At 41.9% G+C, this 268,951-nt stretch overlaps 1 protein-coding gene and 77 non-coding genes across 78 annotated transcripts; 28 read left to right on the top strand and 50 right to left on the bottom strand.

Annotated features, from left to right (window-relative positions):
* Positions 1-7,197: 7,197 nt before the first annotated feature.
* trnam-cau (transfer RNA methionine (anticodon CAU)) lies at positions 7,198-7,271 on the bottom strand. The gene has a single exon. It is a non-coding gene; the product is annotated as a tRNA-Met (tRNA).
* A 6,248-nt stretch (positions 7,272-13,519) lies between these two features.
* Positions 13,520-13,592, bottom strand: trnav-cac (transfer RNA valine (anticodon CAC)). Its single transcript has one exon. It is a non-coding gene; the product is annotated as a tRNA-Val (tRNA).
* A 123-nt stretch (positions 13,593-13,715) lies between these two features.
* On the bottom strand, positions 13,716-13,788 carry trnav-aac (transfer RNA valine (anticodon AAC)). The gene has a single exon. It is a non-coding gene; the product is annotated as a tRNA-Val (tRNA).
* A 191-nt stretch (positions 13,789-13,979) lies between these two features.
* Positions 13,980-14,052, bottom strand: trnav-uac (transfer RNA valine (anticodon UAC)). The gene has a single exon. It is a non-coding gene; the product is annotated as a tRNA-Val (tRNA).
* Positions 14,053-14,823: 771 nt separating this feature from the next.
* Positions 14,824-14,896, bottom strand: trnav-cac (transfer RNA valine (anticodon CAC)). Its single transcript has one exon. It is a non-coding gene; the product is annotated as a tRNA-Val (tRNA).
* A 7,141-nt stretch (positions 14,897-22,037) lies between these two features.
* LOC143715749 (uncharacterized) lies at positions 22,038-23,187 on the top strand. The gene is made up of 2 exons (XM_077207484.1): positions 22,038-22,615; positions 22,755-23,187. The coding sequence occupies exons 1-2, from the start codon at positions 22,038-22,040 to the stop codon at positions 23,185-23,187; spliced, it is 1,011 nt and encodes a 336-aa protein (XP_077063599.1).
* Positions 23,188-32,489: 9,302 nt separating this feature from the next.
* trnam-cau (transfer RNA methionine (anticodon CAU)) lies at positions 32,490-32,563 on the bottom strand. The gene has a single exon. It is a non-coding gene; the product is annotated as a tRNA-Met (tRNA).
* Positions 32,564-32,658: 95 nt separating this feature from the next.
* Positions 32,659-32,741, top strand: trnal-cag (transfer RNA leucine (anticodon CAG)). The gene has a single exon. It is a non-coding gene; the product is annotated as a tRNA-Leu (tRNA).
* A 666-nt stretch (positions 32,742-33,407) lies between these two features.
* Positions 33,408-33,481, bottom strand: trnam-cau (transfer RNA methionine (anticodon CAU)). Its single transcript has one exon. It is a non-coding gene; the product is annotated as a tRNA-Met (tRNA).
* A 95-nt stretch (positions 33,482-33,576) lies between these two features.
* trnal-cag (transfer RNA leucine (anticodon CAG)) lies at positions 33,577-33,659 on the top strand. Its single transcript has one exon. It is a non-coding gene; the product is annotated as a tRNA-Leu (tRNA).
* A 666-nt stretch (positions 33,660-34,325) lies between these two features.
* Positions 34,326-34,399, bottom strand: trnam-cau (transfer RNA methionine (anticodon CAU)). Its single transcript has one exon. It is a non-coding gene; the product is annotated as a tRNA-Met (tRNA).
* Positions 34,400-34,494: 95 nt separating this feature from the next.
* Positions 34,495-34,577, top strand: trnal-cag (transfer RNA leucine (anticodon CAG)). Its single transcript has one exon. It is a non-coding gene; the product is annotated as a tRNA-Leu (tRNA).
* A 666-nt stretch (positions 34,578-35,243) lies between these two features.
* trnam-cau (transfer RNA methionine (anticodon CAU)) lies at positions 35,244-35,317 on the bottom strand. The gene has a single exon. It is a non-coding gene; the product is annotated as a tRNA-Met (tRNA).
* Positions 35,318-35,412: 95 nt separating this feature from the next.
* trnal-cag (transfer RNA leucine (anticodon CAG)) lies at positions 35,413-35,495 on the top strand. Its single transcript has one exon. It is a non-coding gene; the product is annotated as a tRNA-Leu (tRNA).
* A 666-nt stretch (positions 35,496-36,161) lies between these two features.
* On the bottom strand, positions 36,162-36,235 carry trnam-cau (transfer RNA methionine (anticodon CAU)). Its single transcript has one exon. It is a non-coding gene; the product is annotated as a tRNA-Met (tRNA).
* Positions 36,236-36,330: 95 nt separating this feature from the next.
* On the top strand, positions 36,331-36,413 carry trnal-cag (transfer RNA leucine (anticodon CAG)). The gene has a single exon. It is a non-coding gene; the product is annotated as a tRNA-Leu (tRNA).
* A 13,001-nt stretch (positions 36,414-49,414) lies between these two features.
* On the bottom strand, positions 49,415-49,488 carry trnam-cau (transfer RNA methionine (anticodon CAU)). The gene has a single exon. It is a non-coding gene; the product is annotated as a tRNA-Met (tRNA).
* Positions 49,489-49,583: 95 nt separating this feature from the next.
* trnal-cag (transfer RNA leucine (anticodon CAG)) lies at positions 49,584-49,666 on the top strand. Its single transcript has one exon. It is a non-coding gene; the product is annotated as a tRNA-Leu (tRNA).
* A 666-nt stretch (positions 49,667-50,332) lies between these two features.
* Positions 50,333-50,406, bottom strand: trnam-cau (transfer RNA methionine (anticodon CAU)). The gene has a single exon. It is a non-coding gene; the product is annotated as a tRNA-Met (tRNA).
* Positions 50,407-56,319: 5,913 nt separating this feature from the next.
* trnaf-aaa (transfer RNA phenylalanine (anticodon AAA)) lies at positions 56,320-56,392 on the bottom strand. Its single transcript has one exon. It is a non-coding gene; the product is annotated as a tRNA-Phe (tRNA).
* A 22,509-nt stretch (positions 56,393-78,901) lies between these two features.
* Positions 78,902-78,974, top strand: trnav-cac (transfer RNA valine (anticodon CAC)). The gene has a single exon. It is a non-coding gene; the product is annotated as a tRNA-Val (tRNA).
* A 266-nt stretch (positions 78,975-79,240) lies between these two features.
* On the top strand, positions 79,241-79,313 carry trnav-uac (transfer RNA valine (anticodon UAC)). Its single transcript has one exon. It is a non-coding gene; the product is annotated as a tRNA-Val (tRNA).
* A 5,800-nt stretch (positions 79,314-85,113) lies between these two features.
* trnav-cac (transfer RNA valine (anticodon CAC)) lies at positions 85,114-85,186 on the top strand. Its single transcript has one exon. It is a non-coding gene; the product is annotated as a tRNA-Val (tRNA).
* A 770-nt stretch (positions 85,187-85,956) lies between these two features.
* On the top strand, positions 85,957-86,029 carry trnav-uac (transfer RNA valine (anticodon UAC)). The gene has a single exon. It is a non-coding gene; the product is annotated as a tRNA-Val (tRNA).
* A 472-nt stretch (positions 86,030-86,501) lies between these two features.
* On the top strand, positions 86,502-86,574 carry trnav-aac (transfer RNA valine (anticodon AAC)). The gene has a single exon. It is a non-coding gene; the product is annotated as a tRNA-Val (tRNA).
* Positions 86,575-86,697: 123 nt separating this feature from the next.
* On the top strand, positions 86,698-86,770 carry trnav-cac (transfer RNA valine (anticodon CAC)). The gene has a single exon. It is a non-coding gene; the product is annotated as a tRNA-Val (tRNA).
* Positions 86,771-97,293: 10,523 nt separating this feature from the next.
* Positions 97,294-97,366, top strand: trnav-uac (transfer RNA valine (anticodon UAC)). The gene has a single exon. It is a non-coding gene; the product is annotated as a tRNA-Val (tRNA).
* A 214-nt stretch (positions 97,367-97,580) lies between these two features.
* On the top strand, positions 97,581-97,653 carry trnav-aac (transfer RNA valine (anticodon AAC)). The gene has a single exon. It is a non-coding gene; the product is annotated as a tRNA-Val (tRNA).
* Positions 97,654-98,400: 747 nt separating this feature from the next.
* On the top strand, positions 98,401-98,473 carry trnav-aac (transfer RNA valine (anticodon AAC)). Its single transcript has one exon. It is a non-coding gene; the product is annotated as a tRNA-Val (tRNA).
* Positions 98,474-98,596: 123 nt separating this feature from the next.
* trnav-cac (transfer RNA valine (anticodon CAC)) lies at positions 98,597-98,669 on the top strand. Its single transcript has one exon. It is a non-coding gene; the product is annotated as a tRNA-Val (tRNA).
* A 1,262-nt stretch (positions 98,670-99,931) lies between these two features.
* trnav-cac (transfer RNA valine (anticodon CAC)) lies at positions 99,932-100,004 on the top strand. Its single transcript has one exon. It is a non-coding gene; the product is annotated as a tRNA-Val (tRNA).
* An 8,834-nt stretch (positions 100,005-108,838) lies between these two features.
* trnag-ucc (transfer RNA glycine (anticodon UCC)) lies at positions 108,839-108,910 on the top strand. The gene has a single exon. It is a non-coding gene; the product is annotated as a tRNA-Gly (tRNA).
* Positions 108,911-109,137: 227 nt separating this feature from the next.
* Positions 109,138-109,209, bottom strand: trnad-guc (transfer RNA aspartic acid (anticodon GUC)). Its single transcript has one exon. It is a non-coding gene; the product is annotated as a tRNA-Asp (tRNA).
* Positions 109,210-109,549: 340 nt separating this feature from the next.
* On the top strand, positions 109,550-109,621 carry trnag-ucc (transfer RNA glycine (anticodon UCC)). The gene has a single exon. It is a non-coding gene; the product is annotated as a tRNA-Gly (tRNA).
* A 226-nt stretch (positions 109,622-109,847) lies between these two features.
* On the bottom strand, positions 109,848-109,919 carry trnad-guc (transfer RNA aspartic acid (anticodon GUC)). Its single transcript has one exon. It is a non-coding gene; the product is annotated as a tRNA-Asp (tRNA).
* A 638-nt stretch (positions 109,920-110,557) lies between these two features.
* On the bottom strand, positions 110,558-110,629 carry trnad-guc (transfer RNA aspartic acid (anticodon GUC)). The gene has a single exon. It is a non-coding gene; the product is annotated as a tRNA-Asp (tRNA).
* A 340-nt stretch (positions 110,630-110,969) lies between these two features.
* On the top strand, positions 110,970-111,041 carry trnag-ucc (transfer RNA glycine (anticodon UCC)). Its single transcript has one exon. It is a non-coding gene; the product is annotated as a tRNA-Gly (tRNA).
* Positions 111,042-112,893: 1,852 nt separating this feature from the next.
* On the top strand, positions 112,894-112,965 carry trnag-ucc (transfer RNA glycine (anticodon UCC)). Its single transcript has one exon. It is a non-coding gene; the product is annotated as a tRNA-Gly (tRNA).
* A 638-nt stretch (positions 112,966-113,603) lies between these two features.
* Positions 113,604-113,675, top strand: trnag-ucc (transfer RNA glycine (anticodon UCC)). The gene has a single exon. It is a non-coding gene; the product is annotated as a tRNA-Gly (tRNA).
* Positions 113,676-115,528: 1,853 nt separating this feature from the next.
* trnag-ucc (transfer RNA glycine (anticodon UCC)) lies at positions 115,529-115,600 on the top strand. The gene has a single exon. It is a non-coding gene; the product is annotated as a tRNA-Gly (tRNA).
* Positions 115,601-116,747: 1,147 nt separating this feature from the next.
* Positions 116,748-116,819, top strand: trnag-ucc (transfer RNA glycine (anticodon UCC)). The gene has a single exon. It is a non-coding gene; the product is annotated as a tRNA-Gly (tRNA).
* A 1,836-nt stretch (positions 116,820-118,655) lies between these two features.
* trnag-ucc (transfer RNA glycine (anticodon UCC)) lies at positions 118,656-118,727 on the top strand. The gene has a single exon. It is a non-coding gene; the product is annotated as a tRNA-Gly (tRNA).
* Positions 118,728-119,364: 637 nt separating this feature from the next.
* trnag-ucc (transfer RNA glycine (anticodon UCC)) lies at positions 119,365-119,436 on the top strand. Its single transcript has one exon. It is a non-coding gene; the product is annotated as a tRNA-Gly (tRNA).
* A 25,882-nt stretch (positions 119,437-145,318) lies between these two features.
* On the bottom strand, positions 145,319-145,392 carry trnat-agu (transfer RNA threonine (anticodon AGU)). The gene has a single exon. It is a non-coding gene; the product is annotated as a tRNA-Thr (tRNA).
* A 747-nt stretch (positions 145,393-146,139) lies between these two features.
* trnat-cgu (transfer RNA threonine (anticodon CGU)) lies at positions 146,140-146,213 on the bottom strand. Its single transcript has one exon. It is a non-coding gene; the product is annotated as a tRNA-Thr (tRNA).
* A 136-nt stretch (positions 146,214-146,349) lies between these two features.
* trnar-ucu (transfer RNA arginine (anticodon UCU)) lies at positions 146,350-146,438 on the bottom strand. The gene is given in 2 exon segments: positions 146,350-146,385; positions 146,402-146,438. It is a non-coding gene; the product is annotated as a tRNA-Arg (tRNA).
* A 139-nt stretch (positions 146,439-146,577) lies between these two features.
* trnat-ugu (transfer RNA threonine (anticodon UGU)) lies at positions 146,578-146,651 on the bottom strand. Its single transcript has one exon. It is a non-coding gene; the product is annotated as a tRNA-Thr (tRNA).
* A 1,630-nt stretch (positions 146,652-148,281) lies between these two features.
* Positions 148,282-148,355, bottom strand: trnat-agu (transfer RNA threonine (anticodon AGU)). Its single transcript has one exon. It is a non-coding gene; the product is annotated as a tRNA-Thr (tRNA).
* A 747-nt stretch (positions 148,356-149,102) lies between these two features.
* Positions 149,103-149,176, bottom strand: trnat-cgu (transfer RNA threonine (anticodon CGU)). Its single transcript has one exon. It is a non-coding gene; the product is annotated as a tRNA-Thr (tRNA).
* Positions 149,177-149,312: 136 nt separating this feature from the next.
* On the bottom strand, positions 149,313-149,401 carry trnar-ucu (transfer RNA arginine (anticodon UCU)). The gene is given in 2 exon segments: positions 149,313-149,348; positions 149,365-149,401. It is a non-coding gene; the product is annotated as a tRNA-Arg (tRNA).
* Positions 149,402-149,540: 139 nt separating this feature from the next.
* On the bottom strand, positions 149,541-149,614 carry trnat-ugu (transfer RNA threonine (anticodon UGU)). The gene has a single exon. It is a non-coding gene; the product is annotated as a tRNA-Thr (tRNA).
* A 20,317-nt stretch (positions 149,615-169,931) lies between these two features.
* trnat-ugu (transfer RNA threonine (anticodon UGU)) lies at positions 169,932-170,005 on the bottom strand. The gene has a single exon. It is a non-coding gene; the product is annotated as a tRNA-Thr (tRNA).
* A 136-nt stretch (positions 170,006-170,141) lies between these two features.
* Positions 170,142-170,230, bottom strand: trnar-ucu (transfer RNA arginine (anticodon UCU)). The gene is given in 2 exon segments: positions 170,142-170,177; positions 170,194-170,230. It is a non-coding gene; the product is annotated as a tRNA-Arg (tRNA).
* Positions 170,231-170,369: 139 nt separating this feature from the next.
* On the bottom strand, positions 170,370-170,443 carry trnat-ugu (transfer RNA threonine (anticodon UGU)). Its single transcript has one exon. It is a non-coding gene; the product is annotated as a tRNA-Thr (tRNA).
* Positions 170,444-171,274: 831 nt separating this feature from the next.
* On the bottom strand, positions 171,275-171,348 carry trnat-cgu (transfer RNA threonine (anticodon CGU)). Its single transcript has one exon. It is a non-coding gene; the product is annotated as a tRNA-Thr (tRNA).
* A 708-nt stretch (positions 171,349-172,056) lies between these two features.
* On the bottom strand, positions 172,057-172,130 carry trnat-agu (transfer RNA threonine (anticodon AGU)). The gene has a single exon. It is a non-coding gene; the product is annotated as a tRNA-Thr (tRNA).
* Positions 172,131-172,662: 532 nt separating this feature from the next.
* trnar-ucu (transfer RNA arginine (anticodon UCU)) lies at positions 172,663-172,751 on the bottom strand. Its single transcript is given in 2 exon segments — positions 172,663-172,698; positions 172,715-172,751. It is a non-coding gene; the product is annotated as a tRNA-Arg (tRNA).
* A 1,290-nt stretch (positions 172,752-174,041) lies between these two features.
* Positions 174,042-174,130, bottom strand: trnar-ucu (transfer RNA arginine (anticodon UCU)). The gene is given in 2 exon segments: positions 174,042-174,077; positions 174,094-174,130. It is a non-coding gene; the product is annotated as a tRNA-Arg (tRNA).
* Positions 174,131-174,269: 139 nt separating this feature from the next.
* trnat-ugu (transfer RNA threonine (anticodon UGU)) lies at positions 174,270-174,343 on the bottom strand. The gene has a single exon. It is a non-coding gene; the product is annotated as a tRNA-Thr (tRNA).
* A 1,618-nt stretch (positions 174,344-175,961) lies between these two features.
* trnat-agu (transfer RNA threonine (anticodon AGU)) lies at positions 175,962-176,035 on the bottom strand. Its single transcript has one exon. It is a non-coding gene; the product is annotated as a tRNA-Thr (tRNA).
* A 747-nt stretch (positions 176,036-176,782) lies between these two features.
* trnat-cgu (transfer RNA threonine (anticodon CGU)) lies at positions 176,783-176,856 on the bottom strand. Its single transcript has one exon. It is a non-coding gene; the product is annotated as a tRNA-Thr (tRNA).
* A 136-nt stretch (positions 176,857-176,992) lies between these two features.
* trnar-ucu (transfer RNA arginine (anticodon UCU)) lies at positions 176,993-177,081 on the bottom strand. The gene is given in 2 exon segments: positions 176,993-177,028; positions 177,045-177,081. It is a non-coding gene; the product is annotated as a tRNA-Arg (tRNA).
* Positions 177,082-177,220: 139 nt separating this feature from the next.
* On the bottom strand, positions 177,221-177,294 carry trnat-ugu (transfer RNA threonine (anticodon UGU)). The gene has a single exon. It is a non-coding gene; the product is annotated as a tRNA-Thr (tRNA).
* An 830-nt stretch (positions 177,295-178,124) lies between these two features.
* Positions 178,125-178,198, bottom strand: trnat-cgu (transfer RNA threonine (anticodon CGU)). The gene has a single exon. It is a non-coding gene; the product is annotated as a tRNA-Thr (tRNA).
* Positions 178,199-178,919: 721 nt separating this feature from the next.
* trnat-agu (transfer RNA threonine (anticodon AGU)) lies at positions 178,920-178,993 on the bottom strand. The gene has a single exon. It is a non-coding gene; the product is annotated as a tRNA-Thr (tRNA).
* A 539-nt stretch (positions 178,994-179,532) lies between these two features.
* trnar-ucu (transfer RNA arginine (anticodon UCU)) lies at positions 179,533-179,621 on the bottom strand. The gene is given in 2 exon segments: positions 179,533-179,568; positions 179,585-179,621. It is a non-coding gene; the product is annotated as a tRNA-Arg (tRNA).
* Positions 179,622-179,760: 139 nt separating this feature from the next.
* trnat-agu (transfer RNA threonine (anticodon AGU)) lies at positions 179,761-179,834 on the bottom strand. Its single transcript has one exon. It is a non-coding gene; the product is annotated as a tRNA-Thr (tRNA).
* A 10,824-nt stretch (positions 179,835-190,658) lies between these two features.
* On the bottom strand, positions 190,659-190,747 carry trnar-ucu (transfer RNA arginine (anticodon UCU)). Its single transcript is given in 2 exon segments — positions 190,659-190,694; positions 190,711-190,747. It is a non-coding gene; the product is annotated as a tRNA-Arg (tRNA).
* Positions 190,748-190,886: 139 nt separating this feature from the next.
* Positions 190,887-190,960, bottom strand: trnat-agu (transfer RNA threonine (anticodon AGU)). Its single transcript has one exon. It is a non-coding gene; the product is annotated as a tRNA-Thr (tRNA).
* A 2,046-nt stretch (positions 190,961-193,006) lies between these two features.
* On the bottom strand, positions 193,007-193,095 carry trnar-ucu (transfer RNA arginine (anticodon UCU)). Its single transcript is given in 2 exon segments — positions 193,007-193,042; positions 193,059-193,095. It is a non-coding gene; the product is annotated as a tRNA-Arg (tRNA).
* Positions 193,096-207,352: 14,257 nt separating this feature from the next.
* On the bottom strand, positions 207,353-207,425 carry trnav-cac (transfer RNA valine (anticodon CAC)). The gene has a single exon. It is a non-coding gene; the product is annotated as a tRNA-Val (tRNA).
* A 122-nt stretch (positions 207,426-207,547) lies between these two features.
* Positions 207,548-207,620, bottom strand: trnav-aac (transfer RNA valine (anticodon AAC)). The gene has a single exon. It is a non-coding gene; the product is annotated as a tRNA-Val (tRNA).
* A 747-nt stretch (positions 207,621-208,367) lies between these two features.
* On the bottom strand, positions 208,368-208,440 carry trnav-aac (transfer RNA valine (anticodon AAC)). The gene has a single exon. It is a non-coding gene; the product is annotated as a tRNA-Val (tRNA).
* A 553-nt stretch (positions 208,441-208,993) lies between these two features.
* Positions 208,994-209,066, bottom strand: trnav-cac (transfer RNA valine (anticodon CAC)). The gene has a single exon. It is a non-coding gene; the product is annotated as a tRNA-Val (tRNA).
* A 123-nt stretch (positions 209,067-209,189) lies between these two features.
* Positions 209,190-209,262, bottom strand: trnav-aac (transfer RNA valine (anticodon AAC)). The gene has a single exon. It is a non-coding gene; the product is annotated as a tRNA-Val (tRNA).
* A 28,443-nt stretch (positions 209,263-237,705) lies between these two features.
* On the bottom strand, positions 237,706-237,787 carry trnas-aga (transfer RNA serine (anticodon AGA)). Its single transcript has one exon. It is a non-coding gene; the product is annotated as a tRNA-Ser (tRNA).
* An 11,808-nt stretch (positions 237,788-249,595) lies between these two features.
* On the top strand, positions 249,596-249,678 carry trnal-cag (transfer RNA leucine (anticodon CAG)). The gene has a single exon. It is a non-coding gene; the product is annotated as a tRNA-Leu (tRNA).
* Positions 249,679-265,982: 16,304 nt separating this feature from the next.
* Positions 265,983-266,056, bottom strand: trnam-cau (transfer RNA methionine (anticodon CAU)). The gene has a single exon. It is a non-coding gene; the product is annotated as a tRNA-Met (tRNA).
* Positions 266,057-268,951: the final 2,895 nt, after the last annotated feature.

Below are 268,951 nucleotides of genomic sequence, written 5' to 3'. Positions count from 1 at the left end.
TAAATACAGCTGTTATTTTACAATGGTATCTTTGTTTGTAAAGGTGAATGTTTCATCATTGATTTCATCATTGAATGTTTCATTATATGATGCACTCAAATAATATGTTTAAAATATGTTAAAAGTGAAGTAAGATGTAATGTGCAGTAGTATGGAGGACCAAACTTGCAGAATTTAAAAATGAATAAATAAATGAATAAATAGATAAATAAATAAATATGATAATAGGAAAATAAATAATTGAATCAACGACTATAATAAAATAAATATCATTAATTTTTAATCAAATGTATTTTTGTATTATTTGTCCCCTAATTAATTATTATTTGCTTTTATATTTTAATGTATTTTTATTGTTTTAAATTATTTTTTTCCATTTATTCTTATATTTATTTATGCATTCATTTATTTTTATATGCATTTATTCCAATATGTATTTATTTCCACATTTATTTATTTTTAACCTTTATTTATTTACATTTTCTTTCTTTCTTTTTATATTTATTCTTACATGTCTTTGCCGTGCATAATAATGTGGGTTGGTCTTGCTTACCAAATATAAAAATGAATTACAGAATAAATAAAAGTTAAAAAATATTTTGTATGTAAAAATGTAAAAAAGAAAATAAATTAAGGAAAAAAACTACAATTTATTCTTTGATTAAGAATAAATCATATTTATTTTATCAATCCATTTAATCCTTTATTTATTTTCCTATTATCACATATTATCACCTATTATCTTTTTATTCATTTACATATTTATTTATTCATTTTTAATTTCTGCAGGTTCGGTCCTCCTATTGTCACCGATTCATTCATCAATGACACCACTTCATCAATCGCAACTCAGCGCACCTGGTCTCGCTCAACATCCCCGGAATTCTAATCGCTTCCACCTGCTCATCATCATTACACACCTTGTTGCACACCATTCATAAGCTTCAGTCTCCTCTCACTCAGCGTCCGGTCTCGTCTATCCGTTACCTGTGACTCACTGGTTCCTTGTGTTCATTGCCTGGTTCCAGTTATTGCCTGACTTCAAGTGGTTTTCACTCCATGCTAATGTCCTATTTATATCTCCTCTGCAGCGGCCGTGAATTGGGTTTCTTGATACTCACGATCACCTTCCTGTGTTTCACCTGCACTGATCTACGACTGTTCAAGTGTCCTTCAGTAAGATCCAGCTGATCAAGTCGAGCTCTTTCTGTATCACTCCTGTTCACGGAATCCTCTGGGACTTGGGAATTAGCCTTTCGCCGAGCCCCGCCCCCCTTAGTTACTGTTGCTACGACCGACAAACAAATGGTCAAACACGACCAGCGGGACAGATTGCCATGACGGGAAGAGGTGTACCCGTGCGTGTCAGTGACCTTTTTTGGATCAATACCTCCGCGATATCCTCCAGATCGAGGCAAAATGGGTTACAGTATGCAGAGGAGGGATATATTCCAAATATAAAATACGCAATGAAGGAGACACGACTACTATCGAGGCTAATGCTTATACTGTCTCAAGCGAAATCTGAGAAACCCTATGACCTGTACCTCAAATGCAACCAGCACAGCCTTTAAGAAGATTTTATAAGCTGGTTCAGTGGCCAATTGTTTGGAGTTAGAAATATATAACTCGCGCTGCATATTTAGTAATTTTGCCTCCGATACAGGATTATACATTCTCTTTAACGAGCAGGTTGTTCATTACCACGGCAACCGCTTGCGTGTCATGCTGAATGCGATTTTCGTGTTTATAAAGTAACTATACATAAGAGACAGAAAGATGCAGATAATCATACATTATTTAAGGTTATTTCTATTCGTTACGATATTGATATTAACTGATGTTGTCAAGCAAGCTTCATGCTTTCCCCGTTGCGAACCTGCACTCCTCTAAACTGTAACGTTAGCCTACAGGTGCTGCACTGCTAGTGACTGTTGCTCATTTCTCCCCGAAAATATCATGTTAACAACAAACCTTTAGAAAACGTAATTCCTTTGTGGATCCTCTTGATCTGCTTTCTCCATGTTTCTTTGACTAATCTCAGTGTCAGTCTCACGCTTGCTGCACGCGAGTTAACCATGTTCAACACATGTAACTGGGAGTGGGGCCGTCCACACTGTTTTTATCCATTGTAGGCACCGCTCACGTTGTGTTTTCGGCTTTGGAAACGGATAGAACACAACTCCTCCAGACAATCTCTCGGGGTATCTAGTGTCCGATTTACAAACGCCGTGGGCACCGCTTCACCATCTTGCTTGGAGTCAATGTTTGACGGACCTGCTCACATAGTAACGGTTGCTATGATGTGTGATTGGTCAATGGCCGTTTTGGGGGAGGGGCCGGCGAAAGGTCAATTCCCCGGGACATCACGAGCCTTCAAGTATTCTAAAGTTGCTTATGCTTGTTTAAATAAACATTGTCACTCTATCTTTGTGTCTTCGTCCATCAGTACAAGCCTGACAGAAGACCGGACCATACTATGCAAGCTTCATCGGCTCATAATGTTCTACATTCCGGTGCTGAGACCACGCAGGGCACCACCGCATCGACTGCCACAGTACATTCGCCTCTCATCGCAGCGGACGCTGCATCATCCAGTCCACCTACCTCACTTCAAGAAACCCTCGCTGAACTTAGTCGCACTCTACAGAGTCTCCGACCGGCATCCAGTAGCCCCATGGCCCGACCCGCTTCATATTCGGGAGACGAGACATGCAGTGGATTCCTTTTGCAGTGTCGACTTTACATGGAGATCCACGCCCACCAATTCATCTCTGAAAGAGCCAAGATATCCTATGGGTACAGGAATGAGCTATGGGTTTCTAATGCCTGCTCTACAATCGTTGAGTTGCTTTCTGGAACACTTTCAAGTTGTCTTCGCACAAACCTCGAATGCGGTTTCCATCCACGATCAGCTGCTATGTTAACGTCAGGGCTGTTCTACGGTGGCAGACTATGCCCTGCAGTTAAATTAGCAGCTTTTTGCCATGTTAAAAACACTGGGCAGTCTATAGTTTCAGTCGCTCTTGAACAAGCGTACCCTAGAAGAGGTGGGACTGACGTCCAAATCAAGTTTCCGTTGTGTAGTGGTTATCACGTTCGCTTTACACGCAACGGCCAGTCGCATGTAGGTGTAGAGCGTTGCTAGCCAATAAGAACGCAGGAAATTCCAGGGAGGCGGGACTGAAAAAATACACGAAATAACAGGTTCGATTCCCGTCTCGACCACAAATACCATAAAGTGTATCTACTGTAGATTCAAAAATGATTAGAAACTCATGTTAAGTACGATTTACATATAATAAACTAACTTTGTGCACAAAATAGAATAAAACGTGTAAGATTTGTTATTGTGTAGGATGTACAAAATGTGCAATTACCTTAATAAACATTTACATTATAATAGGGTATAGTTTTCTTTAATATAGAAAATATTTTAATGTGAATAATTGTAAAGAACATTTTGATAATGTTTTAGACTTTTACATTTTACATTGAGATATTTACATTATATTTGTTTAACTATGTACACAAATCCAATATATATATGAAATATAACCAGTAAACACCAAATAGTAAGTTTCTCGTTTTATTTATAGTACAAAAATATACATATTATTATGTAAAACTGAAAAAGGTAATGTATTAAATACTTATAGATTAAACAAAAATAACATTAATAATATTAATAATAATAATAATAAAATATAAAGCTGTGGAGAACAAGGGAAAAAAAGATTTTTTAAATCAAATAATTATGTAGTGTTTAATGATAACAGTTATTAACATTTAGTGTTTACACATCTGAGCAAGATAAAATAATGCAAGTCAATACATCCTCCATCTGGACTCCAAAAGCCTCCATCTGTACTCCATAACATCTTGCAAGTAGCTAGTAACAGGTGCTTCCGTCTGTGCAGACGTCATTGATGCAGGAGCTGTAGGTGCTGATTGTGCTGCAGGAGGTGGTACAGAGCCATCAGTCTGTGAAGAAGGTCTACACACAGGAGCTGGTGGACTGGGAGAACTAGAGACTGCATGTGATGTCGGTGAAGGCTGTGGCAGAACTGCACGTAACACAAAGCAAAGGAAATAAATGCATATATATATATATATATATATATATATATGCGTGTATAACACATTTAATGCACGTGTGTTTAACTGTCTTTACTTTTTTTCTTCGAGTAGCTGGGAACAGGGGTTTCAGTCAGTGCAGACGGCATTGGTGCAGGTGTAGGTGCTGATTGTGCTTGAGAAGAGGTGGGACTGACGTCCAAATCAAGTTTCCGTATTGTAGTGGTTATCACGTTCGCTTTACACGCGAAAGGTGCTCAGTTCAAAACTGTCCGGAAACAAGTGGAGGCATTTTAAATATAAATGCTGCAATTCGCTATAACACTCTTACTTTTGAGACAGGTGAAGGCCATCGTACCAAGGAGCTGTAGGCAGACTGCCATGCCGAATGACCTCTGTTCTGTTGTTTGTGGAATTTACAGACTGTCACACTGCTTGCAGAGCAGATTATGGGAAGGAGCCATCTTCTAACAAGCACATGTGTCTCATCAATAGGTTTCTGTAGTGTAGTGTTCATCACATTCGCCTAACACGTGAAAGGTCCTCGGTTCGCAACCGAGCAGAAACAGCGGTTGGATTCTGACAGAAACTGTTTGCCACGCTAGGTGGGTGCAGCACTCATTTCCTTTATATGGTTTTTAATAAGCGTGCACCTAAAGATTTATGTCTGCAACATGAAGACTGTTTCCGTAGTGTAATGGTTATCACGTTGCCTCACCCGCGAAAGGTCCCCAGTTCGAAACTGGGCGGAAACTGTGGGTGGTTTTTGCAAAAATATCGTATGTGATTTTCTGTTGAGCAGGTCGGTACACTTGCAGGAATGTTTGTGGTTTAATCTCTTTAGAAAAGGACAAAAATAAAACAAATGACCATTGAGGTTTCCTGTGTTTCGCTGTAATCCAGCAATTCGCTACAAAACCCTTACTTTTGAGACAGGTCAAGGCCATCGTACCAAGGAGCTGTAGGCAGACTGCCATGCTGAATGACCTCTGTTCTGTTGTTTGTGGAATTTACAGACTGTCACACTGCTTGCAGGGCAGATTATGGGAAGGAGCCATCTTCTAAAAAACACATGCGTCTCATCAATAGGTTTCCGTAGTGTAGTGGATAACACGTTTGCTTTACAATTTTTCTGAAATGTCATGACTTGAAATTCCAGGTGCCATAGAATCCCATAAATTGCACTAAAGTGTTACTTTAAAGGTCATGTACTGCAGGTCAGTGTTACTTTAATGTTTGGTTAATTCTAGCATGAACTGAATTGCAGTGCTTTGTCAACATTACTGCATTTCTGGATAAACTTGCCAGAGGGTTAAAGACTCTAGCTTGAGCCTGCAGCCAAAGGTTAGGTTTGTCAGAAGTGGGATTCGAACCCACGCCTCCAGGGGAGACTGCGACCTGAACGCCAGCTGCCGAAGGATAGTCTGTCAAAATGGGGATAATGTTGAACAATGTTGAACGCCACAGCCAATCACGTTGACGCGCTATAACATTTGCAGCCAATTAGAGAGCGCCATTCTCGACATTATAACATTTGCAGCCAATCAGAGAGCGCCATTCTTGACTTTTTCCTTATCATTTTCGACATTTGACCAATCAGAGTACAAGGAAATGTCGATGGCACGTTTACGCTTAGCACCGCTAGGAGGAGGAGTCAGGAAGCTAGCCAAGTGTCAATCAAGTTGCCGAACTGAGCCGAAGGTGTACGAAGTAATGACATATCCTGAGGGGCGTGTCAGAGGTCAAAAAGTTCAGACGTCGAGCATCACTGTCACAGAGGTTAGGCAGCATCATTTTAACGGAGGACTGCGAAACTTATTTTCGGACAATGTAATTTTATATTTGTATATAATTGTATATATTATAATTGTAAATATCGTGTGTGCTTTTTTTAAGAAATAATTTGTATTATAGTAGTTTTGTTCAAAACGATATAACCTAACCGTTAGCCCCCCAACAAAAAAATGTCTGGCAAAAAATCCCATAAAGCCATGTCAGATACTGACTGGATTGCAAGGCTAAAAAAGTTTGCCAGCACAGGAGTTTGGCCATCAAATGAGGGTAACAGGCCAGCTCCTCGACAGAAAAAGTGGCATGACGTGTACCAAAGGGTGAGTGTGCTTTTGTCACCTTTGCATGATGTAATAATTGTAATCCTAATCATTTAATTCAATGTCATCATTATTTATAGATATGTATGTAGATAATGTTGCAGGTATTTGAGACTTATGTTTATTTATGTAAAAAAAAAACTTTTTTTTGCACTGGGAGATTCAGAGATTTGAGGCAGTGGGGGTGGGGATGTTGAGTGAATGGATGTTTTTTTGAAGGTGTGAAATGTTCCTCTCTTGTTCTTTTAAAGGAGGATACAAACTTTACTCACTCTTTATCTCTAATTTTAATCTAATCTTTATCTCTCCCCTGGAGGCGTGGGTTCGAATCCCACTTCTGACAAACCTAACCTTTGGCTGCGGGCCCAAGCTAGAGTCTTTAACCCTCTGGCAAGTTTATCAAGAAATGCAGTAATGTTGACAAAGCACTGCAAATCAGTTCATGCTAGAATAAACCAAACATTAAAGTAACACTGACCTGCAGTACATGACCTTTAAAGTAACACTTTAGTGCAATGTATGGGATTCTATGGCACTTGGAATTTCAAGTCATGACATTTCAGAAAAAATGGACATGTTGATTGAATCGGATTCAACTGAATTTCACGAAATAACATGTTGTGATGTTTACCGGAAGAAGATGTAGTAGAATTTCATGGCAAGGATTCTTGGAAATTTCTTGGAATGAAATGTCATGGGTTTGGGGGCATGGGGTGGAGTGTCATGACACAAGATTCAAGGAATGTCATGTAAAACATTACAATAGCTTTAACAAGACATGCCATTAGAATGAAAGAATGATATAAGCCTTAACAAAACATTGTAACAACACTGACACATATGACATGAATATGAGAGTAATACTATTACTGCATTTGTTCAACATTAGTCTTAAAAAAACACTGGATTTCAATTACAGTGCATATGAAGAAATGGACAAAGGCATAAAAGGGAATACAGAAAGCAGCTCCTTTATTTACACGGTCCCGTGTATCAAAAAGCACCATTCTGCCCCGTGTGAGGCTCGAACTCACGACCTTCAGATTATGAGACTGACGCGCTGCCTAACTGCGCCAACGAGGCATGTGCTCTGACTCGGGTGGGCGGTGAAGCCCTATATTGTAGATCACCTGCAAAAATGCTGCTCACCACTGGCCATCAAGTCAGGATGGCCGAGCGGTCTAAGGCGCTTTGTCAGTTCGCAGTCTCCCCTGGAGGCGTGGGTTCGAATCCCACTTCTGACAAACCTAACCTTTGGCTGCGGGCTCAAGCTAGAGTCTTTAACCCTCTGGCAAGTTTATCCAGAAATGCAGTAATGTTGACAAAGCACTGCAATTCAGTTCATGCTAGAATTAACCAAACATTAAAGTAACACTGACCTGAAGTACATGGCCTTTAAAGCAACACTTTAGTGCACTACACTACGGAAACTTGAGTGGAACGTCAGTCCCACCTCTTCTAGGTTACGCTTGTTCAAAAGCGACTGAAACTATAGACTGCCCAGTGTTTTTAACATGGCAAAAAGTCGCTAATTTTGTTGTGTTACGACCCTGCGTTCCGCTTGCTCGACTGTTGGTGACGGTTTTGCTCAGAGAGAGCTTGGGAGATCGCACACCCCTGCTTCCTCATTATCCTTAATTATGAAGAGGATAAAACAGTGGATTGAACATCTTCTCTTCACTTTCGTCCAGAGGATTGACAGCCTCTGGCGAAGTCATTCGAACCTTTGATTTACAGCCCATACTAGCCTTCTTTTACTCCCCAACTGGATTATGATTTTTCCCCTTTTGATTTGAAACCCTAGACTTTGTTATATTTAGTTAATTGTGATTTTTGAGGACAAATAAAATCTTGCAAGTCATTTTGGTGTACTTGTTTACTTTATGTATGGCCGAAACGAGCTGGCCGTAACATAAATTGGGAGTCTCGTCCGCGATCCTATCGGGGTAGGAAACGTTGGTAAGTATGGGTTGTATCTGTGTATGTTTTTGTGAATGGTTACCTTTATAAATGAGAACTCTGGTGAATTAGAGTGTTTCCAGCTGTATTGTGAATACAATCCTTCCGACGGAGCACTGTTTGTTGTTTTGTTTTGTTATTTTGCCTTTCTTGTTTTTGGAGGTTATCCTGGGTGGAGATTAAATCTCTGTAGGGGGTACGCTTCCGGACTTTCAGTTTGACTGATAGTTGCAGAGTTCAGCGTTTAATGTTGCCTCGAGCCCGGTACATCTCTGAAGACTAGGTAAGATTTAGTTAGTGTTTTTCTGAGTTAGGAGCTGGAGTTCTCTTATATTATAAATGGTAAATCCATTCTACAAAAATAAAAAAAGTTAAATCGTTGCGTTTGCGCGTATAGTGCAGTTTATTTTGCGCTTACACTGTGTTTTGACTTGTGGGAAGTCTTTGGACATTTTTGTGAATGAGATTGTGTAATACGGTGACGTAGTTCCTTTTTGAAGCAGTGGCTTATGGGAATTATATTTCGAGTGAACAGCGTCTCACGTGTGTTAGCTTGTAGTTTCGTTTGTCTTATTGTGTATAAAACATACGAACAAAATGTCTTCGGTGGTCGAGGATTCCTTTGCGTGTCCATCAGAAGCTTTGCTTGAGAGTTGTACAAAGGAGCAGTTGGTGCAAATCGCCGAACGCTTGAGTGTTGATTTTACTTCTCAAGAGAAGAGGCTGAAGGAGACTATGGTGACTACTCTGAAGCGGTCACTTGTTGATAGAGGAGTTATAGAGGTAAACACTGAGTTAATCACTCCGAGTGAATCATTTGTGTCTACTCCTGTTGAGGTTTATAGTGAAAGTGAGACAAAATTTCCAGAGTTGTCTTTGCAAGAGAAGCAACTGTGTTTAGATGCCGCGAAATTTGTGCAGAACGTGATGATCGCGCTATGAAAGAGCGAGCGGTAGAGAGAGAATTTGAAGAGAGAAAATTAAATCAACAGTTAGCTATGCGGAAAATGGAGCTTGAGTTAGAGAGGGAACGTGAAGAGAGAACATTTCAGTTAGAGAGGGAACGTGACGAGAGAGCGTTTCAGATAAAAAAGTTGGAGTTAGAATTAGCAGCATAGACAGCTGAAGGTTCACAAGCGAATGTGCCTCCTGTTCCACAATGGCATGCGAATGCAGGTGAACCTGTATTTGACGTTCACAGGAATATAAGATTAGTGCCGCCATTTTCTGAAAAGGAAGTGGATAAATATTTATATCATTTTGAACGTGTTGCTTTGTCCATGAAATGGCCGAAAAGCTTTTGGACTTTATTGTTGCAGTGTGTGTTTACAGGTAAAGCTCAATAAGTTTATTCTGCACTCTCACTGGAACAGATTGGTGAGTATGATGTGGTGAAATTTGCTGTGTTGCATGCATATGAACTTGTGCCTGAGGCATATTGTCAAAAATTTAGGAATTTGAGTAAAGCTGATGAATGTACTTATGTTGAATTTGCAAGAGGGAAAGAGGACCTATTTGATCGTTGGAGCATTTCAATGAAAGTTACAACTAAGGAGCAATTAAGAGAATTCGTGCTCTTAGAGGAGTTTAAACATTGTGTTCCTCATGCTGTAGCTAGGCATCTCACTGAACACAAGGTGAATACACTTTCAGAAGCTGCTATCATGGCTGATGAATTTGTGTTAACCCATGGGTCATTCAGTGCAGTAGGTCTTAAAACCAACAATATGAGTAACTCTAAGTTTTGCTTTCAACCTAAGACAAAGTCTTATGTGATGAGTAGGAATAGTAAGACAACAGTGGCTGAACATTCTAGTAAACCTGCACTCTCACGGGACATGGTTTGCTTTTATTGTAAGAAGCCTGGTCATAAAATATCGGACTGTCTCACTCTCGAGAAGAAAGAGAGATTGTCGAAATATGTTGCTTTGGTCTCTGCTTCATCATTGATTATTGACACTTGTGATGAGAAAGATCGTCATTCATCTAGTTCTAGTGATCAATCTGTTGATCAGTGTATAACTTCTGTTGATTATGCACCCTTTATCATTGAGGGAAATGTGTCATTGCCTGGTTCAAACGAAACGGTGCCAGTACGTCTTCTTCGAGATACGGGAGCTGCGCAGTCGTTTCTTTTAGAGGGAATTTTGCCTATGACTTCTGAAACCGCTACTGGAACTCATGTATTAGTGCGAGGGTTTGAGATGAGGTTTACTGAAGTGCCTTTGCATCGAATCCATCTTTCCTCTGCCATTGTATCTGGTGAAGTAGTAGTTGGTGTTCGTCCTGCACTTCCAGTTCCTGGGATTACATTTTGGGAAATGATTTAGCTGGTGAGAATGTTTGGGGAAGGAGTGATGTGGCAGCTCCACCCATAATAGCATCTACACCTAGGAAATCTGATGTTGGAAATTGTAGAGAATCTCGTGATTTGTTTCCAGCTTGTGCAGTCACTCAATCAATGGCTAAACCATTAATTGAAAATGAAGTTGAAGTTCCACTGCATGACACCTTCTTTTATACTGTTCATACAGGTGACTCAGGATCTGATGTGTCCAAATGTCCTGAGCAGAGAGACCTGAAATCCTGTTCTTCGTTGTCTTGTGATCACAAAGATTCGACAGTGTTGCGACATGAATCTACCGATACATCAGAGGTTCTGTCCACTCCTGAGAAAACCAATGGTGATCTCTCTGATGTTGATTGTTCTCTGACTTCTTTGTTACAGATTTTTCGAGAGGATTTGATTAGAGCTCAACAGAGCGACGACAGTCTTAAAACCTTATTCTCTGAAGTAGGGTCTAAGAAATGTTCTGATCCTCAGTCTTCTTCGTACTTTCTTGATGATGGTCTGCTTTGTCGGAAAGTGCTGCTGCATGAAGATGTTTCTCTAGAACCTAAAACTCAGATTGTGAGTCAGATCTCAGATCTTTTCTATAATAACTATCTGTTGAATACTCCTGATCAGAGAAAGAAAGTACAAGTATGTCACAGTAATCTGTTGAAATTGTACATAGCTCCTGTTCGTTCCATTACTGTTAATGTGGTAAACTCTTGTGATTCTTTTCCCGAATTGTCATCTTCCTTTCGTAGCCCGAGTAAGGATTCTTTGGAGAATGTTGATGAGGATGAGAGTTTTCTTTCTCGAGAAAAAGTCGACGGACGACTATAAACTCTGAGATTCTTATTAATCTTTCCTCCCATCTTTCTTATCTGACAGAGGAGGAGAGGAGTGATGTCACTGAGTTGGTGATGTCATTTCCCTCTCTTTTCCGTGATGTTCCTGGTCGTACTTCTATCATAGAACATGATATCGACGTAGGAGCCTCGTGTCCGATTAAACAAAACGCATATCGAGTCAATCCTTTTAAAAGAGATTTGCTGAAACAAGAGGTGAACTATCTACTTGCTCATGATCTGGCTGAATCTAGTTTCAGTTCATAGAGTTCCCCTTGTGTTCTAGTATATAAATCTGATGGCTCATATCGATTCTGCACAGATTATCGAAAACTTAATTCTGTTACTAAGCCGGATTGCTTCCCTTTGCCTCGAGTTGATGACTGCGTCGATCATGTTGGCTCTGCCCGATATGTTAGTAAGTTCGATCTCTTAAAGGGATATTGGCAGGTGCCTTTGACTAGTAGAGCGAAGGAATTATCCACCTTCGTCACACCTGATGTTTTCCTGCAGTATACGGTTATGCCTTTCGGAGTGCGAAATGCACCCGCGACGTTCCAGCGTCTCGTAAATCGTATACTTTATGGAATGTCAGGATGTGAGGCATATCTTGACGACGTGGTGTTGTATAATTCCTCCTGGTCTGAACATCTTAACTAGATTAAAGAATTGTTTTCTCGTTTAGCAAAGGGTAATCTTACCATAAACCTCGCTAAATCGGAATTCGTGAAGGCAACCGTTACCTATTTAGGTAAAGTCGTGGGAAACAGTTGTGTAAAGCCTATTGAGACCAAGGTCGAAGCCATTTGTGACTTTCCCGTACCCACCACTCGTCGCAAATTGCGACGGTTTCTCGGTATGGTGGGATATTACCGGAGCTTCTGCGAAAATTTTGCCAGTGTAGTCTCACCTCTTACCGATTTATTGAGTCCAAAGTTGACTTTTCGGTGGTCTGAGCTCTGTCAACAGGCTTTTGAAAATTGTAAAGCATTGCTGGCGTGTGCCCCTGTTTTAACAGCCCCGGATTTTGAGAAATCTTTTAGCCTTGCAATCGATGCAAGTGCTTGTGGTGCGGGCGCTGTTCTCTTACAGGAGGGTTCGAACAAGGTTCTACATCCTGTAAGTTACTTTTCAAAAAAGTTTAATCGACATCAAAAGGTATACTCTACCATTGAGACGGAAGCTCTTGCCCTAGTGTTGGCCGTGCAACATTTTGAGGTATACCTAGGGTCAATCGCTGCACCGATTATCATCTATACGGATCATAATCCGTTGGTTTTCTCGAATCGAATGAGAAATCGAAATCAGCGACTTATGCGATGGAGTCTCATCTTACAACCTTTCCATCTTGAGATTCAACACATCCGAGGAAAAAATAATGTCATAGCTGACACACTTTCTAGAGCATAACCTAATCTCTGCGTTGTTCATTTCTATTCTTTGCATCTCTAGGGCCCAGAGTAGCTGAAGAATGAAGACTGCCCAGTGTTTTTAACATGGCAAAAATCTGCAAATTTTTTTGGCAGACCAAACATTTTTTATTACTGTACAGGAAACCTCAATGGCCATTTGTTTTATTTTTTGTCCTTTTCTAAAGAGATTAAACCACAAACATCCCTGCAAGTGTACTGACCTGCTCAAAAGAAAAACGCATACGAAATTTTTGCAAAAACCACCCACAGTTTCCGCCCAGTTTCGAACTGATGACCACTACACTACAGAAACCTATTGATGAGATGCATGTGCTTTTTAGAAGATGGCTCCTTCCCATAATCTGCCCTGCAAGCAGTGTGACAGTCTGTAAATTCCACAAACAACAGAACAGAGGTCATTCGGCATGGCAGTCTGCCTACAGCTCCTTGGTACGATGGCCTTCACCTGTCTCAAAAGGAAATGAGCGCTACACCCACCTAGCGTGGCAAACAATTTAAATTTTCTGTCAGAATCCAACCGCTGTTTCTGCTCGGTTTCAAACCGAGGACCTTTTGCGTGTTAGGGGAACGTGATGACCACTACACTACAGAAACCTATTGATGAGATGCATGTGCTTTTTAGAAGATGGCTCCTTCCCATAATCTGCCCTGCAAGCAGTGTGACAGTCTGTAAATTCCGGAAACAACAGAACAGAGGTCAATGAAGTGTACTGACCTGCTCGACAGAAAATCGCATACGAAATTCTTGCAGAAACCACCACCAGTTTCCGCCCAGTTTCGAACTGGGGACCTTTCGCATGTGAGGCGAACGTGATAATCACTACACTACGGAAACACGTCTTCAGGTTGCAGACATAAATCTTTAGGTACACGCTTGTTAAAAAGCGTATAAAGGAAATGAGCGCTACACCCACCTTACGTGGCAAACAGTTTAAAGTTTCTGTCAGAATCCAACCGCTGTTTCTGCTCGGTTTCGAACCGAGGACCTTTCGCGTGTTAGGCGAACGTGATGACCACTACACTACAGAAACCTATTGATGAGATGCATGTGCTTTTTCTGCCCTGGAAGCAGTGTGACAGTCTGTAAATTCCACAAACAACAGAACAGAGGTCATTCGCCATGGCAGTCTGCCTACAGCTCCTTGGTACGATGGCCTTCACCTGTCTCAAAAGTAAGGGTTATGTAGCGAATTGCAGCATTTATATTTAAAATGCCTCCACTTGTTTCCGCCCAGTTTTGAACTGAGGACCTTTCGCGTGTAAAGCGAACGTGATAACCACTACACTACGGAAACTTGGTTTGGACGTCTGTTACGACCCCCATGTGGGTCATATTGTGTGGGTTCGGTTGTCTTTGTTACTTGTTTTGTAGGTTGGAGTTGGAGTGAGTGACGTCATGATGACTGATGGTTTACACCTGTGCTAGAGCTGATGCCGGCAAACAAAAGCAGCTCCCTTCGGGCGTGACGGGGCGCGCTCTCCCCTCGTGCCATTTTGTTGTTGTCTTGTTCCCGTTTTGGTCTATTCTCTTACTTTATTATTTTTACTTTAATAAATGTTATTCCTTTTTCCATACCACTTTAACGTGTCATCTCCTTCTTTGTCGCGGCTTGCGAGTCGGCCGTGACACGTCAGTCCCACCTCTTCTAGCGTACGCTTGTTCAAAAGCGACTGAAACTATAGACTGCCTAGTGTTTTTAACATGGCATAAAGCTGCTAATTTTGTTGGCAGACCAAACATTTTGAACTGAGGACCTTTCGCGTGTAAAGCGAACGTGATAACCACTACACTACGGAAACTTGATTTGGACATCAGTCCCACCTCTTCTAGGGTACGATTGTTCAAAAGCGACTGAAGCTATAGACTGCCCAGTGTTTTTAACATGGCAAAAAGCTGCTAATTTTGTTGGCAGACCAAACATTTTTTATTACAGTACAGGAAACCTCAATGGCCATTTGTTTTATTTGTGTCCTTTTCTAAAGAGATTAAACCACAAACATCTCTGCAAGTGTACTGACCTGCTCAACAGAAAATCGAATACGAAATTTTTGCGAAAACCACCCACAGTTTCCGCCCAGTTTTGAACTGGGGACCTTGCACGTGTGAGGCGAACGTGATAACCACTACACTACGGAAACTTGATTTGGATGTCAGTCCCACCTCTTCTAGGGTACGCTTGTTCAAAAGCGACTGAAACTATAGACTGCCTAGTGTTTTTAACATGGCAAAAAGCTGCTAATTTTGTTGGCAGACCAAACATTTTGAACTGAGGACCTTTCACGTGTAAAGCGAACGTGATAACCACTACAATATGGAAACTAGATTTGGACATCAGTCCCACCTCTTCTAGGGTGCGCATGTTCAAAAGCGACTGAAGCTATAGACTGCCCAGAGTTTTTAACATGGCAAAAAGCTGTTAATTTTGTTGGCAGACCAAACATTTTTTATTACTATACAGGAAACCTCAATGGCCATTTGTTTTATTTTTGTCCTTTTCTAAAGAGATTAAACCACAATCATCCCTGCAATTGTACTGACCTGCTCAATAGAAAATTGCATACGAAATTTTTGCAAAAACCACCCACAGTTTCCGCCCAGTTTCGAATTGGGGTCCTTTCGCGTGTGAGGAGAACATGATAACCTCTACACTATGGAAACACGTCTTCAGGTTGCAGACATAAATCTTTAGGTGCACGCTTGTTAAAAAGCGTATAAAAGAAATGAGCGCTACACCCACCTAGCGTGGCAAACAGTTTAAATTTTCTGTCAGAATCCAACCGCTGTTTCTGCTCGGTTTCGAACCGAGGACCTTTCGCGCGGGAGCCGAAAATGGTTAAGCTAACTTCCCTTAACTTTTCCCATTCATTCTCTTTGGTACTGCTCAACACAATGGATGCAATATACCTTTGGCCACACGTAGACTTCCTGGCGCTGTTTCGCTTTTCGGTGGCGGGGAATTTTAAAGGGGTCATGACATGTTTTTTTGTTTTGTTTTATTATTTTCCCTTAGGTGCAATTATAGTATTACTATAGTTTTTTGTACAAAAAAACTTTAAAAATATAGTGATTTATGACTGTTTCTCACCTCTGATTCAAACAGTCTGTTTTGGAGGTGTTTTCCCTTTAAGAGTTCAGTGTTAACGCCCACTGTTATGATTGGCTAACGTCAGTGCTGCTTATGCATAAATTATTAACGTTTATCATTTTGTATCACACGTAGACTACACAATGCTCCACCACGTGAAACTTCGGTCTTCCGATCTTTTACCATCGTGTCAATTCTCAATTGATTTTGATTCAAATGCGCGAGGGAGTGAGAGAGAGAGAGAGAGAGAGAGAGAGAGAGAGAGAGAGAGAGAGAGAGAGAGAGAGAGAGAGAGAGAGAGAGAGAGAGAGAGAGTTTGAAGGCGCGCGCGCGGCCTGGGCTCTCTCTCTCTCTCTCTCTGCTCGTTCTTCAGTAACATGCCCTGTCACACTCATCTGATCACTCACCGTTCAAATTAAGCTTTGGCGGGCTGCATATGCTGCAAATAAACTGCATCCGACTGTTTTCCTTGACGTCTGGATCGTTCGGCAGCGTATTCAAAGACTCAAACAGGAACAGCACATCTGCGTAGCATCGCAGTCATCTTGTAAACAGACCCACTCGCTGCACGAGAACGCATGCGATGATGCGAAATGAGGCGTAGTTGTCTTGCGCTGGAGGCGGTCATATGCAAACGACTGGTACGTCACTTCGCACCGTGACGTCACTTCATACAATGGATCTAGAACGAGCTGTATTTAGAGCTTGATTAAATAAATGCTTCGTTTATAATGGGGAGGACGTCTTAAGCTATGAAACTTGCAGGAAGTTTTAATAGTACATAGATCTCTTATACACCAAAACATCAAGGCAAATTTGGTTTCTCATGTCATGACCCCTTTAAAAGCGTAGTGTCATCTGTCAATCAATCATTCGCAGTGGAGGAGGGGAGACCCGTTTTACGATCGGAGATATTTGTTTACCGAATTGTCAGCAAATTGTTTTGTTTTTTACAACAATTTTGTACAGTCTAAACTACCTTCAGACAGATTTTACCTCAGGTGACCACATATACATTATTATTCATATATTTTATCATTTAAATTGCATGTTGTTATCATGTAACGTAAGTTAAGTTAACTGTTAAGTTAATTGTATTGTTAATTGTGTTGAATTGATTGTGATGTTAAGAAACCCAGTAAACCAAACTCCTCGTTGTAAATACAGCTGTTATTTTATAAGAGTGTCTTTGTTTGTAACGGTGAATGTTTCATCATTGATTTCTTACTATGCAATCATATAAAATGTTTACAACTATGTGTTAACAGTGCAGTATGATGTAGTACTTTTAATGTAATTAATAAATAGTACACACAAATATAATACATTTGAATTACAAAAAAAAATGATTACAAAAAAATATGTGTGCAATTTAATGGTATAGTATATGAATAACATTTTATTGGGATAAAATAGATAATTAAACACAATAATAGTGTGTGAAAGAGGATATTGTGAAATTAATATGAATATTTATTTAATAATAAAATGGTTAATTTAATTGTTGTTTTATTTATTAAGAAATAAAATAATTGAAATCAGAATATAAGTGCGTTAATTAAGTGTGTTAATGCAACAGACCATAAACACTAATCAGCTCTTTGTGAATGTATATGTACAGCACAGCAGGATGCAGGTGAAAGTGATCTTCCCAGGCAAGATCAAAGTGTGCTTCAGGAAAGGACCGACTGGATATCTGAGACAAGATCCCTCAGATGAAGCCAAGAGGATCAAAGACAACCCCAATCTCCAGGACAAATCAGCCCCTTAAAGGGAAGACAAGGTCAAGGAGAATGCCCGCTCTGTTGTCTTCATGAGAGGAGGTGATGTGTCAGACAGAAAAGAGGTGCTTGGAGAGTATGTGCTTCAGTTTGGAAAGTACAAAGACAAATCATTCCGGTGGCTGCTAGAGAATGATGTAGGCTATACCATATTCTTGACTAAGAAGGTTGAGGAGGAGGAGGAGAGAGCCGGTCAGTTTAAACCAGAGGGTCCCAAAAAGGACAGCCTACTTTCATTTCTTGAGTACAGTAGAAGCTTACAGGAAATCGAGGACCTCCTAAATTAATTAACTGGAAGATCAGTGGCACCACCTGTGAGGAATGAAGATGACAACTTGGTTGGCTTTGGGATTAATGCAGAAAAGACTTGGAGGGATGTTTGGGAGAGCAGAGCAGATGGATATGCTGCATTTATCCTCCAGAAACAGTGCGTCACAGGCAGCAAAATGTTTCGGCTGCAGCAGTACCTCACTCAGAAAAAGAGCCAGCTTCAGAGTGTTTCAGCGGAACATGCTTCCACTGGCCTTACAGCATCTGCCTCTCATCCTCCAGGTTTGTTGACAGTACAGTTGAGTATATATAAGGTCGAATTGAAAAATTTAAATGTGGGATGACATATGATTCCCATCTTTGCTTTTATGCTTTGTTTTACAGAAATGGAGGATGATGAAGAATTGGAGAGAATGATGCTTTCTATATCCCCATCCAAAGTCCAAGGCCAACTGAGTTAGAAAACCTCACACAGACAAATTTTTGGATCAGTAAGATTTTTTTACTAAGTCTGTTATTTGATTCAAATACAAAATAAAACAGTCAAAATTGTGAAATATTATTAGATTTCAAAATAGCTGTTTTCTATGTGAATATATAATAAAGTGTAATTTATTTCTGTGATCAAAGCTGAATTTTCACCATCATTACTCCAGTATTCAGTGTCACATGATTCTGATGATTCGGTGCTCAAGAAACATTTCTCATTATTATCATTGTCAACAATTGTATTATTGTTACAGTATTACAGTACAACAAATAGTTATTTACATTTTTATTTCAGGATTCTTTGATGAATAGAAAGTTCAAAAGAACAGCATTTATCTGAAATAGAATCTTTTGAAACATTAAACACTATTGTTCAAAAGTTTGGGGTCAGTAAGAATTGTTAGTTATTTTTGGGGGGAAATAAATAAAATAAATCAATACTTTTATTCACGAAGGATGGATTAAATTCATCAAAAGTTACAGTAAAGGCATTTATAATGTTACAAAAGTTTCTATTTCAACACACACTATTTATTGTGGTTGCTATATCCATATTTTTCTGAATGTACACCCGTATGAATGTGGAGTATTGCTGTAAAAGAGCTTAATGCTCAGTCAATTTTCCCTGAATAAACAACAGTTGATGATATTTATAATTCCATCCTTTCATACCAATCTTTGGTTTGTTCTTTTTCCATAGAAGTGGAGGAAGGTGAAGAATTGGGGAGGATGATGCTACCCACATTTTCATCTAAAATTCCAGACCAACTGAGTGAGAACCACATACATATACATACATGCTCTATCAAACTGCATTCATTTCCATGAAACATCATTACATTTTTATACAGCGTTATTCAAGATGGTAAATGTTTGGCATGTTACATTGTTTCTGCGCTTTGCTATATATATATATATACTGAATATATACATACAAGCTACAGTATGGATTTTCACAGCAGCTTCGGTAACAAATTCGAGACAAATTCTGCTGTAAAGCAGCTCTAACAAGCCAATTGTGACATTATTCAGCTCAAGTCACTTCAGTATTGATTCAGTTCAATTCAAGATTCAGATCAATTGTGCATACATACTGTATATACAGTGTATTTGTGCATATAAATGTACATGTGACTCCTGTACACACCACTGTACACTGAACAAGCAGAAGGCACGTAGCAGTGCTTTACATTTTTCACATCTGTGTGTAGTTTGGTGTGTACTGAACTTTAACAGTAAAGGGTTTTATATGTCATTGTGTCTGTTTATGTTATAAATGCTTGAAAGTTTAATTATCTTCACAATGATCACTTCACTTCACTATTATCTTGCCAGGCTATTCCAGTAAAAAGCAAATCAGTTTTTTTTTCATTTACTGTTTACCAGCCTCTCTTAGTGAAAGACCATGGTTGATTACATGGTCAATGAATGGACAATTTCATCACTGACTACTGTTCTTCCAGCCCTTGGAATGCCACCACCACACATTCTTACACCTCAACCTTGCCCTCTCCTTGAGCCTGCTCTTCTCCCTGCTCCTCTCACTGCACCTCTCACTGCACCTCTCACTGCATCTCTCTCTGCATCTCTCACTGCATCTCTCACTGCACCTCTCACTGCATCTCACAATGCACCTCTCACTGCACATCTCACTGCACATCTCACTGCACCTCTCACTGCACCTCTCACTGCACCTCTCACTGCACCTCTCACTGCATCTCTCACTGCACCTCTCCCTGCTCCTCTCACTGCACCTCTCACTGCACCTCTCCCTGCTCCTCTCACTGCACCTCTCACTGCATCTCTCACTGCACCTCTCACTGCATCTCTCACTGCACCTCTCACTGCATCTCACAATGCACCTCTCACTGCACATCTCACTGCACATCTCACTGCACCTCTCACTGCACCTCTCACTGCACCTCTCACTGCATCTCTCACTGCACCTCTCCCTGCTCCTCTCACTGCACCTCTCACTGCACCTCTCCCTGCTCCTCTCACTGCACCTCTCACTGCATCTCTCACTGCACCTCTCACTGCATCTCTCACTGCACCTCTCACTGCATCTCTCACTGCACCTCTCACTGCATCTCTCACTGCACCTCTCACTGCATCTCACAATGCACCTTTCACTGCACCTCTCACTGCATCTCTCACTGCATCTCTCACTGCACATCTCACTGCATCTCTCACTGCACCTCTCACTGCATCTCACAATGCACCTCTCACTGCACCTCTCACTGCACCTCTCACTGCATCTCTCACTGCATCTCTCACTGCGCCTCTCACTGCACCTCTCACTGCACCTCTCACTGCATCTCTCACTGCACCTCTCACTGCATCTCTCACTGCATCTCTCACTGCACCTCTCACTGCATCTCTCACTGCACCTTCTCCCTGGGCCCCTTGGTCTTACTCTTCCTCATCCAGACATTACAGTGTTTGTCTTTTTCTGTTTATGTGTCCAAAAACATCACTCCTCAAAGTCCTCCTTTTACTGTATAAGTGTCAATGTAATAGGAAAAAATAACCCCTGCCACTGAGTCTAAGCCAGACTGGAATCAGCTATGGTTGGCCCAATTTACCCAACATAAATCAGCTGTGTCAATTATTCAATTGTTTGTTTATTATCAGCTGAGATATATTGTTTTTGAACTGTTACTATTGCAGAAGCAGAGGTTTTTATACTGTATCTAAGGTTTGGAATATTGTTTTTGCTATTGTGGGATGGTGTGTGTTAACAATTGTAAGTACTACAAAAACAATCCATAATTTTGTTGGGAGGTATAGCTTTATTGTATTTAGAGTTTTGAAAATGTGACAACTGGTTGGACAAACGCTTGAGACCACATCGCCTTTGAGACCAGTGCAGGAAACCATGCTCTGTCAATGTAAGGACTTAATGTAACATAATTTTACTTAATAAAATTTAAAACACATTTAACATATTTAACAAATATAATGCTCATCTATGACTAATGTCAACCATGTCATCCTGCAGCCCTCCTCCCAGTGACCTCTGCAGAATCTATAGCCTCTACTCCTCCCTCAGGCCCCCCTGCAACTGCTGTCCAGTCGGGACTCCTTGCAGCCTTTACTCCACCCACAGCACTCCCTGCAGTCTCTGCTGGGCACCCCCCAACTCAGATGGAGGAGAAGCCAGCACTTCCACCACTGCCAGGCTATGAGCAGGATGTAAGCCAATGGAACTGCTCTCACCAGCAGAGAATCTGGATGAAAACAGAAATGGAAGCCTTGGGACTGTGGCAAGGCTCTAGACCGGTGAGACATCCAATGAACATGATCTCCTTGTGGTGTTACCCACCTCAGCCTGAGCTTATTGATGCTGTCTATAAGTTGCCATCACCGAAATACTTTCAACTTCATCCATTCTTCATTTGGAAACCAGAGCACTCCATTATGGAAAGAGTCCGCAACAACTACACTCTGCCATGTCTGAACGGCTGTCCGAATCCTCACGTTGTCTCATCAGGAGTTGGATGACCCCGTGTCATTATTGGTACAAGCAGCCAGTACTACATGCTGGCCTCTCGGCTCAGCTGTAAAGTCTGTAAAAAGTAATGGTATGCAGACAAACCTCAATGGATGGACATGCTGCCAAGTCGATTCTGCAACATTTTTCCAGCTTTTCGTATGCACAAGAAGGCCATATGTAAGACTGTGATGGACGAGTTGCGGCGCACAGCAAAGTCTCCCAATGATATGGCCAATCAGTTGAACGAAGCTCTCAACCTCAGGTATGAGCGTGCACACCTGGCTTACCTGTCCACTGTTAAGAATGTGCTGGATGGAGACAGTGGACTTTATGGTCAGCAGACCATCACAGGGGCACTAAGAGCAACAAATACTCCTGCTCCATTTGGTGAGTATGGTGATGTGGTCGGCTGGTGTGGAGTAACAGTCTCACCCCACTACTTGGTTGACTGCCTCATTCAGGAGTACCATAGGCAGGAGAGCACAATCAATTTGCTCCTTAAAGCCACATTTGGACAAATATTAAGGGCTGACCATACCCGCAAGGTGGCCCGGAAGGTTGTGCTTGCATCAGGTACTATGTCGTCATACGCTGTGATGAATGAAAACTGGATAATCTTGTCCTGGGTGATGCTGCAGTCTGAAAGTGATAAATCCCTGCAGCCAATAAATGCTGGGCTGTCCTGTCGTTACATTTTTGCAGAACTGCCAAAAGCCAACTATCAGTGGCTTGACCGGTAAGAACCAGCCATCACATTTTCCTTCCCACCTATATTATATTTGTAAAGTAAACAAAATATAGTATAGCAAATACATGTATCCTATTTATTTGAATGTTTAATATTTTAAATATACTTCTCTTTGTGTGTGGAACAGTGATTGCTGTGCTGCCTTCAGGATCCCAAACCCTGATCCCCAGGAGCACCTCCTCTGGGATTCTTGGAAGACCACTGAGGCTATAGTGACTGAGGCAAACTCTGGGCATCTCATCGACACCTGTGCCTCCCGCAAAGAATATAATAGCAACATCAACATCAAGCTGGACTTGTTCCACTGCATGCGGTGGTTCTCCAGAGAGTGTACTTCAGAGCACCATCCACTGCACAGTGCTTTCTGCAAGTTTCTGTCAGCAGCTTTTAGTGTTGTGGACCAGATGGACCTACAGAGACTGAAGCAGGCTTATGTCTTCTGTGGGATAGTGCCTGCAAATCCAACAAAGAAGCATATCAGGGAGCACTGTCGCACTAGGGTCCCACACCCCAAAGAGCTGCTGGAGAGAGTGGAGAGAGTTCTCCAAGATTCTTTTTAGAATGAGATCCTGATGGTGGGCCACTGTTCAAACCATCGATGTTGAAGGTATGGAGGATTCAGCGATACCACATCCTCAGAGGCTGCCTGAGTGACCCAGAGATTGAAGAGGGGATCCTCTATAGGCATGCTGGAACGGTCCAGCTGAACCATGTGAAGGGGGAGGCGGCAGCTGTACCCGTGTGGATCCCTGTGAGAGGCACCTCTCAGCAGGAGGGATTCCATTTTCATCAGGCGAGATGGGTCACAGGCACTCAGGTATCCACAGAACTTATCCAGGCGCTGGGCATGATTGGAGTGGCTCGCTGGAATTTCAAGCGCCTTGTGGACCTGAAGCAGCCTGGAGTGAAGCTGCCTGCAGTTTTTGATCCTGTGCTGATCATGGAACTGAACAAGCCATCAGACGTGGTGACAGGCCAGGCCAAGTACCCTGCCTTAATTATCTCACACACAGACACCGGAGAAAGGTTTGGACTGCAGTATGTTGTCGTCCTGTCCCCCTGGACTGGGACAAGCACAAGTCCCAGAAGGTACCTGTTGCAGAGGAGGGAGAGCATCAGTCCTCACAGCCATCTGCTCTCAGTGAGATATTCCCACCTGATGACACAACTGAGGAGGTGAGGGGGGAACACTTTGCTCAGCTAAACTTGACTGTTGTACTTACAAACATCCCCATTCACTATAATCCAAATCTAATATGTAATTACTGATTCTAACCCAAATTAATTACTCTATGCTCCAGGATGACATCTTTGGTGTGGCTTCTCCTGGCTCAGAAACAATGATCCAGCCTGCACAGCCCACCAGTGTAAAAGGTGATTCAGCTCACATCTTCATCCCTTAATTATTCCTTATTTATATGAATACTACATATATTTTAGAGATAAAGGTGAAAATGATTTACTTATTCTGTCCCTTTTCCTCTCTTTTAGATGAGATGACACCACCACTGCCCTTTGCTCCCTCTCCACGAGCTGCTCGCACAGGTTCCATCAAGGCAGGGGGTATACTTTTTTTCCTAGACCATTTTCGGTGGACACAGCCCATGAGGGATTCCATTGTTGGCCTTCTGGCAAAGTACCATAGGCAGAAAGACCTTCTCACCCAAGTGGATGCGGAGTATGCTGCCCTCGTGCAGGCTGCCTCCAGGGATCTGTTGTGAACTTTTTCTTCTCAAGTGTAGAAAAGATAGAGTTGCAGACCAGGAGATTGTTGAGGTATAAGTTCTTTATTTCGTCGCTGTAGTCATCTCAATCAAGTCTAGTCTAAGGGAACTTTACATTGCAGTTTACATACATTTCAAGGGGGTGGGATTAATTTCATAGTGGAGGGGACTCTTGAACAAAACATGTAAAGGAAAGTACATGATTCAGCTGGTTACCTGATTTCATCAGGTAACAGTGTAACTCAGAGCCTTGAGATGCTAATCCAATCAGCCAATCAACAAAACCTTTTGACCTGACCTTTGAGATGTGACAAGAGGTTAATGTCCAAAACCTTGATTGCCTCAAAAATGGAAAACAGTGTTTGCCCTTGCTGCTCAGGAGCTCTGTAAGCAGCCGCTCAAGGAGAAGGATGGTAGTCTCCTCTCCACAGGTCCTCCTCCGGCAATGGAGTGCCAGCTCATTCCTGGTAAGATGCTTGTTGACATCTTCATCTGTCCGCGCAGGCCAACCCTGGGATATCAACAGCTCTCTCTTTGCTTTGCGAAGCATAGAAACATCAGCCGCATCCCACTCAAAAATGCACGCTGACAGCCGTGACATGAAGATGGGATACAGCTGATGGGCATCAGTTGTACACCCCATGGCAATCCTGCGCATAAAATGCCAGATGTCCAAGCGAATCATGAGATCAGGCCACCCTCTGAATCTGGTTTTCAGCTTGGTCTCACCCACATCAGTGCAGCAGCCACAGTCCACGTACAAAACAGTAGGTGGATCCACACTAGCCTGCTGGTAACTTTTCACCAGACCATCGACCATCATGTCCAGTCCTGCTCCTTCCTGTGCTGTCAGCACACTCATGAGCACCTGACCAAACTCATTGCCAACAGAGGTAAGCCAGAGTCCCGTTCCCCTTGCCGTCCCAGCCAGCTTCTTAGTGATCTGCAGTAGATGACAGGAAGCATGCAATGCAATGAAACATCACACCATGTAGAATATGATACTCATGCTCTGATAATGATATAACAGTAAACACCATAAATTAACAAAAATCCCCTGCTAACCTTTTTAGTGGAATCCATCTTCAAGACTGAACCATACGTAGATGTTATCCTTGCATGGATTTCATCCAGCCTTGTCAGGATGTCTTGGCTGTACACGGTGAGCAGCCACTTGCAGCTTGGGACCACTGTAGGCTCTGGGGGTTCCTGGAATTGTATTTGCAACACCCCGGGTCGTTTGAGGAAGTCCACACATTGGGTGGTGTACCGGGCCATACGCTGGAGCCACTCCTCACTGTGGTTCTCACGCAGCTGTTTGATGACCCGCGTGGGACTGTTGCCTAGGCCACGCTCACGCAGGAGCCGAATGACTCTCATATCACAGGCATACCTTAGGAAAAGCAAAATCCACACATTCATATATTTTACATAATTGATTAGTAAAGTATTTGCAAACATATGTGATGATGGGCTATCAACTGGATGTGGAATTAAAGTGCCCTTACTTCCGCGTGAGGATGACCCGAAATTCAGAGCGATGGCCCAGATCCAGCTGTTGCAGGACAGTCTGACTCCAGGACACATGCGAGGCTTTACACTTCGTACAGATGAGGGTTTCTGTGACCATGTTGTACATCCTATCGATGTCCAGAACCTGCCGTGCCCTTTTGTGCAGACCACCTCCAGTCAGCTGATGCTGCCCGCAGGCAGAATTGGGACAGAGAGCCTTGATCTTCCACAGCTTGTACGGCATCCACAGCAACAGAGCATGACAAAAAAATCTGTCTGGAGCTGGAGCCTGGTTGTAAATAAGTGCTGGCTGTGGTGGGTAATACCAGAGCTGTAGTTGTCTCGAAGCTCTTGTTTTCCCTTGGGCCCCATTTTAAAAAGCCTGCTGGCAATCCACCTGTGATCCTCTGGTGGCAAAGTGTCCGACCACAAACGATGCAGTCGAACTGCAGATGCATCTTGCAGTAATGCCCCCAAAGGAGTAGTCTGTGAAGGAAAAAGACAAAACATTTAGTCTAGCAGGTCATTTTTTTAATTACCGCTTTATCTATCCAAGACTACCCTCATATAAAATAGAAAATATTGGATGTCAAATACGTACTTAAGGTTATAGAATAAAATGTATACATTTGTTCCAATAGTTTTCAGAATTGTGTCAGCTGCTAGCACTAATTTGTGTGACTCTACTGAGTTGTGACAGTTAATATGCAAATTCAATTATTTTGGACCAATAAAATTTGAAATTACTTACCGAGACAACATGCAATGAAATATAATATATGTTGCATATATAACAAGAGAAAGAAACAGTCATAACTGTCCAATAATTTTAACTAATCCTAGATGGAATTATACAATACTGTTTAAAGGTCTATGTTCAGTAAGATTCTTTTTGTTTTTGAAATATGATTAAAATACAGTCAAAAACAGTAATAGTGGGAAATAATATTGCAATTTAGGATTGTAATTATTTGAATCTGTTTTCAAAAGTATTTACAGTTTTTTTCAATCGCTAACAAGCGCTTACCCATACTTCAGATACTTTTTCCTAAACTCTTAACACAGACTCACACCAACAAAACACAATTGGCCAAATGGATAATTTTCTTCTCAATAACACATTTTGTTACAGATTTTTATGATTGTTTACACACTAAAATAAAAATTTCCACGCAATTTGCAAAATTCTACTCCAATGAGCAAAACCCCTCCACAGATTTGCACAACATTACACACAATGTCTGATTTACCCTTTTAGCAAAACATTACACACAGTGATTTGTAAAACTCTACACACATTTTCACACCTTAGACACAGATAAGGATTGTGAGGTTACTTCCTTGTCATTACAAAGCCCCGGTTTGCCATTGACCACACTAATGAATGAATTGGATATGCACATCCATCAGGCGTGGAAGCACACATGTGCTAATTTGAAAACGCATCACTCAGGAGTGCTATAAAAGGCAGCAGGTGAGTTCACCTGTCTTCAACAAAAATGGAAGGAGCTAGAAGAAGAAGAAGAAGAAGAGTGAGAATAAGAGGGGGGGCTCAAAGAGGAGATGAAGGAGGTAGAGGAAGAGGAGAAGGAGGTAGAGGAAGAGGAGAAGGAGGTAGATGAAGAGGAGAAGGAGGTAGATGAAGAGGAGAAGGAGGTAGAGGAAGAGGAGAAGGAGGTAGATGAAGAGGAGAAGGAGGTAGAGGAAGAGGAGAAGAAGGTAGAGGAAGAGGTGAAGGAGGTAGATGAAGAGGAGAAGGAGGTAGAGGTTTTCAAAATTGCGTGTAAACAATTGAAAAAAACTGTAAATATATACTAACTCTTCATTTCAAAATAGAACACATCTTTCTCTGCACACACTAACTTTACCAAAACACTGGAAATCTGACTCAGAATGAAATTATTCTGTCAAAGAATAACACTTGTTTTCACTTCACAAGGTACATGCAGTCAATCAAAGTACTAGGGTTTCAAAATACTGGCTATTGTATTACAAAAACTTCATAGACTTTTGTGTTTCAGTTTTACAGGTATTTGCATACAAAACATGCAATCCACCATTTTTACACTAAATTTATTGGTTGGGAACTGTATGTCCACATGTACAGTATTCCAGTAAAAAGCAAATCAGTTTTTTTTCCCTTTACTGTTTACCAGCCTCTCTTAGCGAAAGACCGTGGTTGATTACATGGTCAATGAGAGTGGCACGAATTTCATCACTGACTACTGTTCTTGCAGCCTTTGGAAGTCCTTAGGCCTGCTCTTCTCCCTGGCCCTGCTCCTCTCACTGCACCTCTCATCTCTCACTGCACCTCTCACTGCACATCTCACTGCACATCTCACTGCACCTCTCGCACATCTCACTGCACCTCTCACTGCACATCTCACTGCACCTCTCACTGCACCTCTCACTGCACATCTCACTGCACATCTCACTGCACATCTCACTGCACATCTCACTGCACATCTCACTGCACATCTCACTGCACCTCTCACTGCACCTCTCACTGCATCTCTCACTGCACATCTCACTGCACCTCTCACTGCACCTCTCACTGCACATCTCACTGCACCTCTCACTGCACATCTCACTGCACCTCTCACTGCACCTCTCACTGCACATCTCACTGCACCTCTCACTGCACCTCTCACTGCACATCTCACTGCACCTCTCACTGGGCCTGCTCTTCTCCCTGGGCCCCTTGCTCTTACTCTTCCTCGTCCAGACATTACAGTGTTTGTCTTTTTCTGTTTCCAAAAACATCACTCCTCAAAGTCCTCCTTTTAATGTATAAGTGTCAATGTAACAGAAAAAAATAACCCCTGCCACTGAGTCTAAGCCAGACTGGAATCAGCTATGGTTGGCCCAATTTACCCAACATAAATCAGGTGTGTGTCAATTATTCAATTGTTTGTTTATTATCAGCTGAGATATATTGTTTTTGAACTGATATCATTGAAGAAGCCGAGGTTTTTATACTGTATCTAAGGTTTGGAATATTGTTTTTGCTATTGTGGGGTGGTGTGTGTTAACATTTGTAAATACTACAAAAACAATCCATAATTTTGTTGGGAGGTATAGCTTGTCTGTTAAGAAAATGTAAGCATTGTGGAAATGTGTTCACAGACTGCATATTGTGTGAAAACTGTATATTATTGCTCTTAATTCATTATGATAAGATTTCCTGCATACAAAATATATTTCTAAAAAGTGCACAGATGTGGAATGTGTCTTAGAATGCAATGTGGATTATGCCAGTACTTACAGAGACAGTGGTGCTTGGTGTAGGGGCACTGGACACTGCTGCGCTGGGTTGGTCAACAGCCTGAGATGTTTCCTGGAATACAAAATATGTTTCTAAAAAGTGCACAGATGTGGAATGTATCTTAGAATGCAAGTTTCTAAAAAGTGCACAGATGTGGAATTTGTCTTAGAATGCAATGTGGATTATGCCAGTACTTACAGAGACAGTGGTGCTTGGTGTAGGGGCACTGGACACTGCTGCGCTGGGTTGGTCAACAGCCTGAGATGGTCTCCTAGCCACACTCAGATTTGGCTTTGCAGCAGCAATGTGGGACCCACCAAATCTTGGTTTGGTAAACTAAAAAAGGGCAAAACAATTTCAATGAAAAGACAAATTGAATTGTAACAGCACATTGGCCAAAAATATAATAAAATGTAAAATGAGAAAATATCTATTGATCCTATCATTCATTATATAACTAAAGGACCTGCTTTCTTTCTTTAACTTATTTTTTTGTCTGTGTATTACCACACTCTACTACTTATACAGATTGAAATAAGCACAGTTAGAATAGAAAAATGTGTGGGAAGGTATTGCTAGAATGTGAGTATATAGTAATTTAACAAGTACCTTTTAAAAATGACTTAAAATCAAAAATAGTTTGCACATAGTTTGTAAGAGAAAGCGTTTATTAACAGTAATGAAGGTTACCCTTGAAATGGCAACAAAGCAGATTCATGATGACTTAATTAATAATACGTGTATAATTAATTGTGCATAAGTGGAATGTTACCTGAGAAATACAGAATGAAAGACGTAGCTTCAGTAGCCAGTTGGAAAAATCAAGAGAGATGCCATGAAGGACGCGAGTGTCCTTTAACCCATAATGGCAAAGCCCAATTAGAGAGGAAGAGGAGAATGCAAGAGCAGAGCCCAGAGAAGAAAGAGAGATCATATAGGTTACATTGTTCTTTCACCATTTTACTTGATCTAAACCAACCTGAGACAGTGAAACTGACCAATAAGCAGACTACAGCCGCCCCTGTACAAGGTGTCACAGCTGGCAGGTAGGTGTAAAAACATACCAGCCATTTCCACTGAACTTAAACCTTTATACTAAACGTATATTAAAACTGCAATTATATATATATAAAAAAAATGTTATTACCTTTGACAAACTTGGTATAATTTTAGAAGTAGGCTGGGGTGGGAGCTGACGCTGACTCTGCGCCATGACCTCCTGTGCTGGTCCAGTAGCGGCAGACTGTTGTTCAACAACCCTTGGTGCTTGTCCAATAGAGGCTGTGGCCTGCTTAAGACAACCACAAAAATACATAGGCTACAATAATTGTTGAACGAGAAGAATTTGTTCAGTAAATTATACATATATAAAAAAAATACAAGTTACATCTTTACATTGTTACCTTTTGAGTGTGAAAACCACATATGCACTTTGGGACCGCTCCGAGGAAGGTTGTCTGGCCGCGAGACTGCATCGGACATCTTTCAATCTGTAAACATTATCACACATATAACATAGAATACATGCATTTCTAACTTATCAGTATGAATGCCACATTAATTTATTGTAGTCTGTCATTTATTTTTATTCATGTTCTTTGAAGGGGAGATACAAACTGTAAAATTAGAGATAAAGAGTGAGTAAAGTTTGTATCCTCCTTTAAAAGAACAAGAGAGGAACATTTCACACCTTCAAAAAAACATCCATTCACTCAACATCCCCACCCCCACTGCCTCAAATCTCTGAATCTCCCAGTGCAAAAAAAAAGGTTTTTTTTTTTTACATAAATAAACATAAATCTCAAATACCTGCAACATTATCTACATACATATCTATAAATAATGATGACATTGAATTAAATGATTAGGATTACAATTATTACATCATGCAAAGGTGACAAAAGCACACTCACCCTTTGGTACACGTCATGCCACTTTTTCTGTCGAGGAGCTGGCCTGTTACCCTCATTTGATGGCCAAACTCCTGTGCTGGCAAACTTTTTTAGCCTTGCAATCCAGTCAGTATCTGACATGGCTTTATGGGATTTTTTGCCAGACATTTTTTTGTTGGGGGGCTAACGGTTAGGTTATATCGTTTTGAACAAAACTACTATAATACAAATTATTTCTTTAAAAAAAGCACACACGATATTTACAATTATAATATATACAATTATATACAAATATAAAATTACATTGTCCGAAAATACAGTTAAAGTTACCGAAAAATAAGTTTCGCAGTCCTCCGTTAAAATGATGATGCCTGACCTCCGTGACAGTGATGCTCGACGTCTGAACTTTTTGACCTCTGACACGCCCCTCAGGATATGTCATTACTTCGTACACCTTCGGCTCAGTTCGGCAACTTGATTGACACTCGGCTAGCTTCCTGACTCCTCCTCCTAGCGGTGCTAAGCGTAAACGTGCCATCGACATTTCCTTGTACTCTGATTGGTCAAATGTCGAAAATGATAAGGAAAAAGTCAAGAATGGCGCTCTCTGATTGGCTGCAAATGTTATAATGTCGAGAATGGCGCTCTCTAATTGGCTGCAAATGTTATAGCGCGTCGACGTGATTGGCTGTGGCGTTCAACATTGTTCAACATTATCCCCATTTTGACGGACTATCCTTCGGCAGCTGGCGTTCAGGTCGCAGTCTCCCCTGGAGGCGTGGGTTCGAATCCCACTTCTGACAAACCTAACCTTTGGCTGCGGGCCCAAGCTAGAGTCTTTAACCCTCTGGCAAGTTTATCAAGAAATGCAGTAATGTTGACAAAGCACTGCAAATCAGTTCATGCTAGAATAAACCAAACATTAAAGTAACACTGACCTGCAGTACATGACCTTTAAAGTAACACTTTAGTGCAATGTATGGGATTCTATGGCACTTGGAATTTCAAGTCATGACATTTCAGAAAAAATGGACATGTTGATTGAATCGGATTCAACTGAATTTCACGAAATAACATGTTGTGATGTTTACCGGAAGAAGATGCAGTAGAATTTCATGGCAAGAATTCTTGGAAATTTCTTGGAATGAAATGTCATGGGTTTGGGGGCATGGGGTGGAGTGTCATGACACAAGATTCAAGGAATGTCATGTAAAAAATTACATTAGCATTAACAAGACATGCCATTAGAATGAAAGAATGATATAAGCCTTAACAAAACATTGTAACAACACTGACACATATGACATGAATATGAGAGTAATACTATTACTGCATTTGTTCAACATTAGTCTTAAAAAAACACTGGATTTCAATTACAGTGCATATGAAGAAATGGACAAAGGCATAAAAGGGAATACAGAAAGCAGCTCCTTTATTTACACGGTCCCGTGTATCAAAAAGCACCATTCTGCCCCGTGTGAGGCTCGAACTCACGATCTTCAGATTATGAGACTGACGCGCTGCCTAACTGCGCCAACGAGGCATGTGCTCTGACTCGGGTAAGCGGTGAAGCCCTAGATTCTAGATCATCTGCCATTCCGTGTAGATTCAAAAATGCTGCTCACCACTGGCCGTCGTGTCAGGATGGCCGAGCGGTCTAAGGCGCTGCGTTCAGGTCGCAGTCTCCCCTGGAGGCGTGGGTTCGAATCCCACTTCTGACAAACCTAACCTTTGGCTGCGGGCCCAAGCTAGAGTCTTTAACCCTCTGGCAAGTTTATCAAGAAATGCAGTAATGTTGACAAAGCACTGCAAATCAGTTCATGCTAGAATAAACCAAACAATAAAGTAACACTGACCTGCAGTACATGACCTTTAAAGTAACACTTTAGTGCAATGTATGGGATTCTATGGCACTTGGAATTTCAAGTCATGACATTTCAGAAAAAATGGACATGTTGATTGAATCGGATTCAACTGAATTTCACGAAATAACATGTTGTGATGTTTACCGGAAGAAGATGCAGTAGAATTTCATGGCAAGGATTCTTGGAAATTTCTTGGAATGAAATGTCATGGGTTTGGGGGCATGGGGTGGAGTGTCATGACACAAGATTCAAGGAATGTCATGTAAAAAATTACATTAGCATTAACAAGACATGCCATTAGAATGAAAGAATGATATAAGCCTTAACAAAACATTGTAACAACACTGACACATATGACATGAATATGAGAGTAATACTATTACTGCATTTGTTCAACATTAGTCTTAAAAAAACACTGGATTTCAATTACAGTGCATATGAAGAAATGGACAAAGGCATAAAAGGGAATACAGAAAGCAGCTCCTTTATTTACACGGTCCCGTGTATCAAAAAGCACCATTCTGCCCCGTGTGAGGCTCGAACTCACGATCTTCAGATTATGAGACTGACGCGCTGCCTAACTGCGCCAACGAGGCATGTGCTCTGACTCGGGTAAGCGGTGAAGCCCTAGATTCTAGATCAGCTGCCATTCCGTGTAGGTTAAAAAATGCTGCTCACCACTGGCCGCCGTGTCAGGATGGCCGAGCGGTCTAAGGCGCTGCGTTCAGGTCGCAGTCTCCCCTGGAGGCGTGGGTTCGAATCCCACTTCTGACAAACCTAACCTTTGGCTGCGGGCCCAAGCTAGAGTCTTTAACCCTCTGGCAAGTTTATCAAGAAATGCAGTAATGTTGACAAAGCACTGCAAATCAGTTCATGCTAGAATAAACCAAACATTAAAGTAACACTGACCTGCAGTACATGACCTTTAAAGTAACACTTTAGTGCAATGTATGGGATTCTATGGCACTTGGAATTTCAAGTCATGACATTTCAGAAAAAATGGACATGTTGATTGAATCGGATTCAACTGAATTTCACGAAATAACATGTTGTGATGTTTACCGGAAGAAGATGCAGTAGAAGTTCATGGCAAGGATTCTTGGAAATTTCTTGGAATGAAATGTCATGGGTTTGGGGGCATGGGGTGGAGTGTCATGACACAAGATTCAAAGAATGTCATGTAAAAAATTACATTAGCATTAACAAGACATGCCATTAGAATGAAAGAATGATATAAGCCTTAACAAAACATTGTAACAACACTGACACATATGACATGAATATGAGAGTAATACTATTACTGCATTTGTTCAACATTAGTCTTAAAAAAACACTGGATTTCAATTACAGTGCATATGAAGAAATGGACAAAGGCATAAAAGGGAATACAGAAAGCAGCTCCTTTATTTACACGGTCCCGTGTATCAAAAAGCACCATTCTGCCCCGTGTGAGGCTCGAACTCACGACCTTCAGATTATGAGACTGACGCGCTGCCTAACTGCGCCAACGAGGCATGTGCTCTGACTCGGGTAAGCGGTCAAGCCCTAGATTCTAGATCATCTGCCATTCCGTGTAGGTGCAAAAATGCTGCTCACCACTGGCCGTCATGTCAGGATGGCCGAGCGGTCTAAGGCGCTGCGTTCAGGTCGCAGTCTCCCCTGGAGGCGTGGGTTCGAATCCCACTTCTGACAAACATAACCTTTGGCTGTGGGCCCAAGCTAGAGTCTTTAACCCTCTGGCAAGTTTATCAAGAAATGCAGTAATGTTGACAAAGCACTGCAAATCAGTTCATGCTAGAATAAACCAAACATTAAAGTAACACTGACCTGCAGTACATGACCTTTAAAGTAACACTTTAGTGCAATGTATGGGATTCTATGGCACTTGGAATTTCAATTCATGACATTTCAGAAAAAATGGACATGTTGATTGAATCGGATTCAACTGAATTTCACGAAATAACATGTTGTGATGTTTACCGGAAGAAGATGCAGTAGAATTTCATGGCAAGGATTCTTGGAAATTTCTTGGAATGAAATGTCATGGGTTTGGGGGCATGGGGTGGAGTGTCATGACACAAGATTCAAGGAATGTCATGTAAAAAATTACATTAGCATTAACAAGACATGCCATTAGAATGAAAGAATGATATAAGCCTTAACAAAACATTGTAACAACACTGACACATATGACATGAATATGAGAGTAATACTATTACTGCATTTGTTCAACATTAGTCTTAAAAAAACACTGGATTTCAATTACAGTGCATATGAAGAAATGGACAAAGGCATAAAAGGGAATACAGAAAACAGCTCCTTTATTTACACGGTCCCGTGTATCAAAAAGCACCATTCTGCCCCGTGTGAGGCTCGAACTCTCGACCTTCAGATTATGAGACTGACGCGCTGCCTAACTGCGCCAACGAGGCATGTGCTCTGACTCGGGTAAGCGGTGAAGCTCTAGATTCTAGTTCATCTGCCATTCCGTGTAGGTGCAAAAATGCTGCTCACCACTGGCCGTCATGTCAGGATGGCCGAGCGGTCTAAGGCGCTGCGTTCAGGTCGCAGTCTCCCCTGGAGGCGTGGGTTCGAATCCCACTTCTGACAAACATAACCTTTGGCTGCGGGCCCAAGCTAGAGTCTTTAACCCTCTGGCAAGTTTATCAAGAAATGCAGTAATGTTGACAAAGCACTGCAAATCAGTTCATGCTAGAATAAACCAAACATTAAAGTAACACTGACCTGCAGTACATGACCTTTAAAGTAACACTTTAGTGCAATGTATGGGATTCTATGGCACTTGGAATTTCAATTCATGACATTTCAGAAAAAATGGACATGTTGATTGAATCGGATTCAACTGAATTTCACGAAATAACATGTTGTGATGTTTACCGGAAGAAGATGCAGTAGAATTTCATGGCAAGGATTCTTGGAAATTTCTTGGAATGAAATGTCATGGGTTTGGGGGCATGGGGTGGAGTGTCATGACACAAGATTCAAGGAATGTCATGTAAAAAATTACATTAGCATTAACAAGACATGCCATTAGAATGAAAGAATGATATAAGCCTTAACAAAACATTGTAACAACACTGACACATATGACATGAATATGAGAGTAATACTATTACTGCATTTGTTCAACATTAGTCTTAAAAAAACACTGGATTTCAATTACAGTGCATATGAAGAAATGGACAAAGGCATAAAAGGGAATACAGAAAGCAGCTCCTTTATTTACACGGTCCCGTGTATCAAAAAGCACCATTCTGCCCCGTGTGAGGCTCGAACTCTCGACCTTCAGATTATGAGACTGACGCGCTGCCTAACTGCGCCAACGAGGCATGTGCTCTGACTCGGGTAAGCGGTGAAGCTCTAGATTCTAGATCATCTGCCATTCCGTGTAGGTGCAAAAATGCTGCTCACCACTGGCCGTCATGTCAGGATGGCCGAGCGGTCTAAGGCGCTGCGTTCAGGTCGCAGTCTCCCCTGGAGGCGTGGGTTCGAATCCCACTTCTGACAAACCTAACCTTTGGCTGCGGGCCCAAGCTAGAGTCTTTAACCCTCTGGCAAGTTTATCAAGAAATGCAGTAATGTTGACAAAGCACTGCAAATCAGTTCATGCTAGAATAAACCAAACATTAAAGTAACACTGACCTGCAGTACATGACCTTTAAAGTAACACTTTAGTGCAATGTATGGGATTCTATGGCACTTGGAATTTCAATTCATGACATTTCAGAAAAAATGGACATGTTGATTGAATCGGATTCAACTGAATTTCACGAAATAACATGTTGTGATGTTTACCGGAAGAAGATGCAGTAGAATTTCATGGCAAGGATTCTTGGAAATTTCTTGGAATGAAATGTCATGGGTTTGGGGGCATGGGGTGGAGTGTCATGACACAAGATTCAAGGAATGTCATGTAAAAAATTACATTAGCATTAACAAGACATGCCATTAGAATGAAAGAATGATATAAGCCTTAACAAAACATTGTAACAACACTGACACATATGACATGAATATGAGAGTAATACTATTACTGCATTTGTTCAACATTAGTCTTAAAAAAACACTGGATTTCAATTACAGTGCATATGAAGAAATGGACAAAGGCATAAAAGGGAATACAGAAAGCAGCTCCTTTATTTACACGGTCCCGTGTATCAAAAAGCACCATTCTGCCCTGTGTGAGGCTCGAACTCTCGACCTTCAGATTATGAGACTGACGCGCTGCCTAACTGCGCCAACGAGGCATGTGCTCTGACTCGGGTAAGCGGTGAAGCTCTAGATTCTAGATCATCTGCCATTCCGTGTACGTGCAAAAATGCTGCTCACCACTGGCCGTCATGTCAGGATGGCCGAGCGGTCTAAGGCGCTGCGTTCAAGCTGGGGAACAATAGTCCAACAAAGGTGGGGAAGAAGGGAAGAAAAAGAGAGGGGGAAGAAGAGAAAGAAAAAACGAAGAAAAGAAAGGCTGAAATTTGATGTTCAAAGATATGCCTTCATTAGCATAGATCTTATGATACATTTTCCGGTTTCTTCGTGTGTGAAAATCACGCATTTATATCACACTGTTTTCTATTGCAGGTGTGCACCAAGACCGGGGTTCGAATCCAGCTAAAGACAACTTTTTGTAATATTTATTATTTGAATAAATAATCATTATTTTTGAATGCATACTGTTCCCGTTTTAATAAAATATACATATTTAATTTGTTTGTTGTGTTTTTTGATATTCTATCATGAAAAATAATGTTATTTGCATTATTATGCAATGAACAAAGATGCAAATCATTAATTAGTAACTTATATGCTGTAAAATGTTTCACAAGAATAACAAAATGTACAAATTATATTTTTTATATACAAATGTTATAGTGTTGCAGTGTACTGATAAAATATTGTTATAATAAAGTAAAAGTAAATAAGCTAAATTTTTTTAATGCATACTGTTCCAGTGTTTATAAAATATACATATGTAATTTGTTTGTTGTTTTTTGATATTCTTTCATTAAAAAAAAATGTTATTTGCATTATTATGCAACGAACAAAGATGCAACCCATTAAATAGTAACTAATATGAAGAATGTCTGTCACAAGAATAACAAAATGGACAAATTATCTTTTTAAATACAAATGTTATATTGGTGCAGTGTACTGATGAAATATTGTGTTATATGAAAGTAAAAGTAAATAAGCAAATTCTTTTTGAATGCATACTGTTCCAGTGTTAATAAAATATACATATGTAATTTGTTTGTTGTGTTTCTTTGATATTCTTTCATAAAAATATATAATTGCCAATGGAACAGTGTTATTATTTAGTAGTTGTTGTATTATTATTGATCTGATTAAGTATTTTTTTAGGTTACATTCAAACAAGATGCAACCCATTAAATAGTAACTAATATGCTGAAAATGTCAATCACAAGAATAACAAAATGTATAAATTATATTTTTTATATACAAATGTTATATTGTTGCAGTGTTCTGATGAACTAGTGTTATATGAAAGTCAAAGTCAAAAAGAAATCACTTGCCAATTTGTTTTTATTTTCCAATCATGCCAACAGAACAGTAATGAATATTAAAATGTTAAATACTGGTAACATGTTTTAAAAATAAATAAATAAAATGAAGAGTTAAATAGGTTTTCAAAAACAAGAAATAAAAAGTTAAATAACGTTAAAAAAAACAATTAAATAATATTCAACAAGTATTAACTATTTAAACAACTGTTTATACTATATACATGATGCTATATACATGAAAATATATACATTATTTGGAAATGGTTCTCCGCATTTCCTCCAACCACACCTCTTTTGAAACAGTCTCAGTCTGTGGGCAGTACACCCTGCCCCTGTACTGGCTATGTCCTGTAGCACTTGTTTTAAATTGCCCACATTTTTTGCAAGTGTTGGCCTCTACGGTTCTCCTGTAGGGTCTCTTGGGCATGGCGTCTGGATTGGCAGCTGGTGAAGCGGGTAAGCGGGTGCCCTGTACAGCTGTTGGCTGTAACAGTGGCTGTACCATTTGGATCCCCTGGGTAATTGGGATGCCCTGGATCATTTGCACTCCCTGGAACATTGGCACACCCTGGAACATTGGCACAGCCTGGAACATGGGCACACCCTGGAAACCTGGTGCTGATGGTGTAAGTATATTTGGTACCATCTGCAGTGATGCTCCAGATGCAGATGGTGTCAGCAACGTCTGACTCTGCGCTGGTGCCTTGGGTCTGAGAGGGAGTCGCCCAACAGAAGTCTGCCTCTGCTTTGCCTGACCAGCTGTACTCTCTGGTAGCTTGTACTGGTGCTGCTCCCCTGGTTGTTCTGGCTCAGTCCGTAGACGTTTGGCTACCTGGAGAGGCTCATGAGCTTCAGGGAGGGGCTGAGGCAACTGAATGCCCTGAAGCAGCACAGACAGCTCCTGCTTTTTCTGTCTTTTGTTATACCACTGAATCAGGGTGTTCTGGTTAACCTCCACCAGCTGCATGGATGTTCCTCCCATCACCAAGCTGTTGCCCAGTACAAGCTGCCTTATCCTGCGATAGTCTTGCAGGATCAGAGACCATCTTGACAGGGCTCCCTTGCCTTTTCTTTTGGGGCTTGGGTGGACAGTGCAAAGTCTGATGAAGATGGTCTCCACCAGACGGCAACAGTCAGGCCACTGAGCAGGTGCGCTGCTTGCACCCAGCACACATCTGGTGGTGCTCTCTACACCAGGGTGAGTGGGCTTCTTCGGGACCTTGAAGCGTCCACTCAGCAGTCTCTTTCGGCATCGACTGTCATACACCACCCGTTCCTTGTCCCGGTCATCCAGGTTCTGCCAAAGAGCAATTATGGTGTTGGCTTCCTGGTTGGTCAGGCTGAGGGCTGTGTGGTCCCGGAGATCCACCAGATATTCTGCCAGCTGGTCCACATGTTGATAACCCGGGATATTTTGGTAGTCAACAGCCTATTAAAAAACACAAACATGCAATACAATTATTACATCACATCTGTCTAATGCATAATTCCATAACTGATTGTGTTATTTTCCTGTTTATCACCGTAAAGCACTGTATAGTACAAAGCAGAGAGCGCCATTCTTGACATTTTACAAAGCACCAAATAAATAAAGATGACTTGACTTGATGTGTATTTGCAGTTTACAAATGAATTTAGGCTGTACTTTTAAATGTAAAATATGTGGAAAGTCTGGATTTAAAGCACTGGATGTTAATTCATCATAATTATTCTAGTTAATTTGAAAGACATACAAAAGAGTATTATTTACCGTCTCTTCTTCATCAACATCCTGACCAGCATCCTCTGGCTCTGAGGGGAGAGTTGAAACAGATGTTTCAGAGGGAACAGGTGTGACAGCAGTCCCTGAGGGTCCAGGTGATGAAGGAGACTGTGTGAGGACAAGTTTGGGGTCAGGGATCAGTGAAGGGGATGTGGAGCCCAGTACAGGTGTGGCACTGCTGGTGACCAGGGTGGAAGAACCCAGTGTCAGTGTGGAAGAGGGTGGTGACAGAACAGCCTCCGGATCTGCTATTGTGTGATCCTCGCTGATGTCACAGAAGCCCTCATCTTCATCTCGCTCCTCCACACTGAGGTCCTCAATGAGCTCTGCTGTCTGCTCAGAGTCAGGATTCATGTCCTGCAGTGCCTGACCAGTCTGCTGGAACAGATACTGCACTCCAATGAGCTCACCTGAAATAAAAACAATAAACAAACGGAAATTAAATACATTGTTGTGTATCATATTTGATACATTAGGCTTTTGTAGTAGCTCATATAGTGTGAGAATATAGAGCTCATCGTCAAGGAGAAAAAAAACAAAACAGTTTTATTTAGAGGCCCAATACGTTTAATTATGTGGGCAAAACATGAAATGAAATGCAATACAATGATGATTGAGAGAAAAGTCTGATGATCATTTTGATATTTACATGTAACATGATTTTCTAATCAAGTGAACCCAAGCTGCTTCAGTCTAGTAACTAGTCATTAAATATTAGTAACAATATAAAAGTTATTCTTACAATTACTTTATAAAATCAGTAAAGGTTTCACAATGAAAAGAAACGTGAAGCACGAGCTGAAGGTGGACACTTTTACAATTATACTAAAAGACTATAATCAATCAGACGACAGAGGCCAGGTTTCCTAAAAATTTTTGATCATGTTGATCATTTAGAGTCCTTTAGAAACTTGCATATCAATTATGATACAATCGACTCTATAGGGTTAAATCTGACATATAGACGGAGGTTACACAGAAATTGCAAGTTGATAAAATAAAAAATATATAAAATAATTCTCACCGGTGTAACATGCAGGGGGACAAAACGTGGGGACCACTTTCCTGCCAAACAGCTTTTCATAATTGCCGTTTACACAGTGAACAAGTTCTCCTGTGTAGCTGCGCAAAGCTGATGGCTCCGATGACAGGGAAGCAGCCTCCCGGTCCTGGTTCCACCGGTGTAGACCCTCCAGCAGATAAATCTGAAAGTTCAGACTGTTTGCACTGGTCCCTGTAAATAGACACAACAGTGTTTAGGAGGTGTTAAAGGAACACACAAAAACACTTAATGCTCTTTCTTTACACATGCACAGTGTGTGTGACAAAGACAATACCTGGGATGAAACGGTTCAGGTGTAAATGAAAGGACTCGAGAGAAGTGGAGCCTCTGGCACATCTGTAGGTCTTCAGAAGCACGCCTCCCTTGTTTAGGCTCCCTGTCTCTGTATAGAGCACAACACCAGGGGGGTCTTGAATGCATTTCACATGCTTCTTCTGGACATTCCAGATGTGCTCCATCCTTTCTCGGTCCAGGAGAGGAACACCCAGGGAGTCTTTGCCCTTGCTGCTCAGGAGCTCTGTAAGCAGCCGCTCAAGGAGAAGGATGGTAGTCTCCTCTCCACAGGTCCTCCTCCGGCAATGGAGTGCCAGCTCATTCCTGGTAAGATGCTTGTTGACATCTTCATCTGTCAGCGCAGGCCAACCCTGGGATATCAACAGCTCTCTCTTTGCTTTGCGAAGCATAGAAACATCAGCCGCATCCCACTCAAAAATAAACGCTGACAGCCGTGACATGAAGATGGGATACAGCTGATGGGCATCAGTTGTACACCCCATGGCAATCCTGCGCATAAAATGCCAGATGTCCAACCGAATCATGAGATCAGGCCACCCTCGGAATCTGGTTTTCAGCTCACCAACATCAGTGCAGCAGCCACAGTCCACGTACAAAACAGCAGGTGGATCCACACTAGCCTGCTGGTACCTTTTCACCAGACCATCGACCATCATGTCCAGTCCTGCTCCTTCCTGTGCTGTCAGCACACTCATGAGCACCTGACCAAACTCATTGCCAACAGAGGTAAGCCAGAGTCCCGTTCCCCTTGCCGTCCCAGCCAGCTTCTTAGTGATCTGCAGTAGATGACAGGAAGCATGCAATGCAATGAAACATCACACCATGTAGAATATGATACTCATGCTCTGATAATGATATAACAGTAAACACCATAAATTAACAAAAATCCCCTGCTAACCTTTTTAGTAGAATCCATCTTCAAGACTGAACCATACGTAGATGTTATCCTTGCATGGATTTCATCCAGCCTTGTCAGGATGTCTTGGCTGTACACGGTGAGCAGCCACTTGCAGCTTGGGACCACTGTAGGCTCTGGGGGTTCCTGGAATTGTATTTGCAACACCCCGGGTCGTTTGAGGAAGGCCACACATTGGGTGGTGTACCGGGCCATACGCTGGAGCCACTCCTCACTGTGGTTCTCACGCAGCTGTTTGATGACCCGCGTGGGACTGTTGCCTAGGCCACGCTCACGCAGGAGCCGAATGACTCTCATATCACAGGCATACCTTAGGAAAAGCAAAATCCACACATTCATATATTTTACGTAATTGATTTGTAAAGTATTTGCAAACATATGTGATGATGGGCTATCAACTGGATGTGGAATTAAAGTATACTTACTTCCGCGTGAGGATGACCCGAAATTCAGAGCGATGGCCCAGATCCAGCTGTTGCAGGACAGTCTGACTCCAGGACACATGCGAGGCTTTACACTTGGTACAGATGAGGGTTTCTGTGACCATGTTGTACATCCTATCGATGTCCAGAACCTGCCGTGCCCTTTTGTGCAGACCGCCTCCAGTTAGCTGATGCTGCCCGCAGGCAGAATTGGGACAGAGAGCCTTGATCTTCCACAGCTTGTACGGCATCCACAGCAACAGAGCATGACAAAAAAATCTGTCTGGAGCTGGAGCCTGGTTGTAAATAAGTGCTGGCTGTGGTGGGTAATACCAGAGCTGTAGGTTGTCTCGAAGCTCTGGTTTTCCCTTGGGCCCCATTTTAAAAAGCCTGCTGGCAATCCACCTGTGATCCTCTGGTGGCAAAGTGTCCGACCACAAACGATGCAGTCGAACTGCAGATGCATCTTGCAGTAATGCCCCCAAAGGAGTAGTCTGTGAAGGAAAAAGACAAAACATTTAGTCTAGCAGGTCATTTATTTAATTACCGCTTTATCTATCCAAGACTACCCTCATATAAAATAGAAAATATTGGATGTCAAATACGTACTTAAGGTTATAGAATAAAATGTATACATTTGTTCCAATAGTTTTCAGAATTGTGTCAGCTGCTAGCACTAATTTGTGTGACTCTACTGAGTTGTGACAGTTAATATGCAAATTCAATTATTTTGGACCAATAAAATTTGAAATTACTTACCGAGACAACATGCAATGAAATATAATATATGTTGCATATATAACAAGAGAAAGAAACAGTCATAACTGTCCAATAATTTTAACTAATCCTAGATGGAATTATACAATACTGTTTAAAGGTCTATGTTCAGTAAGATTCTTTTTGTTTTTGAAATATGATTAAAATACAGTCAAAAACAGTAATAGTGGGAAATAATATTGCAATTTAGGATCGCCGCTTATTTGAATCTGTTTTCAAAAGTATTTACAGTTTTTTTCAATCGCTAACAAGCGCTTACCCATACTTCAGATACTTTTTCCTAAACTCTTAACACAGACTCACACCAACAAAACACAATTGGCCAAATGGATAATTTTCTTCTCAATAACACATTTTGTTACAGATTTTTATGATTGTTTACACACTAAAATAAAAATTTCCACGCAATTTGCAAAATTCTACTCCAATGAGCAAAACCCCTCCACAGATTTGCACAACATTACACACAATGTCTGTTTTACCCTTTTAGCAAAACATTACACACAGTGATTTGTAAAACTCTACACACATTTTCACACCTTAGACACAGATAAGGATTGTGAGGTTACTTCCTTGTCATTACAAAGCCCCGGATTGCCATTGACCACACTAATGAATGAATTGGATATGCACATCCATCAGGCGTGGAAGCACACATGTGCTAATTTGAAAACGCATCACTCAGGAGTGCTATAAAAGGCAGCAGGTGAGTTCACCTGTCTTCAACAAAAATGGAAGGAGCTAGAAGAAGAAGAAGAAGAAGAGTGAGAATAAGAGGGGGGGCTCAAAGAGGAGATGAAGGAGGTAGAGGAAGAGGAGAAGGAGGTAGAGGAAGAGGAGAAGGAGGTAGATGAAGAGGAGAAGGAGGTAGAGGAAGAGGAGAAGGAGGTAGAGGAAGAGGAGAAGGAGGTAGAGGAAGAGGAGAAGGAGGTAGAGGAAGAGGAGAAGGAGGTAGAGGAAGAGATGAAGGAGGTAGATGAAGAGGAGAAGGAGGTAGAGGAAGAGGAGAAGGAGGTAGAGGAAGAGGAGAAGGAGGTAGAGGAAGAGGTGAAGGAGGTAGATGAAGAGGAGAAGGAGGTAGAGGAAGAGGAGAAGGAGGTAGAGGAAGAGGAGAAGAAGGTAGAGGAAGAGGTGAAGCAGGTAGATGAAGAGGAGAAGGAGGTAGAGGTTTAAAAAATTGCGTGTAAACAATTGAAAAAAACTGTAAATATATACTAACTCTTCATTTCAAAATAGAACACATCTTTCTCTGCACACACTAACTTTACCAAAACACTGGAAATCTGACTCAGAATGAAATTATTCTGTCAAAGAATAACACTTGTTTTCACTTCACAAGGTACATGCAGTCAATCAAAGTACTAGGGTTTCAAAATACTGGCTATTGTATTACAAAAACTTCATAGACTTTTGTGTTTCAGTTTTACAGGTATTTGCATACAAAACATGCAATCCACCATTTTTACACTAAATGTATTGGTTGGGAACTGTATGTCCACATGTACAGTATTCCAGTAAAAAGCAAATCAGTTTTTTTCCCCTTTACTGTTTACCAGCCTCTCTTAGCGAAAGACCGTGGTTGATTACATGGTCAATGAGAGTGGCACGAATTTCATCACTGACTACTGTTCTTGCAGCCTTTGGAAGTCCTTAGGCCTGCTCTTCTCCCTGGCCCTGCTCCTCTCACTGCACCTCTCACTGCACATCTCACTGCACCTCTCACTGCACCTCTCACTGCACCTCTCACTGCACATCTCACTGCACATCTCACTGCACATCTCACTGCACCTCTCACTGCACCTCTCACTGCACATCTCACTGCACCTCTCACTGCACCTCTCACTGCACATCTCACTGCACATCTCACTGCACATCTCACTGCACCTCTCACTGCACATCTCACTGCATCTCTCACTGCACATCTCACTGCACATCTCACTGCATCTGTCACTGCATCTGTCACTGCACATCTCACTGCATCTCTCACTGCACCTCTCACTGGGCCTGCTCTTCTCCCTGGGCCCCTTGCTCTTACTCTTCCTCGTCCAGACATTACAGTGTTTGTCTTTTTCTGTTTCCAAAAACATCACTCCTCAAAGTCCTCCTTTTAATGTATAAGTGTCAATGTAACAGAAAAAAATAACCCCTGCCACTGAGTCTAAGCCAGACTGGAATCAGCTATGGTTGGCCCAATTTACCCAACATAAATCAGGTGTGTGTCAATTATTCAATTGTTTGTTTATTATCAGCTGAGATATATTGTTTTTGAACTGATATCATTGAAGAAGCCGAGGTTTTTATACTGTATCTAAGGTTTGGAATATTGTTTTTGCTATTGTGGGGTGGTGTGTGTTAACATTTGTAAATACTACAAAAACAATCCATAATTTTGTTGGGAGGTATAGCTTGTCTGTTAAGAAAATGTAAGCATTGTGGAAATGTGTTCACTGACTGCATATTGTGTGAAAACTGTATATTAATGCTCTTAATTCATTATGATAAGATTTCCTGCATACAAAATATATTTCTAAAAAGTGCACAGATGTGGAATGTGTCTTAGAATGCAATGTGGATTATGCCAGTACTTACAGAGACAGTGGTGCTTGGTGTAAGGGCACTGGACACTGCTGCGCTGGGTTGGTCAACAGCCTGAGATGGTCTCCTAGCCACACTCAGATTTGGCTTTGCAGCAGCAATGTGGGACCCACCAAATCTTGGTTTGGTAAACTAAAAAAGGGCAAAACAATTTCAATGAAAAGACAAATTGAATTGTAACAGCACATTGGCCAAAAATATAATAAAATGTAAAATGAGAAAATATCTATTGATCCTATCATTCATTATATAACTAAAGGACCTGCTTTCTTTCTTTAACTTATTTTTTTGTCTGTGTATTACCACACTCTACTACTTATACAGATTGAAATAAGCACAGTTAGAATAGAAAAATGTGTGGGAAGGTATTGCTAGAATGTGAGTATATAGTAATTTAACAAGTACCTTTTAAAAATGACTTAAAATCAAAAATAGTTTGCACATAGTTTGTAAGAGAAAGCGTTTATTAACAGTAATGAAGGTTACCCTTGAAATGGCAACAAAGCAGATTCATGATGACTTAATTAATAATACGTGTATAATTAATTGTGCATAAGTGGAATGTTACCTGAGAAATACAGAATGAAAGACGTAGCTTCAGTAGCCAGTTGGAAAAATCAAGAGAGATGCCATGAAGGACGCGAGTGTCCTTTAACCCATAATGGCAAAGCCCAATTAGAGAGGAAGAGGAGAATGCAAGAGCAGAGCCCAGAGAAGAAAGAGAGATCACATAGGTTACATTGTTCTTTCACCATTTTACTTGATCTAAACCAACCTGAGACAGTGAAACTGACCAATAAGCAGACTACAGCCGCCCCTGTACAAGGTGTCACAGCTGGCAGGTAGGTGTAAAAACATACCAGCCATTTCCACTGAACTTAAACCTTTATACTAAACGTATATTAAAACTGCAATTATATATATATAAAAAAAATGTTATTACCTTTGACAAACTTGGTATAATTTTAGAAGTAGGCTTGGGTGGGAGCTGACGCTGACTCTGCGCCATGACCTCCTGTGCTGGTCCAGTAGCAGCAGACTGTTGTTCAACAACCCTTGGTGCTTGTCCAATAGAGGCTGTGGCCTGCTTAAGACAACCACAAAAATACATAGGCTACAATAATTGTTGAACGAGAAGAATTTGTTCAGTAAATTATACATATATAAAAAAAATACAAGTTACATCTTTACATTGTTACCTTTTGAGTGTGAAAACCACATATGCACTTTGGGACCGCTCCGAGCAAGGTTGTCTGGCCGCGAGACTGCATCGGACATCTTTCAATCTGTAAACATTATCACACATATAACATAGAATACATGCATTTCTAACTTATCAGTATGAATGCCACATTAATTTATTGTAGTCTGTCATTTATTTTTATTCATGTTCTTTGAAGGGGAGATACAAACTGTAAAATTAGAGATAAAGAGTGAGTAAAGTTTGTATCCTCCTTTAAAAGAACAAGAGAGGAACATTTCACACCTTCAAAAAAACATCCATTCACTCAACATCCCCACCCCCACTGCCTCAAATCTCTGAATCTCCCAGTGCAAAAAAAGGTTTTTTTTTTACATAAATAAACATAAATCTCAAATACCTGCAACATTATCTACATACATATCTATAAATAATGATGACATTGAATTAAATGATTAGGATTACAATTATTACATCATGCAAAGGTGACAAAAGCACACTCACCCTTTGGTACACGTCATGCCACTTTTTCTGTCGAGGAGCTGGCCTGTTACCCTCATTTGATGGCCAAACTCCTGTGCTGGCAAACTTTTTTAGCCTTGCAATCCAGTCAGTATCTGACATGGCTTTATGGGATTTTTTGCCAGACATTTTTTTGTTGGGGGGCTAACGGTTAGGTTATATCGTTTTGAACAAAACTACTATAATACAAATTATTTCTTTAAAAAAAGCACACACGATATTTACAATTATAATATATACAATTATATACAAATATAAAATTACATTGTCCGAAAATACAGTTAAAGTTACCGAAAAATAAGTTTCGCAGTCCTCCGTTAAAATGATGATGCCTGACCTCCGTGACAGTGATGCTCGACGTCTGAACTTTTTGACCTCTGACACGCCCCTCAGGATATGTCATTACTTCGTACACCTTCGGCTCAGTTCGGCAACTTGATTGACACTCGGCTAGCTTCCTGACTCCTCCTCCTAGCGGTGCTAAGCGTAAACGTGCCATCGACATTTCCTTGTACTCTGATTGGTCAAATGTCGAAAATGATAAGGAAAAAGTCAAGAATGGCGCTCTCTGATTGGCTGCAAATGTTATACTGTCGAGAATGGCGCTCTCTAATTGGCTGCAAATGTTATAGCGCGTCGACGTGATTGGCTGTGGCGTTCAACATTGTTCAACATTATCCCCATTTTGACGGACTATCCTTCGGCAGCTGGCGTTCAGGTCGCAGTCTCCCCTGGAGGCATGGGTTCGAATCCCACTTCTGACAAACCTAACCTTTGGCTGCGGGCCCAAGCTAGAGTCTTTAACCCTCTGGCAAGTTTATCAAGAAATGCAGTAATGTTGACAAAGCACTGCAAATCAGTTCATGCTAGAATAAACCAAACATTAAAGTAACACTGACCTGCAGTACATGACCTTTAAAGTAACACTTTAGTGCAATGTATGGGATTCTATGGCACTTGGAATTTCAAGTCATGACATTTCAGAAAAAATGGACATGTTGATTGAATCGGATTCAACTGAATTTCACGAAATAACATGTTGTGATGTTTACCGGAAGAAGATGCAGTAGAATTTCATGGCAAGAATTCTTGGAAATTTCTTGGAATGAAATGTCATGGGTTTGGGGGCATGGGGTGGAGTGTCATGACACAAGATTCAAGGAATGTCATGTAAAAAATTACATTAGCATTAACAAGACATGCCATTAGAATGAAAGAATGATATAAGCCTTAACAAAACATTGTAACAACACTGACACATATGACATGAATATGAGAGTAATACTATTACTGCATTTGTTCAACATTAGTCTTAAAAAAACACTGGATTTCAATTACAGTGCATATGAAGAAATGGACAAAGGCATAAAAGGGAATACAGAAAGCAGCTCCTTTATTTACACGGTCCCCGTGTATCAAAAAGCACCATTCTGCCCCGTGTGAGGCTCGAACTCACGACCTTCAGATTATGAGACTGACGCGCTGCCTAACTGCGCCAACGAGGCATGTGCTCTGACTCGGGTAAGCGGTGAAGCCCTAGATTCTAGATCATCTGCCATTCCGTGTAGGTTCAAAAATGCTGCTCACCACTGGCCGTCATGTCAGGATGGCCGAGCGGTCTAAGGCGCTGCGTTCAGGTCGCAGTCTCCCCTGGAGGCGTGGGTTTGAATCCCACTTCTGACAAACCTAACCTTTGGCTGCGGGCCCAAGCTAGAGTCTTTAACCCTCTGGCAAGTTTATCAAGAAATGCAGTAATGTTGACAAAGCACTGCAAATCAGTTCATGCTAGAATAAACCAAACATTAAAGTAACACTGACCTGCAGTACATGACCTTTAAAGTAACACTTTAGTGCAATGTATGGGATTCTATGGCACTTGGAATTTCAAGTCATGACATTTCAGAAAAAATGGACATGTTGATTGAATCGGATTCAACTGAATTTCACGAAATAACATGTTGTGATGTTTACCGGAAGAAGATGCAGTAGAATTTCATGGCAAGGATTCTTGGAAATTTCTTGGAATGAAATGTCATGGGTTTGGGGGCATGGGGTGGAGTGTCATGACACAAGATTCAAGGAATGTCATGTAAAAAATTACATTAGCATTAACAAGACATGCCATTAGAATGAAAGAATGATATAAGCCTTAACAAAACATTGTAACAACACTGACACATATGACATGAATATGAGAGTAATACTATTACTGCATTTGTTCAACATTAGTCTTAAAAAAACACTGGATTTCAATTACAGTGCATATGAAGAAATGGAAAAAGGCATAAAAGGGAATACAGAAAGCAGCTCCTTTATTTACACGGTCCCGTGTATCAAAAAGCACCATTCTGCCCCGTGTGAGGCTCGAACTCACGACCTTCAGATTATGAGACTGACGCGCTGCCTAACTGCGCCAACGAGGCATGTGCTCTGACTCGTGTGAGCGGTGAAGCCCTATATTGTAGATCACCTGCAAAAATGCTGCTCACCACTGGTCTAAGTGGTCTGAGGCGCTGCGTTCAGTTCGCAGTCTCCCCTGGAGGCGTGGGTCGAATCCCACTTCTGACAAACCTAACCTTTGGCTGCGGGCTCAAGCTAGAGTCTTTAACCCTCTGGCAAGTTTATCCAGAAATGCAGTAATGTTGACAAAGCACTGCAATTCAGTTCATGCTAGAATTAACCAAACATTAAAGTAACACTGACCTGAAGTACATGGCCTTTAAAGTAACACTTTAGTGCACTACACTACGGAAACTTGAGTGGAACGTCAGTCCCACCTCTTCTAGGTTACGCTTGTTCAAAAGCGACTGAAACTATAGACTGCCCAGTGTTTTTAACCTGGCAAAAAGTCGCTAATTTTGTTGTGTTACGACCCTGCGTTCCGCTTGCTCGACTGTTGGTGGCGGTTTTGCTCAGAGAGAGCTTGGGAGATCGCACACCCCTGCTTCCTCATTATCCTTAATTATGAAGAGGATAAAACAGTGGATTGAACATCTTCTCTTCACTTTCGACCAGAGGATTGACAGCCTCTGGCGAAGTCATTCGAACCTTTGATTTACAGCCCATACTAGCCTTCTTTTACTCCCCAACTGGATTATGATTTTTCCCCTTTTGATTTGAAACCCTAGACTTTGTTATATTTAGTTAATTGTGATTTTTGAGGACAAATAAAATCTTGCAAGTCATTTTGGTGTACTTGTTTACTTTATGTATGGCCGAAACGAGCTGGCCGTAACATAAATTGGGAGTCTCGTCCGCGATCCTATCGGGGTAGGAAACGTTGGTAAGTATGGGTTGTATCTGTGTATGTTTTTGTGAATGGTTACCTTTATAAATGAGAACTCTGGTGAATTAGAGTGTTTCCAGCTGTATTGTGAATACAATCCTTCCGACGGAGCACTGTTTGTTGTTTTGTTTTGTTATTTTGCCTTTCTTGTTTTTGGAGGTTATCCTGGGTGGAGATTAAATCTCTGTAGGGGGTACGCTTCCGGACTTTCAGTTTGACTGATAGTTGCAGAGTTCAGCGTTTAATGTTGCCTCGAGCCCGGTACATCTCTGAAGACTAGGTAAGATTTAGTTAGTGTTTTTCTGAGTTAGGAGCTGGAGTTCTCTTATATTATAAATGGTAAATCCATTCTACAAAAATAAAAAAAGTTAAATCGTTGCGTTTGCGCGTATAGTGCAGTTTATTTTGCGCTTACACTGTGTTTTGACTTGTGGGAAGTCTTTGGACATTTTTGTGAATGAGATTGTGTAATACGGTGACGTAGTTCCTTTTTGAAGCAGTGGCTTATGGGAATTATATTTCGAGTGAACAGCGTCTCACGTGTGTTAGCTTGTAGTTTCGTTTGTCTTATTGTGTATAAAACATACGAACAAAATGTCTTCGGTGGTCGAGGATTCCTTTGCGTGTCCATCAGAAGCTTTGCTTGAGAGTTGTACAAAGGAGCAGTTGGTGCAAATCGCCGAACGCTTGAGTGTTGATTTTACTTCTCAAGAGAAGAGGCTGAAGGAGACTATGGTGACTACTCTGAAGCGGTCACTTGTTGATAGAGGAGTTATAGAGGTAAACACTGAGTTAATCACTCCGAGTGAATCATTTGTGTCTACTCCTGTTGAGGTTTATAGTGAAAGTGAGACAAAATTTCCAGAGTTGTCTTTGCAAGAGAAGCAACTGTGTTTAGATGCCGCGAAATTTGTGCAGAACGTGATGATCGCGCTATGAAAGAGCGAGCGGTAGAGAGAGAATTTGAAGAGAGAAAATTAAATCAACAGTTAGCTATGCGGAAAATGGAGCTTGAGTTAGAGAGGGAACGTGAAGAGAGAACATTTCAGTTAGAGAGGGAACGTGACGAGAGAGCGTTTCAGATAAAAAAGATGGAGTTAGAATTAGCAGCATAGACAGCTGAAGGTTCACAAGCGAATGTGCCTCCTGTTCCACAATGGCATGCGAATGCAGGTGAACCTGTATTTGACGTTCACAGGAATATAAGATTAGTGCCGCCATTTTCTGAAAAGGAAGTGGATAAATATTTATATCATTTTGAACGTGTTGCTTTGTCCATGAAATGGCCGAAAAGCTTTTGGACTTTATTGTTGCAGTGTGTGTTTACAGGTAAAGCTCAATAAGTCGATTCTGCACTCTCACTGGAACAGATTGGGGAGTATGATGTGGTGAAATTTGCTGTGTTGCATGCATATGAACTTGTGCCTGAGGCATATTGTCAAAAATTTAGGAATTTGAGTAAAGCTGATAAATGTACTTATGTTGAATTTGCAAGAGGGAAAGAGGACCTATTTGATCGTTGGAGCATTTCAATGAAAGTTACAACTAAGGAGCAATTAAGAGAATTCGTGCTCTTAGAGGAGTTTAAACATTGTGTTCCTCATGCTGTAGCTAGGCATCTCACTGAACACAAGGTGAATACACTTTCAGAAGCTGCTATCATGGCTGATGAATTTGTGTTAACCCATGGGTCATTCAGTGCAGTAGGTCTTAAAACCAACAATATGAGTAACTCTAAGTTTTGCTTTCAACCTAAGACAAAGTCTTATGTGATGAGTAGGAATAGTAAGACAACAGTGGCTGAACATTCTAGTAAACCTGCACTCTCATGGGACATGGTTTGCTTTTATTGTAAGAAGCCTGGTCATAAAATATCGGACTGTCTCACTCTCGAGAAGAAAGAGAGATTGTCGAAATATGTTGCTTTGGTTTCTGCTTCATCATTGATTATTGACACTTGTGATGAGAAAGATCGTCATTCATCTAGTTCTAGTGATAAATCTGTTGATCAGTGTATAACTTCTGTTGATTATGCACCCTTTATCACTGAGGGAAATGTGTCATTGCCTGGTTCAAACGAAACGGTGCCAGTACGTCTTCTTCGAGATACGGGAGCTGCGCAGTCGTTTCTTTTAGAGGGAATTTTGCCTTTGACTTCTGAAACCGCTACTGGAACTCATGTATTAGTGCGAGGGTTTGAGATGAGGTTTACTGAAGTGCCTTTGCATCGAATCCATCTTTCCTCTGCCATTGTATCTGGTGAAGTAGTAGTTGGTGTTCGTCCTGCACTTCCAGTTCCTGGGATTACATTTTGGGAAATGATTTAGCTGGTGAGAATGTTTGGGGAAGGAGTGATGTGGCAGCTCCACCCATAATAGCATCTACACCTAGGAAATCTGATGTTGGAAATTGTAGAGAATCTCGTGATTTGTTTCCAGCTTGTGCAGTCACTCAATCAATGGCTAAACCATTAATTGAAAATGAAGTTGAAGTTCCACTGCATGACACCTTCTTTTATACTGTTCATACAGGTGACTCAGGATCTGATGTGTCCAAATGTCCTGAGCAGAGAGACCTGAAATCCTGTTCTTCGTTGTCTTGTGATCACAAAGATTCGACAGTGTTGCGACATGAATCTACCGATACATCAGAGGTTCTGTCCACTCCTGAGAAAACCAATGGTGATCTCTCTGATGTTGATTGTTCTCTGACTTCTTTGTTACAGATTTTTCGAGAGGATTTGATTAGAGCTCAACAGAGCGACGACAGTCTTAAAACCTTATTCTCTGAAGTAGGGTCTAAGAAATGTTCTGATCCTCAGTCTTCTTCGTACTTTCTTGATGATGATCTGCTTTGTCGGAAAGTGCTGCTGCATGAAGATGTTTCTCTAGAACCTAAAACTCAGATTGTGAGTCAGATCACAGATCTTTTCTATAATAACTATCTGTTGAATACTCCTGATCAGAGAAAGAAAGTACAAGTATGTCACAGTAATCTGTTGAAATTGTACATAGCTCATGTTCGTTCCATTACTGTTAATGTGGTAAACTCTTGTGATTCTTTTCCCGAATTGTCATCTTCCTTTCGTAGCCCGAGTAAGGATTCTTTGGAGAATGTTGATGAGGATGAGAGTTTTCTTTCTCGAGAAAAAGTCGACGGACGACTATAAACTCTGAGATTCTTATTAATCTTTCCTCCCATCTTTCTTATCTGACAGAGGAGGAGAGGAGTGATGTCACTGAGTTGGTGATGTCATTTCCCTCTCTTTTCCGTGATGTTCCTGGTCGTACTTCTATCATAGAACATGATATCGACGTAGGAGCCTCGTGTCCGATTAAACAAAACGCATATCGAGACAATCCTTTTAAAAGAGTTTTGCTGAAAGGAAGAGGTGAACTATCTACTTGCTCATGATCTGGCTGAATCTAGTTTCAGTTCATAGAGTTCCCCTTGTGTTCTAGTATATAAATCTGATGGCTCATATCGATTCTGCACAGATTATCGAAAACTTAATTCTGTTACTAAGCCGGATTGCTTCCCTTTGCCTCGAGTTGATGACTGCGTCGATCATGTTGGCTCTGCCCGATATGTTAGTAAGTTCGATCTCTTAAAGGGATATTGGCAGGTGCCTTTGACTAGTAGAGCGAAGGAATTATCCACCTTCGTCACACCTGATGTTTTCCTGCAGTATACGGTTATGCCTTTCGGAGTGCGAAATGCACCCGCGACGTTCCAGCGTCTCGTAAATCGTATACTTTATGGAATGTCAGGATGTTAGGCATATCTTGACGACGTGGTGTTGTATAATTCCTCCTGGTCTGAACATCTTAACTAGATTAAAGAATTGTTTTCTCGTTTAGCATAGGGTAATCTTACCATAAACCTCGCTAAATTGGAATTCGTGAAGGCAACCGTTACCTATTTAGGTAAAGTCGTGGGAAACAGTTGTGTAAAGCCTATTGAGACCAAGGTCGAAGCCATTTGTGACTTTCCCGTACCCACCACTCGTCGCGAATTGCGACGGTTTCTCGGTATGGTGGGATATTACCGGAGCTTCTGTGAAAATTTTGCCAGTGTAGTCTCACCTCTTACCGATTTATTGAGTCCAAAGTTGACTTTTCGGTGGTCTGAGCTCTGTCAACAGGCTTTTGAAAATTGTAAAGCATTGCTGGCGTGTGCCCCTGTTTTAACAGCCCCGGATTTTGAGAAATCTTTTAGCCTTGCAATCTATGCAAGTGCTTGTGGTGCGGGCGCTGTTCTCTTACAGGAGGGTTCGAACAAGGTTCTACATCCTGTAAGTTACTTTTCAAAAAGTTTAATCGACATCAAAAGGTATACTCTACCATTGAGACGGAAGCTCTCGCCCTAGTGTTGGCCGTGCAACATTTTGAGGTATACCTAGGGTCAATCGCTGCACCGATTATCATCTATACGGATCATAATCCGTTGGTTTTCTCGAATCGAATGAGAAATCGAAATCAGCGACTTATGCGATGGAGTCTCATCTTACAACCTTTCCATCTTGAGATTCAACACATCCGAGGAAAAAATAATGTCATAGCTGACACACTTTCTAGAGCATAACCTAATCTCTGCGTTGTTCATTTCTATTCTTTGCATCTCTAGGGCCCAGAGTAGCTGAAGAATGAAGACTGCCCAGTGTTTTTAACATGGCAAAAAGCTGCTAATTTTTGTTGGCAGACCAAACATTTTTTATTACTGTACAGGAAACCTCAATGGCCATTTGTTTTATTTTTGTCCTTTTCTAAAGAGATTAAACCACAAACATCCGTGCAAGTGTACTGACCTGCTCAACAGAAAATCGCATACGAAATTTTTGCAAAAACCACCCACAGTTTCCACCCAGTTTCAAACTTGGGACCTTTCGCGTGTGAGTCGAACGTGATAACCACTACACTACGGAAACACGTCTTCAGGTTGCAGACATAAATCTTTAGGTGCACGCTTGTTAAAAAGCGTATAAAGGAAATGAGCGGTACACCCACCTAGCATGGCAAACAGTTTAAATTTTCTGTCAGCATCCAACCGCTGTTTCTGCTTGGTTTCAAACCGAGGACCTTTCGCGTTTTAGGCGAACGTGATGACCACTACACTACAGAAACCTATTAATGAGATGCATGGTCTTTTTCTGCACTCCAAGCAGTGTGACAGTCTGTAAAGTCCACAAACAATAGAACAGAGGTCATTCGGCATGGCACTCTGCCTACAGCTCCTTGGTACGATGGCCTTCACCTGTCTCAAAAGTAAGGGTTTTGTAGCGAATTGCAGCATTTATATTTAAAATGCCTCCACTTGTTTCTGCCCAGTTTTGAACTGAGGACCTTTGGCGTGTAAAGCAAAAGTGATAACTACTACACTACGGAAACTTGATTTGGACGTCAGTCCCACCTCTTCTAGGGTACGCTTGATCAAAAGCGACTGAAACTATAGACTACCTAGTGTTTTTAACATCGCAAAAAGCTGCTAATTTTGTTGGCAGACCAAACATTTTGAACTGAGGACCTTTCGCATGTAAAGCCAACGTGATAACCACTACACTACGGAAACTAGATTTGGACGTCAGTCCCACCTCTTCTAGGGTACGCTTGTTCAAAAGAGACTGAAGCTATAGACTGCCCAGAGTTTTTAACATGGCAAAAAGCTGTTAATTTTGTTGGCAGACCAAACATTTTTTATTACTATACAGGAAACCTCAATGGCCATTTGTTTTATTTTTGTCCTTTTCTAAAGAGATTAAACCACAATCATCCCTGCAATTGTACTGACCTGCTCAACAGAAAATTGCATACGAAATTTTTGCAAAAACCACCCACAGTTTCCGCCCAGTTTCGAATTGGGGTCCCTTCGCGTGTGAGGAGAACATGATAACCTCTACACTATGGAAACACGTCTTCAGGTTGCAGACATAAATCTTTAGGTGCACGCTTGTTAAAAAGCGTATAAAAGAAATGAGCGCTACACCCACCTAGCGTGGCAAACAGTTTAAATTTTCTGTCAGAATCCAACCGCTGTTTCTGCTCGGTTTCGAACCGAGGACCTTTCGCGCGGGAGCCGAAAATGGTTAAGCTAACTTCCCTTAACTTTTCCCATTCATTCTCTATGGTACTGCTCAACACAATGGATGCAATATACCTTTGGCCACACGTAGACTTCCTGGCGCTGTTTCGCTTTTCGGTGGCGGGGAATTTTAAAGGGGTCATGACATGTTTTTTTGTTTTGTTTTATTATTTTCCCTTAGGTGCAATTATAGTATTACTATAGTTTTTTGTACAAAAAATTTTTACAAATATAGTGATTTATGACCTTTTCCCACCCTGTTTCTCACCTCTGATTCAAACAGTCTGTTTTGGAGGTGTTTTCCCTTTAAGAGTTCAGTGTTAACGCCCACTGTTATGATTGGCTAACGTCAGTGCTGCTTATGCATAAATTATTAACGTTTATCATTTTGTATCACACGTAGACTACACAATGCTCCACCACGTGAAACTTCGGTCTTCCGATCTTTTACCATCGTGTCAATTCTCAATTGATTTTGATTCAAATGCGCGAGGGAGTGAGAGAGAGAGAGAGAGAGAGAGAGAGAGAGAGAGAGAGAGAGAGAGAGAGAGAGAGAGAGTTTGAAGGCGCGCGCCGGGGCTCTCTCTCTCTCTCTCTCTGTTCGTTCTTCAGTAACATGCCCTGTCACACTCATCTGATCACTCACCGTTCAAATTAAGCTTTGGCGGGCTGCATATGCTGCAAATAAACTGCATCCGACTGTTTTCCTTGACGTCTGGATCGTTCGGCAGCGTATTCAAAGACTCAAACAGGAACAGCACATCTGCGTAGCATCGCAGTCATCTTGTAAACAGACCCACTCGCTGCACGAGAACGCATGCGATGATGCGAAATGAGGCGTAGTTGTCTTGCGCTGGAGGCGGTCATATGCAAACGACTGGTACGTCACTTCGCACCGTGACGTCACTTCATACAATGGATCTAGAACGAGCTGTATTTAGAGCTTGATTAAATAAATGCTTCGTTTATAATGGGGAGGACGTCTTAAGCTATGAAACTTGCAGGAAGTTTTAATAGTACATAGATCTCTTATACACCAAAACATCAAGGCAAATTTGGTTTCTCATGTCATGACCCCTTTAAAAAGCGTAGTGTCATCTGTCAATCAATCATTCGCAGTGGAGGAGAGGAGACCCGTTTTACGATCGGAGATATTTGTTTACCGAATTGTCAGCAAATTGTTTTGTTTTTTACAACAATTTTGTACAGTCTAAAGTACCTTCAGACAGATTTTACCTCAGGTGACCACATATACATTATTATTCATATATTTTATCATTTAAATTGCATGTTGTTATCATGTAACGTAAGTTAAGTTAACTGTTAAGGTAATTGTATTGTTAATTGTGTTGAATTGATTGTGATGTTAAGAAACCCAGTAAACCAAACTCCTCGTTGTAAATACAGCTGTTATTTTATAAGAGTGTCTTTGTTTGTAACGGTGAATGTTTCATCATTGATTTCTTACTATGCAATCATATAAAATGTTTACAACTATGTGTTAACAGTGCAGTATGATGTAGTACTTTTAATGTAATTAATAAATAGTACACACAAATATAATACATTTGAATTACAAAAAAAAATGATTACAAAAAAATATGTGTGCAATTTAATGGTATAGTATATGAATAACATTTTATTGGGATAAAATAGATAATTAAACACAATAATAGTGTGTGAAAGAGGATATTGTGAAATTAATATGAATATTTATTTAATAATAAAATGGTTAATTTAATTGTTGTTTTATTTATTAAGAAATAAAATAATTGAAATCAGAATATAAGTGCGTTAATTAAGTGTGTTAATGCAACAGACCATAAACACTAATCAGCTCTTTGTGAATGTATATGTACAGCACAGCAGGATGCAGCTGAAAGTGATCTTCCCAGGCAAGATCAAAGTGTGCTTCAGGAAAGGACCGACTGGATATCTGAGACAAGATCCCTCAGATGAAGCCAAGAGGATCAAAGACAACCCCAATCTCCAGGACAAATCAGCCCCTCAACGGGAAGACAAGGTCAAGGAGAATGCCCGCTCTGTTGTCTTCATGAGAGGAGGTGATGTGTCAGACAGAAAAGAGGTGCTTGGAGAGTATGTGCTTCAGTTTGGAAAGTACAAAGACAAATCATTCCGGTGGCTGCTAGAGAATGATGTAGGCTATACCATATTCTTGACTAAGAAGGTTGAGGAGGAGGAGGAGAGAGCCGGTCAGTTTAAACCAGAGGGTCCCAAAAAGGACAGCCTACTTTCATTTCTTGAGTACAGTAGAAGCTTCCAGGAAATCGAGGACCTCCTAAATTATTTAACTGGAAGATCAGTGGCACCACCTGTGAGGAATGAAGATGACAACTTGGTTGGCTTTGGGATTAATGCAGAAAAGACTTGGAGGGATGTTTGGGAGAGCAGAGCAGATGGATATGCTGCATTTATCCTCCAGAAACAGTGCGTCACAGGCAGCAAAATGTTTCGGCTGCAGCAGTACCTCACTCAGAAAAAGAGCCAGCTTCAGAGTGTTTCAGCGGAACATGCTTCCACTGGCCTTACAGCATCTGCCTCTCATCCTCCAGGTTTGTTGACAGTACAGTTGAGTATATATAAGGTCGAATTGAAAAATGTAAATGTGGGATGACATATGATTCGCATCTTTGCTTTTATGCTTTGTTTTACAGAAATGGAGGATGATGAAGAATTGGAGAGAATGATGCTTTCTATATCCCCATCCAAAGTCCAAGGCCAACTGAGTAAGAAAACCTCACACAGACACATTTTTGGATCAGTAAGATTTGTTTTACTAAGTCTGTTATTTGATTCAAATACAAAATAAAACAGTCAAAATTGTGAAATATTATTAGATTTCAAAATAGCTTTTTTCTATGTGAATATATAATAAAGTGTAATTTATTTCTGTGATCAAAGCTGAATTTTCAACCTTATTACTCCAGTCTTCAGTGTCACATGATTCTGATGATTCGGTGCTCAAGAAACATTTCTCCTTATTATTATTGTCAACAATTGTATTATTGTTACAGTATTACAGTACAACAAATAGTTATTTACATTTTTATTTCAGGATTCTTTGATGAATAGAAAGTTCAAAAGAACAGCATTTATCTGAAATAGAATCTTTTGTAACATTAAACACTATTGTTCAAAAGTTTTAGCCTGGCAAGCCAGACCTACGTGAAGATGTTAGGTCTGGGAACTCACAATTGGCATATCTCAATCCGAGGGGCGGGATAAACGGTTGTTTTTTAGATTCCCTCTGCACGCAATAGGACAGCGCTACAACCAACCAGAGCAACAAAAGGCAATGGCTGAGTGAGTCCCATGCGTTTTTCCACCAGCGGAGCTAGTTGATAGGCCTAATGTTAAACTTTTGCGTATCCGGTTGTAAAAACTCCAAACACATCTTTTTTAAGAATGACTTAAGTGACGTTCTCTTAACTCTAAGTCATCCAGAGTCGCGGCCAAAGCCGATTCGAAAGGTCGCTGTTCGCCAGCAGCATCATCTTTGTTTTCAAGTAGCAGTTCACCTATGGAAATCACGCGGAACCGTCACAACTCTGCCATCATTATGTTAAGCCCGCCCACCAACTCTTTACACAATGTGATTGGCCTGACCAGAGTTTGGTTTTTCCAGCTCGAATGCCAACGGAGAGTTACTAGACCACACTTTGCTGCAAAATAATTTTTGCTGCCGCTAGGGTGCGTCTAGAATTCTAGGCTACAAAAGTTTGGGGTCGGTAAGAATTGTTAGTTATTTTTTGGGGGAAATAAATAAAATAAATCAATACTTTTATTCACGAAGGATGGATTAAATTCATCAAAAGTTACAGTAAAGGCATTTATAATGTTACAAAAGTTTCTATTTCAACACACACTATTTATTGTGGTTGCTATATCCATATTTTTCTGAATGTACACCCGTATGAATGTGGAGTATTGCTGTAAAAGAGCTTAATGCTCAGTCAATTTTCCCTGAATAAACAACAGTTGATGATATTTATAATTCCATCCTTTCATACCAATCTTCGGTTTGTTCTTTTTCCATAGAAGTGGAGGAAGGTGAAGAATTGGGGAGGATGATGCTACCCACATTTTCATCTAAAATTCCAGACCAACTGAGTGAGAACCACATATATATACATACATGCTCTATCAAACTGCATTCATTTCCATGAAACATCATTACATTTTTATACAGCGTTATTCAAGATGGTAAATGTTTGGCATGTTACATTGTTTCTGCGCTGTGCTATATATATATATATATATATATATATATATATATATATATATATATATATATATATATATATATATATACTGAATATATACATACAAGCTACAGTATGGATTTTCACAGCAGCTTCGGTAACAAATTCAAGACAAATTCTGCTGTAAAGCAGCTCTAACAAGCCAATTGTGACATTATTCAGCTCAAGTCACTTCAGTATTGATTCAGTTCAATTCAAGATTCAAATCAATTGTGCATACATACTGTATATACAGTGTATTTGTGCATATAAATGTACATGTGACTCCTGTACACCACTGTACACTGAACAAGCAGAAGGCACGTAGCAGTGCTTTACATTTTTCACATCTGTGTGTAGTTTGGTGTGTACTGAACTTTAACAGTAAAGGGTTTTATATGTCATTGTGTCTGTTTATGTTATAAATGCTTGAAAGTTAAATTATCTTCACAATGATCACTTCACTTCACTATTATCTTGCCAGGCTATTCCAGTAAAAAGCAAATCAGTTTTTTTTTTTTCATTTACTGTTTACCAGCCTCTCTTAGTAGAAGACCATGGTTGATTACATGGTCAATTATAGTGGCACGAATTTCATCACTGACTACTGTTCTTCCAGCCCTTGGAATGCCACCACCACACATTCTTACACCTCAACCTTGCCCTCTCCTTGAGCCTGCTCTTCTCCCTGCTCCTCTCACTGCACCTCTCACTGCACCTCTCACTGCATCTCTCTCTGCATCTCTCACTGCATCTCTCACTGCACCTCTCACTGCATCTCACAATGCACCTCTCACTGCACATCTCACTGCACATCTCACTGCACCTCTCACTGCACCTCTCACTGCACCTCTCACTGCATATCTCACTGCATCTCTCACTGCACCTCTCACTGCACCTCTCACTGCATCTCTCACTGCATCTCTCACTGCACCTCTCACTGCATCTATCACTGCATCTCTCACTGCACCTCTCACTGCATCTCTCACTGCACCTTCTCCCTGTGCCCCTTGGTCTTACTCTTCCTCATCCAGACATTACAGTGTTTGTCTTTTTCTGTTTATGTGTCCAAAAACATCACTCCTCAAAGTCCTCCGTTTACTGTATAAGTGTCAATGTAATAGGAAAAAATAACCCCTGCCACTGAGTCTAAGCCAGAATGGAGTCAGCTATGGTTGGCCCAATTTACCCAACATAAATCAGCTGTGTCAATTATTCAATTGTTTGTTTATTATCAGCTGAGATATATTGTTTTTGAACTGTTACTATTGCAGAAGCAGAGGTTTTTATACTGTATCTAAGGTTTGGAATATTGTTTTTGCTATTGTGGTTAACATTTGTAAATACTACAAAAACAATCCATAATTTTGTTGGGAGGTATAGCTTTATTGTATTTAGAGTTTTGAAAATGTGACAACTGGTTGGACAAACGCTTGAGACCACATCGCCTTTGAGACCAGTGCAGGAAACCATGGTCTGTCAATGTAAGGACTTAATGTAACATAATTTTACTTAAAAAAATGTAAAACACATTTAACATATTTAACAAATATAATGCTCATCTATGACTAATGTCAACCATTTCATCCTGCAGCCCTCCTCCCAGTGACCTCTGCAGAATCCATAGCCTCTACTCCTCGCTCAGGCCCCCCTGCAACTGCTGTCCAGTCGGGACTCCTTGCAGCCTTTACTCCACCCACAGCACTCCCTGCAGTCTCTGCTGGGCACCCCCCAACTCAGATGGAGGAGAAGCCAGCACTTCCACCACTGCCAGGCTATGAGCAGGATGTAAGCCAATGGAACTGCTCTCACCAGCAGAGAATCTGGATGAAAACAGAAATGGAAGCCTTGGGACTGTGGCCAGGCTCTAGACCGGTGAGACATCCAATGAACATGATCTCCTTGTGGTGTTACCCTCCTCAGCCTGAGCTTATTGATGCTGTCTATAAGTTGCCATCACCGAAATACTTTCAACTTCATCCATTCTTCATTTGGAAACCAGAGCACTCCATTATGGAAAGAGTCCGCAACAACTACACTCTGCCATGTCTGAACGGCTGTCCGAATCCTCACGTTGTCTCATCAGGAGTTGGATGACCCAGTGTCATTATTGGTACAAGTAGCCAGTACTACATGCTGGCCTCTCGGCTCAGCTGTAAAGTCTGTAAAAAGTAATGGTTTGCAGACAAACCTCAATGGATGGACATGCTGCCAAGTCGATTCTGCAACATTTTTCCAGCTTTTCGTACGCACAAGAAGGCCATATGTAAGACTGTGATGGACGAGTTGCGGCGCACAGCAAAGTCTCCCAATGATATGGCCAATCAGTTGAACGAAGCTCTCAACCTCAGGTATGAGCGTGCACACCTGGCTTACCTGTCCACTGTTAAGAATGTGCTGGATGGAGACAGTGGATTTTATGGTCAGCAGACCATCACAGGGGCACTAAGAGCAACAAATACTCCTGCTCCATTTGGTGAGTATGGTGATGTGGTCTGGTGAACAATCCACACTGCGGCTGGTGTGGAGTCACAGTTTCACCCCACTACTTGGTTGACTGCCTCATTCAGGAGTACCATAGGCAGGAGAGCACACGCAATCTGCTCCTTCAAGGCACATTTGGACAAATATTAAGGGCTGACCATACCCGCAAGGTGGCCCGGAAGGTTGTGCTTGCATCAGGTTGTGCTTGCATCAGGTACTATGTCGTCATATGCTGTGATGAATGAAAACTGGATGATCTTGTCCTGGGTGATGCTACAGTCTGAAAGTGATAAATCCCTGCAGCCAATGTATGCAGGGCTGTCCCGTCGTTACATTTTTGCTGGTGAGGGGGGAACACTTTGCTCAGCTAAACTTGACTGTTGTACTTACAAACATCTCCATTCACTATAATCCAAATCTAATATGTAATTGTGGCGAACAGGACGGCCGAGGGACGTGAGAGAACGGCGCGAGGCCGGTGGTGCGATTGATAATGAGCAACACCTGTGAGCACACCGGTCTCGCATCTCTCACGGAGGAGCGGAAGCATAAAGGAGGAGCGACGACGTTGATGATGGAGAGAGGAACAGGCCTGTGTTTTAGTTGTGTTTTTGTTTTATTTTAGCCAGCAGTCGTCCGCGAGGGGCTGCTGGCCGTTATGTTTATTTTTGGTAAGCCAGCAGTCGTCCGCGAGGGGCTGCTGGCGGTATTGTAGTTTGTTTATTTTATTTTAAATAAAGTATATGTTGATTGTTCGCCGGTTCCCGCCTCCTTCTTCCCTGAACATTGCTACACTGGTGCCGAAACCCGGGAAGAGGGAGGAACGCGCTGTCAGAGAGTCCTCGCCGCTGTGGGGAATCCGCGGTGTCATCGAGCATGGTGCGCGAGTCGCCGCCGCTCGCCGCCGGCCGGAGCCTGCTGCCATCCGCCAGAACGGGAGGAGCAGGGAGCGGGGGACTCGCGGCCATGGACGCTCGAGGCGGTGCGCTGGAGAGGGTTGCCGGTTGGACGGTCGAGCTCGCTGCCGGCCGCCTGTGTATTGGAGGGGCGGCTGCCATCCGGGAGGGAGAGGAGGAGTCGCCGCCGCTCGCCGTGGGCCGGAGCCTGCTGCCGTCCACCAGAGAAGGGGAGGTGCAGGGAGCGGGGGACTCCTACCGTCTGCCCAAGGCACCCGAGGAGCCGTCGCCGTCCACCGGGCGGCGGGGGAGCATCGAGCCGTCCACCGAGGGCCATCCAGCGTCACCGCCAGGCACCGCGGAGGAGATCGCCCAGCTGGTGGGGGACCAGATGGCAGCGCGTTGTGGGAACCGGGCCATTTTTTTTTTTTCCTCTCTTCCCTCTCTCGATCTGTCGCTCCTCATGCTTCCGTCTCCATTTCCCTCGGCTTGTCGGTCCATACCCCCCAGGGATCGCCGCCGCTGGGGGGGGGAGTAGGCACAGGCTCGTGGGTACCCCCCGGCCTGTGAGGGGCGATGGGGGTATGTGGCGAACAGGACGGCCGAGGGACGTGAGAGAACGGCGCGAGGCCGGTGGTGCGATTGATAATGAGCAACACCTGTGAGCACACCGGTCTCGCATCTCTCACGGAGGAGCGGAAGCATAAAGGGGGAGCGACGACGTTGATGATGGAGAGAGGAACAGGCCTGTGTTTTAGTTGTGTTTTTGTTTTATTTTAGCCAGCAGTCGTTCGCGAGGGGCTGCTGGCCGTTATGTTTATTTTTGGTAAGCCAGCAGTCGTCCGCGAGGGGCTGCTGGCGGTATTGTAGTTTGTTTATTTTAAATAAAGTATATGTTGATTGTTCGCCGGTTCCCGCCTCCTTCTTCCCTGAACATTGCTACAGTAATTACTGATTGTAACCCAAATTAATTACTCTATGCTCCAGGATGACATCTTTGGTGTGGCTTCTCCTGGCTCAGAAACAATGATCCAGCCTGCACAGCCCACCAGTGTAAAAGGTGATTCAGCTCACATCTTCATCCCTTAATTATTCCTTATTTATATGAATACTACATATATTTTAGAGATAAAGGTGAAAATGATTTACTTATTCTGTCCCTTTTCCTCTCTTTTAGATGAGATGACACCACCACTGCCCTTTGCTCCCTCTCCACGAGCTGCTCGCACAGGTTCCATCAAGGCAGGGGGTATACTTTTTTTCCTAGACCATTTTCGGTGGACACAGCCCATGAGGGATTCCATTGTTGGCCTTCTGGCAAAGTACCATGGGCAGAAAGACCTTCTCACCCAAGTGGATGCGGAGTATGCTGCCCTTGTGCAGGCTGCCTCCAGGGATCTGTTATGAACTTTTTCTTCTCAAGTGTAGAAAAGATAGAGTTGCAGACCAGGAGATTGTTGAGGTATAAGTTCTTTATTTCGGCGCTGTATTCATCTCAATCAAGTCTAGTCTAAGGGAACTTTACATTGCAGTTTACATACATTTCAAGGGGGTGGGATTAATTTCATAGAGGAGGGGACTCTTGAACAAAACATGTAAAGGAAAGTACATGATTCAGCTGGTTACCTGATTTCATCAGGTAACAGTGTAACTCAGAGCCGTGAGATGCTAATCCAATCAGCCAATCAACAAAAGGCCCAGCTGACCTTTGAGATGTGACAAGAGGTTAATGTCCAAAACCTTGATTGCCTCAAAAATGGAAAACAGTGTGTGCACTTTCTCAGTTAAAATACTGTTGAACCTAAATTAAAACATTTAAATAAATTTGTAATCCTACATTTCCCCCTTTGAGAATTCTAAATAACTCTCACATTATATACAAATTTAAACAATTAAAAATTCATTCTTGAAACTTGTGATCGTTACAGGCACATAATGCGTGTTCTATGTTTGCTTTTCTGCAATTGCCTGCTGACACAGAAACAAACATGCAATTTTAGGGTCCATGACGTTCCTACGGGTAATAGTCTACGGTGATTTTCTTGTGAGAGGCGTGATTCATATGTTGAATGAAACACCATACTGTGGACGCATAGATAGTACGCCAGTAGAACAAACAACAACATAATTACTATTTCCTTTATCCACAGCCAGGGTTTCCCAATCAAGTTTCCGAACCATGAAGAATTATCTTCAGTCATCTGGTGTAATTTTGCTGAAAGATCAAGAATGTCTTGTTGGATTTTGTTCAAGTTCTCTGTTGGATCCATTAACCTGGTGCAGCATGGTTGCACCCGGTCCGATGATGGTGCAGGCTCCTCCTTGTGTTGAATCCAAGGCCACTCTGTTCTGTAAGATCATTATCTTATGCGAAGCGAGAGTGTCTGTCATGTTACTGGTACGACAATCTTGATAATGTTGAAGGATGACTGAAGGTTTCGTATGTGAGTCTCTGCGTTGTGTATTTTTTTCTTTTTCTTTTCTTTATCCTTTTGTGATAGTTGGCTCGGAAGTGGGTCAAGTTGTTTCTTGAGGTTTTCTTGTGGCTTCATACGCAGATGACGAGGTCAGTGCGTATGGGTCTGGGGAAGTCATCAGTGGTATCTGCACAGAGTAAGAAAGAAAACAAAAGACAGGAGAGCAGTATTTGTTCAAACACTAGGATTGTGTAGTGACTTATTTGAGATCAGCATACTCTGGAGGAACTCGTGATAGTTCAGGGAGAAACATAGGAGGCATAATACTCTGGGTCTTTGAGATGGGAAGCTGAAGTGTATCTGTGGGCTGGGGAACTTGAGACGACTCGGGATGAAAAGCTGGGCACTTTGTGGTGTCAGATTTGACCTGAGAAAAAGGTAGCCCTTGAAGGTTAGACATGTCTGGATTGAGATTGGCGGGCCACCTGGAGAGTGTCGACAATGGCCCTGGGTTTACCTCCAGTATCTCAGTAGAACGGCAAAAAGAAAGAGCAGAAACACAACAGTTAGTTCCCCAACCTTTAACTACACCTCTTGACCAGTCAATATTTGGGTTGTGAAAATTTAGCCATGGAAACCCAAGAACTAAGGGGAGTTCTGGTGACTGGATGAGAAATAACTGTATTAGTTCCTTGTGACTCCCAATTTCAAACTGAATAAGCGAAGTGCAGTGACTAACCTGTCCCGACCCCAGAGGTCTGCCATCAAGAGCCGTGATGGTTAGAGGTTTCTGGAGGAGCACGGATGGGATGCCCAAACGTCTGGCTACATCTTGGTCCAAAAAGTTCCCAGCAGCACTAAGCTGGTGATTCTGGTTGTCGTGGAAGATGGTGGCTTGGATCGTAACTCCAGAGGTTGCAGGATGAGGGAAGATATCTACTTTCGTTCCAGTTCCCCCTTTCCTGGACGAGAACTGGCTTTTCCCGACAGTTCAGGACAGTTGGATCGGAAATGACCAGACTTTCCACAGTACAGACAGCGTCGCTCCCTCATCCGTCGATCCCTTTCTGTCTGGGTTAATCTAGTTCTACCCAGCTGCATGGGCTCCTCCAGATCACTGGGTTTCCAGAGTGGTTCAACAGTATTGGAAGATACCTGAGGACGATACGCACTGGTGTCCCAACGTCGTTCCTGTTGTCGTTCTCGGATACGATGATCTACTCAGATAGCCTACTCGATTAGGGATTCCAAATCCGGAGAAGGGTCTCTAAATGCTAACTCATCCTTGAGTTCTGGAGACAAGGCCTGGTGGAATGTGGCCCTCAAGGCTCGCTGGTCCCATCCACTCTCTGAAGCTAGGGTACGAAACTCAATGGCGAACTCCGCCACACTTCGAGTGCCTTGAGAGAGTCGAAGCAAACGGTAGTCCACATCAACTGTGCAGGCCGGATGTTGGAAGACTTTCTTCATTTCAGCAATGAAGCTGTTACTGTTTGCAGTGAGTGGTGCATGTTGGTCCCACAAAGCCGAGGCCCAGTCTAAAGCCTTGCCAGTAAGAAGGGTAATGATGTAAGCAACCTTGCTGCTCTCTGTGGGGAAGCTGCCAGGTTGTAGTTGAAATACTAGGGTGCATTGGGTGACAAACCCCCGACACATCTCAGGACTGCCATCAAATCGTTCCGGTGCTGGTAATTTGGCTTCTGACAGGGAAACTACCACTGCTTGAGAAGGATTACCATGTGTCGGCTGAGATTCTTGAGCTGAAGGGCCTGGGGCCTCATTTATAAACGTTGCGTACGCACAAAAGAAGCCGTACGCCGCTCTCTTCGCAATAATTGGTATTTATAAAAATCAAACTTGACGGTAAAATGAGCGGTCCTTCACGCAAGCTCTGACCCAGGCGTACGCACAAAAACGGGTGAAATGAGAAATGGCGACACCGTCGGCAGATGGAAGAAACACGTGAAAGTGTGTGAAACTGTTGACCGTTGTGTAAAATAAATGGCAATAGTGCCTCTCATAAATAAAACGAAGACTTCACAAAGCAAGTCTAATAATTTACAGCCTACATAACACCCGTTTAATCGATCTGCAACAGAAATGCAAATTAACACATAGGGCCTATTTGCAAAAAGAAAAGTGAAATATGTTCTGCAATAATATTGGCATGTTATACAATTCATGCTCATAAATAAGATGGTAAACAGAACGAAATAATGTACAAAACTGATATTCTCACCAATGTGTCCGTCTGGCAGAGCAGATTAGATAGTCAGACAGATAGATAGATAGATAGATAGATACCCAGCAAACACAAAAACGTTGCAAAAACGTTTTATTTTGGTCACATTATTTTTTTATATTTAGGTGTGGTTTCTTAAGTTTTTAAAACGTTGCACTGCAACATTACCTAATTGCAACCAAAAAACAACGTTGTGAAACGTTGTAAAAACGTTACATGTTTGCTGGGTAGATAGACAGATAGATAGATAGATAGATAGATAGATAGATAGATAGATAGATAGATAGATAGATAGATAGATAGATAGATAGATAGATAGATAGATTATTTGTCCACTGGGGAAAGTTGTTTTAGTAAAAATGTCTTCATCAGCTACGGAATCATGGTATTCATGCATATGCCATTAGTTTGTTTTATTTTAGATAAAATAACGTATGACGTATGTCTCAACCACTCAGAAAGCTGCTAGAAATTACATTTGCGCTGAACTATTTCCCATTTCCTAGTAGATTATAACCGACATCTGTAGCTTGTCAGATGCAATTAAATGGATGGAAATAAAATGGAATAATCACAATCCGTAATGACGCACAATGGCTGATCTTGCGCTCTTAGAAGATGTGGAAAATGGAACGATTCGGAGTGAACTCATCTTCAGACAACAAAAGACTTGCTGGCAGATGAGGCAAATGTCCGACCATTTCTTTTTTATTTCGGCCACAGTCCGATGTTCTGAGGCTGCCTACAGCATTTACGGCGTCTGCAACCTTTTGCCACTCAAGTGCCTTTTTGGCATTAGTAATGCCCACCCTGTGCCCTCCAAACAACATTTTTCTCCTCTTTTCCACTTCACCACGATAACTTCTACTTCACATTGAGTGAAGTTAAGTTTTTTTGATTTCCTCTCTGTTTTCACCATGATTTCGCAATCGATGAATATTAACTTGTGGGCGTTTCACGGACTATTTATGGGCAACTATGGGCGTGACATAAAGCCGTAAAAGCTGCGCTACATTTAGAATTGGTTGTGATTTATTAAGGGAAAAATGCGTAGGATGTCCGTGCGCACGGTTTTATAAATCTGAATATTTCTGTGCGTACGCACGTCCTATGTTTCATTCGTACGCCACATCTGACGCAAATCCTACGCAAAGTTTTATAAATGAGGCCCCTGGAGTCTGAAGATTTAAACGTTGAGGAATATCAGTAAGGATCTGCTCATGTTGCTGAATGGCTGCAGCTTGCCCTGAAATGGCAGACAGAATGCGATCCACATTAGAGGGTGGTGAACTCTCCTCTGCTGGATTCATAATATGGTTCAGTCTTGCTGTAACGAGGCTGTTCAAGGTGGGGATAGAACCCGGTTCTCTTGTGTTCAAAGTCACTGAGTTAACAGATTGAGCTAACTCCCCAATAGATGAATCCAAGAGCAGAGGTGGTCAAAAAGCAAGGAGTCGTAGATCTTCAACGAAAGACAATCTTTACTGATAAAGTACAACAAAACAAAGTAAGCCGGGCTTCCAAGAAACAGTAAAAGGAAAACAGACACAAGGGTCCAACGGTATAAACTTAAACATTAACAGGCTGGCTTGCAACTGGTAACATAGGCTCAAGACTGAACAATCAAGCATGGCACAAACACACTTAAATAGGGCAAGACACAGGTGTGATACATCAGGCATAATGAGAAGTAGTGTTCAGCAGGAGTCAGGTGAAAAGCGCCACCTGCCGACCAGGAGGAAAATAGCAGTCCAGTTAAGGGATCCTTACATTATGACACCTAAAGAACGCAGTGAGGTGAGGATGGATTAATGGATGGGAAGGCCTATGAGGGATTCTTCACCAAAGGGTTGGCCCCCGACGCCTGTTGCAATCGGTTCTTCCCTCGGCTCCTCACTGGTTCGTGTCCTATCCTATCCCTGTTGGAGCAGGAACAACCTTACAGTGTGACACATGAGTCCAGGTTTTCCTTCCCTGACACAATACTGCAGCTGCTGTAATCAACATCACTTGATGTGGCCCATGTCACTTTGGTTCTAATGGAGGAAACGTCTTTGTACAGATCAATTATTGATTCAGGAGGCATTATTTTCTTCTGTGCTGCACTACCTGAACAAACTTGTACAGTTGCATAGAAACAAGCCTGTTTAGCTGCCATATCAGCAAGAGCATTACCTTTAGCTTCCGTAGTATTAGTTGTGAGATGTGCTTTCACTTTGATCACTGCTAATTTCTTTGGAAGTTTCATGGAAAACATTAGATCTTTCACTAATTCAGCATGCTTAATGGGGGATCCCGCCGAAGTTAGAAACTGCCTGGTTTGCCAAATGACACCAAAATCATGAATTACCCCAAAAGCATATCTGGAATCTGTGTAGATATTAGCAACTGATCCTGAAGCTAGCGTGCATGCTCTTGTTAGGGCTACTAGTTCTGCAGCTTGAGCTGAAAAATTATCTAGAAGACGTCCTGAAGCTAACACTTCCGTGGTGGACATTACTGCATAACCTACTCGTCTGTTACCTTTTTCTTTTACTTCACTCATAGGTGTATATGTAAGCGTAACACAATCGTGAGTAATTTCTCCTTCATCCTCTAACAAAACTTCAGTCATAGCAGACATCATACATGAGGACGGATTTGTGACAGGTGCACGCTGTAAGACAATATTTGGCATTATTGTGGACACTGCATGAGGGCTTTTTTTACGTTTACAGTCTGACCTAACACTATTAATGATGGAAGGCCTGTGCTGTAAAATAACATTTAAGGCTGTGAGTCTACTTAACCAGTGTTCCCCAAAGGAAGGGTGAGATAGTCACTTTACTTTTGTTCTATAAACAAAAACAGAAGTCTTTTATCTCTGTTGCAAGTTAGTGGGGAAATTAAGCACTCACAGCCCAAATGGTTAACACGTCAACCAGCTGCCCCAGTTTAATGATGTGGGGAGGGGCTGTTTCAGAGTAGCAAGCAGACTGAGTAGGAGCTGAGTAACATTGTTAACTTGTTTAAAGTTCTTTTTGTTTTTCCTACACTCTTTTCCCCTATGTCCATGTTTACCACAATAATAACAACTACTGCCCTCTCTCTTAGGACATTTGCGTTTCTGTTGATTCTCTGTGTTGACCTTAAAGGATGCTGTTGCAATTTTTACTCTTTCCTTGACACCAGAGTCTCTTTCCCATGTAGCCAAACTGTCTAAGTTGTTTTGTATGGTTCTAGTGGACCATGTTAAGTCTAAGAAAGGCAATGCTTTTCTATGTTCTGACAACAGACCATCAAACCATGTGCGAAACTAGGGGACCATTATCTTCTAGCACCTTCTCTGACGTGTCAGCTATACCACTGTATGCTGCTGCTGACTGACAAAATCTTTCAGTGTACTCACTAACATTCTCATGTTTCTTCTGTACACAACTAGTGATCTTTGACCAGTCCATGTTTGGTCCAACAATGTTCTTAAATGCCTTCAGAAATCCCTCTCTCAATTCATCTTTTCTGGCATGTTGTAGTTCAGAAGTAACAGCAGACTCAAAACTGTTGAATTCAGATACAGTTAGAATTTGTGACATCAGCTGTGTGACTTCTGCCAACGACATGTCGTAAAGACGCATTTTACTGATCAATGCCCTTTTGAATTCAGAAAAATCTTTGCGTACTGAAGGTAAGCTTTAGGATAGTCTTTCTATGTCTCTAGGTCCGAGTGCTTTGGCAACAGTTTGGTTTTGGACAACAGAAGAGTTGGGAGGAACACTTTCAGTTCTCTCAATTCCCTGAGATCTTCTTGCGACACATACCTTTACTGAATCTACAGGCTTATCAGTTACTGATGGGATGTCTACATCTGTTTCAAAGAATGCTTGTAAGTCAGGATAAGTTTCATCTGACTGTTGGTCTTCTGAGTCACATTTGGTTGAGGCCTTGTTATGGCTCACCTTTGTCTTGAAACAGGACACTTGAGTCTGCAATTGTTTGTTTTGTTCATTTAACTTATCAATACACCTAGTTTGTTCTTGAAAAAATAAACTTCTCTGATCAACACAGGGTATAATTGTTAACACAGATCAAATCTTGTTAAACTTCCTTGTTACCAACACATCACAAACTATTAGCATGTTACGCTAATATTCCCTAAAAGAAAAATGCAAAGGATCTTTCACCTTCTTAGCTTTTAGATGATAAAACAAACAAAAACACTAAATCTTCTCTGATCAAAAGAGGCTACACTCGATAACACAGTTAACCTTCCTTGCCCAGAGCAAAGGGTAACACACAAAATATTAGCAATTTATACTAAAATCTTCCCTGCCTGAAAAAAACTTTCCACTTCCCTGGCAAAGCAGAGGATAAAACAATATTAAAATGTACGTTAATCTCCCCAGCCTGAAAACAGAGGGTACAATATATTAGCACTTGATGCTAATCTTCCCTAACTTTATAGAGGATAAAACACTTCCCTGGCAGAGCAGAGGGTAAACCACCTTGCTAACACACTTTTAACAGTTGTTAAATTTTCCTGATTAAACAGAGGATGAACCTTCTTAAGCAAAGTAGAGGACAAACTACTGTTAACAGTTTAAACTATTAACTGTTGTAACTGTTGTTAAACGTCCCTTGTTGAACAGAGGATTAATCTTCTATGACTACACAGAGGATGTATCACCTTCCCTGGTAAAGCAGAGGATAAGCCTTCCCTAACTTTACAGAGGATAAAAACAATTCTTCTCTGCTGAAAACAGAGGATAGCAAATATTAGCAAGTAATACTAACCTTCTCAGTGAACAGAGGATGAACAACAAAAAAACAAATAACTAGCACATAATGCTAATTCTACTCTGTGGACAGAGGATCACCAAAAAACAAAAACAAAATAACTAGCACGTAATGCTAAACTTCCCTGCCTGAAACAGAGGATCACCAAATAATAACACGTAATGCTAAATTCTTCCCTGCCTGACAACAGAGGATCACTTTCATATCTAACAGAAACTTTAGAGGATAAGCAATATTAACATGTACGTTAATCTTCCCTGCCTGAAAAACAGAGGATACATTTCATCTTTAAAACCAACTTTAGAGGATAACTTTAGTTAACAAACCCTACAGCTGTCTGTTAACTTCTTCTCTGGCGGCGCAGAGGAGTGACAAATTTGTACTGGTCTTCAGTGGTTCTTTGAATAGAGTGAAACTCACCAAATCGTTCGCTGTACGGAAAAGTTCCGTCTGGAAACTCAGTCAGAAAGTTCTTTCTTTGTTGAGCTTGAAGTTTCAAGATTCAGTCTGGAACTGGAAAGTCAGATCTTTGTTGAGCTCAATCTGGATTCAAAAGATTCAGTCTGGAACTGGAAAGTCAGATGTTGAGATCTTTGTTGAGATCTTTGTTGAGCTTCAGTTCTGGAACTCATTTAGCTTTGTTGAGATCTTTGAGCTTTGAAGTTTCAAATCAGTCTGGAAAAGTTAATTCTTTGTTGAGTTTCAGTTTCTCCATCCGGGTCCCGGCACCATCTGTTGTGAACTTTTTCTTCTCAAGTGTAGAAAAGATAGAGTTGCAGACCAGGGGCCTCATGTACAAAGACTTGCGTTGAATTCATACTAAAACATTGCGTACGGACAAAGCTGTAAATGTGCGTACGCACAAAAAAAAACAGATGTATGAATCTCTGCGTACGAAGGATCCCACGCTTATTCTCTTTGTACATCCCAATTAACGTAAAATTGAGCGCACATGCACGAGCACAACGCCCCACCCAGTCTCCTCCCTCAATTAAATCATTTAAATATGGTAATTAGTCCAATGTGGCGAAATAAACCTGCAAGAACATGGCTTAAGCAAGCAAGAAACGAAATTTCACTGAAAATGTCTTCTATGTGAATATATAGAAAAGTGTAATTTATTCCTGTGATCAAAGCTGAATTTTCAGCATCATTACTCCAGTCTTCAGTGTCACATGATCCTTCAGAAATCATTGTAATATAATGATTTGATGATCAAGAAACATTTATGATTATTATCAGTGTTGAAAACCGCTGTGCTTCTGCTTCATATTTTCGTGGAAACCATGATATAGGCTAGTATTTTCAGGATTCTTTAATTAATAGAAACTTAAATCAAACAGATGTCGAAATCTTATAATCTTTTGTAACATTATAAATGCATTTACTGTCACTTTTACTTGTCACTTCAATGTGTCCTTGCTGAATAAAAATATTACTTTCTTTTTTATCTTTACTGGCCGAATCAATGAAGTTTATTTTTTTTAGTTAAGCCAACGCTGCCATTGCTAGACGGGTTGTATCAATTTGGACATGCTTTATATAGCCTATGTTCTTACTTAATTGCATAATATAATATTTTAATAAAACTCGTGTGACAATAATATGTCAAATAATTTATCAATTACAAATTATAAGCAATATCTGACAGCTGGTGGTGCGATAGAACAATTCGTAGTGTAATGATTGCCACTTCACTTTATTGCCTCTATGAGTCGCCAACGGACAAAAATCACGACAAATATACGTACGCCAGACATGAAGTTTACTTGGAGGAACGCACATTCTTACGTTAATTTCACTGTTAGTACATCTGGCCGTGAACGTGAAAGCTGACGTACGCCGTGTTTTTGTGCGTACGCAGTGTTGATACATGAGGCCCCAGACCAGGAGATTGTTGAGGTATAAGTTCTTTATTTCGTCACTGTAGTCATGTCAATCAAGTCTAGTCTAAGGGAACTTTACATTGCAGTTTATATACATTTCAAGGGGGTGGGATTAATTTCATAGAGGAGGGGACTCTTGAACAAAACATGTAAAGGAAAGTACATGATTCAGCTGGTTAACTGATTTCATCAGGTAACAGTGTAGCTCAGAGCCTTGAGATGCTAATCCAATCAGCCTGATTAGATCAACAAAAGGCCCAGCTGACTTTTGAGATGTGACAAGAGGTTAATGTCCAAAACCTTGATTGCCTCAAAAATGGAAAACAGTGTGTGCACTTTCTCAGTTAAAATACTGTTGAACCTAAATTAAAACATTTAAATAAATGTGTAATCCTACAGATCCCAATAGCCTCTTACACCCCACCACGAAACAGCATATCTCACGTTATGTGAAACACATGGCCAAGATGACAAACACAAGTTTGTCACCGAACACCAGTCCAGAGAAACTCCTGGAGACCCAGCAGCTGTGGCATCACCTCACAAAAGGTAGTGAAACTGTAAGTGTTCCAGTGGTAACCCTCCCACCTGCCCCAGTGAAGACCCACCCAGAAATAAGCCCCAGGAGTCCCCGCTAACTAAGGGTGAGATTGAACAGATGGTGAAAGACATTGTGGAGAAGCAGCAGCAGCAGCAACAGCAACAGCAGCCTGTTACAAAGAGGACACGGAACTGTCTTGCTTGTGGCCAGCCAAAGTCCAGTTACCTTGGTGATGGCTCCTCCATTAATTTATTTTATCAGTCTGGGAGCGTGAAGTACTTTTAATGCTCTACAAAGGTATACCAGATGTATGCAGCGGAAGGCCTCACCAATCCTCGAATGCCGTTTGCTGACTTTGGTGAAACACCTTTTTTTAATCGAGAGCTACAGGCCTCTGCAGAGGTAAGACAGGTAATTAAGGAGCGGGGAAAGAGAAAGGCAATGGAGCAGCATCCCCCTGGTCGCCTCTGTAGATTCTGCCACAAGCCCCTCAAACAAGGCCCAGAGAGTCCACACATATATACTGGGTTCCCTGGTGTGGCAGGGAAATATGTATATTGTCCTGCCAAAGTGTTTTCCCTATATCGGACAGAGAGGATGACTCACTAGATGACTTGGGGAGAGTTCTGTCAGTCTTCCTTTTATGAGGCAGAAAAGAAGAGATGGGTAGCAGAAAAGGGAAAGTGACTGCCCTCATGTTTCCTGGTTTTGATTGTAAATATTGTATCATACAAAATATAACTCTGTATCTTGTTTGTTATGGATATCTGTTACATGTGTAAACCACTGAGGTTTGTTCTTGCCTAATTTGTCTTTCTGTTTTTTTTTTTTTTACTTTAGAAGGCCATGTTGGTACCTGAATGATTGTAAAATGTAAAAAAGTCTGCTTAACTTTTACAGTTATATATGCATAATTTATCAGTTAAAACTGAAGGGGGTGGATTGGAATCCACTGCTGCTTCAATGTATATGTAATAATTGATTATAATTAAGGTATTAATCAATATTTTTCCTTCTAAATATCAAATGAATTGAATGACTTCTCTGGAGATTTTACTTTATTTATATAAGTTACCAGTGTGATTACTGAAATGTTCTTTTCATGTATTCTTTAATGTCTGTATTTGATATCTGAATGCAGTGCTTGCTTATTTAACACAGCTTCCAGAAATGAAATAGGGACTTGTTTTGTGTTTGAGAAAGGTCTTCAATGTGTTAAAACATATAGGGGTCATTGAAGCCAATAGTTTAAGGGGCCATTTTTTTGTTAAAGCCTGTCTTTCCAGTTAGACTAAAGTTTAGCTATCCTTGAGAGAAAGAACGCATTATCTTGATTTTCTTGACCATTTGTCTTGGTTGAGAGGACTCTCCTGTTTATAGTGAGAGCCTGGCCAAATCCAACCTTGGAAAAGCTGTGTGTCGGTGTGTGTGTTAGTCTTCTTGGTAACAGGTTAAGGAACCACTGGCATTATTGGACATTGACTGAGTTGTTGTTCTGGACATGCTGGCGCCCAGCAACCCAAATCTGCGACCTGGAAGGTCATGACGTGCCTAACTTCAGCTGCATAATCGATGGAGATATGCTTCAGTCTATCTGTATATGTGTGGAAAATTACTGAGTTTATTCTTCATATCTGGTTCTGGGTCAGTACACTTGCAGGGATGCAGGCACATTTTCTGTCAAAAATAAAACAAATGACCGTTGAGGTTTCCTGTACAGTAATAAAAAATGTTTGGTCTGCCAACAAAATTAGCAGCTTTATTGCCATGTTTAAAACACTGGGCAGTCTATAGTTTCAGTCGCTTTTGAACAAGCGTACGCTAAAAGAGGTGGGACTGACGTCCAAACCAAGTTTCCGTAGTGTAGTGGTTATCACGTTTGCTTTACACGCGAAAGGTCCTCAGTTCAAAAAATTTTGAACTAGAAAAAGTGGTTGGATTCTGACAGAAAATTTAAACTCTTTGCCACACTAGGTGGGTGGAGCGCTCATTTCCTTTATATGCTTTTTAATAAGCGTGCACCTAAATATTTATGTCTGCAACCTGAAGACTTGTTTCCGTAGTGTAGTGGTTATCACGTTTGCCTCACACGCGAAAGGTCCCCAGTTCGAAACTGGGCGGAAACTGTGGGTGGATTTTGCAAAAATTTCGTAAGCGATTTTCTGTTGACCAGGTCAGTACACTTGCAGGGATGTTTGTGGTTTAATCTCTTTAAAAAAGGACAAAAATAAAACAAATGACCATTGACGTTTCCTGTACAGTAATATAAAATGTTCGGTCTGCCAACAAAATTAGCAGCTTTTTGCCATGTTAAAAACACTGGGCAGTCTATAGTTTCAGTCGCTTTTGAACAAGCGTACCCTAGAAGAGGTGGGACTGACGTCCAAAACAAGTTTCTGTAGTGTAGTGGTTATCATGTTCGCTTTACACGCGAAAGGTGCTCAGTTCAAAACTGGGCGGAAACAAGTGGAGGCATTTTAAATTTAATGCTCCAATTCGCTACAAAACCCTTGCTTTTGAGACAGGTGAAGGCCATCGTACCAAGAATCTGTAGGCAGACTGCCATGCCGAATGACCTCTGTTCTGTTGTTTGTGGAATTCACAGACTGTCACACTGCTTTCAGAGCAGATTATGGGATGGAGCCATCTTCTAAAAAGCACATGCCATGAAATCACGTTCGCTTTACACTCAAAGGTCTTCAGTTCAAAACTGTCTAGGGCACATTCCTTAACCCAGATGCCTCATTTACATGCTTTTGTTTCCACCTTTATGTAACTCCTCCCCCTATGAACTAAATGTATACTGCCTTAGTTAGACTTCACTTGACTTGGGTACGAAGCAGACTACAGCGAGTAAAGAATCCTGCTTAAATAAGTCTACTGGTTTTCGCTTCTGAGTTTTTCTACACTGAAGAACGAAGAAGTTTACAACAGATGGTGCCGTGACCCGGATGGAGAAACTGAAACTCAACAAAGAATGAACTTTTGAAACTTCAAAGCTCAAAGATCTCAACAAAGATCTGACTTTCCAGTTCCAGACTGAATCTTTTGAATCCAGAAAGATCTCAACAAAGCTGCCTGAGTTTGCGAACTGAATCTCAACAAAGATCTCAACAAAGCTGACTGTGTTCCAGAACTGAATCTCAACAAAGATCTCAACAAAGCTAACTGAGTTCCAGAACCAAGCTCAACAAAGATCTCTGAGTTTCCAGACGGAATTTTTTCCATACAACAATAATTTGGTGAGTTTCACTCCATTCAAAGAACCGTTGAAAAACCAGTAAAAATTATCCTCTGTGCCATCAGAGAAAGAGTTATCAGACAGCTGTAGTGTTTGATTACCTAAAGTTATCCTTTAAAAGTTGTCTTTTAAAGATAAAAAAAATATCCTCTGTTCAGGCAGGGACGTTTTTAACATCACATGTTAAAAAGATACCCTCTGTGTCAGGCAGGGAAGATTAGTATTATTTTGCTAATTATTTGTTTTGTTGTTTGTTACCTTGTGGTGTTACCCTCTAAAAAAAAATCTTTTAGAGAAGAGAGTTTGATCCTCTGAATAGTCAGGGAAGTTGTTGGTATCCTCTGTGCAGACAGGGAAGATTTTAGCATTCAAGTTAAAATATTGTTAGCCTCTGTGCAAGCAGAGAAGAGGTAGTCTTACAGGCTATTTATTTTGGTTACCCTTTTAAAAGTTTTTCTTTTAGAGAGGAAAGTTTGATCCTCTGTTTCAGGCAGGGAAGAGTTAGCAATACATGCTAGTAATTTTATTTTATCCTCTAAAAAGTTAGGAAGGTGAAAGATCCTTTCCGTTTCTTTCAGGGAAGATTAGCGTAACGTGCTAATATTTTGTGTTTCATCCTCTGTTTCTGGCAGGGAAGTTAAATGTGATGTGTTGGTAACAAGGAAGGTTTATCAACAGTTTGATCTTGGACATAAGTGTAGACTCTTTTGATCAGAGAAGTTTTAGTGTTTTTGATTGTGTGATAAAGAAATCCACAAAATGGTTAGAACGAATGCTAGGCTGGTTCCAACAACTGAAAAATTTGGTCTTGCTAATCCTTTGTGGTCAGATAGCGAATTTAAAACACTGTTAGGAGAACAGATGGATCTAATAGTCACTGAAAAAGTTAGACAAGAACTAACACAGAAATATGAGATTCATCCAGATAAGATTTGGTCTATTGAAGAATGCAAGAAGGTGTTAGGTGCATGTATCAGAAAGAAAAACATGAAAGGCATAATCTGTTGCCATAGGGAATTTAGCTTATCCATTGCACAAGAACAATCTAGGTGTATAGCTAAATTAAAAGAACAGAACAAACAAATGCACACTAAGGTGGGCCATAACAAGGCCTCAACCAAATGTGACTCAGAAGACCAACCGTCAGATGAAACTTATCCTGACTTACAAGCATTTTTTGAAACAGATGTAGACATCCCATCAGTAACTGATAAGCCTGTAGATTCAGTAAAGGTTTGTGTTGCAAGAAGATCTCAGGGAATTGAGGGAACTGAAAGTGTTACTCCCAACTGTTCTGTTGTCCAAAACCAAACTGTTGCCAAAGCACTCGGACCTAGAGACATAGAAAGACTATCCCAAAGCTTACCTTCAGTACGCACTGATGTTTCTGAATTTAGAAGGGCATTGATCAGTAAAATGCGTCTTTACGACATGTCGTTGGCAGAAGTCACACAGCTGATGTCACAAATTCTAACTGAATCTGAATTCAACAGTTTTGAGTCTGCTGTTACTTCTGAACTGCAACATGCCAGAAAAGATGAATTGAGAGAGGGAGTTCTGAAAGCGTTGAAGTTGGACCCAAAATTGACTGGTCGAAGATCACTAGTTGTTTACAGAAGAAGGGTGAAACTGTTAGTGAGTACACTCAAAGATTTTGCCAGTCAGCAGCTGCATACAGTGGTATAGCTGACACTTCAGAGAAGGTGCTAGAAGATAATGGTCCCCTAGTTCGCACCTGGTTTGACGGTCTGTTGTCAGAACATAGAAAAGCATTGCCTTTCTTAGACTTAACATGGTCCACTAGAACCATACAAAACAACTTAGACAGTTTGGCTGCATGGGAAAGAGACTCTGATGTCAAGGAAAGAGTAAAAATTGCAACAGCATCATTTAAGGTCAACACAGAGAATCAACAGAAACTCAAATGTCCTAAGAGAGAGGGCAGTAGTTGTTATTATTGTGGTAAACATGGACATTGGGGAAAAGAGTGTAGGAAAAACAAAAATAACTTTAAACAAGTTAACAATGTTACTCAGCTCCTACTCAGTCTGCTTGCTACTCTGAAGCAGCCCGTCCCCTCGTCATTAAACTGGGGCAGCTGGTTGACGCGTTAACCATTTGGGCTGTGAGTGCTTTATTTCCCCACTAACTTGCAACAGAGATAAAAAACTTCTGTTTTTGTTTAATAGAACAAAAGGAAAGTGACTATCTCAGTTTTTTCTTTGGGGGACACTGGTTAAAGTAGACTCACAGCCTTAAATGTTATTTTACAGCACAGGCCTTTCATCATTAATAGTGTTAGGTCAGACTGTAAACGTAAAAAAAGCCCTCATGCAGTGTCCACAATAATGCCGAATATTGTCTTACAGCGTGCACCTGTCACGAATCCGTCCTCATGTATGATGTCTGCTATGACTGAAGTTTTGTTAGAGGATGAAGGAGAAATGACACACGATTGTGTTACGCTTACATATACACCTATGAGTGAAGTAAAAGAAACTCCCACAGAGAATTCAGAATTTGAGTTGTTTGTTGACGGTTCAGCTCAAGTAATTGAAGGTAACAGACGAGCAGGTTATGCAGTAACGTCCACCACGGAAGTGTTAGCTTCAGGACGTCTTCCAGATCATTTTTCAGCTCAAGCTGCAGAACTAGTAGCCCTAACAAGAGCATCCACGCTAGCTTCAGGATCAGTTGCTAATATCTACACAGATTCCAGATATGCTTTTGGGGTAATTCATGATTTTGGTGTCATTTGGCAAACCAGACAGTTTCTAACTTCTACTGGATCCCCCATTAAGCATGCTGAATTAGTGAAAGATCTAATGTTTTCCATGAAACTTCCAAAGAAATTAGCAGTGATCATAGTGAAAGCACATCTCACAACTAATACTACGGAAGCATAAGGTAAATGCTCTTGCTGATATGGCAGCTAAACAGTCTTGTTTCTATGCAACTGTACAAGTTTGTTCAGGTAGTGCAGCACAGAAGAAAATTATGCCTCCTGAATCAATAATTGATCTGTACAAAGACGTTTCCTCCATTAGAACCAAAGTGGCATGGGCCACATTAAGGGATGTTGATTACAGCAGCTGCAGTATTGTGTCAGAAAAAGAAAAAAAAATGAAAGAAAAAAAAATGAAAGAAAAAAAAACCTGGACTTATGTTTCACACTGTAACGTTGTTCCCCCACCTACAGGGATAGGTTAGGACACGGAACCAGTGAGGAGCCCAGAGAAGAACCGAATGCAACAGGCTTCGGGGGTCAAACTCTGCGGTGAAGACTCCCTCCTAGTCCATCCTAACCTCACTGCGTTCTTTAGGTGTCAAAGGAATTAAGAAATAGGGAAAGATGGAACAATAGCAGACCCAGAAAAAGTTTACAACCCTAGTGTTTGAACAAATACTGCTCTACTGTCTAGCAGACTCAGAAAAAGTTTGCAACCCCAGTGGGTGAACAAATACTGCTCTCCTGTCTTTTGTTTTCTTTCTTACTCTGTGCAGATACCACTGATGACTTCCCGAGACCCATACGCACTGACCTCGTCATCTGCGTATGAAGCCACAAGAAAACCTCAAGAAACAACTTGACCCACTTCCGAGACAACTATCACAAAAGGATAAAGAAAAGAAAAAGAAAGAAATACACAACGCAGAGACTACGAAACCTTCAGTCATCCATCAACATGATCAAGATTGTCCTACTACTACACATCATGAAGATCGCACAAAGTCCGGACTCCAGAAACAACATATTCTTAGAGCTGATGAATATGTCACAAATGCCTTGTTTGCTGGAAAGAAAGTGTGCATGTCACATCCGAAGATGACTGCACTCCAGGACTTACTTGTGCACAAACATGTTGGTCCAACAAGACATTCTTGATCTTTCAGCAAAATTACACCAAGATGACTGAAGATAATTCTTCATGGTTCACAAACTTGATTGATCACGAGAAAATCACAGTTCCAACCAGAAAAGACTCACGGACCCTATTTGCATGTTTTGTTTCTGTGTCAACATGCAATTACAGAAAAGCAAACACAGAACATGAGTTATGTGCCTGTAACGATCACAAGTTACAAGAATGAACTTAAGTGTTTAAATTTGTATATAATGTGAGAGTTATTAAGAACTCTCAAAGGGGGAAATGTAGGATTACAAATTTTATTTAAATGTTTAATTGAGCTTCTAATACAATAGTATAGAAACTGAGAAAGTTTATTAGTGTGAATTTTGTATCTAAGGTAAATGATGTCACAAACCTGCCTGTTCCTGTCTGTCCAGCTCTCTATTGTAAGTTAAATTGGTCAGAGCACTGAGACTATCACCTTTTGTCTTTATGCACTGCCTGGCCATTAAGATAATGTGAAGGTATCGGTGAAGAGTCTGGCTGATTGGATTAGGATATTTACATTACACTGTTATGCTGATTGGATTAGGATTGGTAACACTCTCAGTCTAGGGCACATTCCTTAACCCAGATGCCTCATTTACATGCTTTTGTTTCCACCTTTATGTAACTCCTCCCCCTGAAAGGGTATATGAACTAAATGTATACTGCCTTAGACTTCACTTGACTTGGGTACGAAGCAGACTACAGCGAATAAAGAATCCTGCTTAAATAAGTCTACTGGTTTTCGCTTCTGAGTTTTTCTACACTGAAGAACGAAGAAGTTTACAACAGTACCAAGGAGCTGTAGGCAGACTGCCATGCCGAATGACCTCTGTTCTGTTGTTTGTGGAATTCACAGAGTGTCACACTGCTTGCAGAGTAGATTATGGGAAGGAGCCATCTTCTAAAAAGCACATGTGCCTCATCAATAGGTTTCTGTAGTGTAGTGTTCATCACGTTCGCCTAACACGCGAAAGGTCCTCGGTTCGAAACCGAGCAGATACAGTGGTTGGATTCTGACAGAAAGTTTAAACTGTTTGCCACGCTAGCTGGTAGCAGCGCTTATTTCCTTTATATGCTTTTTAATAAGCGTGCACCTAAAGATTTATGTCTACAACCTGAAGACGTGTTTCCGTAGTGTAGTGGTTATCACGTTCGCCTCACACGCGAAATGTCCCCAGTTCCAAACTGGGCGGAAACTGTGGGTGGTTTTTGCAAAAATTTCGTATGCGATTTTCTATTGAGCAGGTCAGTACACTTACAGGGATGCAGGCACATTTTCTGTCAAAAATAAAACAAATGACCGTTGAGGTTTCCTGTACAGTAATAAAAAATGTTTGGCCTGCCAACAAAATTAGCAGCTTTTTGCCATATTTAAAACACTGGGCAGTCTATAGTTTCAGTCGCTTTTGAACAAGCGTACCCTAGAAGAGGTGGGACTGACGACCAAATCAAGTTTCCGTAGTGTAGTGGTTATCACGTTCGCTTTACACGCAACAGGTCCTCAGTTCAAAACTGGGTGGAAACAAGTGGAGGCATGTTAAATATAAATGCTGCAATTCGCTACAAAACCCTTACTTTTGAGACAGGTGAAGGCCATTGTACCAAGGAGCTGTAGGCAGATTGCCATGCCGAATAACCTCTGTTCTATTGTTTGTGGAATTTACAAACTGTCACTCTGCTTGCAGAGCAGATTATGGGAAGGAGGGATCTTCTAAAAAGCACATGCTCCATCAATAGGTTTCTGTAGTGTAGTGGTCATCACATTCGCCTAACACGCTAAAGGTCCTTTAGAAAAGGACAAAAATAAAACAAATGACCATTGAGGTTTCCTGTACAGTAATATAAAATATTCGGTCTGCCAACAAAATTAGCAGCATTTTGCCACGTTAAAAACACTGGGCAGTCTATAGTTTCAGTCGCTTTTGAACAAGCGTACGCTAGAAGCGGTGGGACTAATGTCCAAATCAAGTTTCCGTAGTGTAGTGGTTATCACGTTTGCTTTACACGCGAAAGGTCCTCAGTTCAAAACTGGGCGGAAACAAGTGGAGGCATTTTAAATTTAATGCTCCAATTCGCTACAAAACCCTTGCTTTTGAGACAGGTGAAGGCCATCGTACCAAGGATCTATAGGCAGACTGTCATGCCGAATGACCTCTGTTCTGTTGTTTGTGGAATTCACAGACTGTCACACTGCTTGCAGAGCAGATTATGGGAAGGAGCCATCTTCTAAAAAGCACATGCCATGATATCACGTTCGCTTTACACGCAAAGGTCTTCAGTTCAAAACTGGGCGGCAACAAGTGGAGGCATGTTAAATATAAATGCTGCAATTCGATACAAAACCCTTACTTTTAAGACAGGTGAAGGCCATCGTACCCAGGAACTGTAGGCAGACTGCCATGCCGAATGACCTCTATTCTGTTGTTTGTGGAATTCACAGACTGTCACACTGCTTGCAGAGTAGATTATGGGAAGGAGGCATCTTCTAAAAAGCACATGTGCCTCATCAATAGGTTTCTGTAGTGTAGTGGTCATCACGTTCGCCTAACACGCGAAAGGTCCTCGGTTCAAAACAGAGCAGAAACAGTGGTTTGATTCTGACAGAAAATTTTAACTGTTTGCCACGCTAGGTGGGTGCAGCGATCATTTCCTTTATATGCTTTTTAATAAGCGTGCACCTAAAGATTTATGTCTGCAACCTGAAGACGTGTTTCCGTAGTGTAGTGGTTATCACGTTCGCCTCACACGCGAAAGGTCCCCAGTTCGAAACTGGGCGGAAACTGTGGGTTGTTTTTGCAAAAATTTCGAAAGCGATTTTCTGTTGAGCAGGTCAGTACACTTGCAGGGATGTTTGTGGTTTAATCTCTTTAGAAAAGGACAAAAATAAAACAAATGACCATTGAGGTTTCCTGTACAGTAATATAAAATGTTCATTCTGCCAACAAAATTAGCAGCATTTTGCCATGTTAAAAACACTGGGCAGTCTATAGTTTCAGTCGCTTTTGAACAAGCGTAACCTAAAAGCGGTGGGACTGACGTCCAAATCAAGTTTGCGTAGTGTAGTGGTTATCACGTTTTTTTTACACGCGAAAGGTCCTCAGTTCAAAACTGGGTGGAAACAAGTGGAGGCATTTTAAATTTAATGCTCCAATTCGCTACAAAACCCTTGCTTTTGAGACAGGTGAAGGCCATCGTACCAAGAATCTGTACTGTCATGTTACGCTAATATTCCCCAAAAAGAAATATGCAAAGGATCTTTCACCTTCTTAACTTTTAGAGGATAAAACAAACAAAAACACTAAATCTTCTCTGAACAAAAGAGGCTACACTCGATAACACAGTTAACCTTCCTTGCCCAGAGCAAAGGGTAACACACAAAATATTAGCAATTTATACTAAAATCTTCCCTGCCTGAAAAAAACTTTCCACTTCCCTGGCAAAGCAGAGGATAAAACAATATTAAAATGTACGTTAATCTCCCCAGCCTGAAAACAGAGGGTACAATATATTAGCACTTGATGCTAATCTTCCCTAACTTTATAGAGGATAAAACACTTCCCTGGCAGAGCAGAGGGTAAACCACCTTGCTAACACACTTTTAACAGTTGTTAAATTTTACTGATTAAACAGAGGATGAACCTTCTTAAGCAAAGTAGAGGACAAACTACTGTTAACAGTTTAAACTATTAACTGTTGTAACTGTTGTTAAACGTCCCTTGTTGAACAGAGGATTTATCTTCTATGACTACACAGAGGATGTATCACCTTCCCTGGTAAAGCAGAGGATAAGTCTTCCCTAACTTTACAGAGGATAAAAACAATTCTTCTCTGCTGAAAACAGAGGATAGCAAATATTAGCAAGTAATGCTAACCTTCTCAGTGAACAGAGGATGAACAACAAAAAAACAAATAACTAGCACATAATGCTAATTCTACTCTGTGGACAGAGGATCACCAAAAAACAAAAACAAAATAACTAGCACGTAATGCTAAACTTCCCTGCCTGAAACAGAGGATCACCAAATAATAACACGTAATGCTAAATTCTTCCCTGCCTGACAACAGAGGATCACTTTCATATCTAACAGAAACTTTAGAGGATAAGCAATATTAACATGTACGTTAATCTTCCCTGCCTGAAAAACAGAGGATACATTTCATCTCTAAAACCAACTTTAGAGGATAACTTTAGTTAACAAACCCTACAGCTGTCTGTTAACTTCTTCTCTGGCGGCGTAGAGGAGTGACAAATTTGTACTGGTCTTCAGTGGTTCTTTGAATAGAGTGAAACTCACCAAATCGTTCGCTGTACGGAAAAGTTCCGTCTGGAAACTCAGTCAGAAAGTTCTTTCTTTGTTGAGCTTGAAGTTTCAAGATTCAGTCTGGAACTGGAAAGTCAGATCTTTGTTGAGCTCAATCTGGATTCAAAAGATTCAGTCTGGAACTGGAAAGTCAGATGTTGAGATCTTTGTTGAGATCTTTGTTGAGCTTCAGTTCTGGAACTCATTTAGCTTTGTTGAGATCTTTGAGCTTTGAAGTTTCAAATCAGTCTGGAAAAGTTAATTCTTTGTTGAGTTTCAGTTTCTCCATCCGGCTCACGGCACCATCTGTTGTGAACTTTTTCTTCTCAAGTGTAGAAAAGATAGAGTTGCAGACCAGGAGATTGTTGAGGTATAAGTTCTTTATTTCGTCGCTGTAGTCATGTCAATCAAGTCTAGTCTAAGGGAACTTTACATTGCAGTTTATATACATTTCAAGGGGGTGGGATTAATTTCATAGAGGAGGGGACTCTTGAACAAAACATGTAAAGGAAAGTACATGATTCAGCTGGTTAACTGATTTCATCAGGTAACAGTGTAGCTCAGAGCCTTGAGATGCTAATCCAATCAGCCTGATTAGATCAACAAAAGGCCCAGCTGACCTTTGAGATGTGACAAGAGGTTAATGTCCAAAACCTTGATTGCCTCAAAAATGGAAAACAGTGTGTGCACTTTCTCAGTTAAAATACTGTTGAACCTAAATTAAAACATTTAAATAAATGTGTAATCCTACAGATCCCAATAGCCTCTTACACCCCACCACGAAACAGCATATCTCACGTTATGTGAAACACATGGCCAAGATGACAAACACAAGTTTGTCACCGAACACCAGTCCAGAGAAACTCCTGGAGACCAAGCAGCTGTGGCATCACCTCACAAAAGGTAGTGAAACTGTAAGTGTTCCAGTGGTAACCCTCCCACCTGCCCCAGTGAAGACCCACCCAGAAATAAGCCCCAGGAGTCCCCGCTAACTAAGGGTGAGATTGAACAGATGGTGAAAGATATTGTGGAGAAGCAGCAGCAGCAGCAACAGCAACAGCAGCCTGATACAAAGAGGACACGGAACTGTCTTGCTTGTGGCCAGCCAAAGTCACGTTACCTTGGTGATGGCTCCTCCATTAATTTATTTTATCAGTCTGGGAGCGTGAAGTACTTTTAATGCTCTACAAAGGTATACCAGATGTATGCAGCGGAAGGCCTCACCAATCCTCGAATGCCGTTTGCTGACTTTGCTGAAACACCTTTTTTTAATCGAGAGCTACAGGCCTCTGCAGAGGTAAGACAGGTAATTAAGGAGCGGGGAAAGAGAAAGGCAATGGAGCAGCATCCCCCTGGTCGCCTCTGTAGATTCTGCCACAAGCCCCTCAAACAAGGCCCAGAGAGTCCACACATATATACTGGGTTCCCTGGTGTGGCAGGGAAATATGTATATTGTCCTGCCAAAGGGTTTTCCCTATATCGGACAGAGAGGATGACTCACTAGATGACTTGGGGAGAGTTCTGTCAGTCTTCCTTTTATGAGGCAGAAAAGAAGAGATGGGTAGCAGAAAAGGGAAAGTGACTGCCCTCATGTTTCCTGGTTTTGATTGTAAATATTGTATCATACAAAATATAACTCTGTATCTTGTTTGTTATGGATATCTGTTACATGTGTAAACCACTGAGGTTTGTTCTTGCCTAATTTGTCTTTCTGGTTTTTGTTTTTTTACTTTAGAAGGCCATGTTGGTACCTGAATGATTGTAAAATGTAAAAAAGTCTGCTTAACTTTTACAGTTATATATGCATAATTTATCAGTTAAAACTGAAGGGGGTGGATTGGAATCCACTGCTGCTTCAATGTATATGTAATAATTGATTATAATTAAGGTATTAATCAATATTTTTCCTTCTAAATATCAAATGAATTGAATGACTTCTCTGGAGATTTTACTTTATTTATATAAGTTACCAGTGTGATTACTGAAATGTTCTTTTCATGTATTCTTTAATGTCTGTATTTGATATCTGAATGCAGTGCTTGCTTATTTAACACAACTTCCAGAAATGAAATAGGGACTTGTTTTGTGTTTGAGAAAGGTCTTCAATGTGTTAAAACATATAGGGGTCATTGAAGCCAATAGTTTAAGGGGCCATTTTTTTGTTAAAGCCTTTCTTTCCAGTTAGACTAAAGTTTAGCTATCCTTGAGAGAAAGAACGCATTATCTTGATTTTATGAGAGGACTCTCCTGTTTATAGTGAGAGCCTGGCCAAATCCAACCTTGGAAAAGCTGTGTGTCGGTGTGTGTGTTAGTCTTCTTGGTAACAGGTTAAGGAACCACTGGCATTATTGGACATTGACTGAGTTGTTGTTCTGGACATGCTGGCGCCCAGCAACCCAAATCTGCGACCTGGAAGGTCATGACGTTCCTAACTTCAGCTGCATAATCGATGGAGATATGCTTCAGTCTATCTGTATATGTGTGGAAAATGACTGTGTTTATCTATTTCATAGCGAATGAGAATCATTCATCCTGTCAGCAATGACGTAGCTTAGACCTTGGAAATCGTATAACTGCTGTGATCTTTGTAACTGTAAGCGGGGCGGCCTACGAACTCCTGTGCGAGTATTGAAGCTGACTTCTGCTGATGAAACTGCAAACTATCTTCAGTAAATATTTTCTCTAATTTTTTATAAAAAAAATTAACCGAGCAGAAACAGTGGTGGATTCTGACAGAAAATTTAAACTCTTTGCCACACTGACGCGTTAACCATTTGGGCTGTGAGTGCTTTATTTCCCCACTAACTTGCAACAGAGATAAAAAACTTCTGTTTTTGTTTGATAGAGCAAAAGGAAAGTGACTATCTCAGTTTTTTCTTTGGGGGACACTGGTTAAAGTAGACTCACAGCCTTAAATGTTATTTTACAGCACAGGCCTTTCATCATTAATAGTGTTAGGTCAGACTGTAAACGTAAAAAAAAGCCCTCATGCAGTGTCCACAATAATGCCGAATATTGTCTTACAGCGTGCACCTGTCACGAATCCGTCCTCATGTATGATGTCTGCTATGACTGAAGTTTTGTTAGAGGATGAAGGACAAAATGACACACGATTGTGTTACGCTTACATATACACCTATGAGTGAAGTAAAAGAAACTCCCTAAGAGAATTCAGAATTTGAGTTGTTTGTTGACGGTTCAGCTCAAGTAATTGAAGGTAACAGACGAGCAGGTTATGCAGTAACGTCCACCACGGAAGTGTTAGCTTCAGGACGTCTTCCAGATCATTTTTCAGCTCAAGCTGCAGAACTAGTAGCCCTAACAAGAGCATGCACGCTAGCTTCAGGATCAGTTGCTAATATCTACACAGATTCCAGATATGCTTTTGGGGTAATTCATGATTTTGGTGTCATTTGGCAAACCAGACAGTTTCTAACTTCTACTGGATCCCCCATTAAGCATGCTGAATTAGTGAAAGATCTAATGTTTTCCATGAAACTTCCAAAGAAATTAGCAGTGATCATAGTGAAAGCACATCTCACAACTAATACTACGGAAGCATAAGGTAAATGCTCTTGCTGATATGGCAGCTAAACAGTCTTGTTTCTATGCAACTGTTGTAGGGTATGAGCGCAGAATCATGGAGTCAGCATTCCTTAACACAATAAACACACGTTAACAGGGGTTTCTAAAGCCCCAACCTATGACTCTTCCAATTCTAAATCTTCCGTTAGCGCCAGCCAGTCTGGAGGGTAGATTAGTTTGTGACACCTTTACAGCGTAATGAGTCCCCACAGAGATCCTCGCGCGATCCTGATTTGTTCGCGAGCCAACATCCAAGAAGACCGTTATCTCCAAACCCCCCCCCCCAGCGAGGAAGGAATGCCAGATGCGCAAATGGACAACACACACACACACACACACACACACACACACACACACACACACACACATATATGCATCTATAACATTAAAACCCAGAAATGAGTGATTATGAAATGTAAACATGATGTATTCCTGTATGTTTGAAGTTTATACTGTATCCTGTCTATCTAGGACTGTTAGTTATGTAGTTGAACCTTGCGGACTTCTATAAAGGTCTAAGAGTTTATATATATCCTTGTATGCGTAACAAACACGGAGTGATTGGTATTAAACGAAATCGCTCAACTTGCTCGAGCCAAATATATGTAAGAAGTTAATGAAAAATATAGTTTACTATGTTTTCCATCTTTGGAGTGAAAAGAGACCAAAACTAACATCACTGGTGTTCTTAGATAACGGCGTTTACGACCCAAAGGAATGTTCACAGAACTGCCACCCTCTCTGAATTCTAACCAAGGAGGAGAAATGAATCCTGTATTCATATATATACAGTATATGCTATTATATATCCACTTGAGAATTGTATGAACAATGTATCTAAGTTCCCTATTTCATGAGTTGCCTTTTTGTGGTTTGGTCTATGTTTCTCGACAACTCTAATGCGATAATGTTTTAAACTTGGCCAACTAATGTTTAACCAAATCCATTTGTGGCAAGTTTGGTCTTGATAAACTCCAATCTTCATTCCCCATTTGTTAATTGACGTTACATTTTGCTAAACTTGTGACACATTAGTATTATAAGAATTGTGAAGATTCTGCTCTTAAACACCCTAATTTCGTCGGTTTCAAATGTCTCTCTCTTAGACAAAGAGCAATAAAAACCAAAGTCCCGCCTGTGAAATTCCAACCCTCTAATTGGCCAAGTCAACAGGAAGAGGCCGGATTTCTCCAAGGTGATAAATGACGCTTCCCCCCTCCGCTCGTCTCTCTGTTACTTTTGACTGTAAAAATGTAGGGTCTCGCCTCCGGGCGAGCTCTTCGCCTTTCTTTTATTTGTTTCTAGTTTAGTTTGTGTTTTTCAGTCTTAGATAAGTCTCCGTGTTTAATTCCAATCGACGAGTGAAAAGAACACCGCGTGACATATCTCTTCAGCAAATCCATCTACAAGGGACCTTTAAACGAGCGCGCGCTCGTTTTGAAGGAGAAACACGCGCACGTGACCACGTGGCGAGAGACGCACACACGCGTCTTCACCAGCCATGCGAAGATGTGACGTTAACTCCGCGTGATTTCCCCGTAGAGATCTTTATTTCTTTTCTTTGTTAGTCAAAGTTTTGTTTTCCGTAGTCGACTCTGTTCACTTCCACAAAGTGAAACAAACTTAGCCGAACTATTTTCCTTTGGTAATGTTACCCCAAAGACTTGGAAACTCCGTTCAACGCGCGCCAAGCAGCACCCAGTGACGCTTCCTAAAGGACTCCGCTCACGCACGCGCAGGAATGCCGCGACACAGAGAGACCCAGAAACTTAAGTATATCTCTTTATAGAGCTTCTAAGAAGCATTAAGATGATGTTTTTGTGTTGTCACAGGCAGGGGACTGTCAGGGGAATGTTGCCAATGCTCTCTCTCTCTCTCTCTCTCTCTCTCTCTCCCTTCCCCTCTCACACGTGTTTCCATTGTCCACACTCTATGCATTTCTCGTTCATCGATGCCTTATCGTGTATTGTTGTTTATTATGTTTGTAAATACATATATCCCATGTAACCGTGGTAAATACATAAGTAGTTCTGCCTTATTGAATTCATTATATTCATCTGATTGATGTACTGCCTTTTTGCTCATTTAAGTCCCTTAAGTGCCAAAGGATCTTATAGCAACAAGCTTACAAATTAAAGATACTTTAAAGAGTATGTGTTTATAGGGCAGGAAACCCAATTCTTGTGGCCACAGAATTGCTTTTCCTGAAATCCTATAAAGTAAGATGATATTGTGGATTCCCACAGATATTAGTCTGACAATTGAGCTAATTAATTTAGCCTGTTTTGTAAGACGTGGTCCGTGCAGGTAATTGCAATCAACTTGTGGTTAAGTGCAAGGATACACAAGCATGCATGCAGGTAAAATTACATATCATCCCTTATCGGGAGTTTTATTAACATGTAAGACTGATCTAATCCAAACATGTATGAATAATTATTAATTACCAATTATTAATTATGATATGCAAATTCCCCACGGATTAGATCCGCCCCAGAGTCTTTACACTGTACAAGTTTGTTCAGGTAGTGCAGCACAGAAGAAAATGATGCCTCCTGAATCAATAATTGATCTGTACAAAGACGTTTCCTCCATTAGAACCAAAGTGGCATGGGCCACATTAAGGGATGTTGATTACAGCAGCTGCAGTATTGTGTCAGAAAAAAAAAAAAAAAAGAAAAAAAAAGAAAAAAAAAAAAACCTGGACTTATGTTTCACACTGTAACGTTGTTCCCCCACCTACAGGGATAGGTTAGGACAGGGAACCAGTGAGGAGCCCAGAGAAGAACCGAATGCAACAGGCTTCGGAGGGCAAACTCTGCGGTGAAGACTCCCTCATAGGCCCTATCCTAGTCCATCCTAACCTCACTGCGTTCTTTAGGTGTCAAAGGAATTAAGAAATAGGGAAAGATGGAACAATAGCAGACCCAGAAAAAGTTTACAACCCTAGTGTTTGAACAAATACTGCTCTACTGTCTAGCAGACTCAGAAAAAGTTTACAACCCCAGTGGGTGAACAAATACTGCTCTCCTGTCTTTTGTTTTCTTTCTTACTCTGTGCAGATACCACTGATGACTTCCCGAGACCCATACGCACTGACCTCGTCATCTGCGTATGAAGCCACAAGAAAACCTCAAGAAACAACTTGACCCACTTCCGAGACAACTATCACAAAAGGATAAAGAAAAGAAAAAGAAAAAAATACACAACGCAGAGACTACGAAACCTGCAGTCATCCATCAACATGATCAAGATTGTCCTACTACTACACATCATGAAGATCGCACAAAGTCCGGACTCCAGAAACAACATATTCTTAGAGCTGATGAATATGTCACAAATGCCTTGTTTGCTGGAAAGAAAGTGTGCATGTCACATCCGAAGATGACTGCATTCCAGGACTCACTTGTGCACAAACATGTTGGACCAACAAGACATTCTTGATCTTTCAGCAAAATTACACCAAGATGACTGAAGATAATTCTTCATGGTTCAGAAACTTGATTGATCACGAGAAAATCACAGTTCCAACCAGAAAAGACTCACGGACCCTATTTGCATGTTTTGTTTCTGTGTCAACATGCAATTTCAGAAAAGCAAACACAGAACATGAGTTATGTGCCTGTAACGATCACAAGTTACAAGAATGAACTTAAGTGTTTAAATTTGTATATAATGTGAGAGTTATTTAGAACTCTCAAAGGGGGAAATGTAGGATTACAAATTTTATTTAAATGTTTAATTGAGCTTCTAATACAATAGTATAGAAACTGAGAAAGTTTATTAGTGTGAATTTTGTATCTAAGGTAAATGATGTCACAAACCTGCCTGTTCCTGTCTGTCCAGCTCTCTATTGTAAGTTAAATTGGTCAGAGCACTGAGACTATCACCTTTTGTCTTTATGCACTGCCTGGCCATTAAGATAATGTGAAGGTATCGTTGAAGAGTCTGGCTGATTGGATTAGGATATTTACATTACACTGTTATGCTGATTGGATTAGGATTGGTAACACTCTCAGTCTAGGGCACATTCCTTAACCCAGATGCCTCATTTACATGCTTTTGTTTCCACCTTTATGTAACTCCTCCCCCTGAAAGGGTATATGAACTAAATGTATACTGCCTTAGACTTCACTTGACTTGGGTACGAAGCAGACTACAGCGAATAAAGAATCCTGCTTAAATAAGTCTACTGGTTTTCGCTTTTTTTTTCTACGAGTTTTTTTTTCGTAGAGTTTTTCTACACTGAAGAACGAAGAAGTTTACAACAGTACCAAGGAGCTGTAGGCAGACTGCCATGCCGAATGACCTCTGTTCTGTTGTTTGTGGAATTCACAGAGTGTCACACTGCTTGCAGAGTAGATTATGGGAAGGAGCCATCTTCTAAAAAGCACATGTGCCTCATCAATAGGTTTCTGTAGTGTAGTGTTCATCACGTTCGCCTAACACGCGAAAGGTCCTCGGTTCGAAACCGAGCAGATACAGTGGTTGGATTCTGACAGAAAGTTTAAACTGTTTGCCACGCTAGCTGGTAGCAGCGCTCATTTCCTTTATATGCTTTTTAATAAGCGTGCACCTAAAGATTTATGTCTACAACCTGAAGACGTGTTTCCGTAGTGTAGTGGTTATCACGTTCGCCTCACACGCGAAAATGTCCCCAGTTCCAAAAGGGCGGAAACTGTGGGTGGTTTTTGCAAAAATTTCGTATGCGATTTTCTGTTGAGCAGGTCAGTACACTTGCAGGGATGCAGGCACATTTTCTGTCAAATAAATAATAAAAAATGTTTGGTCTGCCAACAAAATTAGCAGCTTTTTGCCATATTTAAAACACTGGGCAGTCTATAGTTTCAGTCGCTTTTGAACAAGCGTACCCTAGAAGAGGTGGGACTGACGTCCAAATCAAGTTTCCGTAGTGTAGTGGTTATCACGTTCGCTTTACACGCGACAGGTCCTCAGTTCAAAACTGGATGGAAACAAGTGGAGGCATGTTAAATATAAATGCTGCAATTCGCTACAAAACCCTTACTTTTGAGACAGGTGAAGGCCATTGTACCAAGGAGCTGTAGGCAGATTGCCATGCCGAATAACCTCTGTTCTATTGTTTGTGGAATTTACAAACTGTCACACTGCTTGCAGAGCAGATTATGGGAAGGAGGGATCTTCTAAAAAGCACATGCTCCATCAATAGGTTTCTGTAGTGTAGTGGTCATCACGTTCGCCTAACACGCTAAAGGTCCTTTAGAAAAGGACAAAAATAAAACAAATGACCATTGAGGTTTCCTGTACAGTAATATAAGATGTTCAGTCTGCCAATAAAATTAGCAGTTTTTTGCCATGTTAAAAACACTGGGCAGTCTATAGTTTCAGTCGCTTTTGAACAAGCGTACCCTAGAAGCGGTGGGACTGACTTGCAAATCAAGTTTCCGTAGTGTAGTGGTTATCACGTTTGCTTTACACGCGAAAGGTCCTCAGTTCAAAACTGGGCGGAAACAATTGGATGCATTTTAAATATAAATGCTGCAATTCGCTACAAAACCCTTAATTTTGAGACAGGTGAAGGCCATCGTACCAAGGAGCTGTAGGCAGACTGCCATGCCGAAGGACCTCTGTTCTGTTGTTTGTGGAATTCACAGACTGTCACACTGCTTGCAGAGCAGATTATGGGAAGGAGGCATCTTCTAAAAAGCACATGTGCCTCATCAGTAGGTTTCTGTAGTGTAGTGGTCATCACGTTCGCCTAACACGCGAAAGGTCCTCGGGTCGAAACCGAGCAGAAACAGTGGTTGGATTCTGACAGAAAATTTTAACTGGTTGCCAAGCTAGGTGGGTGCAGCGATCATTTCCTTTATATGCTTTTAAATAAGCGTGCACCTAAAGATTTATGTCTGCAAACCTAAGACGTGTTTCTGTAGTGTAGTGGTTATCACGTTCGCCCCACACGCGAAAGGTCCCCAGTTCGAAACTGAGCGGAAACTGTGGGTGGTTTTTGCAAAAATTTCATATGCGATTATCTGTTGAGCAGGTGAGTACACTTGCAGGGATGTTTGTGGTTTAATCTCTTAGAAAAGGACAAAAATAAAAGAAATGACCCTTGAGGTTTCCTGTACAGTAATATAAGATGTTCAGTCTGCCAACAAAATTAGCAGTTTTTTGCCATGTTAAAAACACTGGGCAGTCTATAGTTTCAGTCGCTTTTGAACAAGCGTAGCCTAGAAGCGGTGGGACTGACTTGCAAATCAAGTTTCGTAGTGTAGTGGTTATCACGTTTGCTTTACACGCGAAAGGTCCTCAGTTCAAAACTGGGCGGAAACAAGTGGATGCATTTTAAATATAAATGCTGCAATTCGCTACAAAACCCTTACTTTTGAGACAGGTGAAGGCCATCGTACCAAGGAGCTGTAGGCAGACTGCCATGCCGAATGACCTCTGTTCTGTTGTTTGTGGAATTCACAGACTGTCACACTGCTTGCAGAGCAGATTATGGGAAGGAGCCATGTTCTAAAAAGCACATGTGCCTCATCAATAGGTTTCTGTAGTGTAGTGGTCATCACGTTCGCCTAACACGCGAAAGGTCCTCTGTTCGAAACCGAGCAGAAACAGTGGTTGGATTCTGACAGAAAATGTAAACTGGTTGCCACGCTAGGTGGGTGCAGCGATCATATCCTTTATATGCTTTTTAATAAGCGTGCAACTAAAGATTTATGTGTGCAATCTGAAGACGTGTTTCCGTAGTGTAGTGGTTATCACGTTCGCCTCACACGCGAAATGTCCCCAGTTCGAAACTGGGCGGAAACTGTGGGTGGTTTTTGCAAAAATTTCGTATGCGATTTTCTGTTGAGCAGGTCAGTACACTTGCAGGGATGTTTGTGGTTTAATCTCTTAAGAAAAGGACAAAAATAAAACAAATGACCATTGAAGTTTCCTGTACAGTAATATAAAATGTTCGGTCTGCCAACAAAATTAGCAGCATTTTGCCATGTTAAAAACACTGGGCAGTCTATAGTTTCAGTCGCTTTTGAACAAGCGTACGCTGAAAGCGATGGGACTGACGGCCAAATTAAGTTTCCGTAGTGTAGTGGTTATCACGTTTGCTTTACACGCGAAAGGTCCTCAGTTCAAAACTGGGCAGAAACAAGTGGAGGCATTTTAAATTTAATGCTCCAATTCGCTACAAAACCCTTGCTTTTGAGACAGGTGAAGGCCATCGTAGGCAGCTGCAGGCAGACTGCCATGCCGAATGACCTCTGTTCTGTTGTTTGTGGAATTCACAGACTGTCACACTGCTTGCAGAGCAGATTATGGGAAGGAGCCATCTTCTAAAAAGCACATGCCATGATATCACGTTCGCTTTACACGCAAAGGTCTTCAGTTCAAAACTGGGCGGACACAAGTGGAGGCATGTTAAATATAAATGCTGCAATTCAATACAAAACCCTTACTTTTAAGACAGGTGAAGGCCATCGTACCCAGGACCTGTAGGCAGACTGCCATGCCGAATGACCTCTGTTCTGTTGTTTGTGGAATTCACAGAGTGTCACACTGCTTGCAGAGTAGATTATGGGAAGGAGCCATCTTCTAAAAAGCACATGCCATGATATCACGTTCGCTTTACACGCAAAGGTCTTCAGTTCAAAACTGGGTGAAACAAGTGGAGGCATGTTAAATATAAATGCTGCAATTCGATACAAAACCCTTACTTTTAAGACAGGTGAAGGCCATCGTACCCAGGAGCTGTAGGCAGACTGCCATGCCGAATGACCTCTGTTCTGTTGTTTGTGGAATTCACAGACTGTCACACTGCTTGCAGAGTAGATTATGGGAAGGAGCCATCTTCTAAAAAGCACATGTGCCTCATCAATAGGTTTCTGTAGTGTAGTGTTCATCACGTTCGCCTAACACACGAAAGCTCCTCGGTTAGAAACTGAGCAGAAACAGTGGTTGGATTCTGACAGAAAATTTAAACTGTTTGCCACGCTAGGTGGGTGCAGCGCTCATTTCCTTTATATGCTTTTTAATAAGCGTGCACCTAAAGATTTATGTCTACAACCTGAAGACGTGTTTCCGTAGTGTAGTGGTTATCACGTTCGCCTCACACGCGAAAGGTCCCCAGTTCGAAACTGGGCGGAAACTGTGGGTGGTTTTTGCAAAAATTTCGTATGCAATTTTCTGTTGAGCAGGTCAGTACACTTGCAGGGATGCAGGCAAATTTTCTGTCAAAAATAAAACAAATGACCGTTGAGGTTTCCTGTACAGTAATAAAAAATGTTTGGTCTGCCAACAAAATTTGCAGTTTTTTGCCATGTTAAAAACACTGGGCAGTCTATAGTTTCAGTCGCTTTTGAACAAGCGTAGCCTAGAAGCGGTGGGACTGACTTGCAAATCAAGTTTCGTAGTGTAGTGGTTATCACGTTTGCTTTACACGCGAAAGGTCCTCAGTTCAAAACTGGGCGGAAACAAGTGGATGCATTTTAAATATAAATGCTGCAATTCGCTACAAAACCCTTACTTTTGAGACAGGTGAAGGCCATCGTACCAAGGAGCTGTAGGCAGACTGCCATGCCGAATGACCTCTGTTCTGTTGTTTGTGGAATTCACAGACTGTCACACTGCTTGCAGAGTAGATTATGGGAAGGAGCCATCTTCTAAAAAGCACATGTGCCTCATCAATAGGTTTCTGTAGTGTAGTGGTCATCACGTTCGCCTAACACGTGAAAGGTCCTCGGTTAGAAACTGAGCAGAAACAGTGGTTGGATTCTGACAGAAAATTTAAACTGTTTGCCACGCTAGGTAGTAGCAGCGCTCATTTCCTTTATATGCTTTTTAATAAGCGTGGACCTAAAGATTTATGTCTCCAAGATGTGTTTCCGTAGTGTAGTGGTTATCAAGTTCGCCTCACACGCGAAAGGTCGCCAGTTCGAAACTGGGCGGAAACTGTGTGTGGTTTTTGCAAAAATTTCGTATGCGATTTTCTGTTGAGCAGGTGACTGCACTTGCAGGGATGTTTGTGGTTTAATCTCTTTAGAAAAGGACAAAAATAAAACAAATGACCATTGAGGTTTCCTGTACAGTAATATAAAATGTTCGGTCTGCCAACAAAATTAGCAGCATTTTGCCATGTTAAAAACAATGGGCAGTCTATAGTTTCAGTCGCTTTTGAACAAGCGTACCCTAGAAGCGGTGGGACTGACGTCCAAATCAAGTTTCCGTAGTGTAGTGGTTATCACGTTTGCTTTACACGCGAAAGGTCCTCAGTTCAAAACTGGGCAGAAACAAGTGGAGGCATTTTAAATTTAATGCTCCAATTCGCTACAAAACCCTTGCTTTTGAGACAGGTGAAGGCCATCGTACCAAGGAGCTGTAGGCAGACTGCCATGCCGAATGACCTCTGTTCTGTTGTTTGTGGAATTCACAGACTGTCACACTGCTTGCCGAGTAGATTATGGGAAGGAGCCATCTTCTAAAAAGCACATGTGCCTCATCAATAGGTTTCTGTAGTGTAGTGGTCATCACGTTCGCCTAACACGCGAAAGCTCCTCGGTTAGAAACCGAGCAGAAACAGTGGTTGGATTCTGACAGAAAATTTAAACTGTTTGCCACGCTAGGTGGGTGCAGCGATCATTTCCTTTATATGCTTTTTAACCCTTTGACGCGTACGATCACACCGGTGTGATCAGTCTTGGCTGGTCCCTGGAGCATACGATCACACCGGTGTGATTAGAACGTTCAGTGAATCACGTGATCAACTGCTAAATTCAAAATTTCAAACTTTACTTTACTGCTTTCCCGCTTTGACTGGCACTGAGCCAGAGAGGGACGTGCACAGCTCTCATCATTATCACAACTGTTCAGTGTATTTTAATGTTTATTTTAGGTTTCATTCACTTTAAATTACATTACACAATAACACATATATAGATTATTATTGCACACTAATATTTATCACAACAAAATAACCTTTTAAACATGATGTAATATTAAAATTTATTGGAGTCAAACACACCTTGTAGAGAAAACAGCCTTTTCACACAGCAAGCGTCAGCGACGCGTGAGCACCGCATATTTTTTTCGGCGTGCGTGCATGTTAATCAATGAGTGGATTCACACCAGGAGCAGCGCGTGAGCCTCAAGCAGGAGCATCGAGTGAGATGCAGTGAAGCGGGGGTTACTGTCATATATTTCGGGAGACATGGATGATCTTGCATGTTGTAAATCCAGCAGGCTCTGAGTCGAACTCTCCTTCAGTGTTGTAAACAAATAATGGCGGCGCCCATAGCCCGTATATCTTACCGATCAACTAACTTGATCTTTTTTTCTCTAAATATTAAAACCACATTAGGAGTTCCCTTACATATATTTAACGATGTTAATAACTACAAGTTTGTAAATATTTTGTATAATAAATTAAAAAAGATTTGAACTGTCATGCATTGAAAGTCTTTTTTTCCCGCTGACAAATGATGTAGAGCTGACGTCACCGTTACCTCACACTCGCCTTTGTTCTAATTTAAAGACACAACTTTAATCAAGCTCCACAACTTCAGAGAAAATGACAGAAAATTTATAGAAAAGACCACAACTGACAAATGAGAAAATTGAGGACATTTTTTTTAATTCTGATGAGGAGATTTTTGACAGCGAGGCAGAGAGTGACAGCGATGAAGATCTTCCCCCAAACCTTGAAGCTCTTGACAACATTGCAGATGAATCGACGACACCTGTCCCAAATGAGGCAGAAGAGGTAAACTCATTGTTATGGAAGGCAACCAACCTTTTTAATCCTCCTGGGCCAGGCAATTTTGACAACCAGCTGTGTGGTGTGCAAAATCCACCAGAATCACCCAGTAAGGTCAATTGTTTTAAATTGTTCCTCACAGAAGATGTCATGGGAGAAATTGTGGAGGAAACAAACGGCTATGCCTCTGACTTGCAAGAAAGGGAAATTAAAGGAAAGCTGGTTAAATGGGTTCCAACAAATATCCCTGAAATGTACACATTTTTAGTGGCAGTTCTCTTAATGGGGGTGATAAAAAAACCATCACTTTGTGATTACTGGAGCACAGACCCCATGCTCTTGACCCCATTTTTTGGGTCTTTGTTCTCACAGGACCGCTTCCTTCTGCTCCTCCGCTGTCTTCACTTCGCAAACAATGCGACAGCAGTTTCCAATGACCTGCTGAAAAAAATCAGACACATATTTACTGCTCTCACCTCCTCCTTTCGTCGCATTTTTGTGCCATACTGTGTGTGGATGAGTCTCTGACGAAGTGGAAAGGCAGGCTGGCATTTCGTCAGTTCATTCCATCTAAACGGCACAGATTTGGGTCAAGTTTTTTGTTTTGTGTGATGTGCTAACTGGTTATGTGGAGGACATGATAATTTACACCGGATCTACCACTGACATCCAACATTACCCAGGACTTGGGATTTCTGGGTCCGTTGTGATGACACTTCTAGCACCTTACCTAAAAAAATGTCATGTTCTTTATGTGGACAACTGGTACAGTAGTCCCACACTTTTCCAGCACCTCTTGTCACTTGGCACTGGAGCTTGTGGGACTGTGCGCGCAAACAGGAAAGGGATGCCAAAGTTCACCTGTAAGATGAAAAAAGGTGAGGTGGAATTCGAAGAGAATGGGTTACAGATGGCATTAAAATGGCACGACAAGAGGGATGTTCATGTCCTTACCACAATCCACCCAACTGGTATGGCATCCACAGGGAAGTTTGATCACATCACTGGGCCACCAAGGATGAAGTCAATCTGTGTGCTGGAGTATAAAGAAAAGATGGGGGCAGTTGACAAAGCTGATATGATGACTGGTTTCCATGAATGCACCAGAAAGTCTACCAAGTGGTACAAGAAGATCTTTTTTCATGTACTTGACACTGTTTTACTCAACAGCCACATCGTCTACCGGCAAATTACTGGATGGATACAATGGATACAAATCATCTAATAATAAATATAAACAAGATAAAAAGTGATAAAATTTTTAATTAATGTAATCTAAAGTGTTAACAAATTCACAATAATAAACAGACCACACTGTCACATACTATTCTATTCTCCTCACTCCCTCCCTATTGATGTGCTCTACTATGAGTAGGAAAGGAAATCACCTCCCTACAATTCAGGACGAACCCGATGAGAGGGCTGCTGGAGGAGTACAGCGCATTGCGCGGTCCAACCAAAGGAGGGCACCTGCCTTAGACACTCCTCTGCGCCTTACAGCCATGGACTTTCCCATCTGAAGTCCCTCAGACCACTTCCCGGGGCAGCAAGACCAGGCGGCACTGCAAGGTCTGCCTCTCCAGCACACGCAAGGGCAAGCAGAGGCGCCTCACCAAGCACATGCGTGTGCCATGCAACACTCCCTTGTGTGCTGTCCCATGTTTTGAGGAGTACCACACACTGAAGCATTATTAAGCCTGTAAAAAGTCAGAGTATATTAATTAATTTATGATGATGCTATTTTAATTATTATTTATTGTAATTACATTATTAAGTATAATGTTATGTATAATAGTTTGTTTTAAACAAAAAGTTTTATCAAAAGTCAAGAGTATATTTATAGATTTTTTGTTTTTGTTTATGATGATACTATTTTGATATTCATTGTAAATATATTTGGTATCTGTTTTGTAATTATATTAGTAAGTATAAACGGAATGGGGTAAAAAAAAAAGATTGAACTTACATTTAAATAGTTTTAATAAAACATACATGAAATGTGTACATTTTGTGATTTCTTTTTAACAAATGTCATACGTTTGAATTCTATGAATAATGCTAAACTTATACTATACATTTATCTCACTAGCAAAGCAGAGAAAAGCTACATGGTATGACATCGTTAAAGGGATAGTTCACTTTAAAATGAAAATTCTGTCATCATATACTCACCATCAATTTGTTTCAAACCTGTATGAATTTCTTTCTTGAAACACAAAAGAAGATATTTTGAAGAATGTCAGTGACCAGACAGTTAACTGGAGCCATTGACTTCCATAGTATATATTTTTTCCTACTATGGCAGTCAATGGCTCCAGTTATCGGTCTGGTTACTGACATTCTTCAAAATATCTTCTTTTGTGTTCAGCAGAAGAAAGAAATTCATACAGGTTTGAAACAAATTGAGGGTGAGTATATGATGACAGAATTTACATTTCAAAGTGAACTATCCCTTTAAATTATATTTCCAAAAAACATTTGAGCAAGCTTATAAGTGAGCTGTGACCATATATATAATTGTATATATGTATATCACACAGCTTGCTGAAATGTTTTGTATTTAGGAAAATATAATTCAACAATGTCATACCATGTAGCTTTTCTCTGCTTTGCTATTGAGAGATATAAAACTCAGTAACAATATTAACTAAAACAAACAAGAAAATCTATGTAAAGGATTTAACGGCAAATATGTGACCCGTCACAGAAACCAGGGACACAAGTCGGCAGCACAACTTTCGAGCAAAATGAGAAAGAAGAGTTTTTTTTTCAAAATTGGTGATTTTCAATTTTTTGGAGAATCTGTTAATTGAAATCACGAAGAAGCCTCTCCATGTTTGAGATAGCAGTATTGGTATATTTAAAAGCTTACATTTTGAGGTTGAAATCGGCTTGTTTTCGGAGATTCTAGCATGCAGTAGGGGCGTGGCGTGTCATTGTCTGTGTGTATTTCCATACTGAATAACCCGGCGCTTTTGCCCCCGCCCTCCAAGTCAACCACATGGCTACTTATTATGCTGTGCTCTGGCCAGCTCTCTCTGATATCAAAATTCAATGAAGATGGATGCCGCAAAGATTGTCGCAGACGAGATGAACCGTCTGGCAGTTACACCGAAAATGTTTTCGCCGCACTTCGTGGGCTCGGGAAACTGAACCGGAGGTATGGGCGCAGCGCGCTCGCCCTCAGTGCTTCAATACGGCGGCTCGGCTCGCTGACAGCGGTGGCTGGCTGTTTCATATGTGACGGAGAATCGAAATAGAGGATGCAGTTAAGACCTTTGCTGCTGCGATGAAGGCCTGCCGTGCGTGTTTCTGAAATGTAAGTTAAGCTTCATTTGCTCTTTAGTCGTTATTTAAGATGCTGAACCTGCTGATGATATAATGTGCTTGCGGACATTTCATTTGTGTGTGTATACGCACATAAGAAAGTGGTGTAAAGAGATTTGCAACAGTAATTTGAGGAGGTGAAATGTGATTATTTGGAAAATTGCAGAAATGACTGCTTAAAGAAAAATGCCAGCAGGCATTTGCCTCCTACATAAACTTTAATATTGTTGACATTTTGGGCACACGAGCGTTGCGTACTATTTGCGCTATATGTAGGCCTATGGCTTATTGGTCTTTGTTTGTTGTTGTTGGTTTTGCGTTATATGTATATGGCATATTGGTCTTTGTGTGTTGTTGCTGGTTTTGCGTTATACTGTATGTATATGGCATATTGGCCTTTGTGTGTTGTTGCTGGTTTTGCGTTATATGCAGGCTATATGGCATATTGGTATTTGTGTGTTGTTGCTGGTTTTGCGTTATATGTATATGGCATATTGGTCTTTATGTGTTGTTGCTGGTTTCGCGTTATATGCAGGCTATATGGCATTATTGGTCTTTGTGTGTTGTTGCTGGTACGTTGCAAATAGAGGGGCAGCACAATTGTTTTTCGCCTAGTGCGGCAGAAGTGCACTCATTCGAAGTGTAAAAAAAGCTGTAAAGCACATGGAGGAGCTTTACAGGGGGTATGGCTTATCTAAATGAGATGTAAATGAGCCCTATTGTCACCCCCAGCAGCAGAGACAGGTGAGAACTGCACAATCTTTAGCTCGTTTTCTCCTCTTTGAGCTTTTTTAAGTGCCTACTTTAAAATGGCCACAACTTCTCCAAATATTATCAGATTTCCACATGTTGGAAAGCTTGGATATTACACTCTCAGAATCTATGAATAACTCAAAATGCCCCAGAACCGACTTGTGTCCCTAGTTTCCGTGACTGGTCACATATGTGCTTTGATATATTCATGTTATGTATAACGTATCAATTCAACTGAACCCCGACTTTACCTCCTCAATGCACGGATTAACGTTACTGAACATATTTATTTGTAATTTTCAATGTGCAAAACAGCGCGTTGACAGACAAACAAACCGTAATGACCACATTATTGAGCACTGTCCGTTTTACGTTCTTTATTCATATTTATTGCATGCTTGTAAATAATTGTAGATGCTTCAGAATACAATTAAAAACTAAAATATAGCCTAACGTTACTCACCGATTGTCACGCGGCTGTTGTGAGGGAGATACAAAGAACCATGTGCAAGCGAAATTCAAAGCGGGGTGGGGGTGGATTGGGGGGGGGGGGGGGGGGGGTGGTGGACAAACACAAAACAATATCAACCATAGTCGGTACACGCTAACAAATTATTTGAGAGATTTTGAATAAAAAATAAAGCGAAAATATTCAAACTACTCACCTGCAGATGGTTATCCATCGTGTGCGCCATTGTGACTGCGAAATGTCAAGTGACAAGGTTCATGCGTCTCCATGGAAATTAGAACGCGATTGATTGCAAAATAACGGTCGCAGAAAAAACCTCACGCCAGGCTGCCAGTCTGACTATTTTAGAACGTACGTGCGAAAGGGTTAATAAGCGTGCACCTAAAGATTTATGTCTGGCACCAGGAAATCTCTGCAAACGGTAGGGGTTCCCAGCAGGATATTCCTGACTGTCCCATCTAAGTGCGAGAAGGCTAGGCTTTTCCTGTTCTCATTGTTTTACCGGGTGAAGAGTCATGCTGAGCAAGTTTGAACACCTGCTATTTTATTACTGAGACCATTTGTCTTGGAGTTCTTATCTCAGTGCGAGAAGTCCTGCACTGTTCTGTTCTCATGTTTCAGCTCATTTACATGCTTTGTTCCTCACAATGTAATCCCTCCCCCTTGAAATGTATATAAACTACAATGTAAAGTTCCCTTAGTTAGACGATGTTGGAATGACTGCAGCTACCAACAAACAATAAAGAACTTCTGCTTGGAAAACTTTCACTGTCTCCTGGTCTGAGCTTCTAACTTTTCTACAAAGAAAAAGATCACTACAGTGCCTGGTAGGTCAGGTCAATAAGTTCATGCAATTTTTTTAAGTGCCAGGTCCAAACAAAGAGAGTTTCAGTTCATCTGCACCTGCCAGCTGCTAATGTATTGCGAAAATTCTTGCTGACCGCACAACCGGGCTTCCAGTCTACGTTCAAAGGCCTGCGTTGGTGGTATAGTGGTGAGCATAGCTGCCTTCCAAGCAGGTGACCGGGTTCGATTCCCGGCCAACGCATCACATTTGTAAATTAAAGATCTTGATTACGAGCATTCTTGCTATGGGTTAGATTCCTGGGTCTGTCCATTCTTCCTGTATGGGTTCGATTCCCAGCCAACGCATTGCATTTTTCTCAAGCTGTCTTTAAAACAGTCGTCCGGGCCCCTTGCCAACTTCCCTGTAACTTGTTTGCTGGAGCAAAACATTTGTTAAGGTCTTTTGGCAGCAGTAAAGGACTGAATCTCCCCGTCAGGGAATCGAACCCCAGTCTCCGCGTGACAGGCGGAGATACTTTCCACTATACTAACAAGGAGTTGCAGAGACAGGTAGTTGTATCCGATCAGCGCGGCTTGCAGGAACGGCGTCATGCGTCATTTTAGCTCAACGCTTCACAGAAGCCAGTGAATGCAAAAAATAATCTAATACCGTTTAAATATGAAGTGTCTGTATAAAACGTGTTACATTATTAAATTAGAGACCTTGTTTTTTAATATGGTGCCTGGTAGGTCAGGTCAATAAGTTCATGCAATTTTTTTAAGTGCCAGGTCCAAACAAAGAGAGTTTCAGTTCATCTGCACCTGCCAGCTGCTAAAGTATTGCAAAAATTATTGCTGACCGCAGAACAGGGCTTCCAGTCTACATCCAACAGTCTTGCGTTGGTGGTATAGTGGGGAGCATAGCTGCCTTCCAAGCAGTTGACCTGGGTTCGATTCCCGGCCAACGCATCACATTTGTAAATTAAAGACCTTGACTACGAGCATTCTTGCTATGGGTTAGATTCCTGGGTCTGTCCATTCTTGCTGTATGCGTTCGATTCCCGGCCAACGCATTGCATTTTTCTCAAGCTGTCTTTAAAACAGTCGTCGGTGGCCCCTTGCCAACTTCTCCTGTAACTTGTTTGCTGGAGCAAAACATTTTTTTAAGGTCTTTTGGCAGCAGTAAAGGACTGGATCTCCCCGTCGGGGAATCGAACCCCGGTCTTCCGCGTGACAGGCGGAGATACTTTCCACTATACTAACGAGGAGTTGCAGAGACAGGTAGTTGTATCCGATCAGCCCGGCTTCCAGGAACGGCGTCATGCGTCATTTTAGCTCAACGCTTCACAGAAGCCAGTGAATCCAAAAAATAATCTAATACCGTTTAAATATGAAGTGTCTGTATAAAACGTGTTACATTATTAAATTAGAGACACTTTTTTTTAATATGGTGCCTGGTAGGTCAGGTCAATAAGTTCATGCAATTTTTTTAAGTGCCAGGTCCAAACAAAGAGAGTTTCAATTCATCTGCACCTGCCAGCTGCTAATATATTGCGAACATTCTTGCTGACCGAAGAAGAGGGCTTCCAGTCTACATCCAACAGACTTGTGTTGGTGGTATAGTGGTGAGCATAGCTGCCTTCCAAGCAGTTGACCCGGGTTCGATTCCCGGCCTATGCATCACATTTGTAAATTAAAGACCTTGATTACGAGCATTCTTGCTATGGGTTCGATTCCTGGGTCTGTCCATTCTTGCTGTATGCGTTCGATTCCCGGCCAACGCATTGCATTTTTCTCAAGCTGTCTTTAAAACAGTCGTCGGTGGCCCCTTGCCAACTTCTCCTGTAACTTGTTTGCTGGAGCAAAACATTTGTTAAGGTCTTTTGGCAGCAGTAAAGGACTGGATCTCCCCGTCGGGGAATCGAACCCCGGTCTTCCGCGTGACAGGCGGAGATACTTTCCACTATACTAACGAGGAGTTGCAGAGACAGGTAGTTGTATCCGATCAGCGCGGCTTCCAGGAACGGCGTCATGCGTCATTTTAGCTCAACGCTTCACAGAAGCCAGTGAATCCAAAAAATAATCTAATACCGTTTAAATATGAAGTGTCTGTATAAAACGTGTTACATTATTAAATTAGAGACACTTTTTTTTAATATGGTGCCTGGTAGGTCAGGTCAATAAGTTCATGCAATTTTTTTAAGTGCCAGGTCCAAACAAAGAGAGTTTCAATTCATCTGCACCTGCCAGCTGCTAATATATTGCGAACATTCTTGCTGACCGCAGAAGAGGGCTTCCAGTCTACATCCAACAGTCTTGTGTTGGTGGTATAGTGGTGAGCATAGCTGCCTTCCAAGCAGTTGAGCCGGGTTCGATTCCCTGCCAACGCATCACATTTGTAAATTAAAGACCTTGATTACGAGCATTCTTGCTATGGGTTCGATTCCTGGGTCTGTCCATTCTTGCTGTATGCGTTCGATTCCCGGCCAACGCATTGCATTTTTCTCAAGCTGTCTTTAAAACAGTCGTCGGTGGCCCCTTGCCAACTTCTCCTGTAACTTGTTTGCTGGAGCAAAACATTTGTTAAGGTCTTTTGGCAGCAGTAAAGGACTGGATCTCCCCGTCGGGGAATCGAACCCCGGTCTTCCGCGTGACAGGCGGAGATACTTTCCACTATACTAACGAGGAGTTGCAGAGACAGGTAGTTGTATCCGATCAGCGCGGCTTCCAGGAACGGCGTCATGCGTCATTTTAGCTCAACGCTTCACAGAAGCCAGTGAATCCAAAAAATAATCTAATACCGTTTAAATATGAAGTGTCTGTATAAAACGTGTTACATTATTAAATTAGAGACCCTTTTTTTTAATATGGTGCCTAGTAGGTCAGGTCAATAAGTTCATGCAATTTTTTTAAGTGCCAGGTCCAAACAAAGAGAGTTTCAATTCATCTGCACCTGCCAGCTGCTAATATATTGCGAACATTCTTGCTGACCGCAGAAGAGGGCTTCCAGTCTACATCCAACAGTCTTGTGTTGGTGGTATAGTGGTGAGCATAGCTGCCTTCCAAGCAGTTGAGCCGGGTTCGATTCCCGGCCAACGCATCACATTTGTAAATTAAAGACCTTGATTACGAGCATTCTTGCTATGGGTTCGATTCCTGGGTCTGTCCATTCTTGCTGTATGCGTTCGATTCCCGGCCAACACATTGCATTTTTCTCAAGCTGTCTTTAAAACAGTCGTCGGTGGCCCCTTGCCAACTTCTCCTGTAACTTGTTTGCTGGAGCAAAACATTTGTTAAGGTCTTTTGGCAGCAGTAAAGGACTGGATCTCCCCGTCGGGGAATCGAACCCGGTCTTCCGCGTGACAGGCGGAGATACTTTCCACTATACTAACGAGGAGTTGCAGAGACAGGTAGTTGTATCCGATCAGCGCGGCTTCCAGGAACGGCGTCATGCGTCATTTTAGCTCAACGCTTCACAGAAGCCAGTGAATCCAAAAAATAATCTAATACCGTTTAAATATAATGTGTCTGTATAAAACGTGTTACATTATTAAATTAGAGACCTTGTTTTTTAATATGGTGTTGTAGGATTACAAATTTTATTTAAATGTTTAATTTAGATTTCCAATACAATAGTATTTTATATTGAGAAAGTTTATAAATGATGAGACCAGGAAATCTCTGCAAACGGTAGGGGTTCCCAGCAGGATATTCCTGACTGTCCCATCTAAGTGCGAGAAGGCTAGGCTTTTCCTGTTCTCATTGTTTTACCGGGTGAAGAGTCATGCTGAGCAAGTTTGAACACCTGCTATTTTATTACTGAGACCATTTGTCTTGGAGTTCTTATCTCAGTGCGAGAAGTCCTGCACTGTTCTGTTCTCATGTTTCAGCTCATTTACATGCTTTGTTCCTCACAATGTAATCCCTCCCCCTTGAAATGTATATAAACTACAATGTAAAGTTCCCTTAGTTAGACGATGTTGGAATGACTGCAGCTACCGACAAACAATAAAGAACTTCTGCTTGGAAAACTTCCACTGTCTCCTGGTCTGAGCTTCTAACTTTTCTACAAAGAAAAAGATCACTACAGTGCCTGGTAGGTCAGGTCAATAAGTTCATGCAATTTTTTTAAGTGCCAGGTCCAAACAAAGAGAGTTTCAGTTCATCTGCACCTGCCAGCTGCTAATGTATTGCGAAAATTCTTGCTGACCGCACGACCGGGCTTCCAGTCTACGTGCAAAGGCCTGCGTTGGTGGTATAGTGGTGAGCATAGCTGCCTTCCAAGCAGGTGACCGGGTTCGATTCCCGGCCAACGCATCACATTTGTAAATTAAAGATCTTGATTACGAGCATTCTTGCTATGGGTTAGATTCCTGGGTCTGTCCATTCTTGCTGTATGGGTTCGATTCCCGGCCAACGCATTGCATTTTTCTCAAGCTGTCTTTAAAACAGTCGTCCGGGCCCCTTGCCAACTTCCCTGTAACTTGTTTGCTGGAGCAAAACATTTGTTAAGGTCTTTTGGCAGCAGTAAAGGACTGAATCTCCCCGTCAGGGAATCGAACCCCAGTCTCCGCGTGACAGGCGGAGATACTTTCCACTATACTAACAAGGAGTTGCAGAGACAGGTAGTTGTATCCGATCAGCGCGGCTTGCAGGAACGGCGTCATGCGTCATTTTAGCTCAACGCTTCACAGAAGCCAGTGAATGCAAAAAATAATCTAATACCGTTTAAATATGAAGTGTCTGTATAAAACGTGTTACATTATTAAATTAGAGACCTTGTTTTTTAATATGGTGCCTGGTAGGTCAGGTCAATAAGTTCATGCAATTTTTTTAAGTGCCAGGTCCAAACAAAGAGAGTTTCAGTTCATCTGCACCTGCCAGCTGCTAAAGTATTGCAAAAATTATTGCTGACCGCAGAACAGGGCTTCCAGTCTACATCCAACAGTCTTGCGTTGGTGGTATAGTGGGGAGCATAGCTGCCTTCCAAGCAGTTGACCTGGGTTCGATTCCCGGCCAACGCATCACATTTGTAAATTAAAGACCTTGACTACGAGCATTCTTGCTATGGGTTAGATTCCTGGGTCTGTCCATTCTTGCTGTATGCGTTCGATTCCCGGCCAACGCATTGCATTTTTCTCAAGCTGTCTTTAAAACAGTCGTCGGTGGCCCCTTGCCAACTTCTCCTGTAAATTGTTTGCTGGAGCAAAACATTTGTTAAGGTCTTTTGGCAGCAGTAAAGGACTGGATCTCCCCGTCTGGGAATCGAACCCCGGTCTTCCGCGTGACAGGCGGAGATACTTTCCACTATACTAACGAGGAGTTGCAGAGACAGGTAGTTGTATCCGATCAGCGCGGCTTCCAGGAACGGCGTCATGCGTCATTTTAGCTCAACGCTTCACAGAAGCCAGTGAATCCAAAAAATAATCTAATACCGTTTAAATATGAAGTGTCAGTATAAAACGTGTTACATTATTAAATTACAGACCCTTTTTTTTAATATGGTGCCTGGTAGGTCAGGTCAATAAGTTCATGCAATTTTTTTAAGTGCCAGGTCCAAACAAAGAGAGTTTCAATTCATCTGCACCTGCCAGCTGCTAATATATTGCGAACATTCTTGCTGACCGCAGAAGAGGGCTTCCAGTCTACATCCAACAGTCTTGTGTTGGTGGTATAGTGGTGAGCATAGCTGCCTTCCAAGCAGTTGAGCCGGGTTCGATTCCCGGCCAACGCATCACATTTGTAAATTAAAGACCTTGATTACGAGCATTCTTGCTATGGGTTCGATTCCTGGGTCTGTCCATTCTTGCTGTATGCGTTCGATTCCCGGCCAACGCATTGGATTTTTCTCAAGCTGTCTTTAAAACAGTCGTTGGTGGCCCCTTACCAACTTCTCCTGTAACTTGTTTGCTGGAGCAAAACATTTGTTAAGGTCTTTTGGCAGCAGTAAAGGACTGCATCACCCTGTCGGGGAATCGAACCCCAGTCTTCCGCGTGACAGGCGGAGATACTTTCCACTATACTAACGAGGAGTTGCAGAGACAGGTAGTTGTATCCGATCAGCGCGGCTTCCAGGAACGGCGTCATGCGTCATTTTAGCTCAACGCTTCACAGAAGCCAGTGAATCCAAAAAATAATCTAATACCGTTTAAATATGAAGTGTCTGTATAAAACGTGTTACATTATTAAATTAGAGACCTTGTTTTTTAATATGGTGTTGTAGGATTACAAATTTTATTTAAATGTTTAATTTAGATTTCCAATACAATAGTATTTTATATTGAGAAAGTTTATAAATGATGAGACCAGGAAATCTCTGCAAACGGTAGGGGTTCCCAGCAGGATATTCCTGACTGTCCCATCTAAGTGCGAGAAGGCTAGGCTTTTCCTGTTCTCATTGTTTTACCGGGTGAAGAGTCATGCTGAGCAAGTTTGAACACCTGCTATTTTATTACTGAGACCATTTGTCTTGGAGTTCTTATCTCAGTGCGAGAAGTCCTGCACTGTTCTGTTCTCATGTTTCAGCTCATTTACATGCTTTGTTCCTCACAATGTAATCCCTCCCCCTTGAAATGTATATAAACTACAATGTAAAGTTCCCTTAGTTAGACGATGTTGGAATGACTGCAGCTACCGACAAACAATAAAGAACTTCTGCTTGGAAAACTTCCACTGTCTCCTGGTCTGAGCTTCTAACTTTTCTACAAAGAAAAAGATCACTACAGTGCCTGGTAGGTCAGATCAATAAGTTCATGCAATTTTTTTAAGTGCCAGGTCCAAACAAAGAGAGTTTCAGTTCATCTGCACCTGCCAGCTGCTAATGTATTGCGAAAATTCTTGCTGACCGCACAACCGGGCTTCCAGTCTACGTTCAAAGGCCTGCGTTGGTGGTATAGTGGTGAGCATAGCTGCCTTCCAAGCAGGTGACCGGGTTCGATTCCCGGCCAACGCATCACATTTGTAAATTAAAGATCTTGATTACGAGCATTCTTGCTATGGGTTAGATTCCTGGGTCTGTCCATTCTTGCTGTATGGGTTCGATTCCCGGCCAACGCATTGCATTTTTCTCAAGCTGTCTTTAAAACAGTCGTCCGGGCCCCTTGCCAACTTCCCTGTAACTTGTTTGCTGGAGCAAAATATTTGTTAAGGTCTTTTGGCAGCAGTAAAGGACTGAATCTCCCCGTCAGGGAATCGAACCCCAGTCTCCGCGTGACAGGCGGAGATACTTTCCACTATACTAACAAGGAGTTGCAGAGACAGGTAGTTGTATCCGATCAGCACGGCTTCCAGGAACGGCGTCATGCGTCATTTTAGCTCAACGCTTCACAGAAGCCTGTGAATCCAAAAAATAATCTAATACCGTTTAAATATGAAGTGTCTGTATAAAACGTGTTACATTATTAAATTAGAGACCCTTTTTTTTAATATAGTGCCTGGTAGGTCAGGTCAATAAGTTCATGCAATTTTTTTAAGTGCCAGGTCCAAACAAAGAGAGTTTCAATTCATCTGCACCTGCCAGCTGCTAATATATTGCGAACATTCTTGCTGACCGCAGAAGAGGGCTTCCAGTCTACATCCAACAGTCTTGTGTTGGTGGTATAGTGGTGAGCATAGCTGCCTTCCAAGCAGTTGAGCCGGGTTCGATTCCCGGCCAACGCATCACATTTGTAAATTAAAGACCTTGATTACGAGCATTCTTGCTATGGGTTCGATTCCTGGGTCTGTCCATTCTTGCTGTATGCGTTCGATTCCCGGCCAACGCATTGGATTTTTCTCAAGCTGTCTTTAAAACTGTCGTTGGTGGCCCCTTGCCCACTTCTCCTGTAACTTGTTTGCTGGAGCAAAACATTTGTTAAGGTCTTTTGGCAGCAGTAAAGGACTGGATCTCCCCGTCGGGGAATCGAACCCCGGTCTTCCGCGTGACAGGCGGAGATACTTTCCACTATACTAAGGAGGAGTTGCAGAGACAGGTAGTTGTATCCGATCAGCGCGGCTTCCAGGAACGGCGTCATGCGTCATTTTAGCTCAACGCTTCACAGAAGCCAGTGAATCCAAAAAATAATCTAATACCGTTTAAATATGAAGTGTCTGTATAAAACGTGTTACATTATTAAATTAGAGACCTTGTTTTTTAATATGGTGTTGTAGGATTACAAATTTTATTTAAATGTTTAATTTAGATTTCCAATACAATAGTATTTTATATTGAGAAAGTTTATAAATGATGAGACCAGGAAATCTCTGCAAACGGTAGGGGTTCCCAGCAGGATATTCCTGACTGTCCCATCTAAGTGCGAGAAGGCTAGGCTTTTCCTGTTCTCATTGTTTTACCGGGTGAAGAGTCATGCTGAGCAAGTTTGAACACCTGCTATTTTATTACTGAGACCATTTGTCTTGGAGTTCTTATCTCAGTGCGAGAAGTCCTGCACTGTTCTGTTCTCATGTTTCAGCTCATTTACATGCTTTGTTCCTCACAATGTAATCCCTCCCCCTTGAAATGTATATAAACTACAATGTAAAGTTCCCTTAGTTAGACGATGTTGGAATGACTGCAGCTACCGACAAACAATAAAGAACTTCTGCTTGGAAAACTTCCACTGTCTCCTGGTCTGAGCTTCTAACTTTTCTACAAAGAAAAAGATCACTACAGTGCCTGGTAGGTCAGGTCAATAAGTTCATGCAATTTTTTTAAGTGCCAGGTCCAAACAAAGAGAGTTTCAGTTCATCTGCACCTGCCAGCTGCTAATGTATTGCGAAAATTCTTGCTGACCGCACAACCGGGCTTCCAGTCTACGTTCAAAGGCCTGCGTTGGTGGTATAGTGGTGAGCATAGCTGCCTTCCAAGCAGTTGGCCCGGGTTCGATTCCCGGCCAACGCATCACATTTGTAAATTAAAGACCTTGATTACAAGCATTCTTGCTATGGGTTCGATTCCTGGGTCTGTCCAGTCTTGCTGTATGCGTTCGATTCCCAGCCAACGCATTGCATTTTTCTCAAGCTGTCTTTAAAACAGTCGTCGGTGGCCCCTTGCCAACTTCTCCTGTAACTTGTTTGCTGGAGCAAAACATTTGTTAAGGTCTTTTGGCAGCAGTAAAGGACTGGATCTCCCTGTCGGGGAATCGAACGCTGGTCTTCCGCGTGACAGGCGGAGATACTTTCCACTATACTAACGAGGAGTTGTATCTGATCAGCGCGTCTTACAGGAACGGCGTCATGCGTCATTTTAGCTCAACGCTTCACAGAAGCCAGTGAATCCAAAAAATAATCTAATACCGTTTAAATATGAAGTGTCTGTATAAAACGTGTTACATTATTAAATTAGAGACCTTGTTTATAAATATGGTGCTGTAGGATTACAAATTTTATTTAAATGTTTAATTTAGATTTCCAATACAATAGTATTTTATATTGAGAAAGTTTATAAATGATGAGACCAGGAAATCTCTGCAAACGGTAGGGGTTCCCAGCAGGATATTCCTGACTGTCCCATCTCAGTGCGAGAAGGCTAGGCTTTTCCTGTTCTCATTGTTTTACCGGGTGAAGAGTCATGCTGAGCAAGTTTGAACACCTGCTATTTTATTACTGAGACCATTTGTCTTGGAGTTCTTATCTCAGTGCGAGAAGTCCTGCACCGTTCTGTTCTCATGTTTTAGCTCATTTAATGCTTTGTTCCTCACAATGTAATCCCTCCCCCTTGAAATGTATATAAACTACAATGTAAAGTTCCCTTAGTTAGACGATGTTGGAATGACTGCAGCTACCGACAAGCAATAAAGAACTTCTGCTTGGAAAACTTCCACTGTCTCCTGGTCTGAGCTTCTAACTTTTCTACAAAGAAAAAGATCACTACAGTGCCTGGTAGGTCAGGTCAATAAGTTCATGCAATTTTTTTAAGTGCCAGGTCCAAACAAAGAGAGTTTCAGTTCATCTGCACCTGCCAGCTGATAATGTATTGCGAAAATTCTTGCTGACCGCACAACCGGGCTTCCAGTCTACGTTCAAAGGCCTGCGTTGGTGGTATTGTGGTGAGCATAGCTGCCTTCCAAGCAGGTGACCGGGTTCGATTCCCGGCCAACGCATCACATTTGTAAATTAAAGACCTTGATTACGAGCATTCTTGCTATGGGTTCGATTCCTGGGTCTGTCCATTCTTGCTGTATGGGTTCGATTCCCGGCCAACGCATTGCATTTTTCTCAAGCTGTCTTTAAAACAGTCGTCCGGGCCCCTTGCCAACTTCCCTGTAACTTGTTTGCTGGAGCAAAACATTTGTTAAGGTCTTTTGGCAGCAGTAAAGGACTGAATCTCCCCGTCGGGGAATCGAACCCCAGTCTCCGCGTGACAGGCGGAGATACTTTCCACTATACTAACAAGGAGTTGCAGAGACAGGTAGTTGTATCCGATCAGCACGGCTTGCAGGAACGGCGTCATGCGTCATTTTAGCTCAACGCTTCACAGAAGCCAGTGAATGCAAAAAATAATCTAATACCGTTTAAATATGAAGTGTCTGTATAAAATGTGTTACATTATTAAATTAGATACCTTGTTTTTTAATATGGTGCCTGGTAGGTCAGGTCAATAAGTTCATGCAATTTTTTTAAGTGCCAGGTCCAAACAAAGAGAGTTTCAGTTCATCTGCACCTGCCAGCTGCTAAAGTATTGCAAAAATGATTGCTGACCGCAGAACAGGGCTTCCAGTCTACATCCAACAGTCTTGCGTTGGTGGTATAGTGGGGATCATAGCTGCCTTCCAAGCAGTTGACCGGGGTTCGATTCCCGGCCAACGCATCACATTTGTAAATTAAAGACCTTGATTACGAGCATTCTTGCTATGGGTTCGATTCCTGGGTCTGTCCATTCTTGCTGTATGCGTTCGATTCCCGGCCAACGCATTGCATTTTTCTCAAGCTGTCTTTAAAACAGTCGTCCGAGGCCCCTTGCCAACTTCTCCTGCAACTTGTTTGCTGGAGCAAATCATTTGTTAAGGTCTTTTGGCAGCAGTAAAGGACTGGATCTCCCCGTCGGGGAATCGAACCCCAGTCTCCGCGTGACAGGCGGAGATACTTTCCACTATACTAACAAGGAGTTGCAGAGACAGGTAGTTGTATCCGATCAGCGCGGCTTCCAGGAACAGCGTCATGCGTCATTTTAGCTCAACGCTTCACAGAAGCCAGTGAATCCAAAAAATAATCTAATACCGTTTAAATATGAAGTGTCTGTATAAAAAGTGTTACATTATTGAATTAGAGACCCTTTTTTTTAATATGGTGCCTGGTAGGTCAGGTCAATAAGTTCATGCAATTTTTTTAAGTGCCAGGTCCAAACAAAGAGAGTTTCAGTTCATCTGCACCTGCCAGCTGCTAAAGTATTGCGAAAATTATTGCTGACCGGAGAACAGGGCTTCCATACTACATCCAACAGTCTTGCGTTGGTGGTATAGTGGTGAGCATAGCTGCCTTCCAAGCAGTTGACCCGGGTTCGATTCCCGGCCAACGCATCACATTTGTAAATTAAAGACCTTGATTACGAGCATTCTTGCTATGGGTTCGATTCCTGGGTCTGTCCATTCTTGCTGTATGCGTTCGATTCCCGGCCAACGCATTGCATTTTTCTCAAGCTGTCTTTAAAACAGTCGTCGGTGGCCCCTTGCCAACTTCTCCTGTAACTTGTTTGCTGGAGCAAAACATTTGTTAAGGTCTTTTGGCAGCAGTAAAGGACTGGATCTCCCCGTCGGGGAATCGAACCCCTGTCTTCCGCGTGACAGGCGGAGATACTTTCCACTATACTAACGAGGAGTTGCAGAGACAGGAAGTTGTATCCGATCAGCGCGGCTTCCAGGAACGGCGTCATGCGTCATTTTAGCTCAACGCTTCACAGAAGCCAGTGAATCCAAAAAATTATCTAATACCGTTTAAATATGAAGTGTCTGTATAAAACGTGTTACATTATTAAATTAGAGACCCTTTTTTTTAATAAGGTTTTTTTAAGTGCCAGGTCCAAACAAAGAGAGTTTCAGTCCATCTGCACCTGCCAGCTGCTAATGTATTGCGAAAATTCTTGCTGACCGCAGAACAGGGCTTCCAGTCTACATCCAACAGTCTTCAATAGTGGTGAGCATAGCTGCCTTCCACGCCGGGGCCAGTCGCATGTAGGTGTAGAGCGTTGCTAGCCAATAAGAACGCAGGAAATCCCAGGGAGGGCCAGTCGCATGTAGGTGTAGAGCGTTGCTAGCCAATAAGAACGCAGGAAATTCCAGGGAGGCGGGCCTGAAAAAATACACGAAATTACAGGTTCGAGTCTCGTCTCGACCACAACTACCATAAAGTGTATCTAGATTAAAAAATGATTAGAAACTCATGTTAAGTACGATTTACATATAATAAACTAACTTTGTGCACAAAAATAGAATAAAACGTGTAAGATTTGTTATTGTGTAGAATGTACAAAATGTGCAACTACCTTAATAAACATTTACATTATAATAGGGTTTAATTTTCTTTAATATAGAAAATATTTGAATGTGAATAATTGTAAAGAACATTTTGATAATGTTTTAGACCTTTACATTTTACATTGAGATATTTACATTATATTTGTTTAACTATGTACAGAAATCCAATATATATATGAAATATAACCAGTAAACACCAAATAGTAAGTTTCTCGTTTTATTTATAGTACAAAAATATACATATTATTATGTAAAACTGAAAAAGGTAATGTATTAAATACTTATAGATTAAACCAGGGGTTCCCAAACTTTTCCATTCCAGGACCCACCTAGACAAGAATAATCTATCTCAAGACCCACCAAAATGATTTTTAAAAAGCACGAATGTGGGGATGGGTGGAAGGCGTTAGATCTCTTCAGAGCAGTTTTCTCCTTGTCATAGTATGAAAGACATACAAGTTTAACTGCAATACAAACTTATGGTACATTATCAAAATAATGTAGAATTAAAATAGCAGCCTAATGGCTGTTGAAATAAAGTGAAGAATACCGAGTAGTTCTTGCTGCTGCCTCAACTAATTTACCCAGACACGAAGAAATTAAAGATTAAGTAATTTTAATCTTAACCAAAGTTTTGATATAACAACAAATAATTTTATTTTCTAAATTATTTAATTTGACAGTAGGCCCATGACCTAGAATTTCAATACTAATATTTCTGCTAAAAGTGTTGTTAAACTCACCACGTTGTTCAGCGCAGAAAACACTTTCGTCCTCGTGTGTGTAGCTACATGTGAAATACGTTTTACATATAAAATTTCCTTGTGTTGGTAGGTAGCAAAATGCATGCGAGGGAATGCAAACAACGCACTCTTACGAAGACCATATCTGAAAGTCAACAGCGCTGTGTTGAACAGACGACAGATTAAGGGCCTGTTCACATATCGCGTATTCAAATGTAGGTGCGCGGTATGCGCGCTCATAATGGAAGCTCGCGGTGCGACGCGCTCGTTTTTTCCAAGCGCGTCCGCGCCACATCGAGATAAAAACTTCTCAACTTTTCAGAATGCCGCAATTGTTTTCCTTGCTGTAACGGAGAGCGCAGCTGATGGTTGCGCTTAGCAACGACAGACGCCTCCGGAGCGCAACCGCCCTAGCGCTTTGGAAAAAGGAGAACGCTGCGCGTAAATTTCGCTGCAGCCAATAGTGACTGCGCGACCCACCTCTTCCCAATCTGCGACCCACAAATGGGTCTCGACCCACAGTTTGAAAACCCCTGGATTAAACAACAATAACATTAATAATAAAAATAATAAAATATAAAGCTGTGGAGAACATAGGAAAAAAACAAGATTTTTTAAATCAAATAATTATGTAGTGTTTAATGACAACAGTTATTAACATTTAGTGTTTACACATCTGAGCAAGATAAAATAATGCAAGTCAATAAAATTTACTTTAAAAACACTAAAGTACAATGCAAACAAGGACACAATTGTTTGATTTTAATGAACAATGGAAATAAATGTAACAATTTAAAATGATAGATTATAGATTAAACAACAGCAATAATAATATCTAAAGTTGAGGAGAACAGGAAAAAACAAGAAAAAAAGTATTTTAAATTAAACAATTATGTACAGAGTATAATAGTACCAGTGCTTAACATTTAGTGTTTTTCAAATCTGAGCAAGATAAAATAATGCAAGTCAATAAATGAACTTAAAAAAACACTAAAACACAATCCAATACAATAAAATACAATACTTTTGGTATTTTAATGAACAAATGGAAATAAATTAAATATTTAAAAAAATTATATATATATATACATTAAAAGTGCAATAATATGTATATACATATATGCATAAGATTGTGCAAGGAATGTCTTTGAGCTATAAACAGTATTTGAAGTCTGGGCATGTCATTTGTCAGTGAAGTCATTTTTTCTTTTCCTCAATCCACCTCTGCTTCTCAGCCTCATAGAATGGAGACTGCTGAAAGTCTTTCCATGAAATTTCATTCCCTGAGCCTGATAAAGGGAAAACACTTTAGCAGGAAAGTAAATGTATTTGCCTGCCACTCCAGGGAAACCAGTGTGAATATGAGGACTGTTGGGTCCTTGTTTCAGTGGCAGGTGGCAGAATCTGCACAGACGACCAGTAGGATGCTCCATTACTGACTTTCTCTTGCTTCTCTCCTCAATCACCCTCCTATTTTCTGCCCCTCTCTTCTTCGAGGACTCCAGTTCTCGCTGAAAAAAGGAGTCTCTGCAAAGTCTTCAAAGGGCATTCTGGGGTTGGTCAGGCCCTCTGCGGAATATGTGTCAAAAACTTTCTTGGAGCAGTAGAAGTATTTAACATCACCACCTTGATAAAAGAAATGTATTGAGGTGCCATCACCCATGTATCGAGAATTAGGCTGACCACAGGCTAAACAGGATCTAGTGTGCTTTTTTTGCAGCATATGCTGTTGTTGTTGCTGCTGAAATGCCTGCTGCTTCTCTATGATGTCCTTCACCATCTTCTCAAGCGCTGCCTGGTCCAGAAAGACAGTCTCAGGAACACTCTTTGCGGGAGGATTGACTGGGGCAGGTGGCAGTACTGTCACTGGGACACTGATGGTTTCACTGCCTGAGTGAAGAAGCTGCCATAACTGCTGTGTCTCCAGGAGCTTTTCTGGGCTGGTGTTGAGTGAAGCATTAGTGTTCTTTTTTTTAGCAAGGTTTTTTATGTACCTGCTCATGTGCTGCTTTGTGGTTGAGTGCAAAAGGCTGTTTGGGTGAGTGCAGGCACTCTGTACCATAGCAGCATATTCACCATCCACCTTTGTCAGGAGGTCCTTGCTCCCGTGGTGCTTGGCCAGCAAACCATCAATGGCATTTCTCATTGGATCTGTCCATCTGTTATGGTCCAACACAAAGACTCGACCGCCTGTCTTAATGGGTCCAGTCCGAGCAGCACAGGGAGAAGCAGCTAAAGGCAGTGGTGGTGTGCTTGTCAGTTCTAAAAGAGATTCACAAAATTATTAAACGAAGTATTTGTTTTGTGTGCATAGATTAGGCAAACAGATTACACACATTGGTGCCTGTATGAATAATATAATTACCTGCATCTAAAAGAAACTCCTCAGATGTTTGTTCCTTCACTGTCACAGCACTCGGAGTAGAAAAACATTGAAAATGAGAGTCTGTTGGGTGGCCTCTGGTTCAGGAGCAAGAGGGGTCTCAGCAGAAGAGGAATCCTCTAAGCATTTCTGAAATTCAGCAAAATTAGTGTTATATGCGAGCGAGAATTATTAAGTATTTGTTTTTCAATAAAATGTTTGTTATCAAAGAACTTTAAAGGCTTACCTGAGATGGAAAGGAGAAATCAGTGCCAGATGAAGACTCTTCTTGCATCCCTAGGTCTGTCTTCCTGCTTTTGTGTTTGTCAAAGTCAAGAGGCACAGGTCGACAGCCTGGCTCCACATATTGTAGGCCAAACCTCTCTCTTGTGTCCCAGCTGGAGATGTGGAAGGCTGGATATTTGGGTTACCCAGTCACTCTTATAGATGCCCTGTTTAACTCCATCATCAAAACAGGGTCAAACACTCCAGGTAAGACAAGCCCAGGCTGCTTCAGGTCCACCAGCGGCTGATAATTCCAGCGTGCGACACCAGTCATACCCTGCGCCTGGAACAGCTCAGGAGAGACGCGATTACCCGTTACTCACTGAGCCTGTTGGAAATGAAACCCCTCTTGCTGTGAAGTGCCTCTGACAGGGATCCAGATGGGCACAGCAGCTCCTTCACCCTTGATATGATTCAGTTGTACCACAATTTTAGCATCGAGGGTTTAAAAAGGAAGATGTTGTTGGGATCCTTTGCAAGATGGAAATGGTGAAGTACTTCTTCCACTCTTTGGACCAGCTCTCTAGGATGTGGCACTTTTGTCCTGCAGTGCGCTCTGATGTGCTGCTTTGTGGGATTAGCAGGCTCAATTCCACAGAACTTGTATGCGTTCCTCAGTTTCTCCAGGTCACTCTGATCTACTACGGCAGAAGAGAGGAACTGGCAGAACGAGCTATACAGAGGATGGTGCTCCGAAACACATTCCCTGGTGAATCGCCGCATACAGTGACACAAGTCTAGTTTAACCACCATGTCCTCATTGTACTTATGGCAAGCGGCATTTACATTCTTGAGGTTTTCTGATGTAACCTCTGCCACAGTAGCTTCAGTGGTCCTCCAAGCTTCCCACTGCTGGTGCTCATAGGGTCCTGGGTCCATCACTCTGAAAGCAGCACAGCAGTCCCTAAGTACATAAAAGGGAAATACATTTTAATTTTAATGTATTCATTACCTTTGCTTACACATCTTGATGTGATGTGTGATGAGATGTGATTATTCTTACCTTTCCACCCACTGGTACTTGGCCTTGGGTATGCTAGCAGCACTGTAGCGATTGGCCATCCCACAGTACATTGACCTCAAGGATTGCTCACTCTCAGACTGCAGCATCACCCAGGACAGGATCATCCAGTTCTCGTTCATCACAGCGTAGGATGACATTGTGCCAGATGAGAGGGTCACTTTTCTAGCAACTTTGCGTGTGTGATCTGATCTGAACACCTGTCCAAAAGTTCCTTGAAGGAGCTGAGTGAGAGCTGCCTCTTGCCGGTGATATTCCTGAAGCAGGCACTCCACCAGATAATGTGCAGACACAGACACCCCATGCCACCCATCAGTATCTTCGTAACCCCCAAACGAAGCAGGTGTGTCATCCTTCCTCAATACTCCTGTGATGGTTTTCTGGCCATACAGCCCTGCTTCAGCATCCCTGACGTTCTGCACAATGAGAAGGTATGCAAGGTGGGCTCTTTCAAACTTAAGGTGAAGCAACTCAGACAGCTGGTTGGCCTTGTCATTAGGGGATTTTCCAGAGCGCCTCAGTTCATCCATCACAGTTTTACAGATTGCCTTCTTATGAGTGAGGAAGGTTGGCAAGATGTTTCTGAATTGCTGTGGTAGCATGTCCACCCACTGAGGTTTATCAGCGAACCAGTATTTTTTACATGCCTTACAGCACAGACGTGAAGCAAGGCTGTAATATTGCCCACTAGTGCCAAGGATCACTCGGGGTCTTCCCACACCTGAGGACACAACATGAGGATTTGGACAGCTGTAGAGTCAGGGCAGGATGTAGTTGTTTCTAAGCCTTTCATTTATACTGTGCTCAGGTTTCCAAATGAAAAAGGGATGGAGCTGGAAGTACTTTGGTGACGGAAGGCCCATGTTTGTCTCTATAAGCTCAGGCTGAGGTGGATAGCGCCACAAGGAGACCATATTCATTAGGTGTCTTACTGGGTGTGATCCTGGCCAGAGCCCCATGGACTCCATCTCTGTTTTCATCCAAATTCTTTGATGAAGAGAGCAGTTCCAGTGGCTAATATCTTGCAAGTAGCTAGTAACAGGTGCTTCCGTCTGTGCAGACGTCATTGATGAAGGAGCTGTAGGTGCTGATTGTGCTGCAGGAGGTGGTACAGAGCCATCAGTCTGTGAAGAAGGTCTACACACAGGAGCTGGTGGATTGGGAGAACTAGAGACTGCATGTGATGGTGGTGAAGGCTGTGGCAGAACGGCACGGAACACAAAGCAAAGGAAATAAATGCATATATATATATATATATATATATATATATATATATATATATATATATATATATATATATATATATATATATATGCGTGTATAACACATTTAATGGTCGTGTGTTTAACTGTCTTTACTTTTTTTGTTCAAGTAACTGGGAACAGGGGTTTCAGTCAGTGCAGACGGCATTGGTGCAGGTGTAGGTGCTGATTGTGCTGCTTGAGGTGGTATAAAGCCTTCACCCTGTGTAGAAGGCCTACACACAGGAGCTGATGTTGATGGAGGCTGCGGCAGAGCTGCAAGGAAAAGCACAGGGAGGAAATTAAAAACATATTAAAACACTGAATGTACATGATATGTATTTGATTGTCTTGACTACATTAAATGACTAATCATTATTTATTATTTTATTCTATGTATTTTGTTATTTATTCTAGTAATGCACATTCTGATAATGTTCAAATGTCTGTAAGTAAACAGTCCACTTTTTCACAACAAATAAAAACAGTTTAAATAGCATGCATACAATTCATGAAGTGCACTCACCCTCACCACTGGTATATTCAAACCTTAACAGTAGTTAGAACAAAAGAACATGTGTTTTAGAACAGGCAAGAACAGTGCCAAAACAACAAATAAGATAATTAAAAAACAGAAATGTAAGATAAGTCTGTATGTAACCGAATAAGCCTCCAAAACTGATGTGTAAAGTAACCTGTTGTAGATAAGACTGTGGATCCTGTGGCTGCAGATGATCCTAAAAATTAAGCATTATAATTTGAATGGTTTCTCTCCAGTATGTACAATTTTATACCAATTTTATAAGAATTTGACATGGGTATATATAACACACATGACACGATACTTGATTTACTTACTCAGCTGTGTGAGATATTTTGTTGGAGAAATACTCAGCATCATCCTCTCCAGTTCTTCATCCTCCTCCATTACTATAAAATATAACAAATGCATCAGTAGGTAGGCAGGCTTTAAGAATAAATATAAGCAAATTTGCATGAATTTTATTAACTCACCAGGCTGATCAGAGTCAGTAATGGAAGGAACAGGTGGTCTTGCAGCGGAAGCTGATGGTGAGGGCATCGGAGGAGTGCTTTTGGTCATCTGTTTTTCGGGCGTTCAACTTGACCAGATCTTCTCTTTGTGGTGTTGACTTGTCCTGCAGTGAAGGGTTGTCTTTAATTCTTTTTGCCTCTTTTGATGGGTCCCGGCGTAAATGGCCTGATGGGCCTTTCCTGAAAGACACTTTGACTTTCCCTGGGAAGAACACTGTTTTCTTCATGATCCTGTTCTGAAATCAGAATGTATTCATTAGTGTCTCAGCATAAGCATTTAAATACTTACAGTAACAAAATGAAATAAGACAGTTAATACTAAAGCATCAGTGATATATATAAAAGAGTTATTTTACAATGCTATAATATTCCATAATATTACTGTTTCTTAACTGAATAAATGCAGCCTTAGAGCACGTACTGTTTATTAAATTTGCATTATTTAATATTCATTATTTAAATTGCTTTAAAAATGTATATATGGATATATAAAAAGTTAACAAGTTAACTAATTAAAAATGTTAAATTATACCATTAAATTGTACACATATATATATTTGTTTGTAATTTAAATGTAATATATGTGTGTGTCTGATATTAATTACATTATAGGATGACCAAAGCCGCAGAAATTAAATTAATAAATAAACATGTAAACAAATAAAAAGATAAATTTGATAATAGGAAAATAAATAAAGGAATAAACGACTTGATAAAATAAATATGATTTATTCTTTATCAAACTAATTTTTGTATTATTTCCCTTAATTTATTTTCTGCTTTTATTTATTTGTTAATTAATATTTATATTTGGTAAGCAAGACCAACCAACCTAATTATCATGCACATCAAAAAAATCTAAGAATAGATATAAAAATAAAGAAATAAAAATAAAAATAAATAAAGATTAAAATAAATAAATCTGGAAATAAATACATATTGGAATAAATAAATATACAAATAAATGAATGCATAAATAAATATAAGAATAAATGGAACAAACAAATAAATAAAATAATAAATAAATACAATTAAAAATAATACAAATACATTAAAATATAAAAGCAAAATATTATAAATTAGGGGGAAAATATACAAAAATACATTTGATTAAAATGAATCATCTTTATTTTATCAAGTCGTTTATTCCTTTATTTTCCTATTATCACATTTATTTATCTATCTATTTATTCATTTATTTATTCATTCATTTTTAATTGCAAGTTTGGTCCTCCATACTACTGCACATTACATCTTACTGCACTGTTAACATATATTTTAAGCATAGTGAGAGATTAGGATGAAACATTCACCTTTACAAACAAAGATACTCTTATAAAATAACAGCTGTATTCACAACGAGGAGTTTACTGTTTCTTATCGTCACAATCCATTCAACACGATAACAATACGATTACATGACAATATACATGCAATTTAAATTATAAAATATTTGAATAATAATGTATATGCGGTCACCTGAGGGAAAATCTGTCTGCAGGTAGTTTAGACAGCAACAAAACAAAACAAGTTTGCTGACAAGTCGGTAAACAAATATCTCTCCGTTCGTAAAACGGGTCTCCCCTCCTCCACTGCGAATGACTGACAGATGACACTATGCTATTTAAACTCCCCGCCACGGAAAAGCGGAACAGCGCCAGGAAGTCTACGTGTGGCCAAAGGTATATTGCATCCGTAGTGTTAAGCACTACCATAGAGAATGAATGGGAAAAGTTAAGGGAAGTTAAGCTTAACCATTTTCGACTCCCGCCGCGAAAGGTCCTCAGTTCAAAACTGGCCGGAAACAAGTGGAGGCATTTTAAATATAAATGCTGCAATTCGCTACAAATCCTTACTTTTGAGATAGTTGAAGGCCATCGTACCAAGGAGCTGTAGGCAGACTGTTCGCCTCACACGCGAAGGTTCGAAACTGGGCGGAAACTGTGGGTGGTTTTTGTAAAAATTTCATATGCGATTTTCTGTTGAGCAGGTCAGTACACTTGCAGGGATGTTTGTGGTTCAATCTCTTTAGAAAAGGACAAAAATAAAACAAATGACCATTGAGGTTTCCTGTACAGTAATAAAAAAATGTTTGGTCTGCCAACAAAATTAGCAGCTTTTGCCATGTTAAAAACACTGGGCAGTCTATAGTTTAATTTGCTTTTGAACAAGCGTACCCTAGAAGAGGTGGGACTGACATACAAATCAAGTTTCCGTAGTGTAGTGGTTATCATGTTCGCTTTATACGTGAAAAGTTCTCAGTTCAAAACCCGGCGGAAACAAGTGGAGGCATTTTAAATATAAATGCAGCAATTCGCTACAAAACCCTTACTTTTGAGACAGATGAAGGCCATCCTACCAAGGAGCTGTAGGCAGACTGCCATGCCGAATGACCTCTATGATCCTCTGTTGTTTGTGGAATTTACAGACTGTCACACTGCTTGCAGGGCAGATTATGGGAAGGAGCCATCTTCTAAAAATACTATACTATACTACTATACTATACCTAGACTATACTAACGAGGAGTTGTAGAGACCGGTAGATGTACCTGATCAGCGGGACTTCCAGGAACGGCGTCATGTGTCCAATATGAAGTGTCTGTATAAAACGTGTTACATTATTAAAAATTTGTTTTTTAATATGGAGCCTGGTAGGTCAAGTCAATAAGTTCATGCAATTTTTTTTAAGTGCCAGGTCCAAACAAAGAGAGTTTCAGTTCATCTGCACCTGCCAGCTGCTAATGTATTGCAAAATTTCTTTGCTGACCGCACAACAGGGCTTCCAGCCTACATCCAACAGTCTTGCGGTATAGTGGTGAGCATAGCTGCCTTCCAAGCAGTTGACCTGGGTTCGATTACCTGCCAACGCATTGCATTTTGCTCAAGCTGTCGTTAAAACAGTTGTCTGGGGACCCTGTCAGCTCCTTCAGTAACTCGTTTGCTGCAGCAAAACTTTTGTACTGGTCTTTTGGCAGCAGTAAAGGACTGGATCTCCCCGTCGGGGAATCGAACCCCGGTCTTACGCTTGACAGGCGGAGATACTTTCCAATATACTAACAAGGAGTTGCAGAGACAGGTTGTCACCCCCGATCAGCGCGACTACAGCTCGCTACAAACAGCCTTCCCATTTCCAGGAACAGCGTCATATTAGCTCAACGCTTCACAGAAGCCAGTGAATCCAAAAAAAATAATCTAATACCATTTAAATATGAAGTGTCTGTATAAAAAGTCTCACATTTTTAAATTAAATACCTTGATTATGAGAATTCTTCCTGTATGGGTTCAATTCCTGGGTCTGTCCATTCTTGCTGTATGGGTTCGATTCCCGCCCAACGAATTGCATTTTTCTCAAGCTGTCTTTAGAACAGTCGTCCGGGCCCCTTGCCAACTTCTCCTGTAACTTGTTTGATGGAGCAAAACTTTTGTTAATGTCTTTTGGCAGCAGTAAAGAACTGGATCTCTCCATCAGGGAATCGAACCCCAGACTATAGCGTGACAGGCGGAGATACTTTCCACTATACTAAAGAGGAGTTGCAGAGACAGGTAGTTGTCCCCGACAGCGCGATTTCCAGGAACGGCGTCATGCATCATTTTACCTCAACGCTTCACAGAAGCCAGAGAATCCAAAAAATAATCTAATACCATTTAAATATGAAGTGTCTGTATAAAACGTGTTACATTATTATATTAGAGACCTCTTTTTTAATATGGTGCCTGGTAGGTCAGGTCAATAAGTTCATGCAATTTTTTTAAGCCTACACCCAATGGTCTTGCGTTGGTGGTATAGTGGTGAGAATATCTGCCTTCTAAGCATTTGACCCGGGTTCGATTCCTGGCCAACACGTTGCATTTTGCTCAAGCTGTCATTAAAACAGTTGTCTGGGGACCCTGGCCAGCTCCTCCTGTAACTTGTTTGCTGGAGCAAAACTTTTGTACCGGTCTTTTGGCAGCAGTAAAGGACTGGATCTCCCAAGTGGAGGCACTTTAGACATAAATGCTGCAATTCGCTACAAAACCCTTACTTTTGAGACAGGTGAAGGCCATCGTACCAAGGAGCTGTAGGCAGACTGCCATGCCTAATGACCTGATCAACAGGTTTCTGTAGTGTAGTGGTCATCACGTTCGCCTAACGTGTCTAAGGTCCTTGGTTCGAAACTGAGCAGAAACAGCAGTTGTCTTCTGACAGAAGATTTAAACTGTTTGCCACGCTAGGTGGGTGTAGCGCTCATTTCCTTTATACGCTTTTTAAAAAGCGTGCACCTAATGATTTATGTCTGAATCCTGAAGATGTGTTTCCATAGTGTAATGGTTATCACGTTCCCTTCACACGCAGAAGGTCCCCAGTTCGAAACTGGGAGGAAACTGTGGGTGGTTTTTGTTACTTTAATGTTTGGTTAATTCTAGCATGAACTGAATTGCAGTGCTTTGTCAACATTACTGCATTTCTGGATAAACTTGCCAGAGGCTTAAAGACTCTAGCTTGAGCAGCCAAAGGTTAGGTTTGTCAGAAGTGGGATTCAAACCCACGCCTCCAATGGAGACTGCGACCTGAACGCCAGCTGCCGAAGGATAGTCCGTCAAAAGGGGGATAATGTTGAACGCCACAGCCAATCATGTCGACGCGCTATAACATTTGCAGCCAATTAGAGAGCGCCATTCTTGACATTATAACATTTTCAGCCAATCAGAGGGGGCCATTCTTGACTTTTTCCTTAACATTTTCGACATTTGACCAATCAGAGTACAAGGAAATGTTGATGGCACGTTTACGCTTAACACCGCTAGGAGGCAGAGCCGGCGGCAGAAACAAATCAATGGACGGGCATTTAATATTCTTGGGGGGGGGCTAATTATGACAAACAAATAAATTGTGGGGGGGGGTGCTTACATGCGCTTCATGCACGCAAGGTCTCGCGCTCTCTACCTCTCTGCCGTGCGCGCTGTTTGAACGTATATTCACGTAGACTTTCGAAAACCGGGACATATTCTTCGTTGCCTTTCGAAAACCGGGACATATTCACATAGCCTTTTGAAATTTTTTTGAGCCTTTTGTATATAATAATTCTTATGAGCCTTTTGTATATCAGGGAGAGTTTATAAATTTCCCGGGACAGGTTGTTAAAAAGAAGAACAATCCCGGAAAAACCGGGACGGGTGGCAACACTAGCTACAACAGTTTCACACCGATTTCAATATCCTAACTATAATTAGCCTATTGCCCAATCATATTTCGGCTATCATGAGATATCATGTTACAGTTATAGCCTATAGGCTGTGAACTAACATGAACAAACAATGAACAGCTGTATTTTTATTAACTAACATTAACAAATACAGTAACAAATGTATCGCTCATGGTTAGTTCATGTTAGTCATTAACTAATGTTAACTAATGAATCTTGTCTGAATTGTTCCGTGAACACAGCATGCTATAAGCCAACTTCCTATAATAACAGCCAAATAGTCACAAATCTCAAGTTAAGTATTAAATCAACCATGCATAATCAACTACGACACACTCACACACATATTGCATATCAGTGTCAAATGCATAATTTACACCACGTCTGGTGCAACTTACGAAGAGTAATAAAACCAACTGTCCTACTCACGTTCTAAATACAGCTGAAGTCGACGTTTTTGGGATTGGAATCTCATGAGTTTCTCTTTCCATTCGTTTCTGAATAGGCAAAACCGAGCATGCCGCGTCGCTATAACTTTACCGAGATGCTGCGGTCAGAGCGGCTCAGCGGGAAACCCCTTTTTTGTAAACAATCAGTCAAACTTCCGGGAGTTTTTTTTTATAAGATTAGCCTATAAGTCAAACATTGCACTTAAATACACATCAATAAATATATAAATACTGCACGTAAATTATTATTATTATTATTAAAATAATTTATTAAATGCAAATTGGATGGAGGGGTGGCACAGGAGCTCTCTAGGCGGGCCCGGCCCCCTAAGGCCCGCCCATAGCGCCGGCCTTGCTAGGAGGAGGAGTCAGGAAGCTAGCCAAGTGTCAATCAAGTTGCCGAACTGAGCCGAAGGTGTACGAAGTAATAACATATCAGGTGGGGCATGTCAGAGGGCAAGAAGTTCAGACGTCGAGCATCACTGTCACGGAGGTCAGGTAGCATCATTTTAAAGGAGGACTGCGAAACATATTTTCCGGTCACTTTAACGGTATTTTTGGACAATGTCATTTTATATTTGTATATAATTGTATATATATTATAATTGTAAATATCGTGTGTGCTTTTTTTTAAGAAATCATTTTTATTGATAGTAGTTTTGTTCGATATAACTTAACCGTTAGCCCCCCAACAAAAAAAATGTCTGGAAAAAAATCCCATAAAGCCATGTCAGATACTGACTGGATTGCAAGGCTAAAAAAGTTTGCCAGCACAGGAGTTTGGCCATCAAATGAGGGATGTTGAGTGAATGGATATTTTGAAGGTGTGAAATGTTCCTCTCTTAATTCTAGCATGAACTGAATTGCAGTGCTTTGTCAACATTACTGCATTTCTGGATAAACTTGCCAGAGGGTTAAAGACTCTAGCTTCAGAGTCAAAGGTTAGGTTTGTCAGAAGTGGGACTCCAACCCACGCCTACAGGGGAGACTGGGACTTGAACGCCAGCTGCCGAAGGATAGTCCGTCAAAATGGGGATAATGTTGAACAATGTTGAACGCCACAGCCAATCACGTCGACGCGCTATAACATTTGCAGCCAATTAGAGAGCGCCATTCTCGACATTATAACATTTGCAGCCAATCAGAGAGCGCCATTCTTGACTTTTTCCTTATCATTTTCGACATTAGACCAATCAGAGTACAAGGAAATGTCGATGGCACGTTTACGCTTAGCACCGCTAGGAGGAGGAGTCAGGAAGCTAGCCGAGTGTCAATCAAGTTGCCGAACTGAGCCGAAGGTGTACGAAGTAATGACATATCCTGAGGGGCGTGTCAGAGGTCAAAAAGTTCAGACGTCGAGCATCACTGTCACGGAGGTCAGGCATCATCATTTTAACGGAGGACTGCGAAACCTATTTTTCGGTAACTTTAACTTTATTTTCGGACAATGTAATTCTATATTTGTATATAATTGTATATATTATAATTGTAAATATCGTGTGTGCTTTTTTTAAAGAAATAATTTGTATTATAGTAGTTTTGTTCAAAACGATATAACCTAACCGTTAGACCCCCAACAAAAAAATGTCTGGCAAAAAATCCCATAAAGCCATGTCAGATACTGACTGGATTGCAAGGCTAAAAAAGTTTGCCAGCACAGGAGTTTGGCCATCAAATGAGGGTAACAGGCCAGCTCCTCGACAGAAAAAGTGGCATGACGTGTACCAAAGGGTGAGTGTGCTTTTGTCACCTTTGCATGATGTAATAATTGTAATCCTAATCATTTAATTCAATGTCATCATTATTTATAGATATGTATGTAGATAATGTTGCAGGTATTTGAGACTTATGTTTATTTATGTAAAAAAAAAAACCTTTTTTTTGCACTGGGAGATTCAGAGATTTGAGGCAGTGGGGGTGGGGATGTTGAGTGAATGGATGTTTTTTTGAAGGTGTGAAATGTTCCTTTCTTGTTCTTTTAAAGGAGGATACAATCTTTACTCACTCTTTATCTCTAATTTTACAGTTTGTATCTCCCCTTCAAAGAACATGAATAAAAATAAATGACAGACTACAATAAATTAATGTGGCATTCATACTGATAAGTTAGAAATGCATGTATTCTATATTATATGTGTGATAATGTTTACAGATTGAAAGATGTCCGATGCAGTCTCGCGGCCAGACAACCTTGCTCGGAGCGGTCCCAAAGTGCATATGTGGTTTTCACACTCAAAAGGTAACAATGTAAAGATGTAACTTGTATTTTTTTTAAATATGTATAATTTACTGAACAAATTCTTCTCGTTCAACAATTATTGTAGCCTATGTATTTTTGTGGTTGTCTTAAGCAGGCCACAGCCTCTATTGGACAAGCACCAAGGGTTGTTGAACAACAGTCTGCCGCTACTGGACCAGCACAGGAGGTCATGGCGCAGAGTCAGCGTCAGCTCCCACCCCAGCCTACTTCTAAAATTATACCAAGTTTGTCAAAGGTAATAACATTTTTTTTTATATATATATAATTGCAGTTTTAATATACGTTTAGTATAAAGGTTTTAGTTCAGTGGAAATGGCTGGTATGTTTTTACACCTACCTGCCAGCTGTGACACCTTGTACAGGGGCGGCTGTAGTCTGCTTATTGGTCAGTTTCACTGTCTCAGGTTGGTTTAGATCAAGTAAAATGGTGAAAGAACAATGTAACCTATGTGATCTCTCTTTCTTCTCTGGGCTCTGCTCTTGCATTCTCCTCTTCCTCTCTAATTGGGCTTTGCCATTATGGGTTAAAGGACACTCGCGTCCTTCATGGCATCTCTCTTGATTTTTCCAACTGGCTACTGAAGCTACGTCTTTCATTCTGTATTTCTCAGGTAACATTCCACTAATGCACAATTAATTATACACGTATTATTAATTAAGTCATCATGAATCTGCTTTGTTGCCATTTCAAGGGTAACCTTCATTACTGTTAATAAACGCTTTCTCTTACAAACTATGTGCAAACTATTTTTGATTTTAAGTCATTTTTAAAAGGTACTTGTTAAATTACTATATACTCACATTCTAGCAATACCTTCCCACACATTTTTCTATTCTAACTGTGCTTATTTCAATCTGTATAAGTAGTAGAGTGTGGTAATACACAGACAAAAAAATAAGTTAAAGAAAGAAAGCAGGTCCTTTAGTTATATAATGAATGATAGGATCAATAGATATTTTCTCATTTTACATTTAATTATATTTTTGGCCAATGTGCTGTTACAATTCAATTTGTCTTTTCATTGAAATTGTTTTGCCCTTTTTTAGTTTACCAAACCAAGATTTGGTGGGTCCCACATTGCTGCTGCAAAGCCAAATCTGAGTGTGGCTAGGAGACCATCTCAGGCTGTTGACCAACCCAGCGCAGCAGTGTCCAGTGCCCCTACACCAAGCACCACTGTCTCTGTAAGTACTGGCATAATCCACATTGCATTCTAAGACAAATTCCACATCTGTACATTTTTCAGAAACTTGCATTCTAAGATACATTCCACATCTGTGCACTTTTTAGAAACATATATTTTGTATTCCAGGAAACATCTCTGGCTGTTGACCAACCCAGCGCAGCAGTGTCCAGTGCCCCTACACCAAGCACCACTGTCTCTGTAAGTACTGGCATAATCCACATTGCATTCTAAGACACATTCCACATCTGTGCACTTTTTAGAAATATATTTTGTATGCAGGAAATCTTATCATAATGAATTAAGAGCAATAATATACAGTTTTCACACAATATGCAGTCAGTGAACACATTTCCACAATGCTTACATTTTCTTAACAGACAAGCTATACCTCCCAACAAAATTATGGATTGTTTTTGTAGTATTTACAAATGTTAACACACACCACCCCACAATAGCAAAAACAATATTCCAAACCTTAGATACAGTATAAAAACCTCGGCTTCTTCAATGATATCAGTTCAAAAACAATATATCTCAGCTGATAATAAACAAACAATTGAATAATTGACACACACCTGATTTATGTTGGGTAAATTGGGCCAACCATAGCTGATTCCAGTCTGGCTTAGACTCAGTGGCAGGGGTTATTTTTTTCTGTTACATTGACACTTATACATTAAAAGGAGGACTTTGAGGAGTGATGTTTTTGGAAACAGAAAAAGACAAACACTGTAATGTCTGGACGAGGAAGAGTTAGAGCAAGGGGCCCAGGGAGAAGAGCAGGCCCAGTGAGAGGTGCAGTGAGAGATGCAGTGAGATGTGCAGTGAGATGTGCAGTGACAGATGCAGTGAGAGATGCAGTGAGATGTGCAGTGAGATGTGCAGTGAGATGTGCAGTGAGAGATGCAGTGAGATGTGCAGTGAGAGATGCAGTGAGATGTGCAGTGAGAGGTGCAGTGAGAGGTGCAGTGAGATGTGCAGTGAGATGTGCAGTGAGATGTGCAGTGAGAGGTGCAGTGAGAGGTGCAGTGAGATGTGCAGATAGAGGTGCAGTGAGATGTGCAGTGAGATGTGCAGTGAGAGATGCAGTGAGATGTGCGAGAGGTGCAGTGAGATGTGCAGTGAGATGTGCAGTGAGAGGTGCAGTGAGATGTGCAGTGAGAGGTGCAGTGAGAGATGAGAGGTGCAGTGAGAGGAGCAGGGCCAGGGAGAAGAGCAGGCCTAAGGACTTCCAAAGGCTGCAAGAACAGTAGTCAGTGATGAAATTCGTGCCACTCTCATTGACCATGTAATCAACCACGGTCTTTCGCTAAGAGAGGCTGGTAAACAGTAAAGGGAAAAAAAACTGATTTGCTTTTTACTGGAATACTGTACATGTGGACATACAGTTCCCAACCAATAAATTTAGTGTAAAAATGGTGGATTGCATGTTTTGTATGCAAATACCTGTAAAACTGAAACACAAAAGTCTATGAAGTTTTTGTAATACAATAGCTAGTATTTTGAAACCCTAGTACTTTGATTGACTGCATGTACCTTGTGAAGTGAAAACAAGTGTTATTCTTTGACAGAATAATTTCATTCTGAGTCAGATTTCCAGTGTTTTGGTAAAGTTAGTGTGTGCAGAGAAAGATGTGTTCTATTTTGAAATGAAGAGTTAGTATATATTTACAGTTTTTTTCCAAACCTTAGATACAGTATAAAAACCTCGGCTTCTTCAATGATATCAGTTCAAAAACAATATATCTCAGCTGATAATAAACAAACAATTGAATAATTGACACACACCTGATTTATGTTGGGTAAATTGGGCCAACCATAGCTGATTCCAGTCTGGCTTAGACTCAGTGGCAGGGGTTATTTTTTTCTGTTACATTGACACTTATACATTAAAAGGAGGACTTTGAGGAGTGATGTTTTTGGAAACAGAAAAAGACAAACACTGTAATGTCTGGACGAGGAAGAGTTAGAGCAAGGGGCCCAGGGAGAAGAGCAGGCCCAGTGAGAGGTGCAGTGAGAGATGCAGTGAGATGTGCAGTGAGATGTGCAGTGACAGATGCAGTGAGAGATGCAGTGAGAGATGCAGTGAGATGTGCGGTGAGATGTGCAGTGAGATGTGCAGTGAGAGATGCAGTGAGATGTGCAGTGAGAGATGCAGTGAGATGTGCAGTGAGAGGTGCAGTGAGAGGTGCAGTGAGAGGTGCAGTGAGAGGTGCAGTGAGATGTGCAGTGAGATGTGCAGTGAGATGTGCAGTGAGAGGTGCAGTGAGATGTGCAGTGAGAGGTGCAGTGAGATGTGCAGATAGAGGTGCAGTGAGATGTGCAGTGAGATGTGCAGTGAGAGATGCAGTGAGATGTGCGAGAGGTGCAGTGAGATGTGCAGTGAGATGTGCAGTGAGAGGTGCAGTGAGATGTGCAGTGAGAGGTGCAGTGAGAGATGAGAGGTGCAGTGAGAGGAGCAGGGCCAGGGAGAAGAGCAGGCCTAAGGACTTCCAAAGGCTGCAAGAACAGTAGTCAGTGATGAAATTCGTGCCACTCTCATTGACCATGTAATCAACCACGGTCTTTCGCTAAGAGAGGCTGGTAAACAGTAAAGGGAAAAAAAACTGATTTGCTTTTTACTGGAATACTGTACATGTGGACATACAGTTCCCAACCAATAAATTTAGTGTAAAAATGGTGGATTGCATGTTTTGTATGCAAATACCTGTAAAACTGAAACACAAAAGTCTATGAAGTTTTTGTAATACAATAGCCAGTATTTTGAAACCCTAGTACTTTGATTGACTGCATGTACCTTGTGAAGTGAAAACAAGTGTTATTCTTTGACAGAATAATTTCATTCTGAGTCAGATTTCCAGTGTTTTGGTAAAGTTAGTGTGTGCAGAGAAAGATGTGTTCTATTTTGAAATGAAGAGTTAGTATATATTTACAGTTTTTTTCAATTGTTTACACGCAATTTTGAAAACCTCTACCTCCTTCTCCTCTTCATCTACCTCCTTCACCTCTTCCTCTACCTTCTTCTCCTCTTCCTCTACCTCCTTCTCCTCTTCCTCTACCTCCTTCTCCTCTTCATCTACCTCCTTCACCTCTTCCTCTACCTCCTTCTCCTCTTCCTCTACCTCCTTCTCCTCTTCCTCTACCTCCTTCTCCTCTTCATCTACCTCCTTCATCTCTTCCTCTACCTCCTTCTCCTCTTCCTCTACCTCCTTCTCCTCTTCATCTACCTCCTTCTCCTCTTCCTCTACCTCCTTCTCCTCTTCCTCTACCTCCTTCTCCTCTTCCTCTACCTCCTTCTCCTCTTCCTCTACCTCCTTCTCCTCTTCATCTACCTCCTTCATCTCTTCCTCTACCTCCTTCTCCTCTTCCTCTACCTCCTTCTCCTCTTCATCTACCTCCTTCTCCTCTTCCTCTACCTCCTTCTCCTCTTCCTCTACCTCCTTCTCCTCTTCCTCTACCTCCTTCTCCTCTTCCTCTACCTCCTTCTCCTCTTCCTCTACCTCCTTCTCCTCTTCCTCTACCTCCTTCTCCTCTTCATCTACCTCCTTCTCCTCTTCCTCTACCTCCTTCTCCTCTTCCTCTACCTCCTTCTCCTCTTCATCTACCTCCTTCTCCTCTTCCTCTACCTCCTTCTCCTCTTCCTCTACCTCCTTCTCCTCTTCATCTACCTCCTTCTCCTCTTCCTCTACCTCCTTCTCCTCTTCATCTACCTCCTTCTCCTCTTCCTCTACCTCCTTCTCCTCTTCCTCTACCTCCTTCATCTCCTCTTTAAGCCCCCCTCTTATTCTCACTCTTCTTCTTCTTCTTCTTCTTCTAGCTCCTTCCATTTTTGTTGAAGACAGGTGAACTCACCTGCTGCCTTTTATAGCACTCCTGAGTGATGCGTTTTCAAATTAGCACATGTGTGCTTCCACGCCTGATGGATGTGCATATCCAATTCATTCATTAGTGTGGTCAATGGCAATCCGGGGCTTTGTAATGACAAGGAAGTAACCTCACAATCCTTATCTGTGTCTAAGGTGTGAAAATGTGTGTAGAGTTTTACAAATCACTGTGTGTAATGTTTTGCTAAAAGGGTAAAACAGACATTGTGTGTAATGTTGTGCAAATCTGTGGAGGGGTTTTGCTCATTGGAGTAGAATTTTGCAAATTGCGTGGAAATTTTTATTTTAGTGTGTAAACAATCATAAAAATCTGTAACAAAATGTGTTATTGAGAAGAAAATTATCCATTTGGCCAATTGTGTTTTGTTGGTGTGAGTCTGTGTTAAGAGTTTAGGAAAAAGTATCTGAAGTATGGGTAAGCGCTTGTTAGCAATTGAAAAAAACTGTAAATACTTTTGAAAACAGATTCAAATAAGCGGCGATCCTAAATTGCAATATTATTTCCCACTATTACTGTTTTTGACTGTATTTTAATCATATTTCAAAAACAAAAAGAATCTTACTGAACATAGACCTTTAAACAGTATTGTATAATTCCATCTAGGATTAGTTAAAATTATTGGACAGTTATGACTGTTTCTTTCTCTTGTTATATATGCAACATATATTATATTTCATTGCATGTTGTCTCGGTAAGTAATTTCAAATTTTATTGGTCCAAAATAATTGAATTTGCATATTAACTGTCACAACTCAGTAGAGTCACACAAATTAGTGCTAGCAGCTGACACAATTCTGAAAACTATTGGAACAAATGTATACATTTTATTCTATAACCTTAAGTACGTTTTTGACATCCAATATTTTCTATTTTATATGAGGGTAGTCTTGGATAGATAAAGCGGTAATTAAATAAACGACCTGCTAGACTAAATGTTTTGTCTTTTTCCTTCACAGACTACTCCTTCGGGGGCATTACTGCAAGATGCATCTGCAGTTCGACTGCATCGTTTGTGGTCGGACACTTTGCCACCAGAGGATCACAGGTGGATTGCCAGCAGGCTTTTTAAAATGGGGCCCAAGGGAAAACCAGAGCTTCGAGACAACCTACAGCTCTGGTATTACCCACCACAGCCAGCACTTATTTACAACCAGGCTCCAGCTCCAGACAGATTTTTTTGTCATGCTCTGTTGCTGTGGATGCCGTACAAGCTTTGGAAGATCAAGGCTCTCTGTCCCAATTCTGCCTGCGGGCAGCATCAGCTGACTGGAGGCGGTCTGCACAAAAGGGCACGGCAGGTTCTGGACATCGATAGGATGTACAACATGGTCACAGAAACCCTCATCTGTACCAAGTGTAAAGCCTCGCATGTGTCCTGGAGTCAGACTGTCCTGCAACAGCTGGATCTGGGCCATCGCTCTGAATTTCGAGTCATCCTCACGCGGAAGTAAGTACACTTTAATTCCACATCCAGTTGATAGCCCATCATCACATATGTTTGCAAATACTTTACAAATCAATTACGTAAAATATATGAATTTGTGGATTTTGCTTTTCCTAAGGTATGCCTGTGATATGAGAGTCATTCGGCTCCTGCGTGAGCGTGGCCTAGGCAACAGTCCCACGCGGGTCATCAAACAGCTGCGTGAGAACCACAGTGAGGAGTGGCTCCAGCGTATGGCCCGGTCCACCACCCAATGTGTGGACTTCCTCAAACGACCCGGGGTGTTGCAAATACAATTCCAGGAACCCCCAGAGCCTACAGTGGTCCCAAGCTGCAAGTGGCTGCTCACCGTGTACAGCCAAGACATCCTGACAAGGCTGGATGAAATCCATGCAAGGATAACATCTACGTATGGTTCAGTCTTGAAGATGGATTCCACTAAAAAGGTTAGCAGGGGATTTTTGTTAATTTATGGTGTTTACTGTTATATCATTATCAGAGCATGAGTATCATATTCTAGATGGTGTGATGTTTCATTGCATTGCATGCTTCCTGTCATCTACTGCAGATCACTAAGAAGCTGGCTGGGACGGCAAGGGGAACGGGACTCTGGCTTACCTCTGTTGGCAATGAGTTTGGTCAGGTGCTCATGAGTGTGCTGACAGCACAGGAAGGAGCAGGACTGGACATGATGGTCGATGGTCTGGTGAAAAGGTACCAGCAGGCTAGTGTGGATCCACCTGCTGTTTTGTACGTGGACTGTGGCTGCTGCACTGATGTTGGTGAGACCAAGCTGAAAACCAGATTCAGAGGGTGGCCTGATCTCATGATTCGGTTGGACATCTGGCATTTTATGCGCAGGATTGCCATGGGGTGTACAACTGATGCCCATCAGCTGTATCCCATCTTCATGTCACGGCTGTCAGCGTGCATTTTTGAGTGGGATGCGGCTGATGTTTCTATGCTTCGCAAAGCAAAGAGAGAGCTGTTGATATCCCAGGGTTGGCCTGCGCTGACAGATGAAGATGTCAACAAACATCTTACCAGGAATGAGCTGGCACTCCATTGCCGGAGGAGGACCTGTGGAGAGGAGACTACCATCCTTCTCCTTGAGCGGCTGCTTACAGAGCTCCTGAGCAGCAAGGGCAAAGACTCCCTGGGTGTTCCTCTCCTGGACCGAGAAAGGATGGAGCACATCTGGAATGTCCAGAAGAAGCATGTGAAATGCATTCAAGACCCCCCTGGTGTTGTGCTCTATACAGAGACAGGGAGCCTAAACAAGGGAGGCGTGCTTCTGAAGACCTACAGATGTGCCAGAGGCTCCACTTCTCTCGAGTCCTTTCATTTACACCTGAACCGTTTCATCCCAGGTATTGTCTTTGTCACACACACTGTGCATGTGTAAAGAAAGAGCATTAAGTGTTTTTGTGTGTTCCTTTAACACCTCCTAAACACTGTTGTGTCTATTTACAGGGACCAGTGCAAACAGTCTGAACTTTCAGATTTATCTGCTGGAGGGTCTACACCGGTGGAACCAGGACCGGGAGGCTGCTTCCCTGTCATCGGAGCCATCAGCTTTGCGCAGCTACACAGGAGAACTTGTTCACTGTGTAAACGGCAATTATGAAAAGCTGTTTGGCAGGAAAGTGGTCCCCACGTTTTGTCCCCCTGCATGTTACACCGGTGAGAATTATTTTATATATTTTTTATTTTATCAACTTGCAATTTCTGTGTAACCTCCGTCTATATGTCAGATTTAACCCTATAGAGTCGATTGTATCATAATTGATATGCAAGTTTCTAAAGGACTCTAAATGATCAACATGATCAAAAATTTTTAGGAAACCTGGCCTCTGTCGTCTGATTGATTATAGTCTTTTAGTATAATTGTAAAAGTGTCCACCTTCAGCTCGTGCTTCACGTTTCTTTTCATTGTGAAACCTTTACTGATTTTATAAAGTAATTGTAAGAATAACTTTTATATTGTTACTAATATTTAATGACTAGTTACTAGACTGAAGCAGCTTGGGTTCACTTGATTAGAAAATCATGTTACATGTAAATATCAAAATGATCATCAGACTTTTCTCTCAATCATCATTGTATTGCATTTCATTTCATGTTTTGCCCACATAATTAAACGTGTTGGGCCTCTAAATAAAACTGTTTTGTTTTTTTTCTCCTTGACGATGAGCTCTATATTCTCACACTATATGAGCTACTACAAAAGCCTAATGTATCAAATATGATACACAACATTCTATTTAATTTCCGTTTGTTTATTGTTTTTATTTCAGGTGAGCTCATTGGAGTGCAGTATCTGTTCCAGCAGACTGGTCAGGCACTGCAGGACATGAATCCTGACTCTGAGCAGACAGCAGAGCTCATTGAGGACCTCAGTGTGGAGGAGCGAGATGAAGATGAGGGCTTCTGTGACATCAGCCAGGATCACACAATAGCAGATCCGGAGGCTGTTCTGTCACCACCCTCTTCCACACTGACACTGGGTTCTTCCACCCTGGTCACCAGCAGTGCCACACCTGTACTGGGCTCCACATCCCCTTCACTGATCCCTGACCCCAAACTTGTCCTCACACAGTCTCCTTCATCACCTGGACCCTCAGGGACTGCTGTCACACCTGTTCCCTCTGAAACATCTGTTTCAACTCTCCCCAGAGGATGCTGGTCAGGATGTTGATGAAGAAGAGACGGTAAATAATACTCTTTTGTATGTCTTTCAAATTAACTAGAATAATTATGATGAATTAACATCCAGTGCTTTAAATCCAGACTTTCCACATATTTTACATTTAAAAGTACAGCCTAAATTCATTTGTAAGCTGCAAATACACATCAAGTCAAGTCATCTTTATTTATTTGGTGCTTTGTAAAATGTCAAGAATGGCGCTCTCTGCTTTGTCCTATACAGTGCTTTACGGTGATAAACAGGAAAATAACACAATCAGTTATGGAATTATGCATTAGACAGATGTGATGTAATAATTGTATTGCATGTTTGTGTTTTTTAATAGGCTGTTGACTACCAAAATATCCCGGGTTATCAACATGTGGACCAGCTGGCAGAATATCTGGTGGATCTCCGGGACCACACAGCCCTCAGCCTGACCAACCAGGAAGCCAACACCATAATTGCTCTTTGGCAGAACCTGGATGACCGGGACAAGGAACGGGTGGTGTATGACAGTCGATGCCGAAAGAGACTGCTGAGTGGACGCTTCAAGGTCCCGAAGAAGCCCACTCACCCTGGTGTAGAGAGCACCACCAGATGTGTGCTGGGTGCAAGCAGCGCACCTGCTCAGTGGCCTGACTGTTGCCGTCTGGTGGAGACCATCTTCATCAGACTTTGCACTGTCCACCCAAGCCCCAAAAGAAAAGGCAAGGGAGCCCTGTCAAGATGGTCTCTGATCCTGCAAGACTATCGCAGGATAAGGCAGCTTGTACTGGGCAACAGCTTGGTGATGGGAGGAACATCCATGCAGCTGGTGGAGGTTAACCAGAACACCCTGATTCTCCACACACAGGACAGCACAGCCTGACCTTCCAAAGGTGGTATGGCATCCACAAGACATCCACAAGACAAGCCGGTGTGTGAAAAAATGCTCTGGAGTGGGGGCCTTGTATCGATACGTTTTTATTTATTAATTACCCATATGACAAACCCACAACCTTTGAATATCTCCATTCACAATCTAGAAGTCCAATGCGCTATCCATTGCGCCACAGAGCCACAAAAGACAAGCTTTAAGCTTTCACATCAGAGAAGGTTAAATGACTACTCTTAGAAGCCACAGATTAGGCACTGCTGGGATTCGAACCCAGGATCTCCTGTTTACTAGACAGGCGCTTTGACCAACTAAGCCACAGCGCCAGTTACTGTCACTGGTTCGATGCTTTTGTATACAAAATCTAAAAGAGGTAGCATGTCAGGAGAATAGCTGATTACATCATGAATAGGTCCCTTTGAAGTTACAGGATTATTTCCAAAACCTGAAAGGTGTGCAGGCTTCTGTTGAGGGACAAGGGAATATCTCAAGCCATTTATTTCTGGATCGAAACTCTCAGTACTCGTGTCTCAAATGTTTCGGGAACCTCCAGTTACGATACATCTAAATGCTGTTTCAGCTTGGTGAAATGGAAAGCGTGTTTTTTTTTCTTCTTTTTCTTCGAGGTAGGTGGCCAACAATAGGTTGTTGCAGATTTTGGCCTAGGCCAGTGGATTTCAACCTATTCTTCTTTAAATAGGTGACTTAAGTTAATTAGTAGAGTACTCTGTGATCTGAGTTGGGTGTGTCCAAAGAGGGAAATAAGCAGAACGTGAAGGGTATGCTTCTGAAGTAGTTTGTGGATTCAAGTTTTAAGCATATGTCTGACTCACAGAGACATCAGAGCAAAAGAGGCCACTGACTATTCTGGTGGGACTCACAACCAGGGAATTTCTCCATTCGCATCCTAGAAGTCCAAAGTTCTATCCATTGTACCATAAAATGACACACTTCAGGGAAGTGTTGCATGCGCAGCACTTCTTAGTTTTTCCAGTTTTGTGCAGGTAAACACAGTTCGTCATGCAAAGACTTTCATATGTGAAAAGGTTAAGCACTCCCATATCCTGTGCCAAAGACACTGCTGGGATTTGAACCCAGGATCTCCTGTTTACGAGACAGGCGCTTTGACCAGCTAAGCCACAGCGCCAGATACTGTGAAATTTGTTGGTAAAACAAGTCTAAAAGAGGTACCACATCAGGAAAACAGCTGATCACGTCATGAACGAGGTCCCTTAGAGGTAAGAGGATTGTTTCCAAAACATCTGAGCAATAGAGGGTATGCACGACTCTGGTGGGACTCGAACCCACAACCTTTGAATATCTCCATTCACAATCTAGAAGTCCAATGCGCTATCCATTGCGCCACAGAGCCACAAAAGACAAACTTTAAGACGCTATTGCATGCACATCACTTCTTAGATTTCCACATTTTGTGCAGATGCACACTGTTCAGCATGCAAAGATTTACATATGTAAAAGATTAAGTGAGTGGTGCCCTCATCCTGTGGCTTAGGCACTGCTGGGATTCGAACCCAGGATCTCCTGTTTACAAGACAGGCGCTTTGACCAACTAAGCCACAGCGCCACTTGCTGAACCTTCTACAATGTGTTGCTATAAAAAGTCTAAAAGAGGTAGCAGGTCAGGAAAATAGCTGATTACATCATGAAAGAGGTTAGGGGATTATTTCCAAAACCCGAGGGGCATTCAGGGCTCTGTTGAAGAAAGAGGGAATATCTGAAACTCTCAATACGTGTTTCTGAAAGGTTTTTGGAACCTCCAGTTCCAATACATCTAAACTCTGTCTCAGCTAGGAGAAATGGAAAGCAATCTCTGCTATGCTTTCAGCTGATCTGAAAGACAAAATCCAGAAAACTTTTCATGAATTATATATTCATATTTGTAAAGACTGTTTTGAATACATCCAAAGGCTGGATCTCAACAATAGGAAGTAGCAGATTCTGGCCTAAGCCAGTGGTTTTCAAACCATTCTCGAAACCTCCCAGACGCTATACATTTTCGTTATTTTCCTTATTTCAAAAGGGTTAATTGAGCTACTTAGTAGAGTACTCTATGATCTGACGTGGGTGTGTCCAATAAGGGAGATGAGCAGAATGTGAAGGGTAGGCTTCTGAAGTAGTTTGTGGACCCCAGTTTTAAACATATGTCTGACTCACAGAGACATCAGAGCAAAAGAGGCCACTGACTATTCTGGTGGGACTCAAAACCACAACCAGGGAATTTCTCCATTCGCATCCCAGAAGTCCAAAGTTCTATCCATTGTACCATAAAATGACACACTTCAGGGAATTATTGCATGCGCAGCACTTCTTAGTTTTTCCAGTTTTGTGCAGGTAAACACAGTTCGTCATGCAAAGACTTTCATATGTGAAAAGGTTAAGCACTCCCATATCCTGTGCCAAAGGCACTGCTGGGATTTGAACACAGGATCTCCTGTTTACGAGACAGGCGCTTTGACCAGCTAAGCCACAGATCAGTGAAATTTGTTGGTAAAACAAGTCTAAAAGAGGTAGCACATCAGGAAAACAGCTGATCACGTCATGAAAGAGGTCCCTTAGAGGTAAGAGGATTGTTTCCAAAACACGAGGGCCTTTCACGCCTCAAGGGAATGTCTGAACTCATTTAATTTTGGCTCTACACTCTCGATAGTCATGCCTAAAATGTTTCCTGAGCCTTCTTCTGATATGAAATGGCAAAATCAAGAAAGTTATCCATGTATTATTCTTCATATATGTAAAGACTTTGTTTGTACAAATATCCATAGGCTTGACCATATCAATGGGTAGTAGCAGATTTCAGGCCTAAGCCAGGAGCTTGCAAACCATTCTTGAAGCGCATCTGCACCACATATATATATATTTTTTATTATCTCTCTCATTTAATACAGGTGAATCAAATAATTGATTGATAATTAACGTACTCGACGATCTGACTTGGGTGTGCTCAATAAGGAAAAGAAGAAAAATGTGTTGCGTAGGCTTCTGAAAAAGTTGGAAAACCCCAGCTTTAAGCAAATGTCAGTCTGGTAAAGACGTCTGTGCAAAGGGACACCATTCGTGACTCTGGTGGGACCCAAAAAACGACAACCTTTTTAAAACCTTCATTTGCAACCGAGAAGTCCAGATTGTCTTTCCTGCCAAGACTTTCACGTCAGAGAAGGAGAAGGTTAAATGACTACTCTTAGAAGCCACAGATTAGGCACTGCTGGGATTCGAACCCAGGATCTCCTGTTTACTAGACAGGCGCTTTGACCAACTAAGCCACAGCACCAGTTACAGTCACTGGTTCGATGCTTTTGTATACAAAGTCTAAAAGAGGTAGCATGTCAGGAGAATAGCTGATTACATCATGAATAGGTCCCTTTGAAGTTACAGGATTATTTCCAAAACCTAAAAGGTGTGCAGGCTTCTGTTGAGGGACAAGGGAATATCTCAAGCCATTTATTTCTGGATCGAAACTCTCAGTACTCGTGTCTCAAATGTTTCGGGAACCTCCAGTTACGATACATCTAAATGCTGTTTCAGCTTGGTGAAATGGAAAGCGTGGTTTTTTTTCTTCTTTTTCTTCTAGGTAGGTGGCCAACAATAGGTTGTTGCAGATTTTGGCCTAGGCCAGTGGATTTCAACCTATTCTTCTTTAAATAGGTGACTTAAGTTAATTAGTAGAGTACTCTGTGATCTGAGTTGGGTGTGTCCAAAGAGGGAAATAAGCAGAACGTGAAGGGTATGCTTCTGAAGTAGTTTGTGGATTCAAGTTTTAAGCATATGTCTGACTCACAGAGACATCAGAGCAAAAGAGGCCACTGACTATTCTGGTGGGACTCACAACCAGGGAATTTCTCCATTCGCATCCTAGAAGTCCAAAGTTCTATCCATTGTACCATAAAATGACACACTTCAGGGAAGTGTTGCATGCGCAGCACTTCTTAGTTTTTCCAGTTTTGTGCAGGTAAACACAGTTCGTCATGCAAAGACTTTCATATGTGAAAAGGTTAAGCACTCCCATATCCTGTGCCAAAGACACTGCTGGGATTTGAACCCAGGATCTCCTGTTTACGAGACAGGCGCTTTGACCAGCTAAGCCACAGCGCCAGATACTGTGAAATTTGTTGGTAAAACAAGTCTAAAAGAGGTACCACATCAGGAAAACAGCTGATCACGTCATGAACGAGGTCCCTTAGAGGTAAGAGGATTGTTTCCAAAACATCTGAGCAATAGAGGGTATGCACGACTCTGGTGGGACTCGAACCCACAACCTTTGAATATCTCCATTCACAATCTAGAAGTCCAATGCGCTATCCATTGCGCCACAGAGCCACAAAAGACAAACTTTACGACGCTATTGCATCCACATCACTTCTTAGATTTCCACATTTTGTGCAGATGCACACTGTTCAGCATGCAAAGATTTACATATGTGAAAGATTAAGTGAGTGGTGCCCACATCCTGTGGCATAGGCACTGCTGGGATTCGAACCCAGGATCTCCTGTTTACAAGACAGGCGCTTTGACCAACTAAGCCACAGCGCCACTTGCTGAAACTTCTACAATGTGTTGCTATAAAAAGTCTAAAAGAGGTAGCAGGTCAGGAAAATAGCTGATTACATCATGAAAGAGGTTAGGGGATTATTTCCAAAACCCGGGGGGCATTCAGGGCTCTGTTGAAGAAAGAGGGGATATCTGAAACTCTCAATACTTGTGTCTGAAATGTTTTTGGAACCTCCAGTTACAATACATCTAAACTCTGTCTCAGCTAGGAGAAATGGAAAGCAATCTCTGCTATGCTTTCAGCTGATCTGAAAGACAAAATCCAGAAAGATTTTCATGAATTATATATTCATATTTGTAAAGTACGGTGGCCGAGAAGGGTCACAACACATACAAACCCCACAACAACTACATATTCAGAAAACACATACAAATTCAGAAAACACATGCAAACAACGCCACAACAACTACATATTCAGAAAACACATACAAATTCAGAAAACACATACAAATTCAGAAAACACATACAAATTCAGAAAACACATGCAAATTCAGAAAACAACTTTGTCGATTTCACATTCGCTGCAAATATTCGCAGCATGAGCAAATAGGGAAACAAACTGCAAACTGCAAAAACACAACGGAAATGTTTCCGGGGGGGCCATAATCAGTGACGGACCCGCATCCATCCGGTTGTCTTAGCGCTATTTTTTGAATGTGTGCTGTGCTTTTGTTGTCTCAAGAGGTAAGTGTTTCTCTTTCATTATGACAGACTTGTCGATGTGCTCTGATACCGAAGTGGTTTTGTGTGTTTTTAACATATTAAGTTATTGTCCCCATAACGTATTAGTCTGCCAACGTTGTTAGCTGGAAACTAAGTTAGCTGGCTAGCTCGCGTCTGGCCATTAAATAGATGCATTACTGGCGTTTGTACAATGTTGTCCTGATATCTGAACTATTTATTTAATTTTTAGTTTGAAATGTTCTGTCCGTATTGTGCCGAGCAACTGGGGGACGCTCCCAAGTTTTGCCCGTCGTGTGGTCTGAACGTGGGGTTCCTTACGGTGTGTCCATCCACGTCATCAAGCCTAGGCCGTGGGCCTACAGGTAATATCCCCTTACTGTGCTCCCATTTTAACGTTACTGTGCTGCATTGAATTGTCCCATGGTTTTAGCTGTCAGAAAGGTGGCAATTTATCAACCAATCACAAAGCATAGCTATAATGAATCAGTGTGTGTGTGTGTGTGTTAGTGAATGAGACAAGTATCCAAGGAAGAGCAGGTCAATTCATGAGGTTCAGGGAAGTTAAAGAGGCTGAGAGGAGGACCTTTTCAAAGGCTAAAAAGAAACCAAACATTATGGTCAAGGTAAACTAATATGGAGGTTTAGGTCACAATGTGACTATTACACAGTACACACAGTCTTAAACATGTTTGTTTTTCTTCTTTTCTTATTTCTGTAGATTTCAATTGGCATAATGACCAGAACAAAATATGGGTTAAAACCTATAAGAGGGAAAACTTTGCCATTAAATGTTGAACCCCTGTGGTCATCAAAACAAATTTTGCCAGCTGCTATAAAAAAACAGCGAGATTTTAATCAAGACATGATGTACGATGGAGAATATGTCCTGGTATATCCTGATGGCTCTCAGGTACAAAATATACCAGGCACAGACAAACCCTTTGTCCTTGAACATTATAAAGAGGCCATTGGAAAGTCTTACCAGAGGATCGTACTGTACATCTGCCCCCTTCAGGATTCGAGTAAGTATTGAAGTACATGTATGTAAAATAATAATAATAATAATTGATAATGGTTGGTAATTAAGTGAGTTCTTAATTTAATTTGAGCTGGTTGTAAAATTGCCATATATTATACCTAGCCTAATAATGATGCATCATTTTCTCTTTCCAAGGTCATGGAGATGACTCCTCTTCAGAATCCGATGATGAGGCATTTGCTAGCCTTCCACTGAAAATGTAAGTTTCTCCCGCTAATTTGAGACCTGTGCTTGTGGTTTTTGATTATCCACGTATTTCACAGCATTCATTTATTTTTTCTTTCAATTGCGAGAAGGAATAGATCGAGCATGTTGTGCTCTTTAAATCATATTAACAAATATCTATATTATGATTTAAATTAAATTATTCAAATTATTTGTTTGTTTTAGTTTACCAAAACAATGTCCACCAACAGTGTCCAGGCCATCTGATGGGCAAGTATGTATTATTCTGTAATGTTATTAAGTTTATGTTAATGATGTAATTATTGTTAATTTGTTTGGTGTTATCTCTACTTTCATAAACAGGCCAATGGAGCAGGACCAGGACCCAAAAACACCACATCATGTGACTTCTACAAGTAAGTCACAATGGATTCAAATTGTTCGTTCATTGCACTAATACTTTTGGCTCTGGGTTTAGCATGAAATATTGACTGCTGAATGTAATGCATTACAGTACCAAGTATAACACTTTTTACTGTAATTTCACAACCATCTTGTTTTAGTATTTCATTGTTCCTTTAATCCACAGCACATATACCAAGATCTATGCACCAGTTGTCATTGACAGCAGTTGCTCTGATGTTGAGGACGTAGACAATTTTCAGGAGGAAGACAGGTACTTTGATAGAAATAATGCTGTCAACCTTTGTTGTTTTTTTTGTTTGTTTCCTCAGATATATTACATAGTTCAAGCTACATTTGGCATTTTACCTGGTTTCTGTTGCCATACAATTATTAAAGCAAATATTCAAATTGTATATATTTTTTTACTTACCCCTAAACCGAAACAAAATCTGGCAGAAATTATTGAAAGCTTGCAATGTGTGCTTCATGCTTATGCCCATCACATTTCATCACACACATATGGTGTTCTCACTGTAATGGGACCATAAAAGATTTATATTTTAAGTATCCAAATAAAAGGCAGTGTTAATGTTTCTCTTTCTTGTGTTGCAGAGACGCAGATATTGGACTGACGGCTGCAGACGTTCTGTCAAATCTGTCATACAACATTAACACAAAAAGCTGTAGCAGGTTAAATATAAACCGTGCTAATGTCTGGGATGGTGCTCTGAGGGGATTCAAACGTTCCTCATTTGACCCCACCTGTAGCCTTTTGGTCAAATTCACTGATGACATCGGGCAAACAGAGGAGGCTGTGGACACAGGAGGGCCTACACGGGAATTTCTGACACTCTTGATGGACGCCATTAAAACCAGTCGATTTTTTGAAGGCAAAGAAGATGGCAAATACCTGTCATTTGATAGCAAAGGTAATTCACTTTTTGTCACATTTTGACAGTATTATAAATCAATTTGAACTAACCGTGGAACATTGCCATTGTTAGCTGCAGAAGGTGATGAGTATTTCCATGTTGGAAGAATGGTTGCCGTCTCCATTGTACATGGTGGTCCAGGGCCTCGATGCTTTTCCCCAAGCTTCTACCAGTACCTGGTTGGTAAAGTTAAGACCATTGAGGCACCAATTGAGGATATACCTGATACTGAAGTCAGGAATGTTCTCCTTGAGGTAATTGTAATTATGTGTTTCTAAGAATATTCAAGAATTTTTTTTTTATATATTTTGATGAACAATCAACAATTTGGACACCCCAGTAGCTTGAAAAACCAGTGTGATATTGGAATAAAACCAGTGACTTCCATGCTTTGTCACTAATATGTAGTCTAAATTCCAACCAATACTCACTTAAAAAAGTTGGGTTAAAATCAACCCAACAGCTAATCCAATGGTGGGTTGATATAGCACCGACCTATTGTTGGGTTATTTTAACCCAATAAATTAGGTAACTAGTTTTACCCAATAAATTGGGTTTCAAAAAACGAATCTGTTGGGTTATTTGGCCAAAATGCTTTAATCAAACTATTATTAATATTAATTATAATTACTATTATTTCCATGAAAATAACTCACTCACTCACAACTTAAGTATATTAACAATGCTTTATTTACATCCAATTAGACATTGCATTCAAAAGTTATTGTTGCAAGTGTTTCAATAAAAAAATAAAAAAAAAGTAATGCAATTATAAACTGCCTCATAAGGCAACGTGTTGAAGGGAACACCTCCAGGCACAGAATATTAATGTTAAAATTAATTAATTTAGAGTTATGTTTTAAGTTCTAAGAAACATGGATCACAAAAACACAAATAAACAGTTGTAAACATTACAAGTTGTAAACATTTTCATTAAGTTATTGTTTGCAATTGCTTTCATTTACTTCCTTAAAATAAGAAATTCTTTCAATAAATAAATAAATAAATAAATAGAAGTAATGCAATTATAAACTGCCTCATAAGGCGACAGTGTGTTGAGGGAACAGCTCCTGCCACAGAATGCTAAAATTAATTTAATTACAATTATGTTTTAAGTTCTAAGAAACATGGAATACAAATACACAAACAAAACAAACCAAAGCTTGTCCAGCTTATCCAATTATAAACTGCCTAAGTAGGCGACAATGAGTTGATGGAACTCCTCCTGGCACAGAATATGATGTTTTATTAACAAAGTTCGGGAGAAGCACGTTCAGATAATTAACACGGGTGGAGAGCACTCAGCAATCATGATTAAAACGTGTATATATAGACTCAGCACTCTCACCTCATTTCTCTGACAGTTTAGCAGCGTCCCTCCACCACCCCTTCTCCACTCTTCTAGTCCTAAACCACTTTACATACAGGGGGAGTACTCTGGGTTCGGGCCGAATTCCGAGCTCGGAGCCCTCCCCCCGTACAGCACGCCAAATACGCATTATACTTTATTCCCTTTAATTGTATGTAAGTGTGAACTCGTGAAATATTGTGTGTTGTAGCAACTGCCAAACAGCTGCCGCAGGCGTTGGATACTCAATGTCTAAAACATAAAATAATTTAAAGCATGTATCCACAGCTTGTAAAAGGCTGTCTTGCTCTAGTGCCGCTCCTCACACAATGACGAAGGCTTGTGAGCAGTTGAATTTGTCCCCAAGCTGCAGGACATGAGGGAATTGCCTCCGTTGCTCCTCCTCCTCCAAATACTTGATGATGTTTGTTCCAACCTTTAAATAGAAATTTTAAATGGTAAATATGCACAAATGGATCAAATATTACCCCAAATGTATTGTCATAAATGATGTACCTACAGGCTGTAAATCAACAAATGCTTGTTTTGCCTCATGGTAAGAGGGCCGAGCCATCTTGCAGCCTGTTTTGTGTGGCAATGGAGGAAGGATAGCTGGCAGGGTTTTTAAAGCAACATCTCCAAGAGTGTCTTTACATAAAACAGAAAGAACAATGGATTAATCTTTAAACAAGTGCATTATATCATAGACAAAATATTATAACTTGACATGAAAGTACAGAGCTGTTGTGCAGGATTTTCTCACCAGAAGAAATGTTATTGGGTACACAAAATAACCCAACATTTTTTAGAGTGTACAGACAGTGTTTTTATTTTACTCTAGATTAAGAATGCTAGGACACTGGAAGAACTCGTGGAACTCGCAGATAAGCACTCCAGCATGCTTCAGACAGCAGGATGCTATAATGCCTGAGGACACTGGAGGATAAGGAAAAAGTTGTGGATGGTTACATCCAGTGGTACTTCACCTACCGCAACCATGTTCCTTCCAGAGGTAGGTCACTCTGACTACTTTGTAAGAATTCAAACGAGAATTTGAATGAAACTCAAATGAGTGTCTAACAAATGTGAGTCCTACTGGCAATAGCATTAAGAACTTACCATGATCTGCCTCTTCCCCTCACCCACAACCCAACCCGGTAATAGGTTCAAGGATGGCCTGGCTACCCTCAACTTTTTCAACGCTCTGGAACAGCATCCCTCCATTTTCCTGCCCTACATGTGTTACAGTGCGGAAGACCTGACAGCCGAGAGTGTAGAGTCACTGTTCCGTCCAGAAATGAGCCCAACTGGTAGCTCAAATCGCCATGAGGAGGAGAGAGTGCTTGGCTACTGGCTGGACTACTTAATCGCTGTAAAAGGTATAATTTTCTGTATGTTGTTTGAAGTGAAGTTCACAAATGGATGATAAATCTCAATGTGTTTCTTTACTCCCAACCCCCACAGAGGAAGGGTCAGGGATGTCCTTGCAGGACATTCTGATGTTCGCCACAGGCCTGAAAGAAATCCCAGCAGCAAAATTAATACCACAGCCTCAACTCACATTCCAGAAACACTCAAGGTTTCCTGAGGCTAATGTCTGCGCGAACACATTAAAACTCCCGATCTTACCCTCATATGAAATCTTTGAGGAAGCCATGAATTATGGAATCAAGAACGCTCCAGGATTTGGGCTCCATTGAGGTGTCAATCAGAAATTAATTATCAGTGGCAAATTTGCATTACTGTTGTTACTGTTTGCATTGCACTTTGCACTGTTACATTGTTTACAGAAATCCATTTTTTTTTTATAAGAAAAGGTGCAAGTTTCTCTATTTGGAAACTTTTCATGGCAGATTTACATTGCTGTTACTGTTCGCACTTTACTATTTGTATGGTTACATGGTTTACAGAAGTCCAATGATTTTTTGTATAAGAAAAGGTGCAAGTTTCTCTATTTGGAAACTTTCCGTGACAGATTTACATTGCTGTTACTGTTCGCACTTTACTGTTTGTCAGTATTTTAACAGTTAAAAGAAATAAAATAATTTTTATAAGAAAATGTAAGTTTGTCTATTCTGAAACATTTTGCAAGAGCCATCAGAATGAAGTTTATTTGTTGTTGCATAAATTGGTCATGAAATGTTACCGATCTAGCATGAAAGTCACCATTAGCTTCAGCATACCGTATTTATCAACACTGTTAACACCAAAAGCATACATTGTGATGGTGGAAAAAGTAAGGGAAGTCATTGCAATCGATTAATATCTTTGCTTTTAATTTAACCTTTAATTTAAGGTGTCCATATCAGTACACCACACTGGAGGCAATGCTGTCTGAAAGAAAATAAACTGCCTACACGTCTGTTAGTTCTCTCTCTCAAAGACCAGCCATTTCCTTAAGTCTAATGTAGTTGTCAACAGCAGCTGGCCAGTTGATGGGTGGAGCGAGCTGGCTCTGTCTCTCCAAGTTGGCAAAATATGCTTGGAGGTTAGCATCTCCACACAAACTGTTTGTGGGTGGCAGAAGGTCTTTGAACTCCTGTAACACTTGGGGATCCACTGGGAATCCACAATCCCTTCCACCAAACCTAAGGCCGCACAGAAAGCACAACAGTGAACTCATTTTGAATAGTGTTTAAATCTCAAAGGGAAACCAACCAAACATTTATTGAAAATGACAATACAGGTGTTACATACAAACCTGTGAGGCAGGTTGTAAATGGTATCAGGTTTCCCAGATGGACAGAGAGACTGCCGGACGGGTCTGATGGTATGGTTATTCCAAAGCTCTCGGTGTTCATCAAGCTCTTTCTGAAAGATGCCCAGGAACACATACCGTACAAGGCACTTGTGTTCATGGGTGCCATTGAAGTAGTGTCTCTCTCTCAGGTCACTGAATAAATCCATCCAGAACTGTGTCCTAATAATGGAGTACAGTGATTTTAGTTTTGTATAAATGTTTCTAATACAAATACTTAAATTATGTGACAGTCTTGGAAAACAACATTCTGCACTGCATTCACCAGTGCAGAATGGACTGTCAACACTTATTACAATTTGAAACAGTCAACCATGCACACTAATCCTTTTACTTATCATAACTATTGCACAATCGGCAGTACACAGCCTGATCCATGTATGACGCTCATATAAATAAGCCTACATTTTCAAAGTCAGCATTGTATGGTTCCAACCCAGCATAATATTACGAAAAGATTACAGAAATATGAAACAGTATTGAAAAATATGTGAGTAACAGTATTGTTAAACGTACCTCTGTTTCCTGAAAAAGGACCACCAACTTTCAATCCTTTGATTGGCAGTTGAAGTGCCATACATGTGGCTGAGAGAACCTGCAAAGTCATCGGTGTGGTCCTCTCTTAAAGAACAGTGGATGGCAGCCATGTCTCCATTTTCTGTCCCACAGTCTGTCCTAAGACGAGCCGAAAGGCCACAGCTCGAAACACACTGCAGGTAATGGTGAGCTATGTAAGGAACTCAGCTTTTTGGAAATATTAATAATCAATAATATCTTGTTATTATTAATTATAAATATTTGGGTCAGTTAATTGGATTAACTTGATGTGGCTGAATTAATATTACAATCAATTAATCAGTTCTTCCAACGAACTATTTTGATTATTAATTTATTCTAATAAAGGGTATCTTCCATGGCCACCGAAGAATAATTATTTCTTCGCCTGTACAGTACTTTGAGCCAGTAGCAAAAACCGTGATCGTAAAGTGACTTGTATTGCAAACAAAACAGAACCAAATACATATTATGTACAAGTTTTATTAACTAAATATAGATATTTATATGAATATAAATAAACTAAACAACATACACACATGAATACATAAATAGGTTAGTGATAGGATGAAATTGGAAACCGGAAGAGGGTCTATGAGAAGAACCATCAGAATTTCATTTTCACATTTCATTGAATTGAATACTTGCATTTGTAATGGGAACAATTCTTGAAGTTGTTGAAAATTGGAGTCGTTGATGGTTCCGGCAGTGTCAAGTGGAAGTTGGTTGAGCGTTCTCTTTCTCCAGGAACGCATGACTGGTTTGGTGAAGGCCTGGGACTCTGTTGAGGCCACGCCGAGCACCCAGGAGAAGTGAGGAAGTCGGAAGGATGGGTGATTGGAGTCGTTGTTGGTTGGAGTCTTTGTTGGTTGGAGTCTTTGTTCCAAAACTCCTGAGATTGTCCTTCGTTCTTTGTGAGAGAGTCTTCTCTCTTTTCCATGAGGCCGGATCTGGTTGGAATCAAGGCCTGCTGGGCCCTGGGGCCCCCGTGGAGGGGGAGGGGGCTCCCCAGTCTCACCAGAACAGTGTTGCGGCTGGATGAAAAAACTAAGAGAGGGCGGTCACTGTTGCCTGCCTCTGATATACCCTGAGAAAGAACCAACCCCTAAGGTTTGAATGGACCTATGAGTAAGGTGACATGTCCGAGAGGGGAAGCGGCTCTTAGTTGATTTATGGTCTTTGTCCCCAGCATGCTTAGACTGTTCATTCAAGCTCAAATAGACATAACAAATTCACATTGCATTCTAAGAGAAGGTGATGTACATCAAAGTGTGTGTCATTAAATGAGGATTAATTTGCTAGGAAGCATGATACAGGTGAGGTTATATTGACCGTTGGGTGGTTGTTCAACCACATACACCCCAATCAAACATACCATGTTGTTATACCTAATAGTACACGAGACAGTAAATCATCACAGTTTCTGTGAGGCATGTTCCTTCATAGATCAGAGTAACACCGCAAAGTTTATTTAATTAAAGATGGTCTCTCTCTCTTAAGCATGTGGCGCATGTGGCCACATTCCTTTGAGGTCGTAAAGTCTGTTATCAGTCTTAAAGTGTTCTGTAACCGGACACCCGGCTGACAAAGTAACTTCATTTGTGAGGTTAGTTTTGGGGGAGAGTTTCCTAGACCTTTATATTCATTAAATATAGTGAATATGAATAATTAGTGTGTGTCTGATTGGTCCAGACCCTACATCCCCCCCTTTCGACCGTTGTTGTCCCCCTCAAGGACAACCATGATCGAAGTTGAAAGTGCCGACAGATCAGACACACCTTTGTCATAGAAGGCTGGAAGGCCATGGTGGCCTCTGGTTGCTCGCGTCTTCTGGAGTGGTGGTCGTTCCACGGCGGTTGATGTGGACAGTAGCCCAGTACAGGTCTCTGCAGCAGGTGTTGGGGCAGAAGGTGCCTTGACTGGGTATCACCTGTCATTCTGGAGTTAGGGTGAAATTGTGGTTCTTGAAGAAGGATGAGGTTTCCAGCTTTGATTCAGGTTTGGCCTCAGCAGGGCAGCGTGTGTCTTGGATCAGAGACTGCAGACCAGCTGAGTTTGAGTAAAGTCATTCTGGAAGACAGTAAACAGCTGTTTCATGGAGTTCACTGTCTGGTTCAGCCGAACGCTGTGGGTGTTGCGAATTACCACAGTTCCCTTCGATGTCTTGCCGATGGACGGCAGGGAGGCACTCTGTGTTGTGAGTTGCCCTTTTAGCTGTGGGATTTCAGTTTGAATTTCAGCCACACGTTGTCTCACGGTGGCTAGGTTCAGTGCGTTGACACTGTACATGCCAATGTTAACAGAGTTCCGACGGCAGTGGCGGTTGTGTCCATCTGGCTCTGCTTGTGTGACATTTTTTTTCAAGTTGGTTGAGCATGTGTTCGACATTGGCCTCAGCGTGGGCGAGGGAGTGGAGTCGAACATACACTCTCTGGGTGTGGGTCCTGCAGTTGGTGATAAGGAGTCCCGGTTGTTCCTTCGGGACGCTGCCTGATACCGGACCTGGTGAGATGACCGACTGCGGCTGTCCTCTGGTTGGCTGGAGGCACAGGAAGACTAACCACAGCAGCATCCTGGAACAGACAAAGGGGAGAGGGAGAGAGAAAGGGAGGAAAGATCTCAGCGACTGTCGTCCTTTGTTGGCTAGGACAGTCTTTCCGCTTCGAGGACGCCGGTATGCCAATTGCTTCGGTGTTCTGGTGCTGCGGTGTGCAGCACATGCTGCGTCATGGGCATACACTGGCATGAACCCCCCTTTTGCACTGTGGCACCACAAGCTTTGGCGCAGCGATGTCATCAGGTGCATAACACAGAGTGTTGTCCTGTGCACGCAGCGTGTGCTTGTTGATTTCAGTTGTCTGGGGCACCGGTTGTCGGTGGGTGCAGACGGCGTTCGTGGGTGGTTGGAGGGGTTAGAGGTGGTTTCTCATAGTGTCCATTGGTTTGTCATAGTCTTTGGTAAGCTGGAAGGTTGGGGTCAGGTTAAGCAGAGGCTCTGTGACATTTTGGCACACTTGTGGTGAGAGACTAATTCATGACCCTAAAAGTTCAGAACTACTGTTTAATGGGTTCGCTAGATATGTAGCATAAAGTTAGGTGTTTCATGTGTATCTAGCTAGTGATGTGTCTCTTGTATCTTTATCATCTTAGCTGTGGATGTTAGGAGGCTAAGACTTGTGTGGTTCCTAGAGTATTTCCTGGAAAGGGCATAGCCGAGATGAAATAAATGACTTAAGATGGTTCTTATGACTAAATTATTTCTCTGGACTTAAATGGTGGTTCACTGCGGCTTGACGAAGTGAAGGATAGGAGGAAAAGGGACAGCTTTCCTATTCAAATTATGCTTATTATCAATCCTCAGGACTATAGTTATGCCCTAGTAATTGTTGAAATTATTTGTGTCGCAGGGTCACAAAAATGAGTGCACTTGTTGAAAATAAACACAATCACAAATAAAGGTGTCTCTGTTTCCTTTCTGGGCCCAATGGGAAATAGAACCACATTCGAACAAGAGAGGAAATGGAATTAAATCATATAGATGACCGAATAGACAAGGGAATAGCTGACTGCTATTATTATCAAAGTGGAAATAAAAGAATAAAATAAAAAAATAAAGTAAGTAATCAAAACAGCGGTAATGATCTGAAATTGAGAATAATCAATAGCACTAGTGACTAACCTTTAGATTTGCCTGGACCAACACTCCCTAGTGGGTCACAGCTGTTGCGTGTTTAAGACCACACCGTGTGTGTCCCTCCAAAGGTTTAGTCAATATGCTGATGAAAATTCTCATAACTATAATAATTCTTCTCTAGCTACACAGCTTACATGTAATTAAACTTGGGTTTAATTGCCAGGGCATCTGCAAATTTAGCCTACAGCGCTCCGCAAGGACTATGCCTAAACTAGTGAAGGTGAAATTCAGCTGAGAAGAATTGAAAGTAAGGAAAGAGAAAAATTAGAAACCCTAAATGGGGTTAAAGACAGTATTTTAGAATACTTTGCGCTGTATACATAAAAGCTGTAATTAAGGCTTCAAGTAAATGATGCTAACCGCTAACTGTAGAAGTTATTATGTAGCTTAGCCTAAGCTGGATGGATGCTAGGTTAGCTTAGCTTAGCCTAAGCTGGATGGACGCTAGGTTAAGTTAGCTTAGCCACCTAGGCTGGTTTGATTACAAAATGACGTCACGAGTTAGCACTTCCTGTGACAAGTCGTTGTCATGGGAACCAGTGCATGTCAGAACAATTCAACAGTACCTGAAGAATGTCTACACATTTTACTGAGTTATGCATGTTTAAACGGGTTAAAAGGGGGCGCCTATACTTTAAGTCTTTCAAGAACTTGATGTTACATTCAGTAAAATGCTAATGTGTTTTGGCATTTGCTAATTTTACTCATGGAACTCTTCTCTTTACTTTACACAACTTATTCTATTTGTTTACAAAGTAAGGAAATAGATTTGCTGTAAGTCAAAGCTTGTCTAAGCCTATATAGTTACGTCCCTCTCATGCATAAATGCTGACTTTTCAGCGAGTGAACAGTTTTGATCGCTAGGTAGCTCTCTGCTTGTGGATGCAGCTAAAAATTTAGGTGAATTACATCAATCTAACAATAATTTGTAAGGCCTTTACATTGTAGAAAGGGGAGCATCACCCAGGTCTACGTATATATAACACTGTCCTGAGCTTTCTTTTTCAGAAACAGGTTTAGCAATACTGCAATTTGGATTTCTTTAACCAAAGCAGGATAGATATCGGTACAGTTTACAAGCTGCTGAGATGAGATTCCTTTGTCAAACAGACTTACGCTTTAATGCTGAACTTACTGATACCAGTTGGAAATCTAAGACTCTTTCACTTACAGTAGAGATGTCAATTCCCGCTATCGTTTTATCTGCATTTAGACAAGCCGGCAACCAGTGATCAAAATGCGTATCGCATGTTGTGTTCCAGTTGGACCACAAATGGTCAAATGCACGCCTGTAGGTTAACAGTAGTTTAAAACTCAGGTGGTTTTCCTACACTATGGCGTCAAGGTATTCCCTATTTGGAGCTAGTGTTTCCTGTAACCCTTCATTGTCATGGAAACTAATGTAGCAGTGCCAATTCAACCAGCATGTAGCAAATGTTTGTTTCAAAAGAGTTGTGCATAGTCTGTTGGCAGGTCAGGCTTACACGTCCATTCAAGATTTTCTTTATATCAGTAAAATTCTATTTTTACTAATGCAGAGTCTTGCTGCTCTTTGAGCACCCATTTTCATCTACTTTAAAAGTTTTATGTCCTATGCTGACCAGGGACTTTTTAGCAGAGTCTTGCATTGTGTTCATGCTGTGTGGCTTCTGGTTTTGCAGTTCAGGATCAATGGGGTCTTAGGAACCCTTTCTGGGGAGGCCTTCTGTGTTAGAGGCCTTCCGCATCAGGTCACACATCGTTGAGTGGGCATTGCGTGGGGGCAGGTGAAAATATGGTGACTAACTGGTTTTGGAGGAAAAGTTTCTTGAAGCTGGTGTCCTCCTCCGTCACAGGTTCGTTGTAAGTTCCACAGACAACTCGTTCGGAGTTGGTGGTGGTAGCACAGGGCCTTCTAGGTCTGTCCTGCTTGGTGTTTGGGCAGGGCCCAGCTGGGCTGGATGTGTCCAGATCAGATGGAGTCTGTCTCGGTGTGCCATACCGGTTGGAGACTGCAGGTGAAAATCAATGTCTCGTAGATTGGCAGGGATGTTTCTGACCTTTCACTTGAGATTGTTGAGTGTCACTTCATGTGCCATTTCAGGGTTTGTCTGATTTACCTTTTCCTCCTGCAGCTGCAGGGGCTCTCAGGGCACTGTCTGGTGAAGTGTTAAGCCGAGGGCTTTGGCTCCTCCCCCCTTTGTGCAGGGCTGGGGAAGCTTACGCTGCTAATGTGAAGGTCAGCAGGGTCCATCTTTCTTGTGTGGTCCATTTGCAGTGGGTTGGACTGTTGCAGCTCTCTTTGGACCACATGGAGTGCGTCAATAATGTTACAGCATCGCTAAGTCAGTGTTCGGACTTCCGCTGCACATTGATGGCTTTAGCTCTCTTTGAGTTCAACCATTTCTTTAAGTTCTTTGAGTGAAACAGTTCTTTACCCGTCGGTTTGCAGGTGCTCAGAGCTGTCGTCCGCCTGAAAACTGATGATCTCTTTCAGTTGCTCTGCTCTGTCAGGGTCCTTGCATCTGTCCTGTGCCTTCTCCCGTTGAGCAGGGTTCGTTCTCTGTGGAGTCCTGTGGCTGGCAGCGTTAGTTCATTTACCTCTTGTTTGAGGCCTGCGGGAGCATGGCCAAGGAGAAGATAATGCTGGTCAGCTCTTGGTGGCTCAGGCTGGGTGTCAGACGTCTGCTTTCATTGTTGCCTAACTGTTCCTTCCTCTGCCGTGGCAGGTAGTTGCCTGCTTCAGGCTGAAGGATGTCCATGACACTGCTCTGCCGGGTCTTCAGGTGGTCCTGGTGGCAGGGCTGGGTGTCTGAGGCCTACTGGAACACTTGTGGGAACACGAGAGAGAAATGGCAAAGGCAAATGCAAGTTTCTACAGAGGTGGTGAGCTATCTGTGTGGGAGAATGGCTATGTGGAGCAGCTAAAATTTAGTGTTGGTGAGCACACACAAAAAAAAAAAAAAAGTTTTGAGTATCTTAGTTGACGTGCTTTAAGCAGCATCGACTGATGACTGGGCTCTTAAGTGTCATAACCTATTACTCAAAAATGCTGATGGTTCTTCTCACATGTTGTGCTACGAGAGTAAGAGATAGAGCAAAACCAAAATAAAACAATGAGATGAAACCAGAAAAGAAGAGGAAGAAAGGAGTGTTTTACCTATTTAGGTTTAGCTAGGAGACATAGGTAAACAGGAGTCACTTATGGGTTATGCTGCTGTTAGACTAAGCTACCAGGGACACATCAGACATCTCAAGGTCCAAAAGAAGAAGAAGAAACAATGGGAAGTGTTTCCAGTTCTGTCTGGGGCCTACTGTGCGTTTGTGTTTAGCCGTACTTCATGTACTTAGCTTGGTGCTAAGGAGTGAGGATGGGTAAAACACAGACAGGAAGTAGGATATTAATGACCTGTGTAACTCGCTATGGAAACAACAGTCGCTAGATATTGTAATCCTATAGAGAGAGAGAAGATGAGGATAGTGACTAGTGATCTAAAATAAGGTAAAGGTAAAGTTAGAATGTCCTTATAGCTCTAAGAAAACTAAAAGGAAAGGGAAGCGTATCAAGTAATTTAATTAAATTTCAAATTTAGTTAAGCCCTTCTTTTTTTCTTTAGCTGAATATAAGAATTCAGGCTGAAACAAACGTAAATAACTAAATTGAAATAAAATAAAAAAAATAAAAAAAATGTATGTAAACATTGTGTGTTCTCATAGCTCTGGTAACTAGAGGGGAACTTGACTAAGCAAATTGATTTAATTAAATTCCCAATTTAATTAAATTCAATTTAACTGAATAGGACTATTCAGGCTCAACATGTGTAAATACACAAAATAAAATAGGGGTAGATTTAAGTAAAAATAAAAGAAACACAAATAAAAACCCAAAGTATCTGGGTTTCAATCTGAAAGTGAAACCAAGAGGAAGGGGTCGAGAGAGAGAAAGAGAGAGAGAAGAGGGTGGTTTAACCCTCTTATGAGACGTGCTTCGTGAAGCTCTGACACCAGGGTGAATCATTCGTCTCAAATCATTCGGAGTGTATCACTGCTAAGGTCACGTGATTTTATTAAACTGGGCTTCGTTACGCGTCATAGCTGTTTCGAAATTGTTTTAAATTTCAACGGTTCGTGAACCATTGTGTATCTGGTCTCTATGTGATCTCGTATCACTTTATAGATTCGTACACATTTAATGACGCATTTGATAAAGGGTCTGATTGACTTTCAAGTCAAGCTTTCATAAAACGAGCCCTACGGTTTACTAAGATATTATGCCTTGAAAGACACCTCATATTAAACGATATTAGGTAGCTCGCGGATTGCCATTACCTGATTACACCTTTTGATAAAACCTTTGCGATTGGTTTGTAAAAGGTGTTCCGTTGATTTGAGTTTCCGCTACACTTCCACTGTTTTGACCAGCAGGGGTCGCCAGCGAGGGCGCTTCAAACAAAGAGTCATTTGTGACTCAGTTGACTCCTTTGATTCAAAGCCTCGAAGAGCTTTGACTCTCATTACTCGTGTTCAAATCACTCAGTTCAAATCACGCAAAATCTATAGTCTTTGGTTTAAGGTTACACTTTACGCTCTAACGTGTCTAAGTTTTTAGGCGGTGCTAAAACTATCACTCGAGGTAGAGGGTTTTACTTGTAAGTCATGCGTGTAAGTTAGGAATGAGGGAGCTATTGGCTACCACCGTCGCTTGTTTACACGAGGGTCTGTGAGATTGGTGCTGTTGTCAGAAAAACTAGATAGGAACGCCTGCTCGCGTTCCGGACGCAATGCCAACCAACAACACAGATCGTTCGGAGCAGCGATCGAGCTGTGCTGACAGTTTGCACTGAGTCTCTCGCTTAGACACGACGTTGCGTGTGAGTGACTCTTTTTAACAAATCAAAACAGCACCGTTCTTTCACAGACAATGGCAAATTACTAGTTAGCTAAGCTAGAATTTATACCACTAATTCGACGCGATTGTTTCATATGAGCGCTTCAGCGGTTTAATATGAATACAATGACGTAACGCATAATAAGGCCTTAATCGGTGATTGAGGAACATCGCTCAGATTACATTCAAAAATGCTGAAAATGGAGATTTCTTCATCCATATCAGGTTAATTAGTTTTGGTACCATTTATGCGCGCGGCTAATCTGAGATTTCTTCGTCAGAGAAGGCTTATGCTCGATTTATATCTGAAATTAGGCTTTCTTCGCTAATATCAGGAGTTTCTTATCGTACGATTTAAATATGCATTATAGCATTTGTGAACTTTCTGCCATTCGTAGGAAGGCATATTCAAGCTATAGTTTTGCTGATTTACTCAGAAACTTGTACGTGCATGTATGAGATGTTAATAAAACTTATGGGACAACATATGATTGATTACTGTCTGCTTGCATACAATGTTTAATACGATGCCTTAAAATTCTCCACCATTATGTAAGGAACTCAGCTTTTTGGAAATATTAATAATCCATAATATCTTGTTATTATTAATTATAAATATTTGGGTCAGTTAATTGGATTAACTTGATGTGGCTGAATTAATATTACAATCAATTAATCAGTTCTTCCAACGAACTATTTGGATTATTAATTTATTCTAATAAAGGGTATCTTCCATGGCCACCGAAGAATAATTATTTCTTCGCCTGTACAGTACTTTGAGCCAGTAGCAAAAACCTTGATCGTAAAGTGACTTGTATTGCAAACAAAACAGAACCAAATACATATTATGTACAAGTTTTATTAACTAAATATAGATATTTATATGAATATAAATAAACTAAACAACATACACACATGAATACATAAATAGGTTAGTGATAGGATGAAATTGGAAACCGGAAGAGGGTCTATGAGAAGAACCATCAGAATTTCATTTTCACATTTCATTGAATTGAATACTTGCATTTGTAATGGGAACAATTCTTGAAGATGTTGAAAATTGGAGTCGTTGATGGTTCCGGCAGTGTCAAGTGGAAGTTGGTTGAGCGTTCTCTTTCTCCAGGAACGCATGACTGGTTTGGTGAAGGCCTGGGACTCTGTTGAGGCCACGCCGAGCACCCAGGAGAAGTGAGGAAGTCGGAAGGATGGGTGATTGGAGTCGTTGTTGGTTGGAGTCTTTGTTGGTTGGAGTCTTTGTTCCAAAACTCCTGAGATTGTCCTTGGTTCTTTGTGAGAGAGTCTTCTCTCTTTTCCATGAGGCCGGATCTGGTTGGAATCGAGGCCTGCTGGGCCCTGGGGCCCCCGTGGAGGGGGAGGGGGCTCCCCAGTCTCACCAGAACAGTGTTGTGGCTGGATGAAAAAACTAAGAGAGGGCGGTCACTGTTGCCTGCCTCTGATATACCCTGAGAAAGAACCAACCCCTAAGGTTTGAATGGACCTATGAGTAAGGTGACATGTCCGAGAGGGGAAGCGGCTCTTAGTTGATTTATGGTCTTTAAATGAGGATTAATTTGCTAGGAAGCATGATACAGGTGAGGTTATATTGACCGTTGGGTGGTTGTTCAACCACATACACCCCAATCAAACATACCATGTTGTTATACCTAATAGTACACGAGACAGTAAATCATCACAGTTTCTGTGAGGCATGTTCCTTCATAGATCAGAGTAACACCGCAAAGTTTATTTAATTAAAGATGGTCTCTCTCTCTTAAGCATGTGGCGCATGTGGCCACATTCCTTTGAGGTCGTAAAGTCTGTTATCAGTCTTAAAGTGTTCTGTAACCGGACACCCGGCTGACAAAGTAACTTCATTTGTGAGGTTAGTTTTGGGGGAGAGTTTCATAGACCTTTATATTCATTAAATATAGTGAATATGAATGATTAGTGTGTGTCTGATTGGTCCAGACCCTACAGCTATTACTGCAGGGTCGTTGTTGGTGCTGCCACTACTGAGCCACATAACCCGCCTTGAATACCCATCGATGCAGCCACTGATGGCAATCCCAAAGGGCTTGAGCTTGTCATAGCCATCCACGTGCCACACCTGATTGGGTCCTGCAGAGCAATAGGATCGCCTAACAAACCTGCGCCTATGACGGAGAGATACTCCTGTTGGATTTAATAATCTGAGGGCTTGCATGACATCGTCTTGTTTCACTGTCAGTGAATGCTTCTGTCTCAGGGTCTGCCACATAGCCCTGTAGCCCAACAGCTGTCCTGAGCCGTTCAATTCACTAGTGATGGCAGCATTCACAGTCTCCAGTGGACTGTAATTTGCTCTCCGACTTAGATTTAGCCGTTTCAGCCTTCTTTTTTAGAGTTTTCAGGCTCATTACAATACCATGCTTTGACTCCAAAAAATCGCGAATAACGTCGTTGGAGTGGTCCTTTCTAAAGTAAGCACGTATTAGGTCATCCTCTGGACCGACACAACACACACACACACACACACACACACACACACACACACACACACACACACACACACACACACAGACAGAAAGATTAATTATAAAAACTAATATGCTTTAATGGGGTTGATAAATGTATAAATAGGAACACAGTAAGGGGATGTTACCTGTAGGCTGACGCTCCGTAAGGAACCCCACGTTCAGACCACACGACGTGCAAAACTTGGGAGCGTCCCCCAGTTGCTCGGCACAATACGGACAGAACATTTCAAACTAAAAATTAAATAAATAGTTCAGATATCAGGACAACATTGTACAAACGCCAGTAATGGATCTATTTAATGGCCAGACGCGAGCTAGCCAGCTAACTTAGTTTCCAGCTAACAACGTTGGCAGATTAATACGTTATGGGGACAATAACTTAATATGTTAAAAACACACAAAACCACTTCGGTATCAGAGCACATCGACAAGTCTGTCATAATGAAAGAGAAACACTTACCTCTTGAGACAACAAAAGCACAGCACACATTCAAAAAATAGCGCTAATACAACCGGATGGATGCGGGTCCGTCACTGATTATGGCCCCCCCGGAAACATTTCCGTTGTGTTTTTGCAGTTTGCAGTTCGTTTCCCTATTTGCTCGTGCTGCGAATATTTGCAGCGAATGTGAAATCGACAAAGTTGTTTTCTGAATTTGCATGTGTTTTCTGAATTTGTATGTGTTTTCTGAATTTGTATGTGTTTTCTGAATATGTAGTTGTTGTGGCGTTGTTTGCATGTGTTTTCTGAATTTGTATGTGTTTTCTGAATATGTAGTTGTTGTGGGGTTTGTATGTGTTGTGACCCTTCTCGGCCACCGTAGTAAAGACTATTTTGAATACATCCAGAGGCTGGATCTCAACAATAGGAAGTAGCAGATTCTGGCCTAAGCCAGTGGTTTTCAAACCATTCTCGAAACCTCCCAGATGCTATACATTTTTGTTATCTTCCTTATTTCAAAAGGGTTAATTGAGCTACTTAGTAGAGTACTCTGTGATCTGAGTTGGGTGTGTCCAATAAGGGAAATAAGCAGAACGTGAAGGGTATGCTGAAGTAGTTTGTGGATTCAAGTTTTAAGCATATGTCTGACTCACAGAGACATCAGAGCAAAAGAGGCCACTGACTATTCTGAAGGGACTCACAACCAGGGAATTTCTCCATTCGCATCCTAGAAGTCCAAAGTTCTATCCATTGTACCATAAAATGACACACTTCAGGGAAGTGTTGCATGCGCAGCACTTCTTAGTTTTTCCAGTTTTGTGCAGGTAAACACAGTTCGTCATGCAAAGACTTTCATATGTGAAAAGGTTAAGCACTCCCATATCCTGTGCCAAAGGCACTGCTGGGATTTGAACCCAGGATCTCCTGTTTACAAGACAGGCGCTTTGACCAGCTAAGCCACAGCGCCAGATACTGGGAATATTGTTGGTAAAACAAGTCTAAAAGAGGTACCACATCAGGAAAACAGCTGATCACGTCATGAATGAGGTCCCTTAGAGGTAAGAGGATTGTTTCCAAAACATCTGAGCAATAGAGGGTATGCACGACTCTGGTGGGACTCAAACCCACAACCTTTGAATATCTCCATTCACAATCTAGAAGTCCAATGCGCTATCCATTGCGCCACAGAGCCACAAAAGACGAACTTTAAGACGCTATTGCATGCACATCACTTCTTAGATTTCCTCATTTTGTGCAGATGCACACTGTTCAGCATGCAAAGATTTACATATGTAAAAGATTAAGTGAGTCGTGCCCACATCCTGTGGCATAGGCACTGCTGGGATTCGAACCCAGGATCTCCTGTTTACAAGACAGGCGCTTTGACCAACTAAGCCACAGCGCCACTTGCTGAACTCTCTACAATGTGTTGGCATAAAAACTCTAAAAGAGGTAGCAGGTCAGGAAAATAGCTGATTACATCATGAAAGAGGTTAGGGTATTATTTCCAAAACCCGAGGGGCATGCAGGGCTCTGTTGAAGAAAGAGGGAATATCTGAAACTCTCAATACTTGTGTCTGAAATGTTTTTGGAACCTCCAGTTACAATACATCTAAATTCTGTCTCAGCTGGGAGAAATGGAAAGCAATCTCTGCTATGCTTTCAGCTGATCTGAAAGACAAAATCCAGAAAGATTTTCATGAATTATATATTCATATTTGTAAAGACTGTTTTGAATACATCCAGAGGCTGGATCTCAACAATAGGAAGTAGCAGATTCTGGCAGAAGCCAGTGGTTTTCAAACCATTCTCGAAACCTCCCAGACGCTATACATTTTCGTTATCTTCCTTATTTCAACAGAGTTAATTGAGCTACTTAGTAGAGTACTCAATGATCTGACGTGGGTGTGTCCAATAAGGGAGATGAGCAGAATGTGAAGGGTAGGCTTCTGAAGTAGTTTGTGGACCCCAGTTTTAAACATATGTCTGACTCACAGAGACATCAGAGCAAAAGAGGCCACTGACTATTCTGGTGGGACTCACAACCAGGGAATTTCTCCATTCGCATCCTAGAAGTCCAAAGTTCTATCCATTGTACCATAAAATGACACACTTCAGGGAAGTGTTGCATGCGCAGCACTTTTTAAGTTTTTCCAGTTTTGTGCAGGTAAACACAGTTCGTCATGCAAAGACTTTCATATGTGAAAAGGTTAAGCACTCCCATATCCTGTGCCAAAGGCACTGCTGGGATTTGAACCCAGGATTTCCTGTTTACGAGACAGGCGCTTTGACCAGCTAAGCCACAGCGCCAGGTACTGTGAAATTTGTTGGTAAAACAAGTCTAAAAGAGGTACCACATCAGGAAAACAGCTGATCACGTCATGAACGAGGTCCCTTAGAGGTAAGAGGATTGTTTCCAAAACACGAGGGCCTTTCACGCCTCAAGGGAATGTCTGAACTCATTTAATTTTGGCTCTACACTCTCGATAGTAATGCCTAAAATGTTTCCTGAGCCTTCTTCTGATATGAAAGGGCAAAATCCAGAAAGATATCCATGTATTATTCTTCATATATGTAAAGACTTTGTTTGTACAAATATCCACAAGGCTTGACCATATCAATCGGTAGTAGCAGATTTCAGGCCTAAGCCAGGAGCTTGCAAACCATTCTTGAAGCGCATCTGCACCACATATATATATATTTTTTATTATCTCTCTCATTTAATACAGGTGAATCAAATAATTGATTGATAAGTAACGTACTGGACGATCTGACTTGGGTGTGCTCAATAAGGAAAAGAAGAAAAATGTGCTGCGTAGGCTTCTGAAAAAGTTGGAAAACCCCAGCTTTAAGCAAATGTCAGTCTGGTAAAGACGTCTGTGCAAAGGGACACCATTCGTGACTCTGGTGGGACCCAAAAAACGGCACACTTTTTAAAACCTTCATTTGCAACCGAGCAGTCCAGATTGTCTTTCACATCAGAGATGATTGAATGACTATTCTTAGAAGCCACAGATAAGACACTGCTGGGATTCAAACCCAGGATCTCCTGTTTACTAGACAGGTGCTTTAACCAACTAAGCCACAGCGCCAGTTACTGTCACTAGTTCGATGCTTTTGTATACAAAGTCTAAGGTAGCATGTCAGGAGAATAGCTGATTACATCATGAATAGGTCCCTTTGAAGTTACAGGATTATTTCCAAAACCTGAAAGGTGTGCAGGCTTCTGTTGAGGGACAAGGGAATATCTCAAGCCATTTATTTCTGGATCGAAACTCTCAGTACTCGTGTCTCAAATGTTTCGGGAACCTCCAGTCACGATACATCTAAATGCTGTTTCAGCTTGGAGAAATGGAAAGCGTGTTTTTTTTCTTCTTTTTTTCTAGGTAGGTGGCCAACAATAGGTTGTTGCAGATTTTGGCCTAGGCCAGTGGATTTCAACCTATTCTTATTTAAATAGGTGACTTAAGTCAATTAGTAGAGTACTCTGTGATCTGAGTTGGGTGTGTCCAATAAGGGAAATAAGCAGAACGTGAAGGGTATGCTTCTGAAGTAGTTTGTGGATTCAAGTTTTAAGCATATGCCTGTCCAACACAAAGACATCTGAGCAATAGAGGGTATGCACGACTCTGGTGGGACTCGAACCCACAACCTTTGAATACCTCCATTCACAATCTAGAAGTCCAATGCGCTATCCATTGCGCCACAGAGCCAGAAAAGACAAGCTTTAAGACGCTATTGCATGCACATCACTTCTTAGATTTCCTCATTTTGTGCAGATGCACACTGTTCAGCATGCAAAGATTTACATATGTAAAAGATTAAGTGAGCGGTGCCCACATCCTGTGGCATAGGCACTGCTGGGATTCGAATCCATGATATCCTGTTTACTAGACAGGCGCTTTGACCAACTAAGCAACAGCGCCAGTTACTGTCGCTGGTTCGATGCTTTTGTATACAAAGTCTAAAAGAGGTAGCATGTCAGGAGAATAGCTGATTACATTATGAATAGGTCCCTTTGAAGTTACAGGATTATTTCCAAAACCTGAAAGGTGTGCAGGCTTCTGTTGAGGGATAAGGGTGTTGTGAACTTTTTCTTTGTAGAAAAGTTAGAAGCTCAGACCAGGAGACGGTGGAAGTTTTCCAAGCAGAAGTTCTTTATTGCTTGTCGGTAGCTGCAGTCATTCCAACATCGTCTAAATTAAAGTAACTTTACATGGTATATTATAGGCATTTTAAGAGGAGGGACTTCTGGAGGTGGAGACAAATTCAAACAAAGCATGCAAATGTAGTACGAACACACCCTACTCTGAGGGCATTACCAATCCAATGGAATCATGATAACTATTCAAATGCTGATAGTGGCCAGGAACTCTGGTTCCAAGAGCCATCCCAGAGCCATTAAAGAAAGTCTCAGTGATCAGACTCATTTAACTTACAATGGAGAAAACAGGATTTGCCAGATTCTCTTGCTGGAAACTGTTTCACAGCTGATATCATTTACCATCCTAACCTGAAATGCTAACTTCAACAAACAGAACTTTCTCAGTTTATATATGATAGTATTAGAAGTTAGATTAAACCTTTTAATAAACTTGTATTCCTTCAAGGGACAAGGGAATATCTCAAGCCATTTATTTCTGGATCGAAACTCTCAGTACTCGTGTCTCAAATGTTTCGGGAACCTCTAGTTACGATACATCTAAATGCTGTTTCAGCTTGGAGAAATGGAAAGCGTGTTTTTTTTTCTTCTTTTTTTTTCTAGGTAGGTGGCCAACAACAGGTTGTTGCAGATTTTGGCCTAGGCCAGTGGATTTCAACCTATTCTTATTTAAATAGGTGACTTAAGTTAATTAGTAGAGTACTCTGTGATCTGAGTTGGGTGTGTCCAATAAGGGAAATAAGCAGAACGTGAAGGGTATGCTTCTGAAGTAGTTTGTGGATTCAAGTTTTAAGCATATGCTTGTCCAACACAAAGACATCTGAGCAAAAGAGGGTATGCACGACTCTGGTGGGACTCGAACCCACAACCTTTGAATATCTCCATTCACAATCTAGAAGTCCAATGCGCTATCCATTGCGCCACAGAGCCACAAAAGACAAGCTTTAAGACGCTATTGCATGCACATCACTTCTTAGATTTCCACATTTTGTGCAGATGCACACTGTTCAGCATGCAAAGATTTACATATGTAAAAGATTAAGTGAGCGGTGCCCACATCCACTGGCATAGGCACTGCTGAGATTCGAACCCAGGATCTCCTGTTTACAAGACAGGCGCTTTGACCAACTAAGCCACAGCGCCACTTGCTGAACCTTCTACAATGTGTTGCTATAAAAAGTGTAAAAGAGGTAGCAGGTCAGGAAAATAGCTGATTACATCATGAAAGAGGTTAGGGGATTATTTCCAAAACCCGAGGCGCATTCAGGGCTCTGTTGAAGAAAGAGGGAATATCTCAAACTCTCAATACGTGTTTCTGAAATGTTTTTGGAACCTCCAGTTACAATACATCTAAACTCTGTCTCAGCTAGGAGAAATGGAAAGCAATCTCTGCTATGCTTTCAGCTGATCTGAAAGACAAAATCCAGAAAGCTTTTCATGAATTATATATTCATATTTGTAAAGACTGTTTTGAATACATCCAGAGGCTGGATCTCAACAATAGGAAGTAGCAGATTCTGGCCTAAGCCAGTGGTTTTCAAACCATTCTCGAAACCTCCCAGACGCTATACATTTTCGTTATCTTCCTTATTTCAACAGAGTTAATTGAGCTACTTAGTAGAGTACTCAATGATCTGACGTGGGTGTGTCCAATAAGGGAGATGAGCAGAATGTGAAGGGTAGGCTTCTGAAGTAGTTTGTGGACCCCAGTTTTAAACATATGTCTGACTCACAGAGACATCAGAGCTAAAGAGGCCACTGACTATTCTGGTGGGACTCACAACCAGGGAATTTCTCCATTCGCATCCTAGAAGTCCAAAGTTCTATCCATTGTACCATAAAATGACACACTTCAGGGAAGTGTTGCATGCGCAGCACTTCTTAGTTTTTCCAGTTTTGTGCAGGTAAACACAGTTCGTCATGCAAAGACTTTCATATGTGAAAAGGTTAAGCACTCCCATATCCTGTGCCAAAGGCACTGCTGGGATTTGAACCCAGGATCTCCTGTTTACGAGACAGGCGCTTTGACCAGCTAAGCCACAGATCAGTGAAATTTGTTGGTAAAACAAGTCTAAAAGAGGTAGCACATCAGGAAAACAGCTGATCACGTCATGAAAGAGGTCCCTTAGAGGTAAGAGGATTGTTTCCAAAACACGAGGGCATTTCACGCCTCAAGGGAATGTCTGAACTCATTTAATTTTGGCTCTACACTCTCGATAGTCATGCCTAAAATGTTTCCTGAGCCTTCTTCTGATATGAAATGGCAAAATCCAGAAAGTTATCCATGTATTATTCTTCATATATGTAAAGACTTTGTTTGTACAAATATCCATAGGCTTGACCATATCAATAGGTAGTAGCAGATTTCAGGCCTAAGCCAGGAGCTTGCAAACCATTCTTGAAGCGCATCTGCACCACATATATATATATTTTTTATTATCTCTCTCATTTAATACAGGTGAATCAAATAATTGATTGATAAGTAACGTACTCGACGATCTGACTTGGGTGTGCTCAATAAGGAAAAGAAGAAAAATGTGTTGCGTAGGCTTCTGAAAAAGTTGGAAAACCCCAGCTTTAAGCAAATGTCAGTCTGGTAAAGACGTCTGTGCAAAGGGACACCATTCGTGACTCTGGTGGGACCCAAAAAACGACAACCTTTTTAAAACCTTCATTTGCAACCGAGAAGTCCAGATTGTCTTTCCTGCCAAGACTTTCACGTCAGAGAAGGTTAAATGACTACTCTTAGAAGCCACAGATTAGGCACTGCTGGGATTCGAGCCCAGGATCTCCTGTTTACTAGACAGGCGCTTTGACCAACTAAGCCACAGCGCCAGTTACTGTCACTGGTTCGATGCTTTTGTATACAAATTCTAAAAGAGGTAGCATGTCAAAAGAATAGCTGATTACATCATGAATAGGTCCCTTTGAAGTTACAGGATTATTTCCAAAACCTGAAATGTGTGCAGGCTTCTGTTGAGGGACAAGGGAATATCTCAAGCCATTTATTTCTGGATCGAAACTCTCAGTACTCGTGTCTCAAATGTTTCGGGAACCTCCAGTTACGATACATCTAAATGCTGTTTCAGCTTGGAGAAATGGAAAGCGTGTTTTTTTTTCTTATTTTTCTTCTAGGTAGGTGGCCAACAATAGGTTGTTGCAGATTTTGGCCCAGGCCAGTGGATTTCAACCTATTCTTATTTAAATAGGTGACTTAAGTTAATTAGTAGAGTACTCTGTGATCTGAGTTGGGTGTGTCAAATAAGGGAAATAAGCAGAACGTGAAGGGTATGCTTCTGAAGTAGTTTGTGGATTCAAGTTTTAAGCATATGTCTGACTCACAGAGACATCAGAGCAAAAGAGGCCACTGACTATTCTGGTGGGACTCACAACCAGGGAATTTCTCCATTCGCATCCTAGAAGTCCAAAGTTGTATCCATTGTACCATAAAATGACACACTTCAGGGAAGTATTGCATGCGCAGCACTTCTTAGTTTTTCCAGTTTTGTGCAGGTAAACACAGTTCGTCATGCAAAGACTTTCATATGTGAAAAGGTTAAGCACTCCCATATCCTGTGCCAAAGGCACTACTGGGATTTGAACCCAGGATCTTCTGTTTACGAGACAGGCGCTTTGACCAGCTAAGCCACAGCGCCAGATACTGTGAAATTTGTTGGTAAAACAAGTCTAAAAGAGGTACCACATCAGGAAAACAGCTGATCACGTCATGAACGAGGTCCCTTAGAGGTAAGAGGATTGTTTCCAAAACATCTGAGCAATAGAGGGTATGCACGACTCTGGTGGGACTCGAACCAACAACCTTTGAATATCTCCATTCACAATCTAGAAGTCCAATGCGCTATCCATTGCGCCACAGAGCCACAAAAGACAAACTTTAAGACGCTATTGGATGCACATCACTTCTTAGATTTCCACATTTTGTGCAGATGCACACTGTTCAGCATGCAAAGATTTACATATGTAAAAGATTAAGTGAGTGGTGCCCACATCCTGTGGCATAGGCACTGCTGGGATTCGAACCCAGGATCTCCTGTTTACAAGACAGGCGCTTTGACCAACTAAGCCACAGCGCCACTTGCTGAACCTTCTACAATGTGTTGGCATAAAAAGTCTAAAAGAGGTAGCAGGTCAGGAAAATAGCTGATTACATCATGAAAGAGGTTAGGGGATTATTTCCAAAACCCGAGGGGCATGCAGGGCTCTGTTGAAGAAAGAGGGAATATCTGAAACTCTCAATACTTGTGTCTGAAATGTTTTTGGAACCTCCAGTTACAATACATCTAAATTCTGTCTCAGCTGGGAGAAATGGAAAGCAATCTCTGCTATGCTTTCAGCTGATCTGAAAGACAAAATCCAGAAAGATTTTCATGAATTATATATTCATATTTGTAAAGACTGTTTTGAATACATCCAGAGGCTGAATCTCAACAATAGGAAGTAGCAGATTCTGGCCTAAGCCAGTGGTTTTCAAACCATTCTCGAAACCTCCCAGACGCTATACATTTTCGTTATCTTCTTTATTTCAACAGAGTTAATTGAGCTACTTAGTAGAGTACTCAATGATCTGACGTGGGTGTGTCCAATAAGGGAGATGAGCAGAATGTGAAGGGTAGGCTTCTGAAGTAGTTTGTGGATTCAAGTTTTAAGCATATGTCTGACTCACAGAGACATCAGAGCTAAAGAGGCCACTGACTATTCTGGTGGGACTCACAACCAGGGAATTTCTCCATTCGCATCCTAGAAGTCCAAAGTTGTATCCATTGTACCATAAAATGACACACTTCAGGGAAGTGTTGCATGCGCAGCACTTCTTAGTTTTTCCAGTTTTGTGCAGGTAAACACAGTTCGTCATGCCAAGACTTTCATATGTGAAAAGGTTAAGCACTCCCATATCCTGTGCCAAAGGCACTGCTGGGATTTGGACCCAGGATCTCCTGTTTACGAGACAGGCGCTTTGACCAGCTAAGCCACAGCGCCAGATACTGTGAAATTTGTTGGTAAAACAAGTCTAAAAGAGGTACCACATCAGGAAAACAGCTGATCACGTCATGAACGAGGTCCCTTAGAGGTAAGAGGATTGTTTCCAAAACACGAGGGCCTTTCACGCCTCAAGGGAATGTCTGAACTCATTTAATTTTGGCTCTACACTCTCGATAGTCATGCCTAAAATGTTTCCTGAGCCTTCTTCTGATATGAAAGGGCAAAATCCAGAAAGATATCCATGTATTATTCTTCATATATGTAAAGACTTTGTTTGTACAAATATCCATAGGCTTGACCATATCAATCGGTAGTAGCAGATTTCAGGCCTAAGCCAGGAACTTGCAAACCATTCTTGAAGCGCATCTGCACCACATATATATATTTGTTTTATTATCTCTCTCATTTAATACAGGTGAATCAAATAATTGATTGATAAGTAACGTACTGGACGATCTGACTTGGGTGTGCTCAATAAGGAAAAGAAGAAAAATGTGCTGCGTAGGCTTCTGAAAAAGTTGGAAAACCCCAGCTTTAAGCAAATGTCAGTCTGGTAAAGACGTCTGTGCAAAGGGACACCATTCGTGACTCTGGTGGGACCCAAAAAACGGGAAACTTTTTAAAACCTTCATTTGCAACCGAAAAGACCAGATTGTCTTTCCTGCCAAGACTTTCACATCAGAGATGATTGAATGACTACTCTTAGAAGCCACAGATAAGACAGTGCTGGGATTCGAACCCAGGATCTCCTGTTTACTAGACAGGCGCTTTAACCAACTAAGCCACAGCGCCAGTTACTGTCACTGGTTCGATGCTTTTGTATACAAAGTCTAAAAGAGGTAGCATGTCAGGAGAATAGCTGATTACATCATGAATAGGTCCCTTTGAAGTTACAGGATTATTTCCAAAACCTGAAAGGTGTGCAGGCTTCTGTTGAGGGAAAAGGGAATATCTCAAGCCATTTATTTCTGGATAGAAACTCTCAGTACTCGTGTCTCAAATGTTTCGGGAACCTCCAGTTACGATACATCTAAATGCTGTTCCAGCTTGGAGAAATGGAAAGCGTGTTTTTTTTTTCTTCTTTTTTTTCTAGGTAGGTGGCCAACAATAGGTTGTTGCAGATTTTGGCCTAGACCAGTGGATTTCAACCTATTCTTATTTAAATAGGTGACTTAAGTTAATTAGTAGAGTACTCTGTGATCTGAGTTGGGTGTGTCCAATAAGGGAAATAAGCAGAACGTGAAGGGTATGCTTCTGAAGTAGTTTGTGGATTCAAGTTTTAAGCATATGCCTGTCCAACACAAAGACATCTGAGCAATAGAGGGTATGCACGACTCTGGTGGGACTCGAACCCACAACCTTTGAATACCTCCATTCACAATCTAGAAGTCCAATGCGCTATCCATTGCGCCACAGAGCCACAAAAGACAAGCTTTAAGACGCTATTGGATCCACATCACTTCTTAGATTTCCTCATTTTGTGCAGATGCACACTGTTCAGCATGCAATGATTTACATATGTAAAAGATTAAGTGAGCGGTGCCCACATCCTGTGGCATAGGCACTGCTGGGATTCGAATCCATGATCTCCTGTTTACTAGACAGGCGCTTTGACCAACTAAGCAACAGCGCCAGTTACTGTCGCTGGTTCGATGCTTTTGTATACAAAGTCTAAAAGAGGTAGCATGTCAGGAGAATAGCTGATTACATCATGAATAGGTCCCTTTGAAGTTACAGGATTATTTCCAAAACCTGAAAGGTGTGCAGGCTTCTGTTGAGGGATAAGGGTGTTGTGAACTTTTTCTTTGTAGAAAAGTTAGAAGCTCAGACCAGGAGACGGTGGAAGTTTTCCAAGCAGAAGTTCTTTATTGCTTGTCGGTAGCTGCAGTCATTCCAACATCGTCTAAATTAAAGTAACTTTACATGGTATATTATAGGCATTTTAAGAGGAGGGACTTCTGGAGGTGGAGATAAATTCAAACAAAGCATGCAAATGTAGTACGAACACACCCTACTCTGAGGGCATTACCAATCCAATGGAATCAGGATAACTATTCAAATGCTGATAGTGGCCAGGAACTCTGGTTCCAAGAGCCATCCCAGAGCCATTAAAGAAAGTCTCAGTGATCAGACTCATTTAACTTACAATGGAGAAAACAGGATTTGCCAGATTCTCTTTCTGGAAACTGTTTCACAGCTGATATCATTTACCATCCTAACCTGAAATGCTAACTTCAACAAACAGAACTTTCTCAGTTTATATATGATAGTATTAGAAGTTAGATTAAACCTTTTAATAAACTTGTATTCCTTCAGTTCCCCCTTTGGGAGTTCTAAATTACTCCCACACTATATACAAATTTAAACAATTAAAAATTCATTCTTGCAACTTGTGATAGTTACAGGCACATAAGGCATGTTCTGTGTTTGTTTTTCTGTAATTGCATGTTGACACATAAACAAAACATGCAATTAGGGTCCGTGAGTCTTTTCTGGTTGGAACTGTGATTTTCTCGTGATCAATCAAGTTTCTGAACCATGAAGAATTATCTTCAGTCATCTTGGTGTAATTTTGCTGAAAGATCAAGAATGTCTTGTTGGACCACCATGTTTGTGCAAAAGTGAGTCCTGGAATGCAGTCATCTTCGGATGTGACATGCACACTTTCTTTCCAGCAAACAAGGCATTTGTGACATATTCATCAGCTCTAAGAATATGTTGTTTCTGGAGTCCGGACTTTGTGCGATCTTCATGATGTGTAGTAGTAGGACAATCTTGATCATGTCGATGTATTACTGAAGGTTTCGTAGTCTCTGCGTTGTGTATTTATTTTTTATTTTTATTTTCTCTATCCTTTTGTGATAGTTGGCTCGGGAGTGGGTCTAGTTGTTTCTTGAGGTTATGTCTTCATACGCAGACGAGGAGGTCGGTGCATATGGGTCTCGGTTCAGCCATCAAGTGTTATCTGCACAGAGGAAGAGAGAAAACAAAAGACAGGAGAGCAGTATTTGTTCAAACACTAGGGTTGTAAACTTTTCCGAGTCTGCTATTGTTGTTCCTTCTTCCCTATTTCTTAATTATGACACCTAAAGAACGCAGTGAGATGAGGATGGATTAATGGATGGGAAGGCCTATGAGGGATTCTTCACCGAAGGGTTGGCCCCCGACGCCTGTTGCAATCGGTTCTTTCCTCGGCTCCCCACTGGTTCGTGTCCTATGCTATCCCTGTTGGAGCAGGAACAACCTTACAGTGTGACACATGAGTCCAGGTTTTCTTTCCCTGACATAATACTGCAGCAGCTGTAATCAACATCACTTGATATGGTCCGTGCCACTTAGGCTCTAATGGCTTGTTTTTGGATGACTTTATCATAACCCATTGACCTGGGATGATAGTGTGTCCACCTTCTGGTGGAGTCTGCCAACACGACTCAACTCTCTCTCTGGCACTCTGTACTGCCTTTGTGAGGTTTTCACAGTAAGTGATCAGGGCATCTGAGGCAATGTGTACATCAGCATTTCTAAGATCAATCACACCTGGCATCTTCATTGGGCGTCCAGTAATAATCTCATGAGGGCTCAGTCCTACTGATCTGTTAGGTGAGGCTCTTATACTACACAGTACTGCTGGCAACGCTTCAACCCATGGTACTCCTTCCGGATGCATTTTGCTTAGCCTGATTTTGATTGTTCTGTTTGCACGTTCAACCTGACACCAAAATCATGAATTACCACAAAAGCATATCTGGAATCTGTGTAGATATTAGCAACCGATCCTGAAGCTAGCGTGCATGCTCTTGTTAGGGCTACTAGTTCTGCAGCTTGAGCTGAAAAATGATCTGGAAGACGTCCTGAAGCTAACACTTCCGTGGTGGACGTTACTGCATAACCTGCTCGTCTGTTACCTTTTTCTTTTACTTCACTCATAGGTGTATATGTAAGCGTAACACAATCGTGAGTAATTTCTCCTTCATCCTCTAACAAAACTTCAGTCATAGCAGACAGCATACATGAGGACGGATTCGTGACAGGTGCACGCTGTAAGACAATATTTGGCATTATTGTGGACACTGCATGAGGGCTTTTTTTACGTTTACAGTCTGACCTAACACACTTAATGATGAAAGGTCTGTGCTGTAAAATAACATTTAAGGCTGTGAGTCTACTTAACTTGGTGTTCCCCAAAGGAAGGGTGAGACAGTCACTTTCCTTTTGTTCTATTAAACAAAAATAAGTCTTTCATCTTTGTTGGAAGTTACTGGGGAAATTAAGCACTCACAGCCCAAATGGTTAACACATCAACAAGCTGCCCAACGAGTTTAATGACGAGGGGACGGGCTGCTTCAGAGTAGCAAGCAGACTGAGTAGGAGCTGAGTAACATTGTTAACTTGTTTAAAGTTCTTTTTGTTTTTCCTACACTCCTTTCCCCAATGTCCATGTTTACCACAGTAATAACAACTGCTGCCCTCTCTCTTAGGACATTTGCGTTTCTGTTGATTCTCTGTGTTGACCTTAAAGGATGCTGCTGCAATTTTTACTCTTGCCTTGACATCAGAATCTGTTTCCCAAGTAGTTAACCTCTCCAAGTTGTTTTGTATGGTTCTAGTGGACCATGTTAAGTCTAAGAAAGGCAATGCTTTTCTATGTTCTGACAATAGACCATCAAACCATGTGCGAACTAGGGGACCATTATCTTCTAACACCTTCTCTGAAGTGTCAGCTATACCACTGTACGCTGCTGCTGACTGGCAAAATCTTTGAGTGTACTCACTAACAGTTTCACCCTTCTTCTGTAAACAACTAGTGATCTTCGACCAGTCAATTTTGGGTCCAACAATGTTCTTCAACGCTTTCAGAACTCCCTCTCTCAATTCATCTTTTCTGGCATGTTGTAGTTCAGAAGTAACAGCAGACTCAAAACTGTTGAATTCAGATTCAGTTAGAATTTGTGACATCAGCTGTGTGACTTCTGCCAACGACATGTCGTAAAGACGCATTTTACTGATCAATGCCCTTCTAAATTCAGAAAAATCTGTGCGTACTGAAGGTAAGCTTTGGGATAGTCTTTCTATGTCTCTAGGTCCGAGTGCTTTGGCAACAGTTTGGTTTTGGACAACAGAAGAGTTGGGAGGAACACTTTCAGTTCCCTCAATTCCCTGAGATCTTCTTGCAACACATACCTTTACTGAATCTACAGGCTTATCAGTCAGGATAAGTTTCATCTGACTGTTGGTCTTCTGAGTCACATTTGGTTGAGGCCTTGTTATGGCCCACCTTAGTGTGCATTTGTTTGTTCTGTTCTTTTAATTTATCAATACACCTAGTTTGTTTTTGTGCAATGGATAAGCTATATTCTCTATGGCAACAGATTATGCCTTTCATGTTTTTCTTTCTGATACATGCACCTAACCCCTTCTTGCATTCTTCAATAGACCAAACTTTGTCTGGATCAATACCAAATTTCTTTGTCAAATCCAATCTAACTGACTCAGTCATTATGGAATCCATTTTCTCTCCTAACAATGACTTGAACTCACTGTCTGTCCATAAAGGGCTAGCTAGTCAATTTTTCTCAGTTGATGGAACTAGCCTAGCATTTCTTCTAACCATTTTGTGGATTTCTTTTGTTACCACACAATCAAAAAATAAACTTCTCTGATCAACAGAGGGTATACTTGTTAACACAGATCAAATCTTGTTAAACTTCTTTGTTACCAACACATCACAAACTATTAGCATGTTATGCTAATCTTCCCTAAAAGAAAAATGCAAAGGATCTTTCACCTTCTTAACTTTTAGAGGATAAAACAAACAAAAACACTAAATCTTCTCTGATCAAAAGAGGCTACACTCGATAACACAGTTAACCTTCCTTACCCAGAGCAAAGGGTAACACAGAAAATATTAGCACGTTACGCTAATCTTCTCTAAAAGGAAATGCAAAGGATCTTTCACCTTCCTAACTTTAAGAGGATAAACACATCCCTGTTCGAACAGAGGTTCACCAATATTGACACGTAATGTTAACCTTCCCTAACTTTAGAGGATACCTTCTCTAGCAATGTAGAGGCTATACTTTCATCTTTAAAATAAACTTTTAAAGGGTAACTTTATTAGCCAGACACTGCAGCTGTCTGATAACTGTTCTCTGACGGCGCAGAGATTTGTACTGGTCTTCAGTGGTTCTTTGAATAGAGTGAAACTCACCAAATCGTTGTTTGTACGGAAAGGATTCCGTCTGGAACTCAGCCAAAAAAAGTTTGTTCTTTGTTGAGCTTTGAAGTTTCAGGAGTCAGTTCTGGAACTCAGTCTTTGTTGAGTGGAGATTTCAGTTCTGGAACTCAGTCTTTGTTGAGTGGAGATTTCAGTTCTGGAACTCAGTCTTTGTTGAGTGGAGATTTCAGTTCTGGAACTCAGTCTTTGTTGAGTGGAGATTTCAGTTCTGTATTCAGGTAAGATTCTCTCTAGAATGCAGTCAGATCTTTGAGCTTGAATTCCAATCTGGATTCAGGTGAAGTTAATTCTATCCGGGTCACGGCACCATCTGTAGTGATCTTTTTCTTTGTAGAAAAGTTAGAAGCTCAGACCAGGAGAGGGTGGAAGTTTTGCAAGCAGAAGTTCTTTATTGCTTGTAGGTAGCTGCAGTCATTCCAACATCGTCTAAATTAAAGTAACTTTACATGGTATATTATAGGCATTTTAAGAGGAGGGACTTCTGGAGGTGGAGATAAATTCAAACAAAGCATGCAAATGTTGTCATGGATACCCGAATAGAGAACAGGAAGCAAATGCGAGTAACAACTTTTATTATAATAATAAGTGCACAGTCACGGGACAAATGGTGGAAACAGTACAAGCCGATGGTGGTGGGTGACGCAGGGACTTCAATGGTCAGGTCCGTGAAGAAGTGCAGAGACGAGAAGACAGTGAGACGACAATAATCCACAAGACGATGAGTAATCCACAGAACAACGGGCAACAGGAACACGAGGCAGGAACACGAGGCAGGAACACGAAGACTGGGTCACCAACACCGACAACATCAAACACAAGACTAGAAGGTACAGTGAATGTGTCTACCGTGACAGTACCCCTCCTCCTAAGAACGCCTCCTGGCGTTCCCAGGCTCCCCTACCTGTCGATTGTAATCATCGATAAGGGAGTGATCCAGGATGTCTCTGGCAGGCACCCAACTTCTCTCCTCCGGACCGTAACCTTCCCAGTCCACCAAGTACTGAAATCCGCGTCCCCTCCGCCTAGAGTCCAGAATGCGGTTAACCGAATATGTGGTCTCCCCATCTACGAGTCGCGGCGGGGGAGGAACCGGGGTAGGCGGATTAATGTGAGAATGAAACACGGGTTTGATCTTTGAAACATGAAAAACGGAATGGACCCTCCTGTACGCAGGGGGTAACTTGAGGCGGACTGCCACCGGACTAATGATCTTGGTGACAGGAAATGGGCCGATAAATTTGGGTGCAAGTTTATTAGAGACGGTGCGAAGAGGAATGTTCCTGGTTGAAAGCCACACTTTTTGACCAACGACGTATACGGGAGGCCTTGACCTGTGGCGATCGGCCTTGGCCTTGGTGCGCGCCCCCACCTGGAGTAGAGTCTCACGGGCTCTAGTCCAAGTGCGGTGACACCTCTGGACGAAGGCGTGAGCGGAGGGGACCGCAACCTCGGATTCCAGACTGGGAAAAATAGGTGGCTGGTAACCTACACTACATTCAAACGGGGATAGGCCCATGGCCGACACCGGTAACGTGTTGTGTGCGTACTCCACCATAGACAGTTGTTGGCTCCAAGAGGAAGGGTTCTTGGAGACCAAACATCGTAACATCCTCTCCAAATCTTGGTTGGCTCTTTCGGTCTGGCCATTGCTCTGGGGATGGAACCCTGAGGACAGACTAACCGTCGCCCCCAGTAACCTACAAAACTCTCGCCAAAATTTGGACACAAACTGGGGTCCCCTGTCGGAGACCACGTCTCTAGGGAGGCCATGTAACCGAAAGACGTGGTCCACGATCGTCACCGCTGTCTCCTTGGCTGAGGGTAATTTGGGCAAGGGAATAAAATGGGCCGCCTTCGAGAATCGGTCCACCACAGTCAAAACTACTGTGTTACCCTGGGAGGGTGGGAGGGCGGTGATAAAATCTAGAGCGATATGGGACCAGGGTCTCGAAGGAACCGGCAGCGGCTGAAGTAACCCGTCTGGAGGTCGATTGGAAGTCTTACCAGTGGCACAGACCGAACAAGCCAAAACAAAATCGTGAATGTCGCGAGCCATAAGTGGCCACCAGAACCGTTGCTTGACTAAAAAGCTAGTGCGATTGACTCCTGGATGGCAAGCCACGTTGGAGCTATGACCCCACTGGATGACGTCCGACCGTAATCCCTCCGGCACAAATAAACGATTCGGTGGGCAACCGGGCGGAGGCGTTACCCCTTCTAAGGCCTTCTCGACTCTCGATTCGACCTCCCATGTGAGTGTGGAAACAAATAGGGTTTCGGGTAAAATGCACTCGGGAGTGGACGGGCGTTCGGAAAAATCAAATATACGAGATAAAGCGTCGGGCTTGATGTTCTTGGAACCCGGACGGTATGAGAGGGAAAAATCAAAACGACCGAAAAAAAGTGCCCACCGAGCCTGCCTGGAGTTCAATCTTTTGGCGGTCCTAATGTATTCTAGGTTCTTGTGATCGGTCCAGACGATAAAAGGTACCCCCGACCCTTCTAACCAGTGGCGCCATTCCTCCAACGCTAACTTGACTGCCAACAACTCCCTGTTACCAATGTCGTAATTACGTTCAGCTGGGGATAGACGATGGGACAAAAATGCGCAGGGATGCATCTTGTCGTCTGTGGAAGAGCGTTGGGATAACACTGCACCTACTCCCACCTCTGACGCATCGACCTCCACCACGAACTGACGTGAAGAGTCAGGGGCGACAAGGATGGGGGCCGAAACGAAGCGGCCTTTAAGTTTGGCAAACACAGCCTCGGCTGTGTCTGACCACCTGAACGTAGTTCTGGGGGAGGTCAAGGCAGTCAGAGGTGCGACTAGTTGGCTGAAGTTGCGAATAAAACGCCGGTAGAAATTGGCGAACCCCAGAAACCTCTGCAGGGCCTTGCGGGAGTCTGGGCTTGGCCAATCCACCACAGCCTTAATCTTCTCAGGATCCATCCGCATTCCCTCAGACGAGACGATGTACCCTAGGAAAGGAACAGACTGTGCATGAAAATCGCATTTCTCCGCCTTGACAAAAAGCCCATTCTCTAGCAACCTCTGAAGCACTCGTCGGACGTGTTGCACATGTTCCTGGAGAGAAGAGGAAAAAATCAATATGTCATCCAGGTAGACATATATGAACTGATCGATCATATCTTGCAACACGTCATTGACCAGTGCCTGGAAAACTGCTGGGGAGTTGGACAGCCCAAACGGCATGACCAAGTATTCAAAGTGCCCCCTAGGGGTGTTAAACGCAGTTTTCCACTCATCCCCCTCCCTGATGCGGACCAAATGATAAGCATTACGCAAATCCAGTTTTGTGAAGATGGATGCTCCCTGTAACCTCTCGAAAGCTGAAGACATCAACGGCAAAGGATAAGTATTCTTTACCGTGATGTTATTCAGCCCTCGGTAATCAATGCAAGGTCGCAGAGAACCATCCTTCTTCCCCACAAAAAAGAACCCCGCCCCCGCCGGAGAAGAGGAAGGGCGAATGAACTTGGTTGCTAGAGAATCAGAAATATATTTCTCCATAGCCTCCCTCTCAGGAATAGAGAGTGAATATAACTTGCCTTTGGGCGGAGACTTACCTGGCAGTAAATCTATCGCACAGTCATAGGGACGATGCGGAGGGAGAGAAGCAGCCCGAGACTTACTGAACACCTCCTTCAGGTCCAGATACTCCGCGGGCACGTTAGACAAATCCCCCGTCTCCTCCTGAAACACAGAAACAGGCACGGACGAACAAGCAGAAACAAGACAAGACTTATGACATTCCTTGCTCCACTCCAGCACAGCTCTATGATGCCAGTCCACTCGGGGGTTGTGTTGGATGAGCCAAGGGTGACCAAGGACGACGGGTGCCAGGGGTGAGTCCAGTATATAGAATGAAATAGTTTCTGAGTGGTTGCCGGATGTGATGAGGGTGATATCTTCAGTGGAAAAGGAAATGGTGGGGAGTTCTTGGCCATTTAGTGCGTGAACAGCGATTCTGTGTGTGAGGGGTTTGAGGGGAATCATGAATTTCTGTGCAAACGTGTGGTCCATAAAATTACCTTCCGCCCCCGAGTCCAGAAGTGCTTGACAGTCGTGCTGGTGGACTGACCATCTTAGTCTTACCGGAAGGAGGGTGGAGGTAGATGTAGACGTAGGTGAGGGCTTCCTGGCGGAGATCCCACCCGATAGTAGCCTCAGATTTACTATCGGGCTTGGCCTTTTACTGGGCAGTTATATGCATAGTGTCCAGCTCCTCCGCAGTACAGGCAAAGGCCCTGGGATCTCCGCCTCTCCCTCTCCTCCCGGGAAAGCCGAGCTCGACCAACCTGCATGGGTTCATGATCGAAAACTGGGCTGACCACGTCCCTGCCGCTGGATCGTGGATCGTTGAATCCTGTGAGCGTGCGGGTGGACGGAGCTCGACGCTCGATCCTTGACAACTGAGCGTCTACCCGCAGCGCGAGATCGATAAGTCCGTTCAGTGTGGTGGGAAGATCCAGGGCGTAGATCTCCTTTTGGACGCGGTCAGCCAACCCATGCAGGAACATGTCCCACTGCGCCTCCTCGTTCCATCCACACTCCGCCGCCAGGGTCCAGAACTCAATTGAGAAATCGGAAACGGATTTCTCACCTTGGCGTAACTCCGCCAACGCCCTGGCAGCTTCTCGTCCTGATACGGCCCGGTCGAAGACCTGTTTCATCTCGGCGGAGAGTGTCCGGAACGAGTTACAGCACGCGTGCTGGCTCTCCCACACCGCCGTTCCCCATAGTGCCGCCTTCCCAGTCAGCAAAGTCAACACGAAGGCTACCTTGGCTGGTTCTGTGTTGAAAGTGCGAGGTTGCAGTGCGAAGTGCATGTCGCAGCGGGCCAAAAACGCTCTGCAGTGAGCCGGCTCCCCAGAGTAGGCTTCTGGGCTGGGTAGGCGAGGTTCTGACTGGGCGGGGTTCTCTGGTGGTGTGGGGGGAACGGCTGGTGCGGGTTGCGCAGCGGGACCACGTAGGCGTTGGATCTGCTGGGTGAGCTCGGACACCTGCGTCACCAGGGCTTGTACTGCGCGACCCGTGTCGCCGATCTCTCTTTCTTGTGAGTCCATTCTCCGAATGCTGTGGTGAATGAACTCCTCCAGGGTCGATGAAGACGCGCTCGCTGCTTCCATTCCACGGTCAGATCGTTCTGTCATGGATACCCAAATAGAGAACAGGAAGCAAATGCGAGTAACAACTTTTATTATAATAATAAGTGCACAGTCACGGGACAAATGGTGGAAACGGTACAAGCCGATGGTGGTGGGTGACGCAGGGACTTCAATGGTCAGGTCCGTGAAGAAGTGCAGAGACGAGAAGACAGTGAGACGACAATAATCCACAAGACGATGAGTAATCCACAGAACAACGGGCAACAGGAACACGAGGCAGGAACACGAGGCAGAAACACGAAGACTGGGTCACCAACACCGACAACATCAAACACGAGACTAGAAGGGACAGTGAATGTGTCTACCGTGACAAATGTAGTACGAACACACCCTACTCTGAGGGCATTACCAATCCAATGGAATCAGCATAACTATTCAAATGCGTATAGTGGCCAGGAACTCTGGTTCCAAGAGCCATCTCAGAGCCATTAAAGAATGTCTCAGTGATCAGACTCATTTAACTTACAATGGAGAAAACAGGATTTGCCAGATTCTCTTGCTGGAAACTGTTTCACAGCTGATATCATTTACCATCCTAACCTGAAATGCTAACTTCAACAAACAGAACTTTCTCAGTTTATATATGATAGTATTAGAAGTTAGATTAAACCTTTTAATAAACTTGTATTCCTTCAAGGGACAAGGGAATATCTCAAGCCATTTATTTCTGGATCGAAACTCTCAGTACTCGTGTCTCAAATGTTTCGGGAACCTCTAGTTACGATACATCTAAATGCTGTTTCAGCTTGGAGAAATGGAAAGCGTGTTTTTTTTTCTTCTTTTTTTTCTAGGTAGGTGGCCAACAATAGGTTGTTGCAGATTTTGGCCTAGGCCAGTGGATTTCAACCTATTCTTATTTAAATAGGTGACTTAAGTTAATTAGTAGAGTACTCTGTGATCTGAGTTGGGTGTGTCCAATAAGGGAAATAAGCAGAACGTGAAGGGTATGCTTCTGAAGTAGTTTGTGGATTCAAGTTTTAAGCATATGCTTGTCCAACACAAAGACATCTGAGCAAAAGAGGGTATGCACGACTCTGGTGGGACTCGAACCCACAACCTTTGAATATCTCCATTCACAATCTAGAAGTCCAATGCGCTATCCATTGCGCCACAGAGCCACAAAAGACAAAATTTAAGACGCTATTGCATGCACATCACTTCTTAGATTTCCACATTTTGTGCAGATGCACACTGTTCAGCATGCAAAGATTTACATATGTAAAAGATTAAGTGAGCGGTGCCCACATCCTGTGGCATAGGCACTGCTGCGATTCGAACCCAGGATCTCCTGTTTACTAGACAGGCGCTTTGACCAACTAAGCCACAGCGCCACTTGCTGAACCTTCTACAATGTGTTGCTATAAAAAGTCTAAAAGAGGTAGCAGGTCAGGAAAATAGCTGATTACATCATGAAAGAGGTTAGGGGATTATTTCCAAAACCCGAGGGGCATTCAGGGCTCTGTTGAAGAAAGAGGGAATATCTGAAACTCTCAATACGTGTTTCTGAAATGTTTTTGGAACCTCCAGTTACAATACATCTAAACTCTGTCTCAGCTAGGAGAAATGGAAAGCAATCTCTGCTATGCTTTCAGCTGATCTGAAAGACAAAATCCAGAAAGCTTTTCATGAATTATATATTCATATTTGTAAAGACTGTTTTGAATACATCCAGAGGCTGGATCTCAACAATAGGAAGTAGCAGATTCTGGCCTAAGCCAGTGGTTTTCAAAACATTCTCGAAACCTCCCAGACGCTATACATTTTCGTTATTTACCTTATTTCAAAAGGGTTAATTGAGCTACTTAGAAGAGTACTCTATGATCTGACGTGGGTGTGTCCAATAAGGGAGATGAGCAGAATGTGAAGGGTAGGCTTCTGAAGTAGTTTGTGGACCCCAGTTTTAAACATATGTCTGACTCACAGAGACATCAGAGCAAAAGAGGCCACTGACTATTCTGGTGGGACTCAAAACCACAACCAGGGAATTTCTCCATTCGCATCCCAGAAGTCCAAAGTTCTATCCATTGTACCATAAAATGACACACTTCAGGGAAGTATTGCATGCGCAGCACTTCTTAGTTTTTCCAGTTTTGTGCAGGTAAACACAGTTCGTCATGCAAAGACTTTCATATGTGAAAAGGTTAAGCACTCCCATATCCTGTGCCAAAGGCACTGCTGGGATTTGAACCCAGGATCTCCTGTTTACGAGACAGGCGCTTTGACCAGCTAAGCCACAGATCAGTGAAATTTGTTGGTAAAACAAGTCTAAAAGAGGTAGCACATCAGGAAAACAGCTGATCACGCCATGAAAGAGGTCCCTTAGAGGTAAGAGGATTGTTTCCAAAACACGAGGGCCTTTCACGCCTCAAGGGAATGTCTGAACTCATTTAATTTTGGCTCTACACTCTCGATAGTTATGCCTAAAATGTTTCCTGAGCCTTCTTCTGATATGAAATGGCAAAATCCAGAAAGTTATCCATGTATTATTCTTCATATATGTAAAGACTTTGTTTGTACAAATATCCATAGGCTTGACCATATCAATAGGTAGTAGCAGATTTCAGGCCTAAGCCAGGAGCTTGCAAACCATTCTTGAAGCGCATCTGCACCACATATATATATATATATTTTATTATCTCTCTCATTTAATACAGGTGAATCAAATAATTGATTGATAAGTAACGTACTCGACGATCTGACTTGGGTGTGCTCAATAAGGAAAAGAAGAAAAATGTGTTGCGTAGGCTTCTGAAAAAGTTGGAAAACCCCAGCTTTAAGCAAATGTCAGTCTGGTAAAGACGTCTGTGCAAAGGGACACCATTCGTGACTCTGGTGGGACCCAAAAAACGACAACCTTTTTAAAACCTTCATTTGCAACCGAGAAGTCCAGCATGTCAGGAGAATAGCTGATTACATCATGAATAGGTCCCTTTGAAGTTACAGGATTATTTCCAAAACCTGAAATGTGTGCAGGCTTCTGTTGAGGGACAAGGGAATATCTCAAGCCATTTATTTCTGGATCGAAACTCTCAGTACTCGTGTCTCAAATGTTTCGGGAACCTCCAGTTACGATACATCTAAATGCTGTTTCAGCTTGGAGAAATGGAAAGCGTGTTTTTTTTTCTTCTTTTTCCTCTAGGTAGGTGGCCAACAATAGGTTGTTGCAGATTTTGGCCTAGGCCAGTGGATTTCAACCTATTCTTATTTAAATAGGTGACTTAAGTTAATTAGTAGAGTACTCTGTGATCTGAGTTGGGTGTGTCCAATAAGGGAAATAAGCAGAACGTGAAGGGTATGCTTCTGAAGTAGTTTGTGGATTCAAGTTTTAAGCATATGCTTGTCCAACACAAAGACATCTGAGCAAAAGAGGGTATGCACGACTCTGGTGGGACTCGAACCCACAACCTTTGAATACCTCCATTCACAATCTAGAAGCCCAATGCGCTATCCATTGCGCCACAGAGCCACAAAAGACAAGCTTTAAGACGCTATTGCATGCACATCACTTCTTAGATTTCCACATTTTGTGCAGATGCACACTGTTCAGCATGCAAAGATTTACATATGTAAAAGATTAAGTGAGCAGTGCCCACATCCTGTGGCATAGGCACTGCTGGGATTCGAATCCATGATCTCCTGTTTACTAGACAGTTGTTACAATGTTTTGTTAAGGCTTATATCATTCTTTCATTCTAATGGAATGTCTTGTTAATGCTAATGTAATGTTTTACATGACATTCCTTGAATCTTGTGTCATGACACTCCACCCCATGCCCCCAAACCCATGACATTTCATTCCAAGAAATTTCCAAGAATCCTTGCCATGAAATTCTACTACATCTTCTTCCGGTAAACATCACAACATGTTATTTCGTGAAATTCAGTTGAATCCGATTCAATCAACATGTCCATTTTTTCTGAAATGTCATGACTTGAAATTCCAAGTGCCATAGAATCCCATACATTGCACTAAAGTGTTACTTTAAAGGTCATGTACTGCAGGTCAGTGTTACTTTAATGTTTGGTTAATTCTAGCATGAACTGAATTGCAGTGCTTTGTCAACATTACTGCATTTCTGGAAAAACTTGCCAGAGGGTTAAAGACTCTAGCTTGGGCCCACAGCCAAAGGTTAGGTTTGTCAGAAGTGGGATTAGAACCCATGCCTCAAGGGGAGACTGCGACCTGAACGCAGCGCCTTAGACCGCTCAGGCATCCTGACATGCCAGCCAGTGATGAGCAGCATTTTTGCACCTACACAGAATGGCAGATGATCTAGAATCTAGGGCTTCACCGCTCACCCGTGTCACAGCACATGCCTCATTGGCGCAGTTAGGCAGCACGTCAGTCTCATAATCTGAAGGTCCTGAGTTCGAGCCTCACACGGGGCAGAATGGTGCTTTTTGATACACGGGACCGTGTAAATAAATGAGCTGCTTTCTGTATTCCCTTTTATGCCTTTGTCCATTTCTTCATATGCACTGTAATTGAAATCCAGTGTTTTTTTAAGACTAATGTTGAACAAATGCAGTAATTGTATTACTCTCATATTCATGTCATATGTGTTGGTGTTGTTACAATGTTTTGTTAAGGCTGATATCATTCTTTCATTCTAATGGCATGTCTTGTTAATGCTAATGTAATGTTTTACATGACTTTCCTTGAATCTTGTGTCATGACACTCCACCCCATGCCCCCAAACCCATGACATTTCATTCCAAGAAATTTCCAAGAATCCTTGCCATGAAATTCTACTGCATCTTCTTCCGGTAAACATCACAACATGTTATTTCGTGAAATTCAGTTGAATCCGATTCAATCAACATGTCAATTTTTTCTGAAATGTCATGACTTGAAATTCCAAGTGCCATAGAATCCCATACATTGCACTAAAGTGTTACTATAAAGGTCATGTACTGCAGGTCAGTGTTACTTTAATGTTTGGTTAATTCTAGCATGAACTGAATTGCAGTGCTTTGTCAAAATTACTGCATTTCTGGATAAACTTGCCAGAGGGTTAAAGACTCTAGCTTGAGCCCGCAGCCAAAGGTTAGGTTTGTCAGAAGTGGGATTCGAACCAACGCCTCCAGGGGAGACTGCGACCTGAACGCCAGCTGCCAAAGGATAGTCCGTCAAAATGGGCATAATGTTGAACAATGTTGAACGCCACAGCCAATCACGTCGACGCGCTATAACATTTGCAGCCAATTAGAGAGCGCCATTCTCGACATTATAACATCTGCAGCCAATCAGAGACCGCCATTCTTGACTTTTTCCTTATCATTTTCGACATTTGACCAATCAGAGTACAAGGAAATGTCGATGGCACGTTTATGCTTAGCACCGCTAGGAGGAGGAGTCAGCAAGCTAGCCAAGTGTCAATCAAGTTGCCGAACTGAGCCGAAGGTGTACGAAGTAATGACATATCCTGAGGGGCGTGTCAGAGGTCAAAAAGTTCAGACGTCGAGCATCACTGTCACGGAGGTCAGGCAGCATCATTTTAACGGAGGACTGCGAAACTTATTTTTCGGTAACTTTAACTGTATTTTCGGACAATGTAATTTTATATTTGTATATAATTGTATACTATATTATAATTGTAAATATCGGGTGTGCTTTTTTTAAAGAAATAATTTGTATTATAGTAGTTTTGTTCAAAACGATATAACCTAACCGTTAGCCCCCCAACAAAAAAATGTCTGGCAAAAAATCCCATAAAGCCATGTCAGATACTGACTGGATTGCAAGGCTAAAACAGTTTGCCAGCACAGGAGTTTGGCCATCAAATGAGGGTAACAGGCCAGCTCCTCGACAGAAAAAGTGGCATGACGTGTACCAAAGGGTGAGTGTGCTTTTGTCACCTTTGCATGATGTAATAATTGTAATCCTAATCATTTAATTCAATGTCATCATTATTTATAGATATGTATGTAGATAATGTTGCAGGTATTTGAGATTTATGTTTATTTATGTAAAAAAAAACTTTTTTTTGCACTGGGAGGATGTTGAGTGAATGGATGTTTTTTTGAAGGTGTGAAATGTTCCTCTCTTGTTCTTTTAAAGGAGGATACAAACTTTACTCACTCTTTATCTCTAATTTTACAGTTTGTATCTCCTCTTCAAAGAACATGAATAAAAATAAATGACACACTACAATAAATTAATGTGGCATTCATACTGATAAGTTAGAAATGCATGTATTCTATATTATATGTGTGATAATGTTTACAGATTGAAAGATGTCCGATGCAGTCTCGCGGCCAGACAACCTTGCTCGGAGCGGTCCCAAAGTGCATATGTGGTTTTCACACTCAAAAGGTAACAATGTAAAGATGTAACTTGTATTTTTTTTATATATATATAATTTACTGAACAAATTCTTCTCGTTCAACAATTATTGTAGCCTATGTATTTTTGTGGTTGTCTTAAGCAGGCCACAGCCTCTATTGGACAAGCACCAAGGGTTGTTGAACAACGGTCTGCCGCTACTGGACCAGCACAGGAGGTCATGGCGCAGAGTCAGCGTCAGCTCCCACCCCAGCCTACTTCTAAAATTATACCAAGTTTGTCAAAGGTAATAACATTTTTTTTTATATAATTGCAGTTTTAATATACGTTTAGTATAAAGGTTTAAGTTCAGTGGAAATGGCTGGTATGTTTTTACACCTACCTGCCAGCTGTGACACCTTGTACAGGGGCGGCTGTAGTCTGCTTATCGGTCAGTTTCACTGTCTCAGGTTGGTTGAGATCAAGTAAAATGGTGAAAGAACAATGTAACCTATGTGATCTCTCTTTCTTCTCTGGGCTCTGCTCTTGCATTCTCCTCTTCCTCTCTAATTGGGCTTTGCCATTATGGGTTAATGGACACTCACGTCCTTCATGGCATCTCTCTTGATTTTTCCAACTGGCTACTGAAGCTACGTCTTTCATTCTGTATTTCTCAGGTAACATTCCACTTATGCACAATTAATTATACACGTATTATTAATTAAGTCATCATGAATCTGCTTTGTTGCCATTTCAAGGGTAACCTTCATTACTGTTAATAAACGCTTTCTCTTACAAACTATGTGCAAACTATTTTTGATTTTAAGTCATTTTTAAAAGGTACTTGTTAAATTACTATATACTCACATTCTAGCAATACCTTCCCAAACATTTTTCTATTCTAACTGTGCTTATTTCAATCTGTATAAGTAGTAGAGTGTGGTAATACACAGACAAAAAAATAAGTTAAAGAAAGAAAGCAGGTCCTTTAGTTATATAATGAATGATAGGATCAATAGATATTTTCTCATTTGACATTTTATTATATTTTTGGCCAATGTGCTGTTACAATTCAATTTGTATTTTCATTGAAATTGTTTTGCCCTTTTTTAGTTTACCAAGCCAAGATTTGGTGGGTCCCACATTGCTGCTGCAAAGCCAAATCTGAGTGTGGCTAGGAGACCATCTCAGGCTGTTGACCAACCCAGCGCAGCAGTGTCCAGTGCCCCTACACCAAGCCCCACTGTCTCTGTAAGTACTGGCATAATCCACATTGCATTCTAAGACAAATTCCACATCTGTGCACTTTTTAGAAACTTGCATTCTAAGACACATTCCAGCTGTGCACTTTTTAGAAATATATTTTGTATGCAGGAAATCTTATCATAATGAATTAAGAGCAATACTATACAGTTTTCACACAATATGCAGTCAGTGAACACATTTCCACAATGCTTACATTTTCGTAACAGACAAGCTATGCCTCCCAACAAAATTATGGATTGTTTTTGTAGTATTTACAAATGTTAACACACACCACCCCACAATAGCAAAAACAATATTCCAAACCTTAGATACAGTATAAAAACCTCTGCTTCTTCAATGATATCAGTTCAAAAACAATATATCTCAGCTGATAATAAACAAACAATTGAATAATTGACACACACCTGATTTATGTTGGGTAAATTGGGCCAACCATAGCTGATTCCAGTCTGGCTTAGACTCAGTGGCAGGGGTTATTTTTTTCTGTTACATTGACACTTATACAGTAAAAGGAGGACTTTGAGGAGTGATGTTTTTGGAAACAGAAAAAGACAAACACTGTAATGTCTGGACGAGGAAGAGTAAGAGCAAGGGGCCCAGGGAGAAGAGCAGGCCCAGTGAGAGGTGCAGTGAGAGATGCAGTGAGATGTGCAGTGAGATGTGCAGTGAGAGGTGCAGTGAGATGTGCAGTGAGATGTGCAGTGAGATGTGCAGTGAGAGGTGCAGTCAGAGATGCAGTGAGATGTGCAGTGAGAGATGCAGTGAGAGGTGCAGTGAGATGTGCAGTGAGAGGTGCAGTGAGAGGTGCAGTGAGAGGTGCAGTGAGATGTGCAGTGACAGATGCAGTGAGAGGTGCAGTGAGATATGCAGTGAGAGGTGCAGTGAGAGGTGCAGTGAGAGATGCAGTGAGATGTGCAGTGAGATGTGCAGTGAGAGGTGCAGTGAGAGATGCAGTGAGATGTGCAGTGAGAGGTGCAGTGAGAGATGCAGTGAGATGTGCAGTGAGAGGTGCAGTCAGAGATGCAGTGAGATGTGCAGTGAGATGTGCAGTGAGATGTGCAGTGGGAGGAGCAGGGCCAGGGAGAAGAGCAGGCCTAAGGAGAGGGCAAGGTAGAGGTGTAAGAATGTGTGGTGGTGGCATTCCAAGGGCTGCAAGAATAGTAGTCAGTGATGAAATTCGTGCCACTATCATTGACCATGTAATCAAAAACGGTCTTTCGCTAAGAGAGGCTGGTAAACAGTAAAGGGAAAAAAAACTGATTTGCTTTTTACTGGAATACTGTACATGTGGACATACAGTTCCCAACCAATAAATTTAGTGTAAAAATGGTGGATTGCATGTTTTGTATGCAAATACCTGTAAAACTGAAACACAAAAGTCTATGAAGTTTTTGTAATACAATAGCCAGTATTTTGAAACCTGGTGTACTTTGATTGACTGCATGTACCTTGTGAAGTGAAAACAAGTGTTATTCTTTGACAGAATAATTTCATTCTGAGTCAGATTTCCAGTGTTTTGGTAAAGTTAGTGTGTGCAGAGAAAGATGTGTTCTATTTTGAAATGAAGAGTTAGTATATATTTACAGTTTTTTTCAATTGTTTACACGCAATTTTGAAAACCGGGTTCTTTTTTTCAAAATGTAATCACAATTATCCAAACACCACACTCAATTGGCATAATTCCTAGATTGTTTGGAAAATGACACACTTCTGTCAAAACATACACACTTCAGTCAAAAGATATACACATATTTGTGAAAATGCTATTAGTTTTCATTTAACCAACACAGTCCTCAATGATCAGACACTATTGTAACCAGTTTCACACTGCTGTGATAAATAAAAAACACATTTGTAAAAATACTATTTTTAGGAAATAGCATGTGCTAGATTTTTGGCCAGACATTGTTATGTAAGGGATAATTTAGATGAAAAAAAAAATTGTGACAAACAAACAACATTCTTCATGATTAGTTTGAGATATAGGGAGAATGTACACAAATAGGCCTACTATAAACTTACCAAGCACTGCACAACACTGATTTCTGCAGACTCATATTTCAAGTATTTATTTACAGTATTTCTTACCATAATCAGTTACAGTAATCAACCAACAATGAAATCAATGAAAAAAATAAAATCTGTAGACAAATTAAAATTACTGCATGAAGTACATACAGTTTGACTCTGAAGAAAAACTGCTGTAAAAGCAACAAGAATACTGTAATTATTCAGTTACAGTATCAACCAGAGATTTGGTTGAACTCTTTGTCCAGCTTCCATCGGTGTCAGTCCATGGTCCCTCTACCTCCTTCACCTCTTCCTCTACCTCCTTCTCCTCTTCCTCTACCTCCTTCTCCTCTTCATCTACCTCCTTCACCTCTTCCTCTACCTCCTTCTCCTCTTCCTCTACCTCCTTCATCTCCTCTTTGAGCCCCCCCTCTTATTCTCACTCTTCTTCTTCTTCTTCTTCTTCTAGCTCCTTCCATTTTTGTTGAAGACAGGTGAACTCACCTGCTGCCTTTTATAGCACTCCTGAGTGATGCGTTTTCAAATTAGCACATGTGTGCTTCCACGCCTGATGGATGTGCATATCCAATTCATTCATTAGTGTGGTAAATGGCAATCCGGGGCTTTGTAATGACAAGGAAGTAACCTCACAATCCTTATCTGTGTCTAAGGTGTGAAAATGTGTGTAGAGTTTTACAAATCACCGTGTGTAATGTTTTGCTATAAGGGTAAGGCAGACATTGTGTGTAATGTTGTGCAAATCTGCGGAGGGGTTTTGCTCATTGGAGTAGAATTTTGCAAATTGTGTGGACATTTTTATTTTAGTGTGTAAACAATCATAAAAATCTGTAACAAAATGTGTTATTGAGAAGAAAATTATCCATTTGGCCAATTGTGTTTTGTTGGTGTGAGTCTGTGTTAAGAGTTTAGGAAAAAGTATCTGAAGTATGGGTAAGCGCTTGTTAGCGATTGAAAAAAACTGTAAATACTTTTGAAAACAGATTCAAATAAGCGGCAATCCTAAATTGCAATATTATTTCCCAAAATTACTGTTTTTGACTGTATTTTAATCATATTTCAAAAACAAAAAGAATCTTACTGAACATAGACCTTTAAACAGTATAGTATAATTCCATCTAGGATTAGTTAAAATTATTGGACAGTTATGACTGTTTCTTTCTCTTGTTATATATGCAACATATATTATATTTCATTGCATGTTGTCTCGGTAAGAAATTTCAAATTTTATTGGTCCAAAATAATTGAATTTGCATATTACCTGTCACAACTCACACAAATTAGTGCTAGCAGCTGACACAATTCTGAAAACTATTGGAACAAATGTATACATTTTATTCTATAACCTTAAGTACGTATTTGACATCCAATATTTTCTATTTTATATGAGGGTAGTCTTGGATAGATAAAGTGGTAATTAAATAAATGACCTGCTAGACTAAATGTTTTGTCTTTTTCATTCACAGACTACTCCTTCGGGGGCATTACTGCAAGATGCATCTCTAGTTCGATTGCATCGTTTGTGGTCGGACACTTTGCCACCAGAGGATCACAGGTGGATTGCCAGCAGGCTTTTTAAAATGGGGCCCAAGGGAAAACCAGAGCTTCGAGACAACCTACAGCTCTGGTATTACCCACCACAACCAGCACTTATTTACAACCAGGCTCCAGCTCCAGACAGATTTTTTGTCATGCTCTGTTGCTGTGGATGCCGTACAAGCTGTGGAAGATCAAGGCTCTCTGTCCCAATTCTGCCTGCGGGCAGCATCAGCTGACTGGAGGCGGTCTGCACAAAAGGGCACGGCAGGTTCTGGACATCGATAGGATGTACAACATGGTCACAGAAACCCTCATCTGTACCAAGTGTAAAGCCTCGCATGTGTCCTGGAGTCAGACTGTCCTGCAACAGCTGGATCTGGGCAATCGCTCTGAATTTCGGGTCATCCTCACGCGGAAGTAAGGGCACTTTAATTCCACATCCAGTTGATAGCCCATCATCACATATGTTTGCAAATACTTTACAAATCAATTGTGTAAAATATATGAATGTGTGGATTTAGCTTTTCCTAAGGTATGCCTGTGATATGAGAGTCATTCGGCTCCTGCGTGAGCGTGGCCTAGGCAACAGTCCCGTGTCATCAAACAGCTGCGTGAGAACCACAGTGAGGAGTGGCTCCAGCGTATGGCCCGGTACACCACCCAATGTGTGGACTTCCTCAAACGACCCGGGGTGTTGCAAATACAATTCCAGGAACCCCCAGAGCCTACAGTGGTCCCAAGCTGCAAGTGGCTGCTCACCGTGTACAGCCAAGACATCCTGACAAGGCTGGATGAAATCCATGCAAGGATAACATCTACGTATGGTTCAGTCTTGAAGATGGATTCCACTAAAAAGGTTAGCAGGGGATTTTTGTTAATTTATGGTGTTTACTGTTATATCATTATCAGAGCATGAGTATCATATTCTACATGGTGTGATGTTTCATTGCATTGCATGCTTCCTGTCATCTACTGCAGATCACTAAGAAGCTGGCTGGGACGGCAAGGGGAACGGGACTCTGGCTTACCACTGTTGGCAATGAGTTTGGTCAGGTGCTCATGAGTGTGCTGACAGCACAGGAAGGAGCAGGACTGGACATGATGGTCGATGGTCTGGTGAAAAGTTACCAGCAGGCCAGTGTGGATCCACCTGCTGTTTTGTACGTGGACTGTGGCTGCTGCACTGATGTGGGTGAGACCAAGCTGAAAACCAGATTCAGAGGGTGGCCTGATCTCATGATTCGCTTGGACATCTGGCATTTTATGCGAAGGATTGCCATGGTGTGTACAACTGATGCCCATCAGCTGTATCCCATCTTCATGTCACGGCTGTCAGCGTGCATTTTTGAGTGGGATGCGGCTGATGTTTCTATGCTTCGCAAAGCAAAGAGAGAGCTGTTGATATCCCAGGGTTGGCCTGCGCTGACAGATGAAGATGTCAACAAGCATCTTACCAGGAATGAGCTGGCACTCCATTGCCGGAGGAGGACCTGTGGAGAGGAGACTACCATCCTTCTCCTTGAGCGGCTGCTTACAGAGCTCCTGAGCAGCAAGGGCAAAGACTCCCTGGGTGTTCCTCTCCTGGACCGAGAAAGGATGGAGCACATCTGGAATGTCCAGAAGAAGCATGTGAAATGCATTCAAGACCCCCCTGGTGTTGTGCTCTATACAGAGACAGGGAGCCTAAACAAGGGAGGTGTGCTTCTGAAGACCTACAGATGTGCCAGAGGCTCCACTTCTCTCGAGTCCTTTCATTTACACCTGAACCGTTTCATCCCAGGTATTGTCTTTGTCACACACACTGTGCAGGTGTAAAGAAAGAGCATTAAGTGTTTTTGTGTGTTCCTTTAACACCTCCTAAACACTGTTGTGTCTATTTACAGGGACCAGTGCAAACAGTCTGAACTTTCAGATTTATCTGCTGGAGGGTCTACACCGGTGGAACCAGGACCGGGAGGCTGCTTCCCTGTCATCGGAGCCATCAGCTTTGCGCAGCTACACAGGAGAACTTGTTCACTGTGTAAACGGCAATTATGAAAAGCTGTTTGGCAGGAAAGTGGTTCCCACGTTTTGTCCCCCTGCATGTTACACCGGTGAGAATTGTTTTATATATTTTTTATTTTATCAACTTGCAATTTCTGTGTAACCTCCGTCTATATGTCAGATTTAACCCTATAGAGTCGATTGTATCATAATTGATATGCAAGTTTCTAAAGGACTCTAAATGATCAACATGATCAAAAATTTTTAGGAAACATGCCCTCTGTCGTCTGATTGATTATAGTCTTTTAGTATAATTGTAAAAGTGTCCACCTTCAGCTCGTGCTTCACGTTTCTTTTCATTGTAAAACCTTTACTGATTTTATAAAGTAATTGTAAGAATAACTTTTATATTGTTAGTAATATTTAATGACTAGTTACTAGACTGAAGCAGCTTGGGTTCACTTGATTAGAAAATCATGTTACATGTAAATATCAAAATGATCATCAGACTTTTCTCTCAATCATCATTGTATTGCATTTCATTTCATGTTTTGCCCCCATAATTAAACGTGTTTGGCCTCTTAATAAAACTGTTTTGTTTTTTTTCTCCTTGACGATGAGCTCTATATTCTCACACTATATGAGCTACTACAAAAGCCTAATGTATCAAATATGATACACAACATTCTATTTAATTTCCGTTTGTTTATTGTTTTTATTTCAGGTGAGCTCATTGGAGTGCAGTATCTGTTCCAGCAGACTGGTCAGGCACTGCAGGACATGAATCCTGACTCTGAGCAGACAGCAGAGCTCATTGAGGACCTCAGTGTGGAGGAGCGAGATGAAGATGAGGGCTTCTGTGACATCAGCGAGGATCACACAATAGCAGATCCGGAGGCTGTTCTGTCACCACCCTCTTCCACACTGACACTGGGTTCTTCCACCCTGGTCACCAGCAGTGCCACACCTGTACTGGGCTCCACATCCCCTTCACTGGTCCCTGACCCCAAACTTGTCCTCACACAGTCTCCTTCATCACCTGGACCCTCAGGGACTGCTGTCACACCTGTTCCCTCTGAAACATCTGTTTCAACTCTCCCCTCAGAGCCAGAGGATGCTGGTCAGGATGATGATGAAGAAGAGACGGTAAATACTACTCCTTTGTATGTCTTTCAAATTAACTAGAATAATTATGATGAATTAACATCCAGTGCTTTAAATCCAGACTTTCCACATATTTTACATTTAAAAGTACAGCCTAAATTCATTTGTAAGCTGCAAATACACATCAAGTCAAGTCATCTTTATTTATTTGGTGCTTTGTAAAATGTCAAGAATGGCGCTCTCTCTGCTTTGTACTATACAGTGCTTTACGGTGATAAACAGGAAAATAACACAATCAGTTATGGAATTATGCATTAGACAGATGTGATGTAATAATTGTATTGCATGTTTGTGTTTTTTAATAGGCTGTTGACTACCAAAATATCCCGGGTTATCAACATGTGGACCAGCTGGCAGAATATCTGGTGGATCTCCGGGACCACACAGCCCTCAGCCTGACCAACCAGGAAGCCAACACCATAATTGCTCTTTGGCAGAACCTGGATGACCGGGACAAGGAACGGGTGGTGTATGACAGTCGATGCCGAAAGAGACTGCTGAGTGGACGCTTCAAGGTCCCGAAGAAGCCCACTCACCCTGGTGTAGAGAGCACCACCAGATGTGTGCTGGGTGCAAGCAGCGCACCTGCTCAGTGGCCTGACTGTTGCCGTCTGCTGGAGACCATCTTCATCAGACTTTGCACTGTCCACCCAAGCCCCAAAAGAAAAGGCAAGGGAGCCCTGTCAAGATTGTCTCTGATCCTGCAAGACTATCGCAGGATAAGGCAGCTTGTACTGGCAACAGCTTGGTGATGGGAGGAACATCCATGCAGCTGGTGGAGGTTAACCAGAACACCCTGATTCAGTGGTATAACAAAAGACAGAAAAAGCAGGAGCTGTCTGTGCTGCTTCAGGGCATTCAGTTGCCTCAGCCCCTCCCTGAAGCTCATGAGCCTCTCCAGGTAGCCAAACGTCTACGGACTGAGCCAGAACAACCAGGGGAGCAGCACCAGTACAAGCTACCAGAGAGCACAGCTGGTCAGGCAAAGCAGAGGCAGACTTCTGTTGGGCGACCCCCTCTCAGACCCAAGGCACCAGCGCAGAGTCAGACGTTGCTGACACCATCTGCATCTGGAGCATCACTGCAGATGGTACCAAATATACTTATACCATCAGCACCAGGTTTCCAGGGTGTGCCAATGTTCCAGGCTGTGCCAATGTTCCAGGGTGTGCCAATGTTCCAGGGAGTGCAAATGATCCAGGGCATCCCAATGGCCCAGGGGGTGCAAATGATACAGCCACTGTTACAGCCAACAGCTGTACAGGGCACCCGCTTACCCGCTTCAACAGCTGCCAATCCAGACGCCATGCCCAAGAGACCCTACAGGAGAACCGTAGAGGCCAACACTTGCAAAAAATGTGGGCAATTTAAAACAAGTGCAACAGGACATAGCCAGTACAGGGGCAGGGTGTACTGCCCACAGACTGAGACTGTTTCAAAAGAGGTGTGGTTAGAGGAAATGCGGAGAACCATTTCCAAATAATGTATATATTTTCATGTATATAGCATCATGTATATAGTGTGAAACAGCATCCCACCTGCAACTTATTTGAATGGCCTGTTCGTCCACGGCAAATCTAAGTGACAGCCCGTGGCCCTGCCCATTGACCACAGAGAGCCTATTTGTCCCACTGACCGCCTATGTGACCACGAATAGCCTATGTGTCCCATCAGAAGAACTATGCATTATTAGACTTAAAATGGCATGTCCATGGACAGCTTACAGGGACTCTGTCAAATAAGTTAAAGGTGGGATGCTGTTTTCGACTTTTTTGGAGCGGGTGAGTTCTTGGAAACTATGGGTGAGTTTTTGGAAAACTCAAATTTGTGAGGTCAAACCTACTGTAAACCACACTGGGTACACAATACAACACACTGATGTACATTAAAGCTATTAATTATGCATAGTTAGCCTAAAAATGGACTGTCCACGAACAGCCTATTTGGATCCTGTCAAATAAGTTACAGGTCGGCACAGGAAGGTGTCCTCAGACATCCTATTTGGACCCTGTAAAATAAGTTACAGGTGGACAAAGTAAGGGCCCACCTGTAACTTATTTGACAGGGTCCAAATAGGCTGTACGTGGTCAATGCATTAATAGGTCATATTTCATAATTACAGTGGTTTTATAAGGTGAAACCTACTGTACACCACACTGGGGACACAATACAACACACTGATGTACATTAAAGCTATTAATTATGCATAGTTAGCCTAAAAATGGACTGTCCACGAACAGCCTATTTGGTCCCTGTCAAATAAGTTACAGGTGGGCAAATTAAGGGCCCACTGTAGCCTAAAAATGGACTATCCACGAACAGCCTATTTGGTCCCTGTCAAATAAGTTACAGGTGGGCAAATTAAGGGCCCACTGAAGCCTAAAAATGGACTGTCCACGAACAGCCTATTTGGACCCTGTCAAATAAGTTACAGGTGGGCAAAGTAAGGGCCCACATGTAACGTATTTGACGGAGTCCAAATAGGTTGTCCGTGGTCAATGCATTAATAGGCCATAATTCATAATTACAGTGGTTTTTTGTGGTCAAACCTACTGTACACCACACTGGGGACAGAATACAACACACTGATGTACATTAAAACTATTAATTATGCATAATTAGCCTAAACATGGACTGTCCACGGACAGCATTTAGGGCACCCGTCAAATAGGTGACAGGTGGGATGCTGTTTTTGACTCTAACTTACTTAACGGGGTACTACGGACCCCAGTCTTTGTGGACCGTCTGAGGGGACCCTGAGGGGCCACAGATTTCAAATTGGAGCCATTCGGAGCTATTGGGACCGTTCCGTGGGGATGTCCACCAAACGCCTATGAAAATGAATGGGATAAGTTGCATGTGTCAGTGGCTCCCGCGCGGCCCCCGGGGGTCCGAGGGGCCCCAAACTCGACAAAAAGTTGCGTCACGTGGCCCTCTGCGACAGACCGAGCGGGCTAGGTCGAGACATGCCAAGTTTATTTTTAGCTATTTTTTATGCACCTCTCTGTCTCCCATTGATCTCTATGGGAGCATGTGTCTGCTAGGGTTAATTCAGCAGTTAGGATTAGAGGGCCTCCTAGGCTCGGGAAGCATCTAGAGCCACGATACTCTGGGGCCCGATTCGGGGGCCCGTGGCGGTCGTCCGTGACGAATCTCGAGGTCCTACGACCTTTCGACCCCTTAGGGCGACTGTTTATTTGATTATCAGAAACTTGATTTGGTCGTCAGTCCCACCGCTTCTAGCGTACGCTTGTTCAAAAGCGACTGAAACTATAGACTGCCCAGTGTTTTTAACATGGCAAAATGCTGCTAATTTTGTTGGCAGACCGAACATTTTATATTACTGTACAGGAAACCTCAATGGTCATTTGTTTTATTTTTGTCCTTTTCTAAAGAGATTAAAACACAAACATCCCTGCAAGTGTACTGACCTGCTCAACAGAAAATCGCATACGAAATTTTTGCAAAATCCACCCACAGTTTCCACCCAGTTTCGAACTGGGGACCTTTCGCGTGTGAGGCGAACGTTATAACCACTACACTACGGAAACACATCTTCATGTTGCAGACATAAATCTTTAGGTGCATGCTTATTAAAAAGCATATAAAGGAAATGAGCGCTGCACCCAACTAGTGTGGCAAACAGTTTAAAATTCTGTCAGAATCCAACCACTGTTTCTGCTCGGTTTCGAACCGAGGACCTTTCGCGTGTTGGGCGAACGTGATGACCACTACACTACAGAAACCTACTGATGAGGTGCATGTGCTTTTTAGAAGATGGCTCCTTCCCATAATCTGCTCTGCAAGCAGTGTGACAGTCTGTAAATTCCACAAACAACAGAACAGAGGTTATTCGCCATGGCAATCTGCCTACAGCTCCTTGGTACGATGGCCTTCACCTGTCTCAAAAGTAAGGGTTTTGTAGCGAATTGCAGCATTCATATTTAACATGCCTCCACTTGTTTCCACCCAGTTTTGAACTGAGGACCTTTCGCGTGTAAAGCGAACGTGATAACAACTACAGTACGGAAACTTGGTTTGGACGTCAGCCCCACCGCTTCTAGGGTACGCTTGTTCAAAAGCGACAGAAACTATAGACTGCCCAGTGTTTTTAACATGGCAAAATGCTGCTAATTTTGTTGGCAGACCGAACATTTTATATTACTGTACAGGAAACCTCAATGGTCATTTGTTTTATTTTTGTCCTTTTCTAAAGAGATTAAACCACAAACATCCTTGCAAGTGTACTGACCTGCTCAACAGAAAATCGAATACGAAATTTTTGCAAAAACCACCCACAGTTTCCGCCCAGTTTCGAGCTAGGGACCTTTCGCGTGTGAGGCGAACGTTATAACCACTACACTACGGAAACACATCATCAGGTTGCAGACATAAATCTTTAGGTGCATGCTTATTAAAAAGCATATAAAGGAAATGAGCGCTGCACCCAACTAGTGTGGCATACAGTTTAAATTATGTCAGAATTCAACCACTGTTTCTGCTCGGTTTCGAACCGAGGACCTTTCGCGTGTTAGGCGAACGTGATGACCACTACACTACAGAAACCTACTGATGAGGTGCATGTGCTTTTTAGAAGATGGCTCCTTCCCATAATCTGCTCTGCAAGCAGTGTGACAGTCTGTAAATTCCACAAACAACAGAACAGAGGTTATTCGCCATGGCAATCTGCCTACAGCTCCTTGGTACGATGGCCTTCACCTGTCTCAAAAGTAAGGGTTTTGTAGCGAATTGCAGCATTTATATTTAACATGCCTCCACTTGTTTCCACCCAGTTTTGAACTGAGGACCTTTCACGTGTAAAGCGAACGTGATAACCACTACAATACGGAAACTTGGTTTGGACATTAGTGCCACCGCTTCTAGGGTACGCTTGTTCAAAAGCGACAGAAACTATAGACTGCCCAGTGTTTTTAACATGGCAAAATGCTGCTAATTTTTTTGGCAGACCGAACATTTTATATTACTGTACAGGAAACCTCAATGGTCATTTGTTTTATTTTTGTCCTTTTCTAATGAGATTAAACCACAAACATCCCTGCAAGTGTACTGACCTGCTCAACAGAAAATCGCATACGAAATTTTTGCAAAAACCACCCACAGTTTCCGCCCAGTTTCGAAATGGGGACCTTTCGCGTGTGAGGCGAACGTGATAACCACTACACTACGGAAACACGTCTTCAGGTTGCAGACATAAATCTTTAGGTGCACGCTTATTAAAAAGCATATAAAAGAAATGAGTGCTGCACCCACCTAGCGTGGCAAACAGTTTAAATTTTCTGTCAGAATCCAACCACTGTTTCTGCTAGGTTTCGAACCGAGGACCATTCGCGTGTTAGGCGAACGTGATGACCACTACACTACAGAAACCTATTGATGAGACACATGTGCTTTTTAGAAGATGGCTCCTTCCCATAATCTGCTCCGCAGGCAGTGTGACAGTCTGTGAATTCCACAAACAACAGAACAGAGGTTATTCGGCATGGCAGTCTGCCTACAGCTCCTTGGTACGATGGCCTTCACCTGTCTCCAAAGTAAGGGTTTTGTAGTGAATTGCAGCATTTATATTTAAAATGCCTCCACTTGTTTCCGCCCAGTTTTGAACTGAGGACCTTTCGCATGTAAAGCAAACGTGATAACCACTACTCTACGGAAACTTGTTTGGACATCAGTCCCACCACTTGTAGGGTATGCTTGTTCAAAAGCGACTGAAACTATAAACTGCCCAGTGTTTTTAACATGGCAAAAAGCTGCTAATTTTGTTGGCAGACCAAACATTTTTTATTACTGTAAAGGAAACCTCAACGGTCATTTGTTTTATTTTTGTCCTTTTCTAAAGAGATTAAACCACAAACATCCCTGCAAGTGTAATTTTTGCAAAAACCACCCACAGATTCCTCCCAGTTTCGAACTGGGGACCTTTCGCGTGTGAGGCTAATGTGATAACCACTACGCTACGGAAACACGTCTTCAGGTTGCAGACATAAATCTTTAGCTGCACGCTTATTAAAAAGCATATAAAGGAAATGAGCGCTGCACCCACCTAGCATTGCAAACAGTTTACATTTTCTGTCAGAATCCAACCACTGTTTCTGCTCGGTTTCGAACCGAGGACCTTTCGCCCTTTAGGCCACCGAGTAAGGGAAGGGGTCCGCGGACAGATTAAAAGGTAGTGCCTTGGACCAGCGCGCAACGCCCCCTAGGCGATTTTTCAGGGCCCGGCCGACCGCGCCCGGCCGCGGGGGGGGCCCCGTGGGGCGGGCCGGAGGCGTCGCGTCGGGCCCGGCGGCCCCGGGGGCCCCGCGGGAGCCCGACGAAATTCGGCCCCCTTGCCCGCAACCCGGGCCTCGGCCACAGGGGGGCTCACCGACCGCCCGCAGTCGATTCGACGCGCACCGAACACGGAGCGCACGCGTGTCCCCCTGATCGCCTTTTCGCGAAATTCCCTGACCACACCCACCGACCACCAAGCGCCCGTTCGTCCCACCTGTGACCTGTGAGCAGCCCGTGACCGCCCCCTGACCACGCCCACTGATACGAACAGCCTATTCGTCCCCCTGACCGCCTGTGTGACCACGAAAGGCCTGTTCATCCACGGCCAATCTGAGCGACGGCCCGTGGCCCCGCCCACTGACCACGAACAGCCTATTCATCCCACTGACCGCCTGTGTGACCACGAACAGCCTATTCATCCCACTGACCAACTGTGTGACCACGAACAGCCTATTCATCCCACTGACCGCCTATGTGGCCACGAACAGCCTATTCATCCCACTGACAGCCTATGTGACCACAAACGGCCTGTTCGTCCACGGCCAATCTAAGCGACAGCCCGTTGCCCCGCCCACTGACCACGAACAGCCTATTCATCCCAATGACCACCTATGTGACCACGAACAGCCTATTCGTCCCCCTGACAGCCTATGTGACCACGAACGGCCTGTTCGTCCACGGCCAATCTAAGTGACAGCCCGTGGCCCTGCCCACTGACCACGGACAGCCTATTCGTCCCACTGACCGCCTATGTGACCACGAACGGCCTGTTCGTCCACGGCCAATCTAAGTGACAGCCCGTGGCCCTGCCCACTGACCATGGACAGCCTATTCGTCCCACTGACCGCCTATGTGACCACGAACGGCCTGTTCGTCCACGGCCAATCTAAGTAACAGCCCGTGGCCCTCCCCACTGACCACGTACAGCCTATTCATCCCACTGACCACCTATGTGACCACGAACAGCCTATTCATCCCACTGACCGCCTGTTTGACCACGAACAGCCTATTCATCCCACTGACAGCCTATGTGACCACGAACGGCCTGTGCGTCCACGGCCAATCTAAGTGACAGCCCGTGGCCCTGCCCACTGACCACGGACAGCCTATTCGTCCCACTGACCGCCTATGTGACCACGAACGGACTGTACGTCCACGGCCAATCTAAGTGACAGCCCGTGGCCCTCCCCACTGACCACGTACAGCCTATTCATCCCACTGACCGCCTATGTGACCCCGAACAGCCTATTCATCCCACTGACCACCTATGTGACCACGAACAGCCTATTCATCCCACTGACCGTCCACGGGGAGCCTATAGGGGCTCCGTCAAATAAGTTGCAGGTGGGATGCTGTTTTTGACTTAGACATTTTCAGCGGGTGAATCCCTGTAAAGGATTGGGGATTTCATCATATGTGCTGAGGTCCCCAATTCTTTACAGGGATTCACCCGCTGAAAATGTCTAAGTTGAAAACAGCATCCCACCTGCAACTTATTTGATGGAGCCCCTGTGAGCTCTTTGTGATCAGTTTGATTTTATGCTAATTTTGGCCTGTGTGACCACGAACAGCCTATTCATCCCACTGACAGCCTATGTGACCACGAACGGCCTGTTCGTCCACGGCCAATCTAAGTGACAGCCCGTGGCCCTGCCCACTGACCACGGACAGCCTATTCGTCCTCCTGAACTCCTGTGTGACCACGAATGGCCTATGTGTCCCATCAGCAGAACTATGCATTATTAGACTTAAAATGGCATGTCCATGGACAGCTTACAAGGACCCTGTCAAATAAGTTGCAGGTGGGCACCAAATAAGTTGCAGGTTGGCACGGGAAGGTCCCACCTGTAACTTATTTGACCGGACCTGTTTAGGCTGTCCGTGGTCGATGCATTAACAGGTCACAATTCATATTGTAAATGTTTTATTGCTTAAAACATGCAGTACAGTGGACAGGGAAGACAATGCAACATGTTGGTGTACTTTACAGCTCATAATTATGCATAATTAGCCTTAAAATGACATGTCCACGGACAGCTTACAGGGACCCTGTCACATAGGGTACAGGTGAGATCTTTTCTATATTTTGATGTCATGATTGATAAAAAAGTGCATAAAAATGATTAAATATCAATTTTACGATAATCTCTGGGCCCCACTGAGCGATTTGCAGCCTTCAGAACCCCGAAATTCCACTGTCCACGAACAGCCTAAATTTTTGAATGGGATAAGTTGCAGATGGGACGTCCAGATCTCAGCCTCTGGACACAATTTGGAGATGAAACCTGCGCTCCTGTGCTCATCTGGACATGCCCTGCCCATGGTGTGAATTTCAAAGAGATTGGAGAAACTTGAAAATCCGACCCAAAAAATCTCAAAGGGAGAACTTTTGAGTCGGATTTTCAAGTTTCTCCAAACGCCCTGAAATTCACAGCACTGTCTGGGCACGTCCAGATGAGCGCAGGAGCGCAGGTTTCAGCTCCAAATTGTGTCCAGAGGCTGAGATCTGGACGTCCCACGTACAATCTATCCCATTCAAAAATTTAGGCTGTTCGTGGACAGTGGAATTTCGGGGTTATGAAGGCTGCAAATCGCTCAGGGGGGCCCAGAGATTAACGTAAAATTGATATTTAATCAATTTTATTCATTTTTATCAGTCATGACATCAAAATATAAAACAGCATCCCACCTGCAACTTATTTGAATGGCCTGTTCGTCCACGGCCAATCTAAGCGACAGCCCGTGGCCCTGCCCACTGACCACAGAGAGCCTATTTGTCCCACTGACCGCCTATGTGACCACAGGAAGGTGTACACGAACATCCTATTTGGACCCTGTCAAATAAGTTACAGGTGGGCAAAGTAAGGGCCCACCTGTAACTTATTTGACTGGGTCCAAATAGGCTGTACGTGGTCAATGCATTAATAGGTCATATTTCATAATTACAGTGGTTTTATAAGGTGAAACCTACTGTACACCACACTGGGGACACCATACAACACACTGATGTACATTAAAGCTATTAATTATGCATAATTAGCCTAAAAATGGACTGTCCACGAACAGCCTATTTGGACCCTGTCAAATAAGTTACAGGTGGGCAAACTAAGGGCCCACTAAAAATTGACTGTCCACGGACAGCCTATTTGGACCCTGTCGAATAAGTTACAGGTGGGCAAAGTAAGGGCCCACCTGTAACTTATTTGACGGAGTCCAAATAGGCTGTCCGTGGTCAATGCATTAATAGGTCATATTTCATAATTACAGTGGTTTTATGTGGTCAAACCTACTGTACACCACACTGGGGACACAATACAACACACTGATGTACATTAAAGCTAATAATTATGCATAATTAGCCTAAAAATGGACTGTCCACGAACAGCCTATTTGGACCCTGTCGAATAAGTTACAGGTGGGCAAAGTAAGGGCCCACCTGTAACTTATTTGACAGGATCCAAATAGGCTGTACGTGGTCAATGCATTAATAGGTCATATTTCATAATTACAGTGGTTTTATAAGGTGAAACCTACTGTACACCACACTGGGGACACAATACAACACCCTGATGTACATTAAAGCAATTAATTATGCATAGTTAGCCTAAAAATGGACTGTCCACGAACAGCCTATTTGGTCCCTGTCAAATAAGTTACAGGTGGGCAAATTAAGGGCCCACTGTAGCCTAAAAATGGACTGTCCACGAACAGCCTATTTGGTCCCTGTCAAATAAGTTACAGGTGGGCAAATTAAGGGCCCACTGTAGCCTAAAAATGGACTGTCCACGAACAGCCTATTTGGACCCTGCCAAATAAGTTACAGGTGGGCAAAGTAAGGGCCCACCTGTAACTTATTTGACGGAGTCCAAATAGGTTGTCCGTGGTCAATGCATTAATAGGCCATAATTCATAATTGCAGTGGTTTTTTGTGGTCAAACCTACTGTACACCAAACTGGGGACAGAATACAACACACTGATGTACATTAAAACTATTAATTATGCATAATTAGCCTAAATATGGACAGCATTTAGGGCACCCGTCAAATAGGTTACAGGTGGGATGCTGTTTTTGACTCTAACGCACTTAACGGGGTACTACGGACCCCAGTCTTTGTGGACTGTCTGAGGGGACCCTGAGGGGCCACAGATTTCAAATTGGAGCCATTCGGAGCTATTGGGACCGTTCCGTGGGGATGTCCACCAAACGCCTATGAAAATGAATGGGATAAGTTGCACGTGTCAGTGGCTCCCGCGCGGCCGCCAGGGGTCCGAGGGGCCCCAAACTCGACAAAAAGTTGCGTCACGTGGCCCTCTGCGACAGACCGAGCGGGCTAGGTCGAGACATGCCAAGTTTATTTTTAGCTATTTTTTATGCACCTCTCTGTCTCCCATTGATCTCTATGGGAGCATGTGTCTGCTAGGGTTAATTCAGCAGTTAGGATTAGAGCGCCTACTAGGCTCGGGAAGCATCTAGAGCCACGATACTCTGGGGCCCGATTCGGGGGAGGTCCTACGACCTTTCGACCCCTTAGGGCGACTGTTTATTTGATTATCAAAAAGTAAGACTGTTAAGTTAGCACTTTTAAACATCCGTTCACTTAAAAATAAATCACTTTTAGTCAACGACTTAATAACCACATACAACCTGGATTTTATGTTGCTGTTTGGGAAGATCTAAATGCGTCTCTTCGCTGTGACATTTTCGATACAGCACTTGATGTAGAAGAGGACAGACTCTGTGTGTGTGTGTCCAGGTCCTGATCTTCAAAAATACTCCACTCTGTGCAGACGAAGCAGTTTTGCAGCTGGATGAGAGCATTTTCAGTCCAGGCTGTGATGGTCTGTGTGGCTGGTTTTGTTTGCCTCCTGAGGGGGGTGTAGGCCGGGAAGAGGAGCAGGGAGAGGTGGTCTGATTGTCCGAGGTGGGGGAGGGGGGACGCTCTGTAGTCATGTTTAATGTTGGAATAAACATGATCTAATGTGTTTTCTCCCCTAGTGGCACACTTGACGTGCTGAGGGAATTTGGGGAGAACAGTCTTAAGGCAAGCTTTATTAAAGTCCCCCGCGATGATGTGAACGCCATCCGGATGAGCCCTCTGTTGTTTAGTTACCATGAGCTGAAGCTGGCCGAGTGCCGTGCTAATGTTAGTGTTGTGGCAAAAATTCTGTTAAACATCATCACTGCGTAAGAGACACTCAGAGTCAAATTAATAAAAAGGAAAGTATTTATTCTTGCAAGAATAGGTTCAGTCTAGTACACAGAAGTTACGCTGTGCAAGAGAGTGACACACAACAGGAAGACATGAGACAGCCTTTATACTGTTTTCAAGGTTCCTCCTCACCCGCTGTACCTTTCACCCACTCAGATAAGGTCCTTACTGCTACTTAAAGACACAAACTGGTACTGAAATAAACTGGCCAAATCTGACCGTCCCTAAGGTCAGAGGTCCTGTCCCATATGTTCCTGAAACGTCACGCACAAGCACGTACACACATATACTTTTATACATTGAATAGGTTCTTTCTCTTATGATACCTGTTTGGGATCAATGAATATTAAAATTTCCACAACAATTCCCCCCTTTTTATCATTCAGGTTACCCAATCATAATAATAAAAATAATAGAACAAATTTTAAGTCATATCATCACTTATACTCTTCATCTCTGGTTACCATTACAAATCTTGAAACCCACATGGCATTTCAACAGGCTAAGAAATACAAGGAAATAAAAGTAGAATAAAATCCCTAATTTCGACCCCTCTCCTTGTACGTCATCACATAGCGGATAACCACAGCTTTTAACCGTCTGTTCATATCAAAAACATTCATAGAAAGACTCCCAGCTTTAACCAGTCTCTGTACTGAGCTGGAGACACACATTATAATTCATGGTAAACATAACAATATTGATAATCCTATCGCTGAAATTGGTAGTACAGTACCCCCAACCCCCCAAAGATTAACAATCTTATCCATTTACCATCAGTCCACGCCCATTTCCATACATCACCTCCATTTTCCTAACCATGTTTTCTTAACTTTTAACTCGATTCAGCCAATGGTTTTACTTAGTAAGCTCTATTTAACACCATATTTAATAAAATCTATCCAGAAAAGGTTTCATATTTTTTTATCCATTCTTTTAACCAATGTAGTTGTTCAAAATTAACTCTAATATTTCCATTACGGACCATCTTTTAGCTTATTACCATACATATTCTCCCATGATTGGCCTTTCTTACCCTTAATGGAAAGCCTAATCAAGTTTCTTCAATAATAATCCCTATAATTTACCTGAAATATTTTCTAATGAATCCTTAACCAATCAAATCATTTGATCTAAGCCCTATTTTGATTCAATCAAATAAAATCATCAAAATCATCACAAAAACAGATTCTTTTGCTAAACTCAAACCATTAGTTGGTGCATCTTCCTCCAGGTGTGTTGGTCATCTCGTTTGCCCCATGGACATTCCGTCTTCACCAGGGTGACTCTTTGCGAGTCGTTGCCGTAGTCTTCCCTCGCCGGTGAGGGAGGCTGTTACTAGCACGAGCCTTTGACCCCTCACGTTGTCCTCCTATTTGATTGTTGAGGCCTGTCGGTGTAGTCTAAGGTGAGAGGCTTCGACCCAGGTGTCCCACTCTCCAACCATTTTCTGATCATTACCAGATTTGCCCCTTAGATCACGATGCACCCCTACTGGAGTGAACCATCTCCTGCTTTGACCTGTGAATGAAGACCTTAAGTATTTTGTTAGTGACCGCTTGTCTTGCCGCTCGTCCCCTTTGGTGTGACCTGTGGAATCTTCACCATTTGTTCACCTTGCTGATGATATGCATTAAGAATTTCAAGTTTATTCTCAACACTTGTCCAATTCAACTCTGTTTCTTCTCATTTTACAAATCATCTTATCACTAAATAATTTCTTCCTCACTTAATAGCACTCGGGGTCCTTTTACCCTGAAAAACACTCAACCCACTTTGCTCATGTCCACAACACAATATTTATACATTTGGAACAGAATTAGTTCTGTTTTCTGCAATCCTTCCTGACATTCTGCAAAAGGAAAATCTTAAGTTATGCGCTGCGCAGGTGTGGCCTTGTTTCTTTCTGCCACAATAACAATCCAGGCCAGGATAGTTAGTCAAATTCATCCATAACCATTATTTTATTAGGCACATTCTGCCCTGCATCAAAGTCTGCATGCTCTGTAAAGAAAAACAAATGTCGAGGTTATTTTCAGATAGTAAAGTACACGTAGTTTCTTTTGTCTGCTGTGCTGCCACGGCCTTCGCTGCTGCATCTGCCCTGGCGTCTCCTGTTGAAACAGTCCTGCAATTTTGTTATCAGCGTGTGCGGCACACTTACAGACAGCAATTTTGTTAGGGAGAAGAATGGCTTCTTGCCAGGCTTTTACCCTATTAAGCCCCTTGTCCTCCCAACATATACCGTCCCTTAATAAACCAAATTTTGTCAATTGTTATCCAAATTGTTACCATCCCCCCTTTTGATGCATGAATCATCTCGTGCATCAATCTAACATAATGGTGTTTGGATAAAGTTTGCCATCAACACTAACCCAAACGTTGTCCCAAAGCCAAAATTCCTCCAGACATCTTTCTCTGCCTCTGAAACAAAAATATTACTTAAAGCCACAAACACATCTTCTTATCAGAGTATTTGGAGGGCAACGGCCCTCAGTCTTACAGTGTATCCTGCTTTTCAGGCCTGTTGTTTGGTCTCTTAATCCCGTCATCTACAAACATTGTTTCTGAAAATTCTGTTTCAATTGTTTCTGTCAGGTAAGGTCGTGCTGTACAGACTTGGTCAATGTCAGTCAAACAACATTTTCCCCCTTTTGTTCACAATATTCATAAATGTGAAGGACTCTCTTGATAATTTGATATTGACTTAGCCAATATGTCACTTTGTTATTGCCTGCAAATCTATAACATTTTAGTTTATCTCAACCCATGATGGACGACGATCTACCACTTCACAAATCCAATTTACATAAATGCTTTTAATCCATAGATTGATTCATAATTACCAGTAGCAGACAGAGCTGGATAACTAATCCATTTAAAGCTCGTCCCATTTTCTGCATCATCTTGTCATCAGATTGACTCAAAACTATTAGCTTCCTTAAAACTTGTCATTTGCCTTAACCCATCTGTAATGATAAAACCCTCATTCCAGAGGTTAATGACACAATATACACACTATTCAGACGCAGTATTCGTACCCCAAACTAACACATACAAGACATAGAGTGCAGTCACCATCACACACACTCATATTAGACACATATTTTAACTGTTCATTTTTAATGTTCGCTTTTCATTATATCATCTCTAAAAATATTTAAATTTTAAGTAAGATTTTAAACTTCACATTTTACTGTAGCTTTTACCTAATTTTACATGGTCTTTTAACCAGTTACAAAGCATGTCTGTTCATTATTCATTTCATCTTAGCAAAGTCAGCTGGGTTGTTTTTATCAAAAACAGCTCATTATCACTATTTTGTTCTTTAGCAGGCCGATAACAAAAAGACAGACACAGTTACCATCCCTTCCTCCACTCAAGCAGTCTCTCTCACTATAAACAAATAATCTTTTTCAACAGCCTCCTAAGACTGTAATTTAGACAAATTGTAATATTAAATTTATTACATTAACCTTTTACCATTCACCTTTGTTATCCAGACTCTTCTCAAATCTACAAAAGCCTGTCTTCATCTTTAGCCACCACCATGCCTAACGACCTTCAGGAGTTAAAACTATGTTATAAACATATTAGCTCAACATTAACTCTTCTATACATTTTACTTGCCCATATGGCAACCAACATCATGTCCCTCATATAATTAAGTTTTGTTACTGTCTCCGCAGCAAATAATGGCAATCACCTCATGGAATCAGCTGGCTTTTGAAAGTCCACTCCCGCTAGCTATTTATACACTTGTCACAATGAAAAACAAGCCATACAATCAATGCGGTTTCTGATGAGTGGTATAGAGGAACTCACATTTCTGGGTCAGACTGCCGTAAAGTTAATTTTAACCTCACAGCGCATCTCACCTCTCAATGCTCTGCTGACCCCGGTGGCCTCCAGTAATCAGCGCTCAACTCTCATACCTTTCACACAAATAACACCTCCATCCGGAGTTGCCCAATGTTTCGTGACCCCCTGCGTTGGGCTGTCCCCTGGCCAGGAAGATCATCCCGTCATTGAGTAGCCACTCGTACACACGTACACACTGGTGACCGCTCTTTCCCAATACAATCAGTTTTCTTCAACAGAACTCAGCTGTTTTCTGGAGCTTAGGGAAGGCACGTTCAAGAGTCACCAGAGCCATTCCGATTGCCTAATAGTGTTCACAGGGAGACAGGTTAATAACAACAGTATTTAATCACTTAAATCCATTAACTATCTTAAAAGCAGCAACTTAGCTACTTAGACTATACTCAGTGAATTTAGATCACAACCGTACATTCAGTGTTCTTCATCTGTAGCCGGAGCCATCGGTCCTGAATGGTGGAGACTAAATGAGACAAAGTTGTTACTGGTCCTAAAATACGCTAATCAAAATGTCACCTCTATCGTTTAAGGTCTGTATTATTATTTTAAAGACTTCTTTAAAGTCATTCAGTTTTACATTTAAAACATTTACAAATACAAATTGCCCTCTGAACGGCAATGATTTCTTTTAACCTCTCCATGTCTATGATTTTCAACTGAAACACTGTGCTTTACTATCAATAACTTATTTTCACTTATGACACAGGCTCAGATAACAGCTTTTAGCTGGCATTGAATGAGAGAGAGACTCTGAGGCATTCAGGACTGGTACACTGCATTTTCATAAAACTTTTAACATCAGACTTTATCTGCCATCTTTTAACTCTAGCCCAGCTTAAGGCATCTTTGCCAGAAACTACATGTGTTTTCAAATAAACATAGTTTTACAGTTGTCTTTTGCCCATACATCAGGAAATTTAGGCATTACAAATTTCCACTCAGATTGAGTCTGTTGCACTGGCAGTTTCAGCCACAGCACACATCAGATTTAGATAAGCGAACTGTTTCATTACAGCCAATAGCAGACTTATCTTTTGAAAGCAAAACATCAGCTTCTAGTTCTTTCATGGTCAACTTTTCAAGCTGTTTGTTTAATCAGATGCCTTTCAACACATTTTACATTTAGCAACTGTTAATTCAGTAGCCTACTACTTCTGCTTATTTGTTCTTACATAAAAATAATTATTCTAGTTCTCAATAACGTTTCACATTTCTCAATCTCCAATTAGGATTTACTTTTTGACGAGGCAAGCACTCTCTGCTTGTGATACTTTTGCAGTTATTGTAAATCATCTGTGAGATTAGTCTCTCTATATACTCTAAAATCCTTTTTTAAATGTTTAATTACAACACAATCATCCTGTTAGTTACTTTGATATATTTTGCTACTCACATTTGTTGGAGTCATTATCTGTAATTTTACCTCAACCTTTATTCATCAATTCACTTATAAAAATTACTATTATAGATCTTTTCTTCAAAAGGATTCACTTTAAGAGTTCAATCCTTTGATCTCGTTTTTATCTCTTGTTCCTTCTCAGACGAAAATTTAATATCATCATATTAAACACTGATCTACTTTCAAGCCCACATTAACACCAGAAATTTATATCACTTAATTACACTTTGTTTTTTTTACACCTTCTCGGTGGGCATTTATAGTTACGTGTTAAATTGTCCTGCTGACCACAATCAAGACACTCTCTGTCATCTAGTGGGTTCATGTGTCAGCCTCAACTACAGCATCAGACACCTGTCCTTTACTATAGTTTGATCACTGTGAGCTTGCAAACGGCTCCAACTTACTGCACACCCTTGAAGCAGTGTGTGTCCCATTCAGGAATGTAAACAGAGCCACTGATAAGCAGTTCTCTGTATTCTTTTACAGTCCACCAGTGGCGGATTCAATCCCAATAGCTGAATCATAATCTTTATCATTATTATTGGCATTAATTTTCATGAGCTGCATCGAAATGCTCAAAATATTCTAAGTTGTTTTCACAAAGTTTTCGTTTAACTTTAGTCATACTTGTCCAAGGAAATTATCCTGACCCATAATTTCATTTATAAAACAGACAATATCTTTTGCTTCAATGACTTAATATCAACAAATATCCACCATTATACATTATTGATTTCCAGAATTTTTTGTCAAAGTTGTCTTTACATTTTACTAATTTGGTATTATCATCAACAACCCTAATTACAGAACAAGTACATATCTAACATCCGGGAACCGGGCTGAATAATCAAACCCTGTTGCTGTACCTCCAGCATAGCTGGACCCTAGGTTCAAAACACAATGGTTATCAAACTAAAACTAAACCTAATTTCAATCATTATTTTACCATTAAAATATAGAATTTTTCCCCATTTTGCTTAATGAAACATTCCTTATCTTTATATCACATTAATCCCCGTTAATCATACTCAATGCCTTATTTTTATTCTGAAACTCATTTTTCATACCATTTAAACAGTTAATTTGACTTCCATACATTCTGTCAGACATTTTATTTTCATCACATATAGTTTTCTACTATATTCCTTCTCAATCTTTCCCTACATGTCCAGTTCCTTCTGTATCCTCTGTTCTACATGCTAATTCTTTCTTTTCTCTACATGCCAGTTCCTTCATTATCTAACCAGTACATGATTGTTTGCTAACAACATATCTCACACAACAACCTTTTTGTTTTTCACTTCCCTCTTCCATCAAGTCTCTCACTTACAGTTCCCTCTATTTCACACAGACAGCCTTATTGCTGCTTGCTACTTCAATCCTTATCATGTAAATTTAAGTTCTCAGACATCTAATGTCATGCATCCATTTACTGGATGAAGAAGTAAAAACTTTATTTCTCCTGGCAGTTCGACTTTTTTATCTGCCTATTCACACATGTTGAATGCAGCCATAACAACCTTTTTGTTTCTCACTGCCCTGTTCAACTGATTCTCGCACTACTTTCAGTCTAGTTGTGCTCAGTGTTCCCTCCCTGGGGAAATCATGGTATTTTCTCAGTTTTTTCAATATCTAAAACATAAATTTTCCCCCATAATTTTCTCATTTGATAGAAAAACCGGTGTATCAAATTTTGCATGCTTACCTTGAGACTTCCCCATATTGGCTGCTTCTCTGTGGATTTCTCTTCAACGCGCGTTTTCTTGATCTGTTAGGCGTCCCCAACAGACCCGATTTTTTCTTTTAACCCAAATCGGTTGGGTTGCACTATTAGTGCACTCCTAATTAAGGTTTACCAAAAACTGTTCTGGTTCCCCCTAATTAGCCTCAGTACCTAAAAACAATTTCCTCCGTGGCGGAACAACTCATTTTCAGGTTACCTATCTGTTTGAAATCTCTTGATCTGTTACAGACCTCAATTAATCTCAGATAATTTCCTCTCGTATCTGTTTGAAACCTCTTGATCTATATATAGATCTCAATTAATCTCAGATTACGTACCACAGAAACAGCCCTCAGCCAATATGGTTCACTCACATTTCATACCCGAAACAAAATACTTTTCCCCAAAAGAAAATATTTTAGACGTCTCTTACCAGAGATATGTTGGTTGCCACGGGTTCGCTTTCTTTTGATTCCAGTGGAGCCCCTCCCGGACCCAATAGCGGTCGGCCCCTCTCTCTCAAGCTTACGAGGTAGAGCTGGAACTGCTCAGTCCAGGTGGCCAAACACCGTCCGCTCTCAGGTCCAGAAGGCACTTCCAAGGAATCCCACTCTGACACCAAAATTGTTGTGGCAAAAATTCTGTTAAACATCATCACTGCGTAAGAGACACTCAGAGTCAAATTAATAAAAAGGAAAGTATTTATTCTTGCAAGAATAGGTTCAGTCTAGTACACAGAAGTTACGCTGTGCAAGAGAGTGACACACAACAGGAAGACATGAGACAGCCTTTATACTGTTTTCAAGGTTCCTCCTCACCCGCTGTACCTTGCACCCACTCAGATAAGGTCCTTACTGCTACTTAAAGACACAAACTGGTACTGAAATAAACTGGCCAAATCTGACCGTCCCTAAGGTCAGAGGTCCTGTCCCATATGTTCCTGAAACGTCACGCACAAGCACGTACACACATATACTTTTATACATTGAATAGGTTCTTTCTCTTATGATACCTGTTTGGGATCAATGAATATTAAAATTTCCACAACATTAGCATTGGGATTGATGTGATTTACTTTTCCCTCCGCTTGTTAATGCCACATTATCACCAATACATGACCAACTTTAGATGTTGATGTATCATTGAAAATAAATTATGGTGATTATTGTTTGCTTTAGTTGGGCTCTTGACCCTTGACGTCTTATCATTAGTTTGTCTCTGGCTGCTGTAACTGTGTATTTCTTATAATATTTGTTATGCCAAAAAATGCAGGAGAAAATGTCATCAGATGAAGTTGGTCATGTATTGGTGATAGTGTGGCATTAACAAGTGGAGGGAAAAGTAAATCAAAATTTAAAATAATCCGACTATGCCACAATGTGGCATTAACTAGTGGAGGGAAAAAAACACAAATGTTATGGCGAAAAATGCAAGCGAAACTTAGATGATGTTGTTCACTTTTTAATGATTGTATACCGTAATTCCTCAAATAAAAACCGGGGCCTTTATTTACCTGAACTGCAGGAGGTAACAAGCTTTTATTTGAAGCAGGCTTTTGTTAGAGGCAGGCCTTTATTTCTAATTCCATCTTTTTGATAAATAATAGGATTGGGCCGATGGACGATGCAATCATCTATCGCGATGGCTGATAGACATCACTATGTTGAGACGGCATCGCGATCCCCCCCGCCCCCCCATGTTTCCATGGTGACGCGTCATGCTTGGCATGTGATTCACCACAGCCAAAATAGCGCTGTTTGACAGATGTAGCACTTTTATTTCTAAATATTAACAAACTTGCTTACCATGTTATCAACTATCTTCTATTCCGATTCTCAAATACATGCAAGTGAGTTTGTTTTGTCGTTTAAAAAACTTTTATCAATGATCTTTATCTGTAACGTGAGATGTTTGTTTGGGCCGCAGCAGTTAAGAGATTCCTGTCTGTTGGATTTATTACAGCACGTGAATTCATCAGTTTCTCCTAAAATACATGAAAGTAAGTGGCCGGTGAACTGGAAGTAGAGTAAAAAAAAATTATGTTCAGAATCAGCACGAGCTTTATCCTTTCGCAAATCCCCCCATAAACAACAAAGTCTAGATGCGATATAAATAAGAAATTCACTGTGCAGTGCAGACAACTTCAGGGTTTATGATGAGATTTTAGTGAGAGTGCAGAACGCGGTAAGTCAGTCATGGCTTAAAGGGAGCGCTATTGACAATCTAAATAATAATTTTGTTCGACTACGGCAGCTGGTTAAGTCCAAAAATGCGCAGTTCTTTGGCAGTTGGGTCTGTTCGAGGTCGGATCACGTTCTCACCACAAACAAACCGCTCCAGAGTTCGCTTGAAAGCGTACGGAGACCACCTCTTCGAGGAGGTCTCGGTACGCTTATTTGGTCCGCTTTTGGTGCGCACCCATGTGCGATTGCTGCTTTCACACCTGCTCAAACGAACCGCACCAAGGGGGAAAACAAACTCTAGTGCGATTCAACCGAACTAAATGAGGCAGGTGTGAAAGCACCCTAAAACACCTCGGCAAATATATTTGAATGAATAATTATTGCTGGTTCCATAGACACCATTGTGTATTTTACAAACTATAAATGTATTGTTTTGCTATAAATTATATGTATTTATGTCTGAAACCTAAAATAAAAATTATGTGGTTAAAAACACTGAATAGTTGTGATATATACGGACGGTATGACCAGCGCTGAAAGTCCGTCTTTAGCTCAGCGCCAGCCATAGCGCGAAAGCACAGTTTGAATTTGGCAGTGATGTCACGTCACTGTACATCCGCTCCTCAGTGGTCAGCTCCTGCAGTGCGTGCCAAAATCGAAATTGCTGATGAGATGTAACGTTAGAGGGAAATATCTAGTGGAAAATGAGTATGTTACGTTATGTCATTACATGAAAGGCACTTAGGAGATTACCTATCAACACTAAATTTTCCCCAGCCTTAATTTAAGACCGGCCTTTAATTGTCTGTGTTGACCCCGCCCCCGGCCACTATCAGAGGCCCAGCCGGCGTTTAATTGACTACCGGTTTTTATTTGAGGAATTACAGTAGTCATCTTTTAGTGGCCTGATTGACTGATATCAGAGTCTCTGATTAAATTGTTTAATATTAATTGTTAATTTCACATCCCAATACTACTGCAGAAATTCATGCAGTGCCGTGATACTCTGAAAGATTTCACACGTCACACGCATCACACACATGACCAGCGTCGGCCAATAGTGAGCCAATTTAACGACACAGAAGCGCTGCGCTATTACACTAGTAAACTCACTCTAGGCCCACAGAGAAGAAAATCCCTTAGAAGCCTGTGGAGGAGTGACCCAGCTCTCAGATTTCATCACAAATATCCTAATTTGTGTTCCGAAGATGAACGCAAGTCTTACGAGGTTGAAACAACATGTAGATGAGTAATTACTGACAGAATTTTCATTTTTGGGTGAACTAACCCTTTAAAAGTAATTTGAATAACAGATTGTCATAATACTGATGCCACAATATCACAAGGCTACTGTAAATCATGTGAAATTGACTGCTACTGTTTTTTATGTAATATTATTGTGGCAGAATAAGTTATTTTATCATCTGATTAGTTTAGTTTGGGGTATGGATTGGCTGGCCAATGGGGTGGGGTCTCCTCTCCCTGGCATTTCCGTTCCCATTCCTATTCAGGTATGTTAAGACTGTAGCTTGTTTATTGAGGATGCAGGACAGCCAGCTAATAAAGCATTACAGTAATCTAGTCTCGAGGTCATGAATGCATGAACTAACTGACTAAGGTGGAAAAAGGCTATTCTTGTAACATATGAAATATGATTTTCGAAAGACAAGTTGCGGTCTAGTATAACACCCAGATCTTTTACTGTAGTGGATAAAGTAACAGGACATCCTTCTAAATTAAAGTTGTATTGTACAAGGTTGTGGGGGTAGTTTTTTGGACCAATAAGTAATACCTCCGTTTTATCTGAATTTAATAGCAGGAAATTACACGTCATCCAGCATTTTATATCATTTAGACACTCTGTCAATTTAGATGAGTTAGTGTTCTCATCTGGTCGTGATGAAATATATAATTGAGTGTCATCAGCATAACAGTGGAAATTAATTCCACGTTTTCTTATAATATTACCAAGTGGCAGCATATATATTGAGAATAGCAGAGGGCCTAACACCGATCCTTGCGGCACTCCATAGCCTACTGACGTTATCTTCGATTTTGCCACATTTAAACAGACAAAATGATAACGGTCTGATAAGTACGATCTAAACCAGCTTAATGCCTGTCCCTGAACACCAGTGTAGTTTTGTAGTCGATCCAAGAGTATTTTATGATCTATAGTGTCGAACGCAGCGCTAAGATCGAGTAGAACTAGTATTGAGATACAGCCTTGGTCAGAAGCTAAAAGTAAATCATTTGTAATTTTAACTAGCGCAGTTTCTGTGCTATGATGCGGTCTGAATCCTGACTGAAATTTTTCATAGATATCATTTTCTTGCAAGAAAGAGCACAATTGAGCGGACACAACTTTTTCTAGAATTTTAGACATAAATGGAAGATTTGAAATGGGTCTGTAATTTGCTAGGTTATTTGGATCTAATTGCGGTTTCTTAATGAGAGGTTTTATTACTGCCAGTTTGAATATTCTTGGAACATGACCTAAAGATAAAGACGAGTTAATAATATTGAGAAGAGGCTCTTCCACTACAGGTAACACTTCTTTCAGTAGTTTAGTGGGTATTGAATCTAATAAACATGTTGTTGGTTTAGATGCAATGATAAGTTTATTTAACTCTTCCTGTCCTATAGTTGTAAAGCGGTGTAGTTGTTCTTGAGGGGCGATAATTGAGGCTGAATCATAAGACACCATAAAAGATTGTACATTTACAATTGTGTTTCTGATGCTTTCTATTTTCTCATTGAAGAAATTCATAAAATCATTACTACTATACTGTAATGGAATATTTTGCTCTGGTGATGTTTGTTTATTTGTTAGTCTAGCTACGGTGTTGAATAAAAACCTTGGATTATTTTGGTTATTTTCTATTAGTTTGCGGAGATGCTCAGCCCTGGCTGCTTTTAGAGCCTTTTTATAACGTGACATACTGTCTTTCCACGCGATTCTAAAGACCTCTAAATTAGTTTGTTTCCATTTACGCTCTAAGTTACGCTCTAAGTTTCTCTCTTGATAACATGCGTAGCACTGTTGTACCATGGTGCTTTAGTTTTCTCTCTAACCTTTTGTAATCTAATTGGTGCAACAATTTCTAGTGTACTAGAGAAAATGGTGCTCAAACTGCTAGTCATTTCCTCTAGTTCATCTGTTTGTTTGGGTTCACTGAGCAGCTGAGATAGATCAGGTAAGCTATTTGAGAATCTATCTATAGTGGTTGGAAGGATTGTTCTGCCTGGTCGATAACGTGGCGCAACATGACAAATTTCAGGAGTACGTATTATGCAAGTTATCATGTAATGATCAGTGACATCATCACTTTGCGGTACAATATCTATATCAGTTGGATTGGTTCCATATGATATAATTAAATCTAGTGTATGATTTAGACGATGAGTGGGACCACTGATGTTTTGCTTGACCCCAGAGGAGTTTAATAAATCTGTAAACGCAGCCCCTAACGCATCATTTGTGTTATCTACGTGTATGTTAAAGTCTCCAACAATTATTGCTTTATCGGTATTGACCAATAGATCTGAGAGAAAGTCTGCAAACTCTTTTAGGAAATCAGCATAGGGCCCTGGAGGTCTATATACAGTAGCCAAGGCTAGAGATAATAGGGATTTCTTTCTTACATCTAAGAGCGTAACATTTAGCACGAGTACTTCAAACGAATTAAACCTGTGACCTGTTTTCTAAGTAACATTTAGAATATCTCTATAGATTGTTGCAACACCGCCGCCACAACCGATCAGACGGGGCTCATGCTTATAACAGTATCCTGGTGGAGTGGACTCATTTAGATGAAATAATCATTTGGTTTAAGCCAGGTTTCAGTAAGGCAGAATACATCGAAACTATTATCTGCGGCCATTTCATTTACAATAACCGCCTTAGGTGTGAGCGATCTAATGTTTAGAAGACCTAGCTTTAGAAATTGTTTTTGTTCACTGATATTGAGATTTTCAGGTTTAATTACAATAAGATTTTTCCTAGATCCTACAGTAGATTTATTGTTTGGCCTCACTAAACGAGGAATAGACACAGTTTCTACATAATGTTCTACACTACTTATATCAATTAAGTTGGGACAGCAAAGACTGTGATTTGGACTTTGACTTACTAGTCATATGGTGTGTAACGTCTTGGAGATGTTGTCCGACAGAACAGCCGCTCCGATTCTGCTGGGGTGCAGGCCATCAGCACGGTAGAGCCTAGGTCGTTCCCAGAACAGATTCCAATTATTTACAAAGAGCAGTTTCTGTTCATTACACAATGACATTAACCATTCATTTAGTGCAAATAATCTACTGAACCTTTCCTGTCCTTGTCGGTACGTGGGAAGCGGTCCAGACACGATGATCGTTGCTTCAGGTGATGTGCTGCGTACCGTCTCGATCAGGCTCCTGTAGTCCTTCTTCAGAACCTCCGTCTGCCGCAGACTGATGTTGTTCACTCCCGCGTGCAGCACAACAGCTCCGACGCGTTCGTCAGCGTTCAGGATCTCGGGAACATGTGCAGCGACATCTGGAACACAAGCACCAGGAAAGCAGTGAGTGCGCACCTTACCCTTACCTGAGGTAGCACGGACATGACGGACGAACTGCTGATGATCACGGCGTCGTCGCGTTCCGACTCGCGAAGAGGGGAGAAGTGGTTCCGGGTGGAGATCTCGAAGACCTGGAGAGGTGGAGAGGTTCTTGGTCTGGTCCTGGCTCGTGTCTTCCGCTGAGGAATCACCCAGGGCCCATGGTGTTGTGTCGGTGCCGGAGTGAATGAAGCCAGGGATGATCGCGTCCTGGGTGCTTGCGTCCTGTGCAGAGAAGCACACGGAGTAGACGAGGTCGGAGTCAAAAAGTTACTAACCACTGACTTGTGAGCATCGGCGCTTGATGTTTCAAGCGCTGAACGCCGATCTCGCAGCTCGGCTTGCCTCTCTAGCAGACCACGGATCTGCTTCTCCACGGACTCCAGCTCCAACAGCACCGAATGCAGCTCTAATGTGTCCTCACCTGCACTCAGAGGTAACGTTAGACACACATCCGATATATTCGCCATTATAACAGATGAACAGTAAATTAGTAGTGATACTACCAATATCACTACTAATTTAGGACTGAAATCCTGGATATAACCCGTATCCTTTCAGTGAAACGGGTGTAAATGAGATCAATAGGCGAGAGGCCACATGTGCGATGCTAGCGGGCTAAAGGCTAGTAGCGGAGATTCGAAAAGTTGGATCTAAGTAGCGAAATCAAAGCAATCCGATTGTTTTTTATAAGGAAAAGTATCGAAGATAAGTTCACATGCTATAAAAACAGAAAGTGCTTGTTTATAAATGAGTGGTAAAGAAGAAAATCAAGGATTTATGAATCAATTCGACGGAGCTCCAAACACAAACCGCACCCCCATGCGCAAAGAGTTGTGTCTTAGAAATGCATTTCCAATCACATTTGGCTGGCTGCGTCAGTTAATGAGCATGCGGTTTAATGAATTACCGGAGAACGTGCTTCATGAGGCTCAAACGCACACACACACAAAGGTCTCTCGCTCTCTCCCTCTCCGCCGTGCGCGCGCTACACGGTTTGGAGCACAGTTCTCGCATGCGCGTCTCTTGCTCGCTCACTCTAGATTCCAGGAGATTTGAACTAATTTGCGGGCATCAGGAAGCGGACATCAGGGAGCCGCTATCAATATGCGGGAGACTCCCGGAACTTCTGGGAGACTTGGGATGTCTGCAATATTAAATTACGGAAAGAACTGAGTTTCACTTTGCACTGTATTCTTGTAGTTTTAATAGGTTTTCAAAGTAACTTGAAAGTAAAGTAATTAGTAATCTGATTTTACTTGCAGTAATCAGTAATGTAAGCAAATTACAATTTTAAAGTAGTAATTAGTGATTTGTAGTGGATTACTTTTTTTGAGTAACTTACCCAACACTGGTAACCATACAGCTTTACATCTGGTTTTTGTTCAATCCAAATCATAAGTAAGCCTCACCCTTTTTTTACATTTGGAGTTTTGTGAATTTAGTTTACCTCTTAGATTTTTTTGTTAAAGGTAAAGGGGGAATGGAACATAAAACTCTTTAAACCCTACTTTTGTTTTTTATCTATTTTGCAGCTTTACCATAGCCTATTCCCAATTTATTTTCTCTTTTTTTTCTGCAATGTATTATATTGTTTTATTGTAAAGTGCTTATGCTTCTCGCCTCATTCAATGTCCTGTTATACTGTATATCTGCTCTTGCTGTATGTGGTGTCGTCAGGGATCCTGAGTGCTATAGCCTCATATTTACGACACAGTGTCTGTAAACTTTTTTGCCACTTCTCCCTTGGGTGTCTTCACTTTCAACCGTGGGGGATATCTTTTGGTAAGGACAGTCTTCTTCATCCCCCCGACTCCATGGACTATAAGCCTGATATTCTCACCGCACAGTCCAAGGCGATCAGCTGTTTCATTGGTGATATAATTGGTGTCAGATGTGAGGTCGATTAGTGAGCCAATAAGGCAACCCGAGTTTGTCGTTACTTCCATCAGCATCATCACCACTGGATGTTCTTGCAGTCCATCTCCAGCCTTGGCACATACAGTTGATGATATTTTGTTTGAGAACACATTCTTGCATTTCTCTCTTTGTTCTGGAGTAAGCTCTGCAAGAAACTCTTCGTGTTTGTTGGTTAGGCCAAGTTTCTTTCCTCCAATTTTTATGGTGCTCTGCTCCTCACTGCTGCTGTATTTCTTTGAAGTCGGTGGCTTAAGACACAGAAGGTAATTGTGGTCCGATATCCCTCCTTTCCGACAGTCTACTTTTCGGCAGAGGTATCTGGGTGTGCATCCTTTCCCATCCTTGGGGTGGGGCCGCAAACACTTAGAGCACAACCATAGCTTCTTCACATGGGCCCTTTTTCTTAAGAGATCTTCTTCCCTGGAGACCTTGCACGCAAATAGCTTGCCGGCATGGGAGTCATCTTCACAGACAGTACAGCTGGGATAGTCGTCCTTCTGACCTGCTGTGGATTTAGTGAATGCCTTCCTCCCTCTCTTATCTGGGTATTCTGCAGCACCCTTTTCCACAGGGCCTTTATCTGCAGGGCTTGGCTCCACCTGTTCCAACTCCTCAAGAATCTCCTCCTGCTTCTTCAAGAATCCTATGAGGCAATCAAAATGATGCAGTGGAGAGAACCTGTTTTCCGGGTCAGTTTTGTGCATAATCCACTCCTTCTTGAGTGAACTGGGAAGCTTGCTTTCAAGAGATTGAGCAACAACACAGTTCTTCACGGCGTCTTCTTCACCAAGAATCTGGAGGTTGCACAGTGCCCTTTCCACAGCCTGGATCAATTCAATGGTTCTTCTTGGATTGTTTCCTTTATCGGGGGGAAGAGACTGGACCTCGTTGGTGACCATTAAGACTATTTTCGCTCTGTTCCCGTATTTGCTGTCCAGTAGCCTAAACATATCGTCGCCGGATCCACAGCTAGATAGGACAAGATCCTTCTTGACCTTTTCGTGGAGACTATTTAATAAGTGGAACCTTTTTAAACATTCCACACCTTGTGGGTTACCCAATTCTTGTAGGTCCTCCCACTCAGTCTTCCAGCAGTTATAGTTCCTCATGTCACCAGAGAAAGTGGGTAGCCGTGCTTTTTCAGGGCTGATTTGAGGCTTGAGATTAGAGTATCCTTTGGTTCTTTCTGGGCTGCTTTGCTGTAAGAGAGGCCGGGTGTTCATGTTTAATGCCCCAGTGTACCTTTTGGACTTCAGCTTGCGATCGGCAGACATGTCAGGGAGAGAGGGGAAAGAAGCATCTTGTATCGGATCCATAATATATCATACATAATATATCATAAATTCTGAATAATACACAAATATAAATAAATATAAATTCCAATATAGCCAATACTATAAACACTATGGAATAATATATAATATATTATGGAATTTAATCAACATTCAATATTATAAATATTATAATATACTTAGTGTTTAAACTAAATGACTAAACAAAGCATACACATTTAAACACAGGAATGCTACAGTTTCACACACACCAAATATACAACAATGTCAATGTTATACACTAAACCATTCGCCCAAAACCACAAAAGGTATTCTCAGTGTTTTGGCCCAAAATTAAACCAGTGAGTGTAGTTTTAAGTAGTAACGCTGAGCATAGTAATCCATTATCAATGTAAAGCAATTAACTGCATTACCCATCCGGCACCGCAAAACAGGAAGTAACTCGTGTGACAGTGAAACGCTCCAAATCCAAACATTTACTTAAAATATAACCACGGATACTATAAAGCCGACATCGTTAAACATCAGGCCGCAAACAAGGTTTTATCAACGTGACCAAAGTAACAGTTATCAGGCATACAAACCGCGCACATATACAGCGGCAGTACAGCGGTAGCGCAAACAAACAAACTTAAAACCGCAGCACAATGGATAGAAACAGCATCTTTCCGGTGATCACATCTCTCCTGACGAGACAACATGCCAAAACTAGTACTCGCTCCTGCTTATAGCCCGTACTCATTCATTACTGGATTCTAACACACCGTTTTTTGGGGATTTTTACTGGTCCACGTTTCAACTCTTGACTGGCCCGTCCTTCAATCAGGGAAGTGAACCTCCCGCCTATTAACCTGCGTTACATTGCTGCTTAACACCCGTGAAGTAGTGAACACGACAGAGTGAGTTCAACAGCAAGCAGTAAAATCAGCCGCATCACAGGTGGACTCCACATGCACAAACAACAGGTTCTTCTTTGCTGCTTTTTAATCTAAGTTGAACTGCATTAGACAGTTTGTCACACAAAGCATGACATTCCAAAGATTTGGATTACAGGAATAAAATCTGGTGTATTTTATGACAGCATATTAATAAAAATATGCCCCACGATAAACATTATTACAGAAATATTGCATGATTATGGTTAAATGATCACACAATTATTTTATGAATTCAATATTTTAAACTGTAGTATTGTTTAAAATGTATCCTTTGAAATGCCAAATCATAACAGAGTAAAATTTTATAATTTCAAATGAAATAAGTTCATAATCCTGATTTGGACCAAAAGATCACTGGATTGATCTGGGCCACATTCCTTCCATCAACAATCGGCCCTCACCGTTGCCACAATGCCCAGTTCTGGCTGAAAGGATACGTGCTATTGCCGACAGAAGGCCAGCAGTGCTAGCTTGAGGTCACATTCGGCCCAAGCTTGCTTGCGATGTGGGTTTGTGTGGATTAATCATGACATTAAGATAACAGGTAATTGTTTCTTTATACTGTGTTTCGATCATTAAAAGTGTACTGTCTCCATCTGATTCAGCTCATCACTTTGTCAATAGAAAGGGGACTAAAAATATATTTTTTTCCCCAATTGTCCCCAAAGACAAATTAAGAGATATGTCTAACAACCAACAACACAGTGATGTGCTCAACACAAAACACTACTGGGAATATCCCGTTTTTATGTTTACATACCTTTTGCATTATCAGTATTACACTTATATTATTGTATACTTGTGTTATTATATACTTGTATTACACTTACATTTATATTGTTACAGCAGTACAGTAATGCGTACTATTATATGGGGGAAGCAAGAATGGCAGACAGGAAAAATGTATTTAAGTGCAGGTGCGGTACCTTAATGAAAACAAAGCCAAAACCAAACCAATACAAGGGAACACGGAGAGCAGGGCACCATGGCGGAGCAGAGACAACACCAAATTATGTTTTTTGAAAATGTAAAACTGCAGAAAGTTTTCAGTGATGGGTAGGTTTAGGGTTAAAGGGATGGAGTCTATACAGTATAAAAATCATGCCTATGAAAAGTTCGCATAAAACAGGGAATACCAACCTGTGTGTGTGGTCCAGGACCAAATGTCCCTACAAGGATAGTAAAAAACATTTTGTGGGGAAAAATGTAAGTTCCTATGAAAAGAAAAATCTTATAAATCAGGGATTTTCAACTCTAGCCCTTTCCTGCAGTTTACCTCCAACCTTGAAAAAATTCACCTGCTTGTAGCTTTACCCTTTACTTTAATTTGCTTTTTAAGGTGTGATTGATTAGGGTTGGAGCAAAACTCCTGTTAAAAAAAAAAAAACGCTGTCATCTATGCAGAAACAAAAGTGTGTGTTGGGTTGTTGGGTTGTTGGTTGGGTGGGTGTGTTTTTTGGGGTTGGGTGGTGGTATGTGTGTAGATGTGTGTCTAAAACAGAGGATTATTACGGAGCGCAATCCTCTCAGCTGACTTGGCTTTGGGAATATTTGGGAAGAACGTTCTGAATACCAGCCACTTTCTTTTAACAACACAAGATGTTGGACCATAATATTACAGCATAACAAAGAAAAAAAAAAAAATTTGATAGAAAAAAAAACATTTTATTCTATGCACATACTCAATGGATTTAAAAACAACTTTTTATCTCCTTTTTAAAACATGTCTAGGCATTTTCTTTTATGGAAATAAACTTCTTTGAGTTTAACTTCTTAAACTCCACTCATTTTCACAACCAAATGGACTGAATTAATAGCCTACCTCAAGATTTCAGATAACTAAACATATATAAATGGTTTTTCAAAATGCAAAGATGGACTCTGACATTTAAACTGGGAGCCGAGGTGGATATGATGTAAATTATTATTATTATTATTATTATTATTATTATTGTAAGTAGTAGATGTATCCATGGTATAATTTATTTGTTATTTATACAACATTCAGTTTTGGTTCTAAACTTTGTTTTAACTTTCAAAGAATGTTTTCTGCAACCCAGTTTTTGAGCTTGATGAAGAAAATGAGGAAAACAAAGAAAATTTCAAAATTGACATATACCTTGAATCTACTAAAAATCCAGCTGCAGGTAAGTGTGCATACCTTCTGATATATTTAATATAGGATATTCTGGGTTAAATGTTTAAATGTATACATTTTATAACACACTTGTAATATGTACAGATTTAAAGATTTAAGACATGAAGTTGTATGGAATCCTTACCAGCTCTATAGTGCATTCACACTGACCCACTCTGTAGTCACCTCCCTGCTCAGAGTTCTGGCCGCTGGAAGTTTTTCAAGAAAGTACTCCCGGTTAGTTTCCTGGGCCCCAAAACTGTGCGTTTTTACGTGAAAAAATTATTTGCGTTTCAAAGCTTGATTAATTTAACACAGAAAAAACACGCCGGTCAAAATTCATACCTCAGTTTTAATCGGCACTATTTTCTTTCCATTTCTATCAATCCGCGCTGCTGTCAACGTCAACAGTGCGCACGTTCCGACCAGCTGTTCCATAGTGTTTACACAATCGATTACGAAACAACGTAAAAAGTAGAAAATGAACGATGGTGCGAACTTGTAAATTTCCAGGCTGTGACCACAAGAATGTGCCGGGATCACCGTTCAGATTCCATCGTTTTCCTGTTTCGGATATAGCTACGAGACAGCTTTGGCTGGTTGCAATCGGCTACTCTGCGGGAGCTAAAATATCCAGAATCAAGGATTATCGTGTGTGCACAGTGCTGTACCAGTACCACGGGTACGCTCTATTTACTAACTTTATGATCCCATGTCTAAACTGTACGGTAAACAAGCTGATGTTTAGACTCCAGTGGAAAATACATGAAAAGATGTCTAATATAAAAACATTATATAGGGATATAGGTACAATTTGCTGAGAAAACTATTTGATTTAGTTCACTCTCTCTTCCCGTTCTATCTCCATCTGTTGAAGTACGGCATCGGTACTCCGGTTCATAAAGGTATCCCTTTGGCGTTGTGCTAAAATTACTTTCATCCTCATCTGTTCCGTCTGACATTGTGCTAAAATTGGTTTCATCATCAGAAGTTTTGCAGTCAGACATGTTGTCAGCGAGTCGCGCTATCAACAGCTGATCGGAACGTGCGCACTGTTGACGTTGACAGCAGCCCGGATTGATAGAAATGGAAAGAAAATAGTGCCGATTAAAACTGAGGTATGAATTTTGACCGGCGTGTTTTTTGTGTTAAATTAATCAAGCTTTGAAACGCAAATAATTTTTTCATGTAAAAACGCACAGTTTTGAGGCCACGGAAACTAACCGGGAGTACTTTCTTGAAAAACCTCCAGCGGCCAAAACTCTGATCAGGGAGGTGACTACAGAGTGGGTCAGTGTGTATGCACTATAGTGCTGGTAAGGATTCCATACAACTTCATGTCTTAAATGGGCGAACTAACCCTTTAAGCACCTTTCATTGTTGCAGTGAATCTAATCTATGTATTCCATTTACTATATTTTTGGCTTAATGTCTTTATAAAAGGTCACAGTGTGGTAAATGACTGTTTGATGACTTTAAGAGAACAGCTGGGTGGCCATGGAACAATAATGGTGTCAACCGGTGTGTTTTTGATTTTGGCTGTTCTTTGCATCATACTGCTCCTTGTTCTCAACCGTGAGTAAGCAAATCCAATTTTTTTTTTTATGGTATCTTTACACGCTTCAATGCTGTTGACTTGCCTCGCTCTTATTGTTATAGTAAACTTGCGTCAAAAGGCGCAGTTGTTTGTAGCAAATAGCAAGCCCGCGGCACTCTAGGTAACAGCCAGCGAGTGTACTGACACCTAGCGATTAGAAGATATACACGCACCATATTCTCTCTGAAGCAAGATTCTTCCGAAATAAATAGGAGCGTTTCGTTTTCAGTCTTTTCTCTAAGGGTTCGAACCTGAGAGCTCGTGCTTTCAAAGAAGGTCCCAGTTTCAATTCACTCGAACATCCAGAGCACCTCAAGGGCACGCGCCGTGCACAAAAAGAGTAGTCTGAAGGACAGCTGGTGACATGGAGCTCAATTTCAATGGCACCCAGAAAATCTTGCCATGACCCAGATTCGAACCGGGGTTGCTGCAGCCACAATGCAGAGTACTAACCACTATACGATCACGGTGAGCTACCGGTCTACCTGACGTGTCCCTGAATACAAAGGGGCCTTGTCATCTTTAGCTTGCAGACAAAACTGTTTCTTACCAACATAACTCTTTTCAAGGGTAATCCTGTAACAGTGACTTTTTTTCCTTTTATAAAGTTTAAGCTAGGCCTCCAGAAGGTTACAAACTAAAGCAGGCGCATGCTGTCAATGTAGTCGGCAGGATTCGAACCTGCGCGGGGAGACCCCAATGGATTTCTAGTCCATCGCCTTAACCACTCGGCCACGACTACAAGCTGGTTGAAAGGGGCATGTCGTTTGTGGATTGATGCCTTGCAGCGTCGCTGCCCGAGGCCAGTGTAGATCAGCAAGAACTCAACAACAAAACGTACCGCTCCACAAAAAGAGGCTCGTTTGGCCGAACAGGGACTTGAACCCTGGACCCTCAGATTAAAAGTCTGATGCTCTACCGACTGAGCTAAAGCTGGGGAACAATAGTCTGTTTGAGGAAGGGGAGAAGGAAAAAGAAGGGGAAGAAGGGGAAGAAAGAAAAAGAGAGAAAAGAGAAGGAAAAAAGAGAAAAAATTAAAGGAAAGGGAAAAGGTAAACCCACCTTTCACCCTTCTGTGTGATTTTTGGTAGATTGGTATTCATATTTTACAGAAAATTGCCTTTTTATATATTTCATGGGCAAATCACTGACGTGAACGGCGTCGGTTCGAGTCCCACCTCTGACAAGGTTGAAATCACCCAATATCTTTTCTATTATTTTCTTAATGAATGAACACATATGTATAGATTTCATGTGCTTTTTTGCCTTAACACATATTTTATAAAAACATATTTCTCCTTGTATGGATACATGTTAAAATGTATTTATTATATGAATATGTGGTTTCTTGAAATGTATTATTTATTTTATTATTTCACCATTGAATATAATAAATCTTTATTATCTTTTTTAAATTACTCTCTTTTCTAACTGAACTATATTTATTTTTTGAGTAAATTAATAAATGGAGCATTGACATCACGCTGACATTATGGATACATCAGAGGTGATTAATAAAAGATTGAAGTAAATTGTCAATTACAGTTTTTTTCAGTCGCTAACAAGCGTTTGTCCAACCAGTTGTCACATTTTCAAAACTCTAAACACAATTAGCACAGCATCAGTCTTTTGTGGCCATACCATGCACACATTTCATGTCGTTTTCAAACAATATGCAGTCAGTGAACACATTTCCACAATGCTTACATTTTCTTAACAGACAATACCTCCCAACAAAATTATGGATAGTTTTTGTTGTATTTACAAATGTTAACACACACCATCCCACAATAGCAAAAACAATATTCAAAACCTTAGATACAGTATAAAAACCTCTGCTTCTGCAATGATATCAGTTCAAAAACAATATATCTCAGCTGATAATAAACAAACAATTGAATAATTGAGACACAGCTGATTTATGTTGGGTAAATTGGGCCAATCATAGCTGATTCCAGTCTGGCTTTGACTCAGTGGCAGGGGTTATTTTTTTCTATTACATTGACACTTATACAGTAAAAGGAGGACTTTGAGGAGTGATGTTTTTGGACACAGAAACAGAAAAAAACACACTGTAATGTCTGGACGAGGAAGAGTAAGAGCAAGGGGCCCAGGGAGAAGAGCAGGCCCAGTGAGAGATGCAGTGAGAGGTGCAGGTGCAGTGAGAGATGCAGTGAGAGATGCACTGAGAGGTGCAGTGAGAGATGCAGGTGCAGTGAGAGATGCAGGTGCAGTGAGAGGTGCAGGTGCAGTGAGAGATGCAGTGAGAGGTGCAGTGAGAGATGGAGTGAGAGATGCATTGAGAGATGCAGGTGCAGTGAGAGATGCAGTGAGGTGTGCAGTGAGAGTTGCAGTGAGAGTTGCAGTGAGAGGTGCAGTGAGAGATGCAGTGAGAAATGCAGTGAGAGATGCAGTGAGAGGTGCAGTGAGAGATGCAGTGAGAGTTGCAGTGAGAGTTGCAGTGAGAGGTGCAGTGAGAGGTGCAGTGAGAGATGCAGTGAGAGGTGCAGTGAGAGATGCAGTGAGAGATGCAGGTGCAGTGAGAGAGGCAGTGAGAGATGCAGGTGCAGTGAAAGGTGCAGGAGCAGTGAGAGATGCAGTGAGAGGTGCAGGAGCAGTGAGAGATGCAGGAGCAGTGAGAGATGCAGTGAGAGATGCAGGTGCAGTGAGAGAGGCAGTGAGAGGTGCAGGAGCAGTGAGAGATGCAGGTGCAGTGAGAGGTGCAGGAGCAGTGAGAGATGCAGTGAGAGGTGCAGGAGCAGTGAGAGAGGCAGTGGCCCTCATTTATCATTCTTGCGTAGAAACGGGCGTATATGTTGGCGTAAGATTATGCTTACACTCCTCTCACCGCCTGATTTATGAAGCTGTGCGTACCTTTGAAATCCAGGTGTACGCAATACCTGCCCTTGATAAATGCCGCGGCTGAAAACGATCGTCATTAGAATAACACGCCCCTATATATTCAAGTATCCGCCTCCCCCACACCCTCATTTTACACCATCGACACACGGAAGACGGCAAAGAGGAGACACTTCTCTGGAGATCGAGACCATCACCATCATGAAAAATTATTATTAAATCAAACAACAATATTGTTGATGATAAATTCAAAGTTAATTGTATTTTTTTTTCAAAACGCTATAAATCCATCCAGTTTTTGTCTAAAAAAACAACAACAAAAAACAACAAGAAGAGAACATGCAACATATAATCAGGGACTCATATTATAAATTAATATAAATTAAATAAGTGCAACTGCATGAAATAAATAAAAGCCAAACAAAATAAATAGTAAAATAAATTAAATAGTAAAAATAAAATAAATATTTCCAATGTCACGTTCCAATATTGTCCACCACATAAAACAAATAATTTAAAAATAACACACAAATACAGTCCTTAAATACAACAATGTTAAAAATACATTCAAATCATTAAGTAACACATTTAGGCTAATAGTAATTCGTGCCGAACTTGAAAAAAGTAATGATAACAATATTCAGGCCTACTATTAGGCGTGTTGTAGCCATTAACTAAGTGCATTTAGTTTCATATTTGTTAAAAAATAATAATGTTATTTTTTCGCCATCTATGTTGATTATGAAAAGTGAACATAGGCTAAGATAGGATGCGCAATATATCAGGAGACATGCTCAGACATGATTTTGGCCACTTAATTAAGTTTTGTTTTGTAGAAAGCCTTTCTTTAAAGTGAATTTCGTTTTGTATAAATTGTATCTTAATTTTAATATTTTTTTCATCAACCAATTGCCTGGATTTAATAAATAAGAAGCAAATAGCAGACAATATAATCATGAGTCATGACATGGAGGTGCGGGCGCGGTCCCTTGCATTGCACGTGAACTGGGGCGCATCTCATCACAAATTAACCGAAACTCAGTATATGCCTCACAGACATGAGAAATATATCTATAAAGAAAGCTTGCAATGTCTTTAAACGAAACAATTATAAACGAAAAGAAATAGGCTACTCTCTCTATACCGCGCGTTCACTGCGGAGATGGTGATCATCAATTTAATCTTTGCAGACACAACACTAGTTTATTAATAGAAATAAAATACAAATTTATTTTTAAAAATGGTGTTTATCGCGTTTTGGAAAAGAGCTCCTCATATCTTTTAGTTTGTCAGTGCGTTTTGTGGTGTTAGGAATTGTTTTTCTGCGCATTTCCGCACTAACTCAAAACGTGCGTACATGTACACCACCTCCTGACCTGGCGTAGGATTTGAGCGTGCCGTACGCCAACGTCCATATTGATAAATATCAAAGTCACTGTGGTTTTGGGTGTACGCTGGAAATTTGGTGTATGCACTTTTGATAAATGAGGGCCAGTGAGAGGTGCAGGAGCAGTGAGAGATGCAGGTGCAGTGAGAGGTGCAGGAGCAGTGAGAGATGCAGTGAGAGGTGCAGGAGCAGTGAGAGATGCAGGAGCAGTGAGAGATGCAGTGAGAGATGCAGGTGCAGTGAGAGGAGCAGGGCCAGGGAGAAGAGCAGGCCTAAATCATTTCAGTATACTCACCTTCGTGCCAGGATCAGTCGGAACTCCATTCTGTGTGCCAAATCCAGCTGGTCCAAGATGGTCTTGCTACTGGAAATGTAACCCATCTTACAACCAGCGGCACTGCACCAGAGGGTCTCCGTGATCATCAGGTAGTACCTATCGACATCCAAAACCTGGCGGGCTCACTTGTGGGCTCCATAACCTGTGAGCTGTTTTCCACACACAGGACAGCACAGCCTGACCTTCCAAAGGTGGTATGGCATCCACAAGACAAGCCGGTGTGTGAAAAAATGCTCTGGAGTGGGGGCCTTGTATCGATACGTTTTTATTTATTAATTACCCATATGACTATGGAGTTCCTTGAAATGTGCTATACATATGAGATATATAGGCCTATAATAATAATAATAATAATAATGTTTTGACTCAGGCTCACTGAATGATTACTGAATGACGAGAAACAATTCTATGAACAATAAAATGTTTTATTTTTTAACAATAAAATATAACATTAAACTATGCACATAATAAAGAGTATATATATAACATGGAGAACAGTAGTAAACACACAAAAGTAGAAACAATACGAGTATTAAAAAAAAACATATAAAATAATTAAAATAAAAGTCCCTGAGTGGGGTCGAACCCCCAACCTAATAATAAATAACATATATAATAGTAATAAACACACAAAGATAAAAAACTTTATAAAACTATATACATAGTAGTGAGTATATATATATATATACATAAAATAATGTAATGTATATATAAAAAATATATAAAAAATTAGCTATTTCTTTTTCTTTACTTTTTCAAGCCACTGTTCTTTCGTAAGTGTCTCTGTGACAGGGCAGTAGATAGTCCCTCTAAACTGGCTGTGCCCAGTCGCTGCTGTCCTAAATTGTCCACACTTCCTGCAGGTATTTGCCTCAACCTTTCTGTGGTATGGACGAGGGACGGTGGGTTGAGATTGACTGACTGTGGCAGGAGCTGGGAGGACGAAACTGGGAGTGGCTGGGGCTACAGGAAAAGGGTTTTGGGGGACAACAAACAGTGTGAAGGTAGGGGTAGTGTGGGAGGCAAGAGGGACAGTCGCGCTGGGGCTGGGAAGGACAGGTTCTGGTTGAAGGCTGCCAACGGGCTGAGGAATTATTGGCCTCAGGGTTGTCAGCTTGGGTATGACTGCCTAAGTTGTATAGCTAGTGATGCGCCTTTTTAATCTAGCTTGCCCAGCTGTGCTTTGTGGCAGTTTGTAAATATGTTGCTCTCCCTGGACCTGGGGTGGAGCAACAGCACGTACACTGGCAGGTGGGAGAGCCTCAGCAGCAATACCAAGAGGGTCAGGCAGATCGATCCCCTGAAGCAGAAGAGTCTGATCTTGCTTCTTAACCCTGCCGTTGTGCCACTGAACCAGAGTGGTCTGATTTACCTCCACCAGCTGGAGAGTAGTGTCCTGCATGATGGCACCATTAGACAGGATCAGCTGCCGGATCTTTCGGTAATCTTGTAAAATGAGAGACCAGCGACTCAGCGTCACCTTCTCTTTCTTCCTCGGACTTTGATGGATGCGACAGAGCCTGATGAAAATGGCCTCCACGAGACGACAGCAGTCTGGCCATTGGGCAGGTGAAGCTGTAGATGCTAACACACTCCGTTTCAGGCTGTCCACTCCAGGGTTGAAAACAGCCTTCTTTTTTGGAGACCTGAACCTCCCTGTTGTCAGCCTGTCCTGGTGTCTGGCAGCAAACTTCACTCGCTGCTTGTCATATTCAAGCAGGCTCTGCCACAAGCACACAATGTCATCAACCTGAAGAAGGATAGAAGTATAGAGGCATAGCAGAGTTAAAAGGAAACTGGTAATTTCGCATACATAGTTCAGTAACACTGTTTTTACAGTCACATTGTGTTTTGTGTGGTCTTTTCCAAGTTAACAAACATTCAAAATGTTTACATACCTGCTGCCTGCTCAGTGTTAACCCTGTGCTTGTCCTCAGCTCTACCAAATACTCAGCCAGTCTGTCCACCCGGTCCATTCCTGGAATGTTCTGGTCATCCACAGCCTAAAACAGTATCATTTTAAATGGTAAAGAAAAAAAGAGATCAGTGAAATTACATCTTAATGGTAGTATTAATCAGTTTGTCGAATTACAAATTAATTTGCTCGTGGCAAGTTCCTATTGTGAAATTTACATACCAAAAGCTCTTCAGGCACATGAGTGGGGGAACCTGGTGCATACTGGTCTATGGATGTAGTTGGCTGAGAGGAGAAGGCGGCAGCAGCTGGCTGGGAGAAGGCAGATTGGGATGAGGCAGCAGCAGACTGGGATGAGGCAGCAGCAGACTGGGATGAGGCAGCAGCAGACTGGGATAAAGGAGCAGCAGACAGGGATGAAGGAGCAGCAGACAGGGATGAAGGAGCAGCAGACAGGGATGAAGGAGCAGCAGACTGGGATGAAGGAGCAGCTGACAGGGATGAGGCAGCAGCTGACTGGGATGAAGGAGCAGCAGACTGGGATGAGGCAGCAGCTGACTGGGATAAAGGAGCAGCAGACTGGGATGAAGGAGCAGCAGACTGGGATGAGGCAGCAGCTGACTGGGATGAAGGAGCAGCAAATAGGGATGAAGGAGCAGCAGACTGGGATGAAGGAGCAGCAGACTGGGATGAAGGAGCAGTAGACTGGGAAAAGGCAGACTGGGATGAGGCAGCAAAAGACTGGGAGAAGGCAAACTGGGATGAGGGAGCAGCAGACTGGGAGAAGGCAGACTGGGATGAGGCAGCAGCAGACTATGATGAGGCAGCAGAAGACTGAGATGAGGGATGAACAGGCTGAATTGTAGGTGGGTTATAGTTAGCTTCATCTTCAAGGAGGAAACTCAGTGTAGGGTCCTCATTGATGTCCTCCTCAAATCCCTCATCCTGCTCATCTACATTTACTTCCTCCAGCAGCTGGTCTGTCTGCTCATTGTCAGCATCTATTGACTGAAGTGGCTGCCCTGTCTGACTAAGTAGATAGTCCACTCCAATTAGCTCCCCTAAAAACAGAATGCAGTGTGTTAAACATATAGCCCTTGCATTAGCAAAGAACCATGTGCTGTAAAATGTACAGTGAGAGTCTTACCAGTGTACTGTGCAGGAGGTTGGAAGGTGGGGACAAGCTTCTCTCCAAAAACATTTAGGCTGTTGGTGTTGATGCTTTGCACCACCTGCCCTACGTAGGTGAGAAGAGGGGAGGATTTTGTGGAAATTGATGCTGCTGCCTGGTCTTGGTTCCACCTGTTCAGGCCTTCCAGGAGATACAACTGAAAATTCAGTGTTTTAGCACTGGTTCCTGTAAAGAAGTGAACAATGAAAATCATGAAACTGGGATAATGAGTTCCTTCAGAAAATATAAAGTGATATTAGATGTTCTATTGTGTTGAATATATACTATACTGCAAACACAATGAGCCACAAACCTGGAATGAACCTGTTTAGGGGGCAGTGGAAAGATTCAAGTGAGGTCGAGCCCCTAGCACATCTGTACTTCATGAGAACTAATCCTCCCTTGGTGGTGGTGGTGCCCGTCACAGTGTAGAGAAACACACCTGGCGGATCCTGGATCACTTAACATGCCTCATCTCAAACACGCCAGATGTGCTCTATCCTCACTGTGTCCAGCAAAGGAACCCCCATCATGTCTCTCCCCTTATCCCCCTTCAGTTCCTGCAGAAGCCTGTCAAGGTAGCGGGTTGTGGACTCCACCCCACGAGTCCTCCGACGGCAATAGAGCGCCAGCTCTTTTTTGGTGATGCGTCGGTCCACAAGGTTATCTGTGATGACAGGCACACCTTCCTCCTGCAGTTGCTCTCTCTTTGCCCGCCGCAACAAAGCCACATCATCTGGGTCCCATTCAAAAATGCACGCAGAGAGACGTGACATGAAGACTGGGTATAGAGGATGAGCATCAGTGGTGCACCCCACTGCCAGCCGACGCATGAAGTGCCAGATGTCCAGCCTGATATTGAGGTCAGGCCATCCTCCAAATCTGGCCTGTAGCTTGCTCTGCCCCTTCTCTATGCAGCAGCCACAGTCCACGTACAGCAGCAGTGGTGGAGCCACGGCCGCCTGGCTGTACCTGTTAATCAGTCCGGAGACTATGGTGTCCAGTGCTGGACCTTCCTGAGCAGTCAAGACACTGATAAGAATTTGTCCTGTCTCATTGCCAACAGAAGTCACCCACTGTGCTGTTCCCCTGGCTGTGCCTGCCAACTTCTTTGTGATCTAAAATCAACCAAATTAAAAATATTAATAAAGCATAACACAAATCATTTTCAAACTTCACAACAGTTAAAACATCAGTAATAATGTCAAACAATTACCTGTTTGGTTGAGTCCATTTTCAAAATGGTCCCAAACGTGGAGGTTATGCTTGCCTTGATGTGGTCTATGCGACTGATAATGTCCCTCCCATAAACTGACAGCAGCCACTTGCTAGTAGGGACATCAATGGGCTCTGGAGGCTTTTGGCACATGACAGGTAAGAGGCTGGGGCGGTTGATAAAACCAGCACACTCCTCCATATAGTGCGCCAAACGGTCAAGCCACTCCTCCCCATGGTTCTCCCTCAGCTGTTTGACAAGTCTTGTGCGACTGTTGCCCAGCGTCCGTTCCCTCAGCATGCGTATGACACGAATGTCACAAGCTTACCTTTGTGTAAAAGAGAAGATTTGCTTATGTAATTTATTTTATGGTAAATAAAAAACACTTTTATTTTGCATTTACTTCATATTACACATTTCTGCTTCAGAAAATAAATTATTAATTTTGAAATATGAATGACTTTATTGGTAGACAGGTAACTCAGGCAACACACAGTACACCTGAGAGTCTCTGTTACCATAAGGCAGTACCTGTCGATGTCCAGGACCTTCCGTGCTCTCTTGTGGAGGCCATATCCAGTCAGCTGCTTCCCACATGCAGGACAGAACAGTCTGAACTTCCACAAGTGGTAGGGCATCCACACCAGAAGCCTGTGATTAAAAAAGCGATCTGGAGATGGAGCCTGGTGGTAGATGAGGGAAGGGACGGGTGGCTCATACCAGAGCTTCAAGTCTGTCCTAAGTCTGCCAGAGTGAAAGATCGCAGAAGCAATCCACCTCTGATCCTGTGAGGGGATTGTCTGCCTCATTTTAGTGGGCAGCCAAAATTGATCTGGCCCGGATGCAGGAGCAGGTCCGGGCATAGAAGGGGCAACATGCTCCTCCTGATTCAAAAGCAATGAAAGATTAGAGATGTAATATTAAAACATTGTTTCTCTCAAGTTTGCATACAAGTAATTCTACAAAGGGGCATTAGGGGACATTTCATGTCTATTTATGATAATTAGCCTATATTTTCTTCAAACAAAATTATATTTAAGGCAGATTTGAGAACTGGTTCTCAAATGATTTTTAAAAAAATCACTGTATACATGGCTAAATGGAAAAAAATAACACTCATATACATGTTTTACTTGAAGTTTAACATTCAATTTGTTTGTAATGGTTGACAAATTCACCAGGGAAACATCTGGCTGCATGAGGTCTGGCTGCAGAAGGAGAAGCACTGGCTGCCGGTTGAATGCTTGAATGAGAAGGACTGGATGAAGGTGAAAGACTGGGTCTGGCTGAAGGAGGCGGACTGTGACTACCAGGCTATAAAGATACATATTGTACATTATCAACAACCATAATAAAGATGATGATGATGAAACATATTAAGGTCTTTTTAAATTACCTGAATCCGCGTTTGTACTTTTAGGCTGGGTTTGGCTGCTGAACTAATGGATCCCCCAAATCGTGGCTTTGTAAACTAAAAGAAGGAGATTATTGAACAGATTGAAATTCATGTAATATCATACATGCATTGGAAATTTGATGATATGAATTCCCTATTGAAGAATACACAAATAATCTTCCAGCCTACCAATAAAAGGCATTGGGAAATTCCGGAGATCATTGCTTGTGGAGGAGGTAATCTACTCAAATATTAAAATAATGCTTTACCATTGATAAGTTAAGTGCAGGCCGTGTAAAGGTCGGGGCTGAGGTAGAGGTTGGGACAGCGGTAGGACTGGATGCAGGTGGAGCACTTGTGGTCTGGTAAAAGAACAATCAAGAATGAGGAAAACAGGTTGTATTCATCTTTCATTCGTGGTACATTTTACCGATCTAATTACGCACAGGCATGCCAAAATCTAACATTCACAGACATTTATACATTTAATCAGGACAATCCGTCCCTGTACACCAGCAAGAGTCTGAGAGCAGAAACAGCAAGGAGAAGCTGTATAAAAATAAATATAACACCCAATAAAAATAAAATCAATACTAACTGGTCTCTTTGGCAATTTTTAAAATCCAAATCATTTCTAAATGTTTTTGTTTGCTTGTGTTTTTATATCTGTAATGAGGTCATAAATAAAACCTGTGCTTCGTAATCTGTGGATACGTATATTTTGATATTTGGAGAAATACACACAGTGGCCACAAATTAATTATATTCACATTATATATATATTTTATTTATTTACAATTATACACTAATTAATGGAGCCTAACTGCAAATCGCAGATGAAATTGTAATTGACTGTCTAATTCTAAGATGCAAACAAATATATATATATATATATATATATATTTGTTTGCAGCTTAGAATTAGATAGTCAATTACATGGATATATTAATCCATGTAATTGATCCTAAATTAATCCTAACATAAATATTATTGATATAGGTAATGGTAATGGACTGCTGACACATCAACTTTGTTTGAGGTAAGATTTAAAAGCTTTATACAAAATACTTTTTTGAATAAATAAGCAAAAACCAAAGCCTATCAGAAATTGTCTCTGCCTATTTAATCGTTGGAGGAGCTATGGGACTAGATATAGCCAACATTGTTATCCACGGTAAAAGGTGGTATCACTTTATCAAGCTTTATAAATAAAAAGCAAAATTTTTATTTTTATTTTCCAAACCCCTGTGCTGGCAAACCGCCGCAGACGGGACATCCACTCATCGTCCCCCATGGCCTTGTGTGACTTTTTAGACATCTCTGGAACATTTGAAACATGTTTAGTCTTTTTAGCTAAAACATAAATTACATTTACGTATTACTAACGCTTTACTACTTATTACTGTATTTGATACAGTACTACTATAATTAAACACTAAACAATAACATACCAGAATCATGATCGATATTGACATTTTTAAACACACCTTAAAGAACACTGAAAGGTAAAAATCCACGAATATATTATTGTTAATGTAATTCATCATTGGAGACAATAACATGAGAAGTGCTGCAGTATACTACATCAAGACTGATCATGACACTAAACAACTTTACATTTTAAAATGCAAATTAAAATATGTTGTTGTTAATGTAGATTGTAGTTTATCAAAAAATAGTGTAATAGAAAAGTGCTGCAATATACTAGCTCATCAAGATATATAGATCATAACATTAAAAAGTACCTTAATGCAGCATAACATACGAGAAAAAGTTAGCAATATATGAAAAATATGTTGCTGATGTTAATGTAGTTCATCAACACATTAAGATGAAATGCTGAGGTTGCCAGCAGATCAAGATCGCGATAGATCATAACAATAAACACCTTAATGGGTCATAAAATACGAGAAGAAAATGAAATATGTATTATTGTATTGTTGTTAATGTAGTTTATCTTACTTGTTGACATTCGATGAATGAACGGCAATACTTCGGCGCGGGTATACCTGAGAATAAAAAAGAGCCCGTCTCTCCACGGCGCCTGAAAGATGAAGATTCGATGCGTGATTGGCCAAAGAATCCTCTCAAAGATGAACTCGGCTCGAGTTCGGCTCGAACTCACGACCTTCAGATTATGAGACTGACGCGCTGCCTAACTGCGCCAACGTGGCATGTGCTGTGACTCGGGTGAGCGGTGAAGCCCTAGATTCTAGATCATCTGCCATTCCGTGTAGGTGCAAAAATGCTGCTCACCACTGGCCGTCATGTCAGGATGGCCGAGCGGTCTAAGGTGCTGCGTTCAGGTTGCAGTCTCCCCTGGGGGCGTGGGTTCGAATCCCACTTTTGACAAACCTAACCTTTGGTTGCGGGGTCAAGCTAGAGTCTTTAACCCTCTGGCAAGTTTATCCAGAAATGCAGTAATGTTGACAAAGCACTGCAATTCAGTTCATGCTAGAATTAACCAAACATTAAAGTAACACTGACCTGCAGTACATGACCTTCATAGTAACACTTTAGTGCAATGTATGGGATTCTATGGCACTTGGAATTTCAAGTCATGACATTTCAGAAAAAATGGACATTTTGATTGAATCGGATTCAACTGAATTACACGAAATAACATGTGATGTTTACCGGAAGAAGATGCAGTAGAATTTCATGGCAAGGATTCTTGGAAATTTCTTGGAATGAAATGTCATGGGTTTGGGGGCATGGGGTGGAGTGTGTAAAGAATCTTAGCTCAGGTTTGGGGAACAAATATTCAACAATTATTAATTTGGATTCAACAGTGATTGAATACGGGCCTGAACTAGATCATCATACATAAAATTCACCCGAATAGGGATTATATAGCTCACACGTCTGCTTCAGAGATATATAGTTAATTAACACAACGAATTGTAATTAATTAAGTATATAATTCATATGCAGGCGGGCTATATTAATTTTCGGAATACCTTAATAGAGTTACTGCAACTGTTATCCCAACTAATCAGTTCGTCCACCGAGCTGCTTGTTCGATATGCGTTACCAATTCTCAAAAAGGTTTATCCTTAGTATCAGTTTACTAATCAAATTAGTTAACTTTATCAGTATCAGCTCGTAGCTTTAGATCGTACATTAAAGAGGCTTTGTTCCGTGACCAACAAACAGAGACAATCAAGAGTATAATGGGTTTAATAAAAATGAACTAGACAATATAACTACATGTAAAATGAATATATCGAACAATAAAAACAAAAACAGTAAGAAAGAAAAGTAGAAGACAGGAAAACAAAGATTGTTACCACAGTTGAACCTTAAGAACCAACAAGGAAAATACACACTTTAACGCGCTGGTATCTGGATTGAATTATACTTGCACTGGACCTTTATGTCGCTGGACAAGCCGGCGTGTGTGGGTGTGGATGTCCTCGTAGTTGGTGAGCTGGAAGCGTCCTTTCGGTGTTTCGAGGGCGTGTTTTGCTCGCGGGAAATTCGAAAGTCTTAAAGGTATGCTGTGGAGGAGTCCTTTCACCCGGAGGATATAGGACTTCTATCAAAACGTAAAATGCTGTGTTCGGTCTGCCGACAAGAACTGAGCATCAAATAAAAGACTGAGTTAAACGTAAAATAAAACCGAAGATAAAATAAAGCGACTAGGTCGCAGGACATACACAGGAAGAATAGCACGAAGAAGAGAGAGAGTTGAGCCGTGTCGCGGTCTTTTAAAATGAAACTAAACGCCCCTTTCTGTGGAAGCACAGTCCAATAGCAACTCACAGATTTTTGGCGCCCGATATTCCCTTTGTCTTAATCTGATGACCTCATTCGCGTGTTTTATGAGGACGAGCGTTTGGCCTTTCACTTACAAAGATGGGAAAAACATAGTAGAATATTTTTTTCATTAACTTCTTACATATATTTGGCTCGAGCAAGTTGAGCGATTTCGTTTAATACCAATCACTCCGTGTTTGTTACGCATACAAGGATATATATAAACTCTTAGACCTTTATAGAAGTCCGCAAGGTTCAACTACATAACTAACAGTCCTAGATAGACAGGATACGGTATAAACTTCAAACATACAGGAATACATCATGTTTACATTTCATAATCACTCATTTCTGGGTTTTAATGTTATAGATGCATATATGTGTGTGTGTGTGTGTGTGTGTGTGTTGTCCATTTGCGCATCTGGCATTCCTTCCTCGCTGGGGGGGGGGGTTTGGAGATAACGGTCTTCTTGGATGTTGGCTCGCGAACAAATCAGGATCGCGCGAGGATCTCTGTGGGGACTCATTACGCTGTAAAGGTGTCACGAACTAATCTACCCTCCAGACTGACTGGCGCTAACGGAAGATTTAGAATTGGAAGAGTCATAGGTTGGGGCTTTAGAAACCCCTGTTAACGTGTGTTTATTGTGTTAAGGAATGCTGACTCCATGATTCTGCGCTCATACTCTACAGTTCCCCTTTTCGTCGGATGACGTCTCTGTGGAGACATCATCGGACGACAATCATCACAATGGCGGATGGCAGGTGAATCATGAGGGTTTTGTAGCAGGTGGTTATTGAGGCTGAGGGCTCAGCTCGATGAGATTCAAAGCGGTGTCTGGTGTGATCCCCTCTTTCCGGGGGTTCCGTCAGAAACCTCCAGACACGGCTTTCGTGAGCTTGGCTGTCGATGTTCGCATCTCGTTGAGCCTCCTATACAGGCTGAAGGCCAGGCCTAGTGAGAGGATGTGGCTGACTACCATAGAGATACACAGCGCGGTGTCGGCTGCGGTCCAGGCTTGGACAACAGGTGAGGATGTCAGGATGGGCAGTCGAGACAGCGCTTGGAGGGCGGTATCGATGGGGGCAATGTCAATTAGCTGGGATCCCCCTTCTTCAATCCCCAATTTCAGTTCTGGATCCAGGGTGAAGTTACGGTTCTTGAAAAAGGAGGGGATTTCCAGTTCTGATTCGTACTCGTTGCTTGGAAGATGGTTTAAAGCTAGATCATCTAGATGGAGGATGGCACCTTTTGGTACCTGAATCCACATGCTCTGGTCGAGCAGGGTGACACGGGTGGCAGTGTCGTGCTGGTCGAAGGTGAGCGTAGCCGTGCGCACTGGAGTGTTAACGAGCCATCTGTCACCTACAATTTCTGCTTGCGTCTCTGTGACTTGAGTGCGTGACTTGGCTTCGGCAGGACACTGGGTGTCGCTGGCCATGGGTTGCAATCCGCAGATTCCATCAGTGTTGTCTCTGAGGAAGGGTTTGCTAGGGCAGAGATAGTGAATGTCTTTAGTCAACGTGCACATGTGCAGGTTCGGGGCCAGGTACAGCTGTGGGTCACTGTCGTAATAGGCCACTACGTCGGGAGTGCGGATCTTGACGTGGGTGTTATCTTTCCAAAACCCGACATTGACAATGTCCTTGAGTCTGTAAATTCGGCTTGACTCTATGATGGGCAGGTTCAGGAGAAAACCCACTTCCCTTTGCTCGGGGTCGACGTAGAGGGGGATGGCGCTGCCCAGAGAGTAGGCGAGGTGTATTTGTAGAGGGTCAGTTGGCGTGGTGACGGCGGAAGCCAGCACCGTTTGGACAAGGCTTAAGGGTATCAGGTACGGTGGAATCCTTCCCATGGCTAGGCTGTCAATGGAAGAGCTCACCTCCCGCAGCATGTCTGCCATCAGGGCTGTGACCAGCTGAGTTTGAGCAAAGTCATTCTGGAAAACCGTAAACAGCTGTTTCATAGAGTTCACGGTCTGGTTCAGCAGGACGCTGTGAGTGTTGAGAACCACCACAGTTCCCCTCAAAGTCTTGCCGATGGTCTGAAGGGAGGCACTTTGTGTGTTGAGTTGCTCTTTTATCTGTGGGATTTCAGTCCGAATTTCGGCCACGTGCCGTCTCACGGTGGCTAAGTTCACTGAGTTGACACTAGACATACCGATGTTAAACAGAGTTCCGACGGCAGCGCCGGCTCCGAGCAAAGCTCCAAGGAACCGTTTGGAGCGGCGGTTGTGTCCACTTAGCTCCGCTTGTGTGACAGTCATTTTCTCAAGTTGGTTGAGCATGTGCCTGACATCGGCCTCAGCGTGAGTGAGGGAGTCCTCTGTCCATCGGGCACCGGCCCAACTGTATTGGGCCACTGCGCTGGGGTAATGTGCTCTGTAAACATTACGCGGGTCTAGTCGAACATATACTTTCTGGGTGTGGGTCCGGCAGTTGGTGATCAGGAGTCCCGGTTGTTCCCTCAGGACGATGCCTGATGCCGGACCTGGTGAGATGATCTCCGATTGCGGCTGGCCTCTGGTCGACTGAAGGCACAGGATGGCAAACCACAGCAGCATCCTGGTGAGAGCAAAAAGGGTAGAGGGGGAGAGAAAGGGGGAGAGAGAGAGGGAGTAGGTCAGCGAGGGTTGTCCTTGGTTGGACAGGACAGTCTTTTCGCTCCTAGGACGGTAATCAGGTTAGTTTGCATTGGCCCCTCCCCGCCTTTCCCTTCCCGCAGCCACATGTCTTTTAATTTGATTGCGGTGGACCCATTTGAAAACTGGATCTTTCTGTCCCCGGCTTAGTTGGATTCGGTACGCCACCGGGGAGAGTTTGTCAACGATCTCATGAGGTCCTGTCCAGTGGGGCAGGAATTTCTTTGACAGCCGATGGGAGGCTGTGTGGGATGGTTGTGTGAAGCTATAATACCAGACCCTGTCGCCCACGTCCAGTTCCTTGTTTGACGCTTTCTGGTCATAGTATGCTTTCTGGCCTTCGGCACTCTTTTGAAGCTGTTGTTGGGCGAAGGCAAAGGTGGCTTTCAGGTGCTGGTGTAGCTCGTCGAGGTACTGGTGAGTGGTGCAGGCTGTCACTAGGTTGGAGTCTCCTGGCTGATACAACAGATGCAGTGGCAGTGTCATTTGCCGCCCAGTCATTAGTTCGAAGGGAGACACGTGAGTTGAGTCCTGCGGGGTGGCCCTGAGGGCCATTAACACCAGCGGGAGTTTCACATCCCAGTCTTTCTGATTGGCAGACACATACTTTTTCAGCATACTGACCACGGTCCGGTTTGAACGTTCCACTTGGCCAGATGAGATCGGATGATGGCTGACGTGTAGTTGAACTTGAACTCCCAGGAGTTTCCAGATCTGCTGCATAATCTCAGCTGTGAAGTGAGTGCCTCTATCTGAGTTGACTGTCAGTGGCAGTCCGAACCTGGAGAAGATGTGGTTCATCAGGAGGTATGCCGTGGTCTGGGCAGTATCGTTGGGTGCTGGAAGGCACTCTACCCACTTTGTGAACTGGCACACAACCGTGAGAAAGTATTTGTTGCCCCTCGTCGACCTGGGCAGAGGTCCTACCCAGTCGATTTGGAGGTCTGACCATGGGAATGTGAGTCTTCTGCGTTGCAGTGGAGCTATGTGGTTTGGGTTTGCCGGTTGAAACTGGCAGCAGACCAAGCATTCTCTGACATATTCTGCCACATGTTCCTGCATGCATGGCCAGTATGCCACTTGCTTCAGTGTCTTATAAGTGGCTCTGATGCCGTGGTGTCCGGCACATGGCGCGTCGTGGGCATACATTAGCATGACCCCCCTTAGGCATTGTGGCACCACAAGCCTTGGCGCTGTGATGCCATCAGGTGCATACCACAGAATGTTTTCGATCACGCGCAGCATGTGCTTGATGTCATGCAGTCGTCTTAGGCACGGGTTGTCAGTGAGGTCAGACGGTGTGATTGGGTGGTTGGAGGGGTCTGAGAGGTGGTTTAGCAAGGTCTTTATAGATGTGTCAGAGGTTTGCATGTCGGCTATGTCATTGTTTGACATCTGCGGAGACAGCGTTAGAGGCTGAGAGGTGGGCACTGCTGCAGGGAATGTTCTTTTGCTGCGGGTTAGCACTGCCACGTTAGAGGTAGGTGGTTGGATTGGCGGTGACCACAGATTACCGTGTAGTGCGCCAGTCTTGGCGAGGGCATCAGTTTTATCATTCAAGTCTTTGTCAAGGCCTGGTTGTCTCGAGTGTCCTTTCACCTTTTTCCAGTAGACAATCATGTTGTGTGTGCTTGTGATGTCATCACATGCCTGGAACAGGTGTTGGTGTGTGACAGGCTTGTTCTTTGAAGTCTTAAAGCCATTTTGTTTCCAGCCTGGAAGGTGGCATGTGAAACTGAGTCTGGCATAGTTAGAGTCTGTGCAGATAAGGAGTTCTCTGATGTTATGTGTCGATGCGATTTGCAGAGTTATGAGAATGGCTGCTACCTCAGCATATTGTGATGACTGGGGGCCCAACTTGAAGTGTTGAGGTGGGCACGGGCAGTCATTTATCCATAGCACACCCGCTCCTGCTTGATGAATGCCCTCTTGGTTGTAGGAGCATCCATCGACATAGGCTGTGGGCATACCTTGGCACGCCTTTTCTTCAAAATACCTGTGACAGGTTAGTTGTTGCTGTTGGGGTTCTTGTACAGCCACCGTCGCAGCTGGTGTGATATCAGAGCAGTTTTGGCAGGCTGCCAGGCCGTTGCCTAGCGCAGATTTGTGGTTCTGAGCATATCGTGCCTCGACATTGCGCCCCTGGAGGGCCATTAACCACGTGGCAATGCGTGAATTGGTGACCACGCCATCTCTGATACGTTGGCTGTTGAGGAACATGACAGGCTGGTGGCAGGTCTCTATAATAACCTTCTGGGCTCCAATGTAGTTGGAGAATCTTTGGATGGCCCATACGGTGCAGAGCAGAGCTTTTTCACAATCTGAGAATTTAGTCTCTGGTGGCAGGAGTGTCTTGCTGGCATACGCGACTACTCTTTTGTCTTGATCGTGGCGTTGGTATAGGCCAGCGCTGAGACAGTGGCTGGAGAATCCAGCTTCTAAGTAGAACTCTCTTTGTGGATCAGGGTAAGCCAGACATGGAGCTGTGCACAGGTGATGTTTCAGCTCATTCATGGCATTGTCTTGAACTTCAGTCCAGACAAATGGGCAGTCTTTTTTTAGAAGGGCTGTCAGAGGTTTTGCAATGTCTGAGTAGCTTTCGATGAACTGCCGTGAGTAATTACACACCCCAAGAAAACTTCGCAGTTCTGAGATGTTGGTGGGTGGTTTGATGTTTTGGACGGCTTGAATGCGATTGGACTGCGGTTCGATGCCCTGTGACCCAATCAGTAGGCCTACGTAGTTGACCTTGGTTCGACACCACTGTCCTTTGTGGAGAGCGATCTTGGCGCCGGCAGTTGACAATTGGTTCAAAACATAGTCTATCTCTTTTAAGTGGTCAGCCACTGTTTTGCTTTTCATTAGAACATCGTCTACGTAGATGAGGTTACCTCTCATTCTGGCATCTGGGCATGCTTTGTTCAGGAAGATGTTGAACTCAGCAGGCGAGTTGGCATAGCCGAACGGACACCTGGTGAAAGTGAATTGTCTGTTGCCGAAAGTGAAAGCTAGCTTGTGCTGGTCTTCTGGGTGCACGGGTATGGTCCAGAATCCAGAGGCCACATCAAGTGTAGAGAAGATTGTGGCACCTCTGATTCTGGGTATTTCTTGCTCCAGCTGGGTCATGGGCCATCGTGATAGTGGCACCTGTTGATTCAGTTTCCTGTAGTCAATGGTGGGTTGCCACTTGCCGTTTGGTTTGATTACGGGCCAGATCGGGGCAGAATAGGTGCTGTGGCATGGACGGATGACACCTTTTTCAAGCATGGAATCGATGATCTCTTGCACCGGTTCGTGTGATGCGATGGGGATCTTGTACTGCCTGACAAAAGTGGGAGGAGCCTGAGGGTGCGTTGGGATGCGCACGGTGTGGAGTTTGGTGAGACCACAATTTAAAGAGTCTTTGGCAAAGGATGCTTTGAACTTGTAAAGGACTTGTCTGAGCCTTTGTAGATCTGCATCATCTTTAATTGCATCAGCGTCTTTTAGAATTTGTTGAACTTGAGATTCAAATCCTGGGTATGGCTCCTCTGTTGGTGTGTCGTCTGTCGTGTTGGCAGGCAGAGGTGCAGCAGTTTCATCAGTCTCGCAGGCGGGCTGTTTGGAGACAGTGTATACTGCAAGGTGTTGGTCATCTGTCAGTTCTGTTCTGCATACCTGGTCTTTGTCCTCCGGCATGACTGAGGTGATGGAGATTATCTTGAAGGGTGTTGTGAACACTGTGTTGTCTGTGTTCCATTCGGGCATCATTGAAGATGGGATGGGCCCAATGATTGGTAATTTGAGTTCAAAATCAGGAAAGTCGTGGCTCACTAGCCATCCCACCCGATAGGCTTTTGGAATGGCGATGTCCATTGCCATGCAGTTGTTGAAAAGGATGTAGACTGCACGGGAGGACACTTCGATGAGGGGTGTGGCCTCTAGCGTGAGTCCAAGTTCAATGCATTCGGGTGAAGGTTGAAAAAAACCCAGAGTGTGGTTTAGGGTTTGGCCACATCGCATGATGAGCCGTACAGCGACCCCTTTGGTGTACGCTGGTACGACGGTTTCCTGTTCGTTGACTAAGGTGCAGACCTCTGGAATGGTCTGGCCTGACAGGAGGTTCTCAGTGTTGGTTGGAACAATGGCTGGCTGTAAAGTCAGTGGGGCCCACAACACCTCATTAATAATGTCTATATGAGCCTGGAGGCGAATCAGAAGGTCTGCACCGATGTAGACATCATGGGGCGGGTCCGGAAGGACCAGGAAGTAATGGGTCAAGCACCGGTGCTTCCATTGCAAGTTCAAAGCGCAGATGCCTTTGGCAGTCACCAGGTTTGATGGGCATGAGTTCAAAGGGAAACGGGTGCGCTTGCTGGCAGACAGAAGGTCCGGTGTATGTTCAGTGAGGGCATTGAATAGTGAGACACTGATGGCTGAGTTGTCTGCCCATAATGCAAGTATAATGTCAGTAGTGGTTACTTCATTCAACTGCAGGTCGCCTTTGACCTTGGGGCAGAAGGGCTCAGTGTCTTTGGTGAGCTGGAATGTGCAGAGTAGCGAACTTGAATCTGGCTTTGGTGCTGAGGCTGCAAGAGTTCCCGTGACCTCTGTGACCTGGCAGTCTGGCTCAGGTGACCTGGGTGGCTGGAAGGGGAGAGGTTCCCGCACTTGAGCCCAAATCTTCAGCTGTCTGAAGTCCAGCAGGGGCTCGAAACGATCTAGCAGATCTTTGCCGATGAGGAGGGGATATGTGTCCATCGGTGAGATGTACACAGGGTGCACCAGACTCATAGGACCAATTGTCAGATGAATCGGAGCTACTTGCTCAATACGAATGTCATTTTGGCTGTATGACTGCACATTCAGCACACAATTCTGAGATTTTAGAGTTCGGTTTTGTCTCTTAGCTTCAAATCTGAGTCTTTTGAAAAGTTCAGCTGATATCAAAGTGAGGTCTGCGCCGGTGTCCACCAGGGCTTCGAGTCTCACCTCATTTTCCAAAGTGATGGCCAGGTATAGTTTGCGTGCCACGCCCTTTTCGATCAGATTACCCAGGAGTTTTGGTGTCTGGGCTTGTGTGGTGATCGATAAGCAGTTAGTGTCGGTCTCTTGTGGTTCGTTGCGGAGACACACAACCAACACAGCACTTTCTGGTATCTGAGGGGTTTGGTCACTGGTGTGACGAATTGTTTTGTCCGCTTCAGGGGGTGCAGTTGTTAACTGCACTGAGTGGATGACGCCGTCCCTTGGTGATGTGACAGCTGGTTCTGTAGTCTGTGTCTGAAAAGCGGGGCTTTGGGTGCTTGGTTCGGTAGGAGGGTGGTCAGGAAGGGTGTTGGTTTCAGGCCTTACTGTTAGTCATGAGGAGTCTGGTCTGTCCTCTTTGTCTTCCTTGTGAGGTTTCTTCTGGATAAGTTCTTTCAGAATTTTCAGGATCTCTGCGGATTCTGACATGGCGTCACTTTTCTTCTTTAAGGTAGGCTCGGACTTGGACTTGCCTGGGGCATGCCGAGAGGTGTTCCGCTGTGGGCTGTCTGGGCTGGACGTTCTAGTTGATGGGGTTCGGCTTGGTCTGGGCCGTCGGCTGGCTTCCCACGTGGCTCCCCCCTTTTGGTTGTGGGAGGGCCGTGGGCTGCCGTAGAATCTTTCAGAGCGCCCGCCCTGGTGCTTAGGACGAGCACCATCCCGGTTGTGCTGCCCTCTGTTGGCCTGGAACGGTCTTGACTCGTTGTTAAAAGGTCTGTTGTTGTGGTGCTGCTGGGCGCCCTCTAGTGCCAGCTCGGAGCGCTGATCAGTGACAGGGCAAATGGATGGATTTTTTACAGTCTTTTCAGAAGCAATCTTTTGCTTGATAAAAGCTTTATGGGCCAAGTCTCGCAGCTGTTGGGTACTCATGATCCGAGGACAGGCCAGGACCCCTAAGTGGAGGCTCACCGTGGGATGCAGGTTACGGAGGAATAGAGTTCGAAAATTGAAATCTTCTTCCATCCCGGGTTCGTTCCGCGCACCGAAGTAGGCTCGTCGGATGCGGCTGTAGTAGGCCTGTGGCGTTTCTTGTCGGGCCTGTTTGAGGTCCATGGCAGTAATGAGTCCCTGATCAGTTTCTGGGTCAGAGAATTCCCTGATGAAAGCCTGCCGCAGTTGCTGGTAATCAGATTTGACAGTCTCTGGTTGACGATCTAGGAAGCTGCGGACGTCACGACTAGACGTAATTCTGAGCAGGTACAATCTGTCCCATGGGGTCACATTGGGAACAGTGCGCAAGTGAAAGTCTATATCTTGTAAGTAGGCATGCACGTCGTGGCCTCCTGCAGGGTTCGGAGTGAACGTAGGGATGTTTCGGGCCAGCTTGTCAAGTTCTTTTGGGGCCAGGCCGTGGTCAGTGGCTGGCTGGAGAGGCCCCCCCTCCCTTGCTGCTGACGAGGGTCCTCGTTGGCTGGCTGGTGATGTCTTGAACAGTGGGCTCTCGCCCCCCTTTTCAGCTCTGGGTTCTTGGCTGAAAAGTGTGGGCCGGTAGGTCAGGGGAAACTCAGTGGTGTGCGTTTCCTCTTCCCTTTCAGTCTGCAGTCTATAAGAGTGTTTTAACTCTCTGTGAACAATGTCAAGTTCATCTTTTAGATCCTCTCTGTGCTGGCGAAGCTCATGGATTTCGACTCGGGCCGCTTTCAAATGTTTTTCACAGGCCTTGGCCTTAGCGTCTCTTTCTTTCAGTTCAATCTTTGCTCTTTCAAGAAGAGCTTCACCTTGTTGGATTTGTCCATCGAGTTCCTCTCTGGTTTTCCTCTCCAACTTCTCTCTTTGGTCTGTGTCCCGACGAAGGTCAGACAGGGCCTTTTGAAGTCTTTCCACTTCCTTTTGTAGCTCTGGGTCCGTTTCCTCTTTTTGCTTGCGCTGCTGCTCGGTCTCGAGTTGGAGCTAATCTAGCTGACTCTGGGTCTTGGCTTGGTCATTCCGGGCCTCTTCCGCTTGGAGCCTTAGCGTTGCTGCCTCCTGTTCCAGGTCGATGACGTTTCTTTCGCTGAGTCGTGCCTGGGCGACGAGGGTGTGAGCGAGGTTTCCCACGATTTTTGCCCAGTCTTTGTAGCTGTAGCTCTGGGTGGGATCGTGTGTCATCAGTTTGTCCAAGTCGCCGTCCAGCTGCTCTTGGCTCTGGGGCTCTGAGTCGCCGGCGTCCTTGGGCAGGAAAGTAGCCGTCATGGCTGTCAGCCATGCGTTGAGGTCGTCCCAGTGGGCTGCGGGACTGGAGGCACGGGACATACTGCTCACTGTAGGCGAGAGGAATACAGAACACACACAAACACAAAGAGACCAATGCAAGTTCGTTCTATGGTTAATGAATTATGCTAATAAGGCTTATGCCGTCTATGAAAATTTTAGCTAACTGATGCAGACAGTTAGGTGGGGACAATTTGTGCGGGTCAGCGCAGGGGCTAAATCAAGATTGTTGATCTATGATTTAGCTTTCTCCTTGGTGTCTCTCAAAGGTTCTGTGTCTAGATGAACTGAAAGGAACAAATCACAGCAGAACGGGAAAAATAGTGAGATAGACAGTTGAAATAAAATAAGAAAAAGAGAAATTAAATAGGTCTATAATGACATGGAGCAGATGATATCACACAAAGTGTTACAGGGGATAAGGAGGCCTGAGCCTGCTGCTAGGGTTTAAGATAGGGCCAACAGGTGAGTGGGGGCTATCGGGGTAGAAACCCTAGGACGATGGTGTGGCTTGGAGAAAAGATGGGTCAAACACTTAAACTATCCAGGAGATATATAGTATTCTGTGGCTTATAGTAAGCGGAATGGGTTTTACTAAATTTAGTTTACCTGCGGCGAATTGAGGCCGCTCTGGTGGGACCCCGTGGCTCAGTCACCCCTCCGACGGTTCCCAACACTTGACCGCCGTGTTCTCGGGCAACTCCGTTGTCTCCCTGTACCTTGCTGCGCCCCCTCAAACAACCTGACTTTAAACACAACCGGCACCCCGAAGTGGTCAACCGCCAGACGGCACGGCAAAGTGGATTTTCCCTAGAACCCTCAAAAAGAGTGGCCCCTCTTTAGGCCCCGGTTTAGGTAATTATTCCAAAATTGCCTTGTGTGTCGACTGACGTGGTTGACGTACCTATTGGAGTACCAAATTGCTGATGTCGCAGTTGCGTGCCGCAGCAATGGTACGGGACTTGGGAGTGTCCGAAACTCACACACGGCCAGCGTCAGTACCGCTGGTCGGGTAACCTCACCTGCGGGATATCAATCAGAGAATGCCGCAACTCACCACGGTGCTCTAGTCAATGCCACCTATAAATACACAAAGGTTAAACAAGTGAAACTTAAAGTGGACTAAGGATTTCTTGTTTTAAACCAAATGGATTGATTTTTTTTGTTTGTTTATGTAGCAATAAGAGTCACAGGTTTTACTAAATAATAATAAACAAAGGGAAATTCTGATAATGATGGTATTTTACCAAAATAACCCAACCCTAAAAAAAAACAAGAAAAAGAAAGAAGAGGAGGAAAAATAAAATAAAATAATAATATATAAAAATAAATGAATAAATAAAGAAAATCAGATGGAACACAGGAGGAGGTAGGCTGTAGTGGCGTGTTGGTGCCACCAGGGTGCGTACTTCCTCAGTGGTGGTGCACCTGACTGAACAGACAAACTTAATTCAAATTAAATTCAAAGGAGTTCAAATCAAATTTAAATTAGCATGCAAGAAGAATCAAGGAAAATCAGAATAATATCCGCTAACTACCACTGATAACAGTAAGGTATCATTAATAATTATGAAATAATCAAAAGAGAAAAGTAGAAATAAGCCAAGCAGGATGAAAAACAGGAGGAGGCAGACCGTAGGAGTGGGTTTTCGCCACAAGGGGCGCACTTCCTTCCTGTGGTTAACCGGGTTGACTTAGACACCTTAATTTAAACTTAGATTCAAAGTTGTTTGAACCAATCTTAAATAAGCGTGTAAAAAGGAGTTACAGATCAGAATTATATCTTGATAATAGCAGATTACTGTAAGATATCAGTGATAAGAGATAAATTAACGGTTAAAAATAACAATGAGAACCACAAGGACAGAGGGATATAGACCAAGTTCAAAACAGGAATGAAAGCAAGAAGGGTGGTAAGCAGACTTAGCAGGGTGCGCACTCCCTTCTTAAAATGGATATCAGTGGATGAACTGAAACTTTAAGTTGAAGTTTTAATTCAAATCTTGTTTGCACCAAACTTCAAATAAATGTAACGTTACAATGTAGAGTCGAGTGTAAAGAAAACAAGGAATCTAATATCCCATAATGCTAGTACAAGCGAGCTGTAAATGCAACTAACTATTGGGAACTAGACCGCACGGTTTCAAATCACAAGGAAAGTAAGTTGCGGGCGAATGAATTGAGAAACGGCTGACTTATTTATTATTGTCCACACGATGGCGTACTGGTGCTCACGCAAAATGACGTCATATGGTGTGGGTTGTTCACGCTGCCAAGCACTTAAAGGTTGCCCTCCAGTGTTTGTCAGCGGAATGGCATTCGGTGTGATTTCAGTTTTGGGAGAGTTTTCACTCTTAGGCTTTCTGCACAAATCACAAAGATACAATTTCAAATCTCGGCGGATTTTCGGTGCTATATAGGTGTCCCTACTGCACAAAGGCAGGTTTTATGGGCAGGTTTGCACTACGCATAAATATGGACACAGGAATTCTACTTCTGTTGTCCGGCTCTCGTAAACATTTAATCACAATAGCACTCTGATTTAAATGTTTTAGGTTTCGATTGATTAGCTAAGTCAATATTCAACCAAGAGTTATCGTTTATTTAACGATTATAATATCAGGCCTTTTTACTATTGATGAGAGGAACTTCACTCTGGTCATGGTTTACTCTCGCGCTGAGAGAATGTTCAATTCTAACAGGCGGTTTTGATATCAAAATTGGTAAAGAACTTCTGTCTTTACAGGAACAAATTCCAATATTATGGAACTGCAGTTTACTTTAGTAATTCACAGCGGCCAAATAAATGTTAACATATATTTAGCAGCCGTGAATGCTGAACTGGCAATCGGCTTGTGCCTTAGTAGTTCGTTAGGGAGGTCGCGCTGCGGCGGCGCGCTCGAATACAAAATTAACATCACAATACACAAAATTGACACTGCATTAGTTGTTCACAAAACAAAGCTTAAAATGTGCTCGCATATTTCTCCACCAATTATGTAAAGAATCTTAGCTCAGGTTTGGGGAACAAATATTCAACAATTATTAATTTGGATTCAACAGTGATTGAATACGGGCCTGAACTAGATCATCATACATAAAATTCACCCAAATAGGGATTATATAGCTCACGCGTCTGCTTCAGAGATATATAGTTAATTAACACAACGAATTGTAATTAATTAAGTATATAATTCATATGCAGGCGGGCTATATTAATTTTCGGAATACCTTAATAGAGTTACTGCAACTGTTATCCCAACTAATCAGTTCGTCCACCGAGCTGCTTGTTCGATATGCGTTACCAATTCTCAAAAAGGTTTATCCTTAGTATCAGTTTACTAATCAAATTAGTTAACTTTATCAGTATCAGCTCGTAGCTTTAGATCGTACATTAAAGAGGCTTTGTTCCGTGACCAACAAACAGAGACAATCAAGAGTATAATGGGTTTAATAAAAATGAACTAGACAATATAACTACATGTAAAATGAATATATCGAACAATAAAAACAAAAACAGTAAGAAAGAAAAGTAGAAGACAGGAAAACAAAGATTGTTACCAAAGTTGAAACTTAAGAACCAACAAGGAAAATACACACTTTAACGCGCTGGAATCTGGATTGAATTATACTTGCACTGGACCTTTATGTCGCTGGACAAGCCGGCGTGTGTGGGTGTGGATGTCCTCGTAGTTGGTGAGCTGGAAGCGTCCTTTCGGTGTTTCGAGGGCGTGTTTTGCTCGCGGGAAATTCGAAAGTCTTAAAGGTATGCTGTGGAGGAGTCCTTTCACCCGGAGGATATAGTTTCTATCAAAACGTAAAATGCTGTGTTTGGTCTGCCGACAAGAACTGAGCATCAAATAAAAGACTGAGTTAAACGTAAAATAAAACCGAAGATAAAATAAAGCGACTAGGTCGCAGGACATACACAGGAAGAATAGCACGAAGAAGAGAGAGAGTTGAGCCGTGTCGCGGTCTTTTAAAATGAAACTAAACGCCCCTTTCTGTGGAAGCACAGTCCAATAGCAACTCACAGATTTTTGGCGCCCGATATTCCCTTTGTCTTAATCTGATGACCTCATTCGCGTGTTTTATGAGGACGAGCGTTTGGCCTTTCACTTACAAAGATGGGAAAAACATAGTAGAATATTTTTTTCATTAACTTCTTACATATATTTGGCTCGAGCAAGTTGAGCGATTTCGTTTAATACCAATCACTCCGTGTTTGTTACGCATACAAGGATATATATAAACTCTTAGACCTTTATAGAAGTCCGCAAGGTTCAACTACATAACTAACAGTCCTAGATAGACAGGATACGGTATAAACTTCAAACATACAGGAATACATCATGTTTACATTTCATAATCACTCATTTCTGGGTTTTAATGTTATAGATGCATATATGTGTGTGTGTGTGTGTGTGTGTGTGTGTGTGTGTGTGTGTGTGTGTGTGTGTGTGTGTGTGTGTGTGTGTGTGTTGTCCATTTGCGCATCTGGCATTCCTTCCTCGCTGGGGGGGGGTTTGGCGATAACGGTCTTCTTGGATGTTGGCTCGCGAACAAATCAGGATCGCGCGAGGATCTCTGTGGGGACTAATTACGCTGTAAAGGTGTCACAAACTAATCTACCCTCCAGACTGGCTGGCGCTAACGGAAGATTTAGAATTGGAAGAGTCATAGGTTGGGGCTTTAGAAACCCCTGTTAACGTGTGTTTATTGTGTTAAGGAATGCTGACTCCATGATTCTGCGCTCATACTCTACAAGTGTCATGACACAAGATTCAAGGAATGTCATGTAAAACATTACATTAGCATTAACAAGACATGCCATTAGAATGAAGGAATGATATAAGCCTTAACAAAACATTGTAACAACACTGACACATATGACATGAATATGAGAGTAATACTATTACTGCATTTGTTCAACATTAGTCTTAAAAAAACACTGGATTTCAATTACAGTGCATATGAAGAAATGGACAAAGGCATAAAAGGGAATACAGATAGCAGCTCCTTTATTTACACGGTCCCGTGTATCAAAAAGCACCATTCTGCCCCGTGTGAGGCTCGAACTCACGACCTTCAGATTATGAGACTGACGCGCTGCCTAACTGCGCCAAAGAGGCATGTGCTCTGACTCCGGTGAGCGGTGAAGCCCTATATTGTAGATCACCTGCCATTCCGTGTAGGTGCAAAAATGCTGCTCACCACTGGCCGTCATGTTAGGATGGCCGAGCGGTCTAAGGCGCTGCGTTCAAGCTGGGGAACAATAGTCCAACAAAGGTGGGGAAGAAGGGAAGAAAAGGGGGAAGGAAGAAAAAGAGAGGGGGAAGAAGAGAAAGAAAAAACGAAGAAAAGAAAGGCTGAAATTTGATGTTCAAAGATATGCCTTCATTAGCATAGATCTTATGATACATTTTCCGGTTTCTTCGTGTGTGAAAATCACGCATTTATATCACACTGTTTTCTATTTCAGGTGTGCACCAAGACCGGGGTTCGAATCCAGCTAAAGACAACTTTTTGTAATATTTATTATTTGAATAAATAATCATTATTTTTGAATGCATACTGTTCCCGTTTTAATAAAATATACATATTTAATTTGTTTGTTGTGTTTTTTGATATTCTATCATGAAAAATAATGTTATTTGCATTATTATGCAATGAACAAAGATGCAAATCATTAATTAGTAACTTATATGCTGTAAAATGTTTCACAAGAATAACAAAATGTACAAATTATATTTTTATATACAAATGTTATATTGTTGCAGTGTACTGATAAAATATTGTTATAATAAAGTAAAAGTAAATAAGCTAAATTTTTTAATGCATACTGTTCCAGTGTTTATAAAATATACATACGTAATTTGTTTGTTGTTTTTTGATATTCTTTCATTAAAAAAAAATGCATTATTATGCAACGAACAAAGATGCAACCCATTAAATAGTAACTAATAGGAAGAATGTCTGTCACAAGAATAACAAAATGGACAAATTATCTTTTTAAAAACAAATGTTATATTGGTGCAGTGTACTGATGAAATATTGTGTTATATGAAAGTAAAAGTAAATAAGCAAATTCTTTTTGAATGCATACTGTTCCAGTGTTGATAAAATATACATATGTAATTTGTTTGTTGTGTTTCTTTGATATTCTTTCATAAAAATATATAATTGCCAATGGAACAGTGTTATTATTTAGTAGTTGTTGTATTATTATTGATCTGATTAAGTATTTTTTTAGGTTACATTCAAACAAGACACTTGCAAATCTGTTATTTGTAGTGAACAAAGATGCAACCCATTAAATAGTAACTAATATGCTGAAAATGTCAATCACAAGAATAACAAAATGTATAAATTATATTTTTTATATACAAATGTTATATTGTTGCAGTGTTCTGATGAACTAGTGTTATATGAAAGTCAAAAAGAAATCACTTGCCAATTTGTTTTTATTTTCCAATCATGCCAACAGAACAGTAATGAATATTAAAATGTTAAATACTGGTAACATGTTTTAAAAATAAATAAATAAAATGAAGAGTTAAATAGGTTTTCAAAAACAAGAAATAAAAAGTTAAAATGTTAAATAACGTTAAAAAAACAATTAAATAATATTCAACACAAGTATTAACTATTTAAACAACTGTTTACACTATATACATGATGCTATATACATGAAAATATATACATTATTTGGAAATGGTTCTCCGCATTTCCTCTAACCACACCTCTTTTGAAACAGTCTCAGTCTGTGGGCAGTACACCCTGCCCCTGTACTGGCTATGTCCTGTAGCACTTGTTTTAAATTGCCCACATTTTTTGCAAGTGTTGGTAACAGTGGCTGTACCATTTGCATCCCCTGGGCCATTGGGATGCCCTGGATCATTTGCACTCCCTGGAACATTGGCACACCCTGGAACATTGGCACAGCCTGGAACATGGGCACACCCTGGAAACCTGGTGCTGATGGTATAAGTATATTTGGTACCATCTGCAGTGATGCTCCAGATGCAGATGGTGTCAGCAACGTCTGACTCTGCGCTGGTGCCTTGGGTCTGAGAGGGGGTCGCCCAACAGAAGTCTGCCTCTGCTTTGCCTGACCAGCTGTACTCTCTGGTAGCTTGTACTGGTGCTGCTCCCCTGGTTGTTCTGGCTCAGTCCGTAGACGTTTGGCTACCTGGAGAGGCTCATGATTTTCAGGGAGGGGCTGGGGCAACTGAATGCCCTGAAGCAGCACAGACAGCTCCTGCTTTTTCTGTCTTTTGTTATACCACTGAATCAGGGTGTTCTGGTTAACCTCCACCAGCTGCATGGATGTTCCTCCCATCACCAAGCAGTTGCCCAGTACAAGCTGCCTTATCCTGCGATAGTCTTGCAGGATCAGAGACCATCTTGACAGGGCTCCCTTGCCTTTTCTTTTGGGGCTTGGGTGGACAGTGCAAAGTCTGATGAAGATGGTCTCCACCAGACGGCAACAGTCAGGCCACTGAGCAGGTGCGCTGCTTGCACCCAGCACACATCTGGTGGTGCTCTCTACACCAGGGTGAGTGGGCTTCTTCGGGACCTTGAAGCGTCCACTCAGCAGTCTCTTTCGGCATCGACTGTCATACACCACCCGTTCCTTGTCCCGGTCATCCAGGTTCTGCCAAAGAGCAATTATGGTGTTGGCTTCCTGGTTGGTCAGGCTGAGGGCTGTGTGGTCCCGGAGATCCACCAGATATTCTGCCAGCTGGTCCACATGTTGATAACCCGGGATATTTTGGTAGTCAACAGCCTATTAAAAAACACAAACATGCAATACAATTATTACATCACATCTGTCTAATGCATAATTCCATAACTGATTGTGTTATTTTCCTGTTTATCACCGTAAAGCACTGTATAGTACAAAGCAGAGAGCGCCATTCTTGACATTTTACAAAGCACCAAATAAATAAAGATGACTTGACTTGATGTGTATTTGCAGCTTACAAATGAATTTAGGCTGTACTTTTAAATGTAAAATATGTGGA

This window comes from Siphateles boraxobius, unplaced genomic scaffold (assembly GCF_051911475.1).
Source record: "Siphateles boraxobius isolate OS27281-9 unplaced genomic scaffold, OSU_SipBor_1 6, whole genome shotgun sequence".
NCBI lineage: Eukaryota > Metazoa > Chordata > Actinopteri > Cypriniformes > Leuciscidae > Siphateles > Siphateles boraxobius.
This window is presented reverse-complemented; position numbering and strand designations above follow the sequence as displayed.

Bases quoted from the DNA above. Each gene is read 5' to 3' on its own strand.
- LOC143715749 (XM_077207484.1), top strand. From the start codon at position 22,038: ATGCACAAGAAGGCCATATGTAAGACTGTGATGGACGAGTTGCGGCGC. The intron at 22,616-22,754 runs GTAAGAACCAGC...TGTGTGGAACAG, and splicing joins AACTATCAGTGGCTTGACCG to TGATTGCTGTGCTGCCTTCA.